The sequence below is a fragment of the Chelon labrosus genome, assembly GCF_963514085.1.
Source record: "Chelon labrosus genome assembly, chromosome: 21".
NCBI lineage: Eukaryota > Metazoa > Chordata > Actinopteri > Mugiliformes > Mugilidae > Chelon > Chelon labrosus.
This window is the reverse complement of record NC_140354.1, coordinates 18,956,734-19,208,969: the sequence shown is the minus strand read 5'-3', so window position 1 is coordinate 19,208,969 and position 252,236 is coordinate 18,956,734. Positions and strand designations below refer to the sequence as shown.

General features: G+C 42.9%; 14 protein-coding genes and 1 pseudogene across 24 annotated transcripts in view; 8 read left to right on the top strand and 7 right to left on the bottom strand.

Annotated features, from left to right (window-relative positions):
- Positions 1-9,373: 9,373 nt before the first annotated feature.
- Positions 9,374-13,710, bottom strand: LOC311506212 (CD9 antigen-like). Its single transcript, XM_084570092.1, has 6 exons — positions 13,642-13,710; positions 12,625-12,699; positions 12,434-12,535; positions 11,907-12,002; positions 11,731-11,814; positions 9,374-10,527 (listed from the first exon to the last, which is right to left on the bottom strand). The coding sequence occupies exons 1-6, from the start codon at positions 13,654-13,656 to the stop codon at positions 10,471-10,473; spliced, it is 429 nt and encodes a 142-aa protein (XP_084426218.1). The 5' UTR covers positions 13,657-13,710; the 3' UTR covers positions 9,374-10,470.
- A 2,596-nt stretch (positions 13,711-16,306) lies between these two features.
- LOC311507169 (CD9 antigen-like) lies at positions 16,307-22,319 on the bottom strand. 3 transcript variants are annotated; one of them, XM_084571425.1, is made up of 9 exons: positions 22,256-22,319; positions 21,972-22,170; positions 21,486-21,591; positions 21,305-21,402; positions 19,899-19,973; positions 19,708-19,809; positions 19,266-19,361; positions 19,088-19,171; positions 16,307-17,496 (listed from the first exon to the last, which is right to left on the bottom strand). In XM_084571425.1, exons 2-9 carry the CDS (start codon positions 22,035-22,037, stop codon positions 17,422-17,424), a joined length of 702 nt encoding a protein of 233 aa, XP_084427551.1. In that variant the 5' UTR covers positions 22,038-22,170; positions 22,256-22,319; the 3' UTR covers positions 16,307-17,421. The 3 variants fall into 3 exon arrangements, with proteins under 3 accessions (XP_084427551.1, XP_084427552.1, XP_084427550.1); XM_084571426.1 differs by having other exon boundaries at positions 21,972-22,076; positions 22,256-22,300; XM_084571424.1 differs by having other exon boundaries at positions 21,972-22,296.
- A 530-nt stretch (positions 22,320-22,849) lies between these two features.
- Positions 22,850-34,955, bottom strand: LOC311507256 (CD9 antigen-like). 2 transcript variants are annotated; one of them, XM_084571534.1, is made up of 9 exons: positions 34,867-34,955; positions 34,580-34,689; positions 33,985-34,090; positions 33,803-33,900; positions 29,535-29,609; positions 29,339-29,440; positions 28,622-28,717; positions 28,436-28,519; positions 22,850-25,870 (listed from the first exon to the last, which is right to left on the bottom strand). In XM_084571534.1, the coding sequence occupies exons 2-9, from the start codon at positions 34,643-34,645 to the stop codon at positions 25,649-25,651; spliced, it is 849 nt and encodes a 282-aa protein (XP_084427660.1). In that variant the 5' UTR covers positions 34,646-34,689; positions 34,867-34,955; the 3' UTR covers positions 22,850-25,648. The 2 variants fall into 2 exon arrangements, with proteins under 2 accessions (XP_084427660.1, XP_084427661.1); XM_084571535.1 differs by having other exon boundaries at positions 22,850-23,802.
- Positions 34,956-42,002: 7,047 nt separating this feature from the next.
- LOC311506625 (RNA binding protein fox-1 homolog 2-like) lies at positions 42,003-102,424 on the top strand. Of its 5 annotated transcripts, none has more exons than XM_084570663.1 (13): positions 42,006-43,075; positions 57,667-57,717; positions 75,571-75,762; positions 76,892-77,065; positions 77,427-77,480; positions 77,592-77,684; positions 89,993-90,080; positions 90,958-91,011; positions 91,215-91,365; positions 93,452-93,494; positions 98,522-98,622; positions 100,305-100,380; positions 101,483-102,424. In XM_084570663.1, exons 1-13 carry the CDS (start codon positions 42,800-42,802, stop codon positions 101,525-101,527), a joined length of 1,398 nt encoding a protein of 465 aa, XP_084426789.1. In that variant the 5' UTR covers positions 42,006-42,799; the 3' UTR covers positions 101,528-102,424. The 5 variants fall into 5 exon arrangements, 4 of the variants coding, with proteins under 4 accessions (XP_084426789.1, XP_084426788.1, XP_084426787.1 ...); XM_084570662.1 differs by lacking the exon at positions 93,452-93,494 and adding an exon at positions 93,888-93,930 and having other exon boundaries at positions 42,008-43,075; positions 90,955-91,011; XM_084570661.1 differs by having other exon boundaries at positions 42,010-43,075; positions 90,955-91,011.
- Positions 102,425-107,065: 4,641 nt separating this feature from the next.
- LOC311507005 (retinoic acid-induced protein 3) lies at positions 107,066-111,469 on the bottom strand. Its single transcript, XM_084571193.1, has 4 exons — positions 111,172-111,469; positions 109,398-110,573; positions 107,844-107,899; positions 107,066-107,742 (listed from the first exon to the last, which is right to left on the bottom strand). Exons 2-4 carry the CDS (start codon positions 110,497-110,499, stop codon positions 107,653-107,655), a joined length of 1,248 nt encoding a protein of 415 aa, XP_084427319.1. The 5' UTR covers positions 110,500-110,573; positions 111,172-111,469; the 3' UTR covers positions 107,066-107,652.
- A 2,533-nt stretch (positions 111,470-114,002) lies between these two features.
- Positions 114,003-114,355, bottom strand: pde6hb (phosphodiesterase 6H, cGMP-specific, cone, gamma, paralog b; the record flags this gene model as incomplete). Its single annotated transcript, XM_084571553.1, has 2 exons — positions 114,003-114,120; positions 114,213-114,355. The coding sequence occupies 2 exons, from the start codon at positions 114,353-114,355 to the stop codon at positions 114,003-114,005; spliced, it is 261 nt and encodes an 86-aa protein (XP_084427679.1).
- A 29,677-nt stretch (positions 114,356-144,032) lies between these two features.
- Positions 144,033-147,768, top strand: mgp (matrix Gla protein). 2 transcript variants are annotated; one of them, XM_084570119.1, is made up of 5 exons: positions 144,033-144,115; positions 145,546-145,630; positions 145,733-145,762; positions 145,959-146,055; positions 146,276-147,768. In XM_084570119.1, exons 2-5 carry the CDS (start codon positions 145,570-145,572, stop codon positions 146,430-146,432), a joined length of 345 nt encoding a protein of 114 aa, XP_084426245.1. In that variant the 5' UTR covers positions 144,033-144,115; positions 145,546-145,569; the 3' UTR covers positions 146,433-147,768. The 2 variants fall into 2 exon arrangements, with proteins under 2 accessions (XP_084426245.1, XP_084426244.1); XM_084570118.1 differs by having other exon boundaries at positions 144,071-144,115; positions 145,543-145,630.
- Positions 147,769-150,606: 2,838 nt separating this feature from the next.
- Positions 150,607-153,028, top strand: bglap (bone gamma-carboxyglutamate (gla) protein). The gene is made up of 4 exons (XM_084570852.1): positions 150,607-150,942; positions 151,804-151,851; positions 152,020-152,104; positions 152,730-153,028. The coding sequence occupies exons 1-4, from the start codon at positions 150,885-150,887 to the stop codon at positions 152,830-152,832; spliced, it is 294 nt and encodes a 97-aa protein (XP_084426978.1). The 5' UTR covers positions 150,607-150,884; the 3' UTR covers positions 152,833-153,028.
- Positions 153,029-154,923: 1,895 nt separating this feature from the next.
- LOC311506437 (pleckstrin homology domain-containing family F member 2-like) lies at positions 154,924-157,139 on the bottom strand. Its single transcript, XM_084570387.1, has 2 exons — positions 156,306-157,139; positions 154,924-155,844 (listed from the first exon to the last, which is right to left on the bottom strand). Exons 1-2 carry the CDS (start codon positions 156,550-156,552, stop codon positions 155,273-155,275), a joined length of 819 nt encoding a protein of 272 aa, XP_084426513.1. The 5' UTR covers positions 156,553-157,139; the 3' UTR covers positions 154,924-155,272.
- A 6,318-nt stretch (positions 157,140-163,457) lies between these two features.
- LOC311506021 (pleckstrin homology domain-containing family F member 1-like) lies at positions 163,458-165,352 on the top strand. Its single transcript, XM_084569886.1, has 2 exons — positions 163,458-163,763; positions 164,252-165,352. The coding sequence occupies exons 1-2, from the start codon at positions 163,520-163,522 to the stop codon at positions 164,737-164,739; spliced, it is 732 nt and encodes a 243-aa protein (XP_084426012.1). The 5' UTR covers positions 163,458-163,519; the 3' UTR covers positions 164,740-165,352.
- A 2,402-nt stretch (positions 165,353-167,754) lies between these two features.
- wbp11 (WW domain binding protein 11) lies at positions 167,755-173,100 on the top strand. Its single transcript, XM_084570481.1, has 11 exons — positions 167,755-167,942; positions 168,488-168,574; positions 168,683-168,714; positions 168,821-168,914; positions 169,201-169,397; positions 169,643-169,776; positions 170,485-170,648; positions 170,740-170,970; positions 171,112-171,519; positions 171,620-171,805; positions 171,951-173,100. Exons 2-11 carry the CDS (start codon positions 168,511-168,513, stop codon positions 172,625-172,627), a joined length of 2,187 nt encoding a protein of 728 aa, XP_084426607.1. The 5' UTR covers positions 167,755-167,942; positions 168,488-168,510; the 3' UTR covers positions 172,628-173,100.
- A 257-nt stretch (positions 173,101-173,357) lies between these two features.
- Positions 173,358-252,236, top strand: part of ddx47 (DEAD (Asp-Glu-Ala-Asp) box polypeptide 47) — a 262,281-nt gene continuing 183,402 nt past the window's right edge. The window contains exons 1-12 of the mRNA XM_084570181.1: positions 173,358-173,497; positions 173,634-173,727; positions 174,088-174,276; positions 174,355-174,426; positions 174,514-174,632; positions 174,738-174,809; positions 176,007-176,123; positions 176,223-176,369; positions 176,579-176,716; positions 176,799-176,869; positions 176,962-177,091; positions 178,355-178,535. Of these exons, the coding sequence (XP_084426307.1) occupies positions 173,366-173,497; positions 173,634-173,727; positions 174,088-174,276; positions 174,355-174,426; positions 174,514-174,632; positions 174,738-174,809; positions 176,007-176,123; positions 176,223-176,369; positions 176,579-176,716; positions 176,799-176,869; positions 176,962-177,091; positions 178,355-178,535 (1,462 nt within the window). The 5' untranslated portion in view covers positions 173,358-173,365. The remainder of the gene's footprint in view (positions 173,498-173,633; positions 173,728-174,087; positions 174,277-174,354; positions 174,427-174,513; positions 174,633-174,737; positions 174,810-176,006; positions 176,124-176,222; positions 176,370-176,578; positions 176,717-176,798; positions 176,870-176,961; positions 177,092-178,354; positions 178,536-252,236) is intronic.
- LOC311506281 (myosin-10) lies at positions 180,377-243,319 on the top strand. 2 transcript variants are annotated; one of them, XM_084570180.1, is made up of 42 exons: positions 180,377-180,709; positions 182,697-183,074; positions 190,627-190,783; positions 211,889-211,916; positions 214,496-214,598; positions 216,211-216,240; positions 219,119-219,211; positions 220,139-220,202; positions 220,595-220,693; positions 221,478-221,621; positions 221,774-221,869; positions 222,957-223,075; positions 223,381-223,533; positions 223,854-224,027; positions 224,101-224,274; positions 227,880-227,994; positions 230,330-230,523; positions 230,656-230,777; positions 231,357-231,426; positions 231,505-231,665; positions 231,740-231,848; positions 232,051-232,182; positions 232,263-232,469; positions 232,574-232,711; positions 232,802-232,925; positions 233,004-233,175; positions 234,842-235,054; positions 235,140-235,284; positions 235,362-235,568; positions 236,916-237,020; positions 237,112-237,264; positions 237,343-237,591; positions 237,865-238,077; positions 238,165-238,377; positions 238,477-238,638; positions 238,716-238,844; positions 238,918-239,006; positions 239,360-239,483; positions 240,143-240,351; positions 240,428-240,536; positions 240,628-240,800; positions 241,920-243,319. In XM_084570180.1, the coding sequence occupies exons 2-42, from the start codon at positions 182,730-182,732 to the stop codon at positions 242,074-242,076; spliced, it is 5,973 nt and encodes a 1,990-aa protein (XP_084426306.1). In that variant the 5' UTR covers positions 180,377-180,709; positions 182,697-182,729; the 3' UTR covers positions 242,077-243,319. The 2 variants fall into 2 exon arrangements, with proteins under 2 accessions (XP_084426306.1, XP_084426305.1); XM_084570179.1 differs by lacking the exon at positions 216,211-216,240.
- On the top strand, positions 244,809-246,853 carry LOC311506436 (serotonin N-acetyltransferase-like; annotated as a pseudogene). Its single transcript, XR_014699899.1, has 4 exons — positions 244,809-244,868; positions 245,290-245,572; positions 245,913-246,067; positions 246,162-246,853. The product of XR_014699899.1 is annotated as a serotonin N-acetyltransferase-like (transcript).
- The window catches only part of evplb (envoplakin b), a 14,119-nt gene continuing 11,454 nt past the window's right edge, over positions 249,572-252,236 (bottom strand). Inside the window, exon 22 of the mRNA XM_084571093.1 lies at positions 249,572-252,236. This exon is cut by the window's right edge and continues 1,718 nt beyond it. Coding sequence (XP_084427219.1) covers positions 250,454-252,236 — 1,783 coding nt within the window. The 3' untranslated portion in view covers positions 249,572-250,453.

The window sequence follows — 252,236 nt, the reverse complement described above, 5'->3', positions numbered from 1 at the left end:
AATCTCAGTGAAGCATCTCGTTTTTTGTTTTTTTCCCCGGGATGGACATTATACACTGTCTCTTCAGATAATAGAGACCTGTCCCGTCTCTCCCCCTGGAGAACTCCCCATTACCCCTCAGCCTCTTGTTGACAGCTTTCCTCCTCCCCCTCCTCCTCTTCTAACGGGAGCAAAAAAAACTATGCAAGCACCCCAGAAACCTTTTCAGTGGGCCCCACCTTTCTACCTGGCCTTGTAGCACCCACCTAGACCAAACCAGGCACCCCTACCCCATAGCAATGACGCTCCTTGATGGCAGCAGCCATCCCCAGTAGGATGGAGTCTGACACAGGCAAAACTGTTTAGAAACAACTCAAAAAACATGAAAAACGGCACAAGGTGTTGACCTGGCCTTCAAATTCACATATCTGTGGGATACACTTTAGGCATTTTATTCAGATTATTGCCTCAATCCATTTAAATGTAGCCGATTAGAAATGAAACCTGTAATTTAGGATCATTTCGGACCTCCAGTTACCATTGCCAGATCAGCATGTACCCATAAACCGGTCAAGGAAACAATCCACTGAATAACTCTGTGGGTTCTGGCTAAGGGTCTGGAGTTTCTGGCCTAGCCTGGTGATATCTTGATAGCTGACATTCAGACCAAGACTTCGGTTCTGTGTGCCGGTCATTGTTTAACTACCAGTTAAATTCAAGCATGAACTGGGAGCTGAGAGGCGACAACGACTGGACAGTTTACTCTCAGTTAACAGTTTCCAAACACTTCAGTGCTCGTTGTTTAAGGTGTTTTATCTTGATAATTGTGATACATTCGCTTGCTTGCTGGACAGGTTATGATGGGGCTTTCTGCCTTTTTTAATGGTTAATTAATGGTCTCCACAATATGAATCCTTCTTTGGGAGAAGTCTGAAGTAGTGTATTTCCAAACTGCCTTGATATGCCATGACATTTTCCCTAGCGTCTCCAGCTTTTTACTGTTCAGTAAAGTTCAATTTTTTACTTCAAAGAAATGACATCCATGCTTATTCTTCAGACATTTTTGATTTTTAAACTAAGTTCACTACTCTGTGTTGCTCAGTTGTCCCAGCTGGGGGGTTTCACAGCTGCTTCCTTCTACAAATTCCCACCGCATCCGGAAGATCGTAATTTACAGATTCCTATCTACCCCCATAGAAGGATACTCTTTCCTGGGGGAACCAGAGGTAAGTCCCACCCAACGCACACATGTAAACAATTGTTCTATTTTAGGATGACTGTAACTATATAGTAAAATCACCTTTATTCCTCCCTCATTCAGATCTACTTTTCGTGCCTGACAGAGGTTTTCTCTGCTGCAGACAGTGAGTGCTCTGTGAGCTGCTTCAAAGGTAAGGAGAAACTGAAAAGAGGTCTGGTGCAAATAAATAACATCGACCATCTTGTGACAATTTAGTGTTCTGCTGGGAAACTTTTGGACCTGGCATTTGTATGAATGTTACTTAGACATGTAGCACCCCCCTACAACAGACCAGGCACCCCCACCCCAAAGGCCCACGCTAACAACACTCTGTTGCCGGACACCCCAGGTCACCAAGGAACACTGAACTAATAGAGGCTCAAAAACCACCTCAGTTCTTTGTGGCAATGCACAACATGTTGTTTCATTTCCAAATATGGACCATTTTGACATGACTACAGTATGATATTTCTGCTATATATTAAGATGAGCTTCAAGAGTCTCAGAGCCCATCCACACGGAGACGCTTTTTGGTTTAAACGCAGATGTTTTGCATCGTTTTGGCCAATCGTCCACACGAATCCTGTAAACGCATTGCCCTAAAACGCACTTTTCTGAAACCTGGTCCCAGGGTGAAAAAATTCGCAAACGCAGCTCTTGAGCTTTCGTGTGGACAGGGAAAAACGCATACGTGCGTTTCAATAATGTCATCGCATCGCCACACCCCTCGAGCTGCCTTCCGCCTCCCGCGAGACATCTCATAACAACATCTACAACAATGGCAGACTACAGGCTCGTGTTCCTGCTGGAGATGATATTGAGCCTATTAGGGTTACTAGGGCAAAATATCATGCTCCTGTGCCACCACGCTGAGCAAAAAAGGCTGATGGACAACCACATAAGCAACATCCACCGCTCCGCCTCTTCCTCTCCGTTTTTGGTGAATTTCTGAAACTGAAACAGCGCCACCTATAGGCCTGGAATATGAAGTAGCGTTTTGAGTCGTGATGAGATGGATCCATGTGGACACAGGTATTCTTGAAACGATGCCAGGGAAAACGGAGGGGGAAAAGATCGTTTTCGTATGTGTGGACGAGGCCTTAGCCTGGATATGCTGAGTCATGGTGGAGTAACTCATTCCAGTAGTCGGTGGGGAAGTCCTTGAAACACTCATAGTAACAATTTGTTGTCAAATTGGAAGTAAACATCAAAAGATGGTTAGTGCACTGAAGTGAGGCTTCATTGGTTTTTATGACGTCCAAAATTCGCCAAAAACAAAACATTTTTGGTGAATGGATTTATGCTGTGGACGACTACTACTAAAACTGACATTCATCAGACCAGTCTGTTTGGTGAACATGTGTCCAACTCAGTCTAAGGTTTTATGCTTGTGGCTGACAGGAGCTGAGCGGTGTTTTCCTGAGTTGCATGCTGGTATGAGCAGTTATCTAGAGCTTTGTGGGCTGCTGCTCACTGGTTGTTTCTTTTGTTTGTCTTCACACCTTTCTGGAATAAAACATGTGTTGACAGACCGTGAAATCATCAGTTTCACAAAGTCTAGTTAGAACCAGCTGCTGCGCCACAACACCACATGTAGTGTTTGTCGTGACGTTCAATGTAAACATGCAGTGTGACTTTTATGCGCTGTAGGTTTATGCCTCATGACTATGTGTTCACAGTAACGTGCTCTCTTTCCACGAAGACAATGTGGATATTTTTATTATTCTTGATAATTCAAAAAGCTTCATCAACCGCATGATTTACAGCAAGTTGCAGATTTACAAGCATTGACTCTGACTGACTGGTCTCAATCTCTTTACCCTTCATCGTTTTGTCCTTGCAGGTCCAAACAGCAATGTGCAATGAAAGAAAGACACTTTTACACAACTGCAACTTGTGTATGACATTTTATAGAGACAATACTAGACTACACATACTAGTCTGTGAAAGGTTTAACCAGTTACAGTAACATAATGCCTGGGAATATAGAACAAGACAGTGAAGTAACAAGAATTGGTGAGTATATGCAGAGCAGGGTGTTGATGGTGGAAGGTACTGTGACATACAGAATTTACAGAATTTACAGAATTTTTGGACAAAAAGCTCAACACTTTTAAAGCTGTCGTTATAATACAGGATGCTGCGTATTAAGATAATGACAAAAATATGAACATTAGAAGTTTGGTAAAAAAGAATAAGTACCTAAACAGAACCGATCAGGAGAACTCTGAGGTGCTGGTTGAGTCTCCACCAATGGTCTTCGCTTGGGAACCTCTTCTTCTCAGCTCACAGACAAAGGGCATCCTGGTGTCATCTAACCATCTCACTTGAGCCTCTTCAGGAGGGTAATGGTGCAGACCAGGGCAGCAATCTGTCAACAGTCATCACAATTATGCAGAATTAAATTCAGCAGTAGCTTCATTAACTCATTGAGGGTAATGCTCGGATTGGAAGGATGTTTGGAAATGATTGGAAAGGATTGGATGATTTTTGAAAATCTCAATAAGTCAAATTTGCAGTATTTGCCCAGTGGTCTGTAGGGATGAGGAAAAATAACCAGCAACCAATCCCTTTTAGAGTGACTTAGAGTAGAGTATTGTGATCTTAGATTTTATGAATGCAGATTTATCCTTCAAAGGGCCACTGATAACATGCACAAAATCTACCAGCTCTATGTACACCAGTTGGGTTGCATCGTACACTTGCGGAAAAGAGAAACCTCAGATGTTCTTCTGTCTGATCTCAAACTTGCACTACTAAAATGCTGAAAATAATAGCACAACATACATACACTACAGGTTAGTTGTTTGATTATTGCACCGGATCAGGGAGCATTGAAAGCACCACCCAACGTGATGTTGCAAGGAACTAGGAGGAACTAAATGATCACAGTGATGCCTTAACCGCTGGCTAAGTGGCTGCTCCAGGAATGCATTCAGTTTGGCAATAATGTTTTGCACTCATATTGAAATTACACCAAGGGACGGGCCAGCCGTATGAGATAAAACAATTGACTTTACTCTTCAGACCCGTAGACAGATCCACTTGCTTTACAGAGTAAATGTTCGAGTATGGAAATGTTATCTGCCTACCAAAACGGCTGCAATTCCAAGGATGCCCAACACCGTTAATGTTTGATTGCCAAAGAAAGCAGAAATGAGCTCGGTGCAAGTCTGCAAGAAGACAGAAAATAAAACTGTGGGTTGATCTTGTTTAAAGCAGTTAAGAATTAAGATAAGTCATCCTGCACCACACGAGCAGAACCAATATGAGCGCCAACAAAATTAAAATGTTTTTTAAAAACTTACATTGACTGTTTCTTTGTGACAGGTATCCTTAATATTATCCTTCTGTATGCCTGACACTCCACAGCACTCCAGCTGTAGGCGAGGCAGAAGGGAAAGGAGGTTAAACCAGATCATTTTAAAATCTGAGCCAAAGTCCTCTATGTTGAAGAATCCTGGCATAGTATTTTGTACAGTAGTCAATGGGAAACAAATAATGATCATTTTTAAGTAAACCATGAATGAAACATACAATGTTTGCTTTAAAAAATCATCTACATTTAGAAATCAAGAAAGTTGCTTTATTTTTTGGGATTTATTTGTAGCTCCTGGTTTGTTTTCTGGCAGCTACTGGTTACATTAACAACCCATACACCTTTGTTTTTCCTTTGTATCACTCCTAACCTTAACCCTAACCCTAACCTTAACCCTCTTCACCTTCTTTTCTTCTCCCAAGAACCATGATCTTTTTCCAAGAGACAGATTGCACAGTAGTCATTCTACTTTTTTTTGTCACTCAGGAAAAGGTACCTATTACCACCCTGAGCAGCTTCAAATGCAACCTTACAGTGCCGCTTAACGGTGTTTGCAACCCTCAAATTTGCATCAAAATGATTCAGTACATCAGTGTTTTAATCTGGCCAGTGTGTATTTACCAGTTCCATCCTCTCTCCTTAACCAGATTGTTCTTGTCCAATGCAAGACATTCTGGCCCTCTTCTTCCTGACTTCCCGGGACCATCTTAGCCTTCTGTTCCTGACCATTGCCCTCCTGGTTCCTGTTTGCCTGAGGCTGCCTGATTTAAACGGTTGAACTTTACCCCGAATCTATGCCTCTTGGAGCTGCAGTTGGGTTCAGACGCCTTCAGCTGCATTTTTTTAATGGGTTCTCTTTGTCTACTTATTGTTTTATTTAGCTTCCATGTAAATGGTTATGCAATCAGAGCATTTTTAATCAGGTTGAAGAAACTGGGACTTGTATGCTCACCTTAGTGTGGATGTATGTGAGAGTGTCAGCAACGCGGTTGTCTTTTTCCCTCTCGTACTGGCCTATCACTTTAGTATAGAACTCGTTGAAGAATTCTCCAATCTTGATAATGAGAATTAAATCACAACATTGTGTGTATATATAGACAAAGAATAACCAATCAGGCATAACATTATGACCACCATCCTTTGGGGCTATGGGTGGAGGGGAGGGGCCTCTGTGGATCAACCCACAGATATTTGATCAGTTTGGGATCTAGTGAATTTGGCCAGGTCAAACCTTGAGCTGTTCTTTTTGAGTTGTTCCTAAAGTTTTCCTAGTGTTTTTTGTGTGTGTGCCTGTGCTATGGGGTGGGGGTGCCTGGTCTGGTCTAGGTGGGTGCTACATGTCTAAGTAACATCCACACCAATGAATGCCAGGTCCAGAAGTTTCCCGGCAGAACATTGTCTTGTCACAAGATGGTTAATGTTATTTACTTCTCCTGTCAGTGGTTTTAATGTTGTGACTGATCTGTGTAAAAAGACCTTTTCCATTTTCTTCTCACCTCTTTACGCTTGGAATAAATAATCACTCCGACAGCAAGTTCCGCTACTGTCAGAACAACCAGGAGGACAGCGAACTGAAAAGAGAGAAAGAGATCAACAACACCTTTTATGAAGAACAAACTCATGAACAAGTAAACAAAAGAATGAATACACACTTCCTCAGTATTACACAAGTGTGTTACTGTTAAACAAGGATAGATTAAAAGAAGTGTTAACATGAAAAGTCATTAAAAATAGTTTTGAAATAGAGATTCGCTTGTCGGCTGCCTCCAACTTGTTTAAAAGACTGTGCCGACTTGTTTCTGTGTCTCACTTCACATTTGCGTTATGGCTGTTTGTTCCTATAGCACAGAAGTTTATGAATGCCTCTCAGTTTCCCAGCAAGATAGAGGTGGAGCTTAGACAATGCAATGGGAAGATTATTAATATTTTCTTTGTGCTAAAAACAGAATATATTGTCATCTGCTTAGAAGTTCAAAGTTTGATTGGAGGCCAAGGATCTTAGATCTTGAAGCAAATCTACGACAGATGAACGGATCTCCTCACGTTTCTCCCTTTCTCAGTTATTCTTCAGCCAAAGTGCTGTGGGCATTTCTCATCAACAAACTTAGACAGTTTTGATAGTTTGTGGTTAAAAACATTAACGGGAAATGATTATGCAGACAAGCAAGATCGACACATGTTAAATCAAAACTGGCGATACAGAAACAGATAATACAGTACTATAGTAGTTGGCCCAGACTTGTATTACCAAACATCCTCCATACAAATATTTTAGGGAATTTAAAGCATAACGTTATTTATTCTATGCAACACTTTTAAATTGGCATCCATTCATGTGCTCTGTGTGTTACTGTATGTAGTTTGGTTTCTTTGTTTGACTTTGCAGTGCATTCCTTCAGTGGATACGAAACTTGACACTTTATGTTGATGTTCATGTCAGACAGCAGATGTAGCTATACAGAGTTCATGAGAAGGTGTGAATACCCCCTGATGTTTTGCAGATTATTTTTATTGCAGAATCTATTAACTCCACTGGTCTATAACAACCAGATACCACCTAATTGGAGTTTTGTTAGTGGTAGATGACGCCAACTTATTGGTAGTTTTTTTGTTAGTGCGTTTGCTTTTTCTTTTGTGGTGCCATTGACTTTAATCAAATGAAACTAGTATAGAAAAAAGTCACATAAAACTAAAACACTAAACTAAAAAAAACTCACCAGTAGCAGACCTGTTCTTTTTTTTTTGTAGACGCCGTAGTCTCCAATTGTAGCAACAATCACCATCACTGAGCCCAGACCGATCAGCATTCTCACACCTGATTTAAAAGTAGAAAATCTCCAGTCGCCAAATTGGAAGCAAAACACATTTTGAGTAAATTTTAATGCGAGATGTCAGCACCAACCCAAGACAAACGGGTTTGAGTTTGAGTTGAGGTCCTTGAATTTGAATATCATGCTGGTGCTTTCGCCGATCATCAGCCAAACACCGAGCCAGAGTAAGGCAATGCCCACGGCCTGAAAAACACAAAATAAAACCACGAAGATGTGCACATCTTTAGTTATTGGTTATTGGTCTATAGATAAATATATTGTGGTCCAGACAAATCAAACTGACGTTAAAGAACTATCAGTAGAACTACATTGTAACTGGAAACAAAACCTTTTCCCCAAAACTTTTCCAGACTTACCTGCAAAATTTTGTTGAAAAATGTAAGCAAATATTTGCAGAGGAGGACACGTACATCCAGAACCATGATGACCAGGGGGGTTGTTACGCTGTTAGGCTGCGTAAGTTAAGTCTACAAGACGACAGGCATGATATAAAAGTTGTGCTGTCTTGTTGGGGTGGCAGGTGGCTTTGACCTCAGTTCATGTAGTTCTCACCAAGAGGTGTGAATGACGCCTCTTTTTTTTCTTTTTTTTCTTTTTTTTTTTTTTACAGAGAAAATCTTGTGAGCCTCAGTGTGTAATTTAAGAGTCCAGATGAGAAACTGTCACACTTTGCACAAAGATAACAAGTGCTAAGCAAATAGAGAAATAGAATAACAGAAGTTGTGCTAACTTACTGACATAAAATTAAAACCTGAAACGAAGAGAGACTAAAGACAGGAAACGTGCCTTGGTGTGTGTGTATGCGTGCGTGCGTGTGTGTGCGAAGTGAGGACGTTTTGGCCAGTCCTGACTTCATTACAAGGATGTTTGTTAGGAAGGAAATGCATAATGTCAATGAATGTCCTCACATAGATTACCATAACAAATTAGTCTGTGTGCGTTTGTGATGGGCTTTTTCCTTTTTATTCCACCTTAGCATACCAGCAGCTATATTTGATTACTTTTGCATCCTTATACACAGATCAGGCATAACATTATGACCACCTTTCTAATATCTTGTAGGCCTCCCTTGTGCCTGCAAAACAGTTGTGACTTATTTTGCATATAAAAAAACATTTACCCCATGAATTTTGGAAAAGATCGAACACAACTCTGATCTTAGCTTAAGCTCTCATTTATAACAATTCTGAGTTATTTTAAGATTTTAAATGGAATCTGGGACTTCGCATACTGTATGCTAGATACTCAACACTCATTCATTTTAATACTTACCAGATTTGGTGAAGTTTTGTTCAAATTATTAAGAAAAAATCCCCCAGAGGTCAATTTGAATGAAACCTTCAGGATGTGTTTCTTGTACATGTGTGGACATATCCTGCAAGTCTGATGATTGGGCCAAGGGCTGTTGGTTTATGTCCAGGGCCCCTTCCGTCATCACCAAATGCATTAGTCATTATTTAAGTTTGGTAATTAATTATGTTTCAGGAGGAGAGTTAAAAAAAAAAATGTGTTTTTCATCAAATTCCAAAAAAAGAATCAGACCTTTAGACCTTAATTATAGCACCACCATCTGGCTGATTTTGGTCACGTGTCTTGTGAAGCACTAAATCATTATTTCGAGTGTCCCGGTCTCTAGCTTGTTTAAGCTCATTGGATTTTGAGCTGAGGCATAAGTAGTGATGGAATGGCATCACACAAAACTCATCATCGCATAAATCCCGCCCAAACGCTTAGATTGTTCTGGCAGATCTTTGCAGGAGCATAATCAGTTCCCAACAGAGAGACTTCAGAACAACAAAGAAATTGTGGGCGGGGACGTTGATCTGGCTTCCAAGTGATCCCAATGTTTATCATATGGACCTGCAGAATTCTCACCTGCACTTTGATGCTACTGTAAATCTCCAATTCCCAAAGGTTGTTCAATATTCAGATGAATTGCCGCATTTAAATGACTGATAAAAAAACAACCAAACAAAGGAAACTTTTTTTTTTACTGTCATTTCAACCATAAACTGATTACTTACCCACAACCAAGACAGAGCAACACACAACTGAGACATTTCCACATAAAGTGCAGTGTGTAACATATACAGCCAATGCAAAGACACATAAACACAGTGTCATACAATGAGTTGGTGCAACATGGTAATGATCACATACAGAAACAGTACAGTAAAAAGGTACAGACGTAAACATGAAGTACCATATCAGCAATCAGCAGTGGTCAGTGCAAGGTCATGATTAGTGCAAACAGTACAATACAGTACAAATTGCTTAGTAAGGTATGGTGTAGGTCATTAGTGATGCTGTAGCACATCCAGGTTCAACATCCTGTGGATTTAATGCCTGACCATCTTCGCAAGCTTCCCCAACAGCCCAACCTGTGTATAGATGTGTGATTTGGAGGCTTCAGCTTTGCCTGAACCTCAAATGACTCATGTTCGTCCTGATGCAAAACGGTGAAGTGTGAGCAATGAAATAGAGACTCATTAATACAACTGAATGATGCATGAGCAATCAAAGGCGCTTAGCTGTTTGCTCTCTAAACCGAACACCTTATGTGTAATTGTTGTCTGACATCGAAGAAATGAAATGTTCAATTTTAATTTTGCGTTTAATTCTCAATATCAAACCAACATATACAAAAATGTAAAATGTTTCTGGCCAGTCCTGTGGCCTTTCTGGACATAAATAGATCAAATTAAGTAACTATTATTCTGGTTTACCAGCGTAACATTATACCTTTTAATGTAAGTCGAATTCAGCTATGAAAGATTTTAAAGAAAATGTTCTTTTTTAATGTTGCACCTGTTTAACTACTCTGTGTGCAGACAAAAAAGCATAAAACTTTAAAGAAAAAAATCAGAGCTGCCGCAAAGTTATGAAAGGTAGAAGCTTGGTTATAAGAAAAAGAAGTCTACTCAATATACAGATGGAACTTAATCTGTATGTGTTTCAAGTATTCACAATAAGGCTGTAAAAATTGAATTAACCAGAAAGCTGGTCCCAAAGTGGGAAGTCTGGTCATCTGCCGGGTGAATTTCCAGCGAAGGCAGCGGAGTAGGTTTGGAAACCTCTTCTTCTCAGTACCTGTGCGAACGTTACTCATTGGTCTCCTGTTGCTTAATGAGGATGAGGCTGCAAATCAGAGCTCCAATCTTTGGGAAGCAACGAATGGAAGAAGAAGAAGAAGAAAAAGAAGAAGAAGAAGAAGAAAGTGTTAAAGAAATATCGAGTGGTGAAGAGCATTTAGAACGTAGATCATTAACTAATCAGACATGCAACATTTCCTACAACTGCCTTGTCACATTAAAACCAGTTAACTTGCAGCTATATGAAGGAGCCAAAAGAAAGATAATGGTTGTTTGTCTTTGTTTTGTTTTTTGTTTTGTTTTTTGACAGGAGATCTATTTGATCTGCAGAGAGTAATGGAACAAGAAGAATCAAACCACAGTGAGCTGTTAGATGAAGAGCTGCAGGCACTTCCAACTTGTCAAAGAGGTAATCTGATGAGACTGCAAAGATACACTAATCAGTGATGTTGATTACATAGCTATGCTGACTGGAGTAGAAATGTGTCGTAACTTTTCGTTTCATCCCCAGTTATGGCAGCTCCCCCTTCCATACGCTAAAATTGACTGAAAAAGATTTGTGGGTTGGTGATCACTGCCTGGGAGTGCTGTTTGTGCCCCTATCTACAGTTTTATTTTACACAAGAACTCAACAAATACACTTAACAGCAGATGTTAATGACTAGCAACGCATTTGTTTATGCACAAATGTACTCAAATCTATATTTTAGCATAAAAATGAATCAAAACATGAGTGGATTTTAACACAAAGTAGACAAAGAAAAGCCAATCACACAAATGAAACAAAACTATTATTGTTGTACATTTATTTACTCAATAAAATTAATCATTTATTTATATCTGTGAGTTGTAAAAGTATGTGAACCTCTGTTTTCAGTGTCTGCTGTGACCTCCTTGTGCAGCAGTTACCAGCAACTAAACGTTTCCGGTAACTGCTGATCACTCGTCAAGTCAGTTTTATGCAGAAATGTATAACGTTGCAAATACTTTCTACTCAGACATATATTTTTGGTATTTAACTTCATTTGCTGTTACAATTTACTGCTGTTAAGCATAAAACAAGCAAATGAAGCCATCTTGGTTTTTCGGTGACTGTATTTGGACAAGAGGGTATAGAGGTTGAGTGGACCTACTGTATTTGGAAAAAAAAAAATTAGAAGACCCTAAACTCACAATCTGACCTACTCTTGAAGTTTCAAATGCAGAGACTACAGCCACTTCCTTGAACAATAAACTTCCTTTATGGTCTAACGTACAGCATTTGCCTACCAGAAAAAATCCAATTTCGTTGAACATGTCCATCACCACTGAAGCATGGGTCTCAAAGATTTCTAGAATGATCACTGGACAACTCTAGGAAGACAGAAGAAGTGTACAGTCCATAAATTTGAGTTGCAACCATGCAGTACAGTACACAAATACATTATTTCTTGGCACCAACTTACAGACATAGAAAGAATCTCTGATAATTCTTCTGGTTTTGGACAGGTCTGTTTAACTAACTCTATTAGTGGGACTCCTGTCATTCCACAGCAACGAAACTGGAGTCCAGGCAGAGAGGGAAAAAGAGGATGAACACCATTAACATTTTAATTTATGAGCAACAATCCTCATGTTTGACATTTAACATTGCATTATCAACAAATCCGTATTTAAGTCAAACTGAAATAGTTTCAAATGAGAGGCTGATAGAAGTTTGCGATAATTTAACACAGGACGTTTGTCAATTTAAAAGATGCATTTTACAAGTCAAAGCAGCCACAGTTGTTTGACCAGAAGGTTTTAAACTTTCCTGAGTTTTCTCTTTCGAATGCACATCTGTACAGTACACTCTGATTACACTGTACAGTACACTGATTTTATGTGACTACCCTTGCGTCCGTCATTTTCACCACTTGGGAAAGTTATCAGTAACTAATGGAGATGCATTTCCTCAATTTCTGTAAGGAAGGAAATTAAAGTTTAAGCTCACCCCGCTTTGGATGGCTGTGAGAAGAGTGGCAACGTCTTGGTCTTTGGTGAATACATGCACGATGTATGCGGCTGTGTAGAACTCTATCATGAACTTGCCAACCTTAAAAAAGAACATGGTCATGGATGTTCACATTTGATTGTCTTACATGCCTTTTTCCTTCTCTTCCTCCTGTTCCAGTTACTTCTCACCTCCTCACGCTCAGAATAAGCTAAGTCTCCAGCAGCAAATGCAGTTGCAGCCAGACAGGCCAGAAGGCCAGCAAACTGAAAGGACAGAAAAAGACTTGAATAAAGCTGGTTGTTGATCCAACAAACACTAGACACCAGGCAAAGGACTGAAAATAGTGATCTTAGTCTTGTCTCATTTGGAAGCCAGTAGGAAGGATTGAGTTAAACAGCTGAGGATCCAAAGAACTACCAGCAAGATTTTGCTTCATGCTGGCAGCATCTAGGCTTTTCAAGGAGCGTCATTGCTATGGGGTGGGGATGATGAAAAAAGAGCTTTCAGAGACTCTGGTCAAAAGACAAAAAGGTTTCTTTCATCGGTGATTCTCAGCGAGACTGATTGCAGGTTCTTTCTTGAGAGAAGATCCTCGGGCTACCTCCCCTACACACACAGCTTTTATACAGATAATCTTGGTATGTGGTTTCCATGGTAATGTGAGTACTATCAGTTTGGTATCACATGTTGCTCGCAACATCCTCTGTGCAATGACTTTGTGAAGGCAAAAGAACAGATGAAAAAACATTCTAAAACCAGCCATAGAGATGTTACATAAAGGGATTGTGCATAGGTTATACATTTAGTTGTGCCCCAAGATGGTCAATGTTATTTACTTGCACAGTCAGTGGTTTTAATACTATGGCTGATTGGTATATGACGTGGTATGGAAACCAGAAGAGCTAGGACTACAGATCTGATCTTAATACTTTCTGCCATCACAGAAAATTGCATCTGTACTGTAAAGTGTATCCTGACCACAATTGTTTTTTCCTTTGTGGTATCCTTCACACTGATCAAATAAAATTGGACTTTAGTTCACGTTTAACTTTTTTATTTTGTGTCAGATACACATAAGGTTATTTTTATTGTATCCATTGTGTAAAGAAGTTAGAGGAAAACAGGAAACATCTGATCTGCAGCCCAGGCCTTAAGGGAAGTCACATTGTAGGAAACTTACAAAACATAGAAACAAAACATCTCACCCATCCTAGAGCCATTTTATTGCGATCATAGACGCCCTTTTTCCCGATCCAAGCACCAACCACCAGCACTAACCCGAAACCTATCATTGCTTCCACACCTGATTAAAAAGAAAAAAAACATCTGTCACTCAGTACTATATAAGAGATAGAAAATGTAATGCAACATTTGCCCCAACCTGTAGCGAATGCATTTGAGCTGTCACCCTGATTTTGAAAGAAGCTTCCGGTGTTATCACTGAACCGTAGTGACAGACTGAGTGACAGGATGTGGAAGCCCATCAGCTGTAAAACAGGAAATAAAACGGTGAAGGACTTCTTCAGTCATTAAAAATCACCATGTGAAAGTGATGGCATCTGTCAGCGTGGATGGGCGGAGCTGCACCTAGACCAGGGCGTAACCAGCCCCAGGTGTGTTTGTGTTCAACTGGGTAAACAAAAAGCCACAATCTTCTGTTTATCAGATACAAGATGTGAACTGGATAGTATTCACATTTAATAGTGCATGAAGTATCTGTAAGTGAAAGTAAGCTGAGATAAAACGGCATGGGCTGACAGCTGAACCACACACTAATGCTCTGTTAATGTGTCGCACAACAAATGTAATTTTAGTCAAATTTAAGTTTGGAAATTATACGTTTTCTTCCAAAACTGTGCAGACTTACCCCAAAGACTGCAACGTAAATGAGGAGGATATATTTGCAGAGGCAGCCGCTTCCACCCCGAGCCATGGCGAGCAGCGGTTTGTTGTTTGCAGGCTTGAAAAAAATCTGTGTTTAAAACACACACATGCTCTGATACAGTTTCTGCACGAAATCGCAAAATTGCGCAGATGGAAATACGTTTCCAATGACTCCCTTTCATTAAAAAATAAATAAACAAAAAAGACAATAGCTTTGAAAAATGTGCCAGAAATATTAGAAAATACGCAATAAATACCTGAACATATTAGAACTGGGTGTCGACACCCAGCTCAGACCTAAGACTGATGCAAAGAAGAAGAAGAGAGACCACAAGTCAGGAAATGTGATGTGCCAACCCCCCTCTCCCCAATTTGGTTAACGCTCACAGGAAATTATGTGCACACCGATCAGGCATAACATTACAACCTAATATCATGTAGGTCTCCCTTGTGTCTCCAAAACAGTTGGGACTTATCGGAGAATGGACATGGGCCTTCTGAGGGTGTCCTGTGGTGTCTGGCAACAGGATGTTGTTAGTGGGGGGCCTTTGAGGGGAGGGGCCTCTGTGGATCATCCCACAGATACTTGATCAGTTCGGGATCTAGTGAATTTGAAGGCCAGGTCAACACCTTGCGCTGTTCTTCGTGTTTTTTTTTAGTTGTTCTTAAAGTGTTTTTGTGGTTGAATCCTGCTGGGGATGGCTGCTGCCATCAAGGAGTGTCATTGCTATGGGGTGGGGGTGGTCTGGTCTGGTCTCAGTTGGTGCTACATGAATAAGTAACATCCACATGAATGAATGTCAGGTCCAAAAGTTTCCCGATTCTCAAAAGATCGTCAATGTTATTCACTTCACCTGTCAGTGGTTTTAATGTTCTGGCTATTAGTGTGTAGTTAATTATATTCATAAGTGTCAGAATAGAAATGTTGTCCCTTCAAAGGTCTGTTGGTTAAGACCCACCAGGGGGTGCTAAATCACTGAAACACGTCTGTCCTGGGGGATGAGCAGAGAATGAATGAAAGTCAATGAGTCCATGGTGGGGTGACTGTAATGCCCAATATCCAAATATTAATATAATATTGCAAAACTGTAAAATGTTTTATTTTGAATATAAAAAAACATTTACCCCATGAATTTTGGAAAAGATCAAACACAACTCTGATCTTAGGTAAGCTCTCATTTATCACAATTCTGAGTTATTTTAAGATTTTAAATGGAATCTGGGACTTCGCATACTGTATGCTAGATACTCCACACTCATTCATTTTAATACTTACCAGATTTGGTGAGGTTTTGTCCAAATTATTAAGTACAAATCCCCCAGAGGTCGTTTTGAATGAAACCTTCAGGATGTGTTTCTTGTACATGTGTGGACATATCCTGCAAGTCTGATGAGTGGGCCAAGGGCTGTTGGTTTATGTCCAGGGCCCCTTCCCTCCTCACCAAATGCATTAGTCATTATTTAAGTTTGGTTATTAATTATGTTTCAGGAGGAGAGTTAAAAAAAAAAAAAAAAAAATGTGTTTTTCATCAAATTCCAAAAAAAGAATCAGACATTTAGACCTTAATTATAGCACCACCATCTGGTTGATTCTGGTCATGTGTCTTGTGAAGCACTAGATCATTATTTCGAGTGTGCCGGTCTCTAGCTTGTTTAAGCTCATTGGATTTTGAGCTGAGGCATAAGTAGTGATGGAATGGCATCACACAAAACTCATCATCGCATAAATCCCGCCCAAACGCTTAGATTGTTCTGGCAGATCTTTGCAGGAGCATAATCAGTTCCCAACAGAGAGACTCCAGAACAACGAAGAAATTGTGGGCGGGGACGCTGATCTGGCTTCCAAGTGATCCCAATGTTTATCATATGGACCTGCAGAATTCTCACCTGCACTTTGATACTACTGTAAATCTCCAATTCCCAAAGGTTGTTCAATATTCAGATAAGTTGCCGCATTTAAATGACTGATAAAAAAACAACCAAACAAACAAAGGAAACATTTATTTTTTACTGTCATTTCAACCATAAACTGATTACTTACCCACAACCAAGACAGAGCAACACACAACTGAGACATTTCCACATAAAGTGCAGTGTGTAACATATACAGCCAATGCAAAGACACATAAACACAGTGTCATACAATGAGTTGGTGCAACATGGTAATGATCACATACAGAAACAGTACAGTAAAAAGGTACAGACGTAAACATGAAGTACCATATCAGCATGTCAGCAGTGGTCAGTGCAAGATCGTGATTAGTGCAGACAGTACAGTACAGTACAGATTGCTTAGTAAGGTAAGGTGTAGGTCTTTAGTGGTGCCATAGCACATCCAGGTTCAACATCCTGTGGATTCAATGCCTGACCATCTTGGCAAGCTTCCCCAACAGCCCAACCTGTGTATAGATGTGTGACTTGGAGGCTTCAGCTTTGCCTGAACCTCAAATGACTCATGTTTGTCCTGATGCAAAACGGTGAAGTGTGAGCAATGAAATAGAGACTGATTAATACAACTGAATGATGCATGAGCAATCAAAGGCGCTTAGCTGTTTGCTCTCTAAACCGAACACCTTATGTGTAATTGTTGTCTGACATCGAAGAAATGAAATGTTCAATTTTAATTTTGCGTTTAATTCTCAATATCAAACCAACATATACAGAAATGTAAAATGTTTGTGGCCAGTCCTGTGGCCTTTCTGGACATAAATAGATCAAATTAGGTAAATATTATTCTGGTTTACCAGCGTAACATTATACCTTTTAATGTAATTCGAATTCAGCTATGAAAGATTTTAAAGAAAATGTTCTTTTTTAATGTTGCACCTGTTTAACTACTCTGTGTGCAGACAAAAAAGCATAAAACTTTAAAGAAAAAAATTAGAGCTGCTGCAAAGTTATGAAAGGTAGAAGCTTGGTTATAAGAAAAAGAAGTCTACTCAATATACATATGGAACTAAATCTGTATGTGTTTCAAGTATTCACAATAAGGCTGTAAAAATTGAATTAACCAGAAAGCTGGTCCCAAAGTGGGAAGTCTGGTTATCTGCCGGTTGAGTTTCCAGCGAAGGCAGCGGAGTAGGTTTGGAAACCTCTTCTTCTCAGTACCTGTGCGAACGATACTCATTGGTCTCCTGTTGCTTAATGAGGATGAGGCTGCAAATCAGAGCTCCGATCTTTGGGAAGCAACGAATGGAAGAAGAAAAAGAAGAAGAAAAAAGCGTTAAAGAAATATCAAGGGGTGAAGAGCATTTAGAACTTAGATCGTTAACTAATCAGACATGCAACATTTCCTACAACTGCCATGTCACATTAAAAGCAGTTAACTTGCAGCTATATGAAATAGCCAAAAGAAATGCAGTGTGTTTTCTTCGCACTAAGATAACGGTTGTTTGTCTTTGTTTTTTGTTTTTTTGACAGGAGATCTATTTGATCTGCAGAGAGGAATGGAACAAGAAGAAGCTAACCACAGTGAGATGAAGAACTTGTCAAAGAGGTAACCTAATGAGACTGCAAAGATACACCAATCAGTGAGTAGAAATGTGCCGTAACTTTTAGTTTCATCCCCAGTTATGGCAGCTCCCACTTCCATATGCTAAAATTGACTGAAAAAGATTTGTGGGTTGGTGATCACTGCCTGGGAGTGCTGTTTGTGCGCCTATCTACAGTTTTCTTTACACAAGAACTCAACAAAGACGCTTAACGGCAGATGCTAAAGACTAGCAACGCATTTGTTTATGCAGAAATTTACACAAATCTCCATTTTTGCATCAAAATAACTGAAAACATTAGTGGATTTAAACACAAAGTAGACAAAGAGAAGCCAATCAAATGAATGAAACACAAACATTATTGTCGTGAATTTATTTATTCAATAAAATTAATCATTTGTTTATATCTGTGAGTTGTAAAAGTATGTGAACCCTTGTTTTCAGTGTCTGCTGTGATCTCCTTGTGCAGCAGTTACCAGCAACTAAACGTTTCCGGTAACTGCTGATCAGTCGTCTACAGCGAACTGGAGGAATTTTGGGCCGTACCTCCGTAAAGAACCACTTTAGTTCTGAGTCGGTTTTATGCAGAAATGTAGAAAGATGCAAATACTTTGAAGCAGCACTGTAGATTCCCATGACCTTACACTCTAAAGAGTTTAGACATCCAGAGGGAACTCAGAGTGGGAGGCTCCTTCATGGTAAAAGGGGCCAGTTGAGATAGTTTGGGCTACTAGCGTGTTTTCTGTTGTGAAGAACAGTATCATTATGTAAAGGTTAAAGTTTGAAATGGTTCAAATATGTAAGAGAACATGTTAAAATAAAAGATTAATGGTGGGAGTTATTGTCAGTTAACCAGAGGGTTATCCAACAAAGGTTCAAAAAAGGCAACTGCACTTGTAGAGTCTCTACAAGTCCACTTGCCTTTTTTGAACCTTTGTTGGATATCCCATGACCTGGATGACTGAGAACCTTCACAGACAACCAGAGGTTTAATACACTTGTGGTATTTAACTTCATTTACAGTTACAATTTACTGCTTCTAAGCATAAAACAAGCGGACGAAGCTACTGGTTTGCCATCTTGGTTTTTCGGTGACTGTATTTGGACAAGAGGGTATAGAGGTGGAGTGGACCTACTGTATTTGGAAAAAAAAAAAGAATTAATAAGACCCTAAACTCACAATCTGACCTACTCTTGAAGTTTCAAATGCAGAGACTACAACCACTTCCTTGAACAATAAACTTCCTTTATGGTCTAACGTGCTGCATTTGCCTACCAGAAAATATCCAGTTTGGTTGAACATGTCCGTCACCATTGATGCTTGGGTCTCAAAAATCTTTATAATGAGCATTGGACAACTCTGTAGGAAGACAGAAGATGTGTACAGTCCATATATTTGAGTTGAAACCATGCAGTACAGTACACAAAAACATTATTTCTTGGCATCAACTTACAGGCATAGAAAGAAACTCTGATAATTCTTCTGGTTTTGGACAGGTCTGTTTAACTAACTCTATTAGTGGGACTCCTGTCATTCCACAGCAACGAAACTGGAGTCCAGGCAGAGAGGGAAAAAGAGGTTAAACACCATTAATGTTTTGATTCATGAGCAACAATCCAACATTGCATCATCAACTGAATTTGTGTCAAATAAGAGGCTGATAGACGTTTGCATTTTACAAGTCAAAGCAGCCACAGTTGTTTGACCAGAAGGTTTTGAGCTTTCCTGAGTTTTCTCTATCGAATGCACTTCTGTACAGTACACTCTTTTATTCTATTTATTTTATATGACTACCCTTGTGTCTGCCATTTTCACCACTTGGGAAAGTTATCAGTAACTAATGGAGATGCATTTACTCAATTTCTGTAAGGAAGGAAATTAAAGTTGAAGCTCACCAGGCTTTGGATGAATGTGAGGGCAGTGGCAACGGCTTGGTCTGCACTGAATGCGTACACCGTGTATACGGCTGTGTAGAACTCTATCAGGAACTTGCCAGCCTTAAAAAAGCACATGGTCAGGGATGTTCACAATTGATTGTCTTACATGCCTGTTTCCTTCTCTTCCTCCTGTTCCAGTTACTACTCACCTCCTCACGCTTAGAATAAGCAAAGTCTCCGGCAGCAAATGCAGCTGCAGCCAGACAGGCCAGAAGGCCAGCAAACTGGAAGGACAGAAAAAGACTTGAATAAAGCTGGTTGTTGATCCAACAAACACTAGACACCAGGCAAAGGACTGAAAATAGTGATCTTAGTCTTGTCTCATTTGGAAGCCAGTAGGAAGGATTGAGTTAAACAGCTGAGGATCCAAAGAACTACCAGCAAGATTTTGCCTCATGCTGGCAACATCTAGGCTTTTTGACAACACACAGGCTACGGCCATGGCCCACTAACATTACGCATAACATTATGACCACCTTGCTAATATTGTCTAGGTCTCCCTTGTGCCTCCAAAACAGCTGTGACTCTTCAGAGAATGGACATGGGCCTTCTGAGGGTGTCCTGTGGAGCATGGCATCAGGATGGGGGACCTTTGGGTCCTATGGGTTGAGGGGAGGGGCCTCTGTGGATCATCCTACAGATACTTGATCAGTTTGGGATGTTGCTGCCATCAAGGAGTGTCATTGCTATGGGGTGGGGATGATGGAAAAAGACCTTTGAAAGGCTCTGGTCAAAAGTCAAAAAGGTTTCTTTAATCAGCGAGTCTCAGCGAGTCCATTTACAGGTTATCTCTGGAGAGAAGCTCCTCTGGCTACCTCCCTTAAAAACACACAGATACTTGATCAGTTCGGGATCTAGTGAATTTGGAGGCCAGGTCAACACCCTGTGCTGTTCTTCAAGTTTTTTTTTTAAGTTGTTCCTAAAGTGTTTTTATGGTTGCATCCTGCTGGGGATGGCTGCTGAGACTGATTACAGGTTCTCTCTGGAGAGAAGCTCCTCGGGCTACCTCCCCTACACACACAGCTTTCATACAGATAATCTTGGTATGTGGTTTCCATGGTAATGTGAGTCCGTTATCACTTGTTGCTCGCAACATCCTCAGTGCAATGACCTTGTGAAGGCAGAGGAACTGATGAGAAACCATTCTAAAACCAGCCATAGAGATGTTACATAAAGGGATTATGAATAGGTTATACATTTAGTTGTGTCATTGTTACAAGATGGTCAATGTTATTTAGTTGTACAGTCAGTGGTTTTAATGTTGTGGCCAATCGGTGTATGGTGTGGTATGGACACCAGAAGAGCTGACCACACGTGTTTTTTCCTTTGTGGTGTCCTTCGCGCTGATCAAATAAAATTGGACTTTAGTTCACATTCAAGGACTCAACTTGGAACTTCCTTGCATTTTTTTTTATTTTTTCGTCAGATACACGTGAGATTCTTTGTGTAAAGAAGTTAGTGAAACAACAGGAAACATCTGATCTGCAGCCCGGGCCTTAAAGGAAGTCACATTGTAGGAAAAATACAAAAAAAAACAAAAAAAAAAACATCTCACCCATTCCAGAGCCCTTTTATTGCGATCATAGACGCCCATTTTCCCGGTCCAAGCACCAACTACCAGCACTAACCCGAAAACTATCATTGCTTTCACACCTGATTAAAAAGAAAAAAAAACATCTGTCACTATATAAGTACTATATAAGAGATAGAAAATATTATGCAACATCTGCCCCAACCTGTAGCGAATGCATTTGGGCCGGCACCCTGGTTATGAAAGAAGTTTCTGGTGTTATGACTGAAGCGTAGCAACAGGCCGAGGCGCAGGATGTAGAAGCCCATCAGCTGTAAAACAGGAAATAAAACGGTGAAGGACTTCTTCAGTCATTAAAAATCACCATGTGACAGTGATGGCATCTGTCAGCGTGGATGGGCGGAGCTGCACCTAGACCAGGGCGTAACCAGCCCCAGGTGTGTTTGTGTTCAACTGGGTAAGCAAAAAGCCACAATCTTCTGTTTATCAGATACAAGATGTGAACTGGATAGTATTCACATTTGATGGTGCATGAAGTATCTGTAAGTGAAAGTAAGCTGAGATAAAACGGCATGGGCTGACAGCTGAACCACACACTAATGCTCTGTTAATGTGTCGCACAACAAATATAATTTTAGTCATATCTAAGTTGGGAAATTATATGTTTTTCCCCAAAACTTCGCAGACTTACCCCAAAGACTGCAACGTAAATGAGGAGGATATATTTGCAGAGGTGTCCACTTCCACCCCGAGCCATGGCGAACAGCGGTTTGTCGTTTGCAGGCTTGAAAGAAATCTGTGTTTACAACACACACATGCTCTGATACGTTGGTCTGTTTCTGCACGAAATCCCAAAATTGCGCAGCTGGAAATACGTTTCTAATGACTCCCTGTAATAAGTAAAAAAAAATAAAAAAAAAAAGACAATAGCTTTGAAAAATGTGTCAGAAATGTTAGAAAATCCGCAATAAATACCTGAACATGTCAGAACTGGGTGTCGACACCCAGCTCGGAACCAAGGCTGATGCAAAGAAGAGAGACGAAAAGTCAGGAAATGTGCTGTGCCAACTCTCCTCCCCCCCTCTCTGGTTAACACTCACAGGAAATTATGTGCACAAGGATCAGGCCTTTGAGGGGAGGGGCCTCTGTGGATCACCCCACAGATACTTGATCAGTTTGGGATCTAGTGAATTTGGAGGCCAGGTCAACACCTTGTGAAGTTCTTCATGTTTTTTTGAGTTGTTCCTAAAGTGTTTTTGTGGTTGAATCCTGCCATTGCTATGGGGTGGGGGTGCCTGGTCTGGTCTAGGTGGGTGCTACATGTCTAAGTAAGTAACATCCACACCAATGAATGCCAGGTCCAGAAGTTTCCCACCAGAACAGTGAATTGTCACAAGATGGTCGATGTTATTTACTTCTCCTGTCAGTGGTCATAATGTTATACCTGATCAGAGTATTCTGGTTTTAATTAAAAAGCTGAGTATGGAATAAAAAGCAATAATTTTTCATTTTACCTGAGAATGCCAGGTCCAAAAGTTTGTGTTGTGCAGTGAATTGGAGACATTTTGATATTTAGACATTTTATTAAAACAATTAAGCCAACAAAGCATATACTACTGATACACAAGCAGTTCAAGGCGTTCAGCTGTTTGCACTCTAAACAGGACACTTTAAGTTTAATTGGTCACAGAACCTGAAGGAATGAAAGATAAATGTTTTTTTTTCTTCTTCTTCAACATCAAACCAGCATTTACAGAAAGGCAAAACGTAACTGGTTACAGCTTGGAGATGCTCGTACATAAAATCTGTTTCACAGCCTCTTAAATATAACCTGCAGAATATTTCTGTCACACTTCTTTTTATTTTTATTTTTTTGGCCAGTCTCGTGGCCTTTCTGGACATAAATAGAAGAAATTTAAACATTATTCCAGTGTACCAGAACACCTCCAAATACAGTACATCATTGCACCCTGACAAGGCACCTTATTTCAAAGTGCACACTGAACGCTGATGTGTGAACTTGCCTATGACGGAAGCTTATGAAAGAGTTTTAAAGAAAGTGATCCCTTTTATATTTGTACCACAGTGTTATTTGCCAGTGAGTGTTAAGACTCATTTATGTGCAGACAAAGAAAGCTTAAAGTGTTAAAAAAAAATTATGCTATAGAACGATGCATAATTAAGATAACGAGTAAAATGTGACACATGTGAGACATTGGCTAAAAAAAAGAAGAAATAAATTTGTTTCCTAATTTGCATATTGACACAGGATATAACGCTTTAGGGTATAAAAAAGCAATTTAACAGTAATCTGGTGCCGAAACAGAAGTGGTTGAGGAGTTCACATACACAGGACAAACTGTAAACACTGATCCGCTGGTTGAATCTCCAGTCGTGGTCTTTGTCCTCTTGCAAACCTCCCTTTTTTCCCCTCAATACACGGTGGAGTAGTACGTGGTGATCTGCTGATGGGTCCTCTTGATCTGCTTCAGGAGGATAATGCTGCAGACCAGGGCGGTGATCTGTCGTTCACACACAGAAGGAGGAGGGGAAGTAAAGAGCAGGGATGGGACAAAGAGCTGTGCAGCGGTCGACCCGCCTCGACCTCCTCATCATCACCTCACGGGACTGAACCGGCCACAGAATAGGTTAGTGAGAAAAGAGGCCACGCACTCCACCCCTCAGCCCCGTGCTCTCAGTGTGCACGTGGAAGCTTGTGTGGGAATGCTGAGTGAGGAGTAAGGACGAATCCAACCCTACCGGTGTTTTAGTGATAGAATAATACGGAAATAAAATCAGGAGTAGCTTCTTTTAACTGGAGTGACAGCAGACCTGGTATTAGCATTAGTCCAGAGTGATCAGATCACAAGTGGTCAGATTGTGCACAAATTGTGGATCTGAAAAAACTAAAAGTGCACACGTTATTACTTAAACATTGTTATTTTTCAAGAGTGAGCTCAGAGTATAACTCAAACAATGGAAGAGCCCATAAACAGATGTCATAAAAATGCCATAAAACAACCAATGGGGCAAATAACTGAAGAAAAAAAAAAAAAAACATATGGCCCGTGGACCAAAACAGGTCTGCCAGAGGGTCTAATTTGGCCCATGAATTTGCAAAGTGCAAAATGTACTGCTATTCCTACTGTGTCCACTAGGGGCAGCGTAGAGTAGGGGACATAACACAACACTGAGACCCAGGACTAAACAGCAGATGGCAGCAATGTGCAATTTTTTAAAAAATTGATAGTTTATTAAATGTAAACATCCTAATTTACTTCTTTGCACAAAACAAATGGAAAAAAAATATAGTTTTCTCATTATTTATAGGTTATTATGCTGTTGTGTTACTGCACCAGGCCCACTTGAGATCAAATTGGCCTGTATGTATGTCTGTTTAATTACGTGTGGAAACTTTGCATAATTATATCAGCATAAACACATGGCTAATTAACACATTGAGGCATATTTACCGGCATAGTTACTGGAGTCAAATTCCCTGTATGTGCACATACTTGGTCATTAAAGCTGATTCTTATTCTGATATTATCTACTCATATTCAGTATTTCTTGTTTGTATTTGTTTATAAGTTTATAGGCCAAAGATCCATAATCAAATAATCAAAAGGCTGACATAACTTCTGCTGCTTTTTCCCTTTTCTGGTGAGTTTTTTTTTTGTGTGTGTGTTTTTGTGAATGGCAAAACTTGTCCTCCACACAGAGGATGTGAGTCAGCTAGGTGTTCTGTCACTGTGGCCAATGTGTGTGTTCACAAAAGCGGCCGAGGCCACCTCTACAGTAAATGTGGTCTCGTGACAGATGAATATACAGAAACCACGCTGAATAGTCACACACTCAGACGTCTGCTGGAAATGTACAAAGATTCAAACTTTCTGCGTTAGAACTACTGGATATGTGATTCCAAGAAGTCGTCTTGTTTTGTATCTTGGTCATTTGTGAGGAGTTGTGCATGGAGGGGATCATTTCCTGTAAAGGAGGCCACTACTAAGAACTGGTTCAAGACTGAAGTACGAAATTACAAAGGATGGGATGCCTCTCTGTATTGAAACATGGTCAGAATGAAGTTGTTCTGGACAAAGTAAAATAAAAATAATAATAATAGAGTAAAAGCAAAAGTGGTCTTTGAGCGATCAGATCTCAAATGCATCCTCCATGCTTGTGCCAGCATGGACTTGATCCCTCAAGACACATGTTAATACCAGGTCTGAATGGGGCTATGGTGTGATGTTGATGCTGGTGTGGATTGGTTGGGGTGGATTTTTCCTTTGAAGTCAAATTAGATCCCTATTCCCGAGCACCCCGGATTACAATCAGATTAACAACAAGAGAAGGCGTGAAAACAGGCGCTTAAGTCTGGACCACGGGGAGGTTAGCACCAGGAAGAGGGGTGAAGACGACCGGGTCCTGGTTGGGGTAGGGGTAGGGGTAGGGGGTGGGGTTAAAGCCATGCTGAGGTGGCGGAAGGCTAGCCGTTGCTGGAGATGTGTGAGACATGATGATGTAGTGAGGAGATGAAACTGCCAGCCGGATCTGTTTAGTGAGCACAGAGCTGCAAATCATAGCTATGATCTTTGAGAGGCAACACAAAAAAAATGTGTTGGGGGAGGGGCGGGGTAGGGGGAGGGGGTGGGTATTGATTAGGAAAGACAGAGGGGAGCACAGAGATTAGAACATGGTCATAAACGTATGCACAAGAAGAGCAATAGACAAAATTAAATTTGAGTCACTTTTCTTCTCTAGTCTCCTTAAAACTTGTTACATACTCCGCAAGAAGCGAGAAATTTGTTCTTGTTCTCGAGGTGAGCAAGGACAAAGTTTGTTCGGGCCAGGTAATTTATACTTCAGGAGAAACTCGAGTGCAGAACTCCGAAGAAGTCCTCATAGGCCCCTCCCACTGCAGCATACGTCACAGGCGCTAAGCATTGTGGGAAATGCTCAGAGATGGAAAACAAAAGGCATTTTTCTTATTTATTTTACGTTTTGATGTAAGAACGCCGATCTCTCGAGGGAGATTAGCGGTCACACTGCGAACATTGTCTTAGCATCTGGGAGCTCACAGAATGGCCGCTAGCATTTGCACATTTCCGCATTAACCACGCCCACATCCAATTTCATAGAATAGTAACCGGACACCACACGAGAAAAAACTTCTGCCCGGTTGATGCGTCAAGAACAAGCTGCGAGAACTCCCAAACGAGGGCTGTGAGAACAAAATGACGTTAACTTGCGGAGTATGCAACAAGCTTTACAGTTCATCTCTGTACTTTTTAATGTACTTTACCATCATCTGCATGTTGTCACTCAAAGAGAGTGGGCTAGTTTTTGCATTTAATTTAAAAATACAAGATAACACTAGAAATAATTAATAATTTTAAAATTGCAAGTTAAAGCGGCAATCTCAAAGATTTGTATTTAAGACCGAGGTAACAAAAAATGGTGACAATATTTACATATTTTGGTGTCTGTGGAGACACTCCCAGGGGAAAATCCCATGTTAAGTCACCTCACGTCATTATGTCACCTCTATAAAGAGATGTCTGGATATGAATTATATGAATGCGACTGCTGCTGAGTCAAACAAAAAATTTCCTACTGCTGCAGCTATAGATACGCAGCAGTTACAGATAATGGCTAATCACAAGTTTTTTTTTATTATAAAGTAGTAACTGCAAAGACAACTGTCTGTTTTTTAACATAGGTCATATTGTTATATGCAGGGAATAAAGGAATAAGAGGGGGAAACAACAGTGAGCTGTTAGTTGAGGAACTGCAGGAAATGGGCTGCACACCTCCACACCTTGCATTAACGGATCGCCACATTTGGACAATGTCCGGGACGCATTGGACCTCTTTCCTTCGTTAGTGTGAACACATAATGAGTCCTGGGTCACATTAAAGACCACCCGCTCAACAGGGGTGATCTTGGGAGTTTTACCTCAGAAAAAATACCCACACAACCACGATTGAAAATGATCGCCAGAAAAGGAAAAAGCACCACAAGTGACGTCTGTTCATTAATAATGAGAGCCTTTTAAAATATTCTGTCATTACAGGGTTTAACTAACAATAAGAAATCTAAACAAATGACGCACACAAAACGAACAGCTGCTTGTAGTAGGTAGAAATCCTTTAGAGATGATGTTGGACTGATGTTGGTGTTTATTTGGATCTCAAGCGAAGGCTAAGGACGCATGTTGTGGACGCGCATTTTTAAAGATGGCCACTTGGGTTCGGATTGCCCAGGTGGCATGTTAATGCAAGGTCTGAACGGGGCCTAAGATTGGGATTTACGACATCGATGACAACAGCTGCATTTCCAATTACAATCTGTTCACTAAAGTTAAATAATACAAAATATTATGTATGCAAATTAATGGCAGAATATAGTAAACAACGTCCTGTTAGGTCTACGATGATTAAATCGTAACTTTGTGATGAACGGTCTAATTACTGTCTGCTGCTTAAAGGGGAACCATGTTTTTTACAACCTGGACCTTATTTCTGGCATAAAATACGATCGTTTACTCACCCATATAACTTTTGTGTAATTTGTAGTCGTTCGGAAGATATTTAGATCTGCGTATACCCATATAGTGGGAATGACTGGGGCACCGAAACGCAGCCACCCGCGACGGTCGGCTTGATTACCTGTAATTTGCTACTGCTAGTTTTTTGCAACATGGCTGAATATTTTTACGACTCTGAGGTTATGGACGAACTACGCCAAAAATAAGGTTGAGGTTGTATAAAACCTAAAAACGGTAGTTCCCCTTTAATTCTGCTCTTTGTGGTATTAAAATAATATTTGTAGTTACCAACAGTAACCACAGGTGTCGCCAAATCAACCACATTGGAATCTTTGAGACTGGCCCTTTAATTGTTATTGGTTGTTGGTAAGAGATGTACATCCAGACAATTTCAGGCAAAATTGGACCTTGGCTTTTTTGTCTGTAAGCATACCAACCAAGGTAAACGTGAAACTAGAGTGAGAAGACCATGAACTCAGGCTTGCATAATAATCTTTCTAATTATTTTTTTTCAAAGGCAGATGTTACATCAACTACTAGTGCTACTACTACTACATACTTTATATAGTTCATGACTGGAGCCTAGAAATGTGCATCATTTTCTTACCAGAAGTGCTCCAGTTCCAAGGAAGAGGCCCATCACCAGTGATGCTTTGCTTTCAAAAGCAGTTACAATGATCTTGGGACAACTCTGTAGACAGAAAAAGAAGAGGAGGACAGAGGAAACTGTGAGTATACTGCACACCCCAGCAGCACAAATATGAGTCAGACCATTACACTGGCTCCGACTTACAGGCATAGTAATATGCTCGAGGAATCCATCTGGTTTGGGGCAGGTCTTTTGAGCTATCTCGATCACGGGGACTCCTGTCACTCCGCAGCAGTGGAGCTGCAGTCCAAGCAGAGAGGAAAACAGGTTAACAACATCAACATTTTGATTTCAGATACTGAACAGATTCAATCTGATTTGAGTCAATAGCTGTTTCAGTTTCAAAATGACAATAATGTGGTCAGTGTTTCCACAGGTTGCTGGTATTCTACACAATACTTTGCTTTGATTCAGCTCTTCTCTATACTTTTTAAATGCAGAGTTGTAGCTTCTGCCCTGTTCTGAAACTCCCTGACACGTGACCTAATCTTGTTGCACGGTCGGAGACGACGCATTTCTTTTGTGCCGTAAATCAAACCTTCACTTTTCTGCAGATTTCCTACCAGGTTGCAGACAAATCTGCAGGTCTTACTGTATATGAGACCATTCTAAATGCTGAGAGTGTCATTAGCTTTATTTTGTCAGGCACTGAGTAGCGGACAAGGCTGTAGTTTGAAGGGAGCTATTAGCTCCTAAAAGCCATGCAAACGCTCAAGTAAATCCAGTGTTTCTTGGCATGTTGCCATTACAAGTTTCCAGGACGAACAGAGGAGTTGTTCAAACAAGTGCTGTCAGGTTAAAGAAACTCGTCTTAAAGTGTTTATCAAACCGTAAAGGAAGGGCGTAAAGGTTTCTGCTCACCATGTTGTGGATGAACGTGAGAGTGACAGCGATGGCCGGGTCTCCACTGGTGGCGTACAGAGTATACATGCTTATATAGAACTCTCCCAAGAATTGTCCAACCTTGGTTCATGAGAATGGAAAACACAACAGAGATATTTAAATGGTCTCATTTGACTGTTTCCACATCTCGTTTCGTTTTCCGTTCGCCTCTCACCTGGTCACTGTTGGAGTAAGCGAGCACTCCGACAACGACTTCGGCTAAAGCCAGAATGAACAGAAGGGCAGAGAACTGGGAGGACAGAGGAGGCAGGTTATTAATTATTATATAACGTTATAAACAAACATAAAAAAAACAACTCCCTTTCTTCACATATGCACCATATACAGGTGCATGAAACTAAATGCAATTAAAAGCAGGGCCGGGTAATATATCAAAAATAATTCGATGGATTTGAGTTTTTGTGTTACCAAATCATAAAATCAGGATAGTTTCTGCTGCCTACAGTTACGTAATAACTTTTTCTTTGAGTTAGGCCAATTTAGTAGCCGCTGAACACGACAAAATAATATCGTGTTTAGTTTATTAAAACTAAAAGTACTGCTTTGACAAATCTGTGGTAGCATCGAACCAAAAGCACCAATGTTCAAATTAGGGGCAAGGCACCTAAAAGCTGCTCTGCAGGTGCCTTGTATTGTTGCCCACTACACCAGGTGGATGGTTAAATGCAGTATGTATATGTATTAGGGCTTTTAATAGATTAAAATATTTAATCACATGATTAATCGCACGATTAATAACACAATTAATCGCACAATTAATCACATTTCTTTTTTTTAGTCTCTCGTCAACATCTCAGCTGCTCTGAAAGCTCCCTGTTGTCTTTGTAAATGTGTTGTAAATGTTGTAATTTTTTCTCGTCCACAACATTTCATAGACCTGAATCTGAATCTGATCTGTTCAGTTCATAACTCAGTTCACGTCGACAGATTCCTGGAACGGCAGAACCAAGAAGCCGGACCTTGACCCGAGTCGGCTCATTTCACTGACAAGGACGGTAAGTGATGCTCTTCTTACGTTGTCATTATGCTCAGCAGATTCAGCTTTAGCGCAGAAATATGTTCCCTTAAAGTGTTGCACAGCTACATAAGCACACACTGTAAAAGAGCAGACTGGAAAACTTTTTGATGAAATTAATCCATGTGGGACCTCTCTGTTGAACTCTTTTCATTGTGAATGTTGCACGGTGGTGCAGTGGTTAGCACTACTGCTTTAAGGCTGTTACATACCCCGCAAGAACAGAGAAATTTGTTCTTGTTCTCGGGGTGGCAAGAACAAAAGTCAGTTTTGGCCAGGTAGTTTATACTTCAAGAGAAGCTGCGGGACCGAACTCCGAGGAAGTCCTCATAGGCCCCTCGCACCGCAGTATACATCACACACGCTAAGCATTATGGGAGATACAGGAGATGGATGACGAGGGGCACTTTTCCTAGTATTCTTGGATGACATCCAGTCGTTTTGATCACCGTATCTGTCGGACAACCTCTACCCAGGAGAGATTAGCGGTCACACTGCGAATATTTCCGCATAAATCACGCCCACCTCCAATTTCTGACCAATCACAGAATAGTAACTGGACACCACACGTGAAAAAAAAAAGCCAGCCTTTAGTTTGCATATCTCCACAGACATGGTAAATTATTTAAATAGGCTGATTGTGTTGGACTTGCAGACCCAGCCAAAGTGTTCCCCCACCTCAATGGCAACTGGGGCCTGCTCCAGCCCCCCCATGACCCTCTAGATAAGGCGACAACGGCCATTGAGGGCGGGGGAAGACAGCCCCCCACCGGTATAAGATAATGAACCTTGTACATGGTTCCTGAGAAGAATAAAACTGCCACCTCGACCTAAGTGACTATATCTTTAACATAAAACTTTTTATCAGCTGCCTCAGTGATGCTGTTTAAGAGCCTGCGCTTCACTACGTCCGTGTCTCAGTTCACACTTGTTTTTTTCTTTCCTGTTTGTTCCTACAGCACAGAGCCCTCTCTCTCTGTCTGTCTGTCTATGTAACGGTTTAGGAATGCCTCTCATTTTCCAGGAACACTGATCTCAGATGAGGAGATAAAAACTGGAAAATCTCGTTAAACCAAAATCGTTTCCGGACGTAATCTAAGATTTATTATGACTTTGCGCAACGCACGAGGAAAAAAAGCATAGATATCGTCATCTAGAGAAAGCTGGAGTAAAGAAACTGAGCTGGGAGTCAAATGAAGATTTTAGATGTCTCTCCAGAGGATCTCCTTACGCTCCTCCCTCTTATTCTCTCATTATTCTCCAACGGCTACAGCATGGCGGGGGTTTTCACCATGACACAGTTTTAATACTTTGCGGTTGCAAATTTCTGAGGAAGGTGTGTCAGCATCTTTCAGGAAGTAAAACCCTATTTCATGCACAGTAGGAATTAAGAGTTTGTCAGTGTAGATCGGACCTGTGTTCCTTAAAGACAGTATACCTAATAGAGCAACTTATTTAGGCTTGTTTAGACAAGCAAGCTTAAAAAGGCAGTTGAGAAACTTTCTAGCTGAGAAAGTGAGACTTGCATCAAAGATCCTGTGCACATGTTTGGAAAGTTTGAAGCAGTGACATTATTTGATCTTTGCCGTGTCTAACTTTTTTTTTTCTTTAGTTCCTCTTTGTCCTAAGTGTGAACAGACTTCCTGTTTCATGTTGATTTCCACTCAGTCTGTGGTCGGCGAGATTAAAAACTTTCCTTCACCTTCCAGTAAAAGTCGATAAAGTTGGGGTAAGACTTCTTCTTTTATTGGTATTTCAAATTTGGTGCTTTTAAAACCAGAAACGGAAACTGGAAAAAAAAAATAATAAAAAAAAAAACTACTGTTGTTCAGGAAAAGGTTAATGTGTCTTGCAACAAGTCAAAAACCTAAAAACAGCTGTTACTTCCTTCAACAAAACAGGAAGAATTCTGCATCAATACTTTTCCACGTGTGAGTCATGGAGCATTGCATTCAGCAGTTGAGAAACCTGGTGCTTCTGCAGATTCTCAAGACAAAAGCTTAGAGATGAAATCAGATGACATAGCTTGTGTCAGGAAGTCTAAAATTTAATCTGAATATTGTTCCACAGTCACGTCACAGAGAGCTACTATAAACGTCTTCTTCTTCACCTGCAAAGCCCTCGGGTTTCATGTGAATCAAATCATCTTCTCCTCAGTGGAAATCAAATTAACGCTTATTCATTAATTTTTTTATTAGTCTAAAACCAAACTTTAAATACCAAAAAGCATCAAATAACTAAAACAAAACTTATCCAAAAAATTTCAACATTATATTAACTACCTAAAATGACAGAAACCATCCTCAAAAAAAAAAAAAAATTGAGTGTGTTTTAGCGTTTTAGTTCGACCCAAGTCCCGCCCACGAACATGGAGGGGGTGGAGCTTATGACCTATACTGCAGCCAGCCACCAGGGGGAGCTCTACTTGTTTTGGCAGTTCCGCTGTCCATATTTATACAGTCTATGGTCTAAATGGACTTTGGAACTATATTCAGATTTAATTACTGACTTTATGACACGAGGTATGTGACCTAAATTTATATATGAGTGTTTGACTTGTGGAGAAGCGCCAGGTTTACTTAGCGCTGAACATAGTGATCCATGACGGAGAGAGCGCTCATTAACATTAACTTTTCCAAATGTTGTTGTTTTTGAGTTTCCACCTTTTAAAGGCAAACTTGAAATACCAATGGGGAAAAAAAAAACGCACGGACCTAGCATGCTTGTATAAAAGTTATTTGAACGTGCTAACGGCTGTTAAAGGACTGAAGCAGTGACTTGTGCTGTAATAAACGGCCCTTCCTCTACGCACGAGCAGGAAGGCTCCGGTTATACTCAAATGACTACCTGCAATAAAGGCAAGTGTGACTTTTGATATATGCCGTGCTTCCTGAACACGATGTAGAGGTTACAGCCTGCTAGCAGTGGAAGAAATAACTCTTCATACCAGCAGGGGGCAGTAGTCTGTACTCGCCATTCGATGGAGGGGAAACTGGAAAAGGCTACTCCTGAATCATGTTAAGTTTTCTTTTATCTCTTCTCTTGATCTCTAAGGTGAAATCTCTCTCGCGGACGGACCCGGCCGCCGATTCAGCGCGCGCAAACGGCTGACGAGCCGCTGACGGGAGTCCGGGCAGTGCTGACGGTGCGGGCCAGACCGCCAGACCCTTACGTGGCAACTTCTGTGAGCTGCGTGACACCCACAGTGCAGGAAAACAAACTGATGCCGTGCTGGTAATTAGTGAAACAAAAATGGTTTGGTCTGGCTCATCTTAGCACTCACAGTTTCCGTTGCGTGAAGCAGGTAGTGAAATTACTTAACAGGAAACCACTCGTCTTCAGGCCTGCTTTAAAAGGATGCTGTCGAGTAAATGGCGATAAAAACAAAACAGGAGGAAGCGTCTCACCACTTGCAGGGCGCATCTCTTCTCGTTGCAGGCGCCGTAGTCCCCGAACACCACCACAATCAGCATCACCGAGCCGAGAACTATCAGCACGGTCACGCCTGATTTGGAAAAGGAGCCGGGTCATTAAATTAATTGTCAAAAGCAAAATTTTTATCCTAATAAAACCACAAAACTGCACCTACCCAGGACGAACGCGCTCGAGTTGAGTTCCTGTACTTCGAAGATGACTCTGGTGTTGTCGCTGAATCGCAGCCACAGGCCAAGGCCCAGGAATGCTAAACCCACCACCTGCATATATATATATATATAAAGAAAATAGGAAATGAACTGTTATTGGGTTCAAAGGTGTCAGCATGGGACAGAGTCAGAGGGGGTATTTTCAGCAGTTTCAAGGGCCCTTCATGTCACCAGGTGGCATGTTACTGGAAAATGAGGCCAAATACGGAACCAAAAACTTCTATCAGACAGAATACACTGTTGAGTGTTTGTTATTAAATGGATGTTAACAGGTTATCGTCCCAATTCATGGCTGCTGAATGCAACCTGAGCTGGGGTGAGTCAGAAACGAAACTAAGTGGGTGCACACCACACCTTTTGAAAAAAAAAAATATGAAAAAACAAAGCTCACACAAATTCAATTCAAATCTAACTTAGATATCAACACCTTAAATACGACGTAGTTACATAAATATAAATATGCAAAAAACAAATGAAATACAAATGCGCCTTTTTTTTTTTGCCATCCTTATGCAAATCTGCGCAACGTGTCCGACTCACCGCAAAGATGATGTTGAAAATGATCAGGATATACTTGCACACGACGCCACATCCGTCCACAGCCATGATGAGCGGGGTTGTTGTTTTACTGGGCTGTGTTTGGAAGAAGTCTGAAAGGTGACAGGCTGCGTTTAACACATGCGGCACGGGTTTGCGCATTATTTCTGCACGAAAAAACCAAATTGCTCAGCTGGAAATGCTATTATAACGACTCCCTTTCTTCTTTTAATATAAATAAGTAAATAATAGACTCGAGCAATGCCTCCCAAAAACATCGAGATAAATACCTGACTGTGTTCGGAGTGTCCTTTCTGGAGATGCCAGCAGTGCGTCCAGATCCCCTGAAATGTTGCTGCGTGTGTGTCCCCCAGCCTCACCGTGCTCCACGGCCCGCCCCCTCGGATCACGCTCAGTCTTTTCACTGGACGGGAGGCGTGACTGTCGCGAGCGGAGACCAATGGGCGCACGGGAGGGGCGGGGACTAGCGTGGGCTCTGGATGAGGGGATGTCGTAGAGCATGAAAGGAGAAAGGAAAGTTTAGGAAACGAAACCAAGGGGATAAAATAAATGAAAGCCAGCAGATCATGGATATAAATCCTGATGGGTTTCTTTTCCTTGGCTTCTGAACTAGCAGGTTTTGCACAGATGTAATTTACGTTAGAAGCAAATGTAAACCAAAAGGGTTGTTATTCTGATAAATAAGTCGCATAGAGACATATGTTCGAATAAATGTGGATGTTAAAAAAAAAAAAGAAGAAGAATACTGGACGTTTTTTTTGTTTTGTTTTGTTTTTGGTTTTTATTCTTGGAAATGAAAAGTTAAGACAAAGAAGAAGAGAGACAAAGGCCAGGAAGTGTGCTCTAACGTCTCTCCTCCCCCTCCCTGTAAAATGATAGATACATACATAAAGTCAGGTCCATAAATATTGGGACATCGACACAGTTCTAATCTTTTTGGCTCTACACACCACCGCAATGGATTTGAAATGAAACGAACAAGATATGCTTTAACTGCAGACTTTCAGCTTTTATTTGAGGGTATTTTATATGGGACAATTGGCTGCTCGGCTGTTCCATGGCCAGGTGTGTCTTATTCCCTCACTATTCCATTTACAAGAAGCAGATAAAAGGTCTAGAGTTCATTTCAAGTGTGCTATTTGCATTTGAAATCTGTTGCTGTCAACTCCCAATATGAGATGCAAAGAACTGTCACTATCAGTGAAGCAAGCCATCATTAGGCGGAAAAATCAAAACAAACCCATCAGAGAGAGAGCAGAAACATTAGGTGTGGCCAGATCAACTGTTTGAAACGTTCTTAAAAAGAAAGAACGCACCGGTGAGCTCAGCAACACCAAAAGACCCAGAAGACCACGGAAAACAACTGTGGTGGATGACCGAAGAATTCGTTCCCTGGTGAAGAAAACACCCTTCACAACAGTTGGCCAGATCAAGAACACTCTCCAGGAGGTAGGTGTATGTGTGTCGAAGTCAACAATCAAGAGAAGAATTCACCAGAGTGAGTACAGAGGGTTCACCACAAGATGTAAAACCATTGGTGAGCCTCAAAAACAGGAAGGCCAGATAAGAGTTTGCCAAACAACATCTAAAGAAGCCTTCACAGTTCTGGATCAACATCCTACGGACAGATGAGACAAAGATCAACTTGTACCAGAGTGATGGGAAGAAAAGAGTATGGAGAAGGAAAGGAACTGCTCATGATCCAAAGCATACCACCTCATCAGTGAAGCATGGTGGTGGTAGTGTCATGGTGTGGGCATGTATGGCTGCCAATGGAACTGGTTCCCTTGTATTTATCGATGATGTGACTGCTGACAAAAGCAGCAGGATGAATCCTGAAGTGTTTCAGGCAATATTATCTGCTCATATTCAGCCAAATGCTTCAGAACTCATTGGACGGCACTTCACAGTGCAGATGGACAATGACCCGAAGCATACTGCGAAAGCAACCAAAGAGTTTTTTATGGCGAAGAAGTGGAATGTTATGCAATGGCCAAGTCAATCACCTGACCTGAATCCGATTGAGCATGCGTTTCACTTGCTGAAGACAAAACTGAAGGGAAAAAAGGCCCCAAGAACAAGCAGGAACTGAAGACAGTTGCAGTAGAGGCCTGGCAGAGCATCACCAGAGATGAAACCCAGCGTCTGGTGATGTCTATGCGTTCCAGACTTCAGGCTGTAATTGACTGGAAAAGGATTTGCAACCAAGTATTAAAGAGTGAAAGTTTGGTTGATGATTGTTAATTTGTCCCATTACGTTTGGCCCCTTAAAAAGTGTGAGGCAAATATACAAACTGTTGTAATCCCTACACCGTTCACCTGATTTGGATGTAAATACCCTCAAATAAAAGCTGAAAGTCTGCAGTTAAAGCACATCTTGTTCGTTTCATTTCAATTCCATTGTGGTGGTGTATAGAGCCAGAAAGATTAGAATTGTGTCGATGTCCCAATATTTATGGACCTGACTGTAGATAGATAGATAGATAGATAGATAGATAGATTTTTTACATCTCTACATTAAAATGCTTCCAAACAAGTCCCCAAAGCTGACAAAATTAGCCCGATCAAACAAATGAAACAGAAATATGATACTTTCATGTTCATTTGTTCAAGATAGTTAATCATTTGTGAGTTTTAAAAGTATGTGGACCCTTGTTTCCAGTATCTGCTGTGACCTCCGTGTGCAGCGATTACCAGCAACCAAACGTTTCCAGTAACTGCTGATCTGTCGTCTACAGCGGCTTTGAGGGATTTTAGCTCTAAAAACAGAACCACTTCACTTCTGTGATGTTGGTGGGTGTCCTCACATGAACCGCTTGCCTCAGGTCATTTCCCAACAAAAAGGAATAAATTCCTCATTCTGATATTGCACCACATTTGTCATTGCACAGACACACTTCTGGTGCGTGTTGTTCACTGGTTTGCAGGCTTGGTTATACAGTCCTGCCGGTGGCGGGGAAAGATGGGTTTACAGGGTCCTGTGCATGGGGTGGGATATGTTCCCTGTGTCCCTGTGTCCCTCTGTCTCACCACCTCCAGTGGGTCAAGGTGGCATTCCAGGACAAAACCAGCAACAGTTTGTAGAGTGTCTATACTGTAGGAGATGGCTGATGTCACTACAGAATCATAAAATGTCTTTGAGAGTTGTCCCTGCTCTCTGAAGGATCCCAGTGTCCTCAGCAGACATTCTACTATATCTTTTCTTGTAGAATGCGTTAGTTCATGCAGTTCACTTCTCCAGTTTACCTCATGTTGATCTGGAGATGTTTATGCTTGCAGTAGTTCACTTTACTCCCTGTTGTCCTCATCTTTGACGATGATGATCTACACTATCACCATGGTATAGCATGGTGGATCAGGAGCATCTCCAGACTCAGTAAACCGGTCCAGGATGGCCAGCTCTGTCCTGGATGGTGGTGATTCTCGGTACTAGGGGGAACCCAGGCATAGAGGTACATGTGCTAGTCCAATAAGGTGTTGTTTAGTATTATTGGTACACTGTAGGCCGTTCATTTTATGGTTGTGATTGCAAAATATGTCAAAAGTGGCCCCTTTCTCATTTTTTTTTGAAGAGGATGATTGCGGGAACTTTTGCAGGTGGATGAGTTGTAGTGTAACTCATAGATAGCCAGTGGAGGCAGTGTGATGCTCTGTGGGCTATGTTCCGCTGGGAGAACTCAGTCCTGCCTTCCATGTTGATCTTATTCTGCAAACCATGTCTACCCTTTCACGGGAGCAGCATCGCCTGGTGGCAGTGGCTTCTTTCAGGAGGATAATGCTCAGTACCACAAAGCAAAAAGGTGCGGCACTTGACCTCCAAATTCCCCAGATCTTAATCCAATGGAGCATCTGTGGGATGTTCTGAACGGATCCATGGAGGACCCACCTCGCAACTCAATTCCAACCTCGCAGGAATTATTTTAAAGGGGATCTGGTGCTAACATCTTGGTGCTAAATACCAAGACTGAAGACGCTTTCAATAGTCTAACGGAGTCCATGTCTTGACAGGTATGGGCTGTTTTGGTGGCAGGATGGGGATCTAGATAGATGGATCATTTTTGCATTCATAAAAATGACTCAAAAGAGTCCTGAAAGTAGAATTTGTATTGATGATGGGAGAGTCTGACCACTGCACAAAGCCTTCTCCAGCACATCCCAAAGATTCTCAATGGGCTTAAGGTCTGGACTCTGTGGTGGCCAATCCATGTGTGAAAATGATGTCTCATGCTCCCTGAACCACTCTTTCACAATCAGAGCCCCATGAATCCTGACATTGTCATCTTGGAATATGCCCGTGAACATCAGGAAAGAAAAAAAATCCATTGATGGAATAACCTGGTCATTCAGTATATTCAGGTAGTCAGCTGACCTCATTCTTTGGGCAACATAATGTTGCTGAACCTAGACCTGAGCAACTGCAGCAACCCCAGATCATAGCACTGCCCCCACAGGCTTGTACAGTAGACACTAGGCATGATGGGTGCATCACTTCATCTGCCTCTCTTCTTACCCTGATGCCCCCATCACTCTGGAACAGGAAATCTGGACTCATCAGACCACATGACCTTCTTTCATTGCTCCAGAGTCCAATCTTTATGCTCCCTAGCAACTTAACGCCTTTATTTCCCAGTTAGCCTCACTGATTGGTGGTTTTCTTAAGGCTACACAGCTGTTCAGTCCCAATCCCTTGAGTTCCCTTCACATTGTACGTGTGGAAATGCTCTTACTTTCACTATTAAACATAATAGTTTCTGCAGTCTCCTTGGTTTTTTCCCTGCTTGATGCATGTCAGTGATTTGACCACAGGGTGTGTCTTTCAACATGGTTGTTTAAGAAATGAGAAGCTATTCATTGCATCAGTTGGGGTTAAATAACTTGTTGTCAGCTGTTGCAGTGATTATCCAATAGGAGGCTCGTACCTATTGGTTAGGTTCAAAAGTATGCGAACCCTTGCTTTTTAGTATCTGCCGTGGCCTCCTTGTGCAGCAATAACAGCAACTGGCAATCAGTCGTCTGCAGCGGCTCAGAGGGATTCCTAAACACAGAACCACTTCAGTCCTGAGATGCTGTGTGTTGCTCTGTTAAGGCGGTAATGGCTTCTTCAGTGAAACAGGCAGCGGCGTGGAGTGACGTGACCTCACTGCAGTCCATCATTGCAGGTTCAGTGCAGGTAGCAGGAGGAGAAAGAAGGCGGTTGATAGAGTGAGTTACAGAGGAAAAGAAAAAACACACAGCTACACTACACTCTAAGCTGCTCACACACTCACACATACACACAGAAACCGACACGATCACATTTGCTCACACAGGCAGATGGCCAAAAGTGAAGCAATAACCAGTTTTTTGAGGGAGGAGGAATCAGTGCAGGTTCTGTTATTGTTTTGTTTGTGTGACCTTTACTTTTCTTCTTCAGCTTTGCAAACCAGCAGCCATATTTAATTGCTTTTTGCGTTAATTATAATGACAACAAATTAACAAGAGTCAAGACGATTCCATTTCGAGGCACTTCAGGTTATTGCCCACTAGGGGGAGCACTAACATTAAAAGAATTGACTATGTTTGTCACTCCTTCAAAAAAACAAAACAAAACAAAGAAACTCAAGAGACTGCAGGGGCCAGATTGGATCTTAATAAACATATATTTTCATTCCAGTTTTATTCACGTGTTTGAAAGTTTTGGCAATTGATGACTTTGGTGTGAGTTTACTGGGACAATAAAAAATGTTCACATATGCCTTGAAGAAAAAACGTGTGGATTTTATTTCTTTTATTAGAGACAAAGCTTTATATTTGTTCCAACATTAGTTGAAAGAAAAAATATTAAAAAACAGAAGTTGTTTTATTTACAATGCTCCAACTTAAAATTGTGTTATATTTTAGCTTTTATTTGGACATTTTAGATCATATTTTATGATATTTTCATGTTATAAAGAAGTTAAGCATGAAATAAAATAAATATATTTAAATAAATACTAAATATATGTGATTTAAACGAAAATCTTTTGTTGTTTTTGAGGACATTTTGAATAATATTTCATAATTTTGTGTGGTTTAAAAATAACTAAACACATACATATATGTATATGTATGTGTAATTTATATGTGATATAGATATAAATATTTCTTTATTTGTTTTTGTTTTGGCAGTAAGATATAATTTGTCTATAAATAACAAAACAAAAAGGTGGGGGTGTGGTTGATACTGTAAATAAAAAAAACAATCAAAAATATTTGTAATTTTTCTGTTAGTTTTTCTTTGTCTTATAAAACTTAAATCGGGATTTTACTATTTGTTAATATTTTCAGTTAATTTTATTATTTTTTTGTGTTGTTACAAATACTTTCAACTATTTTATGTTAGTTAAAAATAAATAAATACTAAAAAAATAATAAAAGTTTTTTGTCATTTATTATTATTATTATTATTTCATTGTATTACACTTAAATTGCTTTTTATGTATCGACCCCTTTTTTAAAAATATTTTTGAAGATATTTTATTATTTTTTTAGGATTTCTTTTCATATTAGTTAAAAATAAATAAATAAATAACAAAATGGTTTGAGGTGTTGGTGTGATTGGGGCTGTAAAAAATAACAAAAAATTTAGTAATTTATTATTTGTATTTCTTCTTTTTATTTAACTTAATTATCCACCCTTTTTTTGTGTTGACCCATTTTTTAAAATATTTTTCAAGATATTTTTTTAGTATTTTTTGTAATAAATATTTTTATTTATTCATTTTATTTTTATTATTCTATTTTATTTTATTTCATTATTTGTTGTGATAAACATTTTTACATGTAAATAATTCGGATAGAAATGATTATATAATTACTTTTTTGTATCCACCCGTTTTTAAAAAAATATTTTATTATTTTTTGTATCGACCCTTTTTTTAAAAAATATTTTTCAAGATATTTTATTGTTTTTTTTATAAATATTTTTATTTATTTATTTTTATTTTTATTTTATTTCATTATTTGTTGTGATAAATATTTTTACATGGAAATAACTCGCCTGGAAAATGCTCATATAATTACTTTTTTGTATCGACCATTTTTTTTTTTAAATATTTTATTATTTTTTGTATCGACCCTTTTTTAAAAAATATTTTCCAAGATATTTTATTATTTTTTTGTAATAAATGTTTTTATTTTTTATTATTTTTATTATTTTAAATCATTTTTGTGATAAACTTTTTTTACATGTAAACAATGCTGGAAAATGCTCATATTTTTCTGTCAGTAATAAATAAATAAATAAATAAATAATAGGATGGGTGGAGGAGGAGGGAGCAGTGAGGTGTTGGTGGAAAAAAGGGAGACGGAGGAAACGCAGACCTCAGACCAGCCCACTTCCCCTCACTCTCCCGTCATCCTGATCCCGGTATCCGCTGGGAAATCTGACCGCGGATCAGCCCCACTCCGCCCCTCGTCCTTTCCACACACACACACGCACGCACACACACTGTGTACGGAGGCTCCACACCAAACCGGGGGTACTGCTGAGACCAGAGGAAATCGTGCTGCTCGTCCTCCGTAGCCCAGGTCCGCACGCCAAGAAGAACTCATCCGCGGCAGAGCACGGCGAGGCAGCGGACAAGACGGGACCGACACCGAGACCGAGGGGGAGAAGAGAGAAAGGAAAAAAAAAAGAGAGCGAGAGAGACGAGGCTGCTAGGAACCACGGAGAGGAAAAAAGAAACGGAAAGGGGAGAGACACATTTATCGGGACTGGCTCCGCTGAAGAAGGAGGAGTAGTATTACAGCTAATTTCCAACGTTTTCTATTCTTGGCAGCGGAGCGTGTGGCCACATTTATAAAGGGAGCTAGCGGAATGTAATGCTAGCAGGCTAGCTAAGGTTAGCTAGCTAATTAGCTCGTCAGGAGAGTCGGGACGTTTGATCTTTATTCTCAAATAGGTCACCGTTTTTTGTTTTTTTTTTTAAAAAAAGGGGGGGGGAAACAGTCTGCACTTAATGCGATTAATGTTTGACCCCTGATGTGATCACAATGCTCGTATAGCTAAAGCTAAAGTTAGATAACAAACAGCGCGAGCTTCTTATATTTATGGAAATCTGATTTAAAAAAAAAAAAAGAGGCTATTGTGAAGCTGTGGATACGTAACAACAAAAAAACAAAAAAAATTAGAAGAAGAGTGTTTTTTTTTTTTTTTTTGTATTGGTGACTGTCTGCCGTCCGATGTTAATGTCGACCGACGTTGCATCCATAATGCTACCCGTTAGTCGGGGGATAATGGACCGGGAAAGGGACGCTGTCGAGGCAGCCGCCGGACCCCACGCGAACGCGGCGGCGGCCGTGGGTCCGGCTGCCGTCGTCCGGGGGATGAAGCGCGGAGACCCGGAGCCCGACGCTCAGGCGGCGGCGGCTGCCCTCGCCGACTTGGCCGGGGCGGAGTGCAAGAGACCGAGGATAGACGGGACCGGGAGTGTCGTCGTCGTCGGCGACATCGGACAGGTATGTTAAAAAAAAAAAAAAAACACAAAAGGGAGCCATTCCTCTCATCTCTTTTTTTGTTTTGTGTGTGTGTGTGCAGCTTGATTCCTACATTTGCTCCATCAAAAACAGGATATTTAATATGTTTGCAGATCCCTCCTCCCTCATCCTCCCTCCTTCTTTAATGCAATCATGAATCAGTGCATATAAAAACAAATTAGTGTGAATTCAAATGAAGAAAACATAAACACGGTTGAAATCCTTGGTGTGCATGACACAAGCCAGACAAAGGTAACATGATCCAGGCTCCGGGGCTGTGACAGGCTAGCAGCAGCAGCAAAGATCAGAGGCTTTCATCATGCATGCACGTCTCACAGAAACAGAAGGAAGAAAGAAAGAAAGAAAGAAAGAAAGTGAACCGTTGCGGGGCATGAGAAGTGCATTTTCTGCTGGGATGAATTTACCCGGTGAGTCACCACAAATCCTGATGCACACTGCAATTAATAAGCCTCCCCTCCTTCCTCTGATTGTGGCTAGGTGTTAAAGAGGGAGAGAGAGGGGGGGGGGGGGGGGTGGATAAGGGGTTGGGGGAGGGGTCACCACTGGGAAAGACAAAGAGCAGAGCTTTTTTATTTTTTTTTCTTCCTTGCTCAAGGCTGCAGGAGCAAATGCAGTGTGGGGCAGGAGGGGAGGAGGAGGTGGTGGGGATATGGGGGGGGGTGGCTCCATCCTCAACATGGGTCTTCCCTTGCTTCCATGACTCGACTGCTGAGGCAGCAGCAAAGCATCAGCATCACCGTCCCGGGCCTTTATTTCCGTCCGTTAGCGTGCTGCAGCTAACGAGGGCACTCTCTCTCTCTCGCGCACACACCTGCACGTGCTTCCGAGCAGCTCCTCAAATCCCGGCGGCGCGAGGGTCGAAATTTTTTAGCTGACGCCTGTTGTTTTTTCAAAAAGAGTCGAAAAGGGTGAGGGGTGGGGAAGGGAGAGGGGAGAAGGGAGAAGGCGGATGCAGCCTCGAGGTCATCTGCAGGTAATTGAATCACAGAGGGTTGGGGGTGGGGAGGGGATTGGAGGGGGGAGCTGGTAAAATACCTTTAACTGGCAGTGCTGCAAAGACGAATTGGTCCCCGGCGTAAAAAAAAGGATGGATGCCGGGGGGGAGAAAGGTCAAGGCTCGCCGGCAGAGATGATGTGACAACGAGCGGCGCGGCGTGCCCATCAGTTGTATTGATCGCCGGGCGCTGGCGGGCGTCGGGGTGTGGGGCGGGGGGTTAGTGTCGCGCAAATGGAATGAACTGGAGCGTAGAGAGAAAGAGAGAGAGGGGACGGGACGGGAGGATGCAAATGATCGTTGCATTGATAATGGGGAAGGGAAAAGAGGGAGCTTAAGTGGACGCGGCAGGCGAGCGGACCGCGGAAGAGGTGGATGGATGTGGCCCGGGATTGATGGCTGCGGGACGGAGCCGGGGGAGGCCATTAGCTCGCGTCCGCGTCAGGGGGGGGGACTGTGATAGAGGATGAGGAGGGGAAAGTGATGGGATGACGGTGTGGGCTTCTCCGAGTGAAGATGCAGACACTTTATGCAGAAGATGAAATGAAATAAAAAAAAAAAAAACGCAGGCGACGTTGAGGAGGTATTCGGATGCGTGCGCGCGTCGGGGTAGCTGTGAATGCTACGGGATAGCGCCCGCTAATGGGCCGCTGACCTTCCAGGCTGACTGTAATAATAAACGAGAGTGCAGCCTCTTTTTTTCTTTTGTTGCGCCCGCTTGCTCTCCTCCCCCAACTCATACAAACTGCAGACCCCCTCAACACCCCTCCCTCCCTCCCTTCCCTCCTTCCCCGCTCCCCTCTAGCTGTCCTCTGATTTGCCCCCACCCCTCCCCTTCCTCTCCTCTCCTGCCTCCCTCAGGCATATTTCCAGATTGCTAATTGACTTCTGGTTTGCAGGCTTTCAGTGCTGCCAGTGAGGCAAAGAAGCACCCCCAAACCCTCCCTCCCTTCCTCCCCGCCGCCGCCACCGCCACCGTCATCACTCCCATCCTCTCTGGCGTCCCATCTCCTCTCCCTGCCATCTTTGATTATCTCTCCATCTCTCAGTCCGTCTCCCGACACATCTATGTAATAGCTCCTCTCCCTCTAATGTCTTGTCTCCTGTTTTCCTCTCGTGTTTGTGTTTTTCCGTCGTCGCTCTTTATGTTTTTTTTCCCTCCTCCCCCTACTCTCCGTTGGCCGTATTGATGTTTTCCCCCTCGAGGCGATCCTGTGGTCCACTCGGATGCAGCGGGAGTACAGTTTCTAACTCTTTCTGCTCTCTCTCTCTCTCTCCCTCTTTCACTCTCTCTGTTTCTGAGAGCCGATTTATCCTATCGTTGGCAGTAAAGAGGCTTTGTGTCGAGCTAACGAGATCAAAGCTCGTTTTAGGAGAGGGCATTAACCAGACCGATCGCTTTAATGGGCCAAGGCGGAGGGGAGGAGGCCCGGGCCCGTTGATATGAATGAACGCGGCGGCTTGTCCCGTCCGCGTGGACGCCGGTGCTCCGCTAATAATCAGAATAAAAATGCCCCGTGTGCTCATCTCAGTCAGAACAGACTTGGATCGATGAGAAGGATTTTGAATCAGATTTAGAGGGGTGGTGTAAAGCTCCTATAATCCGTTCAAAAGATAAATATTAGCTCCTAATAGCCATGTAAACAATGGATCCGATCGTTTCTCTGTGGTTGGAAATAAATCCATTCTATCTGCACATGTTTGCCCCACGTGGCGTAAATATCGGGTGACATGGGGAGCTTTCGGGGGGTGGGGGGAGGGCAGAAGCAAGCAGGCGTTTGAGCAATGTTGAAAATGTGGCTCCATCTTTGTCGTACCCTCGCACTGAATGAAGTCGGCGTTGTCAATAAATAAATAATCACATTTTTCTTCTGCTGCTTTAGTGTTTCCCGTACAACGTTAACGCTATGGCGGGCTGCCAGGGTCTAATTTACTCCGCCATGATCTCATAATGAACGTCTCAAACGACATTGTGCTTGCGTTGTGTTTTTCCCGTCGTTCCCTAAATCGCCTCTACCACTTAAAGTTATTTTTAGAGAGGTGGTCAAAACCTGGAGGGAAAGACTTTGGGCCGTAACGCAAACTAGCTTAACTTTTTAAAGGGGAACTACTGTTACATCTTGGACCTTATTTCTGGCATAAAATATGATCGTTTACTCACCCATATAACTTTTGTGTAATTTGTATTCCTTCGGGAGATGATTAGATCAGCGTATATCCGTATAGTGGGAGTGAATGGGGCACCGAAACGCAGCCTCTAAATAACGCATTATCTGCCGCGAAACTTGTCAATTTCACCAATATTTTGTTATCGTACGCTAGCGCTATTCCCCGTTGAGTCCAGAGTTACCTGTTATCATCATCCGGGGTCTGTAGATTGACCTACAGACCCCGGATGATGTCTTCTGACCTTGATGATGTCATCTCTGAGCGTCACACACACACCCCGACGGCTTGTTTACCTGTAATTTGCTAATGCTGTGGTTCATCCACAACCTCAGAATCGTAAAAATATTCAGCCATGTTGCAAAAAAACTAGCAGTTTTCGCGGTTATTTAGAGGCTGTGTTTCGGTGCCCCATTCACTCCCACTATATGGATATACGCAGATCTAAATATCTCCGGAACGACTGCAAATTACACAAAAGTTATATGGGCAAGTAAACGATTGTGTTTTATGCCAGAAATAAAATCCAGGTTGTAAAAAAAACAGTAGTTCCCCTTTAAGAGCTAGCTAGTGCAGTTAAAATACTTTATTTAATTTTACATACATTTGTCCATAGAAAGCCACGTCTCAACAGCATTTTCACAGGCTGCCGCTAATTGTGTCTAAATCCAAAATTAGCGTCATTACGGTAATTTAATGACGAACTGATAAAAACAGCGTATGTGCAGACATTTTATCAACTGTCTGAATTGTTTTTAATTGGCGGGTTAGTATCATAACTAGAGTTCTTCATTAAGACAGTATAATCCATGCCCCCCACCCAAAAAAAACGCCAAACAAATGTGAAATCTCGTGGGGAAACACTGCTGCTTATAATTTCCCGCAGATTTGATGCTCCTCTTTGGTCTCCACCACTTTGCGCCTGTCCTCTTTTGTTATATATCGTATATCTTGTCGTTAACTGTAGCAGCTCAGATACCGTTTATTGTTTTTGTCGGCACTCTTCACCACGGCCTCGTTTCTGCTGAACAACCGCACTTTTTAGCTTTCGTCTACCAAAGAGCCCAGATGAGGAATTTTAGTCTTGTCATACTGGCTGCAGATGATAATGTGCGCCCTGGTTGTGAGCTGACAGGCGTTAAAAAGGAAAACTCTGCAGATGCGTCTGGGTTCCTCCTCCACTGAAGTGTACAAAATTCACCCTCGTCTCTCTCTCTCTCTCTTTCTTTCTTTCTTTCTCTCTCACCTCTCGCTAACATCACGACAAGTATTGCATATCACACCAAGACGTATGGAATAACTATTTGGCGATTCAGTTCGTTTTTCCAGTCGTGCTCATTTTTGATGTATCGCACCAGAAAAAGCAGCAGATTTGGGAGTAAAAGTCCTCTCACTTGAGGCTGTTTTTGTCCTTTTGGTTAAAAAAATAAATAATTTAATGCGCTTCAGTGGAAGCTGAGTTCAACACATCCATTGTGGTTGACGTAGAAGAAGAGGAAGCCTTCTCTACATGTTGTATTTTCTATTTTGCCATGTTTTAAATGACTCCAAAGTTGCTTTTTATTTGAAAACACAGCCACTGATTTCTTGTTTCAGACAATTTTGCTAAAGGCAATGCTAAATGCTAATTCCTACTCCACCTTAGCGATCATTTACTGCTTTTTTTCTTTTATATATTATTTTAAATTGCTGTTTTTTCTGTTTAAAACATTGAGAATAGATAAACGCCTGAATTATTCTACTTGTTTGCAGAAGAAGAACGGAGAGGGAGGGGTGGTGTGTGTCTCTTTGTGTGTTAATGTGTGTTATAAACACATATCCTACCTGGTGTCTCACATTAGCCTCCTCTGCTGCAGTTTAATGATTGCTGTTAAACTTTGAGCCACAGCAGAGCCACAGTGACTTTTGAACTGGCAGCGATAAGCTAAGAATTCCCCAGACAAGAGTTGCTCAACTCATATTCTCCCCTCCCTCTTTCTCTCTCTCTCTCTCTCTCTCTTTCTTTCTTTGTGTGTGTTTTCTCTTCACTTTACTCTGTGTTTTTTATCAGTGCAACAGTGGTATTGGCAAAGGAATAATAAGACTGAAGGAAAACAAAGCGTGGCACCGTTCACGAGGCGGATCACTCTTTTTCCGCCGCCCCTTAAAAAAAGCACAGTAGTCGCAGCTTCTTAACCTGGCACTCGCATGTTAACTCTCCCCTTATGGTCATCCATTTGCCGCCCCGCCCTCCTCACCCGACATACCTCCTCCTCCTCCTCCTCCTCTTCCTCCTCCCTCCCCCTCCCCAAGGCTGCCCCCAAACTGTCACATGTGCTCCCATCTCCACCCACTCACACAGAAATGTCAATCCGGTGCTTCCCTTAACACGGGGGTCATCTGTGATGCGCCACAACAGCCGCCTCGGCCTCGGTGACGTGCGCGATGACAATTATAAAAACACACACCGTCCTTTTTTGGGATCGGCCGCGTCTTAATGCTGAAAATCCGTTAGATGTTATTCGGCAGGCGTTGCAACGCTGAGGCTTGTGTGTGTGTGTGTGTGTGCGATGCTGCTGCGACGGCTTTGCGTCAACAAACTGAATCTAATTCAGTCTGACAGAAAACAATGAGGCAGCAGTCTGTGCAGCATATTGGAGAAATTTACAGGATTAAAAATGAATGAGCGGCGTGTATCGGGTTGTTAAATGGAGCTTTTAAAGTACTATAAAATAATCAAATCAAATTTTAGTTGATGATTTACTGATAGTTTTACTCCCACTAGGTGAAAGATGAGGCCTTTTATTATAGGTTACTGACGATTTGTCTCGGTTTGGTGCTTGTAATTTACAAGAAGCTTACATTTATGTTACGATCCATCCTGTTCCCTAATGTTTTTTGTTTTTCTTAAACTTTTATTTTTAGTATCTTTGTTGTGTTGATCCGGTTTAGCCCCTGACCTACTCTACGTTACCAACAGCGCTCGTTGAAGTCTGGAAAATACTCAAAACAGATTTTCGTTGGAGAGCAAATCTCACTAGTTGGACTTTTCCATGTCTTTGAAAACATTTTTCAGTACTGCAAGCATTCTCAGAGTTAAAGAATTAACATTATCCCCTCGCGCAATCGTTCGATATTGACTAGCGGCTATGTGCAACATGCTAACCTTTAAAACCCATCTGGCTACCGAACGTTGTAAAAGTCTTTGCCATTCACCTGCAGAAAATCCTCCACTATTTAATCTGCAATGACATTGTGATGACTCTCTGATAGACAGGAAGAATTGGTTGCCAAATAAACTTTGGCCTCTCTCAATTATAGCCGGTGTTTACCTTTTGGTGCCTTCTCAAAATAGTAATATTGAACGCAGCTCTGCTACCGCCGTCGAGCTTTGCTGTATCGAGCTAAAAATGGTCCTTTTTCTGTTTGACGACTTACATAAAACAAAGGATTTTACTTGAAACTGATCACTTAAAATATACCGGATACCGTACTTGACGGTCATCTTTAAGTCAACTACAATTGCACATGTAATGTTTTTTCTTGTCTAAATATGCCACGTATTTACTCAGATGAGACCAGAAGCAGAATAGGAACATGTTGAAACAAACAAATAGTGGATGGGGTGCGATTTGTACATGTTTCACAAAATGGAGGGTGTGTATCGCCTACCGCTGTTAATGCATTTGGCTTAGAGGCTGAGCCAACACCGGCTTTGACCATTTGGCGCTTGTGGTGTTGCAGCAACAACATTAGACGGGTTGTGTTGTACGCGTTGTGCAGTAATGTGTATTTAACACACTCTCTTACTTTCATTTACATTGTGAGAAATACAACAATCAAATTGGGCTTGATTTGTCCAGTAATTCGCTAGCATCATTAACAGTTGGAAGACTATTGAGCATAGTGCAATCTCTGCTGCTGCGGGAATCTGTGCACAGGTTTGTAAGGGGAACTGCATCATTTTTATACCTCCCGGTCATCTGTTGTCATTAGTAGTCCACGCAATCTGCAGAGAAAAAACAACTCATCGATCATTCCACCCGGTAAATGCCCTAGAACCGCATGTTTTCTTATTGTCGCGTTCGAAAAATTGGTTTTGTGCAGTTTTTTTCCAGAGATGTCCAAGACTCCCTACTCTTTTAGAAAATACCTTTTTGGTCGGAAAATAACGTGCCGTCGTAAGAAATAAGCCTTCGTCTCTAAAGGAATCATTCAATCCATCACGTCTTTCTGCCCTTCTCCTTAACTGTCGTTGTCCGTCCTTTCGCATATCAACTGCCTCCGATGCATTCATCATTTTCCGCTTCATCATTTGGCTCTGATGCACCTTTCGGAGCGGCGCGCATCAATCACATCAGCTCCTTTCCCTGTGGTCTGTTTGTTAATTCCTTCTCCTTCTGCAGGTGCATGCATCATTCATCTCCAGTTCTTCCTCCTCAGTCGTGACTTGTTGACTTCATGGTGTTGCTAGCTTTGCTGATGGTATTGAGGCGGTAACGGCCAAGAATCCTCTGGAGGTGCCGCTCGATGAATGATTGAAATCTATGCAGCATTTCTGCGGCGAGTTTTTTTTTAATCTCAGGTGTGGTTGTGGTTGTGGTTTATCAAATGTTAGATAAGACGCTGGAGGGTAATTTGAGTTGTTTTGGTTTATTTCTTTATTTGAACGTGACACACCAAGCCAGGTGTCGACCGTTTGCTGGTGACAGACAGTTGGTGAACGTCTGTTATCCTAGTTTTGGCAGTAATTCTCGCACCGTTGGCACTAGTCAGACCCCCGTTGACCAAATCAGCATGCTGAATCGTTGGTGGGACGAGTTGGTGAGAGAGAAGTTTACAAAATCACCAAGTTAAGCCCGACTGATCAGCATGATCCAGGAGAGGGTAACTCTGCATAAAAGTTTGTAGTTCTTCCTTTCTTCCTAGCCTCTTAGCTAATAGTAGCTCCTCCTTTTGAATAACAAATACAAGCTACTGCCACCTGCTGGTATGGAGGTTTATTTCCTTTCAGAACACACGTGCCAGCTAGCTGGTGGTTGTAGTCTTTGCGGTGTGTTCAAGTAGGTATGCGCCAAAAATGCACTTTCGGGCCATTTTTTGGCCGAAAATTGCTGCGGTTGTTGCTTACATGTGTTTTTTCGGCGATAAAAGTCCGAAAATTTTTGACCAAAAAACCGAAAATGCACTTTGGGGCCATTTTCGGCCGAAAATTTATCGCTGAAACAACACGGCCGAAACAGGATGTTGTGATTACGCAAGCAACAACCGCAGCAATTTGTCAGCCGAAAATGGCCAAAAAGTGCAATTTCGTTCAAAAATTTTCGGACTTTTATCGCCGAAACAACACGTGTAAGCAACAACTGCAGCAATATTCGGCCAAAAAATGGCCCAAAAGTGCATTTTCGTTTTTTCGGCCAAAAATTTTTGGTACATCCATATGTTCAAATACAACTTTATGGTCCAGACAGAAGTAGGGTTGCCCCAATTGGTATTGGGGCAGATTCAGGCGTCAGATATCGGGCTTCAGCCAAAGCCTTATTTTACGTCTACCATAAACCAAAACGACTTCCCTGTAGCGTTAAAACATCTTCGTCTTGTTCTGGTTTAGTGGCGGTTGGCTAACGTCAAAGCTGTGGATGTTTGGTGAGGTGGTAATAGTTGCTTGTCATTTAATAGTACTACTATTTGATTCACCACCAAGTCCACTCAAGTCTGAACCGAAGCAACAGCAACAAACACTGAATGTTTAAAAGAAGAGAAAGGTTTTCTGTAGACGGCGTCGAGGAGAAAAATATTCCAGGGAGGGTTGGGCAGTTTATGGCAGTGGTGAATGACCAGAACATTTCTGGAGTAGAGAACACAAAGTATGAGCTACCCTCTCCACGCTACATTAACTTGGACAGAAATATATTTATTGGGCATTTAGGAGAATACAAGAAAAGACTCTCTAAGATCACATTGGGAGTCGGATCGGCCCGATTAAAAGATCAGTATCGGAAAAAGTGACTTGATCGTGATATCATGAGACTCGAGCGACGTCGGCCTTTTGTTGTCTGTAGCTCTTTTGATCTCAGTCCTGACACGACTTTGTCAAAGCCTCAGTGACTCGCCAGGAAGTTTCAGGATTTAATGATTTGTTGACGGCAGCAGGTGGCTTTTTTTTTCTCCCTTACATTTGGTGATATAACACCGTAAAAGCCAGACTTTGGCAGAATCCACCTCCTCAGGCTGTTTTGTGAAGGGCCCATTGGATGCCGGCAGCAGCAGCCCGCTTAATTACCCCACTCCCCTCCTCCATACCTCACTCACTCACTCTCCCCCTCCCCCCTCCTCCCCTCTCTCACCATCTGTTGACCTCATGTCATTCTGCCTTCCTTCACCGCTGCTGCTCGTTTTTTTTTTTTGTTTTTTTTTTTCTTCCTCCTCCTCGCGCTCCTGCCCATTTGCTCCCCAACTTCGTCCCTTCTCCCTTAAATAGCGAGCCGGAGAGGGGCAAAAATAAACAAGGGAGAGACGCCCTTTTAGTTTTTGCCCTACGTGGAGTTGTGAGAATATGTTTGTGTGACTGGTTTTACTGCGCTCAGACGAGTATAAAGCGAGTCGCTGTCGCCCGGCCGGCGCCTTCAAAGTCTCCTCCTCGCTCGCAAACTATATGGAATTAACTTAATGGAAACTTTTAAAAAAACAGAGGAGGAGCAAGCCCCGCCCTTTTTAACGACCTACACAGGCTCGACGCCGTGTTTATATATATATTTTTTTAAGGCAGACGTAAACGCGAGGGCCGCTTTGTTTACTTTTCAAGACACCAGATGGAAAATGGAGTCGGCTTTTGTGCGAGAGTCTCCAAAAAAACTAGGTATCAAGTTCAGACCCCCGATCCCTTCCCCCCACCCCTTAAGAAAATATAAATCACATGGCATTCCTCACTCATGACTCATTGTCTCCATTTTGAAAATCTTTCACTGCTTTATATTTCTTTCCCCTTTCTCGGATTCGGACGTCTTATTGCCCACATTCCTCCCTCTCTTCTTCTTTTCCTTCCACCTCCTCTCCTCTCTTATTTTCATCTCGCTCTTTCTTTCCTTTTTCTTTTCCTCCCCCCCCTTTTCTCTCCATCCATCTATCCCGCTCCCTCCCTCCCTCCCTCCTTCCCTCGCAGACAGATTGATTCCAGATGTTGCTAAACTCTCCCCCCCCTCCGCTCCCTCCTCCTTTTCTTCCCAAACTCCTCCTCCTCCTCCTCTTTCTCTTCACTGTAGAACCCAACGGTGCAATTTGATGGTCGGGGATAATTTCGGTCAGGATTTCACTGTTTTTCGTCCCGGTTTTTACTGCCAACACCCTCGCTTTTCGTCTGAACGCGTGATAAAAAAACGCATTTTCTCAACATCAATCACCTGTATAATTGTATGTGTTGCCCCTGTAGCGTTGCAGCTGAATTACTACCACTGACGCAGCACGGCAGAAGTGTTCTCCAGCTTCTGCTGCGCCGAAACCATCCTCTTTGAAAATGCACACACACGCGTTTCTCTCTTGTTTAATATAGGAAGAGTTTTCTCATTCCCCGTCGACATCGCCCGGGGCTTTGTGGGCTTGAGATTTCTCCCCGAACGTCTCACTTACGCCGCACTTCCATCTGCGCTACGTCGAGCACCAGCAGCTCTCTGCACAGACGAGCGTGGTGGTGGTGCTCAAAATAAGCACGTCCATTCTCCTGTTAAAAAAAAAAAAAAAAAAAGCGGCGCACCAAGGAGAGTGTTCCCCCTGGGGACGAGGCACGAGGGGGGAAATTGGTTCCAGATGAAACAGGAAGTGGGGAGAGGAGACAAAGAAAGGGCTGTTTGAGACGGGGGGGGGGGGAGAGGGAGGACGGGCCCCGAGTCTGGACGTACACACCCAAGCGCAAGAGTTTACAGCTCACGCACCAAAACGGTTTCTTATTCTTTACATCTGGTCTGTTTTTTTTTTTTTTTGCCTCGTGCTCTCTGTTCTGTCTAGACGCTTCTTCCCCGTCTTTCACTCGTCCATGCATCATCTCCACATCTGTGTTTGGTCTTAGCCTCGGTTTGGACTCAACGCAAAAGGGTCCAACGCCGGCGCTCTGCTATTAACGCAGAGAAAATGTCAGAGTGGACGGCGTGCAGGAAGCAGAAGGTGCTCCTTTAGCCGCCGAGGGCGTGAACAAGGAAATGCCTTCCAGACCAATCGCGGCTCGTTTGATCCGCATCTCCACAATTTCTGGTTTGGCGTACATACCTTTGCCCTAGGCCTGACAAAAATAAACATAAATCTGCTTTTAAGCTTGATTTACATTCCTGCATTGGATGGATTGGCTATGGGAGTGTAAACACTTCGCATCGCCTCTAAAGTGCTAGTCAAAAGTGTGATTTCTTTCTTCTTGTGCTTAATACAATGATGCTTGGAACAGAGCGCGTCATGTTAGGTCTAATAATTATCAAAAAACAAGGCTACTGGACTTCTTGGAGGTTCAGTTGGAACTTCTTCTGTTCCATCGACTGGTGGAGAATCAAGGTTTTTATGTAAGAGTATCTGAATGGTGCCCACCCGACCCAATACTCACCTGAATTAAAAAAAAATGAAAAATGAAGACACATTGATGGAGTGGTGAAACGTCTTCAAGAAACCTCAAACAAGTCCGGTTGCCTTGTTTTTATGATATGTAATGACCTGGGCGATGAGATAATAGATGTTCCTGTGAGCTGAAACTGACCGAAGCAGAAGAAAGGTTGAAGTCGGTCTTCTTGTCCGGCATCCGAGGTCCGTTCAGACCTTGGATTAACATCCTTTCTGGGCGTTTGAGTGATCTGATCCCAAGACCACATTTGGAGGTGGTATAAGGAGCTGCGAGTAGTGACGTTGCGCATTTCTGGTGCGTTTATTTACCTTTAATAACAAAGATTTTTATTGCGGCGCGCATGGAAGTTTCGGTGCAGACGTAAATAAAGCTTGTTCCAAAATATGTATCGCGTCCTCAAGCTATGGCGCGCACAACAAACAGATGTTCACGGCTCTGATCCAACAGTAGGTCGCGATTCGTTCGGAAAAACAGCAGCTGTCAACAATATTCTTCTGCAGCCCCAAATAGTCTTGGGGTTTATTTGCATGCAGAGTGCTTTACTGAGATTGGATCTCAAGTGCCGGCTGGGGACGCATGCTGAGATGCATTTTATTGCCCGGCAAGGATACTTGACGTCGCTTGCGATACTTCTACTTGCAGTCTGGCGGAGAGTCGTACTTAATAAGCTAGCTCCTGTGCTCGTCTGTTTATGCAAACGGTGTCAATCTACACCTTGATTGGCTGGATGAACGCTACCAGGAAGTGATTTGCCTCAGCAGGCGACCTCCGAGGTCAGGGCCAGGAGGTTAACTCTGTTGACACTCTTCAGTAGCCAGATCTGCCCTCCTCCTCCTCATTCACTGCAGCATTACCCAGCCCACACTCAAGCTGTCGGCTGAACGGAGGAGCGCACTCGGGCCAAAGGGGGCAGCGCACGAATCCGAAATGTTTCGCAGATTTAATGAAAACATCAGCAGCGGTCCTAAAGACCACAGCAGACTCACCCCGCCCTCTCCGTCGTCATCCCCCAGCGTACACTCATGCACAGACACACACATCTTTCTTTTACACCCCTCTCAGATCCCCCCCCCCTTTTTCCTCCTCCCTTCCCCCCCTCTTCTTTGCCTTCTTGCCTAGTAAGACTCATGCCTCAGCTCCTCCTCGAGGAGCTGAGGCATGAGTCTCACCAGGCGGTCATGTTTTCTCTGCAAGGCATGCCAGCAGGCTAGACTGTGCCGGAGTCATCTCTCTCGCTGCTGTCAAAATATCATCGTTTGGTTAACTTTCCCCATTGTTCCAGTCCAGTCTTCCCCCTTTTCTTTCCTTCTCCCCACCCTCCTGTCCTTTCTTTTGCCTCCTCCTCCTCCTCCTCTCCCTCCTCCTCCTCCTCCTCCTCCTTCCTCACCTCAGCTCTGCGGCAAACAATGGCTCCTCTCGCTGGTGAAAAAAGCGTCACAGAGGAGGAGAAAATAATTTGCGAAGGAGACAGAAATAATCGAATTAAAAGCAATTACGGCGCAATTAACCACAACACTGCTTCCTGAGCGGGGTCGGCGAGGAATTGGGGGGGGGGGCTCGCTCACCCTCTCTCTGCTGGTGGACGGTGATTGGTCGGTGCAGCTCGGTATGAAAGCTCACACTGACGGTTCACCAGCCACATCAGACCATTCACTGTTTCATTCACTCTTCAGTCTTTTTTCTTCAATAAAGTGACCTTGTATGAAACTTGTTCTGTTAGTGACATGGACAATATTTCTTCTACCCTGATATATATATATATATAGTGATCAGCCATAACATTACGACCAGAGAACAAGAGAGGTGAATAACATTGACCATCTTGTGACAATTAAATGTTCTGCTGGGAAGCTTCTGGACCTCAGACATGTACCACCCATCTAGACCTGACCAGACCAGACCAGGCACCCCCCACCCCATATTAATGACACTCCTTGGTGGCAGCAGCCATCTCCAGCAGGATGCAGCCACAACAACGGTTTAGGAACAACTCAAAAAACATGAAGAACATCACAAGGTGTTGACCTGGCCTCCAAATTCACTAGATCCCAAACTGATCAAGTATCTGTGGGATGATCCTCCCTTCAAAGACCCCCCCCCCCCCCCCCCCCCCAACAACATCCTGTTCCCAGACACCACAGGACACCCTCAGAAGGACCATGTCCACTCTCTGATGAGTCACAACTGTTTTGGAGGCACCTACACAATATTAGGAAGGTGGTCATAATGTTATGCCTGATCGGTGTATGGGTTTACATGCCCCGAGAGTATAGCTTTGTTCTGTATCTGTATTGACAACACTGAGTTTATTCAAGTGAAGAGCCATGGATGGATGTTTCAGTATTGCTGCACACACTAATTTAAGCTTCATTCGTCTTTTCAAACATCCGTCCTTCCTTGGAAACCTGTCACCTGCCCTGATGTTTTACCTCACGTGGGGCAAACATGCTCGGAGAGAATGGATTTATTGCAACCAGAGACGATGAAACAATGAGATCAAATGTTTACATGGTTATTCAGAGCTAATGCTTTTCTATTGAACGGGTTATAAAAGGTTTGCACCACCCGTCTGTGTCTGATTGGTCCAGTCTGAGATAGTTTCTTGAGGCTGTTTTATTCATATTGGGCTTTTATTTTGATTAAAAACAAACTGGAAGAACTTGCTAATCTTCAGGCACCTTTTAAGGATTCAAAATATCTGAAAAAAAACATTCAGCTGTGCTTTAAATATTTTTTTTTTTTCCGCCTCTCTGTAGTTTAAAATAAAGTCCTAACCACTCACACTGCTCTCGTCCCTCCTGTTGTCTCTTGCAGAACAATGAGCCTTTAAACCCCGGTTTCCATGGATACCCACCTCACAGTCAGGTAAGAGATGAGTGACTGCTTGCAAATCTCTGTAGCAGTGAAATTTTGAAAAGCAATTTTTGAAATGCAGAATCCTTGACTCGCTCTGAGGAGCGTTCCAGTCGTCTTTAGTTGATGCTCGAGCAGACTCCAGTTAATCAACCGCTGCTTGTTCGTCGGGTGAATAAGACGGTGTTGAAATGAGCGGTACTCGTTGAAGGGTAGTTGACTTTTAATAATAATTTAAAGTGTGTCATTGAGTGTGAGCTGCATAATTCTAGAAACAAAACTCTTAATCATTCTTAGCCAGTTGATGATCATGTTGAGCTCATATGCACTGCAACAAGAATAGTTTCCTCTTTTAAAATTGGGGTCTGTCAAACTCATTCACTTGCGATCTCAAGGGGGCGCAGCAGGACCAGTGACATTGATAACCTATAAATAAAAACGCCAATTTTTCCCTTTGTTTTAGTGTAAAGAAAAACATAATAACAATTTTTACATTTAATAAACAACAATTAGTGCAATTTTCTGGCACATTGCGCAATCTGCTGTTTAGTTCTGGATCTCTTTTCCTGCAACCCCTAGTGGACAAATCAGGAATAGCAGCTACATTTATTGAAACATTGCAGTTAAAGGGGAACTACTGTTTTTTACAACCTGGACCTTATTTCTGGAATAAAATACAATCGTTTACTCACCCATATAACATTTGTGTAATTTGTAGTCAGTCGGGAGATATATAGATCAGTGTATATCCATATAGTAGGAGTGACTGGGGCACCGAAATACAGGATCTAAATAACGCATTATCTGCCACGAAACTCGTTCATTTCGCCAATATTTTGTTATGATACGCTAGTGCTATTCCCCGTTGAGTCCGGAGTTACCTGTTATCATCATCCTGGGTCTGTAGATTGACCTACTGACCTGGATGATGTCATTTCTCGGCTTCGCATGCACCCACGACGGTCAGCTTGTTTACCTGTAATTTGCTCCTGCTATGGTTCGTCCACAACCTCAGAATCAGAAAAATATTCAGCCATGTTGCAAAAAACTAGCAGTAGCAAATTACAGGTAAACAAGCCGACCGTCGCAGGTGCACACGGCGCTCAGAGATGACATCATCCAGGTCAGAAGACATCATCTGCGGTCTGTAGGTCATGCTACAGACCGCAGATGATGATAACAGGTAACTCCGGACTCATGAGGAAATAGCACTAGCGTACGATAACAAAATATTGGTGAAATTAATGAGTTTCGCGGCAGATAATGCGTTATTTAGAGGCTGCGTTTCGGTGCCCCATTCACTCCCACTATACGGATATATGCAGATCTAAATATCTCCCGATCAACTGCAAATTACACAAAAGTTATATGGGTGAGTAAATGATCATATTTTATGCTAGAAATAAGGTCCAGGTTGAAAAAAACAGTAGTTCCCCTTTAATGTCTTCTGTTTAAGTTTCACAAATTTGCAAATTCATGGCGAGGCCCAGATTGAACCCTCTGGCCGGGCTGCGTTTGGCCCACTTGCTGCACGTTTGACACTGCTTTTCTAAAGCCTGTTGTAGCTCATATGTGACGAGGAGCTCTTTTTTTCCCTGCTATCACCTCATTCAAGCTAAGCTCTCCGTGCAGGGTTTTTCTGCTCCAGTCCTTTCACACTTCCTCCTCCTCTCTCTCGGTTTTATTTCTCATTCTAAGTGTCTCTCCGTGCATATTGCTCTCGGTAATGAGCGCCGCATGTGTGCAGCGCGGCTGCAGGGTGGCTGACTTGATTTCCTTATCTACCTCCATGCAGCAGAGCATGTTGAGCGGCTCAGACCAGCCCGCACAAGGACTTGCAAACACCCCCCCTTTTTTTAATGCATGAGGCTTGAGTTTGTGCGTCTGTGTGTTGGGATTGTGCAGCTCTCTGGCGATGCCACAGGAGGGGAGTGTTGGTCTGCGAGCCTCTTCCTGCCCCCAGAGTCCCGTCCCCACATCACAACAAGGGAGATTCTCACAGACCTCACCCCCTCTCCCCACTCCTGCTCAGAACTCGGTATCTCCTTTCTTGGAGCGAGGAGACGCTGCAAGACTTTTAGATGTCATCAGTTATTTCTGCCTAGGTTTTGGCAACAACGACAACAACAAAAAAGATTGTGCATGAGATTTAAGGCAGGAAAGAAGAGGATGAGGCAAAGAAGTGCAGGTGAAACAGAAATGGAAGCGTTTTAAGATGGCTCGTCTGCAGGGCACAAAAAATCGAAGGAAAGACTCAGCGGCTGAGTTAGAGAAGAATTATATTCCAGCCCTGGTTCGCTTGAGTTCATCAGCTTGTAAGACAAACACCTGGACAGGGAACGCTTCTGATCTGCAGCGTGTCTGAACTCCTCTTGTCATCTCGTTAACTTCAGCGCCAGCGAACACTTCTGCATTTGTTTAATAAATGGCTTACGAGTCATCCCCGCCGCTAATGCATTCTGCCCTTGAGCGCACATATTAGGAGCACTCTGCGCACTGGGTTATCATGCAAATGGAGTTAGCCAAGCCTAGCTCGGCGAGAGTGCATTTGTCTTGGTAATGCTCCTGCGGTGTCAGCGCGAGCGCCTGTGTCAATACGAGCGCGTTAAATGGCGCTGTGCTCATGCTGGTCTCCCCCGCGGCGGGACGCTGTCGGGGGTAAACGCGGGTCGGTGGGCGTGTCCGTGGCCATTTTGACCCTTGAGGTCGTGCGGGTCGGCCTCCTGGTGTTTAGGTCGCAGAGATGATCAGGGTTAACAACACACACACGCCTTTTGAAGTCTTATTTCAGGTTTTTACTAAAGTTTTCTTGCCCCCCGATCCAATGCTGATCTTTTAATATTCCTGATCCGATCTTAACTGTAGATTCCTTAAGGCTTTTCTTCTATTTCTTGTCTTCTTCTAAACGTGACTGGATTCAGTCCAGTTAATATTTCTGTTCATGTATCTGTGAAGGTTCTCGGTCATCCAGGTCATGGTATATCCAAAAAAGGTTCAAAAAAAGGCAACTGGACTGTAGAGTTTTTTGAGAAGACGCAGCACAGGAGAGCCAGCTCATCAGGAAACGATTCAGCGGTCCACCTACACCTGAAGGACAAAGGACACTCCTTTGAAGATAGCAACGTCCAAGTCTTAGCCAGAGAAGACTTGAAAGCGGAGTAAAGGAAGCCATCTATGTCAGACTGGAAAAACCTTCACTAAACAGAGGAGGTGGACTGAGATTTAATCTGCCATCTATTTACAATACAGTTTTAACTTCTGTCCCCAAGAAGCTCCAACCTCATGACACTGGAGCCTCTGACGGACGAGAGTCGTTAGAGCTCCATTCATAGGGAAGAGGACGGGGACAAAAACAGTCCCCCCTCAACAACAGGCAAGTAACCAGTCGTTAATGGAAATTAGCTGCACCGGTTTCTGGTTGTTGGCATAACAAGCAAGTTTCAAGAGGAGTTCCTATTTAAACCTCAAACTTCCCACCAGTCCCTTAGAACTGAAGAAGCTACTCGGATGAGTGGTGAAACGTCTTCTCAGAAAAACTCTACATGTCCAGTTGCCTTTTTTGAACCTTTTTTTAGATATAGTTAATGTAGTGTGGAGAGGGTAGCTCGTACCTCGGCTCCAGAAAACCTATGTTCTCTACTCCAGAAATGTTCTGGTCATCCAACGCTACCATCCAACCCTCTCTAGAATATTTCTCTCCTTGACGCCGTCTCCAGAGAACTTTTCTTTTAAACGTTCAGTGTTTGTTGTTGTTGTTTCGGTCCAGACTTTACCTGAGTGGACTCGACGTGTTCTGTTTTGTGTAGTGCCCTATGATTTCCGCAATCACGGAATCGCGGACGGAATCTATTTTTTAACGCGGAATTTGACATAATCAGCCAAAAAACTGCGAAACTCGACGCTAACCCCCCAGTACAGAGCCGAGCAGTTCCTGAACGACTTATATGAGGTTGCGCTAGACTTTTTCGTTGTCCGTCATTTTGACTGACGGGGTCATAAAAATCCCGTCACAATCCATTTTTACCCGTCACTTTAATGTTTTTTTTAAATGATAATAATGACACATTCAATAGCATTTAATTTTCAATCATTTTTAATTAATATAGCGGTGTAGTTTTATTACTTAAAACTTGTTTTTGGTGCACTTTAATTTTGCCATATTGAGGAAACGTGTTGTCTGTCACCTCAATAAAGTTAATTTCTATTTAATTTGTGTACATTTTAGTCATTTGCATTAAAAACACACTGTTTTTTATAGTAAAATAAGAGTAAAAGGTAAGAAAAAAATGGGATTCGCAAAAACTATAATGGAAAAAACAGAACTACCAAAAATTAAAACGGAAAAAACAGAATTTGGGAAAAAATAAAACGGATTTTATAGGGCCCTGTTGGTGCATCGAGTTCGTAGTACTGAATACTGATCAACTACTACCACCCCATCAAGTATCCACATTCATTGCACAGTCCAGAGTAAAGTTCTCCCACACATCAGACATGTTTAGTCACGTTAGTCTTCTTCTTCTTCTTCTTCTTTAATTTATGGCAGCTTTGACGCCAGCCAACCGCTCCAAAACAGAAGAAGACATCAGGGCGCTTCAGTGACGTGGTTTTGTTTTTTTGCAAACCTCAAATAAATAACTACACAATACCGATCCGATCAGTTTTAAAACGCCTGGATCGACGCCAGTACAGATCGGGACGTAGCTAGTTTTAACCTTCAAAAACTGTTCTCGATTATTATTACAATAGTAAAACCCGGGTTATTAATTATGTATAGAAGCAGTGAGAGGAATAGGCTCTTTGTTTGGGCTGGCTGATGAGCGCTGGCTGATGAGCGGCCTTTGTTTGGCTCGGCGTACTCCCGTTCCGCCGGCCAAGGTGCGGCAGATACGAATATGATCGGGGGCACATCTGTGTGTACACAGCGTGCATGTGTTTGTGTGTTTATCGCCGCGTTCAGTCTGTGTACTTAATCCAGAGATCATCCCCCTATTCATCCCCTCATCCTCCTCACTTACAGCCCTAATCCTGTCATCCCTCGCTCTGGGTTTTTTTTTTTCCACCCAGCCCTTTATCCATTTATCTCCCTATCCCGTTATCTCTCGCTCGCATCCACTCCGCTCCCCCCTCCCTCCCCCTTTGTCCCTGCCTCGCGCTCCTTTTCTTTTTATTTACCCCCTTGCCCCTCTCTTCCAATCACTTATCTTTTTCCTCCCTCTCCATCCCATCATCCCTTCTGGACCCGGTTCTAGCCAGACTCAGCAGATGTCTGAACGCTTGGCATCAGGGCTTTTTTTTTTCCCTTCCTCCTTCCTGCAGAGTTCAGTCCCTCCCATATGAAAATGCAGCGCAAGGAACTGCACTCTCATCCCTGCTAAATTAGCACCACGGTGTTGGGAAGTGACGGGACCCGAGCTCGAGCTAGAGGAAGAATGTTCTTGTTTGGGTTTGAGATAGCCGGGACGTGGGACGAACGCAGCTGCAGGAGGGAGACGCTGATGTAGGAGCCTACCCACGCAACTAGCTACCTAGCCGTCTACCGGCTGGCCTACCTACCTACCTACCGCTGCTTTTTTGGAGCTGACAGGCAGCCACGTAATAAATAAATCATCAAAAAAAAAAAGCTGCAATGCAGTGGGGGTCGTGTTCTCCGTACTCAGCCGGCGTGCGGAGAGAAGACAGCATCTTCTTCCCCTTTCCCGTATCCCGTCTCTCACCGGGGGTTTGAGGAGACGGCGAGAACAGCTACCCGACTCCCAACCAGACTCAGGGGGGGTTAGATGCCTTCATGGAGGGAAGGATGGATGGCAGAGTTTGAAGCTTAAAAAGGGAGGGAAAGTTTTGAAAGAGGGGGCGGGAACAAGAGGAGGCAAAAGGGGGGGGGAGCAGGAGGACGTGTAACGGGAGCGCGTGAATGACAGACGCAGAAGCACAGGAGGAGAAGAAGAAGAAGAAGAAGAAGTAGGGAAGACTCTGACGAGGGCTGGCAGGAGGAGAGAGAGACTGAAAGGCCCGAGGGGGGGGATCAGAGCAGGCAGAGGCAACGAAAGGAGAGGAGTGACAGGCAGGCGAAAGGCTTGCGTGCCGGAGAAGTAGAAGAAGGGAAGGAGGTGGAAGGAGGGAGTGAACGAGGGAGAATTTGAATGTGCGAGACAGACGCGGTGGACTGAAGCCATCGGCGGCTCATGGTCCTAGAGCACAGGCGCAAGAGTGGGGGAATAGGAGGCGAGCGAGAGACGCAGAGGAGGAAAGTGGAGATCTGGCCGGCGGTTGTTCCTCTAGATCAGACGATGATGGGGCTCTACTACCCAGCTATGCTGCCGGTAAGTCCAGAGCGTAGCTTCCCCTCTGCAGGCGACTGAACGCACACTTTTGCAAAATAAAGCTTGGGGGTTGGAAAACGAGCTTATTAATGATTTTGTTCATTTGTTTAGCTTGGCTCGGCCCGCGCAGTGCGCTCGGTGTTCTGTTTACGCTCCGGCCTGTTCTGGATTGCTGTGTCTTGGCCCAGGTGAGGCCTTTGTCAGATAGTTGGCAGGGTATCGGGGCTAACAGCAGGGCTTGTCCGTGCAGCTCTGCTCCTTTTCACTTTTTTTTAACTCTTTGCGTACAATTTATTTTTTATTTTTCACTCGAGTTGACACAACACTGAAAGAGGAACTGCCTCCGTACGCTTCGTTTGCGCAGCAAAAACATCGCAATAATAGTTCGTTATCGCAGCAGATCTCGGTGTTTATACAGTCGACGCTGCTGTGTGCGAGGCTTCTCTTAACATATGGTGGGCGTGTCTGTGCTACTTTAGCTGAGAGACAGCCTGAGGATGAGAGCTGCTCCCTGTCCTAGCTTGTCCCGCTCTTCTCTTCTCCCGTCCTCGGTTCCTTTCGGGCCTCGGGGCGGGCGTTGGAGGAGGTTTTGGAGGAGGAGGAGATGTGCAGGGGAGGTGCACGAGGCGGCGGCGGCCTGTGTTGACACGCTCGCGCTCATGGGATACTGCGAGCTCCTTCTCCACGCTGGCTGCGTACAGTACGGATTTCACATGTGTGATGGGAGGGCTGCTCCACGCCGTCAGCCGGGCTCTCCACGCTGTTATCTCCTCCCCGGATTGAGGGAGACAGGTGTCAAGGCGCAGTTGCTTCTGCACACACACACGCACAAATGACAGTAGTCGGCTGTTACGACCTCTTCCCTTATGGCACGGCGAAGGCAAAACAAACAAACCTGCATTTGCATTCACAGGTCTTCGCAGCAGCCTTATTTGGATACTCTTAAAATAAATATACTTCGCTGAATTGCTCTCTTCTGCGCAGCGAAATGAAGCGTGCAGCGGCTCTATAGTTTGAGCAAATTCGCTCTTTTGCATCAAAGTCCTGCATTCTGAGTCGCATTCTCAGACCCCTCACCCCCCTGCAAGGTTGAAGAGAAGAGGTGTGAGCTCAACACATTATTCAGGTTCTTCAAAGAGAGCGACGCCTGACGGAGGATGGGATAGGATAGCGGCGGTGACTGGTAGGGGTGTGAGGGCCGGCCGGGGAGGGGGGGGGCGGAAAGGGTTAGCTCCATGTGGGAAGGCGCTTTGAAGGTGACGCGCCACCGGTCACACCGTCCTTTTGTGAAAAATTTATGGCACGGCTCTCTGTTTTGGGAGACACACGGCGCGAGAGAAAGCATACTGCAGGTGAGCGTTTACTGGGTCTGCTGTGGATCTGTAAATATTTGGGGTTTGTAAAAGCTAAGCGCATGCTAGATGCGGGACGAGCTCATATTTCCACAACTTTCTTTGTGAATTTTGTGAAGCACATGCATTCTGCAGGACTTTATATTGTGGTTAAAGAAAGCTAATGCAGCTAGCAAGCAGCCTGACTCTGAGTAGGTAGCTGGGGATGCCTATTTTGCATACGCGGCCTCCGCTTGCCTGGTTTCCATTTGTTTCGTTGGGGGCCGCATTATTCGGCGGCTGAAGCCACACTTGCGTGGATGCAGCCTTTGTTTAGTGTCTCCCTACCTGCTGGGGAGTCGACGCTAGCTAGCCAGCTGTCTGCAGTTATCAGGCTGATGTCAACAAACTCAAACGACAGGAGCAGACGAAGCAGGCAACAGCAACTTTCCTGCTCTGCTTGGTTTGTGCCAAAACCGATAAGCAGCGTGACACCTTTTGTAAAAGATCCTTCTAGGGAAATAAGATCAGAATATTCTTGTTTTCTTGATATTCTCCAAGCGTGGCAAATCATTTTAGGATCCTGTGACTGGCAGAGGACACGGCTCCATTACAGGCCTGCAAATCATAAAATGTGGATTATCCAGTGAACACTTGTTTAGCACCGTACAACAACAACAAACCTTCAAGGAGGCTGCCGATGCCGAGCACCCACACCCAAGTCTGTAACCCTCGGGGTTTTATGTGCATGTTTGTTTGTGGGAGTGTAGCTGCACACATGTGACAAAATAGTGGCGCTGCACTCTGACGGCGGCAGTGTTGTTTTCTTAAAACGTCAAGGTGGATACACTAAACCAAACCGAAGAGTTAAATGATGCTTAGATTTATTCGTCATGTTTATCCCTGAGGATTCTCAGCGCTTCTTTGTGCTTCACAGCCCCTCACATTTCAAAGCGGCATCTCGCACAAAAACACAAACCCCGTTGCCGCAGATTAAACGCCGAGCCGGAGCGCAGGGTCCTCTGAATTGGTGGCCTAATGCACTGTGTGAAACGACTCCACCTCGGGCTTAACTGTTCTCCCACTGCCCATAAAGCCCCGGTGATATTGTCCGACACTAATGCCGCTCTAACTGCCTTCGCCCGAGGCTGGCTGCGTGCGGCGGGCTGAGGTGTGAAAGTGCTCCGCTGTGTTACCTCGCAGCGGCAAAGTGCTCGCACGCCGGGAGTCACATAGCGACGCACAGATGTGGTGCAGTCCTGCATCTCCTTGGTTACCGACGGCCGCATCGTAAACAGCGGGTTTGTGCAGCAGTTTTAAGTCGGCGCTGCTGGGTTTTTACATTCAAAAGGATTCTGCAGAAAGTGTGACGGCAGTAAACAAGTGTCCAGACTCAGAATTAGCCGTGCAAGATGGTTTAGGTCCGTGAAAGGTTCTCAGTTGTCCTGGTGCATTTCTGCTTTTCCTACAAATTGGGAATTTTCCTCCAGAATATCCTCGGCTAGGTGTGAAGCCAGTTTGTGCAGCGTCTGTTCAGCTTCTGGCCAGGATTTGTGACCCTTCACCGTGCGGTCTAGGTGTCAGGTAGTGGGAATTATCTTGCATTGTCTGCATCTTTGGTTGAAACATAATCAGCAAGTTTCCTCGATGTCTTTTCATACTCCTGCACTAGTCAAAGGATGCTTGCCTTAGCCATCCTGGTCATGATATAGCTGAAAAGCAAGCTGAAACAATGGCAACATGACTTGTAGAAGCTGTTCTAGCTTGCTGTTAGGGTTAAAACATCATTCTGCTGTTGCAAGGTCTTGCAAATTGGTTGGGATTAAAGGTGAACCTTAAATCATTGGCGTAAAAATCAAGTAAAATCCTATGTTTCACCCATCTGTAAAGGCATCTTGAGCCACTTTGGATTGTTATGAATGCTATATAAAGGAATAAAATCGTAAATGCTAGCTAGACAGAGGTTAAAGGCGTAACCTACGCACGTGCCTACGATGGTGCGAGCCATTTATACTTGCGCGCCTATCAGTCTGGCTCGAACTGTAAAAACGCCACCCAAACGCTAGTCGGCGCCGTGTCTTTTTTTGCCAGTCGGGTTCATTTTTGCTTCTACTTCCTGCTTCACTTTCAACAATGGCGACAGAAACGTTGGCCGAAGCGTTTCTGGAGGAGGTGCACAGGGTCTGCACAGGGTCCGGGCTGTTGGCGTTAACCACATATTAGCTCCACTGGCTAGACTACAAGGTACCCCATAGCCAAAAGTGTGAGTACACCCTGCATTTATTTCCTCGTCCAAGTCTCTCAGCTACCGGAGAGGCGTAGAAACTCTCTCCATTCTCTCTTCTCTGCTCGTATTAGCTCCGACTCCAACGTGAGCCATTAATTGTTTGAAACGCTCAGAGAAAATGTCCACAGCCGACTCTCATAATTACAGAACAATACCGACACGTCAGCGCACAGGTATAAATGCTTCCTACAGCGCGGGGTACCAGCGTTTGTCCCTGCAATGGTTTTGCGTAGAGTGTAAAGCAAGCTGAAGGACTGAGTCAGCCCTTTTTTTGTCATGTAGGCAGGCACACTGCAGGCTGAGGACTCTAATATTTTATATCCGTTTGTTTTGTTGGCCTCACTTAAATCGTACAGTTTAAAATGTGTTTGATTATTAAAATAGCTCCTCGTTCATTTTTATGTCCATTTATTACTTGTCTAACTGTCGCAGCTCAACCTACAACCCTAGACTCCATGCACAGTTATATAAATCTTTCCCTTTTCTCTTCTCTCTTGCTATTTATTGACTTTTAAAGCCAGAAACGTACTGGCAACCAGTCATCGTTGTACGTGCAAGCCAAGTTTCTACCAAATGCACATGCTTTTCTTGTAAACGATTCTTATTCTCATATATATATTTATTGCCCAAGGTGAGTCAGGGTTTTTGAGAAACGGCCGTCTGTGTGATTATGGTAATGACGCTGACGTTGATGCTGATCAGAACTGTCAAAAACCGTCAAGCTCCGTGTCACGTATCTCGAGCTGCTGACACTTGACGGAGCAGCTTCGGGTTAGACTGCAGTTTAAAGAGGACTTAAAAGGATTATCGCGCTATTTTTAAACCTTATTTTTACCATCGCCTTGTGTCTAAATAATAAATGGGGACGTAGATGTCTTGGAAGCGGTCCAGTGTCGAGGAAAAATGCGACAAATGCTCTGTCATCGTGTGGGGAATCCATCTGTAGGCCATAGAAACGTCCTGTTTTGGCCACTGCTTGTCTCAAGTGATACTACTGGCTTATTGAGTTATTGTTTTGCTGTTATCCTGCCATGATAGCACTGAAGCCAGGTTAACAAAATGACTGCGCTGTCTGCAGCAGGACTCTCAACTCCTGGAAACAGCATTTTTCTTCAGTTTAAGGCACTTTGGTGTAAGAGTTCTTCTTCTATTTCACTGGTATTGGTCATCCCAGTCATAAGGATTGTAAATTACTGACTAGTTGTATATAAAGATTGACCAGCCTTCCATAACGCCACCCATAGGTTAAGTGAAGAGCAGTTTTGAAGCTCAACATGTTGTCTCCGGCCGTTGCCATCTTGTAAGGCTGTACTGTAAGGCTGTTACATACTCCGCAAGAAGCAAGAAATTTGTTCTCTCTCCTAGGGCTGTGAGAACAAAATGACATAATTTTGTTCTCACAGCTTCTTCTCGAAACATCAATCAGGCAGAACTTTTTTCCTCGTGTTGTGTCCAACAACTGTTCTCTGAACTGGAAAAGCGGAAATGCTAGCGGCCACTCTGTGGGCTAATAGATGCTAATATTTGCAGTGTGACCGTTACTCTCCTAGGTAGAGATCGGCATACTGGCGTGATCCGACGGACAGAGTTGTCAAAACGACTGGCCGACACCCGAAAATAATAAGAAAAAACGCCTCTCGTCCTGCTTGTTCCATATTTCCCACAATGCTTAGCGCGCTTGCTGTATGCAGCAATGGGAGGACCCTATGAGGACGTCCCCACGGATTTCGGCACTTGAGTTTCTCTTCAAATATAAATGACCTGGCCAAAACAAACTTTGTTCTTGTTCTTGCTCACCTCGAGAACAAGAATAACTTTCTCCCTTCTACAGTATATGAAATGTCTACACATAAAACAAGAGGATGCGTTTTCAGTCCGTCTTAAATCACTGTAATAATGTGATTATTGGATTTAGCGACAAGCAGCAGCAGCCTGTGCAGTTCATCAGAACTTTGTTCTTGTTCTTGCTCACCTCGAGAACAAGAATAACTTTCTCCCTTCTCGTGGAGTATGTAACAAGCTTTTCTCTACCTAACTGCTAGCTAATTTAAAAAGCATATGGATTACTTTTCGCTTGGAAAAAAATGTATAATGGGTGAGTTACATGAAATTCACCCTTTTACACTTGACATGAGTGAAGACATTTGCTATAGAGACCAAAAGCCTTCGTACTAGGCTATAAATGTTGAACATTTTGACATGGAGGTCTGATGGGATAGACTCACATTTGTAGCCAGCCTCAAGTGGTCATTTGAGGAACTGCAGTAGCTGTACATGAGACTACTTTAGGACACCAGAGAAAGCAGCTCACAGTTTATAAAACTAAAGTTACAGACTTGTTTATGTTCTGTCTTTGCAAGATCTCTCTCTGAATAAACCACAACCCAGCCTTGTGTCATTGCACAACTCCTCCACGTGATTAGTCACTTGGAGGGGAAAAAAAAAAAACATCTTAAGGTGTTGTAATAATTAGACTCCTGCGACAAAGGTTTAAAAGACGCGTGTGTGATGTTACACTTTGTCTCTTATCTTCAAAAGTGAGAGTTGTGATTTGGCTGAAAATGAATCACTGCACAAACCGATGGACTAACAAACCGCTGAGAGAGAGAAAGAGAGATGAAAGCTGACAGTGGATTAAGATCAGAACGGATGACGGCAAACTCATAAGTCGACACAGGCATTCCTGACCCGCTGACTAAGGAGCAGCACTGCCCTACATGGCACCATCATATAGTCAAAAGGAGGCGAGGGGGAGGATAATGGAAAAATATAAAGGGGTTTTAGCTGGAAGGGAGGGGGTTATAGGAAATAATGAGACGCTCACTTTAGAGTTATAGCCAGTCTCAAGAGAAACCTTCCAGACTGAATTTTGACATAAAATGACTTGAAAATCAATCTGAGCAAAGATGAACACAGATTTTTTTTCCAACAATCTGATATTACAATTAAAAAGGAACCATCTGGAGTAAGACCCATTGATACAAGCTGTTTCAGTCCTCACTGCAAACCTCTCAAGCATGCATCTGCCTGCTGAATTTAGCCTCTAAACACCCCCGGTACATCTCACCCCCAGCCACGGGAGCTCAAAAATAAACAACCAAAAATGTTGGTGCAAATCACCAATCAGTGACTTTTTTGCAAAATGTGCAAAGTCGTCTACTGATCTACTTCTGCAGCCCGTGTCTTTTCTTTGTTTCTGAGGTTGAAGTAAATATTCTTGCCCTTCCCTCTTCGTTCTTGCCTGCCACGCTTGATGAAAGCCAGAGGGCAAATTTTTTCTCTTTCTCCCCCCTATTTTTTTTTAAAAACCACCAGCGCTCGCCCTTCAAAGCCTCTGCTGCACCGAGATCTCCGTCAAACCACAGGCCGTGGCCCGTTTCCGTACACGGCCAATCAGATAACTCATGGCTCGTGGATCATTGTGGTGTTTTTAAAACTTGGGCCCAAGTCTCGCATCTTTTTTGGGGCGTACATGATCAATAAAGATAAAAGAAACCGTTACAACCAGCAACAGCAAAATGGCTGCCAAGCAAAATCAAGGGGTTTTGCCATTTAAAGGCTCAAATTGCTGTATTATAAGCGTCCGACGATATTTCCAGATATGTTTCCTGTCTAACACGTAACAGTCCCGCTTTTACGTATGAGTCTTGCTCTGAAATCTCGCGGGAGGTGAGTTGTTGCAATTTAGTCAACAGCATAAGTCAACGTGAAGGGGCAGCGTAGGAATTCTGCCGCCTTAATAAAAGCCCCTTATAACGATGCTAACCCAAACATTAAAAACGATTCGTACAGTATATGAAATGTCTACACATAAAATAAGAGCATGCGTTTTCAGTCCGTCTTAAATTACTGCAAAAACGCGATTATTTGATTTAGCGACAAACAGCAGCAGTTTATCAGTTCATCTACAGGAATACTAAACATAAGCTGTTGAGGCGTACAAATGTACAAGAGATTAGATAAAGAATCAGTGAATAATTCTAATTTATAGTTACTTGACTTTGCTAGCTAGCGCTTAAAAATTTTAGCTAGTTAACGTTACGTCCAGAGACGAGGCGCACAAACATCGGGTTTTAAAAAGTGGCGGTAATGTAAATTTTTGTTAGTGCTAGCTTCGAGCCGTTTTCTCCGTCGGGTTAAGACGAGTCATCGTTTCCAAAACTCTCCGTTACCGCCAGTTCCGAATAAAACCTGCTAGGTTTTTAAACTGAAATGGTCAGCGGCATTTCCTTACGTCTCGGTTGCACAAAAAAAAAGCGCAAAGCCAGTAAAATTCTCCGTTTGTATATAATAAATATTTACTTCCATCTCTAATTCTTGTACATTTGCTAATATATGCTAATTTCCGAAGTTGTTTCCTTCGGGTTTTGACCAACTCTCTTTAAATAATTGTAAATCCGTGGTCTAAAATACCGAGAGTGCAAACATCGGGTTTTAAAAAGTGGCGGTAACGCAAATTTTTGTTAGTGCTAGCTTTGCATGCTACGTGAGTTGTCCGAGCTGTTTTCTCCGTCAGGTTAAGAAGGCTTTGTGGAGGGGAGGGGAGGGACACTTTCAGGGGCAATAGGAAAAACACAACGCAAACACAACGTTGCTTGAAACGTGCAAAAATATATGAAGAGTAGTTCTGAAGCCCAGCGCGGCGTCTCCGGCCGTCGCCATCTTGGCAGTACCTTAGGGCTGTTATGTACGCTTCTAGAAAAATATAGATTCAGCCAAATATATCGTTTGTCGACAAGTAGTTTTAGACCTTTACCTTGTCTAGATTTAAAACTAGACCAAGTCTTGGTTAACACCTTTTCTACTCTAGTAGCCTCTGAGTAACTCCGTACTAAAATGTGCCTCCATCCTAGCCAGCACTAACTTGCCACAAAATTTCCCCCCGCAAAACAGGAATTGCCCCAAATCCCTTGCCTCCTGCACATATTTGCAATCGGTGCATGAAGTTGCCTGTGATTCGTCATCCGCGTTGAGTCAACCATTGGTAGTCAGCGCTGATGTCTTTGCTTACTTCCAGAAACGCTGTGACGAATTAGGTAGGAACAGGTAGTGACAGGTGAGGTCCTGTTACAAAGCTAGCGTGTCATCGTTTCAAAAGAAAGTCTACATTTCTGCTTGCTTTCTGTAGCGTTTTAGGCGTCCCGAAGCAGAGACTGAAACGCCATAGATTTGTTGCTTTAAACCTGCACTTGCCGCTGGAGAAGCAAGTCATAAATAGCTTGCCTGTAGACGGCAGAGAGCAGCAACACCTATAATTTGTTATCCGAGCTGAATAACTGACCGCCGGTAGTCAAGGTGATCACTTTGCTTTCTTCTGGAAAAGAAAGCGAACGTTGGTGTTAGTGCTTTCAAAAGCTTTTGTTTTGCAGGGTTTCAGACTAAAATGTAACCCTGTAATTAAAACAAAGACAGCCATCTTTTCGAAAGAAGCCTGGCTGCTGTGAATTTGCATGCGTTAAAAACTGAAGCATATTAGCGTTGATGCAGCCTTAACTTGCCTGTCAGTGGTTATGATGGCCTTTCTAAATAGAGCATGAGGTCCTCTCATCTGCATCTGTTTAAATAGTGGGTAGAGCGGCGGCGGCGGTGGAAAGAAAACCGACGAGACACAAATGAACGCGTGACGACTGATAAGATCGAATTGGGAAGCAAATATCTGAGTCATCGTTTCCAAAACTCGCCGTTACCGCCAGTTCAGACTAAAACCAGAGAGGTTTTTAAACTGAAATGGTCAGCGGCGTTTCCACACGTCTCAGTTGAACAAAAAAAAAGAAAAACTAGTGAAATTCTCTGTATGTATATAATATATATTTACTTCCATCTCCACTTCTTGTACATTTGTTCATATGCTAATTTTGTAATTTCTTTGCTTATACTATTTTATTTTACTAGATTTTTATTTTTATTTTGTTTTAATGTTTATTTTACTTTATTGTTCTTTTTACTTGTGGTTCTTAAGAATGTTTTTTTATGTGCATATAAGCTACTGTGACCAAGTAAAAAAAATAAATAAAATAAAATAAAATAAAATAAAATAATAATATAAAACAATAATTTAATATAATATTTAAAATAAAATAGTAATATAATATAATAAAATACAAATAATAAAATAAAATAATAATATAATATAATATAATATTTAAAATAAAATAATATAATATTTAAAATAAAATAATAATATAATATAATATAATATTTAAAATATAATAAAGATATAAAATAACATAATTTAAAAATAAAAAATAAAATAAAATAAAAATAATAAAAATAAAATAAAATAATAATATAATATAATATAATATTTAAAATACAATAAAGATATAATATAATATAATATTTAAAATACAATAAAGATATAAAATAACATAATTTAAAATTAAAATAATAAAAAACAATAGTATAAGCAAAGAATTTAATAAAATACAAGATTTGTACTTGAATTAGAAGTAAATATACACTATATATACGTGCAAAGGATACATGATAAGCTTCGAACTTTGACCTTCTCCTTCCTCACCACTCTCTCCTTCTGCCCCAGGACTTTGTCCCGACCGTGGGCTGGGAGATGCCTATAGGACACACCCTTTAGAGCCTGAACACAGGCTACTGCAGGTTTACGAGCTCACATGCCCCGACACGTCCACTGAGGCTTTGATATAACATAACCTAAGGAGAAAGAGAGGCATAACTCATGAGCTTAACTGATCCATTATCATTTTCCTGAACAGTTATTATTTTTTTCTTTACTGGCCGATGACACAGATTGAAGCGGATCCACTTTAGCACATTCTTTCCTTGCATACGTTCAGCCTCGCCACAACGAGAGCGGCGGCAGACTAGTTTTTACAGATTTCCTTTTTTCCTATCCCTTTTTTTTTTTTTTTTTTGGACTGCCTTCCACTATCTGTTGGGCCCAGACCCCAGAAGCTATCTGTGCTGCAGATGGGCCTTTTAGCCTCAGCTGGCTGTTTACCACGGCCTCATGCTCGACGCTGCGGAAGCGACGCCAGCCTATAGGATTAGAGGGAGGCAGAGAGAGAGAGAGAGAGAGAGCCCATTTTGCTTTTGCGGCATCTTAGTTGCTCCGCCTAATTAAAAAGGCCGTCTGGAGACAGAGCGTCTCTAGGCGTCTCCCAGCCCAGATACAGCCCGTGGCACGGACCAGACCGGCGGTTAATGTTGTTGGATGCTGCCTGGTGTGGAAGATGCAGCCCTGACCCTAAAGCCTCTGCTGCAGCGTTTCTATTATGCTCTGTTTGACTTCGCTCTAAAGACGTTTTATTTATTTATTTGGAAAAATACAGGATGTCCTTGTGAGTGCGTGTGAAATGATTGAAAGCAAGCAATAGTGCAGAGTCACGCCGCGCTCACGAGATAAGGCAGATGATCCTGCCGCTGGTGCAGATGGAACGGCAGCAGACAGAAAGAACCCGAGGCTGTGAACCCCCACCTCCACCACCACCACCACCACCAGATACACATTTAATCTCAAACATAGATCCAAAAACACACATGCAGGTGTTGGCATGACGCGGCGGTAGATATAAACGCGTCACGATTAGCATCCATCTCTTTGTGTGTGCACTCATCCCAGACGCATCTTTGTATCTCAAAGCCGTGTATCAAATTTTGTGACTCTTAATAATAGATGTGTTTGCTGTAAATATTTCATGGTCGGCTGACTGAAAACACATGCCTGTCAGAGATATGGAGGTAGAGGGAGGGGAGGGGAGCGAGGGGAGGGTGGCAGGCGGGGAGCGACGAGGGGAGGAGCAGTAAACGAGAGTGAAATGTGATAGTTTTAACCCCCTCCGTCTGGCTCCTGGAGGTAGTCTCTGTGAGAGGGCTCCCTGAGAATATACGTTAACTCCATCTCCTTCTTCTCCCTCCTCCTCCCTCCCTCCCTCCTTCTCCCCCACAGGGCTCTCAGGATTCGACAGGAGGACAGGACGGCTTGGTGGCCCCACCCTTCGCAGCCTTCGCCCCTCCGCCCCCTCCTCAGAACGGGCTAACGGGAACGGAGTTTGGCCCCGGGGCGATGTTTGGCGCTGGGGGCCAGGGCGCAGCAGATGTGGGGGCTAACGGAGCCAACGCCGCCAGCAACAGCAACAATGTAAGCACCTGGTTGGGATACCGGGGGGGATTGAGTCATTTTGTAGGTGCAGGAGCGCAGAAATTTAGCTAATTCTCCTGTAATTGAAATAGCAGGAGGATGGTTTAGTTTCTAAGTGAAGTTTATTGATTTATTTTACTAAAGACGTGCAAAGATGATGCTAAACATCTAACAGACGCCCCAGTCGTTATCAGGGCCGTTAAAATGATCAGTATCGGGCTTCAGCCATGCCTGATCTTCAGTATGGTCGCCTTCCTCTTCATTTTGGCTAGCGCCAAGGCTAAAGGCCGCACCGAAACGACGTTTAAAAGAATAGAAAGGTTTACTGGAGACGACGTCAAGGAGGGAAATCTTCCAGAGAGGGTTAGGGAGTTTATGGTGTTGGGTATTGATGCACCGAAAGTTGCTGCGGTTGTTGCTTGCATCATCACAACATCCCGTTTCGGCTGTGTTGTTTCGGCGATAAATTTTCGGCGCATTTTCGGTTTTTCGGCCGAAAAATTACGGACTTTTATCGCCAAAACAACACGTACAGGCAACAACCGCAGCAATTTTCGGCCGAAAATGTCATGCATTTTCGGTTTTCGGCTGGAAATTTTCGGTGCATCCCTAGTGTTGGGTAAGCAGAACATTTCTGGAGTAGAGAACAGAGCTACTCTCTCCTGACTGCGTTAGCTTGGACGAACAGAAATATTTATTGGACTGAATGCAGTCACATCCAGGAGAGTACAAGGAAGACAAGAATGTTTATTTGAGATCGGATCGGGACATCCCTAGTCCAAGGATAATCAGTCCCCGTTAGCATAGTTTCTCTGAGCATATTAGCATTCTGCATAGTGCAGCCTTAGCTCAGCTGCTAATATGGCTGAAACATTTACCCAGAAAGAATTTGATCTGTGTTCGTCTCTCGCTTGGCTGAAGGAGCAGATGTGCTTCTGTTTCATTTTCTCCAGCTGTCTGTGTCCGCCACGTAACGGCTCACATTTTATTCCAACTCAACACACCCGGACTGACGTTCGTGTGCAGGGGACTGTTTATTTGAGCTCTGCAGGAATTCACGGGTGGCGTCATGCATTTTTGTTCACCTCCGCGTCTCCTCTCTCACCTTTCACAACAAATAAAAACACAGGGTAAAGCGGAGGAGACGTCTCAGGGCGAGGCGGGCGTGCAGTGCGGGACGGGGGTGACGGGAGCTGGGGGCTCCACGGGAGACTCGTCAGAGGCCAAGGGGACGCCCAAGCGCCTGCACGTCTCAAACATCCCCTTCCGCTTCCGGGACCCGGACCTCAGGCAGATGTTTGGGGTGAGAATCTTTCTTCTTCTTTGGTTTTTAAGAGCATCAATAAATCAGTCTAGACTTTTAGGGTCCGCCTCACACGAAAGAGTCAAACTCCCCCAAAGAAAAGACGACAAGTGGGTTGTTCTCAAGTAGCTTGAAGTGTGTCAGTGTGTTAGGAAGAAGTGGGAGAAAAAATATGGGACGGAGCAAAGTTCAAATCAAAGGAACTGCTAAACACTTTAAAATGTGGGTAGTTGTAGTTTGTGTAACAGCGACCCCTAGTGCAAGGTAGCTGAAACTGACCCTGCATCAGAGAAGAAGAGATCATTCATGTTGCTTATATATATTTTTTATACTAATTTGCTTTCTCAACTTTTATTCGCAGCAATTCGGGAAGATTCTGGACGTAGAGATTATTTTTAACGAGAGGGGCTCAAAGGTGAGTGTAGCAGGAACGGCGGCCGCACGGGGAAGAGGCGACGAAGGCCCCGTCGATATATGTCACCCCACACCCGCCGCCGTCCTCTTTAACCTCTCCCGTGTACCACAGGGGTTCGGCTTTGTGACATTTGAGACCAGCGCCGACGCAGAGAAAGCCAGAGAAAAGCTCCACGGCACTTTGGTGGAAGGTCGTAAGATTGAGGTAATTTCTCTCTTTCTCTCTCTCTCTTTCTCGCTCTACCTCTCTCTCTTTCTTCTTCTCTTTTGTCTTCTCTTTCTTGTACTCCCGTCATAATTCTGCTTGATCACTTGACTGCTAGCTAGCTCCCATCCTCCCTTTAGTGTTATGCTCTGATGCAGCCCACTGGTATCCCGCTCCCTGGTTCTCTGCAGTATGTTTTTCATTTTTTATTTTTTTATTTTAAACCAGACTTGTTTCCTTGCGGGAATGATTTTGGGGGTGCAAGAACAACTACATAAGGCATGCTGGGTAATTTTCCTCTGCAGCATTTTTTTTTTATATCATTTATTTATTTATTTTCACATTAACCTACTTTATTTTTATTTTTTTTCTACTGACGCACAACTTGTGCAGCCACACCGTTAACTGTTACGACTCCTCACGCAACAAAAAAATTGGGAATGACGTTTGTGTGTAGCTGGCACCGGAGGGCAGGAGAGGAACGCAGCGAGAGGACGGATGCATGGCAGATTGCCGTCAGATGCTCTTTTATTTATTTATTTTTTTTTTTTTTACTTTCCCCGGCGTAGAAACCCTCCTGTGCTCCATCCCCTCTCCCGGTGCTGTGGCTAAGTGGTTGTGACAGCTTATGGCTCCGGATGTGAAAGCAGCATGCTGGGGGAAAAAAAATAAAAAATCACAGCAGCACCGACGCATGTTCACTTTTATGGAAGTCTTTCCAATGAGTTGAATTTTATTTCTTTGTGCTTTTAAGGTTGTTTCTTTTCATGTGAATATGTTTTACTTTTCAAACTGATGCATGAGTTTTTGAAAGCAGTTGTTTTGTTTTAATCGGGGTCTCAATCAGCCACTTAATCGTTGTATTAGATCACTTTGACTCACGCCACTGTAAGACAGGATTTCTGCATGGGCTTACTGTGGTGATTTTTAGGGATGCACCAAAAAGAAAAGCCGAAAATGCTGCGGTTGTTGCTTGCATCATCACAACATCCTGTTTTGGCCGTGTTGTTTCGGCTGTTTCGGCCGTGTTTCGGCTGTTTCGGCCGTGTTGTTCCGGCGATAAATTTATAGCCTAAAATGGCATTTTCGGTTTTTCGGCCAAAAATCTTCGGACCCTTATCGCCAAAACAACACGTGCAAGCAACAACCGCAGCAATTTTCGGCTGAAAATGGCCCAAAAGTGTGTTTTTGTTTTTTTGGACAAAAATCTTCGGACCCTGATCGCCTAAACAACACGTGCAAGCAACAACCGCAGCAATTTTCAGCCGAAAATGGCCCAAAAGTGCGTTTTCGTTTTTTTGGCCAAAAATTTTCGGACCCTTATCGTCAAAACAACACGTGCAAGCAACAACCGCAGCAATTTTTGGCCGAAAATGGCCCAAAAGTGCGTTTTCGGTTTTTCGGCCAAAAATTTTCAGACCCTTATCGCCAAGACAACACGTGCAAGCAACAACCGCAGCAATTTTTGGCCAAAAATGGCCCGAAAGTGCGTTTTCGGTTTTTCGGCCAAAAATTTTCAGACCCTTATCGCCAAGACAACACGTGCAAGCAACAACCGCAGCAGTTTTTGGCCGAAAATGGCCGAAAATGGCCCAAAAGTGCGTTTTCGGTTTTTCGGCCAAAAAATTTCGGACCCTTATCGCCAAAACAACACGTGCAAGCAACAACCGCAGCAATTTTCGGCCGAAAATGGCCCGAAAACGCGTTTTCGATTTTCGGCTGAAATTTTTCGGTGCATCCCTAGTGATTTGTTTGGGTGTGTGGGTTTGTGTGTGTGTGTGCGAGTCAGTTCCTGCATGATGGACGAGGCTGGATCTTTTATTTTTTTATTTTTTTTATTTGTATAGTTCTATACTCTCAGTTCTGCTGCAGTGTGGAGAATGAAAGACAACCACCTGCATCCACCGGTGCAACATACACCCGTGTCTGCCACCTCCACCTTCAGTCAATCAGCAAGCTGAATGGATACTGGTGGAGCCAGTTTTACCCTGCATCAGTCCTCGAGTCGGCAGCAGCCTGCGTTGTTGTCCCCTGGCATTGCTTTTAACCCGATTCCCCCTCTCCCTCCCTGAGTGTTTGCATGATATCGGCCACTTTCCCCGAGCAGCGAGAACGTTTGTTTTCAGTTGTCACTTTGCATGTATTCTGTCGTACAACAGTAGTTGGTGATGGTCTGTAGCGAGCCACGTATCGGCTGCATGGTGGGACAGCAGCGGGAGTCTGTAGAGTGTCTCTCTCTGTTTCTTTCTCTCTCTCTATCTTTCTGTCTCTCTCTGTGTCTGTTTATGGTGCATGGGCTTGGAAGAGACAAAAGGCTGGCGCAGGACGAGAGCCGTGGATTCGTGTTTATACATTCTTTCAACCAAGGAGAAAGGGCTGGACATTTCTATTTGAGGCAATGCTCTCTGGCAGTTCTCCTTCCTCGCAGACGCCGCTGCCGCTGCAGTGGCCTCTTGCTTTAATTGGTCATATTATTTCAGAGTTTGCTCGGCGGTGCTTCCAGAGAGAGGCGAAACAGCGCTTTTTCTGCCACCGTTCAGAAACTCTGAAATACAGACCGTACATAAATAAACCTGTTGTCGTAACTGTGTGTGACTTTACAGTGTACGGCTATCCACTGGCATGGGTTCAGTTGATGTATAGCGCAGGTTTGCATGGTTGATTATCATACTTTAATATGGAAGCTGGCAGCCGAGGCAGTGCTGCAGACAGCTGAATGTTTTTTTATTCTTGCATGTTTATTCTATACTGGCTGTTGTGTTGAGTTAGTTTTGGTGATGGGGCTTTTAATTTGTTCAGTTAGCATGAAAAAGTTGCACCTCTAGTGCCTCGTGGTCTTGTTTCACTCACCGTGAATTAAGCTGAGCAGCTGAACTTCTAAATGGTTTCTAAAGGAATGCTGTACTTTTACTCTGGCGTATTTATTGTCGGTGCATGCCACTGGAAGTTAGCCAGTAGTCATTTTAACCCCTGGTTTCTCCTAGTGTGCATGCGTGCAGCCTTCACGGCGGAGAATAGAGGGAGAACTGATTCAAGTGTTTAAAGTTATACTGTACTTCTCTTTGTCTGGAATAAAACTCTGCGCTTTGAAGAAGTCAGTTTCCTGTACGCTTCCAATGTATCCATGTAAGTGGCCCAACTACAGTTCACTTTGTCTCTACCTGCTTCTCTGTGACCCCAGCGCATCACCACTCATTCTATATATAGACTATAGGCCTATATATAGGCGTGACAGTGTGTATCCTAGTATGAGTTCACGAACGTACACACTTCCATGCGTCTCCACTCGTCCATGGCTGTGTCTGTGATTTTATGTTTTCAGTTTACTTTTTTTGTCCTTGCCCATAACATCTGTAACATGTATGGCTGTCACTGACATGTGTTATTCTGGCTGTGTAGCGTACTCCTTAAAGCTGATGGTAGATAAACCATTTAGTGTGTCTAGTCACATATTCCACTCTTTACGCTGCTATCACTGGATGTACACGAAGCACGTTAGGGTCCCTGCGTGGTCTCAGTTGCAGCTGGATTAGCATATTTGCGATTCTCTCAATTCCAAACAATCCACGGTCATACTAAAAGTGCTTCTTGGCGTTGATCGTTATCGCAGGGATGTCCCGATACCACATGTCGTCAGGCCAGATACTTAAATTTGGGTATTTGCTGGTACCAAGCACTTAATAAAGAGGTTTCAGTGAAGCGTTGTCTGCAGCTAAGGTTGCCGTCATTGTTTTGATGCTGTAATTTGAGCATCTTTGGCGATTGGCACGTTTTTTGACCCAAAGGTTGTAGCATGTTGCTGCTAGCATGTAGTATGTGCTCTTCTAGCAGCTTAACATGTCTTGTTTGAGTCTTTTAAACAGGCTTTTTAAGTTGCCCCCGAATGTCTGTCAGGCTACGTCAGAAGTATTTTGTGTTATGGGAGTTTAGCAAACCAGCCTTGGAGAGGCATTGCTGCCATTTACATTCATTTACTTTGCTAACGTTGGTTACTTATTGTTACCCCAGGTTCTTTGAGTGTAAATATAATACACCGCTCTAAACGGGTATTGGTTACATTTGCATCTGAGCTGATTTATGAGTACAAGTACATGCTCTTAGAAACTGATCTGATATCAGTAGGCTGGTTAAGTTGCATCTGTATGTCTTTCGGGCTAAGTGTGAATCTTTAAAATGTCCAATTGCCGAAACATTGGCAACACTTTCCTGAACTAAAAGATCCTTGTTCACAACCTACCTTCTTTTTCTTCTTTTGGGTTATTGACATTTAGATGAAACCAGTTTAGCTAGCGTTGGGTACATATTGAGTAATCGGGTTCTATGAGTATGGACAAAATACGCTGCTGTAAAATAGCATTTGTTGTATCTGAGCTGATTTATGAGTACAAGTACATGCTCTTATTATCAGATCCGACACCACGTAGGCTGGTTAAGTTGCACGTAAATGTCTTTCAGGCTAAGTCGGAATCTTAAAAACGCCCAACTACTTTATGGCTGACTGTTGAAACACTTATTTGAACTAAGGAAACTTCTTCCTCTTCTTCTGTGGCCCACCTTCTTTATCTTCTTTTGGGTTATTAACATTTAGATAAAACCAGCTTGGAGAGGCATTACCGCCATTTACATCACCTACTCTGCTAACGGTGGTTACATATTGTTACCCCGGGTTCCATGAGTATAGACATGCTGTAAAATGGTATTGGTTCTATTTGAGCTCATTCGTGAGTGCAAGAACATGATGTCGGTATCAGATCTGATTCCAGCACTTGTATCGGGACATCCCTATTTGTTAATGTGGTAGATTAAGATTTGTGGGAACACTATCAAGAATAAGATGTCTGCATTTCACGTTAAAGGAGCAAGAGAATTGGTTTAGTTTGGGGTTTTTTTTCTGCAGAAAAAGAAATTGCAGCATCCCAAAAAGACAAGAGTGTTTGTACACATCAGTAGCTGCTGAGTGTCCTTACATATCCACAGAAGAGACCATGCTGGACCCTACAGACTCCCATTCACTGCCTCCTCCTGCTCTAAGATGGTGTGTGTGTTTCTGGTTGATCTGTGTTGCTGGAGTGTTTTTTTTTTAACGGGAAGTGATGGCTCCTCCGCAGTGCAGAGTTTTAGTCAGATACTTCAACACCACAGCTAAGGTGTGTTCTGTCCATGTGCTTTGCATGCAAACTGGGGACGGGTTGTGTGTCGGGCTCGTGAGTAAAGCCGCATGGATGTGAGTGGTGGGGGAAAAAAAAAAAATGCGGTTCTGCATGCCTGACCATGCATCTTCTCACCAAACACACTCCTCAACGGGACGCAGTCGGCCTTCAGCTCACTCGGGCCGTCGTGCCTTCCAATCATTCATTCCCATAAGCATTTTTGGTGGGGTTCAATTCCAATGGCTCCTTTTTTATTGACTGTATGTTCTTGGACTGGCGATGGCCTGAGTTGAAGACTTGCCCCTCCCCCCCTTCCCTCCTCTCCTTCCCCTTTACAGTTTTGGTTTTGCCAAGCCTGCTCTGTTATTGGAACTTACTGCATGATTCGCCCCCCGAGAAATATTAACGATTGAAACGTGAGAGTGTGCGTTTGCTTCGTCTGTGAGTGAAAATGTAGAAGAAAAGGTTGAAAGAAAGGGGGAAAGAGAGATTGCACTTTTCCCTTTTCAACCCTCCCGTCTTCTTTGTGTGTCGTCTCCATCGTTTCTCTTCCTTCATTCTCTCCTCGCCAGTCGACTTTTGTCTTTCCGTCATTTTCTTTTAGTTTCAACTTGAATTAAGTCTTATTTTTCTAATGTTTTTGTTTTTGCTGTAAGTCACGTTTTTGTTTTTACCATGAATCTAGTCGATATGTTCTTTTTGTGGTGACTGGTAAAAAAAAAAAAACTGAATCTATTACGGTCAAGCCTACCCACGACTCTTTGTGGTTTTAACTTTTACCACTCAAGAATGAGTCACTTCTTGCATCATCTAACCAAAATACCTCGGCTCATTCTTTCTGACTGGAGTAGACCCAGATAGCGATAAACCAGTCTTTTGCCATTCGGCCCGTTAACGATGCAGGGTGGTGTGAATTTCTATCTGCTCCTTGTTTTTTTACTTTCGTTATGTTTATGGCTATATTTTTTGGGTGGGGTGGGGTGTTCAGGCAAGGTTACCCCATATCTCCATTCTTTTTTACCATGTCTTCTCTTCACTAGAGCACCAAATATCTTTCCAGTCCGGCTGCCTTAACGGCGGTCGGAGCATCGAGAGCTAGCATCCTCTCTCCTCTTTTTTCCTCCCTCTTTCTTCTTTCTCCTGTACTCTGAGCTGTATCACTGCTGCTGCTATCAGGTTTTTTTTAATTTCACATGGGCTAAGGAGGAGGAAGAGGAGGAAGAGGAGGAGGAGGAGGAGGGGAAGGGGAGGGAGGGGCGGGGCATTTTAGGTTTCTTTTTGTTACTAGGATTATTTGTTCCTTTATTTATTATATTTTTTCTGTTTCCCTGACGACTTCTGTGTGTTGTTGTCAGTCTCCACGGTAACCACTCGCTGTTTCTACGGCAACGGTAAGTTGTGTACAAACATCTATCACTGAACTGATCCCCCCCCCCCCCCCCCCCCCCTTTTACCACCCACCCACCCTTGAAATGGGCCTTTTTAATGCAGCATTATGTACAATCTACTGTGATATTACAAATATTAATCCTTTCTGCTGATTTTAAATGCAAACACAGTATCACACACGCAAACACAAACACAGATGGACACACGCGCACACAAACACAGATGGACACAGCATCCTGTCAACAGACTGGATCTTTTTTAGCTATAATACTTTCTCCACATGCCCGCCCCCTACCCCACCCCTCTCTCCCTCCACGTCATTAACACCTCACTGGGAATGACCGAATGTAATCACCCCCCCCTCTCTCTCTGTGCAATGACACAACTATCTACAATCCATCTGATTAATAATTCTCCATTGGACTCAATGTATATTGTTTTCATCTTCTCGATTAATAATAATAAAAAAGTAATAATAATACTGAATCATCCAAAATGATATGAAGCTTTGCTCCTTGTTGCTGCCTACAATTGCTTGGAGTGAATGTGGAAGCTGCAGGGCCGCCGGGCAAATGAGTCTGCTCTGGTTTTGAATTTTTTTGAGTTTTTTTTATTAGTTTTCTTTTTTATTTTACTTCACTGACCCGCCTGCTTCTGGCATAGCGTACATTTAGAAGACGTTTGCCAATTGGACACAGTGTGCATTTAAAAAAAAAAAAAAAGACGTGAGCCAGGACGTTGCAGAGTCAGGGAAGGAGTGCAACTTGGCGTAGGGTATTATAGTTATGTTATAACACCCCAGCCAAGACAAAGACTAGCATACAAACTTAAACTATTAACTATTGGACTGTTTGTTAATGTATGCAAAAACTAAAAATATATTTAGAACCTACGCTGCTCCACATCTGGCTTTGTTTGCACCAGTTTTTCATAATTCCTAAAAGGTTTTTAAAAAGTTTCAGACCAATAATTTACTAGATTGGTTGGCACCGTGAGGCGCTTTCGGACCAAACAAACTATTTGCAAACCGGTGGTTTACTTGATTGGGCGGCTCCATTCGATGCTTGTTAACCCAAACACTTCTAGGGGTTAGCTTTCCCAAGAACTGCATACATTGCATCGCCTATAAGAGCAATGAATTGAATTGATTGCCACTAGGAGGTTGGTATAGCAACGTCAGCCCTCTGCAATATACAGCAACGCTGCATAGATGCTCGATAAAGCCACTGTCGTCCAATTTGTTTGTGTTCTGTTACATTTTTAAAGCTGTCATTTAGCTCCAAGGCTAACTTCATGTACTGTTATTTGCATAGCCACCATTTAACCAGTGAGTAAACATCTGGACCAACCACTGTACACTAACTAACATCGGTAACGGTCCCTTTTATGCCCTAAAATAAAAGCTGTTAAATACTCAGAGAGAAGCTCCTCGGGCTGCAAAAAAGCGGAAATGCTAGTAGCCACTCTGTGAGCTTCCAGATGCTAATATTCGCAATGTGACCGCTAATCTCTCCCGGGTAGAGATCGGCATGCTGAATGAACGGCGTGATCTGACGGACACGACTGGCCAACATCTGAACATAATAAAAAAAAAGTGCCTCTTGTCGTCTCGCCGCTTAACGCATGTGGCGTATGCTGCTGTGGGAGGGGCCTATGAGGACTTCCCCGGAGTTCGGCAAAATTCTCGTGAAGTATAAATAACCTATCCAGAACAAACTTTTTTCTTATTCTCGCAGCCCTAGAAGTTTCTCACAGAGTATGTAACAAGCTTTAGAAGTTCTAGGAACCGCGATGGTTCCAAGTTTCTGGTTCAAGCCGTGCAGTTTCTCCAGCTACTATGGGAACTGTACAGAAGTTCCTGGGGTCTGAAAGCGCCCGCAAAAGCTTAAATTAAAGATTTTTACTTTATGAATTCGTGATCGGAAAGCTATTGTAAAAAGGAAGCTAAAAATACAAAAGCTAACCTTTAATAATATTAGCAAGCTAATGCTAATTTTGCTAGCGAGCGTAAATATAAAGTTCTACATTAAACACCGCGAGTCTACGTTTGAATGCATGAACGGCTGGTGCAACTTCCCCGTGGTCACTCACCAAACCGGTCAGTGTTGTGTAACCATATGCATCTCTAAACCGATATGGGGTTTACCTTGCTGTTTTATTTTATTTGTTTGTTTGTTTTTGGGTCTCTTATTATTACGCTGCCATTTTTATTTTATTTTTTTTTTCTCCCTTGGTTTGGTTTTTCTTGTAGTGGATTGTCTTGTGTATTAGTAGTGGTAGTAGTGGTAGTAGTCGTAGTGGCAGTGTTACTGGTCTTAGTTTGTGACACACAGTTTTTAATGCCTGGCATAGTGTCTCGTGTTTATTTTATTTCTCTCCTTTTTTGGGAATGAGGATTGCTCTCTCTCTCTCTCTCACTCTCTATCTCTCTCTCTTTGTCTCTCTCTCTCTCTTTGTTCCCTCCATCCTTTGGTGCTCTGTTTCTCAACCCACCACATATAATGAGATTTTCAGGAGAATGGTCACCAAATCTAATTGCTTTATTTGAATGATGCACCTTGGTATATATGTTTTGTTTTTAAACAGTAATTGATATTGGTTTTACTTTTTTATTTTTTTGTGTTGCTCATGTAAACATTCTCCCTTTTTCTTCACTCCATCTTTACGTTCTTCTCGTTTTTGTAAATGGACTGGCTCTGTCTCTTTTACCTCTCACCTGCATCCCCCTCCTCTTAACCTACCCGGCCCATCTTTGTCTCGTACGTGTTTGACGTGGGAGTGCTGCGATTGTTTTTTGATTGGTCTCTATACTGCATCCGACGCTTGCTGATTGGCTGAATTTTTTACTTCTTTTTTTCCAGTTTTATTTATTTATTTATTTATTTTTCAGTTCGTTACTCACTCTTGGTCATGTGATGCGCCCATATTTGGCTGCGTGTAATTTCTGTGTTATATGATTATCAATTTTGTCGAAAAGAAAATGTTTTTGCACCCCCTCTTTCTCTCCCTCTCTTTTTATATATTTTTTTAAATCTTTTTTTTTTTCCTTTTTTTTTTCTTAGGTATGTAAACCCCACAAGTTTGGTTTCATATGGAAATGTGACTTCATTGTGTCTGGGTTCATTGTCCAGGCTGGACTGGGGCGGGAGGGCAAACAAAAAAAGAAAGTGGGATGAGGAAGGATAAATGTTTTATTAATCATTAACTCTTTGAGATTTGCCTTCCCTATTGGTCTCTGTTGATTTGCATGTATTTCATTGATTGCACATGACACAAAGGCCCTGTTCGCAACTGGTATCAACATGCAGACAGAGGGATCCAGTCACAAGTGTGCAGCTCTAAGTCCCGGCGTCAAGACCTATTGAGCACCAATTGCTGAGATTATCCAGGACCTTTATTTACCATTATTACCAGAGATTGTTGAACAGCGCTGCAGTGACAGTGTGTAACATAAGATAAACCTTTAATTTATCCCACAGTGGGGTTAATTTAAGGACAGTGCACAAGACAAGGAAAAGTAAAACATTAGATCAATACCGAAATCACAATTTAAATGAAGGGTTTGAGTTATAGTCAGTGCTGTGTGCAGTCACAGGCAAATAAATGGTCTCCTTGAGCGAGAGTACTTTACGACTCAATATGTTCCAGCATCCAACCCAACCCACTTTTGCACCATTTGTTTGGAGCATAGACTGTATAAAAACTGAACGCCATGACAGCTCGTCAAACGTGAATCCAAAGCATGCGGAGCATTACGTTGTTATGTTAAGTAGCATATATAGTGCAGAAGTTATGCTGCGTTCCAGAAAACTGGGAAGTCTGAAATTTCCAACCTCCTAGTCGCTAGTAGGACCTCTGAAGCCAGAGGTCCTACTAGCGATGCACCAACATCACTGAGTTGCGGCAGCCTGACGTCACAGGGCAATGGCGGCGCCTATGGAGATGCACACCGTGAATCGTGAACCGTCAAAACACAATTTACTAGAATATAAAATGCATTTATGACTTTTGCGCTACGACATGTGGCTATAATCTCTCTGCATAAAGTTATTAGATGAAGCGTAGCCTAACGTTAAAAACGACGAACAAGTCTGACAAAAACAGAGGAGGTTTGTTGAGCATCTACCATTAGCTTTTAGCAGAGTAGTATATTAGCTATTGCTGGCGGAAAAACTTTTGGAGACCTCAATTTCGGAAACAAAACAAAACAAACAACTTCATGATCCTGGAACACTTTGAGGTCGCGTCTTGTACACTCCAACTGGGATAAATCCGACATCCCGGCTTTCTGGAACGCAGCATCAGCTCCAATCAGAAGCGTTGCCTCGAGACCTTGGCGTCAACTTAGACCTGCCCACTTGTGATCACTACACCCAGGCGTGAACGGGGCCCAACACAAGTTAACACCACTAACCATTACCCAGTCAACTTTAAAAATCTTTAAAAAAAAAAAAACTCGCCATTGATTTGATTCATCAACTCGATTGACATTTGAGAACGTTTCCACTTCAACGGCGGTGGAAAGCTAGTGTCGGATAGCGAGCCCCTTCTAGGCCGATTGAATCATTCGCAGCTCGACCTTGTCATTTACAACGAGGGGGGAAAAAAATGAGGCGAACCTCGTTTCAGTTTGAACGAAGCTCTGCAGATAAAGAAACGTGACTCACGGAGAGAAGCAGCAGTCCAGGCCTTAATGGGAGTCTCTCTCTCTCTCTCTCCGTCTTCGTCTCACATGAACACACACATCTCTCTCAACTAGCCGGAAGGTCATTAATCTCCGGCTCGGCCTGCAAAATGTGCAACTTCAACAGCACGTGCGGACAGTACGGGTTATTACGGAGAGCTGCAATCTCCTTCTCTTAAAGCCCATCAAAGGAAGACGAGGATACATCAAGGGGCCCGGAGTGGGAAGCCTTTGAAGCCCAGAGGGGAGATTATCAGCCATCTAGGCCCAAGATTGAAAGGCCGAAGCATTAGTCAGCTAGCATGTGCTCACGCGCCAAAAAAATGCACAATACTTTCACGTGTGCATGCCTTTAAAAAGAAAAGTGCCGCTCAGTTTCCTTTGTCATGCCTCCCCCCCCTCCCCCCCGCCGTGTCTTTCTGTGCACGTCAGCGACATGCCAGCGTCACCCATAGCACCCCTTCTATCTGTTCATAGTGAATCACCTAATCTCTACTGGGCCACTTGCTTTTTATTGCATGATGACTAAAAAAAAAAAAAAAAATAAATCCCCCCTCCCCTCCCCCAACAACCTCCATCCACAAAACACAGACTTGCACAACAACATAAACACAGGCGTAGCGGAAAATAAAAAGGGTAGCAGCTGGTGAAGTATAGCTCCACTGACTTTTACGTCCGAGCCGGTGATGATAGGTTTTATTATTATTATTCTGCAGAGGAACGAATGAATGTCAACAGACAGACTCTTCCCCCCCCATCCCCCCATCCCCCACTTTGAGAAAATCTATGAAAATTGGTGAGCCAGCAGCTTGTTTGAGGTCGTAAAGAAATAACGTAACGTGACAGAGGACACGGTGAGAATGTAAATTAGCTGCTGACACGAATAAATGTGCCATAACATTCAAACGACACTTTATTTGACCCGCTGAGAGTAAATGAGCGTTATCAGCTACAACGGCAAATAAACAATTCTACTGTAAAAGAAAAGAAAAAGAAAGAAGAAGCCTTGTGATCTAAGAATCTAGATTTGAGTCTGTTTGCTCATTGTGTCTGTCCCGCTGACCGTCTGCTTCCTCCATCCCCAGGTGAATAACGCCACCGCCAGGGTGATGACTAACAAGAAAATGGTCAGCCCCTACCCTAACGGAGAGGCCCTCAGCACGCTGCCCTATGGTAACGACCGAACAATCACACTGACTAACACTGAAGTCACATGTTGGCGTCAGAACGGCGTCCTCTGGTTCTGATCCAATAGGAGCGTACATGTCGTGTCCAGGGTCCAGTTGAAAGACGATAGCTGTCTGTCTTCTTTGTGTAAAAGTCAATTGGAAGCGACAAACCATTTTTAAGTGTCTGTTATAGCCCCCAGAGTAGGGTTGTACAACAATCAAGCATAACATTGTGACCACCTTCCTAATATTGTGTAGGTCTCCCTTGCTGCCTCCAAAACAGTTCATCAGAGAATGGACATGGGCCTTCTGAGGGTGTCCTGTGGTGTCTGGCAACAGGATGTTGTTAGTGGGGGGAGGGGCCTCTGTGGATCATCCCACAGATACTTGATCAGTTTGGGATCTAGTGAGTTTGGAGGCCAGGTCAACACCTTGAGATGTTCCTAAAACGTTTTTGCAGTTGCATCCTGCTGGGGATGGCTGCTGCCATCAAGGAGTGTCATTGCTATGGGGTGGGGGTGCCTGGTCTGGTAATGTTATGCCTGATCAGTGTACGTTTAAGAGTTGTTTTCTTTTTATCCCAGTTAAGTGACCATGGTTTTATTTGTTTGAGATGAACAGCCCAGTCTTTAATCTAATGGTTCAAGACCGTCAGTCAGGTTCTTTGGCTTATACTTCGGCTGGTAGGTGAATATTGTAGTAACAGGAAGAGGTTAGTGAATGATTAATAGTAGAAATAAAGATGAATACCTGGCTTTAAATGTCGAGGTGAAATATGTGCATAATAAACGAGACACGGTGTAAGTCACCCCTCTTTACTGTGTTCAAGTTAAAGTGCCCCTATTAATTATTTGCCCTCTCTCGTCTGTGACCATCAGCAGGGTGGAAATTGAGTCCTATGGTCGGAGCCGTGTACGGACCAGAGATCTACGCAGGTGAGGCCGACAGCCTGCTTTACATTTTAGTCACATTCCAAGTCTTTAATTTATATTAACACGCCGCTTGTCTGGCTTTCCTCCTCACTGACATGTTTTATTGAAATTAATCCCTCTGTGCTGTTTTTATTCCTCCTCATTCTTACCGGGACTCCACGTTTTTTTAAAAAATGATTTGACCTTGTTTTATTCTCCGCTTCCAGTCCCAGGGTTTCCTTACCCGTCTGCAGCAGCGGCGGCTGCCACGACAGCGGCGGCGGCGTTCCGCGGCGCCCACCTCCGGGGTCGAGGCCGGCCCGTCTACAGCGCCGTGCGTGCCGCCGTGCCTCAGCCTGCCATCCCCGCCTACCCTGGGTAAGAGCTGTCGGCCTCGCTCCGCGGCCCGAACGTGAAAACAGTTTCGAAAGGAAACCGCTTCTGCTCGGGAGTGAATCTGTCGAGCGACACCTCGTGAATCATTTCCCCCAATCCTGTTTGACCGGGTCTCTGTTCAGTGCGGCTGAGCTCATTCGCTCCTCGTGCTCAAACATTATTCACACTTCACTCTTCGCAGCAGTCCAATCAGTCATTCGAGCCTTTTTTCTGCGGCGTATGACACACTGATGGGATTGCACCATCGAGGCCTCATTTGAATAAACACACACACACACAAACTACCGGCTGCAGATTTGCCTAAACACACACCGTACACACATTTAGTCACACTGAAGCAGTCACCTTCTGCACGGATTGTGCTACAGATCATTGGGGTTTTACCGTCACCTGCTATTCGTGCATGTTGTTGCTGTGCTGTGATGATTGGTTAATTAATGGGGATGTGACCGTTAACGATACTCAAATCAAAGCGGGGTTGGGTTTTAACGGCAGTGCGATGTAGTGACATTTAAATCAAGCTAGATGAAATCAAGTGGGGGTTGTTGGGTTCAGGAAATACCTTCTCTGTGGTCCTGTTCAGGTTTCGCGTTAAGATCCGATCCGACCTCAGGTCATAACTGGGACGCTCCTTAATCTCCAGTAATAAAGGGAAATAAAGCCTCCTTATACAGCAACATGATCACGTAATTAACCTCATACAGATAGGTTTATTTATTTTTTGGTTAGTTAAAGGGGAACTACTGTTTTTTACAACCTGGACCTTATTTCTGGCATAAAATACGGTCGTTTACTCACCCATATAACTTTTGTGTAATTCGTATTCCTTTGGGAGATATTTAGATCTGCGTATATCCATATAGTGGGAGTGAATGGGGCATCGAAACGCAGCCTCTAAATAACGCATTAGCTGCCGCAAAACTCATTCATTTCACCAATATTTTGTTATCGTACGCTAGTGCTATTCCCCGTTAAGTCCGGAGTTAGCTATTATCATGTCGTCTCTGAGCTCTGAGCGCCGTGCGCACCCGCGATGGCTTGCTTACCTGTAATTTGCTACTGCTAGTTTTTTTGCAACATGGCTGAATATTTTTTTCGATTCTGAGGTTGTGGACGAACCGTAGCAGCTAACTCCGGACACAACGGGGAATAGCACTAGCATACGATGACAAAATATTGGTGAAATTAACAAGTTTCGCGGCAGATAATGCGTTATTTAGAGGCTGCGTTTCGGTGCCCCATTCACTCCCACTATATGGATATATGCTGATCTAAATATCTCCCGACGGAATACAAATCACACAAAAGTTATATGGGTGAGTAAATGACCGCATTTTATGCCAGAAATAAGGTCCAGGTTATAAAAAAAACAGTAGTTCCCCTTAAACAGCTAGTCTCTCACTACTAATGAGCAGACATCAATTACGGTGCATTTTCCTTTTCAGGCGATGATTTATAATAGTGCTGTTTTTATCAATGAATGAGGCAAAAATTGAATCTTTTAATGTGACTCACAACGACTTGTGTGTTCACATTGCCAAAGGAGTCCACCCAAACGTGGATCGGACCTCTCAAATCCCAATCTCAATGCGCCCCGTGGGGTCTTTCACGTCGTCCTTATTGCCGGGATTGGGTTTTTAACGCGAGGTCTGAACAGGCCCGATATATCTGCTCCACTCAAAAGCAACATCCAGACTTAATTTTCTTATGAAACCATCTGTTCAAAGTGGCCGTTTTATTGCCTTGGGTTTTTTTTCTTGTAGCCGGGGAACGGTAGCATTTTACGATCTCATTTTAGCTCCGTGAGCTTTATCTGTTTAATGTTTTTAGCTGTGGAGCTTACATGGAAGTTGTATTTCCTCTGCATGCTGCATGGGTGTGAATTAACTACTCTCTCTTTCTCTCTTCTTGTTCTCTCTCTCTTTTTTTTTGTTTCTGCTGTGTTGTGACCTTCATCCACTCTGGTTTTTGGGACTGTGCACCACTCCGTTTGCACTGTGCACCACTCCTCTCCCCCTCCCATCCCTCCTCCTCCCCCCTTCCTCCCTCTATGTCATTCCTCTCTCAGTGTGGTGTATCAGGATGGCTTTTACGGAGCGGCAGACTTATACGTAAGTAAATCCACCTTCAGCCGACACGCCATCTCTGTCCCTCCCCCTCACGGCTTTCTCCTCTTTTTTTTTTTTTTGTTTTTTTTTTTTACCTCTGGGGGTGATTCTGCATGTGCGTCAGGTCATGCGCTGCACAGAGCTGCCTGCAATAATGGTGAACCCACGACGAGAAAACGCTTTAGAAGCAAAACAAGCCACAAATTCATTCTTTTTCTTGTCTCTAAATTAGTTTTTATAGATTTAAAAGTGAACATAAAACTCTTAATGGGTCGCGGGTCTCGGACACCACTACAAAAGGCTGCTCTGTGGGCGGATGCGTCGGTGTATGAGCGTGTGAACACGAGCGTGAGTGCTGATCCAGGTTGACAACGGTTGTTTCTGTTCTCTCTATAGACTAGTGTTTCAGGACTCAGTCCTTAGTCCCAGAATGCCTCAGGTAGGGTCAACTCGACACCAAAACCCACAAGTGTGCATTGTTTTTTTTTTTTGTTTTTTTTACTGTACTACCTCCTCTGATCTTACGAATCATCTTCCGATCTGGAACTTGTTGTCTTTAGTTGATATTAAAAACAAAAAAAAAAGTAAACTTTACTACTGCTTTAAGTTTTGCTTTGTTTTTCTACTAACTCACTGAAACATGCACTTTTTTCCAGTCATGGGAAAGGGCTTTGTTTGTGTGTTTGTTCATTACTGAACTACTACTTTTCTTTGACCATATATTTGTCCTTTGAGTCCATTCAAAAGAGAACCAGGGCCTGTATTCCTAAAAATCCTCTCAGAGAGATCCTAATTTAATTTAAAAAGTCCTAGCAAGGAGCCTTAGCTTAGGAGTGATTCCAGCAACGAATGGACAGAAACTCTTGTCTTGGTGAGGAGGTGTGGTTGACCCCGTTACTAGGTATGAGTCATCATTTCAAAGACATAGAATGGACCGTACTTCAGTCGTAGAATGTAATCTCTGTGAAGTGTAGTTATAAATAGTATTTTACAAAAAAATAAATAGTAAGCTGTACTTTAAAATTATCCTACAAAATGTGTGAAAACCTGCTTGCACAGTATTCACATGCTGATAGTTGTATTTATTTGCTTACGTTCATTTACCATGCTGGTCATTTCTGTACTTCGTCCATTTGGTATTAACAAGGGTAAAATGGCTCAGCTTTCATCAGTTTCTGTGATTGCTAACCAGCCAATAAGAAGTAGTGTTGGTTGGTGTTCAAATCTTCCACAAACCGAACATCAATGGAGAAGAAAAGAAGTAGGAAACTCAACTGGCTCAACTGGTCATTGAGAATGAAAGTGTTTTGAGAGGTAGATTTGGCCAAGAATCAGGCTTGGGAAAATATAGCACAACAGATAAACCAGGATCTGCTCTTAACTTTGTGGGGAAATTCTTAGAAAACATCATGATTCTCAGAATTTTCTTAAAATTTGGCCACTGGGAGCAACTCCTCGCCTTACAAATCTTTAGGAATACGGGCCCCGGTCTCTTTTGCGTGGCTTGCTAGGCTCTTATTTTGTTCTCTTGTTGGAAAATAACGCCTACAGATGTGGTCAGATGTTTGCGTACGCTTGTCTCGGACACATGTCACGACAGTTTGGGGATTCAGGGTATGTCTGCTCTTGGAAACTGCACGATTGTCACATAAAATACCAAATCACTTCTGGTTAGTTTTGTACTTTTTTTTCCGTGGGTTTTGTGTAAATTTAGCTGAAATCTCCACTGGTTCCAAAATAAACATACAGCAGCTGGCAAGTGGCACAGTCATAAATGATTTTAGAAAACGTCCAAAGCAGCGTAGGAGAATAATCTGTGTGCACCTCTTCTGAAAACAAATCTAATATGACCATTTATGTGCTGGTGTTAAGAAGAAGCAGAGGTTTGGTGGAAATCACTCTGGAGAAACTCACCTGGTGTAGCTGGACTCATTCTTCTCAGATTCTCAGAGTATGAATCTGGTCACGCTCCATTTGGATTCCATTATGGGACGTGTTTCAACCAATGCAGTACAAAAAAAATATCTCTGCACGCTATTGGATAGTCCTGCAAGTCAAAAGCATGGCAAACATCTAGTCCTGTCTAGCACTGTACTGTCAAACACAAAGCAAGTATTGTACCGTTCTTAGAATAACAATAAAAGAACCTAAAATCTTCAAATCTACCATGAAAACATCAAATTACCAACCGGAACATTAAATCTCAGATCTAATCTCAGGACAAGGATCTAAACAAACATCAGAAGTGCCATTAAGATAAGATAAAACAAGACTTTATTGATGCAATTGCAGGAAATGGTACAGCAGCGACAGCATAATGCTATATTTATAATTTTGAGCCATTAAGTTTGGTATAATGTGCAGCATATTTATTATTATCACCAGCTCGTACATACATCAACGTACATACATCCATGTATGTTCGTCCGGCCCATTCTCACAAACGCGATATTTCAGGATCAAGTTAATTTGTACAAATTCTGCAAAAAAAATGTTCACTTGGACTCAAAGATGAACTGATTGCAATTCAGTAGCAAGTCAAAAGAGGGTCAAAGGTGCAGCCTCACTTCATATGCTAATTATGATAAAATATCACACAAATGTCAAATGGGATAAAACGATGAAGAGAAAGGTCAACTTCTCTAACTTTATAATGATCTGCAAAAACACTTTCCTCCAAAGTTTAGTCTTCCGCGTCAATTTGACGCCGTAGCTATGGCAGCAGCCCAGACCCTACGCAGACCCTAGCGCCGTAGCCTGAGCCTCAGTATTTCCTGCTGCTCCAGTTTTCAAATTGATTGTTTTGGATCCGTAAAGATGGAACACATTAAGGAAAGGTTAGCTGAGGAGGTTTGGAGATGCAAACATTTGTATGACTGGACTTCAGTGAAATTTCGGCGAAAAGTTTCCATCACCATTGTTGAAAGTGACGCAGGAAGTAGAAACAAAAATGAACCCGACTGGCAAAACAGACACGGCGCCGGCTAGTGTTTGGGTGGCGTTTAAACAGAGCGAGCCGGACTGACGAGCGCACAAGTATAAATGGCTCACACCATCGTAGGCTACGTACGTAGGTCCCACATGTCTGGGCAGAATCCTCCCATGTTCATCCTCCTACGCAACATCCACTCAAATGACTTCTCTATGTTCTGTGCTGCAGGGATTTCAGTCAAAGTAACTGTTGAGCCACAGTTAATTTAAAGGGGAATTACCGTTTTTTACAACCTGGACCTTATTTCTGCCATAAAATATGATCGTTTACTCAGCCAAATAACTTTGGTGTCATTTGGAGTCATTCGGAAAATATTTAGATCCAGCGGAGCACCACGTATATCCATATAGTGGGAGTGAATGGGGCACCGAAACGCAGCTTCTAAATAACGTATTATCTGCCGCGAAACTCGTTAATTTCACCAATAACTTGTTATGATACGCCCCATTGACACCCCAACGGTGTGTGAGCTAAGCCAGAGGTGTCAAATTCATTTTAGTTCGGGGTCCACATGCAGCCCAATTTGAACTCAAGCGTGCCGGACCAGTAAGATAACAGCATAATAACCTATAAGTAACGACAACTTTTTCCATTTGTTTTAGTGTAAGAAGAACAAGTAAATTAGGATATGTTTACATTTAATAAACGATCCTTTAAAAAAAAGGAAATTTCTTAAGAAAAATAAGTGCAGTTTGGACACATTGCTGTCTGCTGTTTAGTCCTGGATCTAATAATTTCTAAAACAGTGGACAAATTAGGGATAGCAGTTATTTTCACTTAAAAATTGCAGTCTTCTATGTAATTTTCGCACTTTGCCAAGTCATGCTGCGGGCCGTATTAGAGCCCCTGGTGGGCCACTTTTGGCCCGCGAGCCATATGTTTGACACCTAAGCTTTAAACTGCAACTTGACAAGTGGATGGAGGCAAAAAAACACAAAGTAATAATTCTATGAATAATAATTATCCCACTACTGCTGTCTGTGTCCTTCACAAGTCTATGTAATCCTCTGACTGTGCTGTGTATTTCACCAGCTTAAATTTTTGTTTTCAGATGTATTTACAACCATCTGCAGACCTTTATCCTAAACTCTAGGTCTCTCGCACACTATTCCGCTGTAATTTCCAGTCAGCGTCGTTGAGAGATGCTCTGAAGTGGCTCAAAAAGTTCAAACGGGAGAACATGGTCTCTTCCTGAATTAACCGCCCCCTCCCAGGATGAATACTGAAGCATGTGCTGACCTGCTGCTGCTGCTGCTGCTGCTGCCGCTGCATGCAGACATCCCGCTCCATGTCCTCCTTTCCACTCCACTCACCCAGAAAGCCTCGCTGTCTCTAACACCTCTGTTGTTTCTGCTCCGTGTCCTGCAGGCGTCTCAGAGAATGCCGGGGTGTCACAGTTTTCCGTTCTGATCAGAAATGCAGTCTTTTTTTGTTGTTGTCGTTGTTTTTCCATCAGTAGGTCTGAATTGTAATTCTGGGTCATGCATGCAGTCTCAGTGCGAGGAGATGATTTTAGTCGGTCCAGGCTTGTGTGGGTGTGTGTTTGTGTGTGTGACTTTCCTCCCCCCTCCTCCCATCTTCTTCTCTTTGTTCTAAATCCACGTAAAACAACACAAATAATAATAATAGTAGTAACAAAAGCTGCCTGTCACTAGTCTAGCATCCATCCTCAAACTGTAGGTCTTCTCTTGATGCATCTGAGAAGACAAAGAGGTTTTTGATATGGTTATTTTCATTTTTATTTATTTTGTCTTCCACTGTTTTTAACTCACCCCCTCTCACCCCTAGTGGTAATAATCTAATCTACCTCATCTTTGACAGTGCAATTTCCTCTCTGTCTCACTGATGTACCACTTCTTTCCCCGTACACAAATGCAATATACTGACACTTATTTGTTTTTACTGTAAATAATGTTTAAACATATATATATTTTTAATTTCAGTTAGTTTATCCTCTTTACACACCTTTACACACCTTAGCTCAGGTCTTCTTCCTCCTCGGAGACGTGTGATTCAGTCATGTTGTGTGTGTCTCTAGGGAGGCTACCCCGCTGCCGCTGCCGCCGCCGCCGCCTACCGCTACGCCCAGCCCACCGCCGTAACCGGAGCGACCGCCGCTGCTGCCGCCTACAGCGACAGGTGAGGGTCACGTCAGGGCGCACATCGACACACACACACACACACAGATGCATCGCTTTACAACAGCTCTCCTGAGATACAGACTTAACAATTTAACAATGATCAGGTGCTGAAAAGCATAGACTCTATATAAATATGGACGACACGGCCCCACTTCCTTGCATTGGCCAAACTAATGCTATTTTTTCTGGGAAGTCTTGTGGCGCCGTCTTGCGACTTTGGAGCCAGAGTCTGCGCAATACAGTCCCAGAGTGGAGCTACGCGGAGCCACGATGGCGATGTCCCGCCCACACTTCCTCTAGACTCGCGTTTTCCTTTCATTAATAATGCACTCTGCTCCTCTTCCACCAGTTACAAAGAAATGTTGGATTATACAGGCTACTTAATATTTTTTTCCAGCTCTCACAGTCCCACTTCAGGACCACTTCATGGAGCAGTTGGCATGGCAGCTTGTAGTGATCGTGATGTCACATCCTGTTTCTATAGCGTCAGATAACTAAAACACTTGAACATGCATCAGCATTATATTAACTACCAAAAATGACAGAAAAGATCCTTGAAAAAAATAAAAAAATAAATGTACGTGTATTTTAGTGTTTTAGTTTTACCCAAGTCCCATCCACTAACATGGAGGGGGCGGAGCTTATGACCTATACTGCAGCCAGCCACCAGGGGGAGCTCTACTCACTTTGGCTTCACTTTAGAGGAGCAGTTCCACCATCCATATTTATTTACAGTCTATGGTGATGATGTCTACGTTCTGTAAGATGAACAGATGAGACAACCAAGACACAACATGGCATTTATCTCTCTTTTTAAAGAGATAACGATTGCTCAATATTTGGTTCATGGGCTCAAAAGTCTATTTTCCAATTCAAATCGATCTTGATTCGGAAAGATATAATATTTTTTTTTAAACACACGGCATTTTCTGCATCCTGTCGTTAGAAATCTTGTGATCTTGCAAGACTAGGTTCACGCAACAAATCTATTGAGGCAACGAAATTAGTCCAATGACAGAAGCTCCAGCTCTGAAAGCTGATTGGATTTAAAAAATATGACAGCAGAGAAAAGCTGGACAAAAGCAGAAATACCACGACACCCTTGGAACATTAGTTTTAGCTTCAAGTAAAATTGTTTTGAGACTGAAAGTTTAGTTTGTTGGGCAACCCTGGTGATGTAGGTGGCATCCGACTCAGCTAAGCTCTGCAGTTTCCCGCTCGTATCCTTGGAAAGTGTCCAGTCAAACCGTCCTCCTCAGGGTGTCTGTGGTGTCAGCAGAGATGCCTACTTTACTTTTTTCAGCCGTTCACTGGGAATGGGAATAGAAACTAAACGGCGAGAGCGCTGGACAGATTAACGCTGCGATTAGCCACGGTTATAACACGAGGGGAAAGTTATTTTTACCGACCTGATCTGATCTGATATGAGAGAAATGTTTTCAGCAGCGATAAATGGACTCTTTCCCGGCGCTTATCAAACAGATTTCACAAAAAGAACAGATGAAAAGAGAGAAACTAAACTGAATACGTTGTTCTTATACTCCAGAACAGGAGGCGCATTAACCTTGTGCTGCTGAAGTCTTTTGTTAATCTGAGTGCATTGCGTCTACAGTAACTACCTTTGGATGGTTTAGTCTTTCTAAAGTGAGTAATCTTCCTGTTGTGTTTGTGTTTTTCCAGCTATGGCCGTGTGTACACCACAGATCCATACCACGCTTTAACTCCAGCTGCTGCCGCTTACGGAGTGGGAGCCATGGTGAGAAAACTGACTAAACACCTACGACATTTTTTAAAAAAGGAGCAGGTTTACGTTGCGCTAAATGAGCATGTAGTTTAAAAAAATAAACTACAATATGTTTTTATATTTTAGATCATTTCAAGTAGCAGGATCTTTAATCTATTATAAGAGTAGGCAAAGCTATTATCAAAGCGTGTGGCAGTCATCCAGGTCTTCAAAAATAAAGCTGAAAACAACTTGTAGAGTCTCCAGAAGACGTTTCACCACTCATCCAAGTCAGTTGTAAAAGACTGGTGGCTGCTTGCTACTGGATGACTGGTTAACATCTTCAAGAAACTCTACAAGACCAGCTTTTTTTTTTTTGGATATCATAAAATCATAAGGTGACTACTTTAAAACAACTAAAATAAAAAACACATTCTGTTCCTTCATGGTTTTTACCTCTTTAGTAATTCAATACGCTTATAATTCCATTGACCCCCGTAAAAAGCCCGGTGCGCTCTGATTGGTCAGCGCCAGTGGCCTGATGAGGCTCCGCCCCACATGTTGGAGCTGAAAGAGGGAGGGGCATGTGGACACACAATTAGCACACGCCCCTGAGTGCGGGATGAGTCATCAACGTTTTTTAGATCGTTTTAAGTGAAATTTTAAAATACCATTATGAATACATTTAGAATTTTTGGGTCAGATACTGTTGTCACTACCACCACTGTTGTGCGTAGGTTGATTTTTTTTATATATATTATATTTTATTTTATATTTATGCTGCTTATTTTAGAGAGAAGCCGCTTTGAAAATTTAGAGACTTGACAACAAATAGATTTAGACTTTAGAAATTGCTTGGTCACAGTAGCTCAGGTGCACACATAAAAAATAAATAAATAACTTAAATAAAAATTAAATAAATAAATTAAATAATTAGAAAATTAAAATTAAAATAATAATGCAATAAATAAAATATTACAATAGTACAATAGTAACATTTGCAAGATTTTAATATTGAATATTAATATTTCATGCAAGATATTTAAAACAATGAAACGTAAAACAGTGCTGTGTGTATATATGTATGTTTATAGATAGAATTTAATTTCATGACTGTCTCTTCTGTGTCTTTCAGGCCAGTTTATACCGGGCTGGATACAGTAGGTTTGCTCCTTACTGAGAAAAAAAACAAAAAAAAAACACAAACCGCATCCAAGGAATTTCACTTTGCTCCAAAAAAAGAAAAAAAAACAACAAAAAAATACCCTTTTCCAAGCTCTTTGTTTGGCAGGAGCTCCCCTCCATTTTTCTGCAGGCAGACTCCACTGACAAATCATGTGTTTTTGTTTTTTTCTTCTTCTTCTGGTTCTTTTTTTTTGTTTTTTTTTTGTTTTTGTGGAGAGAGAGGTCACTACTGCCACATCATCGACTCAAAACTCTTCTGTCTGTCGCTGACATGGAAACAAAAAAATAAATAATAATTAAAAAAAAGCTGGAGCCTGCTACACTTGGAGCTACGGGGCCACGATTTTGGGATGTTTTTAACCTGAAAGGAGAGAGACTGCTGTTCCTGTGTGACCCCCCTCCTCCCCACACCTTCCACCCCCCCTCGACAAAGAGTTTCTGAACTTATATCCACTGCCCTGTTAATCAGACCTATATATAAATATAAATATAAACTTACATTCGAGTACAGTTTCCTCTACGTTTTCCTTTAGTGTTGGCCTGCACCGGATGATAGATCTGCCACAGCACCACTATAAATAAATAAGGTACTTTTTTTTTTAAAACACTACATTGTCGCAGAGCTGCCACCTCGGACGTCCCTCTGATTTAACGTCGTGTTAATTATGGAAAGAAACGCCCGCCCACTTCGATGCAGAAGACGTAGGAATCGTTCTTATTTTTGCAACGCTGGACTACTCAGCCGGAGGGAGCTGTTAAAACTACGAACAATACGGCATGTCTCTTTCTTTGTTGTCATTTTCTGAGATTTACCAACTTTTTCTTCCCCCGAGTGTAAAAAAAAAAAACAAAAAAACAACAAAAAAGAAAACGACAAGGAAAAAAAAAATAATGTTTTTCTGCATTACCTCAGTTATTTTTGCCTCTTTTGTGTTTTGCTGTCGTTGATATATAAAAAAAAAAAAGTCAATCCAAAAAAAAAAAAGTGAATGCATTGGAACTTACTTTCAGCAACAGAGCCATTGATTTATTTCATTTTATTTTTTAAAATCACTACAACACTACAACCACAAACTGACCCCCTCGGTAGGTACAGTATGTCCACTACGCCTAAGGCCTCGTCCCTGATCTGCTTCCAAAAAAGGACTTTCTATCTCCTAAGACATTCCAGCTGTACTGCGGTTACCGAATGGATCAGACGGGACAAAGAACCAAACTAGATTTAGCAGCTCGACCCCACGTGGGAAGCTAATCGTCCGCCAGTCAGCCCGCGCTGCAATCCCTCCCGGCCCCGGGGTTGAGGTATTTATTAATGCCTCCGAGGCTTCAGGCGGAGGGGAGATTGCGTTTGAACTCGGCTCGGCAGCAGCAGGAGATCCCAGATTAGAGTAGAGTGATCTGTCTTTTTTTTTTGTTTTTTTCTATTTATAATCATCGTTTTCCTTTTACCGGTGCATCTGAAGGCGTCCATTTAAAAAAAAAAAAAAAAAAAAAAAGGACAATTTACAGATCAAGTCTCTGTCCTGCACGTGTCTCCATATACTCTCACTATGTTGTTATCATTTGCCTTTTTTTTTGCTTCCAAAGATTTTCTGAAGAAAGCACATTTTTGGGTCCTGACGTATTTCTTATATTTGTGGTTGTTTATGCCTCAGCGTCTTGCTCTCTCTCTCTCTCTCTCTCTCTCTCTCTCTCTCTCTCTCTCTCTCTCTCTCTCTTTATATATAAATATATATTATATATTATTTTATTTTATTAAGTGGGCCGAAGCTGTGCTTGCAGTGTTGTAGCAGCACCCTGCAGCGTCTGCAGATGTTGCAGCAATTTGGGAAACCGGCAAGTTTTAGTTCGGCTCTTAAGCTATTTTTTTTTTGTTTTTAGTTTTTATTTTTCCACGCTTGACGTCGATGCAGAGAAGGGAAATCAGATGGAGTCATGAGGGATGCACAGGTAGACGGGCTGAGGATGCTTTGGATTGCTTTTCCCCAGCAGGGCCAAGTTACAAGTAAATTAACGGAGGGGGGAGGGATGAATGAGGAGGAGGAGGGTGGGGTGAGGGGGTGCGTCCACCACACAATGTCAAACGGGCCCTGTAGCCCCGGCAGTGGCCACCTTCCTCCTGAACAATGAAACAATGCGTGTGGGCGGCCAGCTGAGGGACATTGTGGCGGTGAAGGTGAGAAGCTGAGCCATAAATCATCAGCTGACAGAATAACAACGTCCCCTGCTGTCTCTCTCTCTCTCTCTCTCTCTCTCTCTCTTTTCTTTCTTTCTTTTTTTTTAATATATGGGGTTGCAGTTTGCTCAGGGTTGAGCGGACGCGAGCAAGGACGGGTGATGTTGTTGCGTATGATTGTGAAACTGTGTGCAGTAGGTCCAAATGAGTATTTCAGACGAGCGTTACCTCTTGTTTTTGTCTTATTATTCCTTACAAGTATTATCAGAAGTGTTGCTATGCATGCTTTTGCAAGAGAGAGGGGGAGAGAGAGAGAGAGAGAGAGAGAGAGAGAGGGAGGGAGGAAGGGGGTTTCTTTTCTTTTTTCATTTGTGCATGAAATCATAGTGCTGGAGGAGGAACGGGTGTGTTTACATAGCAGCGAGAGGAAGGAAGTGTTATGTGATGCGAGGCGACAGGAGTGACGAGGAATCTCGGTAAAGGTCCAGCGTGAAGTGTCTGATTGGGGGAGAGGGGGAGGGAGGGTGAGGGAGGTAGGTGGGGGGGGGGGGGTGAGAAGCAAGTGGTTGTTTTCGCCGAGTCGGCCCGCTTCAATAATCTGGGGTTATCTCCGCTGTGCGCCTCTGTGCTCGCCGTGGTAATCACCAGCCACATATCTGATGTGCGAAGTTTAATTTGATCCGCCCAGACCGCTGTGGTTTGCTTTTATAATAACGACAATAAAAAAAGGAAATGTATTAAAAAGGCCCACGGTATGATGAATCTGTAAAAAATAATAAAAGTTCCTGCACAGGGATGAGTGGTGGCAGCGTTGGGATGCTCCGGCTGGCGTCAACTGCGTCTCCTCCTTTTTATTTTTGCTTTTGCTCGTTTGCATCTCTTCTAATTGGGAGTTGGTCTCATTAGGAAAGAGACGACCACAGAGGTGTGCTGGAAGCAAGCCTGACCCCGACTCCCCCCTCCCCTCCCTTACCCCTCGCCTCCCGTCTCAACTGCGCAAGTCAACCGGCTGGGTGGGAGTTTCTGTATAGCCATTTAATAAATGGGTTTGAACTGCATGTGGAGTTAATCTCTATTTTTCTTTATTTTATTTTATTTTCGGTCACATGCTCTACAAAAGTCATCCAAGTGATTTATTTTATTTTATTTTTTACAAGTGACATGTATTTTCTCACAATGTTTTATTTTGCCATCATTGTGTCTGCCTTCTGTTTATTCTCTTCATTATTATTGAATGTATATAATAAATAAACTGTTTGGTTTTTAATGCCGGTCTTTGAATATTTCTTTACCTCTTCTCAGGTTGACGAAGCACATTCTCGGTTTTATTTCCTTCCCGTGATTGTCTCGGGGGGTTGTCATTTTCATTCCAGTGTTTGGCTGGTGTTAAAGAGGCTGCCGTAAATGGCGCCGCCAAACCCCAAAGAGAACAGCCTCTAATGGCTGAGAATCTTCTCCTTGGCCCGCGTGAGTCAGATGATTGATGCGGTTTGCGATTGCACGACGAGCCGCATCAGTGTCAACTCTTGACTCTTCGTTCCCGCGGGGGGGCGGAGGAGGATGCGGCGGCGCCGCTGCCGCTAAGCTCCTCCACGCACCCTCCAAACTTCCTCATCGCCACCGAGGGGGGAACAATCTGGAACAATCTTTAATTGCATCTGGAGTTAATGGCCGTAAATGGTGCTGGATGTGGCGGGAAAACCTCATATCCCCGCTAATTGCTCTAATGCACAAGAGGCCAATTGCCAGTTTGATGGCATGCTCTCTGTGAGTAATTGAAGTCGGGCTAATTGGAAGAATAGATTGGAGGCAGTCGGATAGAAAAGGAGGATGGGGAGATGTGCGAGGGATTGCGTCTGCCGTCGTGACGAGTTGACCTTTGCGGATGGCCGATCACGACACAATAAAATAAACAAGCTTGCGTCACTGGAGTCTGATTTTAATGCTGCTCATTGTCTTTCTTTTCCAGTGGATGTATAAAAACTTGACAAACTCTTCTTGAATCAGGAGGCTCTTGTGCCGTTAAAAGCCTCGTGTATATGAGTAACGTGCATTTGGGTTTCATTATCAAAAAGAATAGCTCTGCAGAAACTGGACAGTCCTCCCAACCGCTGACACGTTTTTAACTCCACAGCACTCCGAGGACGTGTTTGGCTGCCTCGCTGACTACTGCATAAAGCTTACCCAAATGATTTCATTGTCCCGGGCAGACCTTTACCTGGGCGGAACCCTCCATCTCCACGGGCCGTCTCTAAGGTTGAGCCTCCCTGTGGTTCAAACTCATTTCAGCCAGCCTGTGACTCCAGAGGTCAGCACGTCTAGGTTCTCTCCTTGGCCTTCTGCCCAGTTCACGCTGCACCCAACCCTGATGCCTTCTCCTGCAAGGGGTGGTGGTGTTGGCGCCGCCGCAGGGAGTTGCCGCCGTGTTGGGCCAAGCCTCGCCAGGCCCCCGTGGAGAAAAGGGAGCTCCCCTCTCTGGCCTGGCTCCAGGTGAAGGTCCCTGGTTTCCCTGTTTTCAGTGCAAGGTGCAACTCCGTGTGCTTTTTGCTCGTGATGTGGTTCACGCATGCACTGGGGCGATTCGCAGCCAAAGTGTGAAGCAGTCGGGAGGAAGGGTCAGCACCTCTAAGTCCGGGGACACGTTGCTCTGCCGGATAAAGGTTGGCTCCTGCCTCAAGCAAAGAAGTCGCTCAGGATGTTGATCAGGGGTGACGGTACAGTGGAGCAAGTCGGTTTGATGCGACAGCTGCCGGAATCTGTATCGGACTGTCGTGGCGAAGAGGCGAAGCGGTCCGGTTTACCGCTGAATCTTTCATTCCAACCCTCGCCTTTAGAGGTGCTGACTCTCATCCCGGCCCACTTCAAACTGACCCAGTGCCGTGCTCAAGGTCACGGTCTGAGGGAAACCAACAGAACCACATCATCTGCAAAAAGCCAAGGCGCATTTCTGAGGTTCCCCAGCTGCACCTTGAGATCCTCTCCTACAGCTTGCACTGTTTTACATGCACTCACGCGTCCACAAACCTAATTAATTAGCTGTTTAGCTTAACCTATTATAAAACAAATCATAAGTTGTCATTTTTAAAGATTATGATTTATTGCACATACCAAACACCTGCTTTATTAATAGGGTTGTCTAGTCTTTCTACATCTACTGTAAATTATGTAGTGTCAGCTTTCAGCATGCGGTATATTTCTGTCCTTCATCTACAGCAGCTCCCTATCAGTTTGGAGTGTCTCAATGACGCCCCCTGGTGGTTAAACAGTGACACTACCACACGTCTTGCTGTATCATTGGGCCTCTGTGTTTGCAGCAGGTGTTTAGGGATTAATAAACATAAGCGCAAGAGGCAAACGTGAAGCATAACTTTTTATTGGTAGCACGTTAAAAAAAAAAAAAGACGTACTCCTCACACATTTCTATGCATACACCTTATCCCTTTGCTATTACTGTAATGTAACTTTGAATATGAAGATGTTAATCAGTGATGGCACAGGCGCTCCCGCGGTGCTGACAGGTCTCCCGTCCTTTCCTCCTCCTGTCTCGTCTCATCTAATCTCCCTCCCTCCCTCCCTCCTCTCCTCTTCATCGCCTCTGCTCTCTCTGCTCAGCACCTTCAGACTTGACAGTTTCACGCCTCCTCTTTCACCTCAGGCCCATTGTATACCATCTGAGCAGCGCACAATTCACATTATGCACACACCATGACAGAGGCTCACCGAGGATCTGTCATGTGGATTTCCCGTCAGAAGAACGCTGGACTATCTGAACCCTAACAGCTTCATGATAAAAAATATTTGCATTTTAGGACCTTCTTAACAGCCCCTATAAAAATATTTACATTTGGACAAGACCCTTCATGCTTTCAGAAGAGATTAGTGCATGACGTTGGTCACCTTCAGCTTTTAGATTTGGTCAATGAGTGTGTGTCAGACATAAAGTTTTAATTGTGTCCGTAATATTCGTCGTACGGCTCGTGTAAGTTGGTGGTCTGAGGCCGAGGAATGGTGTAATCTCTGTCCGGGTCGATTTCCTGCAACGCACACATCATCACATCACAATTCCTATCAATACCCGATGACAAATGGTGCGTTCATTAACTTTACAGTAATAAAAAGGTGGTTTAATACTCACAGCCATGGAGAACTCAGACTCGTAGGGTGATTGCAGCTTCGGTGCAGCTCGCCTGCCTGAAGGGACAAGTATGAGTCAGTTGATGGCTCATTATCAGGTCGTTATACGCTGTTCATCATAAAGAACCACGCTGAGAGCCAAGCTGACTGATGACACATTTCATTTAGTAATGCTGGAGAAGGGCTTAGCGTTCATTTCGGTCGGATTCAGCATAAAGAACGTCTGTTAGTGCATGTGGAGCTGCTGTCATTTGCAAAATTCTCCCTTGCTCTCTTGGTTTCGAAGTTTGATTTGAAGCTACATCTGCTTGTTGGACAAATCCTGTAGTTTACATTGACTGGCATTAGAGTCTTTTACAGTGTCCCTCAGATGTTTTTTTACATTTCTGCATAAAAAAGACTGAAAACATCAGTGGATTTTCACTCAAGTAGCAAAACTGAAGTGGTTCTGTTTTGAAGAATGGGTTAAAATTCCCCCGATCCACTGTAGATGACAGATCAGCAGTTACCAGAAACATTATTGCTGCACAAGGGCAACACAAGATACTGAAAACAATGATTCACTTACTTTTGCACCTCACAAATATATACAAATGATTACTTTTCCCTAATAGTCAAAGACATGAGTATAATACTTCTGTTTCATTAGTTTAATTGGGTTCTCTTTCTCTACTTTCTGGACTTGTGTGAAAATCCGCTATCGTTCTGAGGCTTTTTTTTTTTATGCAGAAATGTCAAAGATCCTAAAGATCCTAAGGGCAACACTGTATGTCTGTTGTGAATCTAAGTTATACGATGGTTCTCAACTAATACCGATGCCAAAGATAACAGGGGGCCTGCAAAACGTTCTTTTTTAAATAAATAAAGCACATATGAAATAAAAGGATAAGGATTTGCGTTCTGAGAAAGTAAAAGTTTATCTAGACAGATATTTTAATAGCTTTTTATGGATTCTCAATAAAAAAAACATCTGTGGCTCTGTCCGTTTCATTCCGGCATTCCGGCTCATCCCGGCTTGTTTTTATGAGTTTGAGAAACGTTAAAGTGCACTCAAGAAAGAGTAAATAAGGCGAGATGTAAACCTTAAGTTTGGTTCTCTATCATAGCATTTGTTGTCTTACCTAACCCTAACCTTTGGGAAGACCTACTTTCCAAAGTGAGACATTCACTCAGTGCTACTCAGAGAACCGGGGTTACGCAAGTAACCTAAAGTTTTACCGAAGGAGAGGAACAAACTGAGAATGTGTCATTTATGACAAGAAGTAAGTTTTGGATCAAAATGCTAAATGAACCATCCTGCAGTGCAAAGATGCTCTTGGTGCTTTGATACACAAACTGAAGTACATTTTTGTTTATGTGTCTTAGCTCAGCTTTACTTAGATACAAGTAACTCGGGCTCCAAGGAAAACAGGGTTGTTACCATAACAGACACGTTTGTTTTGACTGTCAAACTTGGTAAGTTTGTCTATACCAAGTTCTAGTCTTGGTTTGACATCAACACCAAATAGTTTAAAAGGTTATTCAGGCCACTTTCATTAAGAGAACAGCGTCTCACCTCTGCCTGTTTCCCCTTCGTTCTCAAAGCTTCCATTTTCTTTCCCTTCCTTCTGACTGCTCAGTTCCGGGCTTTCAGCATTGGGCCTGGTCCAGCCTGCAAAGCTCAGAGGCACATCCTTGGACATGGCCTCCCCCCTGCAGAAAAAGGCGACCTGGGACAAACCGTGGCCCAACAGCAACACCCAACCGTTGGCCACCAGGGCAATGCTGATGACGGGGTCGTCCCAGCGCGGCCGACGGCCCAGCTCATCGTTTCCCCTGGTGAGCATCGTGATCCACACTATCCAGATGCAGGCGGAGAGCAGGAGCGTGAAGAAGATGAGTATGGCCTGAGCCCTCCACTGCTTGTGGGTGGCCCCTGTGTAGCTGTAGCTGTATGTGCAGCAGGAGCGGCACAGCAAGTGCAGGGACAGGAGCAAGCTAATCGCCAAGAGGCACAGCACGTAGATCTGCATCATGGCGAATTCCTCCTGGCTGTACTCACAAGGTTTCTTGTCCCGGACCAAGACGACGATCAGCCACTGGGTAGAAATGATAACCTGCACGGTGAAGAGCCCCAGAGCCACGGCGGGCTCCCCCCAGCCCCGAGTAGCCGCAAAGCCCAGCAGGGCAAGGCATCGAGCCAGCAGGCAGGAGAAGGCCAGGGAGAAGAGCACGGAGAAGAGGAAGATCCTGGTGGGGCAGGTCTGAGGGGTGAGGCTGATGATGAAGGCAAAGGTGATGGCGAAGATCCCGGCTGTGGCCAACAAGTACATGGACATGCTGACCACTGCGCTGCCGATGCTGCCGCGCTGGTGCCGGGATGACGAGCAGTTGCACAGCGACCAGAGTATCAGGCCTAAGAGGAGAAATATGCTGAAGATGAACCCTGCCGAGGCCAAGGTCTCCAGCACAATCCCCCACGCTGCCCGACGGTCACACAGGTACCTGTATATCGGATTCAATCCTGGGCCACAGCCTCGGACACGCTTCGGGGAAGTGGTGTTTGAGGAAGTGGTTGGGGCGGTGGAGGTGTCGTTGGTTGACTGGCACAGACAGGTGAGAGGTACATAGAGGAGGGAGAGGAGGGGGAAAAGGTACTTCTTGGATAAGAAGGCCATGTTCGCCCGTAACAATCCGCACCAAGATTCAGTCCTTCTTTTAACGGATCCTTCGAGACGACAGGTTTTTATTCCTGAAACACAAAGCGGATGTTTTTCCATGCGTATCTTTAATGTGCGTGCAGAGGAAAAAGCAACAGTAAAAGAGGTTTGACAGGGAGAGTGAGGAGCGCAGGAGGAGGGAGTGTATGAACATGCCACAACAAGGTGGAGAAGAGTGCGAAGGCTTGCGCGGCTGGAGGAAAAACAACATGGAGGTGAGGCCCGGGGTAGAGAGAAGGAAGAAGACAGAGCAACACATGGGGATTATCATGTACTGTTCAGATTGGAGGCGAGAGATGGGACAGAGATTTTCACCCCTGATATGTGCTTGTCATTTCCTGCAGGTCACAGTGGAGTCTTTGTTTCAGCGACTGAGATTCAGCGGTGACCTTTTTGATGCTCGATAAATTTAACCCGGGCCATTTTACACTTGTGAAGTTGTTTGGGACACCGCGTTTTAAATCGACTGGGCAATATTTCGACGAAACTATCTTGAGAATTTGTGGTAATTCGAATTCAAAATCTGGACGAAGTCTTAAAAGAAAATACACGTTTGGTGACTTTGTCTTTAAAGACGAACACAAAGAAGAGGCTCCTAAGTTTCACAAATATTTAAAAATATGCCCTTACCTTTTATCCTTTACAGTCTCCAAATTATTCTCCAGAATCTGAAGTTGCAATGAACCTTCTTCTTATTGGTTTAGTGAGATGATGTGCCCATATCTCCGCTAGCTCGTGGTAACCGGACGAGATGAGAAGAGACAGAAAGAGACACAGAGACGACCTGTGGATTGTTTTTCCGAAAAGACAGAAGCCTGCAGAAATTCCTTCCCCTTCAGATCCCCTCCTGTACGTCTCGGTCTCGCTACGTCCCCTCCCTGAGACTAAAAGGTGGGGCTCGTACACCTGGAAGTGATGATGGGAGCAAAGTCACACCTCCCTAGTTCTGGATGCCATCAGGATTTGCATCCCATTTGTTGATAACAAAACCGGAGTGTCTGGAGTTGTAGCTCAGGGGTGGGTGCGAAACGCTTTGTTGGAAGTTAGGACGTTAGGTGACTCACACCGGTCTCACCTGGAGACAACAGGAGCAGCCTTGGTTACGGCTAAATCACAGCAACAGCATGAGAAATGGGTGATTTAGCTCCAGGGGGGGAGTTGTTGCGTCAAGAACTGCGTTTGGCTGTTGCCTTTTACAAGCCCATACGTAACGCCTCAGCTCGTGCCTGTACAGGTAGTGTTTGTAGGGTGTGTTCAGGTAAATGTGAAGTCACTTAACTGTAAACTCACTCTATAAACATAGAGATCTAGCTTTTTCCTTTATCAGGTTGGTTTTGTTGCAGGTGCATATTGTGTGCACATATTTGAGTGTTTAGTTTATGAAACAACGTGAAGTTGAGGGTTTCAGAGCAAAACCACGAATACCTTGCATAACGTCTCAGTGTGGATGTTGTCATCGTTACATCATTGTTTTCACAGATGTACCATAGCAACGCCAAGTGTCTGGGAAAGGATGAAGGATGCTGACATGTGGAGTTCGTTCGTTCTGTGATTGGAGCCGTTTAAAGAATCGGTTTGGAACATTTCGGTCCCGGTTGACACCTGGAGGTACTGGAGGTAACAGACGTGGCAACTAGAGACTGTGGAGTCCAGAGAGTTGTAGCGATGATAGGCAACAAAAACCTTGTTGGGCTAATCCCAACTTTGAGCTGATGACCAGTTGGAGCGACTGACCGGCATTGTCTACCCCGAGGAAACCAACTTTATCTCCAACCACCAAATTCACCGTGGTGATGGCAGCCTTGGAGCGTCGGGTGAAGCCCAGATGAAGCGGTGGTTTCGTTGACGATATTTTCTTTTCTAACCGAGAGCAATGACTCCAGTCTTCAACAATTGGGATTGGAAATGTACAAATACAGTGTTACCTAGGCAACCAGAGCCTAGAGCGAGACACTGGGTGCTGAGTTGCACTGGTGGGTAAACAAGTGGGTAAATGTGGCATTGTGACTGTAAAAGTGCTTTGAGGACTAATAGGTAGACAAGTGCTATCACACCGATCAGGCATAACATTATGACCACCTTCCTGATATTGTGTAGGTCTCCCTTGTTGCCTTCAAAACAGTTGTGACTCATCAGAGAATGGACATGGGCCTTCTGAGGGTGTCCTGTGGCGTCTGGCAACAGGATGTTGTTAGTGGGGGGGCTTTGTGGGGAGGGGCCTCTGTGGATCATCCCACAGATACTTGATCAGTTTGGGATCTAGTGAATTTGGAGGCCAGGGCAACACCTTGTGTTGTCTGGTCTAGGTGGGTGGTACATGCCAGGTCCAAAGGTCTCCCAGCAGAACATTGAATTGTCACAAGATGGTCAATGTCATTTACTTCTCCTGTCAGTGGTTTTAATGTTGTGGCTGAGTGTTCATACAGGTTGCAACCTGTCAGTCAGACACCACTTACGTGCCATGTCTTTACCAGTTTTTTGATTAATTGGTGGTTTGGTGGTGTCAGGCAATGCCAAGATGCAATGCCACACTGAGCTTCAGAAAACCTGCTCTTCCAGAAATTTAAGGTGACTTATTCTGGGTTTACCTAACTTTATAGACAGTCAGGCACAAGTTGAGGTTGGAAACTCCTTATGCAAATAAAACAATTCCTAATATTGTGTAAGAAAACATTCTTCTTCATTTGGGCTTTCAGGAAAAAAAACACAAGGACGACATGAGTACTAAAAATAAACACATTTTACTGCAGCTATCAGTTCACAGTACATCTCTGTGTGGTATTGTGCTCACGAACGCAAGTCACATGTGCCTTTACTTTCTCTAACTGGGGTTCAGGTAGCAGCAAGGACAGAGAGAGACGATGGACAGCGGGATTAAAAGGGAGTTCCTCCTCTGGATCGTGTGGAAGTGCATTGTGTGTAGCTTTCACCGTTACAGCCTTGTGCACACTCTCCATGCATCCCTTGGTGTTTACAACAAATGCTGCGCGCAGGAAGTAGAAAATACAATGCAAAATAAAAGAGGAGGGGAGTACAAAAGGTAAGACGGAAGGTAAAAACACAGTGAGCGAGTTATTTACATTTTAATAGACAGCTAGAAGCAAATACAAGCTAGTGTTTTTGCTCGCGTCCATTGCCGTAGGTGAGGAAAGGCGGCGTGGGGGGTGGTGGGGAGGAGTCGAGGACAGACTGCTTTAGATGGGAGAAGGGAAAAGGGTTTCTCGTCTTCTCATTCAAGTATATATACTGTCAACAGTATCATATAATATTAATAATATAAAAATAAGAACATCATTATTCTCATTGCCCACTTAGTGGGCTGAAGCATGAGGTAGGCAGACGAGAGGGCGTTAGGGGGTTTGCCGGCGGCCTTATCGCGGCGTGCCGAGCTGAGGCAGAGAGAAGGCAGGGTGGAGGGGGTTAGACGGAGGAGAGGGGCAGGAAGGCAGGAGGCGGCATGTTTAAATGATGCCGTATTTGGCCAAGTCGCTGAGCTCCATGTCGCCGAAGGCCTCCCATGGGCACACCACAGTGATGTCTGTGCCGAGACCTTCCATGCCTGGGATGTCGTCACCAAAGCTAGAAGACAGAAAAGCAGCAGAAGGAGGTGAGGGGCCAAACTCCCGGAGAGGATCACCATGGTAAATATGTGCGCAGAGAATCTGGATTACCCTTTCTGGCCTGGCCTGGGCGCCTTGCTCTTGAATGTGCGAGTCTGCCTCTGCTTGAACTTGGGTGGTCCCTTCTTGGGCGTGGTGGGACCGGTGGATCCACCAGGGGCCAGGGCGCTTCCTGCAGGGGGGGCGGAGTTCATTTCTGCTGAAGGTCTCTTAAAAAAAAAAGACATAGGAAAAGAGTTTGGTCATTACACGTGCTCTGCCTTCTGCTGCCCTCCGTTAATCCTGTTTCCTCCCAGCTCTCGGTGCCAATCAGACGGAGATTAGGAAGATTAGGTTAAACAGCCGGATTAGCTGTAATCCCGCTTTGATCCTGGGCGGACCAACTGCGACTTCTTTGACGACAAACGTGAAGAAAACAACCTTTATTCTCAACCTCTAACTTTTTCCTTTCGCTCTTAAGTTTAGTCTAAATGTCAAACCTTAAAATCGAAGCGTTTGACTTTAAACATTTTCTGCTTCTCTGGTTTTCACCTCAAACCCGATCATAAGCGGCATCCGGCCTAAGCTCTGACTCCTGTAATCCTGTCAAGGCACTTTGGCGACGGCGGAAAAACAACCCGGGTTTGGCAGTTATACAACCCCAACATATGCTCCTCCTGCATGAGGATAATGGAGCAGAGCATCTCCTGGGCAAAGCATCGTTCTGCTCTGAGGTGTGGTCGCTGCACCTGGAGTCAATCCTCTGTACGCACCAGTTCTCATCTTTAGGTTTATGGTCATGTCGAGTTGAAGTCGTATGGTTCTTGTCTTTCGCTAGCCCGACATAGATTTACAGATTTCATGGTCCATGACTATTAATGACTGCTCTTCTTCTTTCTTTTCTTTTCTTTTTTAATAGAAACTTACTCTTTTGTGCTACTTTCTCTTATTTATTTTAGCTTTTCCTTGTATTTTTCTTTCCAGTTTTAGGTCAATTGCTGAATCAAAGCCTAAATTCTGGCGTCAAAGTCTTTCCTGTCCTGCCACGAGCCATAAGTCTTTACAGCTCCTCATTAATTCATTTCCTTTCCTTCTTTTAATTGCGATTTCAAAATTTCCCAGCTTCTGTCATCATCTAAAGTCACCTATAAAAGATCAAGTCGTTTCTTTTCTCTCTGTTACATTTGGGCCTACCTGTCGTCACAGAAGTCCCAAGAGGCCACCACCGATCTTCCTTCTCCTTGAGTTTGTGGCTTGCATCGTCTGTGTTGCACTTACATATATATATATGTATACACCTCCCCCCTGTAATCTGCTCATCCTCCCCTTTCCAGTCACGTGGTCACCGGAAAAAAAAAAGGTCAGCGCTCCCCCTCCTACACCTGCTATTCGAGGTCGAGGTGGCCACAGCCATGGCCCCGCCCCACCACACCACATCCCACCCCCCGGGTTGGTAGACAATGTCAAAGATCAATTTGGAAGGATTTGGTCTGGCTTATCCCTCTAAAACTCCTTGCCGCGTCTCATTTCGGGTCCATGTGAGACGGTGGGCATCGAGCAAACAAAGGTCAACATGTCTTTGCAGAGACGTAAATGATTTCGAGCTTCTCTAGAGACGAAGAAATCTAGTTCATCATGAATTTAAAGGTGCAAACAGGAAGTTGCACTGTTCTTCTTGAGTATCGTTTGCACGTGGGGATTGTGGAGTCAGTTCTTAAATCATGCAGAATAAATCACGAAGCATTTCTTTCATGATTCTTCTTGATTCTTTGATTGTTACTTTATATCTTCAGATATGTCTGTGCTGCGTGTGTGTGTGTTTTCCAGGTTTAGGTACACGTCACCTTCCAGGTATTTCTCCCGGGCTAGGGTTGATTACATTAGGCTCGATGTTCCGGTCTGAGCCTGGCAGCAGGAGTTTGGCACTCTCCCTGGGAGAGACCTGCTGCCAGCGGGACAGGGTGCACTTATTAACCCGATAAACGCCGGTCACGCCTGGAGAAGTCGCAAGCAGCTGGATGTGGATCTGGAGTTTAGTAGATGCGGAAACATTTCCAACTTATCGTTTCGAAATAGTTCTTTTTCTAGATTGGTGTTTCTTTTGGAGCAGAAGCCTGGTTCAATTGTTTGGCCTGGGTGTGTGGAAAATGTTGCCCTGAAAGGAGGATCCTGGATTAGCCTGCTTGGAAGCAAGAGTAGAAAACAGTGATAGCAACCATAGCTGCTGACAGACTGACTGGAAGTTTGACAACAATGTGGAAATCCTTCTAAACCACAGATTATAGATTTTAGATAGAAGTGGTAGCGCCATAAAGAATGGACTCAAACACCGCGGTAACATGCTAGTGTAAAGTAGATAGGCTATAAATGTTTCTAGCCTTTAGTTTAAGATATAAGCAGAGTGACATCAGCACTAAACACAGAGTACGACTGAAGCCGATCGTACTGTCGTTAGTTTTGCAGGTATTTACTAAGTGAATTTGATTTTAGCGTCAATAACAACCAACAGCTGTCTTTATATTCACTGCAGAGCCCAGTACCAGAACAAGAAGGAGGCGATATGGCAAGAGCCAAAAGATTAGAGACAGAGGCGTCAATAACAATACAGAACCCAGAGCTTGAAATCCACAGAGTGAGCAATAATCCAATGAGCAGAACCTTAAGGCTATATGGGGGGGACGCATCGGCTTGAGACCAATGTGCATTAACATGAATAACATGGAGTTATCTGTTAGAGAAAGGTGAGTTGTTGTACAGCTGGATAGAGTAGGGTATGATTCATTCATTCCCTCATTTTCAGTTACCGCTGGTCCTCTGGACGGTCGCAGGGGGGCTGGAGCCTATCCCAGATGTCATTGGGCGAGAGGCGGGGTACACCCTGGACAGGTCTCCAGTCCAACACAGGGCTAACACAGAGAAACAGACAACCATTCACACTCACACGGCCAATTTAGAATCACCAATGAACCTAACCAGCATGTCTTTGGACGGTGGGAGGAAGCTGGAGAACCTGGAGAGAACCCACGCAGACACAGGGAGAACATGCAAACCCAGAACCTTCTTGCTGTGAAGAACAGATAGAGTTGGCAGTCAAGAGGTTTTTATTATTATTATTATTATTGTCATTTCAACCATATTTCGCAGGTGTAGGACATGGTTAGATGAGAGGACGTTCCTCCAGGGCCGTGGAGCTACATGAGGACAAAAGGTTAAGTACAATACAAGGGACTGAGCATAAGCTTAAGCAGACAGTAAGCAACAGTACAAAACACTTGGAAGATAATGCACTTACAGGAAGACACCACCCAACAGACAGACAACAGACACCAGCGTCAAGCGGACTAACAGAGTATGAGTAATGTAACTTGACTGCGCACATTTGACTGATTAGCTGCACAATGATGCCACACTTGCAGGCATGCTGCTAGCGAAGCTAAAGATAGACGCACAAAAGGAGCAGCTGGCGTTAATCTCTCAGATTATAATGCAATAAATACACAACTACATGCCAGTGACTGAAGCTGCACGTGGAAGTGGTTTTGATCGGCTGATGTTTAAAGAGCAGTGTCTAAGAGCAACAAGAGCTCCTGGTTGTAAAGGAGGACAGGAACATGGCTAAGCTCCTTTAATAGTACGCTGTGTAGACTCTTAAACACAGTTTGTCTTCCTGTCCTGTGCGATGGAAAACACTCGACTTTTAGTTGTGGATTCTCGCCAGAGCCCGTTAATCCGTGGCCTCTTTGAACTTCGCAGGCGGTTAAAGGCAACGGCGGTGAACTGGAGTGGCCTGCTGCAGCTCCCCTTGGCTCTGTTGACGCCTCTTGCGGGTCAATGTGTCAAATCCCCAAGCCCACCCTCGCACTGTCTGCGCGAAACATGCTAATGCTGCTAATTAGATTAACGAGGGGACGCAGAACTGAGAAGTAGCTCGGGCGTGTGACGCAAGTGTGTGTGTTTCTGATTTATGCAAACATGAGTATGGCAGACAAATGTGCTCTTTCAGGATCCTTATGAATTCCTCTGTGTGTGCTCGCAGGAAACTCTTTTTATGGACCACCCATATATATAATTATATATGATACAGTACAGTACAGACATAGAGTACATACGATCTGTGGGACGTATGGAGGTTTGCACAAGAAGCTCAAAGAAGCCATGAGCAGCTATTTTTTAATCAGAGAAATGTCTAGACGGGAATAAACCACAGTCTCTAAGTGTCAATCTGGACTCCGGCTGAACTCACACTTTGTGTTCAAGGCAAATTTATGTGTTTAAGCTTCAAGCCGTCCTCTAAAATAAATAATCTAGTGTTTTCTTTATGGTGTGTTCGGACCACCAGGGAAAAAGCAGCCATCTACGTTAATGTTCTTTTAAAATATACACTCTGAGCTCATTTATAAATGGATGACGACATGTCGACGAATGCTCGAGCGTCGCTTCGGCAACACTTTTTGTAACATAGCATTGTGTTTTCAAACTGTTGGACATTCAGGCTCTCTGTGTCGTCCCCTGTGGACGTTTTGGAGGCTCAGTGTGGCGTCTCCGGCCGTCGCCATGGTGGCAGCGCCTGACTCCCGGCTAATTTCGAAAAATGGTCAAAGAGGCGGAGCGTGGGCCGACTCCCAGACAGACAGTTAGCAACCTGTGAGACAACCCACCTGTCACTCAAAGAGACCACGCCCTTAATTATACATAACGTCAATCCTTAATACATTTTAAGTCTGGAAATGTCTGCCTGGACTTCTTTTGCTTATTTTGACTATAAAAATATTAGAATATGTCCTATACGTAATTTAATTTACCCATTTCTTTCCAAAAAATACCTGGAACTTTCAATATCTTGCAGTTATTTACAATTTACTCCATATTAAGAGTGTAATAACCTTTCAGGAGAGGTCCAAGAGAAATTACCGTAATGACACCATTTTTCCGCACACCGTCCCATAACAATGGCGATCCAAAGTACCAATGGACAGGTTTTAAAGGGTTAAATTGGTGAGTTGTCTAAGGCAGTGGTTTTCAAAGTGGGGGCCGCGGCCCCCTGGGGGGCCGCCAGGGGGCGCTAGGGGAGCCTCAGGCAATTGGAGGGAAGATAAGAAAAAAAAATTGCAAAAATAAAAAAATCTAATTATTTTTAATCATTATTATAATGTTATATAGTGAATAAAAGTAAGAAAAAAAAATTCTAAAAGTTGACGTTTTTTTTTTTACATATTTTGTAGCGTTGTCTGTAGGTTTGCAAAGGGGGTCCTCGGCCAGACACTAATGCTGTTTGGGGGGCCTTGGCATGGAAAAGTTTGGGAACCCCTGGTCTAAGGAACAAGTCAACGGAGTTTCTTCAGATTTGGCAAAAACATCAACTTGAACTGAAGGGTGAACTGATTAGAATTTGGCCTTTGAACGTTGTTTTTACTACGTTCAGGAGAGAAATCTATATGAAAAGCTCCTTCTAGTGGTATTCGCAATCTCGTAAGTGGAAATTTTACTAAAATAGTCGTGAAGCTTTCAAAAATGGCGGAAGTTACGATATTGTAATTGAGTCAAGTTTTCTTCTTCTTCTTCTTGTTTGCCTTGGTGGCTTCTAGACGTCAATGATCACAGCCAAATGTTCAAAAATCCAACTTTTCTCTGACTTCACAGATCATTGCTGTTAAATTCCTGAGTTTACATCCAGAGACAACAAACACTCAGCTTCCAGTCTGCTCTAGTTGTTGTGGTGACCAAAAGATGGAGGGAAATGTCTTGATTAAGATTAATTATTGTTGGAAATATAATGAATGTCACAAATGTTTGTGTTTCTGCAAGAATCCAGCTAAAGGCCGAGCTGCCACCAGAGAATTAAGACGTAGCGTGAAGGTAAACAACCTTTCACCCAGAGTCCAAATATGAATTTAAATGGGTGGATAACGTAGCGCCTCGGGTAAAGATAGCCTTGAACCACACACACCTTTGCAGAATCAAAACATGTCTGGACAGCATGAATCAGGGCAAAGAGGTCAGGGTGTCTGGTTGGCAGATGAATACGAGGTCAGGTGTTGGGATTGGGTCGGTATGTGAACATGCAACACCGTCTAATCCCATCCGAACCCTGGCTCACGCTGTTCGGTGAGATCAGTGCTGTCCTGTACATTCATCAAAACACTAAGCCAGGGATTGCCAACTTAAAAGATATAGAGCAAATGATCAGCCTTAATCGGGACAGGACAGCTCTGTGTGGTAGCTTGTAGCTCTTCCTAGCTCCTTAGCCTCCAAGGTAATAGTTGCTCTACCGGTTTCTCTCTAGAATGACGAATACAGACTAGTTTGAAGTTGTCTTCTTTCAGGCAGGTGCAGAACACACTGAATGTGTCAGCTGGCTGTTGGCTGTAGTCTTTGCGGTGTGTTCAAGTGCATCTTTTTGCTGCAGACACAGGCAACGTGAAGCAACGTCACAGTCGGCCTTTGTTGGCGGTTGCACATTGATCAGATGAACTCATCACTAACGCCGCCAGTCATTTTCCAGAAGTGCTCATTTAACAGGCTTATACAGTTTAAATATTGGGTTGTGTTTTCATTGTTTATTCATAACTTTCAGGAAAGATTTTTAAATGTAACGCACGTAGCCTACGGCGATGCGAGCCATTGCCGCTCACCAGTCTGGCTCGTCCGGTAACAACACCACCGAGACACTAGTCGGCGCTGTGTCTTTTTTATCATTCGGGTTCATTTTTGTTTCTACTTCCTGCTTCACTTTCAACAAAGGCGACTTTCGCCAAAATTTCGCCCAAGACAAGTCGTACAAAAGTTTGTATCTCTGAACCTCCTCAGTTAACCTTTCTGTTAGAGAATAATTCCTCTTCCCTATGGATAGTTTGTGTAGTTAATGTGTGATGACTGCTGGCGTCAGTTATCTGCCCTATTTTCTCTCTGAGGAATATGCCAAGGCCATGGTCCCTCTTTGGCGTCTTCAATCTCACTCTCTGGCTGTCTACAGACACAGCTGTAGAGTTAGATGATAACGTCCTCCGTTCCTGGAAGACACTTTGTATTTCCTAGTTGGTGTGAATCCTTATCTTCATGTTTATGCACTATAGCCAATTGGATGTTAACACATCTCCCCTTTGCTGCCTCGGCCCACCTTTCTAGTATAAGAATCTGAGCTTTACTGTTTGACCCTTAGAATTGAGGTGGACTCATGCACTTATGTTGTGATGACGAATCTTCTGTTCTCCTCGTACGAGCCTAAATAAACTCCTTCAGCATAAGACATACAGGACTCTGGTACTTCTTCTTCTTCATCGGCATCACCACAAATTCCTCCCTAACACTTTCCTCAATGTGTTCCATCCAATATTGCGTAGATGGAGAAGCAGCCGGAAATACTAAAGCATTAACACGCTACTACCAAGTGGACCAATCACAGCTCTTGCGGTCAGACTGACGAGTGCACAACTATAAATGGAATAGACGGCGTAGGGACGTAGTCATACCTGTCATCTGAGCGCCATGGAGTTGATTTTGTTTACGACAAAACACCTCTGATAGGTTGTTGGTCTAATCCGAATATGTTTTCTCCGTATCGGTAGAAACTCAACGATGATGAAATCCAAAGCGCTTCTTACCAGTCTCACATTCTGGTCTACGTCGTAAATTGATGCTATAAACCGCGCATTGCTCTTCTGTCCATCACCACTCCAGACCAGACAATACTTTCGTCGGCAGTGAAAGTGTTAGCTTCAAATGCAACTGTTTATCCATTACTTTTATCTTTTTTAATTGGCGTTAATTCAGTTCAGTTAATTTTTATTTATGTGGCATCAATAACAAATTGCCGGCAGAACTGAGAGCACGAAACCCCCCGAGCACCGAGGCATCGGGAGGTGATTGATTTCTCTTTTTAAAATCTACTCTTGAAGTTATTTTAAATCATTTTCTGCATTTATTTTTGATTGTGTTGCCGTTTCTGTTATTCTCTTTGATCTGCCACGTCTCTGAGGTTATTTTTTTTCCCTCCGTTTGCCATCGTCTATTCCATTTGTTTTATTTTATATCACGCACCGTGTTGATCGATGCCTTTTGATTCAGATCTACCCCGTTAGCGTCAGGGTCATATTCCTCCGGTTTGCTTGATGAATTTAGATATTAAAGCCTTTGGATTACAGATGAATCAGTTAATTTCTGTGCCATCTCCTCTCTCTGTTTAGATTTTAATTCCATGCCTCAGCTTACAGAAATCAACTTCAAATGCAAACACTGATTTTTTAAATATTTTTTTTACATTATGCATTTCCTATCTGCCACGCTACTTTAAGCTTTGAAGTGCAAAAATCCCATCAGTGTAAACCTTTTACTTTCATTTCAAATAGAAATTTAGCTTATTTTCTTTGTATTTGGTTTACAAGATGTAAGGCTTCTACATTTTTTAATAATGCTGACTTTTTAGGATGTTGCCGATCTCTAGAGGCCTTTTTTTTCCAGTAGGAGAAAGCAAATAGTGTTTTTTCTTTTTTATTGCAGCGCTAAACGGATCTTTCGTCGTTTAGTTTGCAAAAAAGTCTATTTCTGACTCTGGTCTCCCTCCAGCAACGCTGTGAATTTTTCCTTTGTGTGTCAGTGTTATGTAAGGCTCTTAAGAAGCCAATGCGCTGAACTAATTGGACGCTGGGAAGAATTCTCCAAAGGGCAGCTTGACCCGAATCTCATTTCATAGGCTTACGTCGTTTGTCGTCACAGGGCCTTTCTAGAAGCATCTCCGGGAAGAGTTTCCGTCTGCTGATCCTCCTTCACAGATCACAGATACTTTTTTATTTAACGGTTATTCCGCTGGAGGACGATTCAATCTTCCTCCAGCACCCGTGCGTTGCACATATGTGTTCATTTCGTGGCCGACACCCGATCAATCTGTCCCGCTTTTTCATTTTAACTTTCAAGCTCCCAAAAACTGGGATTACAGCACACAAAGGCAGAACGTCTCTCAGCCGAGTCACAGAGAGGTTCCCTCTGCCATAAAATCCTGTTATTTTTCTGCCTCGCAGTCTGAGGTGAGCTGTATGTGGGTGTGCAATTATTAATATGCCATATTTCATCTGAGGCGGCGATGAAAACAGAGCGCAGAGGAAGGAAAGGAGGCGGCGGGCAGCTTCGCTTATCCTGCAGCCATCGTGGCAAAGTCAGAATGTAAAACAGATGAAGGAGCATTAACATTCATGTGGGACGAAATATGCTTGAGCGCTGTTTGCCTGAGCAGGACTTTGATGTTTATGAGGCAGAAATTAAAGCGAAGACCAAATGAGATGATTTCCCCGGTTTCACGTCGGCAATATTTCTTCAGCCTGATTCAGAGATTCCAAATTAACGTTTTACAAGGACACTAAATAAAATGATCTCTTGGGATTAAAGTGTTTAGATGCCTCAAAACATCGATAGGAAGTGAGCTTTTTTTGACAATTCTGAGTGAGGGAATAAGATACGGAGGGCCGAAGCCGCCAAAAATAAGTGGCTCCGCCCACTGTCAAGCATTGAATCCCCTGGAAATATAACTAAATAACTAAGCTTTTTTTTTATTACTATTGAGGAAACCTTTATGAATAGGGTTCCCAATCCAGATTACATACATGGCTATGTAAACACAAGGCACAGCGGTGTCTGGCATATGAAAGTGCTGCAAATTACATCTAGGTTTAAAGGGGAACTACTGTTTTTTACAACCTGGATCTTATTTCTGGCATAAAATACAATCATTTACTCACCCATATAACTTTGGTGTAATTCGGAGTCGTTCAGACAATATTTAGATCCGTGTATATCCATATAGTGGGAGTGACTGGGGCACCGAAACGCAGCCTCTAAATAACGCATGATCTGCCGCAAAACTCGTTCATTTCACCAATATTTTGTTATGATACGCTAGTGCTATTCCCCGTTGAGTCTGGAGTTAGTTTTGTGCCAGAAATAAGGTCCAAGTTTTTAAAAAACGGTAACTCCCCTTTAAATATGCAGACAACAGTCTAAATATGCATCAGATATTACAAGTGAGCTACAGGTGATGAGGACAAAACATTAAAAATGAAAGAGGAAAGCTGCAGAATGTCAGCTTTTTCATGCAGTTTTTTAGCAAAATTTTGGTTACTGACAAAAATAAATGTGAGAATAGTGTGAAAATATAAGTTCTTGGTGTGCTACTGTCAAAAGAAAAAATAAACAGACGTAAAATCTTGCTGCAGATACGCACTCAAACTGCAAGACAGTTAAACAAGTCTGCGGAGGGCTCTGCAGAGTCTCGCCCCAGAGACACTCAGGAGGTGTTGAGCGTAGAAAATGCCAAGAAAGCTGGAGAAAGTTAGAAACTAGAGAGTAAACGAAGAGCACTGCTCTCCTCTTTCCTTAAATGTGAAATCCTCCTCAGAGCAGAGGTGGCGAAGGACGGATTTCTTATTCTGTACAGGCCGAATATACAAGTACCAACGACAAAAAGTGAATTACAGAAGCAGAAAGATATAATAACAGACAATTCACATTAAGCTTCCACTGTACAGTTATAGTAGTAAGGTACATATTTGATAGATGGGCTAATTTATGTAACCAGTCTAAACGGTTTATAGATTTTAAGGAAGCGCAGAAATAAGGTGGACTACACTTGAAAGAAACCTTTTCTAGTTTAAATCTTATTCTTGGAAACTGAAGTCAGTGATTAGAACTGGGCAGACAAAACCCTCATGGGAGGTGAAGAAATTCTGAAAAGGAATGTCGGGATTTTCCAATAAGACCTCTGTGCAGTTTATTCAGAAGGAGCTATGGAGGTCCAAAACTGACAAAATTAAAAAAGAGAGAAATAAACCATTAAAGACATCAAAGAAAATATCTAAAAATAAATCTAGGGATTAATTTCTTCATAAAATTTTGATTTTAATTTGCTTCTGTATTTATTTACCATTGTATAAATTCCCTTTCTTTTATCTATATCCCAATGATAGTATCCATGATTCCATAATATTCATTTGTATTTGTCAATCTGTTCCCTCATTTCATTCTGGTAAGGATGGGGATTGCATTTATTCCTAAAACTTTTACTTTTTGCAAACTTTTTCTTTTCTTTTTCAGAAATTTGCTACCAGTTGGGAGCTTCCTAGAGACCTGGGACTCAAGTATATAGGTAGGAAATGCAAAATAACACACAAATAAATACTCAAAATGAATCGGTTAATAAATAAAAATGACAAATAAATGGTATAAGAAATTAATATGATTAAAATAAAATAATGAATTGCACATTTATTGATTTATATACATGCTTTTAAAGGAATATTCATTTTTTAATTGAGTAAAGTCTTGGCAGCTTCGGTCCGCCGTAGGACGGGAGATATTCACGTGTACTGAGAATAAACTTGACCTGACTTGGGAAGCGTTTTGGTTTTTCATCCTCCTGAGGAGCAAGAACTCTCCCTGCACATTTTAGGATGCCCACGTAGCGATGGTAGTCGAGCCAACAGCTCAGAGTGGGTGTAGAGCAGCAGAGAGGCAGCGAAAGGGAGGTAAAGTAGAGAAGTTGGATGAGTTGAGGCTGAAAGAGCGAGCCGGAGGGGCTGTAATCTGGGCTTTAAGGCTTCCACTGGTATTAAGAAAGGACACTTATTAGATTGGAGTACTTTCCCCCCTCGCAGGGAGGGACTAATTGGATATCACCAAATCAGAAAGCCTGACAGTGGCATGACCGAGGACAGGTCACGATAGTGGAGGTGGATGACGCTCACATGGGCTCGGAAGCATTAACAGCAACTGATAAAGGCTGGTGACGGTGAAGCAGCCCAGAAACAGGAACACACACACATATGTAGGCCAGTGAAATGTGGCAGAAAGGCGAATCTCTATGTTAAAATGCGCTACACGTGTACAGAACAAATTCTTTTGCTGTAATTAGATTCCTCACTGACTTCCCCTTTCCTATTGCGCAAATCTCAAGCTGAAGATCTGCAGCAGTGCCTGAAAATCAATCCACTGTACCACTACAAAAAAAGAATGAGGGGGTGAGGTAGAGGGGGCAAACCTGATAGAGAATGGATTTTGTGAATACTGCAAAGCAAACTAAAAGATTAAAGAGCTGAATGGAGGAGAAGGGAGGAAGCGAAAGGTTATTCTGTGTCGCTCGTACTCCAGAGTGATAAAACACAGAGGGTAAATGAGTCCTTTCAGTAGATGTGTGCTTCCTGCATTTCCTCTACGTCTGCAGATCTGATAAATGCTGCACTGAATGAAAAGTTTATGACATATTTATTGGATAAAAGAAGAGGAAGATGCAGGATGGTGGGGGGGATAAAATAACGAGTAAGGTGTTTGTTTTCCGTTTTCACACACGTTTGGATGGTTTCCATTGCATGTTTCTGCCACATGACTTGATTAACTGCTAATGAACAAGATGTTTTCTACGCTGCAGCCCATGAGCTCACAATCTTTCATTATTCAGTCCCATACACTACGTGCACAAGGCCGGATTCGCCCTCGGCCAGGCAAACATCCCATTTCCAGCCCGCAGTGTAGTAATGTACTCATTAATACTTAACAGAGTCTATTATAGCGGGATGCCGTGATCGGCGCTCTCAGGCGATGATTAAAACCCAGGAGGCTGAGGAACACACATTAACTGAACCTATATGTTGTGAGCGGCTGCGAGATAATAAAATCGACGGCATGCCAAGGATTTTGAAAAAACAAACCCTGCGACCTCAGAAAACTCACATCGAAGAAAAAAAGTCCCTGAAGGAGAAGGAGCTTCTCTCTGTTTAGACATAAAACTTTAGAAACTGTTTCTGGTTGGAAAGTCACAGTTAAATAAGATAACACAAAGTAGCATACCATAAGATACGATAACATAACAAACATACGATATGATACAACAAGAAAAGATACGATAAGAAAAGACAAGATACGACACGATACGACAAATATGATATGATACGATATGATAAGAAAAGATATGGTACGATACGATACGATACGACAAGAAAAGATATGATACGATACGATAACAAATGATACGATACGATGAGACCAGACAAGATATGATACGATACAATAAGACCAGACAAGATACGATACGATACGATACGATACGATACGACCAGACAAGATACGATACGATACGACCAGACAAGATACGATACGATACGACAGGAAAAGATACAATACGATACGATACGATACGATATGACAGGAAAACATACGATACGATAAGAAAAGACAAGATACTATAAGACCAGACAAGATACAATATGATAACAAATGATACGATATAATAAGAAAAGACAAGATACGAAAACATATGATACGATACGATAACAAATAATACGATACAACAAGAAAAGACCGGATACGATACAATATGATATGATGAGACAAGATACGATATGAAATGATACAATATGATACAACAAGATAAGACAAGATACGATACAATACAATACAATACAATACACAAAGATAAGACAAGATAGGATATGATACAATACAATATGAAATGATCCGAAGCGACAAGACATTATACAATACGATATGATACAAAAAGATAAGACACGATACGTTTACGATACAATACCTATCAATACCATAACATAACAATAAGACAACATAAGAAATGATAAAATAAGAGACTGCATGGCAGCTGCAAGCATAGACAACGGGTTCTGCACAAGGACACCTGTAATTTGTCATCCATGTTGAATAAGCATCTTTGGTCATATGATAGGGGCGTGATGAATCAGGGAAAGACTCCTAATAACTGATAACACACCAAGCCGGTGTCTGGAACATGCTGTTGAACTATTTTAATTTGGTCAGTGGTGGTCTGCCCTGCACTATTGGCATGAGTCGGACTATTTTTTTTCATCTTCAGCTCATTGGAAAACCCTAACCCTAACCCTAACCCAACAAGCTTAGCTCTAAGTGTCCTTGCTCCTCTGGTTTACCCCTTTTGAATGATAAATACAAATTACTGCCACCTGTTGGTATGGATCTTATAGATGCAGAACGTGCTAGCTTGCTTTTGGCTGTAGTCTTTGTCTGTGTGTTCCAGTGCAACCTTTTCAGACACAGGTGATTTAAGGCGACACAGTAGTCAGCCTTGGCCGCACCAACTTCTGATTATGTTGGTTTATTGGCCTTTATGAGACTCAGCCTGAAAGCAAATGTCTCAATTCCAAGGGTCCTAAAGCCACGTAGCAGAAGTTAAGCATATTAAAATGAAAACATATGACTGTGGACGTAGCCCGAGTCAGCGTCTCTTCACCTCTATCTTGTCTCCAAAGGCAGCAACTGGGACTAATCCCTCACCTGCAGGATGTCACCGAACGAGACACAAAACAACAACAAAGAAAGATGTGTGAGAGGCGTACTCATATATACGCCGAAGGCTTTATCACATCTGCTCCTGCCAATTCCCCAAAGCATCATTTTGTTTTTCTAAAAAGAAAAATATAGCTCCCAAAGGCTGATATTAAAAAAATATTTAAAATGCCAAAACCTTTTACAAGAAGCCATCCGCCCTGTGTTGTGTCTGTTTTTTTCATTAAAACAGCAGCATGAATTACTGATAGGTGTATGCACAGAGACGTCTATTTGTATATTTGAACGCCTCAGACACATTTCTGCTGCGGTAACTTCTCTGCAACTACAATTGACTTGGACAGCCTCCTCTGCACCCAAACCCCAGTTAGAGCCCAGGTGGAAGCTTCACTTCAGTCCCTCACCCACTCGTACTGCAGCAAAATGAAGACGCATCACAGCAACGAGTGCGAGAAAGAAGGGAGACAGGCGAGACAGGGTGGGATGGAGAGAGCACAACAACAAGAAATAAAGCTATAAGAGAGACGACAGCTCTGTGCAAGAGAGGTAAATCTGGAGATGAGGGAATAGCACTTTCAAGCCCTCCCCTGCTACCGCTGTCAGGGCTAATATCTCATTACTAGTCTTAGCTGGCAGCTCTCAGGCAGTCAGGGAGAGGTCAGGAAAGCTCCAGAGAGTCAGACTAACAGTAAGGCTCTCATTGAGCTTAATAGACTGAAAGTCCACGGGCAGGGAAAGACTGCAAGGAGGCGAGGATTCAAAGAGGAGACGCTTTCAAAATGCGTGGGAACATTTTTAAAAACTCACATCAATGCACGCATTCAGCTCGAGAGCAGAAGACAAAATGAGTCCAAAATGTGACATCTCTTATGGTCACCTCACTTTAAGGGAAATGTCTGGTATTTGATGTGTCTGGGGGCGAGTGCAGTGGGAGCAGTAAACAGGAAATTAAGCTTTAATTGAGGAATTACAGTGCTGACATGTGAGTCTTGAGTAACAGATTTAAATAAAAAAAACAGTCTTTTTAATATTTCAGTGGCAGTCACTCTTTCACACCTGCAGGGGGCGCATGAGTTTCACTCTGAGCTGCAGGCAGGTGGAAAACCTCTGCTGGAGGTTTTGCTCTGTGCCAGAACATGGAAGAAAAAAGAAAAAAAAAAGGGTTAAAGAGGAGAGATTTTCAAGGTTTCGCACTTCTGTATATTTGACCACGACCCAGCATTGCACACACTTCATGCATACCAGAGTCAGCTATGAATAAAATATGTGGTTTTGTGGGCAGTGTGGACTCGCAGTCCTCTGCATAATAATATCTAGGCTTTATGTGCCGTGGACTGAGGCCCTGCTGCTAAAACTTGAGTGTATGCTGTTCAAACAAATCTATACACAGAGACATGCAATCTCACTTGTCATATGCAAACCTCTACATGGCTTTAATGGTCTCCTACATGCAATCCACACTATTATTTATACTGCTATACTATACATTGTTTGTACTTTATATTCACTCTAATTTCGATCAATCAAGTGCCGCTGAGTGACCAGTAGGGGGCAGACAAACAGCTACAGAGCATGCTAAATAATGAGCTTATCAAGTTTATTTGTAAGTAGCATGTAACATCCTGCACATGAATACAAACATTTGCATGATATTGGTGTCTTTCCTTCTGCCTGGCTCATTAGTTTGGTCCATTAAAGGCAAAAAATTCAGATCTCTCTGCTTGCTACTGGAGAGGGGTTAATCTACCGTCAGGACAATGAGTCTGCAGCCATGCTAGAAGTTCTTTGCAGCTAGCATGCTAGCATGCTTGCAATGCTAGTAAGTTTGCATGCTTTTTATTTCAGCTGTAGCCCAACACATCTTCCTTGGGTTAAATGCTTTTGACACATATTATTATGTTGCAGCAAAATGTTTCTTGTGTTGACTAAGTTTCCAGTAAAGGTAAAGGAGGAACATTTTAACTTGTTTCTAACTTGTTTTTCACATGTCTTAGCATAAGCACATTGTCATTTAAAAGTATCCCAATGCTCGACACATAAAATATATATAGGCTGCTTGTTCATGAAGGTATTGTGTGTGGTTGAAAGCATTAACTATATATAAAGATGCATGAAACCTCTCATATGTCACTCATAGGATTTCTGGCGAGTGGTTTTGAAGCTCAGTGTGTTGCCTCTGGCCGTCGCCATGTTGGCAGAGCCTGACTCCTCCTAACTCCTAGCTAATTTTGAAATGGGGGGAAAAAAAGTGTAGCTGAGACGGGGAGTTGACGCCAAGGCAGAATTATATCAAAAACTCCCGTACTGTTGACATTAAACTAGCTACAGAGCTAACAAACTTTAAACTACAGTAGTGGCAACGTGCTAAGTTTTCAGGGAGGTTTAGAGACCTGATGCCCCTCCCCCCACCCGACACAACTCTGCATACTTGATCCTTGCTACATGCTACACCCAATTCAAAATGAAGCGAAGTTATCATTATGGGCAGCTAGTAACGATTAACAATAACACAAAATATCTTACTGAATTCTGGCAGCCTAACTGTAACTATGGGAGACTGTCGAATCACCCCTGCACAAGCTGGAGGACCTCAGTAGCTAACCTTAGCCTGCGTGCTAGCATGTTGATCATTTTCTTAATGGCAGTAAATACTATGTTAAGCCTAGGCTAATGGTAATGTCACACATTTTCTGTGTATTTGGGCCCAAATATCACAAACGACTATACAAGGACATCATATGAAGCTGCGCTACAACTTTAAAATGTAGCTAAGCCCTGAAGAGAAAACTGTTTACATCATCTAAGTAGTTTCAACTTTCAGCCTCATCCAGAGTCTGCAGATATGCTAGATAATTCACTTTAACAATTTATTTTGGTCAGTTTAGTGAACATGTTTTAGGAGCCTGTGTTTATCAGTTCTGAGTACATCTAAACAAATTTCTACAGTCCTGGTTTGCTCCCTTTGTGGATCCAGCAGTTCTGGTGAGGTTGCAGTTTTTTCACCCCGAGTGTGTTTTATATCTGAAATAAGATGACAGCTGAGGGAAAGTGAGTCTGAAAGAAGCTGACGGGTTGTCGGGTGCAACTGTGGAGCCCCCGTGGCTCGTTGTCGCTCATTGCCACTGCTGCCTGCGTGTCACAAGGCAGTTATGGACGACGTGTTGGCTCGCTGCTTGACCTCTTGTGTTTGTGGCTGCATACATGTGGTTACAGCATCAGCCGCAGAGGGACAGAGAAGGAAAAGATAGAAAGATGGTGATGGATGCAAAAATATATGGATAAAGCCTTACATTTTTTTTGTAGAGGAGATGAAGGAGAGTAGTACGGAGAGGTGGTAAGAAATGATGGTGGAAAGGAGGAAACCTTAAACAGGTCATCATATGCACATGTTAAGATATTTGGCCTCTCTTGAATATGATCAATTTACTTTTTGTTTCCCTTCTCAAGCACCCGTTCGCTAAGCTGAACATCCAATGAGAAAGATGTCTTTCAGTACTATTGTCCAGATGATTTGGACCATAGACTGTATATAAATATGGACAATGCATCCCCACTTCCTTGCTTTGGCCAAACTGACGCTATGTTCCCGGGGATACGGGCGGCACCGTCTTGCGACTTTGGAGCCAGAGTCTGATCAGTATGGTCCGAGGGCGGAGCCACGCAGAGCCACGATCTCGATGCCCCGCCCACACTTCCTCCGGACTCACTCGCTTTTATGTTTAATTAATGCTATACTCTGCTCTACCTCCACCAGTTACAAGGAAATGTTGGATTATACACAATTTATTTTTTCCAACTCTCACGTTCCTACGGGGCCACTTCACGAAGCGGTTGGCATGGCAGCTTTTAGTGACCATGATGTCACATCCTGTTTCTATAGCGTCAAATAACTAACTGAAACGAAACTTCTCAGAAAAATTAACACTTGAGTATGCACCAGTATTATATTAACTCCCTAAAAAGACAGAAACATATTTGACCTGTATTTGCTTGCTTTGGCTTCACTTTTGAGTAGCTATTCGACCACCATCTTTGTGTGAAAAGGCATGTAGAGTCCCGACTTAAAGGGCTATAGAAGTGATCTGTCTTTTTGAATGAATTAGTACACGCCCCCTAGTCAGTGGTGGCTGGTCAATAGAGGGCGCTAGGGCGCCGCCCCTCCTGTGAAATATTGACTGTTTTATATATCTACCAAGATCAACCATCAATCAATCAAACCTAACAAATACGAAATAAATACATCGCGTTTTTACTTGTGCAATGGTGTAGTGGTACCCGCCACACTGCCAGCAACCATTAAATGCGTCTGACTTTAGGCTAAGCTTGCGATTTGCCATTCGATATAAAGCCCTCCTCCAGGGCGCCGGTAATGCTGGAGTCTATGAGAGCTAGCAAACTTTTTTACTGTTTACGAGCAGAAACAGCTTTTCATTGGCGCATGAAAATTCGATTCTAGTTCGCAGCTCTCTGCGCCCAGACCAATGGCATTGTTTTCTATTTTTTTTAATCTTAGCATGATTGGACAATTCATCAATCAATCACGTCCATCAGCAAGCATTCGGGCCACAGCTGTAACTCGTTCTAAGAGACAAGATGGCTAACGTTAATAGCGGAGACTCAGTGATGCTTAAGGAAAACTCAATTATTTCACTTAAAAAAACTCAATTTTTTCGTCGGTCGGCTGTGGAGAAGAAAAGGGTGAAGGAGTTGGGACCCGACTGTCCGGACTTAAACATTTCGCAGCAGGCTACTGATCGTGGGAGGACATACACAAGGAGCTTCACCTCAAATGTGTATGCTAAACGGAATTGGCTAGCTGGATGTGCAGTAGGTAATGCTTTTTTTTGTTTCCCCTGCGTGCTGTTTCAAAGTCCCGGGACAGAGATGTTATTATGGACTACAACGGGGATGAAGGACTTAAAACATTTCTCTCTCTCTCACACACACACACACACACACACTCTCACTCTCTCACTCTCTCTCTCTCTCACTCTCTCTCAAACTATACAAACAGAGAGAGAATGTTAACTTGTGTATAATTCCTATTTTTATTGATGTATTAGAACTTTTAAACTTGCTGGATTTTACAAGGCAAATAAATTAAGTTAAAACTTAGTTCCATATGCCACATTTGTCTTTGTAAGGAAATGTTCTATTTTGTCTTTATTATTTTGTCAGAATGCACCAGAATGCTTAGTTTGTATGTGAAAATCACAAAAAAAATCTACTGGGGGAGGATGCCCCCAGACCCCTCTACAGGGGTTTGATTTACAAACTTTGCGCCCCCCCTAACATAAAATTCACCAGCCGCCACTGCCCCTACTGCAGGATGACTCATGAACATTTTTCAGCTGCTTTGCAGGAAAATCTAAACCAACAATAAAACTACGTACAAAAAACATATTACACAAAAATAACATCGATTTTGATTTCTTGGCGACTTTAGGATTAGTTAGACCAGGAAGTGGAACTAACCAACATGCTGTTATTTGAAAGCTGGCAACTCTGAAGCTGGAATTTGCCACATAATCTCAAATGATAGTATTACCAGGCCCCTTAAACCAAAGCTAATGTTTATACATAATTTTATGGTTACAGCATATTTTTGTTATGTACTTTGTCTGATTGTGGGCAGCTTGAAATAAATCTAAAGCAGTTTAATTTCAGACTTTAAGACATTGTCTGTGTGTAATTAGCAGGAATGCACAGCCAACAGGAGAATAACAGTGGAAAGTTTTTTAAAAATGTCACAGTTGTAAGACGTGATAAGAGAAGTGGAGAGCAAGTTGGATACTGCTCAAAATGCAGATAAAAGAAGAGGAGAATAGGAAGGCAGAAGTCTGATTCTTAATCATAGATGAGCAGATTGTTTCGGTTTGGGTGTTTGAGTTCATGCCTAGCAATCATCGTCGGGATCTTGGCTGAGGAAATTCCTCCGCTGCATCCTGTTCTTTTATATCACTCATAAACCGAGCCAACGTCTGCGATGACATGTTTGTGCTGTCTGCTTGTGAAGGCTATCTGATCTGATTCAGTGGATTTACGAGCAAGTGTGAGTGAAATTCCACCCAGGTTTGGTGGGATCTGTCGCTTGCCCAGCAGGTCTACTTGTTAGGTTTGGCAGTGGAGGGGCGGGACGAAAGTAAATAGCACATAAAACGAAAAAGTTGGATGGTGCTCTTATGAGAAGTAGACGCAGATTTTAACCGAGCTGTGGAGCAACAGAACAGACAAAACATGCAGCGAATTCTCCTGATTTGACCCCATTCATTAACACATAAATAATTCAGCTGCCAAAACCAAACACATGCCTCTTTAATCAAGTCTTGGTGGTTTGTGAATTTGATTAAGATTTATAATTTTTCTTTTGAAAAAAAAACAAAAAAAACCCAAATAAGACAAATTAAGCATGAAAGTTTATTTTGTGTGTGCTACAGTTTAACGCTTGTGAAACCGGCCGCTCGCCGAAGATTAAAGGCAAAATTATGCGGGACTCAACCTGAAGCTGTGCTCACATATCAAGGCAAACTATTTCCTAATTGGGCTTATGTGTACTTATACTATGTCTCTGTAATAACAGGTTGGCTGCAGGGACGAGAGATTATAGGAGATGAAGGGACTGAGGTGAGACACCACAAGTCGTTTGACAGGATTCACCCGGCTGTCTCTCTTATTCCCATCAGCAGCACTCAGCTTGACAACTTGAAGATTTGCTGCTGTATAAACAAGATTTCTCGAAGAGAGATGAGTGTTTGGAGTGATAAACGATGAGTGTTGGAGTCGTTTGTGGTCTGAGTCTAACTTGAAACATAGATCCAAGGACTGGCAATCCAAATTTATTTCTACACAATTGCGTAACCGTTGGAGCTATTTACACCGATTATTTTACATAGAAAAGAAATTTAAGAAAATAATGTTTGGATTGATGGGAAATCCGGAGATAACTCGATGTGCCAGATGTGTCGTACTTGTAGACTGTTCGGAAGTGACTGGATGAATTATCTATCTCGGGTGAAACACAGCAAGCCACAGCCTGGGAAGCTTTGAAAGCTAGCACTAGCTTTGTAGTTAGCATACCAATAGACGTAAAAAGACTTCTTCGTAAAATATAAACAAAAACTAACAAATTAAAATATCTACTAAGAGAATACTGTGCGTGATTCTCTCTTTAAACATGTATTGTTATGTGGTTAACTCCACAGCTTGTTCCATAATATGTATCATGTCCCCAAGTCATGACACACCCACACAACAAACAGCCGTTCATTGTTCTGATCATTGGAGACAGCAGCTGTTATGATATTAATGCTGAACAGATGCTGCCGGTGTTGTTTTGTATGCAAAGCCCAAAACTGAGATCAGATCTCAAGTGCTGGCTGGGGACGCGTGGAGATGCATTTTAATGCAAGGTGTGACGACAGGAAATTAAAGCTGGCCACTTGCCCAGGTCAGATGTTAATGCAAGGGCTGAATGGGGCAATAGATGCACTTCCGGTGTGGTACCATGCATGATCAGATCACAAGTGACCAGCTTTAAGTACAAGTGTGGACGCAACCAGGCCACATTAATGGGCAGTTTATACTTCTGTGTCAATTTAAGCCTAGACCCTACGCAGACCCTAAGGTCGTAGCCTGACGTGCACCTGCCCAGAAACGTAACTACGCGTCATGGTGACGGAGACCACAAGAGTTGTGATTGGTCCACTTGGTAGTAGCGTCTTTCCACTTTAGTATTTCCGGCTGCTTCCCCATCTCCGCAGTTTTCAAATTGATTGTTTTGGATCAATAAAAATTAAACACATCGAGGAAAGGTTAACTGAGGAGGTTCGGAGATACAAACATTTGTATGCGAAAGTTTCAGTCGCATTTGTTGAAAGTGGAGCAGGAAGTGGAAACAAAAGTGAACCCATCTGGCAAAAAAGACACGGTGCCGACTCGCGCTTGGGTGGCGTTGTTACAGAGCGAGCCAGACTGACGAGACAAGTATAAATGGCTTATGTACAAATATAAATGACTTGCACCGGCGAACTACGTATGTACGTAGGTTTTGCCATCTATGTCCTGCTGAGGTATAAACCGCGCATTAGGGCCACCTACTTAGCTGAATCTTGACTCTTTCATTCAGAAGAAACAGCAGAGTTGTTGTCTTTGAAGTAGTAAAGAGAACCGACTAAACTAATAAATAAATCTAAGCAAGAATTGACAAATGAAATTGTCGACCATGAGTAGGAACAAAAACTCATATCATCGCGTGGTTAATTATGTTGATGTATGTCTCATAGCCACATGGAGTTAAGTTTCTTATTTTCTTCTTTCACTGCTATTAACAACACATAAACAACATTACTCTGCATATGGAAGCTTTTAGTGTTAAAGTTATAATCCGTCATGTTTTTTACAAAAATAATCAACATCGTGGCAGGGATAAATAAATAGCCATAGTTTATTGTCAGAGCGCACGCACAACAAACAGAGCTGTTTAAGCTGGATACTTATGATCCAGTCACTCAGGACTCAAGTTAATACCAGGGCTGAACGGGGTCTTAAAGCCTGTCGGCATATCTTAAACATGCCTATAGCTGCCAGTATACAGGGTACTGATTGGCCACCGCCTCTGTGAATCAGCCACAGCACATAACTTGAAGCCAGAAAAGACAGATTGACTCAAGAATCCAGCTGCCTCACAAGGTATTTCTAGTGACTTTGCTTTTGAAAGTGCTTATTTGCTACCAAACTAAAGGCTAGATGAGATATGCACAAACACAGTTTTGCGGCTCCAGCAGATGGTTACCTTGGCTTAGCATAGCATAAAGACAGGAAACGGAGGGAACACGTAGCAGGATTTCCTGCACAAACTCCAGTAAAGGTCTCTACCAAAAGTTAGAAGATCTCAATTCTGTAGTCTAATGTAATCAGCAATAGACTAGCTTAGCTTAGCATAGCATAAAGACCAAAAACAGAGGGAACATGTAGTGTGATTGCCTGTACAAACTCCTGTAAAGGTCTCTACCAAAAGTTAGAAGAAGAAATCAACTCTGTAGTCTAATGTAATCAGCAATAGACTAGTTTAGCTTAGCATAGCATAAAAACCAAAAACAGGGGGAGTCCAGCTGCCTCACAAGGTATATCTAGTGACTTTGCTTTTTAAATTGCTTATTTGCTACCACACTAAAGGTTAGATGAGGAGATATGCACAAACACAAGACCAGCAGATGGTTACCTTAGCTTAGCTTAGCTTAGCTTCGCATAGCATAAAGACAGGAAACAGAGGGAACATGTAGCAGGATTTCCCGCACAAACTCCAGTAAAGGTCTCTACCAAAAGTTAGAAGAAGAGCTTAATTCTGTAGTCTAACGTAATCAGCAATTGGCTAGCTTAGCTTAGCATGGCATAACGTTCAAAAACAGGTGGAACATGTAGTGTATAACACACAACCACCAGGAAGGCCAAGCTATTGTCTGGCACATAAGCTCATGTGTGAGGTTTACAGCGTCTCGAACCATTTAAAAAAGCTATGTTTGCTTCGCCACCTCTGTTTCCACTCTTTATGCTAGGCTAAGCTAAGGGGTTGTACAAAGACCTGAAATTATGAAGTGGCTTTGTGGCTGTCTGGAAACATTAAGAATTATACTGTGCGATAATTTTTGCACAGTCTGTAAATACTTGGTAGAATTGTAGAACTGGAGTGCCTTTCTCACGATGGCAGCTTCACAGAAAAAAAATAAAAAATGAAAACTTTGCAGATGTGCAGGTCAGTTTTATTCACCAGTGCCTTATGTTTCCAATTTATGAACAGTGGACTAGTGTTTTGTGTAGCCTCCTTTCTGTAAGAAGCCTGCAGTGCCACATTCCAAAAAGTTTGACTCTGTGCCATCTGGAAAATGTTTTATTAATGATATTTTTATTATTTTTTTTGTGTGTCCTCAAAAAGAGTATTTCTTCAATATGTCGGCATATAAGGGCAGGGCTTGTTAGTGGAGATGTGAGGTGTGGCCCGTCAAAACCAGTGCTACATGATCCGTGTGCACACTGAACTACACTGTTTGTGCAACTGAGTTTAAGAAATAAGCCAGACCCGATGCAATCATTTGAAAAATCGTGCAGATAAATAAAGAAATAAATACTCTGTGCAAATACATCAATAATTCAAAAAATAAAAGTGACTTGATGATCTGTGGGTGCAACAGTGTTGTGCAACGTCCATAAATCTGTGTGAAGTTTTGTTGACGTTCACGTGGTAGAATTCACAGCAGAGGGACAACATGGCCATCAGAGGTGGACGGCCCTGAGTAATGTCTGTCCTTCATCCAGTCTGCCATCCCACGTACAGTGAGAGCTTACATCACTCTGTGTTTTCATGGACTCCGTCTGAGTCACTCACTGTTTCCAAACAGAACGTGAATGCAATAGCCATTAAGGAATACAGCCTAAACATAGCAGGAAAACTACTGCCAGCTAAGAGGTCACGATGGCAAGTCCTTTTTTTGGGGGTAGAAGTTGTTGTCCAGTTTGTGTTTGTCCGTCTTCTTTCGGCTCTGACCCACAGAGCCACAGATCAGCCTGAGGCTCACCTGCTCGCCCACGGATGGGAAACACAAGCCTACACAAACAGGTTAGAAGGTGTGTTTTTGCAGACATTAGTTGGGCAGTTTACTCATTCGTGGTCTTGACCTCATTACGAAGTGTATGCTCTTTCCCTAATTTTGTTTCCACATCTGCATCAATTCTGTCAGTTTCCCTCTGCCAAATGCTCATTCTTTCTTTCCATTCCGCCTCCTTCCACCCTCTTCCTGTGCAGCCCTTCTCTTGCTATCGCACGGTCAGAGTCAACAGAGTAGTTCAGTTAATCCAGTAGTTTTCCTCCTCTAAGGTCATATTACGTCCGGCCGGCTTCCTTGAAATGACCTTTAATCGCTGCTATCATCATTTAAAGTGCAGATGTACCGTGCAACTGAGCTGCATTCGTCGCAACCATCACATACACAACTGCCAGCTGACTCTCATCCTGTTTATCACGTCCCTCTGTTTTACATTTGTCACTTATCTGGAGTCTCTGGCACCGTTCACTACCTAGAATAACACGATTCTGGCTCGCTAACATGCATTCATAGGATTTCTCCACAGCTGGATATTTAGTTGCCCTGACCATAGACCGTGTATGTGAAAATGGACGTAGCCACAACTGGTTTGGCATTAGCACCAGTGGTGTTTCTTCTTGGTTTTGGTTTGTTTTGGAGACGTGATTGACCATATTTGGAAAAGAGGGAGGAGATTTGGAGAAGCAAGGGGTGGAACTTTAGACTTTTACATACACTTTATCGTAGTCATCAGCTAACACTAGCGCTTGCTTACTAGCTTGATTATCCCTAGCCCTAATTCTAACCGTACAAAACATGTAGGGAAAAACTTACATGTTACATACAGCCCCCAAAGAGACAACTTCTACCCATTGCATATAAAGTTTGAAGACAGTGAAGTCAGCCATTGATTTCCTGAAGAGCGATTTTTGAAGCTCAGTGCGGTTGGCGGTTGGTGTCCGCCGCAATCTTGGCTGTTCTAACATCGCCAAATTTCTGGCTAATTCAAAGAGTTGAGGCAGGTGGACGACTATGAAGTGAACAGCTACAGCAAGCACAGTTGTCATGACTGGATACATTAGCTATGGAGACCAAACTGTTTTCTGCACCAGGCTGTATACATTCTGCTGTAAAGTTGGACATTTTGACATGGAGGTCAATGGGGTCTGATTTGCTTTTTGTACCCAGCTTCAAGTGGACATTTGCATAATGGCATTGGTGTGTTTGCTTCATTTTTCAGTCCTAAAGCTTCACATTTGGTCCCACCTACGTAGAAAGGCATAGCACATGTGTAGAACACATACCCTTATACCCTTAACCTCCACTACAACGTTATATTTAAAGCTAAAATTGTGTATTAAGTGCAGTAAAATTGGAAAGCATTAGGAAAATAAACATTAACATAGAGGAAAAAAATGCATATGAGAATCCTTGTTAGGGCAAGTAATCAAAGAGCAAACCATGTTGGCGCAAGAACTGATTAAATGAATAGCAAATGAATAGTATGTAGAAACCATTGGTGAATTAATTGGATTTCTTGGCCTGCTTCGTCCAAACAGCTTGTTAGTCACTCCAGACTAGAGATGTCAATCAAGCAGTCAAGCAATTAGCACCGGTTTCTGCTTGTTTACACAAACAAACAGTAAAAGTCTCCTACTTAGACCTCAAACTTCCCACCAGTCCCCTAGAACTAGAGAAGCTACTCGGATGAGTGGTGAAACGTCTTCTCAAAAAGGCTCTACAAGTCCAGTTGCCTTTTTTAAACAAGCTTTTTTGGACAAGCTTGCCGTGAACCCCAAACATACTCTCTATGGAACAAGTCAGATACACAGAGGCCCTAAACAGAGGCCCTCCCCTCAAACCATAGGACCCTAAGGCCCCCACTAACAACATCCTGTTGACAGACACCACAGGACACCCTCAGAAGGCCCATGTCCATTCTCTGATGAGTCACGACTGTTTTGGAGGCACAAGGGAGACCTACACAATATTAGGAACCAATGGGAGGACGTGGGTGAATAATTTTTTCCGTGCCTCTCCAGCGCCTCTCATTCTTCCGCTCTTCATCTCCTCATGTCTGTCTCTAAGTTTAGGAACAAACTCAAAGTGCTTAACTCACTAATTCTCGCTATACGTCTATATAATCGGCGTCGGTGCCTGACGCCCGTGGAAAGCGGACATTTAATATCTGCGCTGGAGAACCAAACTGCGGCGCAGCGGTTCCAGAGTTAACAGCCTGATACGACCACATCACTGAGCATGTCTACGGCTGCAAAGCCAAAAAACTTCCAAACCTCAACATGTGCTTTCACTCTCTGTGATCCATCTGTTTCTCTCTCTCTCTCTCTCTCTCTCTCTCTCTCTCTCTCTCTCTCTCTCTCTCTCTCTCTCTCTCTCTCTTCTTTCCCAGGCTTCTCTCTTATCTGTGTCCGTGGTTTATCTCCATCTTTATGTCTGTCTCAGTGTTTATCTTTTTGTCTGACTTTTCCCTGATTCCTGGCACACACTGTGCTCCTATTCTGGTTTGTTTACCGTTGGCGAGGGTCTACTCTCTATTCACACAGTGTTCTGGCTGAGTCCGATGTAAGGTGGTATTACATAACTCCCAGATACACACCATAGGGACACTGTTCTGTGTAACCACGCCGTTGAGTTTAGCGTTGGCGCTCTGGAAGCTTTGCCAGATGAAGTGTATGAATATTTGAGTTTGTTTTAAGCTCAGGTAACTTTAGAAATTATGTGTTTTTATTATGACAGACTGTAAATCAATTCCTGCTACTGCTGTCACCTTCAATATTTAAATGTTTCTAGAGTTTATGTGGCCTTCAAACGGAACTAGCCAATGGTTACAACATGGGAACGTCATGTACTAAAAATTATTGCAAACACAGCTGCTTGGCAACTGTTAGCGAGCTAACGAAACACAAAGGATAAAGAAAGGACTCGACCATTGCGATTTATCAAACTTTTCCTCAGACGTGCTATAAAATTAAGAAGAAAAAGCTAACACAACTTGTCAAAAATTTTCCAAATTTCGGTTTTGTGAATGTCATAAGAGGGCGCCGTTCTTGTGGTCTTTTCTTGCAAACATGACCCCACGTGAACCCTGGATTTGAAATTGAGCTCTGTCAATTTTTTAAACTGTTTATATTCGATATAAGGGATTTATAGCCGTCAGTGTCTCAATACTATGAAACATGTTTTTGTTGTTCATGTTTTCTTCAAGCTAACGTCTCTGGTGAGTTCTAACTCCACCAAATTCAATACTTCACTTGATAAGTTTAATGTTTTGGATATATATGGATGAACAAAACGGCCAAAATCACCACTAAATGAATTCAAGCCTGGATTTGAAATCGAGCTCTTTAAATTTTTTAAACTGTTTCTATTCGATATAAGGGATTTATAGCCGTCAGTGTCTCAATACCATGAAACGTGTTTCTGTTGTTCATGTTTTCTTCAGGCTAACGTCTCTGGTGAGTTCTAACTCCACCAAATTCAATACTTCACTTGATAAGTTTAGTGTTTCGGAACAAAACAGCCAAAATCACCACTAAATGAATTCAAGTAATTTTGAAATTAATGCATCTGCAAATACATTTAAAACTGAATCCGATAAAGTGCCGAAATTACAGCATCACAAATGGTTTCATATGCCAGCAGCAGTCTAGACATGTTTGTCTATCAAATTAAATGTCAATATAAAACCACATCCTCCATACATTACACATAAAGAGACATTTACCCCAAAACCCCTCAGTAACAACCCTGCAAAGTTTGTTTTAACCACCTCAACCAATTTACCTTCTATGTACTAAATAAACATTTAATATATGAACGTATTGTTCAACAGATGAACAAAATTTTTGATTTAAATAGAGGAACAAAACTGCCAAAGCTAAATGAATTCGAGTCATTTTGAAATAAATACATCTGCAAATACATTTAAATCTGTTAAAGAGCCAAAATTACAGCATCAAAAATGTTTTCATATGCCAGCAGTAGTCTAGACATGTTTGTCTATTGAATGAATTATCAATACAAAATCACATCTTCCATGGTTCCATGTTATGTTAAAAAACAAACAAAAAACAAAACAAAACAGCAGCAGTCTTGTCAATATAAAATCAAATTCCCCACCCCAAAACCTCTCTGTAACAACCCAGCAGTTTTAACCACCTCAACCATTTTACATTCCTAGGCATCAAATAAGCAATAAATTTAGCAATTTGTGTTAGTGTAACTTAACGTTAAGCAGATAAAGACAAGTTTCTGATACATATGGAGGGCCAAAACTGCCAAAAACACGTCTTTAAATACATTTAAAACGGCATAACAGAGTAAAATGTTAATATAATTTAACATAATTTAATATAAAGTGGCATTTATATACGCTAGTTTTTGGCAGTTTTGTTCCTCCGTACAATGGGCACACATTTACATGATCACAGCTCTGTTTTACATTATGTTGTCATTCATTATCTGCTAATGCCAAAGCCTTTATTGATGGTTGCCCACCAGACGAGTTATAGCTCTTTCTAAACAAACACTCTTATCTATTAAATGTTAATATACCAGTATGGAGGTTTAGAGCGAGGCCATGTTTGCAGTGCACTCTGAGACATATTTGTCCATGTTGTGTTTTGCATGGCGGATACTCTTTTCATATCCTGCTGCCATGCTTGCAAACAGCAGTGAATATCATCATGTACCTGCTATGGGGCAGGTTAGTCATCTCCTTGCCAGCCTTCCCCTCTCTGTTTACCCCTCGCTTGTTTTTCCCTCCGTTCCTTCAGGGCTTTTTACTCTACGATATTTTTCGGCAGAGGCGTGGGTGTTTCGGGGGGGAGAGAGTGAGCTAATACCTGATTAAACGGTGGAAAAGAGGGCTGATAGTGTGAGAGGAAGGGAGGAGAGAGGGCGAGGGCTAAAAGGAGGTGAGGGGAGGGAGTCAGTGGGTAGAACATGAAGAGGGGTGGGGGGGATGAAAGATGAGTATAAAAGCTTTGCAGAGAGGAATTAGGAAATATTCCTCGGGAGAAAATACAGAGAGATTTTACCAAAACTTCTGAACTATCTCGCACGGTAAGAACATCATAGCAAATAATCTCTTAAAGAGGGAAAGTTGTTAAACAAGGGAAGTTGCTCTTTATTAGCTTGTTGTTAATTGTTGTTAATCTTTTTAGCTTAATGCTCCAATACACAAACTGTATTAGACATGTAGTGCTTTTACTTTTGTGCTGACTAATCATCATGGCAGTGGCTTTTTCCAGTTGTGAACCCACTAGGACCCTCGCTGAGACTCAGACGATCATAAAACTCTGTAGACATCGTTGTCAGCACCTGACACACAACCACACACACACTCCCTGGTCTAGCTGGCCATGCCAACCTCTCTGGAAGCTGCTTTTTGAACTCGGGACCCCAGGCTCACTGCGGGTCTGAAGCCAAAACTACACCGGAGGGGTTGGACGTCAGGAGTGTGAATGTGTCGGGGAGTTGCACATGTGTTTATGTATAGTGAAAGCTGCCATTGACGGTTAAAAATGAGAATCCAGTCCAAATCCCACAAACACCCGAGACGGTTTGAGGGAGGTTGGTGATGAGGGGGGGAGGGTTTTCTGGAGCGCAGGCATGTTAAAGTGCAACGTCTCTGTGACTGTGGAGGTGTTCACACATCTGGTGGTGATGTTTGTACAGGTGTCACACACCTTACCTCGGGGCACTTGTGCATGTGATTTAGTCCACATGTAGGCAGCGCAGATGTATGTAGAAAACATGTCGTGTAAGTCTAAAAAAAAACAGGCAGATGTTTCATCCAATTGGCTTCTTCAGATTTAAAATACAGATGGGGTGTTCAGGCGTTTATTAGGTTTGTTAGGTCTTTTATTAGAACCATCTGTGGGCGGTCCCCACTTAAAACTCGTATGACTAAGGTCTCCACCCAGGTCAGTCTGACTTGTCCTCCTCTGTTGGAAAGGTGAGTTTTTGGGGTCATTAACGGACCTGAGTCGGGTGAGTTTCACCTAAACCCCTTCACCAGACATTTAGAGCTGAAGACGCCACTTGGATGAGACGTCTTCAAGAAAACTCTTCGTCTTAGCTCTGTGTTTGACTGTGATCCAGGTGACTGCAAACTTTCTTGGACGTTAAGAATAAGCATGTTTGGACTCAATCAGTTGGCAGTTAGACAGCGTTTCTCAGCCGCAGCTATTCCCTACAAACTGAGGTCTGAATCGTATGGTGTAATATATATATATATATGTATATATGCATCTTTTATTTGTTTTTGCTCCATATGTGAATTATGCAGCAGCTTGCCAGCTTGCGCAGACGTATACATGGTGTATATTGGTTGTTTAAATGGCTGCTTTATGCACAGATGTAAAGACTTCTTCGTCTGTTTGCCTTCTAATTCAAAAATCGATCTCTCTCCTTCTTCTTTTCTCTAGTAGTCTTACTTCAGTTCTGACGTGACTCACCGATTTCCCGTCTCTCTTATTCTTTTCCAGCAGACAGGCAGACAAACAAGCCCAAGGATGAGGAGCCTTCTCCGGTTTCTGGCACTCTGCGCCGCAGTCTCTCTCTGTCTCTGCTACGGTATACTCAGGCATCCCGCGCTCGTTACTCATTCATAACCCGCAATATATGGCATTTATCCATCATTTATGATTAACCCCGATTTCATGTTTTTCCTCGTAGAGTCTAATGAAAGCACAGAATCCGAAGAAGGTGATTAAACATTGTCTCTGGTTTCCTGGAAAAACATGCATGCGGTTCTAACAAACCACACTCGCTTGTTCAGAGTAAAACCTCATCATTGGCGCCCTCACTAACCAACCCCTCAACCCTTGTTTCACCAGATCAGCTGCACAATTGGGCATGCCTGATTCAGATAAGGTTGTAAAGTAAAGTTTTGTGGTTGCAGATTTGTTTGTGCCTCCAAACCAGGCCAACTCGTTCATCCAGCCGCAGAGAGGCAACACGTACACCCCGAGCAGAGGGAACGGCTACAACTTCATGAGGTAAAGCGACCACAGACGTGCAAACAGAGCACATAACTCTCCCTTTATCTGAAAACCACAAATCCCCACAAAAAAAATGCACACATGACACTGTAGCACATTAAAAGAAAGCCTAATTGGACTTTTAAACATCCACACATGCTTGAAACAAACTCATGGAGCCTGCAGGGGGGTATAAATGCTTGAGAGTAAAAAACACCGTCTGCTTCTTCTTGTCCAGGAGAGTGAAGTCTCCGGCAGAGACACGTGCAGAGATCTGCGAGGACTACTCTCCCTGCCGCTACTACTCCTATCGCCACGGCTCTCAGCAGGCCTACCAGAGATACTTCGGGGCCCGGACTCAACCCCAAAGGCCAGCTGTGACTCGCCGATACTAATCCCAAACTCAAAAACAACACGCACACAAAAAAATCATTTATCACCTGGTCCTTTAATCCACGTACCAGTAGTTTTACATAATTTATGTTGTTGTTTTTGTGGTCTCCTCTGGAGATGAGAAAATCACATCGTATGAATTCCCGAGGCTAACTCGGTGTTATACTCGTGCAGAGCTTCACGGCTCATCTCTTGTGTAATCTCAGGATGACTTTCATCTGCTATTATCACACCTTCCAGGCATTTATGAGCTTTATGTGGCTTTCTGCTTGAATGAACCATTTTGCTCACTATCCACTAACTGTTCCTTACGTTATCCAACTACTTATCCAAAGCAGCACTGCTGTCAGTGATTAATTCCATTGCTTTGAGAGAAATAAAAGAATAAAAATCCACTTTATTGGGGTTTATCTTTTTTTGCCTTGTGGGTTTATAGGAACATACTGTTTGGGGGATTAAAGATGTTTGGTAGATGTGCAACAAAATGCCATCAATGGAAAGTTACCTCTGCCACTCCAACTGGGTATCAGCAACCAAAGTTGTAGACGGTGTTTCCTTGTGCTGAACGTCTAAGAAACTCGTGTTTGCAGTTGCACCAATTGGTCCTCCATGGACGTTTTTCAAAAGGTCTCTAGTGTCCCCTCAAATCTGAGATTACAGAGTATGTAGAGTTTGTTGCATCTCTTTAATCTAAAACTTTAAGCCTCATCCACATTATAAAGCAGTTTGCTAGTTGACGTTCCAGATTAAATAATCAAAACATAAGAATATAATGCGATGGCGCATAGAGATGGCGCATAGAGATGGCGCATAGCGATGGCGCCGCTCCAAGCCCACTATCAACATGGTGAATTTAAACGTAGCAAAAATAGACACGGACTTGTCAGTATTTGCTTTTTCTTGCTGTGAATGTTTTGGGGAACTTTGTGTTTGCATCACGTCAGTCAGTTGCACCAATTGGTCCTCAAGTGACGGTTTTTCCCTGAGCCATCATTCATACACTAGTGCTGTCCCTACTCTGACAAGTCAAGATGTCTGCCATGGAAATGGTCCATAGCATCACCTCAAATTTGAGATTACTCCAACATTGCATTGCTGAATTTCATTAAGATTTCATGGTCTCTTGTCGCCATGCTGATGGTCAACTCTTTGTAAAAAGAGACACCAGATAAATATGAGAGAAGAATAGTTGGAGAGAAAACTATAAATCAAGAGGGGAAATTTCTTTAATCTACAACCTTAAGTCTCATCCACATTATAAAGCAGTTTGCTAGCGGGCGTTCTAGGATCTTTTGTGAAAGAATCAAAACATAAGAATATTTCTAGTATCTGGACGTAGCTAGCTCATCTTCCCTATGACTAACGATCATCTGGGTTCACTCAACGCTCCGAGCCCGCTATCCACATGGTGAATTTAAACACAGGAAACAAAGACACGAATGTTGGTTCCTTGCTTTATTCGTGCTGTAAATGTTTGGGGAAACTTTGTGTTTGCATCACGTCAGTCAGTTGCACCAATTGGTCTTCAACTTTTTTTTCCCGGCAGACATGTTAACTTCTAATAGCAGGAAAAACACAGGTCTAATAATGACGACAGCTTTTGTGCATGTTGGGTTCACTGTCGTGGCTTAATGGATCTAGGATCTTTTGTGAAAGAATCATTTCTAGTATCTGGACGTAGCTAGCTCTTCTTCTGTATTCGGAAAGAAAATGTCACCAACAATGGCGCTGCTCCATCTGGGTTCACTCAACGCTCTGAGCCCGCTATCAACATGGTGAATTTAAACATAGGAAAAAGAGACATGAATGGTGTTTCCTTGCTTTATTCGTGCTGTAAATATTTGGGGAAACTTTGTGTTTACATCACGTCAGTCAGTTGCACCAATTGGTCCTCAGCGTTTTTTGTTTTTTCTCGGCAGACATCTTGACTTCTAATTGCCGGAATGAAAACTTTTGTGCATGTTGGGTTCACTGTCATGGCTTAATGGGACAATCAATTGAACTAATCCATCATTCATACTTGTGCTGTCCCTACTCTAACAAGTTTGGAAAGAAAACATCGCCAACAATGGCGGCGCTCCATCTGGGTTCACTCAGCACTCTGAGCCCGCTATCAACATGGTGAATTTAAACACAGGAAAAAGAGACATGGACTTGTCAGCGTTTGCTTTTTCATGTTGTCAATGTTTTGGGGAAGTTTGTGTTTGCATCACGTCAGTCGCACCAATTATCTTCAATTGGCGTTTTTCCCGGGAGACATCTTGACTCCTCATAGCAGGGAAATCACAGGCGTAATAATGACAACTGCTTTTATGCATGTTGTTTCACTGTTGTGGCTTAATGGGACAATTCACTTAACTAATACACGTATGCTACTTGACTTGACAGGTCCCTACCCTGTCAAGTCAAGTTGTCAAAGAAGTTGCCATGGGAAAGGTCGCCTGCAGCGTCGCCTCAAATCTGAGATCCATCATTCTTTTGCTAGATTTCACGTCTCTTATCGGCCTGATAGATTGCGAGAAGATTAATTGGAGAGAGTAGAAGAAAACTACAAATCAAGAGTGGAAATGTCTTTTTGGTAAAACTTGAAACAACAGAGTTTATTGCATGCAATTAATCTAAAACCTTAAACTCCATCAACATTATAAAACAATTTGCCAGTAGATTTTGCGGGATCTGGGCTGAAACAGTGGGAACATAAGGAGCTCACTAGCACTTCCTGTAATCACTGCTCTCTAATTGAAAATAAAATAGAATAAAATATGGTCGACGATGGCGCCGCCCCATCTGGGTTCACTTAACGAGGCCCAGCTATCAACATGGTGAATTTGGTGGTGGGAAAAAAATCATTAAACGTGTTTCCTTGCTTTAAATATTTGGGAAACTTCGTGTTAGCATCATATGTCCATGTCAGATCGGTGATCGTTGACTGCAGCGTGTCGTATCAAAGTTGAGGCCAGTTCAACTTGGCACCTAATTTTTAACAATTAAATGGATCGGGCCTTTAAAAAGGTTAAAAATATGAATCTGAGAAGAAGAGTGAGGAATAAAAGGGTCTTTTTAATGGAACTGCTAATGATGCATTGTGATCAGAAACATGACAATGAGCCAGATTCACCAAATTCAGTCCTAATCTAATGAGTAAGACAAATCATCCCAGTGGAGCCGAAGTATAAAGTGGCACAAAACTGGCAAAGTTGAGAACAACTCCTGGTTTGTTGCGAGGTTAAACCAGGACGTATATGTCATTTCTGATTTCAGTGTTAAGGTCTGGTTTCTCTGCACATTTGTATCTGCAGCCAGAGACAAAGACGAGTCAGCACACGACGGATGTCAGCTCGCCACAGGCCTAAAAAGACACTCGTTCTGCGAGTTTGTTTTTCCTCTCTGCCGCAAATGTGTACAATTAGACTTGTCCTGAGGTTGAATCCTTGAAGTTTGCCCCTGAAACGGGACGAAAGGCACCAGCGTTGACCCAGACAGTGAAATTACACCCCAGGCTTTACAGTCAGGACCAGTCCAGAACCTAAATATCCAGTCAGACACAAACAACAAAAGACATTTTCATATCATAAATTCAACAAAACTCATGGGTCTGGAAACGCTCTGTACAGTAGCTACTAATAAACCAGTGAAGACATTTTCAAAGTGATCGAAGATTAAAAGAGACTTTTCTGAAGGAAGGCTGCGTTTTAATTAAAAACTAAATGTTCCACTCTTCCGTATATAGCCTCCCTTTCTTGCTTGCTTGCTTAATTGGCAAAAAAGGAAGGCCTGTTGCGGTAAAAATATCTCCCTGTGACTCTTCAAACAAACGGGGTTTCTAAATGTTGCCCTCTGCATGTAGGAAATCACTGCGGTTTGCAATAAAAGAGAAAGCCCTTGGATTAAAATCATGTCTCATGATGTGGGAGAGTGGTTTTCTCTCCCTCTTGTACTTAGTGACCTAAGTGTAACAATGCGAAACTCTGACCTCTAGAGGCCGCCAGGTGACACTGCTTCCACACGGTTGTGAATCTGTTTTATGTACTCATAAAAAAAAAAGTAATGCAATTAAAAAGAGTTATGTGACTATAAATGTCTCTTTTTAGGGTTTTTAAGCATTTATTTTATATATTTTTTTTCATGTTTAAGACAAAAACTTTTTTTTATGAACGAGAAGAAGAAACTGTGGTGCCCATGCAATACTTTATGAGTCTGTTTACTTGTGAGAGTGTGTCCGAACATATATTTTATTTCTGCATACAGGACTTTTTGCGTAGGTGTGAGTTTCTGTGTCCATGTGGGTGTGTGATACACGATGCCCTGACCAATCACACACACATGTCACAGCACCTATAAACTGAGTGTGCATCCATGTATATATAAGATATGAGAGAGGAGAGAGAAAGAAAGAAAGAAGGAAGGAAAGAGCTGCCGAATCAGACTTGCTGCCTGATAAAAGAAGCTGAAAGATGAAGACTCTGGTTGTCCTGCTCCTCTGCTCCCTGACAGTCATCTGCCTGACTTCAGGTAAGATCTATGCACAAGCATGCTAGAAAAGCTGCAGGTGAATAGGTAAAATAAATAAATAAATAAAAGTTTCTTAAAATGTTATGTTTAAATATGCAAGATCCGATATTTGGTTTTTCAATCCTTGTTTGATTTTTTTTAACATAACTAGTTTTTATGAATGAGATTTTGGATATTTTATATGTATATATATATATATGTATATATATGTATATATGTATATATATATATATATATATATATATGTATATATATGTATATATGTATATATATATATATGTATACATATATATGTATATATCTCCATAAGCTAGAATATATTGCCATAATTTGTTTTTTTTTGTGAATAAAAATGTTATATCAAGTTATGCATGATATGTGATTAAACCTTTCTGTAGAATCCTTCAGAATATGTAGAATATGAATAATATGAATGAATATGTAGAATATGAAGTTTTATGTATGTATCTGCTGCTGAAGTGGGGATTTCTGGCACAGTAAGTAAAGAAAACTGCCTTTAAAGGACGTATTGTTAAATTCCTGTTATTGGAAGTGGATCATTTGAGTTTAACTAATAGATATCCAGTTGAAATTTTGGGAACTTTGCATAATTTCCTGTTGAATAAGTGTAGTAAAAGAAACCTAAATGTATGTCTTGCATGTTTTATTTCAAATAGTCTGAGGGAAGACATTATATGGAAGACAAATGGTGCAATTTATTTATTTTTTTCCTTATTAGACAAAGTTTAAAAATCTGTTCAAAAAGAAAAATTAATTACTGTATATAGAGACTGGACTAAAAATATTAACGTTTAAAAAGTCATATTGTCAAATCATGTGTTTTCCCGTCTTGTTTGACAGTTGCAGCCACTGCCGTCCAGCCTGCCAGTGACCACCCTGCTCAGGAGGGTAAGGACACGACTCAGCAATATGATTTCATCAATTAACATTCATTCTGCCACAGTTTACTGTGAAATATAGAAAATTATTTAATTATTATTATTTTGATTTGTCGCATTTGTATAATTGTAAGCACTGATTTGACTTATGCACGATGCATTTCTGCATGTTGTGCAGGGCTGTTTGCAGAGAAAGAGCAAGCCTCCACTGTGGTGAGGCAGAAGAGAGCTGCTGGACAATTATCCTTGACACAGCTGGAGAGGTAATTCATGTCTTTTTCTACATTTTCGTCTCCTATGAAATAAAATAGCTGCAGGGAAACATGCGCAATCAGTATGTTTTTACCTAACATAGTCCTGATGCTCCAATAGATACATATAACTAAAAAGGTTGAACTAATGACATATGGTATAATGGCAGCCACCTCATCAATCTGTTTGCGCATTTCTGCCTCATTTGCATAATGAGGCAGAAATGCGCAAACACATTGAAAAAGAAACAAAATACACAGAGAAAAAGTAAAAGTAAATTAAATCAGAAATGAATACACAAATCCATCAATAAATAAAATCAAATCGGAATTTAGATATATTTATGAAGTTTTACCTATACAGAGTTTTTACACATTTAAACCGACGTGTGCTTTAATATCACATTTTATGAATTGATTAATGGTTACTTTAACAGCGTCTATTTTAAAATTACTTTTGGTGCATTTAACGGTATATAAATTTATTTAGTCAGTCGTTTATTTATTTTTGATTTTGGTACTTTGGGTCCTCCATACAAACATAGTTGGTACGAGATGCAGAAAGTTATCATGAAGGCCTCAGGGCCGTATCGCATGGATTATCATGAATAACCATCAACGTGTTGCCTCCACTCAGCCTGAGAGAAGTGTGTGAGGCCAACCTGGCCTGTGAGGACATGATGGACACGGAGGGCATCATTGCTGCCTACACCACCTACTACGGACCGATCCCCTATTAAACAATAAAACCGCAACAGCTGATTGCTCATCAGAGATGTCTTCTGTTTTTGTGTGATTTTTTTATCTCAATTTTCTTTGTTCTTCTCAGCAAAATTTACAAAAGCAAAATGGTTAAGAGTGGAACAGGACATTTATTTTCTTTTACTGCGTAGACCTGCAAATTTGTCTTCATTAAACTCTGTAATTTCTCTCAGCCTGTAGTGTGATGACGTTAAATAAAGATAAATGAAACTCTTTGTGCACTCTTTGTTATGGACCCTCTTGTCTTTCTGTGTTCAACTCCATCACGTCTGAAAACTCATAATCTGCTTTGACACGTTTCGGCCGCTAGGTGTCTCTGGTGAGCACGAGTGTGTCACATCCAAAAGCTTAGGTCACAGTGGATGAATAAATTACATTTATATTGCCTAACCCGAGTCCACACTGGCTTAATAACTCCATATAAACCCCAGACCTGGACTGCTTGTACACATTTTTAAACAAGCCTAAAAGTCTTAACTCAACCCTCAAACCTTTGACAAAAAGGTTATTCTTGCATGCATTAATTCATAGTCTCAGATAAGGCCAAAAGAAACTGTTGTGGTTTTTCTTTTGTTGTTCTTTTGTTGTTGTGACAAAGATTGTAAACGGAGGCTTGACAGACATAGCAGAGGAAGAGATGAATCAGCCAGCCTGAGATGTGCGTCACAGCTAATGAGAAGGAAATTAACAGATGAGATGAGAAATAAACACGAAAGAGTGTGCCAGCTGAGTCGGCATTACATTTTTCTCTGTTTTTCCCTCATTTATTTACAGTTACTTGCATTAACAGAAGTACGACATGTAAGACGACGAATGCAGAGACGTTATGGTTGACGTTCTTTTCTGCAATCTATGGGATTAATGGTTTAATGTTGGTTTACAATTTATATATGTTACTGTTCATAAATCCTCTATATTTTATACGTAATATATACATAGCTTGTTTATTTTTTATAACCTTATATGTATAGATTCTTCATGCCCTTATCTTCTATATATTTCTATCAGCTCTTTTTATCATATATTTACATATACACCCAATATATCTCATACATATTTCATATTTTTATATTCATATTGTATAGACAAGTTTGAGTATCCTATTTGTCCTTTATTGCATGATATACTGTACACATAGTACGCACATCTTATTTACACAATCTACTTTGTATATCCTTGTATTTTTACCATATTTTATACTATTTTGTGTACAAGGCATGCTGACTTCTGTCAATGTACTGATGCTACTGAATTTAGCATGGGAACTATCTATCTATCTATCTATTTATCTATCTAACTATCTTGTGCAGGATTGTCCTTGCCTCAAGTATGTTTTACCTAGTTGTGTAAAAGAAGTATTTGAATGATGCACCTTCGCTATCACTGCAATAACCTACTTCTTCCCTAGTCGTGCTTTCACCTAAATGCTAAAGTTGGCATACTGACATGTGGCATACAGGAATGTTAACAATCTCATGTTTAGCTGTTTTGATCGTTTGCCCTGCTGGAATCATCTGCGAATGTTCACGCAACATTTTGTAACATCAAATAGCTCCATGCTGTTAGCAATGTTGACTGAACAGACAGTCCGATATGTGTCCCAGAAGGGACAGAAATGTAGCCAAAAAAATAAACAAATATTACTTATGTTGTGTTTTTGCAGATTCGGTTTCATGTGTCATGTCTGTACGCTAAGCTAACTAGCAACTTGTGCTTCACTGCGTACAAATACAAGCCTTTAAATTGAACTCTTTAGTTCATATTCACATCCATGACGGTTTGAAAGCACAGTTTATGCTTTAGCTAAGTTTTTTTTCACTGCATGTCAATCATCCACTTCGCTTTACTGGCAACTTTAAATGTTTTTCATCGTCAGACGGGGATAACATTCAGAAACCTCTTTTCCCTGCACAGTGGAGTTCCCCGTCCATGGAGCTTCTTTTCTTGCTCAGTTGGCTATTTATGTTGTGTTTTTGCAGAAGGTCACGGTGTCAGATAAATGTAGCTCTGTTGCTTACAGCAGATGTAGTGGCGTAGAAGTAGAAAGCAGCGTGAAAAGGGAAGAATCAAGTAAAGTAAAATCATCTCATATGTTTTGGAATCAAGACATGAGGTCGGTGCATCAGCACTGAAATCATCACAACAAACACAGATTCATTACCTGCACTTTAATGTTCACAGATATAATATATATAGATAAAGTAGCAGCATAAGAGCAGGTATGAAATGCAAATAATTCATCACATATTAACAGCCTCTGATTCAGATTCTGAGGTCATTTGCGGCTTCTTCACCCAAATTGTTTCAACGTACAGAGTATTAACTTCTATCTTTTTTTTTAAATAACAGAATCAAGTCCAGTCCTCTTTGTTATAATACAGCTTATTGTTTAACGTGACTGCAGCAGTCTTGAGGTATTTATAGGTGAACTGGTGGAAGGAAAACATATCGGCTTGTCTGTGCAGTCAGACAGCTCCTGGAAGTATAGCCCTGTACATCTTCTTCATCACTGGATGAAGCCACCTCCTCCTCCCCTGAACTCTTTCCAGTGCTGTCTCCCCTCTGGCGACACACATCTTCTTCTTCTTCTTCCTCTTCTTTTTCATTCCTTATGTGGCACAGTGCGCAGACCCTCAGCGGTTTGGTCGGGTGGATGTGACCGATCACCGTCCGCTGCTTGGAGCACGAGTTGCAGACGACGAAGCCACACTTTCTGCAGTGGTGTCGACGGATGGTCGTGGTGAACCTCCTGAGGCAGCGCATGCACTTGCAGGCAGCCTGATCGGGCAGCCAGGTGACGGCAAATTTCTTGCCAGGTTGGAAGTTGCCACAGAGCTGCAGTCTGGACCGGCAGTTTTGGATGTGCTTCATCCAGGCCTGCTTCTCCTCATATGTAGCGGCGGACACAAAAAAGGACTTGGATGGTGTTCTGATCAGCCACTGGTGCTTGATCTCCTCACTGTCCTCCATGTCCTCCAGCTTGACAGACTCTGAAATAACAATGAAGATCACATATTAAATACTATGACTTTGCTCAGACCAAGTACTAACATGTGTCCTAGGTGATCTGATCCCAGGCTGACAGCTTGAAGTACAAGTGGGAACGCACACAAGATGCATCTGAGCACATTCTTTTAGAACTGTGAACACACAACAGTCGACGTCCTTTGTCTACGCTGAGTCCTGTCTCCTGCACTTTCTTGTCTAAGATCAGTGAGCGTAATAAACAACGTGACAACATGGTGTTTACAGCTAATTTAAGCTAATTTCAGCCATTCAGATCTTCCCATTTCTGCACAAATTGCCGACTAGTAGTTTTGTGCAGCATTCTTTCTCAGAGTTAAAGCACCTTGTGATCCACCAGTTTAAAATAACAGCTCTTATCAACAAACCAGCGTTTGCATCTGACTGTTCGAGAGTTAACTCCAGGAGAGGCAGATGAGTTTCTCACCTAAAGGGATGATCTTCTGCTTCTTGAGCCAGCGGCCGTTCAGAACGAAGCTGCCGTACACCAGAACATCATTGAAGAGGAAAAAGGCTTTCGGCTCCCACTTCTTGCGACCCCGCTTCATCAGACGGCCCTCTCCCATCAGAATCCGACCAGGCTTGGACAAAGGGGTCCCCGAGGGGCCGAATGAATTCTCCACTTCATGGATACGCTCAATGATCTCCCGCTTAAACGTTACCCGATCCATCATGGTGACCTGACCAAGTGTGCTTTGAGAGAAAAGGTGTGCATCTGCAGTGTCTGACTATCTCTCATCCTGGAGGCTTTAAAAAGAGCCTCTCTGTGACGTAGTGTGAATTTCCAAGTTGAACTTGTTATTCAAGAAAGAGTAGGAGGAGCAAGGAGCAGAAGTTACTGTATTCAGTTGTTTACTGTGGGAAGTTTAAAGATGGTCACATTCCAAGAAAAGTATATTGTCTGAATACAATTTGCAGATAGTTCAGTGTTGACACTTTCTACTATATCAAGTTATAGAAGACAATGAAAAAATGTTTTAGTTAGTTTAAAGTTTGTTTAAGTTAAGTCCTTGCATGTGTAAACGCTGCTTTAATAAGTACTTTCCCTCATGTGAAGGTTTGACATTTTTGGAGAAAAGCTTGTTTGCTTTTTATAGTAAATATGAAGCTAGAGCTAGCGACTGGCTACCTTAGTTTAGCTCTGTCCAAAGGTAATACAATCTGCCTAATCTCATTGATTAGCATGTTTTTAGACAGAACACTAAAAATACACAAAAAATAAAAGCAGCAATGCTAACAAAGCTAGGTATTTCCCCCTGTGTCATGTCTGTACGCTAAGCTTTTAATGTCGACAGATTTTAAAAAACCTTTTATTTATCCTTTATTAAGTCAATCCTAACGTTTGCAGTGATTTGCTGGTACGGGAACCTTAGCATCCCTAATAAAAACGACTGGGGAGTAAAAATCACTGGTGCTAGCCTACAGCAGCTTGACAATGTTTATAAAGCAAGAGCCATTCAGAGGGCAAAGGTCATCTTAGCCGACCCACATCACCCTCTGTATGCTGAGTTTTGACTTTTGCTGGTATGCCTTCCTTAAGAGGGCCAAATCAAACAGATATCTCAGATCATTTTTTCCCTCAGCGGTAGGGTTTCTAAATAAGCTTTAGGTATGTCGTTGCACTGTAGGCTACATATATGGTCACGATAACTAACCTGATGTCATTTATTTTTTCTGTGTTTCTATGTATTGCACTGTACTGTTTTGTTTTATGGTATGAATTTGGTTGTCGTCTGTGGTTGCAAAACAAATTGCCCAAATTGGGACAATAAAGTCTTTCCAGTCTAATCAAATCTAAGATAACTAGCAGCTGGTGCTTCATTTCGTACAAATACAAGCCTTTAAATGGAACGCTTTACTTCATATTCACATCCATGACGTTTTGAAAGTACAGCTTATACTTTGGCCAAGTTTTATTTCACTACACGTCAATCGTCTACTTCACTTCCCTGGCAACTTCAAGTGTTTTTTGCCATCAGACGGGGATAACATTCAGAAACATCTTTCCCGTGAACAGTGGAGTTCCCCATCCACAGAGCTTTCTGAGCTACTCAACCTGTCTAACAAAGAATGATCACACTAACCCATTTCTGGTTAGCGCCGCCTTTTGAATCGAGGGATTTTTTTTTTCAATTTTCATTTTGGCTTGCTTTGTTCTGGCTCTTTCACATGGAAAAGGGTTTTGTATTTGTGGTTAGTTTGTTTCCTGTAGTACATCAGGCTTCATGGATCAAAATATAATCAGTTACTAATGAAGTCAAATGAAGCTTTAACATTGCAGGAAGTTATTTTGTTATGGATCAAAATATAATCAGTTACTAATGAAGTCAAATGAAGCTTTAACATTGCAGGAAGTTATTTTGTCAATGAGCCCACGGAATAAAAGGGAACGGATCAGTGCACCACAGAAATATGAAAAGTGGTTAAATGACTTACTTGAAAGTAAATCTCTGTTGTTTTGCATGTTAGTCTGGCAGTTAAAATCCAACGCCTACTGACGTCATAAAATGTTTTTTCCTCATTCTCGGACAGTGAATTGAAACGTTGGCGATCATCCGACAAATGTTCAGTGTGTCCAATACTTGGGTTTATTTTCAAATAAATGTCTATGTCCCTTTTGGGGCTTCATAGTTTCATACCTTTTCCTTGTATTCCTTTATAGTCTAACCCGTATTGGCACTGCTAGCAGTACAAAATTACAAAGGTTTGCGTACACATTGGTGATAAATCAACATCTCTAAAAATCAGCTAGTTAACATTCCTTTATGCTCCGTGTTAGCATGCCAACTTTGTGCAGACACCGTAACCTGACCCAGAAATGCGGTAACTATTTGTAACCATGCGTCATGGCAACACAGACCACAAGAGCTGTGATTGGTCGGCTTGACAGTAGCGTGTTTCTGCTTTAGTATTTCTGGCTGCTTCTCCATCTCCGCAATTTTTGAATTGATTGTTTTGGATCAATAAAGATGGAACAGGTTAAAAAAAGTTAACCGAGGAGGTACGGGATACAAACACTTGTTTGATAGAATAGAAACAAAAATTAACCCGACTGGCAAAAAAGAAACAGCGCTGACTAGTGTTTCTGTGGCGTTTTTATTTTATTTTTGAGCCACACTGATGAGCGCACAAGTATAAATGGCTGACACCGACTTGAGCCACGTGCAAAGATTACGTTGTCTATGTCCCGCAGAGGAATAAACTGCGCTTAAAGGGGAGCTACTGTTTTTTACAACCTGGACCTTATTTCTGGCATAAAACACGATTGTTTACTCGCCCATATAACTTTTGTGTAATTTGAAGTCGTTTGGGAGATATTTAGATCTGCGTATATCCATGTAGTTGGAGTGACTGGGGCACCGAAACGCAGCCTCTAAATAACGCATTATCTGCTTAAATTTTGTTGTGATACACTAGTGCTATTCCCCATTGAGTCCAGAGTTACCTGTTATCATCATCCGGGGTCTGTAGATTGACCAACCAACCTCTGATGATAAGTGTCTGACCTGGATGATGTTATCACTGAGTGCCGCGCGTTATTTTGAGGCTGCGTTTCGGTGCCCCAGTCACTCCCACTATATGGATATACGCAGATCTAAATATCTCCCGAAGGACTACAAATTACACAAGAGTTATATGGGTGAGTAAACGATTATATTTTATGCCAGAAATAAGGTCCAGGTTGTAAAAAACAGTAGTTTCCCTTTAAAGGGGAACTACTGTTTTTTCCCCAAGATGGCGCCCGCCTGGATATGCGAGCCAGACGCCAACGGTACTGTGTTCCTTTTTTAATAAACTGCCTGTATACTTGCAAAGTTCTCAATGCTTCGGTTTACATGTAGAGACCCTAGTTATGCTACCGTGTAAGTGTGGTGATATTGTGAGCCTTGTTAGTGGTATAGAAATAGCGATTTCTTTTTATGTGTAAGTGTGCCCCGAAGGCTAGCGTTGTACGCTAAATAGCGGTTTGCAAGAAAACTGGTCACATTTGACTAACAAAACAAATGCATGAAAACAAATAACAGAGAACGGTCGAACTCGGTACACATGTGTTATTAACCCCAGGTTCATTTTGCGCCGGAGTTCCCCTTTAAGGAAGAAGCCGGCTATTACACTGATAGCAAAGGTGCTGCATTTAAATACTTACTCTTACACAACTAGGTAAAACACACGTGAAGGCATTTGCAGCAGGTGTTTGAGTGTTTGGATTTTTGACTGGTTAGCTTCTGTAATCTGATCAGGACTTCCCTTTTCTGGTGGTAATTGTATCTGAATGTGCCGTGAACTTTGTGAACAAAGAAAAAGATGATGCTTCCAGCCCCTCTCATTCGTTCACTTCTTGTATAACCTGTTTTCTCTCGATACCCACTGCAACTGCAACACCAGGATGCTTTTTAATAAATAAAGTCACTCAGTTCCTTACACCTTGTTAAAGCAACAGACACTTGGTTACGATGATGACATTTGACATAGAGAACTATCGCCTTTTTCAGAAACTACAGAATGCATTTGGTCCACCGGGGCAACCTTTGACCTAGCCGGGTCAGATTACTATGGGAGAGGGTCGTCTAGAAAAGTGGTAGAGCAAGAAATGGCACCTGGTGTCCTTTTTCCTCAGCAGTTATGTTGTGGTTTCGTCATCCCTTTAGGTGAAAGTTTCACCTGGCTGTCCTTAAAAGTAGTGATTTTAAACTGGTGGATCTAAAGGTGTTAAACTAACTAAAGAGAGAAGGTTTTTCTTAAATGTCTGACACGTTCCTAAAAATAAATGAATGACAGCTACAGTTAACGTGTGCTAATCCATTGACCTTCATGATATCTTGCCAAACAGACTCCACTGATGTATAGAACAGTCTCAGTGGGCGACCATTTGTGCAGAAATGGAAAGTTTTGAATGACTGAATTAACACCTTCCTTTTGTATTGTTTGTCAAACTCGCTGATCATGGACAGTCCTAGGTCCCGGGATGAACCAGTCTAATGATGTACCTGTCATAGGGTAAGTAGATGGTTACTCCAAAATGATTAAATTCTTTGCTATTTGCTGTTGGTGAATAATGAAATAGAGACATCCGCCGGCTGACAAGTTTTATTTCCTTGCAAGAAAAGGTCAGTCCTCACCCGAGCGGTAATGGCAAAGGAAAGACCCTGAGGATGGAGAGACATAAACATTTCTACCCGAGGAACGCCCCCTAGTTGTCACACTCCTTTGTCTTCGGCAGGTATCGGAAAATGGACATCATCAATGTGCAAGTGATTAAAGACAAGGGTCTTGGAGAGAGAATGGGAGGTGGGGCATCTCAAATGATTGAATGTGCAATTACTGTAGCCCCATCTGCGGCCATTGTTTTTCATGGGCCTCCAAACAATAGCTTGATTGCCTGTCTTGATGATGCACCCCATGAAGTTTTGCAGCTGCAAGATCCGAGCAACAGATGGTGATTGGTCACATCTACCCAACTAAACAGCAATTTTAGGAATGATGATGAAGAAGAAGAAGAAGAAGAAGAAGAAGAAGATGTGTCTTACCTGAAGGGAAACGGCATTGGAAAGAGTAGCTGAGAGGAGAACAAGGGGGAAGCATCCACTGATGAAGATCACCGCTGCCAGGCAACTGTTGGTGTCTTGCCATCAGGGCTTAGCAACTTAAGCGCGGGGGAACTTAACGTAAGAAATGCAAAAGTATATCAGCATTTTGGCCAATTCAAACTAAATTATATTAACTTTCTTTGAGCTCTACAAGAGGTCTCTGTTCACGTGGACTCATAAAGTGAATAAGGGTGTTTCTCAAAAATTGATTGTTGATGTCATCTTTTAATTAATTAAGTAATTAATACAGCTATTTTATTGTCCTTTTAATCTGAATAATAAACTGACACAGCTTTATTTCCCTACAGGTCAATCGTCCACATTTCAGGCACTTTTTAGGGTTTTTCCTCTTCAGAAGGGTTAACGGGCAGAAACATCTTTCCCCTGCTTAGTGGAGTTCCCCATACTTTTTGCCATTTGCTAACCGTAAGTGAGGTGTTGCCCGGTCAAGTTTTTGTATTTAAGGTGGGATGGATATTTCATACTGACAGGGTGTTTTGTGGCGTGGCAGTACGATTTGGCACCAGATAGCAGTGTGATGAATCATGTTTGTTTTTAAACTTGTGGTCCCAGCCCGAACTACTCAACTAGTTTAACAACATTACAGGACTTTATTCCATTTATAGGTTCACAGAAAAAAAAAATCAAACATGCCAAACAAGACAAAAAGTCAAAAGCAAATCTTTTTTAAATTTTGGGGGACATTAGGTCATGTTGGTCAGGTTATTTTGTCTCTACTGTGCCTACATCATTTCATTCCCTTTCATACTATTTTAGATCAGATTATATTTTACAGTTTTCCTCAGAAAAGAACCAGAACGGAAAATCCATCCTACATGTTAGTCTGCCCTGCCCTGCTAGTTTCCACCCCTGCTAGCTTCCATGGCACTATTCCAACACCTATTATGTGTCATTAATTAAATGTTGTCTCCGCATTCTCACGTGATATATTAATACTTTATGGATCATTTCACAAATTACACTGATCAGGCATAACATTATGATCACTTTCCTAATATTGTGTAGATCTCCCTTGTGCCTCCAAAACAGTTGTGACTCATCAGAGAATGGACATGGACCTTCTGAGGGTGTCCTGTGGTGTCTGGCAACAGAATGTTGTTAGTCGGGGCCTTTGGGTCCTATGGAGTGAGGGGAGGGGCCTCTGTGGATCATCCCACAGATACTTGATCAATTTGTGATCTAGTGAATTTGGAGGCCAGGTCAACACCTTGTGCTGTTCTTCATGTTTTTTTAGTTGTTCCTAAAGCATTTTTGTGTGTGTGCCTGTGTCAGGCTGCATCCTGCTGGGGATGGCTGCTGCCATCAAGGAGTGTCATTTCTATGGGGTAGCGGTGCCTGGTCTGGTCTAGGTGGGTGCTACATGTGTAAGTAAAAACCTCACCAATGAATGCCAGGTCCAAAAAGTTTCCCAGCAGAACACTGAATTGAATACTTCACCTATCAGTGGTCATAATGTTGTGCCTGACTGGCGTATGTGTGTGTCCAGTACTCCAGTACTATGTGTGTGTCCAGTACTTTATTTGCACTTATTAGCGAATGCTAATATGCTAATATGCTAATCGACATTACAACGTTCCTATTGTTGGTATTAAAGCATGGCGCCCTTAACGTAACGTATGCCTTTAAAAGGTATTTGCAACAACATTTGTCAAAAGTGAAAACACTCGTTAAACGGAGCAGCGGCATTCATTGGCGTGAATATTTTTTTTTTGAGTTTTATTGATAACAAGCTGTCATCTTCTGTGCCGTCACATAATCTAGACTGTCAGTAATGGAACATAAGTAACTAAAATTAGCACTTGAATGAATACACCTGGCTTTAAAATTCTTAAACTGATAAGAGTGGCTAGATTTTCCATCCTGCTCCTCCCATTCTTTTGTTCCTTGTATAACGTGTTTATCTTTAGCCTTGGAAAAACCAACCTACCAACCTACGTCACCTGGAGGCTTTTTAAAGACTCCCAGAGGGCAGGTAGTCAGACTGCTCCTCAAGCACCGCACATGAAGCACACTCAGACACACAGTCACCATAATGGATCGGGTAACGTTTAAGCGGGAGAACATTAAGCGTATCCATGAAGTGGAGAATTCATTCGGTCCCTCAGGGACCCTTTTGTCCAAACCCGGTCGGATTCTGATAGGAGAGGGCCGTCTGATGAAGCGGGGTCGCAAGAAGTGGGAGCCGAAAGCCTTTTTCCTCTTCAATGATGTTCTGGTGTACGGCAGCTTCGTTCTGAACGGCCGCTGGCACAAAAAGCAGAAGATCATCCCTTTAGGTGAGAAACTCATCTGCCTCTCCTGGAGTTAACTCTCGAACAGTCAAACACAAACTATGGTTTGTAGATAAAGAGCTGTTATTTTAAACTGGTGGATCACAAGGTGCTTTAACTCTGAGAAAGAATGCTGCACAAAACTACTAGCCGGCAATTTGTGCAGAAATGGGAAGATCTGAATGACTGAAACTAGCTTAAATTAGCTGCAAACACCTTGTTGTCACGTTGTTTATTATGCTCACTGATCTTAGACAAGAAATTCTCTGACAAAGTGCATGAGACAGGACTCAGCGTAGACAAAGGACGTCGGCTGAGTAGGTGGTTTCCCAACGTGACTATTGTGTGTTCACTGTTTTGAAAGAATGTGCTCAGATGCATTCACACTTGTACTTCAAGCTGTCAGCCCGGGATCAGATCACCTAGGACACATGTTAATACTAGGTCTGAGCAAGGTCATAGTATTTAATATGTGATCTTCATTGTCATTTCAGAGTCCGTCAAGCTGGAGGACATGGAGGACAGTGAGGAGATCAAGCACCAGTGGCTGATCAGAACACCATTCAAGTCCTTTTTTGTGTCCACCGCTACATATGAGGAGAAGCAGGCCTGGTTGAAGCACATCCAAAACTGCCAGTCCGGACTGCAGCTCTGTGGCAACTTCCAACCTTGCAACGAATTTGCCGTCACCTGGATGCCCGATCAGGCTGCCTGCAAGTGCATGCGCTGCCTCAGGAGGTTCACCACGACCAACCGTCGACACCACTGCAGAAAGTGCGGCTTCGTCGTCTGCAATTCGTGCTCAAAGCAGCGGACGGTGATCGGTCACATCCACCCGACCAAACCGCTGAGGGTCTGCGCGCTGTGCCACATGAGGAACGATGAGGAAGAAGAAGAAGACGATGCGTCTCGCCTGAGGGGAGACAGCACTGGAAATCGTTCAGGGGAGGAGGAGGTGGCTTCTTCCGGTGATGAAGACTAGGTAAAGGCCTATACTTCCAGGAGCTGTCTGACTGCACGGACAGGCCGATATGTTTTCTTACCACCAGGTCCCCAGTGACCGTTTAAAGAATGCTGCAGTCAAACAATAAGCTGGATTATAACAAAGAGGACTGGACTGGATTCTGTTACTTAAAGGGCGATATAAATGAATAGACAAAGTCTTTAAATGTAAATAATGTAAATGTAAACAGTATTTTATTTGTGCATATTGACAGTTGTTATTTTCCTCCACTTTTTTACACCATACATAGCAACAAATTATCTTTACTTTGTCAGACATGATCAGAATCAGACGTCCGTGTTTCAGTCTCTGTTTACATGTGTAGGAAAAAAGTATTTGCACTTAAAACCTGTTCTTTTGCTGCTGAATTATCTTTATGTCATATCTGTGAACATTAAAGTTAGGTAACGAATGCACGTATGAGTGGTGATGCACCAATCTCATGTTTTCTGCCTCAATTCCAATAAATATGAGCTACTTTTATTGTACTTGGGTGTTTTGTCATGTCACGTTCTGCTTCTACTTCACTAAATGCACGTGGGAAATAATTTTACTTCACTATCCGACTCCTTTCTGCACATATGAAGAACTTAAAAACAAAACAATCATTTAATCAATGGAGGAAATAATCATAAATTGCAGTTAAATACAACAAAGTATTTTTTTACAGTGTAGTATTAAGAGTTTACCAAAAAAAACCTTTATTGTCAATGTGAAAACAAATATCGACTACAGAGAATAGTGAGGGAGGCCTTCCAGGCACATATATGACTACCCTGAAGGTGTTAAAATCTTCAGCAGCTGAGATGGGGGAGGGTTGGAAAACAAGAACTGTTACACAAGTGTCTTAACCTGTCAAAGGTTTATGGAAGGGCGCCAAAAAGAAATTAAATCTCATCTAGAGTTCGTGAGAGACTCCAAGTCCAACTAGAAGAGGGTTCTTTGGTCTGATGAGACCATAATGGAGCTTTTTGGCCATCAGTCTAGATGACAAACATTAAAATACTGCACAACATGCAAAGAAAAATCTGATTCCATTTGCGTGAGAATTTCATCTTGAACTTCAATTTGTTTACCAGCGCAGACAATGACCTGAAGTACACAGAGAAAGCTAGGCAGGCACGGTTTATAGGCAACAAGATGAATGTTTTCGGAGCGGCCGAGACAAAAACCCCAGACCTCGATCCAAAAGACGATTTGTGGCTGGACTTGAAAAGGGCCGTTCATGTCAGACTGACATGCAACCTCGCGGAGCTTGAGCCGTTTTGCACAAAAGAACGGGGTGAAATTGTCCAGATGTGCAAGCCTGGTTAGGATCTGTCCACACAGACTCTGTGCTGTGATCGCAGTCAAAGGTGCATCCACTAAATGTTGGCTTTAAGGAGGCAATTACTAATGCAGTCACCTATTTTGCTTTATGTATTCTGCAATCGCTGCAGAATTCTAATTTTAAATGGGCTGCATGTGCATAACCGTATTTATTTTTAAAACAAAAAAAATGTTGGAATGTGATTTATCTTAGCACGCTATGCTACCAACTTTGCGTTGAACAGTCTTATCTAATCACAGACAGTTTCGATCTGTGACATTATGAGGTGGTTGGTGGGGACGCTGAATGCAACAATTAAGGTATTCTCTGTCAGGGACGGCTTGTTCGGTAACAGGGAAGGGAGGACGTCGTGGTTTACTGTAAAAAACCCTCCGGGTATTTTTCTTGAGTGATGTAACCCAACAAACTGCACCTGCTCCTGAGTTTTTTCATGTTTTCATTCAAACTTAGAGTCACTGCTTGCGTTCAGTGGGACCGGAACGACACTTATCTGCTCTGCATGTGAACAAAGGGTTATCTCTTAACAAGTCCTGTCAGTGTGAGTCATTTCTCAGCATCTCAAGTCAAACCGGTTTTACTTCTCAGCTCCAGGAACAAGGAAATGTTGTGTGTCTCCTTGAAATAGATTCCCCCCATAACACAAACCATTGTTTATCACTGTTTCATTCAACTTTGCGGTCTAGTATCGGAGAATGGCCTACTTTTGATGCTGTTATTTTTCTCTCTTTTAATAAAGTCGGTCAGCCAGAATAGGTGTGCTTGAACCACTATTCAGTTTGCACTACACTTTCAGTGCTATAATAAAAGTCTATAGGCGCTGCATCTCACCCTTGCACAAAAACTTATCTTACTTCATACTCGAAAAACACATCCGAAGAGAAGAAAATACATATAAATAGCTAAATTTAATGAGCTGTTGCTTGCAGCTGCATCTTAAATCTACGTATCTTGGTAGGACAGACTGTCCTGTGCTGTGGAAAACCAGCAAAAATGCATTTAGCGCCGTTTTAACTCAACAAACAAAGTGAGTAAATGCAGAGTGAAAAACGGCACACATTTTTTGACATGTTCCTTCACTAATATGACTGAAAATACACCTGATTCGTTGTTTGCAACTTCGTAACTCAACTTGCTGGTGCTGTAAACATTGACAGTGATTGACTTTGCAGCTGGAAAGAAAGCGGCATTCAATTCAACAATCACAGTGGCGGCACCTGCTGGTAGAAAGTGGGTAATGCAACGGATTCATTGCTGTCCGCTGCAGGACATTAGTTCAGTAACCTAAAGGTTAAATTATGTAAACGTTTTGACAACGTAACAGTGTCATCAGGCGAGAGGTGGGGTACACCCTGGACGGGTCGCCAGACTATTGCAGGACTTATTTAACATGAATTTGGAAATAAAACGTCCAGACAGTTGGACTTCATTGTGCCTAGCAACGCACATAGCAACTGAAACCACTGCAAAACTTTGCATCATCGTAATATATAGAATATGTAAAAATAACCGAATATATGTTTCACAAATGTGTTAATATTTGTGTTTCATCAACCAATATTTAAAATTAACACGCCAATTATTTTTATTTTTTTAATTTAATTCAAATTTAGCTTGAAAACCGTCGATTGTTTGTGACGTTTCACTAGTCGCTCGTTTTGATGGCGTCACCTTCGCCTTTCCGCTCTCGCTCGCGGCAGTGTAAACATGGCGGACGGCTAGCTGAGTCGTTGTGTGCATAAAGGTTTTGAGTTTCTCTTGCAGGACGTGAACAGTACGCTTTGTTTGGCCCCCGGTGCCCGGAGGGGCGTGTGTACAGAGCGCTGCGCTCTACACGGTTTTCTTATATTAAAAGGTACAGTTAAATTTGCCCTTTTGCGAAGCTTTCGGTGCTAACGCGGGCCTAGCTACAAGTGCTAGCTAACAGCTAACTAGCCAATCAAATGCTGCATGACCGGTGAGCTTAAACTTAGATGTGTGTCGCAGTGAGTTTATGCCTTATTGTGTTTCTTAGCTATTTAAAAATCCCGGAGTTTGTTTATGCTACATTTAGCAGGTTATTTTATATTGACTTAATAAGTTTTTAAATCATGTGTTGGCTGTCAGCTTTATAACTTGTTAGCATACAGTAGCTAACTGTTAACGTTCAGTAAATAGTCTATTTGTGTGGTTTTATATGTCCAGATTGCTCCAGTTCTAGCAATAACGTTACTAAAGTGTTAATTCAGTGTGTGAGCTGTGAGCATCAGTAGTACAGTTATCTAAAGGGAACCTGCTAACCTCCCAGGGGTGATTTGAAACGGCTACCAGAAACATAATTTAATTGCTTCTGTAATTCAGATGTAAGCCAGATTCATGGACCGTTAATTTTATTAAACCCGTGTTTTTTTTGCTTTGCAGGTTGAAGGAGAGACACCGCAACCATGGGGCGACGTTCAACCTCCTCCACCAAGAGTGGGAAGTTTATGAACCCCACCGACCAGGCCAGTAAGTACCGACTGTCAAACAGATCCTCCGGCATTGACCTCAATAATGATCAATCTATTGTTAAGTCATGTATAAGAATTGTAACAAGTGTGTGTTTGTTCTTTCCAGGAAAGGAGGCCAGGAAAAGGGAGTTAAAAAAGGTACTTAAAGATTTTAAAACAAAAGACTCACTTTTACTTTTCGTCTTGAGTGCAACACCTGTGAAGTCTCGTTGGTAAAAACTGTCTTTATTTGCGAATCTGCTAGAACAAGAAGCAGCGAATGATGGTGAGAGCGGCGGTGCTGAAGATGAAGGACCCCAGACAGATCATCAGAGACATGGAGAAGCTGGATGAGATGGGTGAGGCAGCTGAATTTGTTGAGTTTAAATTAGGGCTGTCAAGTTTTCTCTGTCATTTTGAGCCCGGTTCGTTTGTGGTTTGGGAAATCAGGAAGTGAACAAAGGTGCAGTAACACAATGGAAAGCAAGCATAGTCTGAAGAGCTGTCATAGTGAATCATTCTACTATCCTCTCCCTTGTTCAAAAAAGAGCATCAAAAACTTGAATGTGCTACTAAAGGGTGGATCTTGGATCTTGTCAGCGGTGAAGCATACGATAATCCAAAATCCTTTTCCTCTCTCGACAGAGTTCAACCCCGTTCAGCAGCCCTTGCTGAATGAGAAGGTGTTGAGGGACAAGAGGAAGAAGTTACGCGAGACATTTGAACGCATTGTCCGTCTGTACGAGAGGGAGAACCCCGAGACCTACAAGGAGCTGCGCAAACTGGAACTGGACTATGAGACCAAACGAGGGCAGCTGGCTCTTTATTTTGACTCCGTTAAGGTGTGTTTGTGAGCGGTGTTTGAATCCATGTTTTGTTTCCTGTACTTGAAAGTGGCTGAAATTGTGCAGTTTTTATCTTGACACACTGGTGCTACAATTTTATTTGATCAGAGCCAGATTGTATTTATTGTTTCGCTTGGAGCTGCTAAATTTAACTCATCACAACTGTGTTATTTTGTTGCATTATTTAGTCTTTGTGTTGTCTCTGTCTTTATTCTCTTTTTGTGGTACGTTCTCGTTTTCAGAATGCAGAGTCAGTGGAGGTGGACAGCATCCCTCTTCCAGATATGCCTCACGCTCCATCCAACATCCACATCCAGGACATCCCATTACCAGGGGCTCAGCCTCCCTCCATACTGAAGAAGAGCTCAACTTTTGGGTAGGGGTCCGCACTCTGGGGCTGCTAATGCAACTTTCCATCCATCTTGATCATCTTGATAACATCAATTAAACATTTTCTCATATCATATTTTAACATAAAACCTATGAATGAAGGAACCAGTTCAAACTTTAACTTTCAATCAATGATATTATTCATCAGAAAAGTTAAGATTAATGCACCATAGACCTAATTAGGAAAGATCTTATTTAATTCTGGTATTAATTAGCATGTACTACTTATACATCACGTTAATAGAAACCTGTGTTGTTTAGTTTTATAGGTTGAAATATACTTGAAAGCTACTAAAAAGTATTGATGTCATGCTAACCATTAGCATCTTCTAGAAGAGTCTTTTGTTGTTTAAAACACAACATAAGGACAGAACAACTGACCCCCAACTAAGAACCAGATCAAACTCAGTGTAATAGTCCGGATGCTGCTGTCTTGTGTTGTTTTGTCTGTTCTCTGTTGCCCGTGTGTAATCATGTTTGGGCTTTTATGAAAATGACAAGTTTTCGGCATGTCTGTCATTCTCCCGTCATAATTGGGATTGAACATAAACCTTGCACCTGTCAAATTGACAAAAGCAACTGCCATGATGCGTCCCTACAACCCTCCAACCTTTTGTAGATCGAAGGTTTCCCTGTATATGATGACGTGGTGTTACTGTGTCACTGAGATAAGTCTGTTTTGTGCGTCTCTTAGCAAAGGACCTCTGTCATTGTCTGGACCGCTGATGGCAACAGTTCCAGGTGTCCCACGCTTACCTGCAGGGAAAAAGCCCCCAGGGCCCCCACCTGGGCCGCCCCCTCCCCAGGTCCTCGCACTCTACGGCATTCCTTCCAGACGATCATACGGCATGGACACAGGTGACGTCCCGGTCGTCCCCTTTAATGACCACATTTGCGACTCCTCACTTCCTTTCTTGATGACAACTCCAGTCTTTTGCCCTTTTAACAGAGCCGTCCATCCCCGGGATAGGAAACGACTTGGCGATGGATCTGGGAAGAGATCGGGGCAGCGACAGCGACAGCGACAGGGACCGGGATGACGTGGACGACGATGACAGCGACTCCGAGGAGGACAGAGAGGACGAGAGAGACGAGGTGGGAGACGGTGACCAGAGAATGCGCATGGACAGGCAGGATGATGACAGGGACAGAGAGGAGGACAGGAATGAAAGACATGCTGGTGAGTGTTTCAGGAGAATATGTTCTCCACTTAAAGTTGCGTCAACTTTGTGTGTTGTTGCAAAAATGCATCTGATTCCAGTTAGACTTTGGGTTCTTGCAGTAATAAAACCTCGATTGTGTAAATGTCTGCCTGCTCCAGGTCGCAGTGTACGTTTCGCGGACATGGCTGCAGAAGCACCCCGCGAAGGAAAGAGGAAGAAGAAGAGGGTGGTGAAGAAGACCAAGGCCATTACACCTCTGCAGGCCATGATGTTAAGGATGGCAGGTCAGTCAGTTCCTGAAGAGGAGGAAGAAGAAGAGGTAGAGGAGGAATACACAGACGAATCGGACAGCTCCGACATCGAGGACAGGGGCCCGCCAGGGGACAGCCAGCCCCACCTTATGCCCAACCAGCGTCTGCCCCCTCCTGCTGGGCCTGTGGGACAGCAGGGGCCTCCACACTTGCAGGGTCCGCCAATGACCGGGCCTCCACCTCTGGGTCCGCCCCCGGCTCCTCCAATGAGGCCTCCCGGTCCACCCTCCGGCCCACCTCCTGGACCCCCACCAGGTTAGTGACAACGTTTATCAGCTTAACACTAGATTAACTTTCAGTATGTGTACATGTGTGAGCTGTGCACCATTGAGATGATGTGTTCTGTTTTGTTTAGGTGCTCCTCCTTTCTTGAGGCCTCCTGGGATGCCTGGAGGAATCCGCGGTCCCATGCCTCGTCTGCTTCCTCCTGGCCCGCCACCAGGTCGACCACCTGGCCCTCCACCAGGCCCCCCTCCTGGCCTCCCACCAGGCCCTCCACCACGCGGTCCCCCTCCCAGACTACCACCCCCAGCACCACCAGGTAGGCATATGTGTTTTACTTTAAATCAAATAATAATGTCCTGTATGTTGTGGATGTATCTGTGAATGTTTGACTTAAAATACCAAACTAAGGCAGTAAAAAGCAGGCAGCGTTGCTTACATTTCTAACTCGTGACTCTCCGCAGGTATGCCGCCTCCGCCTCCAAGAGCAGGAGGGCCCCCTCGTCCCCTTGCCCCACCACTCTCCCTCTTCCCCCCACCTCTCAACTCCAACGTGCTCAGCGCTCCCCCCAACATCGTCCAGCGGCAGAAAGGCTCAGGAGCAGGCCAGGACGGTTCACAGAACAACATGCCACCTCCTTCCATGCCCATGCGACCGGGCGTCATGCAGATGCCCCCTCCCCCCGGCACGGCCGCCGCCTCCGTTGGCAACAATCCCCCGGGCCACCACCACGCGGCCACCATCGAAAAGCGCGCCAACATCACGTCCGTCGCGGCGGCTGGAGGCGGCCTGGCAGCAGGCCCCGGCTCCGGCGGAGCCACCATCTCTGCCAAACCTCAAATTATCAATCCCAAGGCGGAGGTCACCCGCTTTGTGCCCACGGCGCTGAGGGTACGCAGGGACAAGAGCGGAGCGATGCCAGGGGCGGCACCTGGGCCCCTGGAGAAAGGAGGGGGGGGTGTTGGAGGAAGAAGGGGTGATGAAAATCTGGGAGTCGGCCAGTGGCAGAAACAGCAGGCAATGGCTACAACGATGGGCTTGACCAACCCGGCGCAGATGGGGGCTGTGTCTCAGAACAACATGAAGACTAAAGACCAGGTGTATGAAGCCTTTATGAGGGAGATGGAGGGACTCCTCTAAGACTCAGTTTTTCACTCGGAACAACAGGAGTGCGTTTGTTCTGTGTGTTCTGTGCAGAGTCATAGAGGTAGCTGATCCGTTTCTCTTTCTCAGTCCGTCAAATGCTTCTCCACCATCAGCATTGGTCTCTGCAGACTCATCCGCATTTCATCTGGATCTATTGTTTGATGTGTGAAGACTTTGATTATAAGACTAATCCAAAACGGAAACATTCAGAGTGGTTATTTCAACAGATGATAATGAACACTATCCTCTGCACAGAAGTGCTTTCTGTCCTCCAGTATGTTCTGTTTCGTTTTTTTTTTACCTTACAGCCGCGTTTTCCTCCAGTCAGCTGTTTGTCATTTGACCTTAGAAAGTCTTTTTGTTGTTATTTTATTGTTGACCTGCTAAACATCAAAACAAAGATGTAGAAAAAGACGAGATACATGTCAAACTGTTTGATCTGCAGCTAAATAAATACATGTTTTAAACTCGTGTTTCAGTGTGGTTTAATATAGGACAAAAATTATATGTATTTAAACTATATCCTAAGTTTATTAATAATTAATTTGGTAAATTATCCTTTTAAAAACCCCAAAGTAATATTTGTATTAAATTTGTGTCGTTATATTCAGGCAAAAAACGCAATTAAATATTTCCAACACCAATTCCCAAAATCCATTGCGGCACCAACTTGGTTCGCCGTTTCCGCATCTGCGCAGTGCGACGCTGACGACACGTTGGGGGACGAGAAGCATGGCGGACGACTCCGCGGAGAGCGTGAAGCCAAACAAGGATGAAACACTCGCAGGTTCGAGTAGTGATGATGATAACAGTCACGATAATGGCGGCGAAGGCGACGAGGCAGTGAAGAGCTTCAAGGATCTGGTGAGTTTGTCTCGGAGAGCGAAGCGGGAAGTGCAGTTTTAGCTAGCTTAGCTGTGCTAAACTGAGCTTTAGCTTACACAAACACAGCGTTCTCCTCGTGTTATAAACGTCTCTACTCGGTGTCTGCCTCTAACAGGGTGTCACCGAGGTTCTGTGCGAGGCTTGTGAACAGCTGGGATGGAAGAGTCCGACAAAGATTCAAGTGGAAGCGATACCAGTGGCTCTGCAAGGTGAGGAACTACATTAAATACCTCGGTGATGCCTTCACGGCCGCTCTGTTTTCTGTCAAACACGTGTGTTTACCCTACAAAAAACTAAAATAAAAGTGTGTAAATACTCCATTATATGTCATATTATATTTTTTACTTTTATACTTTATGACCACTGACAGGTTCTGTAAATAATAACACAGATTATCTAGTTATTGTAGCACCTGTGTGATGACCTGTAGGCAGGTAAATGGATGCACATGAGGAGTGAAGGCTTTCCTGTGGGGTCTGATGCAAGCTACTGTCGACCAGAGGTAGTGAAATGCCACTTCATTCTCCAACAACTTCTAATTTTATTTGTCCTTTCTCCTCCGACTGCAGGGAAGGACGTTATCGGCCTCGCAGAGACCGGTTCGGGAAAGACCGGCGCCTTCGCCCTCCCCATCCTCCAGTCGCTGCTGGCCTCGCCCCAGAGGCTCCACACCCTCGTTCTCACCCCCACCAGGGAGTTGGCGTTCCAGATCTCCGAGCAGTTCGAGGCCCTGGGCTCCAGCATCGGCGTCAAATGTGGTACGTGTCCTTTTGTTTGTCGGCTGTGAGATGTTCGGTTTTGTGCGGCTCTGGGCTCATGACTCGTCTGTGTTGCAGCCGTGATAGTCGGTGGAATCGACATGATGTCCCAGTCCCTGGTGTTGGCTAAAAAACCACACATCGTTATCGGTAAGACCACGCCACTTCATGTCCTGCTTCATCAAACAGTCCTATTATTTTATTTTTTATAAATGCGCGTGTCCCAAACGTTTACAGCCACGCCTGGTCGGCTGATCGATCACATGGAGAACACCAAGGGCTTCTCCCTGCGAGCTCTCAAGTTCCTGATCATGGACGAAGCCGACAGAATCCTCAACATGGACTTTGAGACAGAGGTGGGAAGTTATAAACGGTTCGGCAGTGAAATCAAACCCTCGCCGAGCTCAGTCGTTTCCCATTCGTCGATATAAACGTGTTACTCTTGTATTCCTTCGTACCAGGTGGACAAAATCTTGAAGGTGATTCCCAGAGATAGACGCACCTTCCTGTTCTCTGCCACCATGACCAAAAAGGTAGGAAGACGCTTATCAGTACTTAGGAGGTTGTTAATTAAAGGCCTTCACCCTCTAACTTAGCTAGCTCTTCAGACTAAGCTCTACAGCACCAATGGCTGAGTGTTCATATACAAGATGCAAAGCTCAGGCAGCCAAACGAGTACAATTAGGAGGACTGCAGGTCAGGGTGTATGACTGAGTGGACATTTGTGTTGGAAAATACCCAGAAGAGGACGCCGATGGACGCCCTGCTGACACAGCATGTGCATCATGGTGTTTCTAGTCCTGCTTTGCTCTGTAAGTTATTAGGAAAAGTAATATGTTGGTGCTATAGTAGTAATACACCACTGGGGTCTATGTCTTTACGCTCTTTTAAGGTACTACGGGACATAGACGCCTTAACCCACGCCTACGCCATTTATACTTGTGCGCTCGTCAGTCTGGTTCAGTCTGGAACAACGTAAACCAACGTAAACACTAGTCGAAGCTGTGTCATTTTTTTGCCAGTCGTGTTCAGTTTGTTTCCACTTCCTGCTTCACTTTCAACAGCAGCGACTGAAAAATTTGCCAAAATTTCACCGAAGACGAGTCGTACAAATGTTTGCATCTCCGAACCTCCTCAGTTAACCTTTCCTCCATGTGTTCCATCGTTATTGATCGAAAACAGTCAATTTCAATAATTGCGGAGATGGAGAAGGAGCTGGAAATACTAAAGCGTAAACATGCTGCTACCAAGCGGACCAATCACAGCGCTTGCAGCCTGCGTCGCTGCGGGGAGGTGCACTTCAGGCTATGGCGCTAAGGTCTGGGCTGTCAGCGTGGCTATGGCGTCTACACGTAGAAAACAAGGTTTACGTACAACTCTCAAGAGTGCGCACTCTTGCAAAGCTGCATCAGTAAGTCCAAAGTAGTTGTATTGGTCCATTGGTAACACATAGTCGCACTGCAAAACAAACTACTCAGTTGAGGAATTGCTCAGTTAGCTATTAGCTCCAACTCTGACATGATTTGCTGAGTTCCAGACGCCGTATTCTGAAGTTTGTGAGGTAAACTCAACACAGCAACGTAGAAATCCCACCTGCTGCCGGCGTTATGGTTGCGACGCAACTATAAATGCTTCACAATTGCTGTTGCATAGGCTGTGAGTTGATGCGACGCCAGTGTGCAAACCAAGCTTTAAGTTTTGTTTCCTTGCCCTGATTCGTTCGTGAACAGGTCCAGAAGCTGCAGAGAGCAGCTCTGAAGGATCCTGTGAAGTGCGCCGTCTCCACCAAATACACCACGGTAGACAAGCTGCAGCAGTACTATGTCTTCATACCGTCCAAGTACAAGGTGAGAGCAACGTCTCAGAGCTGCAGAGGCTGCGAGTCGCCCGTCTCCCAGAGTCACCACGGCGGACTGTGACGATTTTTAATTTGCTTCCGTTTGCAGGACTGCTACCTGGTGTCCATCCTGAACGAGCTGGCCGGCAACTCCTTCATCATTTTCTGCAGCACATGCAACAACGCCCAGCGGGTGGCGCTGTTGTTAAGGAACCTTGGCATCACTGCGATCCCTCTTCATGGACAGATGAGTCAGGTAGGCTGTTTTCACTTCTCAAGCATTTCTAGTAATGTTTTAGATTAAATTATAATGTTTAAGGACTTATTGTTGCAAAAGCATTTATAATTTTGATAAAAACTTTGCTGGTGCTTTGTACTCTGTACCCTCCTGGAAACTCAAAGCAAGCTGTAATCGGAAAAATAAGAATGATGCTCAACGACATTTTTAATCTTCTTCCTGGTCAGAACAAACGTCTCGGAGCTCTGAACAAGTTCAAGTCCAAGTCTCGTTCGGTGCTGCTGGCGACTGACGTGGCCTCCAGGGGTCTGGACATCCCTCACGTTGACTGCGTCATCAACTACGACATCCCCACTCACTCTAAGGTACCGTGGCGCTTTTACCGACACTGCTGTTGAGTCTGACGAGTTCTTTGATCTGAGCTGGCTCCGTGTGCCCTCCCCACAGGACTACATCCACAGAGTCGGGCGAACAGCCAGAGCGGGGCGAGCTGGAAAATCCATCACTTTTGTCACGCAGTAAGAACGACTTGTTTATTTTTGCTCCTATCGCGCAATTTTTTGACTGAATCCACATTTATGATGAACGCACGTTTGTGCTTTTATTCAAGGTACGACGTGGAGCTTTTCCAGCGAATTGAAACCTTGATTGGGAAGAAACTTCCAGCTTTTCCCACCCAAGAAGAAGAGGTGATGATGCTGGTGGAGAGGGTGAGCGAGGCCCAGAGATTTGCCCGGCTGGTACGTCGTCTTTGTTTGTTACCTTGACATTTCAAATTTGGGCGCGATATGGGAGGAACGAGTCGCTTAGAGAGCAAAATCGGTAATCAGCCAACCAGGTCGCATTTTGTCAATCGAATTTTTATTGCTGTCTTCCGGTCGTCGCTATAATGTGCTCATTAGTAGGAGAAATTAACCTGCTATTAAGCTTTAAAACACAGACCCCAGTCATTTTAGGTGTACCTTTTTAAGGTTTTATCCATCTATCTGGTTTTGTTGATCTTAATGAGCACTGATTTTGTGATTGATTATTATGTGCCCATGCACTTATTGTTTCCTTGCCTTGCTTGTTTGTTTATTTGATTGATTGACTGTGTATGGAAAACCATACTAGTTGGGAAACCTAACTACAAACCCATTATACGGATCAGCTTAAAAGTATTTTCAGAATTTACTAAACATCTGCATAAACATCATCAGATCAATTGGAAAACACTTTGGAATCTAATTTGATTTGATGTTTTGAATCATTTTTATGCAGAAATGTAGAAGATTCTGAGGGTTGCAATTATTTTTAAGCGGCACTGTAGGTTATTGGAGGAACTTTATCACTAAAGAATTAAAAAAACAAAAAAACATGCGTGCAACTCAAGTCTTCAAATCACTCCAGACTAGACAATAATAATCTTTATTTCTATAGCGCTCTTTCAATCAAAATTACAAAGAGCTTCTCAACAACATAAAAATTTGCAATTGTAAAAGCAGGTGCATAAGACATAGTAAAAAATACAGTTTAATTTAAACTTAAAACGTGTGTCAACCAACCACAAGTTCGTTTTGTAGTTTCAATATCTACTGTATGTAAATGTAAGTTGCCCTCAGGAATTTGTCTTATCACACTGGAATAATTTGTGGGAAAAAAATTATTTAGTATTTTATGAGAAAATTTTATAATTTTTGAACGTGAGTCTATTGGGGGCGGCCCCTATTGACCATCACTGGTATTGCACTTTAAATCACTTAAACACTGGTGTTAATTCCAAGTCACGGTTATTGCATTTTGATTCTTAAAAAAGGTTTAAAAGAATTATAAATAACTACAAATATAGTAAATTACAGTAAAAGTAATTTGTTGAAAGTAGTGAATAAATAGCTGGAGGTAAAAATCGTTCCAGTATAATCATTTATCCTACAGCTTCAGATCCTAAGGTTCGTCTCTGTGTGTCTGAAGAGTTTTATCACTGAAGGAAAAACCACTCAAACATATTCAATTGTCTTCCTCAGGAAATGAAGGAACATGGTGAGAAAAGGAAAAGGCCGAAAAGAGGCGATGGAGATGAGGATGACACGGAACAAGCGAGTGGAGTGAGGAAGAAAGTTAGAGGAGGATTAGGAGGAGGAGGTGGAGGAGGAGGAGGAAGAGGAGGAGGAGGAGGAGGAGGAGGAGGAGGAGGAAAGAAGAGGGGTGGAGGTGCATGGAGGGGAGGACACTGATCTCTTCTTACTTTCGTAGATTGTACATAACTTCAACACACATTGCCTTTCCTGCTTTTGATGTAAAACTTGATTACTGTGACGCCATGTTTTCCAGTATTCAGTATGGAAGCGAACGACTATTTAATGACAAAAAAAAAAACATGCTTTCCTTTGCTTCTGTATGAGATTTTTCCCATTTGTAATAAAACGCCTCTTTGAACACATGTTTGTGGTGTGATGATGTATAGTCGCGTGAGTTACGTCCACCGTAAAATGTGGTCACTGTCGGTCATATTTCTTTTCACAGCGTCGAACGTGACTTTTTGAATGAGGGGCAGCAACAACACTGTGTAGGACAGGAGCGGCCAAACTAAATGAAAAAAAACAACAACTTAAAACTCAATAAATATATGAATATGTAATTAAATACACCAAAACTATTATTCATATAATATTAATGTATAAAATGAGACATGCTTTAGTTAACTGTATTACCCATATTTGTTTATTTTCCCATTTAAATCATTAATTCCATTTAAATTCTCTTTTACTATTATACATTGTCTCTTTTTATTATAAAAATAAATGCCTAATTTAATTTGTATCTTAATTTTGGGGCATTCAAATTTAATTCATTTTTATTGACTTGAGTACTATGACTTCCTTTGTTATTTACCTCTAAAGGACATTTTGTTAGAAGAGTGTTAGAGTAAGGTAAGTGTTTTAAATATGTAGTTTTCTCCGTGCAAATAGAAGTAGTAATATTTTGTCAAGTTTGTTGAGGTTTATATTACTGGTTCTGTCCCTACAATCTTAATTTCACCACTGTCTGGTGAATGTAATTTAATTGTATGTTTGGTTTTGGCACTTTCGGTCCTCCCTAATTTATGTCTTTGGCTTCTGTGTTTTGTGGATTTTTCTTAAGGAATATTTTGTTAGATGATCTGTGAGACAGCAGAAAGTAACAACAGAAAAATTATATTGTGGTCCAAGCATGCGGCCATATTAATGATTTCCCCCTTGACTGTCATTCGCTTTTCACCGCAAATTTAGGGGTTAGGGGTTGGTTAATCTGTTTTCCCACTAGATGGCCCTGTTTGGTGGCATTTGTTTGTAAAACTAAAATTATTCTTCACAAATAATGAGGTTAGCGTGTCTAGGACGACCATAAAAAGTAATAGAAACTTTATTTTCCCCATACATGGTACGAGACCAATGTTTTTAATGTATTCTGAATCCGAATCTGTTTTTTGGTTTATTTAATTACGTTATAACTTATTTATTGAGTTCATTATTTTTGGCGGAATCAATTTTTTTGGCAGTTTTGCTCCTCCATACTTAACAAATTGAGTGTCTTTCTAGTTTTATAGTTTTCCCCTTTCACTAGCCTTATTTTTTTTAATGTTTTTTTAATATGTGGGATATTTGTAGTTCTCTGTTTCTGTAGATGGATACACTATGGTGTATTTAATCACATACGGAGTTGCGTTTTTTATTTTGGCACTCCCGTTCCTCCATACATAACGTCTCAAGAAATAATTTGGCCTCCTTTATTTGTTATTTCCTAAAAAAAATGGTTTTATTTAAAGACCTGTGAGGCATGAGAAGACGAGAGGGATTACTTTTTCTACGCGTGTCATTGGTTTGCAGCACATTTGGGGGGTTGGTTTGTTCCAGCCAATGACGGAGAGGGCGAGAGAGGGACCGCAAAGTGGGAGCCCAATTGTCTGTGGGCTGCATCTGGTGGGTGTGTGCAATGCCTAGATATTGGTGTGATAGATTTAAAGCGGGCCCTGTCATTGCAGAAACCCGTGACAAAACGTACATTACCAGCGAGCCACTAAAAGAGACAGGCATCGGCACACAGAGATCACATCCACCCCAGGTGAATCATTGGAAAGAGGGTGACGGCGAGGCGCGCGATTGATCTGCGTGATCGGTATCTATGCGCGCTCGGTCCGTCGTAGGCGGGCGCAGCATCGGTCAAGTCCGCTCTGTTTAGGAGGGGCCCCCAGTGTGAGAGGCAGCACTGTGGCTGTGGCGCATACCGAAGCCCAAATATACATGCCTGCATTTCAATCGTGTGTAGCAGCTCGTTGCGCACAGGGGGGACTGCTCGGACTGCTCGGTTAACAGGATCTGACCGCTGCTTCGCTGCACCAGGTGAGTCTGAGGACCCGGGGGGTTGGGAAGGATGGAGCGCGTATATATACATGTTAGAATAAACGACAGTGGATGGAGGGAGCAGAGGAGAGAGGATGGAGGTCTGTTTGGAAACTTTAGTCAGTTCAGAAGCCACCTTATCATGTGAAACACCTGACATTTCCACTAATGTAATTATTATAACCACACAAACACTGAGATAGCTTATCCTACGCATCATCCTCTGCGTAATAACTTTTATATGTTTTTGTATTTACCGTAACGCCACATTCAGGCGCCGGTTTATTACGGTAGCTGAATCCGTGTACGCAGCAAGTTTTACACTGCCCATAGCTACAACATGAGGTGGATTATTGTTTATCTTCTATAGCATAAGAAGAAGAGATGACGATAAATGTGCCATTCACGACGTCGCTGCGTCCAGTTTGGTGCGACGCGCAGCCTGCGCAGTATGCGTATTGTTGTAATGCAGACTCTCAGATCTACGCTGAAGTCTGGCTCAGTGATGTAGACCAGCTTTACTGTCCTCGCCATGCTGTAAACTGTTATTTATAGCAGCTGTGAGGCAAGGCGTATGTTTCCAACTGCATCTCACAGAATCACTGATGTCTTTAATGTGGTTCGTCAGTTAGTTACTAAACTAATGTGCTGCTCTAAATGGAAGTATTAGTGATGGGTGACACCCACTGTCCTCCACTGGTTTACATGGACACAAGTATTCTGTTAATAATCAGAATAACAATAACTAATCAGATTAAAAAAAATACCTCAATCAGAACATTTAGAGCTGCTCTGCTGTTCTGACATATTTAATTACGTTATTAGTTCTTTATTTTAGATTTTGGCAGTTGGGGTCCTCCATACATGTGACTTCTTTGTTTTATAGTTTTAGTTTTCCCCTTTTTTGAAGTCATTTTGTTATGTAATTAATATGCAGGGTCTCTATTTGTATTTAAATGAGGCACTTTTTAAAAAAAATTTTGGCACTTCCATTCCTCCATACATAACGTGTCAAGAGATTCTTTGGCGTCCTTTTCAGTCAGATTGAGAGGAGCGGTGTACACCTTTGATGGTTTGTTTTATAGGAAAATAACCGTGTAAACACTTGATCCAATGATTTCTCCCTGGCTGGAATAAATCCATTCTTTCTGCACACATTTGCTCCAAGGGGTAAACAAATGATAATGAGTTTCCAGGAGAGACAGAAACATGGAGGTAGCTAAACAAACCAGATGTTCGAACAAGTGTTTGAGAAGATGAACGAAGCTGGAATCAGTGTTGAAAAAAAAAAAAAAACTGTCTCCATCTTGGCTGTCTTCTTCTTTTGAATGACTACAGTGTTGTCAGTGAAGTTGGGGTGGGATGTACTGATTTGATGCTCCAACAATCTTTTATAGCTAATGTTATGTGGTAAACATAATGATGAGGTGACGAGTTTCCAGGAAGGACAGAAACATGGAGGTAGAAAAACAAACCAGATGTTCATGCAAGTGTTTGAGAAGATGAACGAAGCCAGAATGCTAAAGCAACGCTGAAAACGTGGCTCCATCTTGGGTCATCTTCTTCTACTGAATGACTTCAGTGTCACTAATAAAGTTGAGGAAGAAAAAAAAGCCTTTTCTGTAATATTTCCAGTAGATTCTGTGCTCCACTTTGGGCACCAACGCTTTGGGCATGTCAAAAAACTTCCACAGCGATTGATGTTTTGGTGCATGTAAACACAGGTCACATATAATATCTAAGCTTCTAATCCGTCTCTGGCCTGTGACGCATTTTTCCTCTGTAAAAGTTTCAAGCACACCAAACAAACACAGACCTACAACTGTTATATAACTGTTATTGAAGCCTGCCCAGGTGCCAAGTGCAGTGCCAATTTGTGGCCACAGATGTCGCCAAAGAAAACTAAATTGCTCCTTTAAACATCGAGTAACTTTCCAGTGATATAATCAAAAAATTGGATTATGCTTCTAATCTGTCTGTGTCCTAGGTGGCCACGTTGCTCTGGTAAATCCCAGCTAAAATGTCTCATCGGAGTGGGCAAGAGGACCCGGAGCGGTACCTGTTCGTGGACCGGGCCGTGGTTTACAACCCGGCCACGCAGGCCGACTGGACGGCCAAGAAGCTGGTGTGGGTCCCCTCCGAGCGGCACGGCTTCGAGGCGGCCGGCATCCGGGAGGAGCGCGGCGAGGAGGTGCTGGTGGAGCTGGCGGAGAACGGCAAGAAGGTGGTGATCAACAAGGACGACATCCAGAAGATGAACCCGCCCAAATTCAGCAAGGTGGAGGACATGGCCGAGCTCACGTGCCTGAACGAGGCGTCCGTGCTGCACAACCTGAAGGACCGCTACTACTCTGGACTCATATATGTGAGTGGCTTCAGATTTGTCTTTAATCTCAATCCAGGCAGTTATAATTTCAAAATGATGGACAGTATTTCTGATTTTTTCTGGAAAGTAAAAGTGAGATCTCATATTTATCTTCATGCCTGCTCTCCTGAATGACCACACACACATATACTTGCACAGCGTATGATTGACAGACCTCTCTAGTCTTTTAACCATTGCCAGATCTCCTCTTGTTAGTGCCTCTAGGTTACAGATTGTTACCTCCCCCCGTGGCCTTCTCCCTCACCTCAGTTTAAGGCCGACCTCTTCCATAAACACTGCTGCTTTCAGTTTGCTTGTGTTGCCCCGGCCTCCTGCTAGAAGGCCTTGTCTGATGGCTTGACCCCTCCTGCTGTGTGAAACTTGGTGCAAATATGACTTTTTCATCTCCGAAGTTTGCAGCCGTCTTCAACACTGCCTCGCTTCTGTCCCCATAATCTAATTTCGCGGCCGCTCTGTGATCTCGACCCATTTAGTGACATGTTTTCCCGGAATAGAATGTGGGTTAGCGATCACCTGAGAGATTCCTCTTTAGATGCTGCAGAGAAAACCGTTGCACTCATCAACATCCCGATAAAACGTCAGCACCGACTCCCAGACGAGCACGTTCGTTAGTGTTAATGCAGCCCTCTGGAGGTGTTGGGGTTTATAATTTGTCAAATATTATAGTGGAAGAAAAGTTTCCCATATGGTTTGAATTTCCATGCCTTACCGTAAAAAAAAAAAACTCCTCTTCAGTTTCTCTCAAATACCGTAGTGTCATGGTTTCATCTGTTAATTGTCCCCTTGCCTGAGAGAAATTGAAAACATGTGTCCGAGAGTGTTGGTTTTCTATGAGGAAGAGAATTTTCCCTGTTTGTCTCGCTCTGAGAAGAAGAAAAAAATATCTATTTCCAGTGTATTTGACTTACTCTTCCACTGCAGACATAATATAACGTCTCCCGCAGGCTGTGCTCTCAGTGGAGGTCATTGGGAAGACTTCTGTGACTCATCATCGTAGAAATGCAGAGGTCTGCTGAGAGTTGAAGGGCATAGTTCACGCTTCTGGCCAAAGTTTCAACTAACGTGGTGAACAAATATAATAGTAGCTGATATTAGCTTAAATCTCAGGCTTCACACTGCTCTGAACATCAGTTTTTTAAACATTTATTTCTACTTTATTTTCAAGCAACATAATTTTTTATAAGATTTGAATACTACTGGCAACGAAGGCCGTCTTCAACTTGTATCTGAGTCAAAAATTTGCACTCGAACACACCATGAGGACAAGCCTCCAACGTATGTTCTATAAATAACTCTCCATACCAGCAGGTGGCAGTAGTCTGTATTCGTCAGTCAAAACTAGAAACAGGAAGAGCTACTATAGAGCTCTGGGTGTCACGTGACTTTTTTTTGTTGACACCGCCATATCGTCAGGAAAACTCTTGGCGCCAGCGCTGATTTCAGGCCGTCAGAGTTTACTGCACACTTTAAACAGGTAGAAATTGACCAGTAGAAGGCAAAACCCGACAGATTATATGTCACGGACCCTTTTGAGCATTGAAACAGCCGGCATGGCAGGTTCCTGACCTCCAGTATCCGGATATATATATATAACTACCTCATTAACTTTCCTTCGTCCGACTCCGGAGAGTCACTAAGAGCATTGAAAAAATTTTCTGAGCAGGTTCATGACAGTAACGGCTGTAAGTTTCAAGCGAGCTAAACAGACCTACAGCTATTATATTACTGTTGCGGTGCCAAAGGGAAATGGGAAGCAAGGCTCAAAACACAGCTGTAATTCCCATGTTTGGCCACAGGTGTCGCCAAATCGAGAAAAAAACGGAAATATTCGATATTCCTCCTTTAAATTAGAGAGTCACTGAAAGCATACATTGAAGAATCTTTCTGAGTAGGTTCATGACAGTAGTGCAACTACAATAAACTAAATATATATATATATATAAAATAAACTAAAGAAATCTGTTGGAAATCGTATTAAAAACATGCTAAATACGGAAAACGCTGGGTTCTGCACCTGCTATTAGAGTGATCACTACACAAGACAAATCCATTTCTTAAGGGATCGCACCGCTCCGTTTTTTTCTCGTGCCTGCTTCTTGTAAGTTTTATTGCAGTAATCCACATCTGCCGTCTTGCGGGATCTTTGGGAATCCTGTAAAACGATTTCACCTTTGCTTGTCTCCGACTATTCTGGCGTCCTGGAGCACAACAGCTGTAGACCATTTTTGGATGCAACTGGTACAAGGACAAGTTAGTTGCTCGCAGTTGTCAACCGAACAGTAATTCATTTGAAAAACATGCTTTCCTGCCAGTGTGGCGGCGTTGTGATTGCCGGCACAGGGTGACGTCAGCTACCGGAGCTCTATTAGCTGGGAGGCTAGGAAGAGCTGACGTTTCCTGAGTCATGCTGATCAGTTGGTCTACATGTGAAACATTTTTGGCTATTGCAAGGTTCAGATGTGCATGCCATCTTGTCTTTGTCTTTTGCTTACTATCGTTAGCCAACTTTCGACTGAGTGACGCACTTTTCAAGTTTCAAGCGAGCTAAACAAACACAGACCTACAACTATTATACTATTATATTACTGTTACGGTTCCGACGGGAAAGCGAGGTTCAAAACACAGCTGTAATTCCCATGTTTGGCCACAGGTGTCGCCAAATCGAACAAAACGGAAATATTAGATATTCCTCCTTTAAACATCCAGTAACTTTCCAGCTTTATTATGAAAAACTGGATCATACTTTTGCTCTTCCACGTCTTTTATAACACCTCTGGTATATTCTAGTTTTTATCCCATTCCACCTCTTTGTCGGACTCTTTGCCCGTCTGACGGCTTCATCCTTACGAAGCCAGTCATCCTGTTAGGGTCGACCTTTTTTTTTTTACTGGAGCAGCTTTCTATCTGTGAGGTGGTGAATCACAAAGCTGCACGGCAGGCGACGGCACACCAGCGGGCCCACAAGCGGGCCTTTGTGTTGTTAGATAAGCTTCAGCTGTCAGAAAGCCTCAGCATTCTTCCACGGCGAAAAAGATCGTCCGTCTGTCTGTCTCCCGCCGCCGCCCACTCCGGCTCTGCTCCTCACTGTCTCTAACCTTCACCCTTTCCTTTCCCACACTTCTCATGTCCTCACTTCTTTTTTTATATATATCTTTCTATCGTCAATACTGCTTTGTTAAAGCGTTAATAATGAATTCAGTGAGTCCTCCTGCTGTTAAAGTGATTTGACACCATCTCAGTGTATTGAGCCGTTATTCCAAAAGCAAAGTTTGAGGTATTTGTTAACTTTGTTATGAAATCAGTCAGGGTGGACGGTGGACGGTCAAAGTCTCCTATACCCCACACAGATCGATGGCACAGGGTGCCCTTTCCCGGCCTCTGGTATGGAGCGCGGTCCGTCAGCGGGCATGCCGCCTGACTGATCAGGGGTGGCAGATGGGGTCGGCTGTTGTGTCTGCTGTTGCCTGTGTGTTGCTCAGCTGTTACCAGGCCACTGTATCCCCTCCCCTGGATCTGATTTCACAGTGGAAATATCACCTTCTCTTTCCTGGACAGGGGCGGCGGGCCCTGCTGGTTTGGCAGGCGGCGCCCAGCTAGCTGCATGCTATTGCTAGCTGGCAGCATCCACATCCACGCATTGATCCCCTGCAAGGATTTTGCACAGTAATTGCTGGTTTGCACGCTGCAGTGGAGCGGTAATAAGCATGTAGAGGAGAGGGTTCTTTTTAATTTGAAGGATTTGTCGTTGCGCAGATTCAGAGATTATTAAGGAAGTCTTTCCTAAATAAATAAATTCAGTCAGATGCAACCGCTGTCTTTATTTTTAGAGATTATAACATGTTTCACAAGCAATGAAGAGAAATAAAACTGATGCACGGTTTCAGATGTGTGGTTTTTGCTAACGACACAATCCAGCAAATTACAACCCCCCCCCCCCTTTAACCCCTCAGTTGTCTGGAATAGTCCACACTGAACATAACGTCTCTGGAGTCAGCTGCAAGTGGTGCACGCTACAGAACCGAACCGGTAGAGCAGAACAGGCTCTCTATTTATAGCATCTCCAGTTTTCAGATACGGAGGCGAATAAATTTTTCATTAGCCTCGAAAAAAGGAGAGTGGAGAGTTTAGAGTTTCACCAGCTCCCTCCAAACTGTCCTCCCCTCAGGTTAGGAGCAATTTGCAGAAAGGCTGAGAACACTGTTCAGCGTTTGTTACGCCTCTGCTCCTCCACTGGATTGGACCTCGGGGAGCTCTGTCAGCCGGATCGTTGCTCTCACTCTTCGTTTCTGTCTGCCTCCCTCTCTCTCTCTCCTTCAACACCCTGTTTTTTTTTTTTTCTCTTTTGTATCAGCAGTGCAGCATCAGTTGCTCGGTGCTGACTGAGGGCCATAACTGAGCCGTTACGTAACGGCTACAGTCTGCAGTCTGCTCTCTGGGGGCCCCGTTGTGAACCTATGGCTGCTGAGTCACTCCTGCCCCCCAGCGCCTCATCGGTCTTGGATGTAGTTTTAATTATCAAGCAAATGCTGTGATGTCTGATGCTTTGATATGGAAGAATCCCTGTAGGACATAGCCAGGATGACAGAACAGTTTAAATAAGCCAAGCTCTTTAAAACAGAGGCTCGGGTATTTATTACAGGCGACAGTTTGTAGAGTGTTTTTATTTTTTCAATCAGTCATTTTGGCCTTGGATTTAGAGTCCTTAATAGTAAAAGTTTTCACAGCTCATGCTTCTAATTTGCATTTTCTTGGTTTCTGAGAAGCTGTGAAGGCGATGAAAAAAAAACCATTGCTTTGACCTGGTAGCCAGATCACTAGGGCTTCCAACCATGTAGACCTGACTGCTTTGTAACATGTATTCGAATATGATATATATACATTTATTCAGTTGTGCCTTCTGAGGGTGTCCTGTGGTGTCTAGCAACTGGATGTTGTTCGTGGGGGGACCTCTGTGGATCATCCCACAGTTACTTGATCAGTTTGGGATCTAGTGAATTTGGAGGCCAGGTCAACACCTTGAGCTGTTCTTCATGTTGTTTTTAGTTGTTCCTAAAGTGTTTTTATGGTTGCATCCTGCTGGGGATGGCTGCTGCCATCAAGGAGTGTCATTGCTATGGGGTGGGGGTGCCTGGTCTGGTCTAGGTGGTTGCTACATGTCTAAGTAACATCCACACCAATGAATGCCAGGTCCAAAAGTTCCCCAGCAGAATACTGAACTGTCACAAGATGGTCGATGTTATTTAACTTCTCTTGTCAGTGGTTTTAATGTTGTGGCTGATTGGTGTATGCATACATGCCTCTAAGTGTAGGTAAGCTTTACATTCTTAAGGCATGTGCTGTATGCACACCTGTGTGTAAAGACACATTGAGGTTAATCCCAACATGCCAGTGAAGTAGGTCATACTACTGGTACTCCTTTCTTTCTCTGTATCATCTATAGGGGGGAATGCAAAGCTTCTATAGCATCTAATAAGAGGGGAGCCACCGCCCCACCAGGGCCTCTCACTCATTCCCGGCTGCCTTGCTGCCTGGTCGAGTCAGCCTACAGCATATTTGAGAAGCCTTCATACCACACACAGTCTCTGGGGAGAGATTGTCAGGCTAATTACGAAGCCAAATGCAACACCACGACTCTGAAACTAGGCTAAATCTTTGCAGGCGATTTGCTGCAACCTGAGTACAATATTCATAAAGTTGCGTTGCGCTGTATTTATATTTTATGACCATCATTAGGGAGTTGTTGTTTTTTTGTTTTCTGTAACACAAAGAGAGTCTGTTCAATGTTTCATTTATTCACCATTCGCTCAGTTCTGTCCGACTCTGAACAGTCTGCTCTGTGTCTATCACTGTGCTGCATGCCCACGATGATGATGTAAGATCCTAAAAAGTGGATAATGACAAGTCCTGCTGCACTGATCAAATGCAGGCCAGATGATTTATAAGGCTAGAAATGTGCAAGCTCCTTGTAATCTAAAAGTCACTGATGTGTTACGTATGCTCTTTATATCCACATCCAGTTCTAATAAGACTTTATTTGACCATCTCAAGCTGAATTGGTAAAAATAGCCACAGCATCCTTACTATGGTTTTTTTCTTATGCTCCTATGAACTACTTTGATGTCATATCATATTGTCTCAACTAGCTTGATTAATGACACATCACATTCTATCATTATCCTGTAATATCATGTCAACTTCTTTGATTATCGCATCGCATCACATCATGATCATGCCTTATCGTACCAACTACCTTGATACATCGTATCGTATCGTATCGTATCGTATCGTGATCATGTGTTATCGTACCGATGCGATGCGATGGGATCGTATCGTATCGTGGCCCTTTCATATCATGTCAACTTCTTTGATTACGTATCGTATCGTATCGTATCGTATGTGTCGTATCGTATCATATCGTGATCCTGCCTTATCGTGCCAATTACCTTGATTCATCGTATCGTGATCATGTGTTATCGTACCAATGCGATGCGACGCGATGGGATCGTATCGTATCGTGGTCCTGTTATATCATGTCAACTTCTTTGATTATGTATCGTATCGTGTCGTGTCGTGTCGTATCGTGTCGTATCGTATCGTATCGTATCGTGATCCTGCCATATCGTGCCAATTACCTTGATTCATCATATCTTATCGTGGTCCTGTCATATCACGTCAACTTCTTTGATTATCGTATCGAATCGTATCCTATCCTATCTTGTCGTATCGTGGTCATGCATTATCGTACCAACTACATTGATTCATTGTATTCAGCATCGCAGCATCATATCATATCAACTACTTTGATTTATCATATTATATCGTTATCATGTCATATCGTATCTTATCACATCACATTGCATATCATAATCCAGTCTTGTCATGTCCACTACTTTGATTTGTCATATCGTATCATAAAGTTTCCGTTTTATCATATTGTTTCAACTACTTTGATTCATTGTATTGTATTGTTAATCTGTTGTATCAGATCGTATCATATCTTGCCTTATAATATCATATCAACGTCATAGATTTATCATGTTATTGTATTGTATCGAATCCTAAAGTTTCCCTGTTTTATCATATTGTCACTACTTTGATTCATCGTATTGTATCATATTGTTGATCTGTCGTATCAGATCACATCATAGCTTGAGCTTGTCTTATAATCGGTATCATTGTATCGTATTTTGATATATGATGATATTGTAATGTCGTATCAGTTACTTAGATTTATTGTTTTGTATCGTTATCCTGTTTTATCATATTGTATCAACTGCTTTGAGTAATGATATCGTATAGCATCACATCATATTGTTATCTTGATGTATGGTATCATATCTTGTCTTAACATATTTCATCATTTTTGTATCAACTGCTTTGATTTATCTACTGTATAATATCTTTCTTTTATCTTATCTGACAGTATGTCTTTCTTTATTGTGAGTCTGATCCTGAGCTGCAGCCTTACTTTTCTCCTTCCTGTACATTAACTCCCCACATTTGTTTGTTCGTCTTGCACTTTCGATTACAGACGTACTCGGGCCTTTTCTGCGTGGTCATCAACCCCTACAAGAACCTGCCCATCTATTCAGAGAACATCATCGAGATGTACAGAGGGAAGAAGAGGCACGAGATGCCGCCACACATTTACGCCATCTCCGAGTCGGCGTACCGCTGCATGCTCCAAGGTAAGAGGCACCACCTGCTGCTTTGGTACGGTCGTCATTGGTGTTTTGCTGTCGACGCCTCAGAGTCTGCTTGATTAGTTTATTTGGGATATTTTTACCTTCGCCTGCAGGCAGGTATGATTAGGTTACCGTGGCAACTGAGGCAGGTGTATTAGCATTTTTCTGGCCTCAGACTTGCGGGAAACGTGGGAGATTGGCCGCATAGCACGGGAGATTAGTGTGTAAAGTGTGTGAAAGGTCACAAAGTCATAGTGGGCATCACTGTGTTTAAGAAGTCAGCTGTCATTTTGGGAGGAGGGGGGCGGGGTCAAGTAGCAAACTAACTACCTGGCAGGTTATGCAGCTTTATCGTGTGGTTAATGGGTAATTACACGGTCATATAAAGGCTGTTGCACACAATCTTTAAGAGAGTAAACTCTAGGCGAAGGATTTAAGATTGAAGCGTTGAGTTACATTGTTCATGGTGAGCTTGTTCTCGATAATATTGGCCGGTGATGTGGTTATGTAACGCTCTTGGCTCCCGTGTGCCATTATTTCTCCAAACCATAAAAGTGTTTTTTAAACCGCTGCGGGGAATTTTCCTTTTCTTTTGCTTTTACGAGTTCAGAAGAAGAAGTTCAGTTCGCGCTGATGTCATCATTTGAGAAGGGCAGAAACGGGTTTTCTTCACATTTTTTAACGATTAGATTTTGCTTTTGCAGAAAATTATAGCGGCCGAATCGTTCTTTTAACTATCAGTTAAAGATTTTTTTGGTTTCTGCAGCGGTGCACAAATTGCAAAACCACATCCGTGACTCAGATAAGAGTGCTGCAAGCAAATCAGACCTCTAAGCTCCTAATAGTGGGTGGGTGAGAGGTTCGCCTGCTGCAGCTGATGCCCTGATTTATATAGAGAAAGTAGAAGACAAACAGAGATAAGGAGGCGACAGAGAGGGAGAGCCTGTTTCAACCAACATCAGTCTTCAGGTTGTCATTAAATGCACCTGCTCCTGCAGATTCCTCGTCTTCCTACGCGTAGCTTGCTCATGATTAGGCTAAAGCTGCTGCGCACTCAAACTAGCGCGGAAATATTAATAGAGCTTGTTTTATTAGAGAAAAGCTGCACAACTTGTTTTTGATGGACTCGTTTCCAAAACAACCCGGACCCACAAGACACCGTGGGCCGACCGATTGTTTTCCGAATCTCTGATGTAGAAGAACCGCTGTGATAAGCAGAAGCTTTATCTGTGTTTAGACAGCTTTAGCCCGTCTGCTGTGTGCCGACGCCGTCACCGGAACAACAACAGCGGCGGTTTCTCTCCCTTTTTGTTTCTCTTGGACGTCCTTTCACATCTTGCAAGGGGTGGGATTCTTTAAATAGCCGGTGTTGCCGTAATAATCAGAATAGAAATGTCTCAAGTAACCACCTCAATCAGAACAGACTGGCTTGAAACTATTAGCTCCTAATAACCATGTAAACACTTGATCTGCTGGTTTGTTCTCCGGGTGGAATAAGTCCATTATTTCTAGGCATGTTTGCCCCACATGGGGTAGAAATATGAGTTTCCAGGAGGGACAGAAACATGGAGGTTCTTTTTAGGTTTCTTTTTCTTAGCTTTCTTTTTAGTGAATTCTTCTTTTTCTACTTCCTTGATGCTCCGGTTTGGGCTCCACCACATTGCAAATGTCATCTTCTTCTACTGAATGAATATGATATTAGACTTAGTTAGACTTTATTGATCGACAAGGTCGACAAGGTCACAGTAGTTCAATTGCACATAAAAAAGCAAAGCAAAAATAAAATATAAACGCCCTTGAAAACTGTAGGTGTAAGATTTAAAAAAAAAAAAAAAAAAAATGCATAAAAATAAAATAAATAAAAGATTTTAAAAATTTAAAGAATATATTTTTTATTTAACTCTTACATCTATTTTTTAGCGTTTTTTTTAATTTGTTAATTTTTATTTTATTTTTTATTTTTTTATATAAATCTTACACCTATTTTTTTCTAGCGGTTTTCAAGAGCGTTTTTATTTTATTTATTTTTTTATGTACAACTGAACTACTGTGACCAAGGAATTTCCCTTGTGGATCAATAAAGTCTAACTAAGTATCTATCTATCTATCTATCTATCTATCTATCTATATCTATATCTATCTAGCTATCTGTCTATCCATCCATATATATAATATGTATGGAAGAGCAATGACATGAATAAGATGGAGTTATCTGTTCCAGAAAGGTGAGTTGTTGTACAGCTGGACTGGTGTGAATGAAGCGTTCCTGTAGTGTTCGCTCTGGGAGCTGAGCCGGATGAGTCTGTTGGAGAATGAGCTCCGATCCCCTCCTCTATCGTCCAGGGCGAAGCGAGTGCGAGGGATGTCTGTGTTGTCAGTAAAGTTGGGAAAAAGCAGCCAGACTGTATTTGTCTAGTGTCCGTGTAAACAGTTGGAATTAGAAGAAAACATCGTTCGTGGAAACGCAGCCGTTGTCGCTGACAGTCTGGGCAGACGTCCTCTGCTGCTGCTGCTGCAGCTGCAGAGCTCCAGGGTTTCTGTCTGATGTGCTGTACGCTCCCTGTCATTACACGCTGCTCTCTTGGCCTCAGCTCCGCACGGCTGGGACCGAACCGGGTCGGAGAATCGTCGGTTCGGGACCTTTTATTTATTTTACTCACGTCGCTTCCCTCTCTTCATCTCTTTCTCGTTCCATCTACCATATGTTCAACACCCTAATTATAGCTTTTATACAGGAACCACTGACACTCGAGGAAACACACACACACACACACACACACACACACACACACTCCTATAAGCCTGTTATTGCTATGCTAGATGTTAGTCTAAATCACGGGTGTCAAACTCATTTTAGTTCAGGGGCCACACACAGCACAATTGGATTTTGGGGCGGGGGGCCGGACCAGAAACATGACAGAACCTATAAATAACGACAAATCCAAATGTTTGGCTTTGTTATAGTGCAAAAAAAACCTCTACTCTGACTAAAGCTGTGGGTAAATAAAATAAAATAATAAAATAAATAGCGTTTACTTTTATTGAGAAATTGCACTTTGCAAACTCATGCCGCGGGCCAGACTAGACCCTCTCTGTTTGACACTCCTGGTCTAGATGTAGGACACCTCTCTTGTGCTGCCATTCTTTTCTCTTCCGCCCCCCCCCCCTTTTTTGTGTCCCCGTTCATTCTTTCGGACCCCTCGCATACGGGAAGGCCTGTGGAATGAGGTCAGCGCCGTTCCAGCTTTCCACAGCACGCTGGGCTAAATTCTGCCAGCTGAGTCACCGTCGGGTCGTCACAGTCGTCCGAGGGGGCCCCGTTGCTTGCTCGCTTGCTTCCCGCCGGGCTCCTCTGAGCAGGGGTACGTCACCATGGATACCTGGGTGTCTGTGTGTGCACGACCAAAATAACCCCCCCTGCCCCGCCGCCTTCCTGGATCTAGAATAGAGGTGTCACTTGTTGAGTGACGGTATTTTAGCCTGCTGGGACTTTTGTTGCGTGTTACTGACTGACTCCTTCAGTCTGCGTCATTCGGCTACTGTCTAGTTATTTGGGATCTCCCACTGTTCTCTAATTGCTTTCTTTCTTCTCTCGGCGAGCGGAGCAGCTGGCCTCCCTCTCTCGTTTCCACCCGCTTTTCTTTGCTTTCCTCACCAGCTTGTTCAGTCTCTTTCTTTCTTTCTTTCTTTATTTCAGCCAGAATGCGGCTTGGAAGACGCCGAAGGGGAAAATTCCCCGCAAACCTCGGAGGCGCTTTGGTCGCCTTTCGCTTAACATGTGAAACACAAACCGCGGCTCTGCTGGAAGCACCGCGGTGGCTCGGTTTGCTTTGTTCCTTTCCTCCTCGGCCTCTGATCAGGAAACACAGGAGGACAAGCGTAGGGGAATGTCCACCTTCTCGTCACTCCTCCGTGTCAGGGTAGAGCCACGGTTGCCATGGTTAGGCCTCTGTCAAACTGACACTGCGTCCCTGTTTACTCTCATTTCACCTCCTTATTGTACACTCTGTATTTACTGTACACAATGTTTAGACATCCTTGTTTGCTGCATATACATACACGGATCAGGCATAACATTATGACCACCTTCCTAACATTGTGTAGGCCTCCAAAACAGCTGTGACTCATCAGAGAATGGATATGGGTCTTCTGAGGGTGGTGTCTGGCAACGGGATGCTATTAGTGGGGGGGCCTTTAAGGGGAGGGGCCTCTGTGGATCATCCCACAGATACTTGATCAGTTTGGGATCTAGTGAATTTGCTGTTCTTCATGTTTTTATGAGTTGTTCCTAAAGTGTTTTTGTGGCTGCATCCTGCTGGGGATGGCTGCTGCCATCAAGGAGTGCCATTGCTATGGGGTGGGGGTGCCCCTTGTGGTCTGGTCTAGGTGGGTGGTACATGTCTAAGTAACATCCATGATTCATCTGTCATCCTATCTTTTAGTAGTGTGTTTCAGCGTCCAGGGAAGACAAATCAGGCAGCCTTACACTCATAATCTTTCCTTTATTCTCTGAGTCATCTATTGGGTCCATTAATCCTACGGCTGCCGTGTTTGTTTCTGCAACAACCTGGCAAAGATTAGGGCAGAAAAGCACGCTCTACAGTAGGATTTCTTTCGGCTCTTTTGGCTTCGATAATTGCTGCGTTTTTAGGTTTGAAAGACGCGATCGTCTGGAATCGCTCCTGCACTTTGGAGCAACACAGATGGCACTGTTTGCACAACGAGTTCACAAATGACTGAGCAAAGAGAAAGCAGAACCAACTGTCAGCCCGTAGAGTACGCCTAGCAGAAACCTCTGACATTGCTGCTTAAATATTTTAGGTTTCAGGTACGTGGCCGTTAATAGATATACATTTGTGTTCGGCTTGCAGACATCTAGATGCAAAGAAAACAACTGTTTTTCTAATGTGTAAAATATAGATGTGAATCTTTAAATGTCTGCTCTGTATCAATACACAAGTTGTTTAGTTAAGCATCTTTGCTCAAGCAAGCCCGACCAAACCCACGAGGTAGCAAGCCTTCTCTCGCTAAAAAATTCAGAGGCCCGTGGATCGGATGTCAATTTCCAGATAAAGTATCCAACTGCATGTTAATACCAGGTGAACTTGGAGCCTTGGGGATTGTGTTGGGAGCTGTTAAACAGGGGAAATGCCAGGAGGGAAGAAGGAGACACATTTAGCTTTGTTTGCTGCAGGGCGTGCATGCAGGCAGGCAGGCAGGCAGGCAGGCCTGTCCTCATTACAGCTGTACCTTTAACTGGTGCCAGGCCGCTGTTTGCTGACTTTGTATTTTCAGGTTAAACTAGTCGTACTTAAAGTTTTCAGTCATGCATTCTCCTTTTTTTTGCAACTTTTGCAATTAAATACAGATCGCAGATGGAGTGCGACTAGGCTTGCTAGGCCTTTATTTAACACTTTAGAAAGGCTGCAGGGTTCAGAGGTATTTCACTTAATGAATCCAATTCTGTTGGAGACCAACTATCCGACTTCTAAACATGTTTAATTTGGATGCATGCGAATATGGTGTTTAATGGTTGCAAATTACCAGAGTTTTGTTGAAAATAGGCTGATGATGGAGCTGAAGTGAGAAGTGAACAGACTATAGGAGGCAACACAGCAGTTAGAGAAGTGGGAAATGTCTTGGAGAGGTGGGGCAGGGACAGGGGGCGAGGGCAGGGAATGCTGACGGCTTTAATATTGACACAAGACCCCCACAGACACAATCAACCGCATTGATAGAGGCAATTTAAACACGAAGAGTTGAGAGGAAAGAAGGTAAAGACCAAAAATTCAGAGTGGGTGGGGGGAGAAGGGACAGAGTTTACGGGGGGAAACGGGGTAGAGGGTCCGGGCGAAAGGCAGAGGGGGCGGCCTAGCATTGTGCCTGACAATGGGGGCTTTGTGCTGCCTGAAGGGGGCTGGGACCCGGGTGCCGTGTTGATGCAGGCAGGGAGGCCTGGAGCGGCGGAGTTCTTCTCTGGGAAATGAGGCCGCTGGTTGGGGCAGCGAGGGCTGGAGAGGAGAGCTGGTGAAGGGTGCGCCCACGGTCTGAGTGACACGACAGGTGTGTTGGGAGAGGGGGGCACTTTCCCGGTCCTCAAAAGGACTATCTGTACTCATTCAATATACATGCTTCAGAGTAAAGGGGAATCCCGTTTAAACAGTGCACCGCAAACACACACGTATACACACACAAATATGCACACGCAGCTGTGGGGTTCATACAGGATGGAATCATATTTCTGTTTGAGGATCATGCATCAGCTCTGATTCATGGTTTCTATCCTCTACGCATGTACACACCTAGACCTTTTTATATTCCTACCTAACCAGGACAATTCAGCTGCAGTCTGTGAGGACTCAGTCATCCATCCAGGTCATGAATAGGGACGTCCAGGACTGTAGGGATATTTTAATATTCAGTATCAGCCAATCTGACTCCCTATCCGATCTTAAATAAACCAAATTTCCTCCCCTGGAGATTAATAAAGGCTTTTCTTATCTTTCTAATATTCTCCTAAATCACCTGTGCACTGTGCAACTGGATTAAGTCCAGTAAATAGGGCTGTTGAAGTTAATATAGTGTTGATAGGGTAGCTCATACCTATTACAAACGCAAGGTTCCACGGAGATTTGGACTCATATCTCTGGATTCAGAGTCCAGAGTGCTGACCTTTACACCATAGAACCACCATCCTCTACCGACCACAGGTTGTTGGATTTCAGACAGTTTCTCAAAGTGAAACTCACAAGCGTCCATTCTAGCTCCGCCTTTAGGCTCACGCATCGGCACTCAACGGTTAACCGAACCCGCGGTGGTGCATGTGTGCATACTTGTGACAGCCGTGCATCCGAGAGAATTCGCGAAGATGATTTAAGGTGGAGTCACTTTCATGTAATGCCCGCTCGTTCTTGGATAGTGTTGTCATGAGAGACACGTAGCGCTGATGCCAGAGGCCTCAGCGCGGCGGATAGGGTTACCTGGACCTCTCAGTGACACCTTACAACCCTCCGAAGGCCAGGACGACACGCAGCGTGCTGACTGCTTGAGCTGCTCTGTCACTCTGTTTAATGAGCTACTGACTGCATTTGTCTATTTATTCATCTGCACGGAAGTTCGACCCTTAATCTGAGAGTGGAATTGAATAGTTTAATGTTTAGTAGCACCTCTAATTGTTGCTGCTCCAGTAACCCACATTGCTCTGGTCGAACATAAAAGCTCAACACTTGTATAATCCTCTATTCTCACCGGTTGCATAGACTCAAGTATTCTGCTAAGAATCTGAATAATATCCTAATGTCGGAATTCATGTGGGCATTGATCTGGAAACAACCTTCTTCTTCATCTTCTTCTACTTCTTCTTCCATTTCCTTGATGCTCCGCTTTGGGCTCCACCACATTGCGCACATCAATGAAGTTCTAGTCTAATTAATGTTTTTTTGGGTCATGTAATCACATATAATCTCATCAGATCATTTTATTTAGCGTCCAGTTCAACAGATGAGAATAATTTCAATCAGTTTTGAGGAAACGTCGCCCCAGTAAATGTGTCGTCAGTGACACAGTTACTTCCCTGTTTGTGAACCCCTGCTCCCCCTTGTGCGTCTGGAATTCCTGTGGGGCTGCAGAGCTTAACACTGCGATATTAGAGGTACACACACACACATGCATGCGCACGAAAACTGCCTTGTCCCGTTGGATTACAGCAGGCCTAGCCATCACAAAGAACCACTGTGGACCAAACAAGCCACCCGACGGCCGCCATCTGCAATCGATTACCTTGCCAAATGCTTTCTGCCATATCTCCCGCAACTGCTTTCCCTCCCCTTTCATTGGCGTGGAGGCAACACCCAACAGCGCAAGGCTAATTTTACACTCTCTGTAGGCACTCTGTGTTAGCGTATAAAAAGCCAAAAACAAAAAAAAAAAACATGTTGCTCAAACTGCAGCTCAACCGTTACCCTGTCTTTTATGTATTTAGGGGATAAGCGTAGGCCGGGGGACAGTGTTAAACCTATCAGAGACATTTGTGAATTAAAAGTAATCATGGGTGTTGTATTTCCACGGGACCTTGTACAGATAATCCCTTTTGATAGTGGGTTAGGGTTAGGGTCAGGAAGTCAGTGAGTCACAGGATATCTAGGGATGTTGTATGGTTGCATGACTGTTTGATGTAGGTTTGTGTGGCACATTGACTTGTATGTTCACTTGACGAAATTCAACATCTCTTTTGACTGTTGGTCTGTAAAATGTAACAGAACAGTGTGCCTGTGAAGGTTCTCAGATATCCAGGTCACGGTATATCCAAAAAACAAAGTTGACACAAAGGCATTGGGACGTTTCACCATCATCCAAGTATCATCTTCAGTTCCAAATGACTAGCAGGTTAGGGTTAGAGCTAGAGCTAGTAGTTAAGGTTGTGGTTTTCATTAGGAACATCTGTAGAAGATTCCAACCTGAAACCCACATGGCTCGGCTCTCTAACAACCAGTTGCCTTTGTTTCAGCTTTATTTGGCTAAAGAACATAGGCTACGTTCACATTCAGTATGCCATTAATAATGTAACCACCTCAATCAGAATGGACTGACTCAGCTGGAAGGTATTTCTATATTTCGATTGAGAGGGGTGGTGTAAACCTTTGATAATCCGTTCTCCTAATAACCATGTAAGCACTTCTGATCTGATCGCATCTCTCTGGTTGGAATAAATCCATTCTTTCTGAGCATGTTGGGGATAAACATCAGGTGACGTGACAAGTTTGCGGGAGAGATGGAAACATGGAAACGCTTATGATGTTTGAGAAGATGAACAAAACTGGAATCCATGTGTGCAGCGACATCGAAGAAAACGTGGCTCTGTATTGAATAAACTCACTTTTGATGTTCCACATGTCAAAAAGTGCTGTTCTGGTTGATGTTTTTCGGGTGTGTAAACACATACGTCTGATCAGATCATTTTATTCAGCGTTGGTGTAAATGTAGGCACGGATTAACTTGTTTTGGCCGACTAATGAGTAATGGCCTGAATAGTGACGGAGCCAATCAGACCCAGAGGATGAACCCCGCCCTCTTTCGCCATTGTAGGAAATGAGAACGTGAGTGTTTCTGCTATTTTGACGCCTCTGGCACTTTGTCTGGTGCGACCACTGTGCTCAGTGAACCGAAAAACTAGATTATGTCTTCGCTGTTGCCATGTCTCACTCTTCTCCGTGTTATTGTGTTTGTGAGTAGTCTCTGGATCTTCTTCTACAACCGTTCCATCCACCTATCGCTAACTGTCTCACTCCGACCCCTGTGAGCTGTAAATTTCCATTCCGCTGTCAACACACATGTGTTGTCTCTTTGCTAGCATGCCGTACAACTGGCACATGTCCTCTGGGTAACTTAATGCAGCAGGATGGACATATTGAATTTCAAAGAGTCTTCTAATTAGTCCTAGGATGTTTACCACACCAGTCCAGCACCCCTCCTTGAGAAACATGTGGGACCTGGTTCTCTAAGCCTCCCTCTCTCTCTCTCTCTGTATCTGTCTATCTGACTCGATATCCCTCTGTTTTCCCACCCAGACTTTTCTCATTTCTCCCCTGCATGAGAAGCATTTGAAAAATGTGCTTTGTGGGACTTGAAAAGGGAAAGGCTCCAAAAGCCTGTCTGAAGGCTCTCTGTGGAGTACAGCTCAGACAGTGTAACACAAGCAGAGAGGCCGTGGAGCTGATAAAATGAATTAAAAACTCAAAGGACTCTACTTTCCATACACCTTTCTTCGAACTTTTTTTTGTTTTTTCACCCCCTGTAGGTTCAAAGCCAGTATTAGCAAAGACGAAGACACAATATTACGTTTTCGTTGGGTCTGAGTCTGGTTTTCTTGGCTCTTACTTTGAAATCCCACTGTTTCTGGCTGCTTGTATAATCTGAAACTCTTCATGAATGACGTTTGATATGCCTGCTTTGACATTTTTAATCCACTAAACATTCACTGCAGAAAAAAAAATATCTACAACCACTTGTATGATGCCTTTACTTTACAGTTACCCCAACACTGTAATTTCTAATTTATTTCCCCAAATATTTTCTCTGATTATAAATTGGCTAATATTCACTGATTGACTATATATAAAGATGGCTAATACCACCATGACATCTCGTTTTGAAGCTCAGCGTTGTGTCTCTGGCTGCTGCCATCTTGGCGGTGCCTAACTCAGTGCTAAAATCAAGAATGGAGCTGAGGTTGCGCCAAGCTAGCATCTGGTGAGGACACCCACTTTGCCTTTAATTCAGTCAGTCCGGCGAACACAGCCTTTTAACGTACCTTGCAAATATCTGAACCAAGACTATTTGAGTTGAAGTTGAAAGACAGCGTCTACGACAGGATATTTAACAGTTTTGTTTAGGGTATTTGCTTGACAAACGTGGTGTTTTGCCGCTTTTGCTGTGGGAATCTTGTCCCTTGTCAACAGGTTTGGTATATTCATATGAAGACATTGGCTTATAGCATTTACTTTCTTGTTGGCCAAGCTTTTAAGCAGTTTGGTTGCAGCTCTGCCTATACATTTGCATTTTTCTTACGCTAGATTGCCACATACAGTATAAAGCGGTACAGTACACTTGTTGCCCCACCTCGTTGTAGCTGACAGTTGGGCAGTAGCAGGGGTTCAATGCTCTGGTTGCCTTGGTAACCCTGTTGTATATTTCCCACTTCAAATGTTTGTGGGCGAATGGAAATAGCTAATTACAGTCAACAAAATACAGTCAACAACCACTTGGCCGCTTCATTTAGGTTCACCCAACGCTCCAAACGCTCAAAATATCAGCATTGTGATTGCATTTGGTGGTGGGAACCAAAGTCCCATTTTCCCGTTGTAAATGTTTAGGGAACATGCGCCAGTCAACTGACCAGATGCTCCCTTTGATTTTCAACTCAAACTTGAGACGAGTTCATCTTCGTTTCCAATCGTTGCTATAACCCAGTGAGTTTTATCACACGGGCCCTTGTCGCCATATCACTGTAGTTTGTTTCCAGCTTTCAAGTACGTCAGCTCCCCCTTTCTTCCCACGTTTTCTGTCAAACTCTTAACTATCAGTCTGTTCTAATAAAGGCAAAACTGCCAGAATGTAAAGCTTTTTCTCTGATCTGACAGGGGTGAGACAAAGAAAGAGTTGCCGGGAGAGAAACAAGAAAGGTTAACTTCAAAAGAGCTTCCTGTTTTTTCACCTCAAGGTGTAAATGACGATAAAAGCTTCTTCTTCTTCTTCTTCTTCTACCTTTGTCTCTCTCTCTCTACACTCTACACCCAGGTGGTCCCTCACACACACTCCCCGTCATTTCCGAGAGGGTGGGGACATTCCATAAGCCATTATGAAAATCTATTTCTGACCGAGATCTCAGCTGCCAACTGTCATCACCGTCCCGCAGCTGAGTCAGACGTACTGAAACATCCCAGAGATTTTCATCGGCGAACGTGTCATTGTGTGTCGTAACGCTCTTATCTCATTTTTTCCTCATTACGCCATGACTCTATTGTGCCACTCTGAGCTCTTTCTCTGCTAACTCTGCTTTCCCCCCTCATCATTTTGCTATCTGTCCTCTTTCCCCTGCCACACCCTTACTAGACTCTTCCCTCTCTTGGGAAGTATTCGCTTGTGCCAGATGCACATCCTGTGACTGTCAAGGGGGGGATTTGGCACGGCCTCCACCCATTTGTTCATTTGTTGTTGGTGTGAAAGTGATCTCACTGGCATGCTCCACCTATTGGCACAGAGTGATAATGACGTATAAGCTAATAACTGTAAAACAGTCCCTTTAATGTCACCTCTGTCGCACCGCTGGCCTGCTGAAAACAACGCCTGTTCCCCACCCAAGAGGCCCCAGCGCTGGAAGCAAGGGAAGCCAGGGTGCATCCAAATTCCAGTGCAAACACAAACACACACAGATACTGTAGGTATATGGGGCCAAAGGGACAGGCAGCTCGGTGGGTCTCGCTGCCCTTCTGTTCATAAACTAACAAATGCCTAACTGGCAGCTGGTGCAACGGCGTTACAGTGAATAATGTGTCACTCAACGGTTGCAAATGGTCCGATGTAAAGAAACGTTTAGCTAGACTGTCTACTGCATTTTTTAGCCTTTAATGGCTGACTGGCCTTAAGGTGTTTGTTCAAATTAGAAATAGACCTTGACAGTTTTAGTTACAGATGTCCCGATCAAGTTTTTTTGCCCCTCGATCAGATACAGTATTGAGCACTGGCCAATCTGAGTCCTAAACAAATTTTCCACTCCTGTAGAAGTCTTTTCTTGTCTTCCTTGTCTTCTCCTAGATGGGACTGGATTCAGTCCAATACATATTTCTGTCAAAGTTAATGTAGTGTGGAGATGGTAGCTCATACCTTGGCTCCATAAAGTTCTCTACTCCAGAAATGTTCTAGTCATTCAACGCCATAAACTCCCTAACCCTCTTTGGAAGATTGTTCTCCTTGACGCTGTCTCCAGGAAACTTTTCTCTTCTTTTAAAAGTTCAGTGTTTGTTGTGATTGCTGTTTTGGTGCAGCCTTTACCTGAGTGGACTCGACGTAATCTGTTTTGTTGGTGGTACTGAATAACGATCAAGTACAACCACCTCACCAAGCGTCCACGTCGCATAATTTACACATTTCTGTCTGACTTCCACACAGCAGATACTGATGTTTAGTCACGTGATTTTGGTTCTTCTTCTTCTTCTGTGATTTTTGGCAGCTTTGACGCTAGCCAACCGCCAAAAACAATAGAAGAAGAGGAAGATTTGATGCTACCAGGACGTAGTTTTGGTTTATGGTAGACCTAAAATAAATAACTACAAAAGATTGGGCTTGGCTGAAGCCTTTTTTTTTTTTATGTTTTCACTCTACTTTTGATGCTCAGTCTCCTCTGCACCAGCCTTGTAAATGACGCCAACAATGCAGAATAGAGTCTAGAGTGGGTAATTAACCGAATACTACCGCCACTTCTTACCGTCGTTATTTCGGAGACTCTACACGCTTGCAAAATAACATCTGTGGCGCTAAAGCTGTGCTCAGGCAGAATGCAAAGGGAATTTTAGACACCGAAGTCAAGGGAAAGACACAATTTGCACAAACATGAGGTGAAAATATGTGCACAAAACCAGGGGAAGAAATAGAGTGGAGGAACATGACTGGATTACTTGAGTTTTGCAACCTCCATGTTTCTGTCCCTCCTGGACATTCCTTCTCAGAAAGAATGGATTTATTCCAACCAGAGAGAAACCAGCAGTTTAAGAGTTTACATGGCTACTATGAGCTGTAGAATGGATTATCAAAAGGTTTACACCACCCCCGTAAATCTGTTTATTCAGATATATTCTGATTATTAGCGGAGTTCTAGTGTCCATGTAAAGGCAGCAGTCGTTTGCTTGGCTCAGGCTCCTTCTTTACTCCCTTCCACACATCGGGGGAAGAAATAAAGTGACAGTTAGTATTACCTTAATCGCCACTGTGGGATTTATAGTGTCTAAGTTTGTTTATCTTATCAAAACCTCTTTCCGAGGATGTAGCCCATTACCCCCTCTACTTAAACCGTGCTTAATTTGCATCTTATCATAATTGTTGGTGACAGTTATACGCCGCAGGTTCCCCACCCCGACCACGACACTTCCCAGATCACGCCGACTGTTTTGCTACTTCTACTGTCTGGGAATGTGAATGAGCTCCGTCTCTCTCAAACACACACACACACACACATTAACACACACTCAGCGCTTTGTTCCTCCGGTTTTTAAGTAGCTCTGGATCCTGTTCTGCGTCAGCTCGAGGCCTCTATGAGTAATCAGGCGGCCATTTCCATATCACCTTTGTGCTAATACAGTCATCGCTCTCTGCGATGCCGAGCTCATTGTTGTGCATGTAATATTTTTGTGTGTGTGTGTGTGTGTTTTGCCGTGCGGTAATCCTGAGAGTTTAAGAGAGAGCTGGCTATCGCTCAGGGTTTCACATGTGTGTGAAGTGGTTGCCATGGCGCTGGGATTTTCACCGTGTGCAGTTGCGCTTTACGACTTCTTTTATGAAGCTTCGAATTGTGAGAGCTAGGGCTTCAAGGGTGGAAAGCAATGTGTTACATCCAGTTGTAAAGACCTCATGAGTTAAAATCAACAGTTAGGAGAACGGTGTGTGAGCTAGATGTTTGGGTTGAACTGGCGCTGAACTAGAGCCGCGTTGCCGAGCGCCACTGACAGCAAATGGACGTAATTATGATCCTTGCGCTAAGAGTGTTTTTGTACGCTAAGGTCTGGTTTCAGCTGGGGATGTGGAGAATGTTTTTGGTGGCTGCGGTTAAAGGAGCCCTCAAACCTTTTCATCCTCGAGTATGAACGAGAAATTTTGGCTCACGGCTGCCTAGAGTTTCAGCGTGAACCCATTTTGCTACATGGCTTAACAAGCAGCGCCATTGTTGTTCTGTGTTTTATCAGATTAGCTGCAAAGCATATGTAATTTACATTTACCATAATGGGGTTGAACTTTTTTAATATGTTCCATGTGTCATTTGATTCGGAAAATTCTTCTCTTGAGTGCAGAAAGTTGTCTCAATTGTGGGCAGAGTGTTGACAAAATCCACGGCGTTGATTGCGCAAGTACGTCAGATTTACGACATGTTATGTCAATTATGTTTCATCCAACGACAGCCCAAGTGCGGAAATTATTTAAAAAAGGGATTTGAAAAGATGGACCCTTTATAAAAATGAAACGGTCTACCGCAGCAGCACAACCGCTATGCATGAGCATCTCAGCGGAAATTCGGTTTTTGGGTTATTTCATTGAGTTTTGTCTGATTGTTGGTCTTGTCGCTGAGTTCTCATCAGACGAGCTCAACAAAGATTCTCTAGAGCAGATGCTAATGGCTAGCAAACCCTACTTAATTGTATTTGTCATGGGCTTCACAGTGGTGGTGGGGTGGTTAGCACTGATGCCTCAAGAAGGTTCTGGGCTTGAATCTACCAGCCGACTGGGGCCTTTCTGTGTGAATTTGCATGTTCTCCTTGTGTCTGAGTGGGTTCTCTCCGGGTACTCCAGCTTCCTCCCACTGTCCGAAGACATGCTGGTTAGGTTCATTGGTGATTCTAAATTGTCCGTAGTGTGAATGGTTGTCTGTCTCTCTGTGTTAGTCCTGCGATAGACTGGCGACCTGTCCAGGGTGTAGACCACCTTTCGCCCAATGACAGCTGGGATAGTCTCCAGCACCGGCGCGACCCTTCACAGGACAAGCAATTATGGGCAATGTATGTGTCATTTGCAAGACCTAGAACTAGCTGGGAAACTTGGAGAGCGACAAACCCTTTTTGGTTCATGCCAGATGATTCTCTAGAGCAGATGCTACTTTCCAGTGCAATTCTAACCAGTTCATTTCTGGGTACACAGACCCATAAAGCTAAATAACGTAGATTTCCATTGTTAGTTACTCTCCAAGTTGTTGCAAGCAGCCTTTTGCAGATAAATAATACACTGGCAGTTCTAATTACAGTCAGCACAAATCATACTCAATCCACCTGTACAGCAACTCTCCATTTTATTCATGTTAATGCTCCTCCATCCTCTTTCACTAGTGGTTCTCAAAAGTGTTTTTCAACTGAGCTACTGTGACCAAGCAATTTCCCTTGTGGATCAATAAAGTCTATCTAAGTCTAAAACTAAAACTGCAGTTTTAAATAGCAAAAAACAAACCTTTTCTTATTATTTCTCACTCAACTTTCGGTTGAATAGCGTCATTGGGTAGTTGGATCAGACACTAGTCATATGGGTTTCTGGTGAGTAACACCCACAGATGTTCCTGTTTATACCCCACCAGTCTTTCAGAACTGAAGACTTGGATGAAACATATTCAAGAAACTCTAAACGTTGCCTTTGTTTCAGCCTTTTTGGATTTACCATGCCATGGATGACTGAGAACCTTCACAGACATGTTGAAGTTGGCTTCTTCATTCATAGATTTCACGTTAAAATATGTCATTATGAGCAAATTAGGTTTGAATACAATCTTGAAATATTAATGGATTCATTGAAAAAATTGCCGTCTGTTGCAGCCCTAGTCGTGGGACTTCTTGTTAATAAAAGTCACCATGTGTGCTAAGAACTGGGACTGCACGAGGTTAAATAAGGTCAGTATAATAAGGGGTTATGGTAATGATCGGGGCTTTAGTGGAGACGCAGGGCGACGGGGAAATGCTCTGGAATGTGAAGAATGAGGGTTTGTTTAATCCTCACGGGGGGATAAATTATTAGCAGCGAAGGGAACCCTGCTGTGCAAGACTGGCCCATCTCTTATCACATAAGCCTCAAGCGAGCTCAGTGCATGTGAGCGTTGTGCACCTGAGATTTCCTGAAAGGTTTCCCGTAATCCCCAAAGGGCTTTAATACACTTTCAGCCTCTGCCTCTTTTATTTAATTTGAGATAATCAGCAAAGTTTACAACAAGCTCAGGAAATAAGTGCCACTATACGTTAGGGGGAAGTTTTCTTATGTCACTGCAGCGTTACTGATTTAGATTTGCATTTAGCTCGTGTCCAAACAGAGACTGAGCTGCGGTCTCACACTGGCATTACCTTAACGACTGGCTGCGAGTCGTCGCGGAGGAAATAACTAAAGCAGCTGAAAATGACGACGAGGTGATCAAATTGAAAACATCTGTGATTTCCTCGCCTCGAGTAAGGTCTCGCTGTGGCGGCGTGAGTAATCAGGCTTTGCACCATTCATGAGGGGAGAGAGAAAAGGGGAAATGAGAGCAACCGGAGGAAAGGGGTGGGGGGGGGGCACAAAAGGGGGTAAGATTTATTGAGGCAGTAATGAGCTACTGGAAAAGGGAAGAGCACCTTCGGTTTGATTGGTCCACCCACCCACCCACGCTTGGCTTGGCCTGGCCTGGCCTGGCATAGCGTGGCATCCTGCGTAAATATGACCCAAGCATTTAGTTGCTGTGGCGATACAGGAAGCAGCAGCAGATGCCAAGAGGCCCAAGGTGGCAGCGTGGACCAGATGGATGCACACACTCAAGAGATTTTGGCAAACAAAACTCTTTTTATTCGCCACAAAAGCTTTTACAAAAGCTAAGAATAATAACTGTGACCAGACATGTCGTGTCAAAGACAAAAAGAGTGTGTTAGACAGATAAATTAAGGGTGGCATTTCCATTTGTAGACTATCTATTTGATCAGTTTGATGGAAGAGGAGGATTTTCTCAAGATTACACTTCAACTGTTTTGTTTTTGTCTGACCTTACAGAGGAAAGACATCATAAAGGTCACGCTAGATTAAAGGAATGATTGGCAGTCGGGGGAGAAGAATAGAAGGTAAAATGAGACCTATGAAGAGGGAATCAAAGGTATGAAATAGATGTCGGATGAGCGGAGAATGAAGCAACTGAAAGTACAGTTGAGGTCTGAGACTGTGCGTTCGTGTCTGCTGACCCCTTTCATTTTCTTGAACAAATGACAATCTCTTCTCATCAGCTAGAGTACAAACACACTCTCACATCTCAACCCCACTTTCATTGCCGCATCAACTGCTTTTCCCACCCTGTGAATCTAGCCAGTCTGCCATGTTGTATGATCAAAACAATCTGCAGGTTATGAGGTTGTGATTTGGTCCAGACAAACCAAACCGACGTCAAAGAACTGCCGGAAACGTCGCCCGTTTGAAAGGAAATAACTGTATTTGTCCACACCTAGAACCTGCTGGGAAGCTTGGAGAGCAGCTAATCATCTTGCAAAGCTGGCATTTCGTGAATCACGCTGATTGATCAGTTGGTCTACAGTTGTTTTTTCAGTCCAGATGGTTCTCTAGAGCAGATGCTAATGGTTAGCAACCCTACTTTCCAGTGCAGTTATTTCCAGTTTGTTTCTGCGTACACAGACCCATGAAGCTAAACAACGTAGATTTCCATCAACGTTACTCTCTGAGATGGTCTAATCCACCTTTTTGCAACACGAACAGGTGAAATAGTACACCTGCACTTGTAATTATAGATAACTATTAGCACCTCAAAACCTTCCTTATTAGTTGTCATTCAACTTTTGTTGACTAGCGTCACTGGGTAGAAGTTGAAGTTGGTTCTTTCATTCATAGACTTCATGTGAAAATATGTCATCATGAGAAAATGTTTGAAATATTAATGGGTTAATTGAAAAGAAATAGTGCAGCCCTAGTTGTGGGACTTCTTGTTAATGAAAGTCAGTGGTAAATGCTGTAGTTTCTGGACCAAAAAGTGGCACTTGAACGCACTGCAACAACTACAGCCAACCCCTATGTGAAAGGAAATAACCCTCCATGCCAGCAGGTGGCAGTAGTCTGTATTTGTTATTCACAATGGGAAACTAGAAGAGCTAGAACTAGCTGGGAAGCTTAGAGTGCTTGGATTAATCAGTTGGTGTACAGTTGTTTTTTTGGCACCAGTTTGCTAGCATGAACAGCCAATCAGAGTGTCTGATGTTATCTTTGAGCCTCATGGGCCTTATACTTTTGCAATGATGTAAGATTCATTTTTAACAATAAGCCGACTTTTAAGGACTAATTTTATAAAATATGAAAGACCATTGTTGTATTTTTGTCTGCATAGCCACAGTTTTTCTAACTGCTCATACCAGTACTATCCAAATTTGGGGTTTGGGCGTTTAGCCTGACTATAGTTGCATGCTGTTGTTGGGTGCTTTATCCTTTGCAGATTGCAGTCAGGTGCTAATTTCAGGCGCATGAGGTCACGCATGCAAATTCCTTCTCTGTTTAATCGTGTCAAGCTGAACTGATGTAGCACAGGAGTGTGTGTTGGATCTTTTTATTCGCGATCGTTTTACACAGAGTTGCGAGCCTCGTGAAAAAGCAGCACTAGGTTCTTCTGTGGAGCATCAGATCTGTGCAGAACATCGGTGTAAAACACTGGCTGGAAGAGTAATCAAACTCTGACCCACGTTTCAAAGACTTTGTTGTTATTAAGGGGAGATCACTGCCGTTATAATGAGCAGCTAATTCATCAATCACACGGTTACCAGAAGTGGCGTCCATTGCAAGTGTGCATACGTCTATCGTTGTGCATATTTGGGACTTTTTCATTCTCATCTGTTGTTGTTTTTTAAATCCAACAAAGCAGGTGTTCACTGAGGAAACAATGACAAAAGGTGTTTAGATGCACACACTCATTTGTTGCCAACTTTTGTCGCTTGCAGGCTGTCGATGCTTCAATGCTTGAACAAAAGGTAACTTCTCTGTTGAAAGATTACACCTCAGAAACTATCTGAGCCATCTGTGAAAATCTGACACACATCAACAAGGTGTGAGTAAATTTCTGTGGCAAGCCCCCCAAGCTGAGACCTCTATTGTTATCCATCAGAGCTGCTAGCTAATCATAACCTTTTTCTAGAAAAGGAAAAAGCAAGTCTCCAAACAGGTCCTGTGTAATGTCTCACAACAATCCCTCAGTAGTGTAAATTGTGCAAGATGTTCCTCTTTACGAGAAACCCAAAATAAAGCTAAGGTGGTCTGCTTATGTGTCCAGATGTTTTAAGCCTCTTGTCTTTGTTGTTGACAATTGGTCAGGCTTTGTTCTTCATATCACGCACCAGCAGATAGTTTTCACAACTGTAGGTTTCAGTAAACAGTCACTGCCAGAGTTCCCGATTTCCTAAAGTTGATACATGAAGAGGAAATGGGTTTGATGAGCAGCTTTGTGTATTTGTAGATGTGTTAAACTGAATCATGTGGGAAATAACAAAAGCAGTTACTTCTTCCAGATTGTTATACCCTTGGGTTTTGTTCTAAATTGCCTTTTTCTCATTGAGGACACAATCAAACAAGTTTCAACAACCCATTGTTCTCCGAAGACTGAAGGCCAAGCTGCATTGTCGGCAAGTCGCCGTTGAAGCATTTTGTCAAACCTTCGTTGAGGTTGCTTAGTGCTTCACTGCATTGTTATAGCACTGTAAAAAGTTGTGGCAACCTCGATTTTGATTTGCAGGATCGGTCGTCAAAGATCCATGACAATGAGCATGTTGCTAATCTGAACACACCATTGCATTTGCAAGTGATACGTAGGAAAATGCTGCAAACTGACATGCAACATGATCTTCAGATTCTACATGTAAGCTTTAGTGAGATGTGTGTTTATCTCGTTCCTCCTGCTGCTCTCTTCTCTCTCTTTTTCTATGTCTACCCGGCCGGCCTTGGGCAGAAGAGCTTAAGGTTCTGCTTAAGGTTTCCTCCTGTTAAAAGGAAGTGATCGCGTCGCCTTCCTGATCACTCTGGGGGTTTCAGACCAGAGTTTGTAACACGTCTTGAGACAATTTGTATTGTTATTGACGCTATATGAATAAAATTGAATTGAACTGAATTGAAACTTAGATAAATACTCATACGACACTCGGCTAACTCACCTGAGAAGTTAAGTTGAGCTAAATGTGGCTAATGAATAGATGGTTTAAACATTCAGATTTCTTTTTCCGTGTGATAAAAGTGCAAATGCAAACTTGAAACCCAATTTCGATCAGTTGTATTAAGGAAATTCTTCTTGACAAACATCTATTTTGGAACATATTTGGACATAAATCTTGTAACCACTGAATTAGAGTCCATGCTATGCTCGTGGCAGAAAGCAAAGTCGTCTGGAGTTACCATTTGATGACGGACGTGTCAGTTCCCTGCTGCTTCTGGTCTTTGTAGTCCTCTGCAGTGACCTTCGGAGCTGAGGGCTCACTCTCTTCATTGGGCATAGCTAATCCTGTCATCTGGACTTTGGCCTGAGCTCCTCTGTGATGAAAGGTCCGGCTGGGTGTCCGTTTATGGCCAATGCGCAGCGTGGCTTTGCGGGGAAGTCTGGATGCTGCAGGCCGAGGAATGCCTGCAAAATATGCTCTCGACACAGACTCGGTTCATGTGATTCTGATCCAGATGGAGCAATATTTTATGGTTGTCGTGTTACTCTCATGAAAGATAATACTGTTAATTTAGAAATCATGGGTTCAGTCTAATCCAGATCGAAGCAGTTTGACCACTTAAGACCATGTTTTATAATTATTGTAGTTTTAGAGAAGAATATGCAAAGATGCTAACTGTGTTTTTTCTGTTTGTTTTTTTTTTTCTGAACAGACCGTGAAGACCAATCAATCCTTTGCACGTGAGTAGTACTGCAACTCTCTTAAATCCTCTCCTCTTCCCGTTCTGAGCTCATTTCTCTGTTAGGCCAGATGGTTTATCTGCTCTTTAAGGTGGTTCTGTTGACAAAGCAGCTTAATGGGCTGGAAAATTAAACTGTCCCAAGCTGAAGATTATAAAGCTTCACCTTAATCCCATATAAAGTCTCACCTATTGTCCTTGTGTGTTTAAGAGTCATAACTTTAGGCTTTCCCAAACTAACCCGTTCTCCGTCTCCCTCCATGTTTCTCTCGTCCCGAGTCACTTGGCCCGTTGCCGTCGTCCTGCTGGGTTGTATTTAAAGACTACTTTCAAATAGCTTTTTGAGGATGCCGGGCTGCACGGCCGCCCTACCCAATGCTGAGGGAGTTATGAGTGCGGTTTGGTGGTGCCTGCCTCCCCATCCTCCATGGCAGAGAGTAATTAAGTGCCACTCTGTTTCAGCGCGGCTGCCAACGAACAGACAGGACCAGTTGCATAATCTGTCCTAAATTCTGAAAACGACACCCTCTGTTGGTGACAGTGGAGGCATTTTTTTTTTTTGGCCACACTGTTTAGTAGTTGGTCAGTGAGAAGCTGCCTCTCTTCTTTGCAGGAAATGCCTTACTTGTGACCTACATTTGTTCAGGTCAGAAAAAAAGACCAATTGGCACAACATAGCATAGAATTAAAGAAGGTCTTAATCAGTTTTGTGTTTTAGCAGATTTGAAAAAATCTAAAACTGGTAGTTACTTGTCCACTTGTATTTACAGATGAATGTAAATGTTCAAACATAAGAAGAAGTAATAGGTGTGATGGAGGTGTTACAGTCTCTTTAGAACTAAAGCCTCATGTGCCTCTTTTTGTATTTTGTGCACATGTCTTACATAGGCCATACCACATATTCATTATGTGTACATACTTACATACACCGATCAGCCACAACATTAAAACCACTGACAGTAGAAGTTAGGGTTAGGGTTAGGGTATAACGTTGACCATCTTGTGACAATTCAGTGTTCTGCTGGGAAACTTTGGACCTGGCATTCATTGGTGTGGTTGTTATTTAGACATGTAGCTCCCACCTAGTCCAAACCAGGCACCCCCACCCCAAAGACACTCCTTGACGGCAGCAGCCATCCCCAGCAGGATGCAGCCTGACACAGACACACACACAAAAACGCTTTAGGAACAACTAAAAAAAAAAACTGGAAGAACAGCACAAGGTGTTGACCTGGCCTCCAAATTCACTAGATCCCAAACTGATCAAGTATCTGTGGGATGATCCACAGAGGCCCCTCCCCTCAAAAGCCCCCCACTAACAACATTCTGTTGCCAAATACCACAAGACACCCTCAGAAGGCCAATGTCCATTCTCTGATGAGTCACAACTGTTTTGGAGGCACAAGGGAGACCTACACAATATTAGGAAGGTGGTCATAATGTTATGCCTGATCGGTGTATAGTAAAATTGACTTTGAACAAAAGAAGAGCCGAAAACTGCAGTTCCTCCAAAGGCCACTTGAGGTCGGCTTCAAAAGTGAGTCAATCCCCAACTAAGTTTAACATTAGGAACATTATTATATTATTTCACATTTAAATTATATATAGGCCTAAAGTTATATCTTAAGGCGTGGCCTCTGTAGCTGTCAACCTCCACTTACTCCGCACCTCATTGCCCATTTTTGAATGAGCCAGAAATTTGGCTCATTCAGGCACTGCAACTGCAGAGAGCTGCCGCATTGAGCTTCAGAAACCTCGGTTGAGGAATCCTCTCAAGCTCACCATGAAAATAAGCCTCAGAGATTTTGAGTTGGTTTGAGAGTAATAGCACAAGATTTGAGAATTCTGTCTGACTAGCTGACCCACGAGAATAGTAAAGCAGGAAATACTAAAACTTCCAAAAGCAAGATGTCCCTTTAAAGCACATGTTTGCATTCATGTAAGAAAGAAAATGTGAAAAAAAATGTAAAACTATGAAGACTTCATGCCAAACTCTGGTACCTGACCTATATTCCTATGCCCATTTTCTGCATTCGAGGACTCGCCCATCAAATTCTAGTTCAGCAGCTAAAACTGCAGTGTACTATGTGCAGCGGAGCTAATAGCAACCTATACTAAAGCCACCGGTATGTAGCTAGATGTAGTGTCGCTGGCCTGGTTTTGCTGTTGGGTTTTCTGGACTCTGAGCGCGAGCTGTGGATGGCCCTGCCTCAACACAGCTATCATTAGAGACAGCCCAAAAGCAGGGCCTGGAAACTTTGGAGACTGTTTCACCAAAACCACAGCGTTCTCCAGTGAAACAGACAGACAAACAAATGGATGGATTAACAAAGAAAAGCCTGATTTTCATTCACTCGCCTTGTCTCCTTTTTTCCTCTCTATTCATTGCGTCTTTGGGGTTTATCCAAACTTTCTTTCTTAGCAACTGACACAATGAGTAGGAGTAATTTTGGTCTGGGTTTTACCATGTTTTGTTTGTACTCTACCAAACAGATTATTTCCTAAAATGTGTCTCAAAGCTTCTAATTTACGTCTAAACCTCTCATTTTTTCACACTCTGTCTTCACCCTTCGTTTTCAGAGGTGAATCGGGCGCTGGCAAGACCGAGAACACGAAGAAGGTCATCCAGTACCTGGCCCACGTTGCCTCCTCACACAAAGGACGCAAAGACCACAACATTCCTGTGAGAACCCCTCTTCCTACGTTTCTCTTCCTCTAGTCCTGGCACAATCCTCTCCTCTCATAAACCCCAGAGAGCGTGCAAAGCTTGATATCACTCTCATTACCAAAAGGGTAACCAGCAACCGTTTAGCCTAGCATAACACTGTAAATAGCTAACCAGGCTCCCATTTGTTTAATCAATTCGAAAACCAAAGTATAATTGATGTGTTTACGTCCAAAAGTTTTTCTTGGCCCGGATCAGTATCTTCCTCTCTGCCCGGTTGCCTGGCAACTGCTCAGAGCCACGAAATTATCCAACATGCAGTCCTTCATAAAATAGTCAAGAGTCAGTTTTCCCATGGAATAAACAAACAGGATTATAAAAGGGAACGTTGGCTCGGGGTTCGGGATTTTTTTTCCCTTCCCAACAATTGGATCAGCACAGATTATCTTGTAATGTGTGCTGTTTACAGATCCACCCTTAAATCTCCCATTGAGGAACTCATCAGTCCAATTAATATCAAACACTTTTGATAGTTATGATTTAAAATCTGGATTACATTCACCATAACCAATGATAGAAACGAGTCTACAAGAAAACAGTGCTGTAAAATAATAGTAAACATTCACAACCTTGAGGCTAATGTTAGCAATCTTGTCGTGTGTGCTAGTTTAAGATTAGAGAGAAGAATATCTACAATAGCAAATGACAAATATAAGACGCAAGATTGGTATCAAAATATCAAGCTGTACCTTACATTTATTCTCGTCCTTGATGCTAACGTTAGCAATCTTGTGTGCTAGTTTGAGATCAGAGAGAGAATATAGAATTAGTGAACTTTAGCAGTAGCTACTGGTAGGTCGATTCTGTTTCCGTTGGACAAAGCCAGTCTAGCTGCCATCTCATTTAAAGACATTTTGAGAAGCTAGGCTATTGGCTCTAGCATTTAGCAAGAAATTGTTAGAGTGGTCTCAATCTTTTCATCTAACTCTAAAATTATTGCTTTTACCAAAATGTCAAGTTGTTCCTTACATGTACTGTAATGCTCATGTGTTGTAGGTAAAGTGCCTACAAGTATCGCCAATGAAGCAGCTAGCAATGTTATCAATAAAACATTCCCGCCCTTCAGGCTAACTTTAGCAATCTTCTAGTGTGTGCTAGGTTGAGATTAGAGACTGAGACTGTCAACTGTCAACATTAATTAGTGAATTTTAGTAGCACTGGTAGGCCGATTCTGTTTCAGTTGGACAGAGCAAGGCTAGCTGCTATCTTGTTGAAAGTCATTGTAAGATGCTAAGCTAATGGCTATAGCATTTAGCAAAACAATTGCGAGAGTGGTATCAGTCTTTTCATCTAACTCTCCATCTGTGTCAAGCTGTTCCTTACATGTACTGTAACGTTAATGTGTTCTAGGTAAACTGCTTAGCTTAGCATACTTTTTTATAAATCTTTACTTAACAGCTAACCAAACAGATGTTTACTGACTGGTCACTGCTAATCCTTCGTGCTATCCCATGCCATTCTGCAGGAGTGTAGCCAGTGTGTGTACTGGTGTTCTGTTTCCTATTGGCTTGTGTCTGACATGAGCGCTTCAGGTTTTTAACACTTGCATTTGTTTATCCGTAACAAACAGCCCGAATCCCCCAAAGCATTCAAGCTACAGGCAAGTGTATCCTCCCGCTTTCTCAAAAACGAGTGTGTGGTCCTTTTTTTTTTTTAATATGTATATATATATATATATGTTTTTTCTTGTGATGCTTGTGTGTATTTGCATGCCCTTCTCTCTAAATCTCTGCCGCTTCCGCAACGACGTTGACGGACTAATCTAAGCTCCTTTCTCCATGAGGTATTTGTTTGTGCTGGCTCAGTCTCCTCACATGATTGTTTGAATCTGCTGTCAAACCAGCAGGCTCATGATAATAAAACACGTTGTTTTATCAGTCGGTGCCGCTTTATTAGAACAGCTGGAAATGGTTTTTATTGGAAACACATGTCATGTCAAATACCTGCTATTAAAACTTTATGCAGCCCCGGTTTGTTATTTCAATTTATTCCCCAAGAACCAGCGTGAAAGACAGACCACAGCCTCACTAAACATCTCTCCTCAAGCTTCGTGTTTTATGTGCTTTAGTTAAGGACGTGTTTTTTTAATCACACATCCAGAGATATCAAAGATGATTGCAAAAGTCTTTAATTGCATGTTTTCCTTTTGTGATGTATTATAGAAGCATGTTTATAGTTTGAAGACAGTTTTAAATGATTTCTGTAATGACTTCACCCCAGTTCCATCTTCTCTTTCTTGTGCACAGAATTTGGTATTTTCTGGCTCACCTCCTCTCTGCTTGATTTTTCCAGAAGCAATTTTTCTTTCTCCCGTAAACCAATACCCGATGTCTCTCTGAAAATCTAATAACTATAGAAGCGGAGGGGAGTCCTGCAACCCGCAGCTTCGTGCACATGTACCCTGAATTCGTGTTTAATGTGCTGCGTTTTCGGTAGCTGACCTCCTTAATGCTGCCTCTCCCTCTGCATTGCATTACGGCTGCCTCTGAGCACCGGGCCAGAGGAATGTCGAGCCAGGGATTGAGGGAGAGGAAAGACATGGTGCAGGAGAGGTGAAGGAGGTATTGGAGAAGATGTAAAGCAGACTTTTTGTGATTCTCTCAATGAGAAAGAAAAGCCTGCACGGCATTTATAGACGGATGCATGCACTGGGTTTTATTCAGAGTCATGGAGAGTAACTACTCCCTACTGTTGTCAGGAGACGTAAGTTTTTCTGCAGGGTCTTGTGCATTTATCAACACACTGAGAAAAGACATCGGAATGCTGCATGAAGGATTATCCCGCTCCTGATACTTGTATATTTTTCCGCAAAGGTGCCGCATATTGTGTTTCCATGTGTGGCCCATATGTCTGGCCGGAGAGATTAAACTCTGAATTTAGACCTCTGCCAGAGCTCAACATTCTTGGTCAGAAAACTCTTGTTTCCAGACCTCTTCTGAGATCGTTGCTTCCTTCTGTTTTTGCGCTGGTGTTGTTTCTGTCTTGCGGCGCCAAGAAGTGCTTCGAAGATTAACCCGTAGGTTTTTTGTTTGTGTTTAATTGTTTTGACATTCGGTTTACACGTTCACAAGTGTCAGCGAAAGATTGAGAGGTTCGATTTGTGGGTTCAGGCGCCAGATTTGGATCTGCACAGAGGTTTCAAAGCGATACTCGTTCACCCTATTAAACCTTATACACCGATGAGGCAAAACATTATGACCACCTTCCTAATATCGCGTAGGTCTCCCGTGTGCCTCCCAAAACACTTGTGACTCATCAGAGAATGGACATGGGCCTTCTGAGGGTGTCCTGTGGTGTCTGGCAACAGAATGTTGTTAGTCGGGGCCTTTGGGTCCTATGGATTGAGGGGAGGGGCCTCTGTGGATCATCCTACAGATACTTCATCAGTTTGGGATCTAGTGAATTTGGAGGCCAGGTCAACACCTTATGCTGTTGTTCATGTTTTTTTGAGTTGTTCCTAAAGCGTTTTTGTGGTTGTGCCATCAAGGAGTGTGATTGCTATGGGGTGGGGGTGCCTGGTCTGGTCTAGGTGGGTGCTAGGTCCAAGTAACATCCACACCAATGAATGCCAGGTCCAAAAGTTTCCCAGCAGAACACTGAATTGTGATGGTTTAAATTTTATTCACTTCTCCTGTCAGTGGTCATAATGTTGTGGCTGATTGGTGTATGTGAAAGGACCTTTTAGTTCTGACCCCTGTGGAACTTTAAATCTCCTGGAAATTGAACAAAAACTTTTATTTCCCCCAACTTTATTGACAATACTGAATTCATTCCATAGAAGAAGACGCCCGAGATGGAGCCACGTTCTTTGTTCATCTTGTTAAATACTAGTCTAGTTGTTGTGCTACCTCCCACCACCCTCCCAGCTGGGCCAGTCTGTATCCTTAGTTAGTTCAAGGCAGGATCTGATCCTATTTTTGTTCTGCCACCACCCTGGCTAGAAGAGATTGTGTCATACGTTGGGGAATTGAAGGTTTCGGGTGCTGTAGAGAATTTTCCAGGTTTTGAGATTTTGGGAGGAAGCCATCAGTACCATTGCGGTGGTACGCTTATGTTTTGTATATATGTGGTGGTATATCATCACAGCCTGAGGAATGTTTTAGACCGGAAAAGGCCTCTCATTCCTCAACGCAAACTAACCGCTCACTATAGGACGATGCCGTAATGCCTACTTGCGGTTTCATGGGCTCTGTCAAATTGTTTGGTTTTCTTGCCGCTTTAAACTTGTCGAGTTCCCTTCACAAAAATCACACTGTACCATAGTTGGTTTTTTGCAAATTCAGCAGAGCCATGATGAACTTTCTGACAGGTTGTTTTATTATATAGACCTGGCTACCTCTCTCTGTTCTGCTACCAGTATTTAGGCCTTGCAAGCTTGCATACGTTTCAGTAGGTGCACAGAAAGATCCTGTTAGAAGCTATTATCAGGAGTTAGAAGTGTTTGACAGTTGGCTTGATATCCCCTCTTTTCTCCACAGGGTGAGTTGGAACGCCAGCTCCTGCAAGCCAACCCCATCCTTGAATCATTTGGCAACGCCAAGACGGTGAAAAATGACAACTCGTCTCGCTTTGTGAGTTTACAGCCCCTGTTGAAATCATCATTCTCTCCAGTTAAATATACAGCCGGTCCGGATCGGCTCCAGAGTAAACTCCACGCCGACCGTCGGTTCATTTTACACTTGCCACAACACATGCGTACAAGGAAAAGCTCCTAATCCGAAACCTAACACGCTTCTAATTACAGTGTGGAGTATATACTGTTTATATTATGTCCACGACTCAGTTTATCACTTTAAAATACTGTATATTAATCCATAATCTGATATATCATTAGACGCTTGGCCCTGCACATCTTCCACGTTTTATATATTATGCTTTTTAGAGTAAACTCACTTACTTTAACAAGTAAAAAGAAAAAAATATGCAAAAATATAGACAACTGTGCCTGTATCCACGTCCCGTTATGAGTGTACAAGGTTTCCCTCTCACCTGAAGGTGAATAATCTTATTAAACAAAATGTAAAGTGGCTTTTTAAACACTTCTTGTGATCATTTTTAACGGAACATGTTAAAGTGAAACTGTAAGAACTGTATTCTTGATCGACGATCATGTCAATCAAGAATTCTCACTCCAAGCATTTCAGAAAATATAATACATTTTTGGATAAACCATGTGGTGGAGATTAACGGTGCTCAGAACCACGTGACTCACCAGTGGACAGATGGGCACACATTCGCTGTCAGGAAACCACACAGATGCCTGAGATTCCTCCCGACCCGTTAACCTGGCGCTTCCTAATATAGACATTTCGCTCCTCGCCGCTTTTCTTTTCTGTCATCGGCAAGAATCCACAAATGTGGTATTTAAAAACGCAGCTGTGCCCCGAAGGGAGAACAGATACACGAGAGGACAGCTGCACCCGCAAACACACTCTCGTCAACCTGTGAACTGCAGTGACTGTTAACGCAAATATGCGCGTTGTTTTGTTTCCTTGCAGGGGAAGTTCATCAGAGTCAACTTTGACGTGACGGGCTACATTGTCGGGGCCAATATTGAAACCTGTATCCTCGTTATTGAAGGAGATTGAAGCAGCAGAGGGGCTGCAGAAAACACAACAGAGAGAGCTGAGGACGGGGCAGGGTGCACACTGAGTTTAGGGAGCAGTGGTAGGGTTTCACGAGTCACCACAGATTATGTTTTACCACAAAAATGAAATTCCTCTTCAACCAGAAGACGCTAGACAGCATTTAGCACAAAAGAAATCATTATTCTTCCTTCTTTTAGGTTTTTAGTTTGTTGTTCCTGATGAGGAAAAGAAATAACCCCAAGATTTGTTTGGTTTCTCTAAGATTTCTCGGGAGCATAGAACATTTTTTTGGTTGCTGAATGTCCTAAAGCATAAGAGGGATCTTTCATTGTGATTTCCTCGTCAGTCCTTAACCTTCCCTCTCAGACCTTCTGGAGAAGTCGAGGGCCATCAGGCAGGCCAAAGACGAGAGGACCTTCCACATTTTCTACCGCCTGCTGGCCGGCGCCGGAGAGCATCTTCGAAGTGAGTGACACCTCACCGCCGCTCTAAGGAGCAGTCGGAATAAGTGACGGGGGAGATTTCATGTGCGCGCCAATTTGCTCCGGGGCAGGGAACAGAGAGCCGGTTTGAATTAGAACCACCAGAGCAAACCGTTCCCTCTTGTTAGCGTCTAATTTATCTCGTTAGCACATTGTTTCATGGTGAAGCAGACACCGACAAAGCCACACTTTACATATTTCTCCTGTGAACTAGTGGATGTAGAAGGTCGGCCAACTCTCCGTCACTTACGTAATTACTCTCCGTGCCTTTGACTGGGCTATCGAATAGATTTAATAATCATTTAGTAAACAGCAAACACTAGTTGCAATAACAAGAACTTGTGTCGCGGGTAAATACTCGGCACGGATGAGAAGCAATACGACGGGATGAGGGTGGGAGATAGACGCTGGTGATAGCAGCAGAAAGGCTGATGGAGAAGTTGGGCTACCAGGATGAGGTGGAGATGGGGGGGAGGAGGAGGAGTGCACGATAGACGATTTAAAAGTCAGAGTGACAATGAATTTCAAGAACGGGAACGACTACTGTGACCAAGCAGTTTCCCTCGTGGCTCAATAAAGCAAAGTCTAAGAGAATGAAGCTGCAAAAATAGCCCAAATTAACCACTGAAGAATGAACAACACAAACTGTGTGATCAGATATTCCCAAGCTTCATTAACATGATTTACTTTTACTTTTGAGGACAAAATAAAGACACCTCATGGCCTTAATACACTCCATTGACTCGATTTCCTTCTCCCTTCTTCAGCTGACCTGCTCCTCGAAGGCTTCAACAGCTACCGCTTCCTGTCCAATGGTAACATTCCCATCCCGGGGCAGCAGGACAAGGACAATTTCCAGGAGACGATGGAGGCCATGCACATCATGAGCTTCTCCCACGAGGAGATTGTCTGTGAGTAATAGTTCCAGATGTGCCCCGAAGCAAACTACACCGTCATTCTTCTTTTCTTTTCTTTTCTTTTTCCCCCCCCTCACCTTTACTCTGACATTACCTAATCCCCCCCTGGGCATCAGTAAAGTTTACTCTTGTCCGGTCTTTGGCAGGCATGCTGAAGGTGGTCTCTGCCGTGCTTCAGTTCGGCAACATCATCTTTAAAAAGGAGAGGAACACCGATCAAGCCTCCATGCCTGAGAACACAGGTAAACGCTCATGAATGAGTCATGAAAATCAGATGACTGTGACTCTTCAGTTTCCGCCCCGAAAAGTGGTTAAAAGCAGTCTGCTCATCTCCACATGCTCGCACTTTTGGTTGTTCTATCCGTATAGGTCTATATATGTATATACAGAATATGGGCTCAAGGTACAGACTCCCTGCTTTAATTTAAAGGGGAACTACTGTTTTTAACAACCTGAACCTTATTTCTGGCATAAAATATGATCGTTTACTCACCCATATAACTTTTGTGTAATTTGTAGTCGTTCGGGAGATATTTAGATCTGTGTATATCCATATAGTGGGAGTGACTGGGGCACCAAGACGCAGCTTCTAAATAACACATTATCTGCTGCGAAACTCTTTCATTTCGCCAATATTTTGTTATGATACGCTAGTGCTATTAGCCGTTGAGTCCGGAGTTACCTGTTATCATCATCCGGGGTCTGTAAATTTACCTACAGGGTGCGCGTGCCGCTCAGAGGTGACATCATCCAGGTCAGCAGACATCATCTGAGGTCTGTAGGTCAATCTACAGACCTCGGATGATGATAACAGGTAACTCTGGACTCAACAGGGAATAGCACTAGCGTATCATAACAAAATATTGGCGAAATGAACGAGTTTCGCGGCAGATAATGCGTTATTTAGAGGCTGCGTCTCGGTGCCCCGGTCACTCCCATTATATGGATATACGCTGATCTAATTATCTCCTGAATGAGTGCAAATGACACAAAAGTTATATGGCTCTCAGATGTTACTACGCCAATGTTACTCTACTGTCCATCACCACTTAAAGCCTGGACCTAACTGTAGCTAGTATTATTACCTATTATTTTTTCAGGCCCTATCCATTGAAGATGTTACTCATAGTTGTAATTTTTAAAAAACTACTTGATGCATTTTGGGGTCTCAGTTCAGCCAGGATGTGCAAAATCTGTGTATGACAATACATCCTGGGTTGTTATACACAGATTCGGTCAGTTAATTGTTTGAATCCGGCATCAAATCGTCCATCAAATTCTTGAGATTCAAAAACCCATTAAATGCTCACTGCTTCCTTCTTCTCCCAGTGGCGCAGAAGCTCTGCCACCTGCTTGGAATGAACGTCATGGAGTTTACCCGAGCCATCCTCACCCCGAGGATCAAAGTCGGACGAGACTACGTGCAGAAGGCACAGACCAAAGAACAGGTGAGGCGCCGCCCAAATCTCACATTATTTTATTGATTGATGCAGGCGAAAGCTAAAAAACCGGACTGGAAAAACATCCAAATCAATTAGAAACTAAATCGTTTTTCACCTGAACCTGAAAAAATTCTTTTCTGTTTAGTCTACCCCTGATTTTATCAAACTCATAGCACATGTTTGGACAGGTGATCCACCTCCACATCTGTGCCATAATTCTTGCTCGGAGCCCGACGTCCGTACCTTGTCTCACTTTGATTACCTTTAATTTATGGATGCCTTTCATGTTAATCGCCTTCGTTTCATCCCAGGCTGACTTTGCCGTCGAAGCCCTGGCCAAGGCGACGTATGAGCGGCTGTTCCGCTGGCTGGTCCATCGCATCAACAAGGCCCTGGACAGGACCAAGCGGCAGGGGGCGTCTTTCATTGGCATCCTGGACATCGCTGGCTTCGAGATCTTTGAGGTACAGATTTTGGCGTTTCAGCACTAACAAAAAAAACAAAAACACGAAAGTACTAATGTAGGATTGCACACACTTACAATAGGTTGTTTTTTATTTTTATCTTTTTTTGTCTGACATGTGTCACTTTGGTTTTAGCGTACTGACATAGTTTGTATTTTTTTAAATAAATCTATAAAAGTTTGAACATGATTTATCTTTGTTAGAATTTGTTAGAATTTTTTTGAAACACTACAAAAACTTGCTGATTTAGCGGTAGCCTTTATACAGTTGTTCCTTTATATCCGCACTAAACAAGAGGTTTCTTTTCAATGTCCTTTCAGCTGAACTCGTTTGAGCAGCTGTGCATCAACTACACCAACGAGAAGCTGCAGCAGCTCTTCAACCACACCATGTTCATCCTGGAGCAGGAGGAGTACCAGCGGGAGGGCATCGAGTGGAGCTTCATCGACTTCGGCCTCGACCTGCAGCCGTGCATCGACCTCATCGAGAGGCCGGTCAGTGTCAACTCTCTACTTTTGTGCGTCCGCCCTCGAATATGCTGTGTGTGATAAAATATGTCTTTCTCAGAATAATCCCCCGGGTATTCTGGCTTTGCTGGACGAGGAGTGCTGGTTCCCCAAGGCCACGGACAAGACGTTCATCGACAAGGTCCTGCAGGAGCAAGGCACTCACACCAAGTTTCAAAAGCCACGTCAACTCAAGGACAAAGCTGACTTCTGCATCATCCACTACGCAGGGAGGGTATGTACATCAGGCCTGTTAACTGCATTCTTCTTGGGAGTTAAAAGTGTATTCTACTAGTTTTAGAAGACAATTTAAGTCCCCTTCATAGCCTTAGAACCTCTATGTTTTCCTATATACAGTAACAGACTTAGCTCCTATGCCAGCGTGGTTAACCAGGTCGCTGCGCAAAAACAATAGCCCAGTTGTCGAGCTGCCGCTGCAGCAGGAGAACCCACATCTGGTTCACATTGGTGTGAGATCTTTGATGCCTGCTGGTTACATAACGGAGGTTTTCAACTTTCACCTTTCCTGCGGCGGCCTGCCATCCGCGGAGAGGAAAACGATACGGCGCTCCACCGCATGCCAGAGACGACGCTTGTCAGTCGTGGCGTGGAATTCGATACGAGCGGCGGAGTTTATGTGTTTTTGTCTACCTGTCTCTCTTTTTTTCCTCTAAACATCTGTCTTGGGCTTGATTCTTATTATGACATACAGGAGGGGTAGATATTTAAGATCCAGTAATCAATACTTGATTGAATTTAAAATTCATAAAATAAATATTTCAGGACAGGGCGATCCAGAGGAGGGAAATTAGTGAAAACAGTCTGAGTCTGCTTTTTTTTTTCCAGGACTCTGATTAAACCCAGATGAATTTCTTACATTCTTCATCTCAGGTTGCCGCCGGTGTCAATTGCTTATTATATTCTGCTGTCAGCCAATGCTTCTCATTGTATGTCAGATGTTTAAAAAAAACACAAGTCTTCATCATATTTCAGAGTCTAAACTCAAACCCAACGCGCTGCTAGAAATGCATTTATCCACCATCAATCTTCCATGTGCCATGCGTCACCTCGAAGTATCATGTACTCTTGTTTGTAGATGCATGTATGAATTCATACCTCCACCTCTTTTCTCTGGGGCTTTCGGTCTCTGAGTTCGGGAAAGCATTTGGAGACAATTGTGGTTGCTATCGATGCTATACAAATACAACCGTATTAAATTGAAAAGCAACACAGCCCCTATTTTAACCCCGTTGTGCAACTTGAAGCTCAATCCACTTCGGATTCCTGACATGCGGTTCTTTTATGTGATTTGCTGAACTTTTTACAACTTCTACAACTACTACTTTCATCGTGTGGTCTGAGATGCCATATGCAGCACATCTGGATAAAACTGCTCCAGAGACGTGTTCCGAAACAGTATTAGCAATGAATCCAGCTGTCACTTAAGATGTAGAGCACGCTCTGTTGCGGCCAGGTGAAGGAAAATACCGGAGGCAGTTAATCAGAGACGGAAAATAAATTTCAAAGAGGTTATACATATAATATGCAACATACAACAAGACAAAATAGAAGAAAATATACAGTATAGTCAGAGATGTACCAATGTATGTACAAATTAGCAACAGCCGCCGATATGAAGCCTGATAATTGTCGCACAAATCAAAGTTGCTTCAGCTTTTTCTTCCGATCACCATTTCCATTTGTCTTGCCAGTTAATTAATTACAAAGACAGAGACTTAAAGGTCAACTACTGTTTTTTACAACCTGGACCTGTAGGTCAATCTACAGACCCCGGATGATGATAACAGGTAACTCCGGACTCAACAGGGAATAGCACTAGCGTATCATAACAAAATATTGGTGAAATGAACGAGTTTCGCGTCAGATAATGCGTTATTTAGAGGCTGCGTTTCGGTGCCCCAGTCACTCCTGTTGTATGGTTATACGCAGATCTGAATATCTCCCAAAAGAATACAAATTACTCAGAAGTTATATGGGTGAGTAAACGACCATATTTTATGCCAGAAATAAGGTCCAGGTTGTAAAAAACAGTAGTTCCCCTTTAAGTCTCTTTTAGGGTACTACGGGACGCATATAGCCAATGACGGTGTTAGCCATTTATACTTGTGTGCTCGTCAGTCTGGGTCGCTCTGAAAAAAACACCACCCAAACACTAGTCGGCGCTGTGTCTTTTTTGCCAGTCGGATTCATTTTCGCTTCACTTTCAACAATGGCGACTGAAGCTTTTGCCGAAATTCCGCCGAAGACGAGTCGTACCAATGTTTGTATCTCCAAACCTCCTCAGTTAACCTTTCCTCGATGTGTTCCATCTGTATTGATCCAAAACAGATCAATCAGACCAATCACAGCTCTTGCAGTCTGTGTTGCTGCGGCGCGTAGTTATATTTCTGGGCAAGTGCACGTTTACTACGGTGCTGGGGTCTACGTTGTCGCCGTAGCTACAGCGTCAAATTGACGCAGAAGTCTAAACAGCCTTTTAACTCCTTCAAGGCTTGAGCAACTCATCTGTTGTTTGCTTAAGGCACCTCAACCATGACCCTTCACTTCCAATCTGATTCTCTAACCACAATGTCACATACATTGTACATATTTGTGAGTTACAGAAGTATGTGAACCCTCGTTTTCAGTATCTGCTGTAACCTCCTTGTGCAGCAGTTACCCATAACTAAACGTTTCCGGTAACTGCTGATCCGTCATCTACAGCGGCTTGGAGGAATTTTAGCCCATTCCTTAGAACAGAACCACTTCAGTTCTGAGATGTTGGTGGGTTTCCTCACATGAACTGCTTGCTTCAGGTCCTTCCTCAACATTTCTATTGGATTAAGGTCAGGACTTTGACTTGCCCGTTCCCAAACATTCATCTTGTTCTTCTTTAACCGTTCTTTTGTAGAACCACTTGTGTTCTTGGGCTCGTTGTCTTGTTGCATGACCCAGTTTCTCTTCAGATTCAGCTCATGGACAGATGTCCTGATATTTCCTTTTACAATTCACTGGTGGAATTCAGAATTCATTGGTCCATCAGTGATGACAAGCCATCCTGGAACCAGATGCAGCAAAACAGGACCAAACAAGGACATTATTATTACCACCCCCATGTTTCATGGACGGGATGAGGTTCTGGTGCTGGAATGCAGTGTTGCTTCATCTCCAAATATGACGCCTCTCATTTAAACCAAACTATTCTACTTTGGTTTCATCTGTCCACTAAACATTTGTAATCTCTTCCAGCCTGATGATCAACAACAACTCTTTTTCTGAGCTCCTCAGAAAAATCAGTTTCACCCCCTCGCTGATATGTAATATTGGCTCATTTTCCTGAATATACAAATAAAAGAGCGTAAATGTTTCTGTTTCAGTTGTTTGACTGGCTTCTCTTTGTGTACCCCTCACAATTTTGATGAAACAGAAATATTATGCTTTGGTATTTGTTTATTCGGGAAAATGAGTCAATATTACATATCTCTGAGACAGGTTAATGCAAGGTAAAGAGAAACATAGTGCCATAGAGCTGAATCTTTATGGATAAAGGTGGATAGAGACTGGACCATTGGAGTGTAGACGCAGGCGGTGGTGGGGAAGTAGATGAAGTTGTCAGATGACTTTTGGGACGTCCATGGATGGATGAAAGTAGTGATGGATTGATTTTAAGAGCATGGAAAATGAGAGAGATAAGAAAATAGAGTGATGTCAGGTTGTGAAGGGTTAGATCTTCCAAGGCCTCATCTAGCAAAGTTGCTTCTCTGCTCTCTTTATCTTTCATTGGAGATGAAGCAGCGCGGATATGCAATAGGTCGGATTAACGCCGGTGTGTTTCCGCAGGTGGACTATAAAGCGGACGAATGGCTTATGAAGAACATGGATCCCCTGAACGACAACGTAGCCACGCTGCTGCACCAGTCCACCGACAAGTTTGTGGCCGAGCTCTGGAAAGACGGTGAGTCGCGCAAAACTACTTTCTCCTTGTTGCAGAATCTCGCTTCACTTTTGTTCAGAAGTGTATTGACACGTGATGATTTTATTATCAACAAACATGAGGTGGAAGTGAGGTAAACACATCCTAGACTGTCTTCTCTCTGAGCAGCCACAACATTATGACCACTGACAGGAGAAGACCATCTTGCCTCATCTTGCGACAATTCAGTGTTCTGCTGGGAAACTTTTGGACCTGGCATTCATTCGTGTAGTTGTTTTTTTTAGACATGTAGCACCCACCTAGACCAGACCAGGCACCCCCACCCCGTAGCAATGACGCTCCTTGATGGCAGCAGCCATCCCCAGCAGGATGCAACCACAAAAACAGTTTACGAACAGCTAAAAAAACATGAAAAACAGCACAAGGTGTTGACCTGGCCTCCAAATTCACTAGATCACAAACTGGTCAAGTATCTGTGGGATGATCCACAGAGGCCCCTCCCCTCAAAGGCCCCCCCACTAACAACATCCTGTTGCCAGACACCACAAGACACCCTCAGAAGGCCCATGTCCATTCTCTGATGAGTCACAACCATTTTGGAGGCATAAGGAAGACCTACACAATATTAGGAAAGTGGTCATAATGTTATGCCTGATCGGTGTATTTGCTCATAATGAATGACACCTTCTGGACTAATCTCTTTCCAGATTAATAGGCAGCTATAATAACACTACCATTAACATTATATGATAACACAGCTTGACTACTTCTGTATCTGAGTGGATGACCTGACATTTACTCTTCAGCTCTCTCTCTCTTTTTAACGGCTTATTAGATGGGAGTATAAGTGTATAAGTATAAGTGTGTGTCTACTCACATGTCGACTTCTCTCTACTTCACTCTTCCTCACTCTCCTGTCTTCTTCCTCTTGTCCATGTCTCTCTGTTGCTGTAGACATTCAGACGTTTCAGAGAGCCTCTTTCTATGACAATGTGTCTGGGCTCCATGAAGCTCCAGGTGAACGACAGTAACATCTCAGCTCTGTGTAACCGCTGGCTTCTCCTCCTCTTCCTCTGCACCGTGTACACTTGTCCAAACGCTGCCCCTCTGGCTTTGCATGGCTCGGCTCTGGTTGCATTTAAAAACTTCCTGATGCCTTCCTCCTTCTGTTGCTGCTGGCTGGTATCAAGCTAGGTTCAAAACAAAATATGTCCTCTGTCTCCTCTGATAGTTTAAAGTTTTTCATTTGCTGGAGAACTAACAGCAGATGGAAATAAAATGTCTGCGTCCAATCTCATTTTGAGGATCAGCACCGGATCGGGAATTGATTTAAGTTCCTGATTACGTTTGTGCTGACATTTATATGAACTAAAACAATAAGGAAACCTGCATGCCAGACGTCTGATCCACCTCTGTGCCATTAATCATTCATATTAAAAGACAAAGTGTTGCAGAACTGTTGTCCAGATGCAGCCTTAAAGAAAAATACACAAAGGCTGTGCTCATAATTGCTTAAATTAGACATTTGAGCATTTAATTTCTCCGAATTTTAAATTTCTAAATCTTTTATGAGCTTTAATTTATCTGTGCGACGGTGATAAAAGGACAAATTTTTGATTTAGTTACATTAACTTGCATTTCATTGTGATAAATGAGTTCAGGGTGAGTCGTTATTCTCATGAAAAATAAAAGATAAATGAAGGTGCGTCAATTCGATGATCTATAATTACCTTTTTCTCTTGCACACGATGATGAACAGTGAAAATATATGCCCTAATGTGCAAGCAGAACAAGCAGGGAGGAACAAGACTTAAGACGTAAAAACTGCTTTAAATAATGTCTAACGAGGAAAGAAATGCATTCGGCATATTGGAATAATAATGAAAGCATCATATTTGAGTTTAGTTTTCTTTGTAATTTGCATTCATTGTAAATTAATCGACGGAGATCTGCTGAACTCCAGTAGGACACCAGGACACAGCTAAAGCAGGATGTTGGATTGAGTCTTAATTCATTATTTGACATTTAAATCTGGAAATAAGAGCACAGAACCAGTGGTCAATAAGATTTGCTTCTTCTTTGGTTCTTTCAGATTTAATGATTTAATGTTTGAGCCTTATTTTAGTATGTTTTTCGTATCTAAAAGGTCATCTCTCCCTTGATCCTGCTTCTAAAACATTCATGAGCTCACTGAGAGAAACCATCTGTTGTCAAAATGTTGCCTGTAAAATCAAACCAGCTGTTGTCTTGTCCTCATGCTCGAAGAACAAACCTCGTCCCTTTCAGCATTTCCCAATCGTTTTCAAGCCAACTCAAACCAGTATCTCAGTTGATTACCTGTCTTCCTCGTCGTCAGTTGACCGGATCGTGGGCCTGGACCAGGTCGCCGGCATGAACGAGACGGCGTTCGGCGCCGCCTACAAGACCAAGAAGGGCATGTTCCGCACCGTGGGGCAGCTGTACAAGGAGCAGCTGTCCAAGCTGATGGCCACGCTGAGGAACACCAATCCCAACTTTGTCCGCTGCATCATCCCCAACCATGAAAAAAGGGTGAGATCTCAGTTCTCCAGGACTGTTAAAGGGATTTCTGCAGTCATTGATGCACTGAACCATGAACCCAAAGTCAAATACATCATATTCCAGCTAAAATGAAATCATAATATTGATCATTTTCTCATCCAGGCTGGAAAACTAGACCCCCATCTGGTTCTGGACCAGCTGAGGTGTAACGGAGTGCTGGAGGGTATCCGTATCTGCAGACAGGGCTTCCCCAACCGCATCATCTTCCAGGAGTTCAGACAGAGGTGATATTTTAAGGGGTTGTGTTTCTATGCTCTGTAAAACTTTGATATACATTGATCAGCCACATCATTAAAACCACTGACAGCGGAAGTGAACGTTACTTAGACATGTACCAGCCACCTAGACCAGACCAGGCAACCCCATCCCATAGCAATGACACTCCTTGATGGCAGCAGCCACAAAAACGCTTTAGGAACAACTAAAAAAAAACATGAAGAACATCACAAGGTGTTGACCTGGCCTCCAGATTCACTAGATCCCAAACTGATCAAGTATCTGTGGTATGATCCACAGAGGCCCCTCCCCTCAAAGGCCCCCCACTAACAACATCCTGTTGCCAGACACCACAGGACACCTTTGAAAGGCCCATGTCCATTCTCTGATGAGTCACAACTGTTTTTGGAGGCACATCGAAGACCTACACAATATTAGGAAGGTGGTCATAATTGCCGCTGAACCTGTCATGATCATGATCTGTCATGGTTAGGCCTCGGCTACTTCTTCCTGTATCTTTGCTTTTTATATATTTTTTTCCTGTACAATTTGACTCTCCCCGTTAACTCCTCCACACTTCTGTCCAGGTATGAGATCCTCACTCCTAATGCCATTCCCAAGGGCTTTATGGACGGCAAGCAGGCATGCGAGAGAATGGTAAGGACCCAGACCGAAAGGCTTCTCATTGCAAACAGCATCTAAAACAAGTGTTAACGTTCTCGTTCTCTTTGACAGATTAAAGCTCTGGAGCTCGATGGCAACCTCTTCCGTATTGGCCAGAGTAAGATCTTCTTCAGGGCGGGAGTCCTGGCACACTTGGAGGAAGAGCGGGACCTGAAGATCACCGACATCATCATTTACTTCCAGGCTGTCTGTCGAGGATATTTAGCGCGCAAGTAAGGGTTAGATCTGTCAGTGCTGCCTGCATTTGAGAAACGCTGTTGTCTCACTGGGTTATTATTCTCTCCAGGGCCTTTGCTAAGAAGCAGCAGCAGCTCAGCGCACTCAAGGTACTCCAGAGAAACTGCGCTGCTTACTTGAAGCTGCGTCACTGGCAATGGTGGAGACTCTTCACAAAGGTGTGGACATGCTTCCCAATCTACATCTGACCTCTAAAGTTAACCTGTCCACGCATGTTAGGAGCAGAAGGCTGGTTAGGAGCCTTTTTACAGGGGCTATTGAATGTCTTTGCAGCATTTGTTGCAGCTTGTGAAAAGGTGCTTGACCCTCATGCACCAAGAGCTCAGGGTGTTTCCTCAAACTGTCCCTTTGCACCTGCAGGTGAAGCCCTTGCTGCAGGTGACCAGGCAGGAGGAGGAGATGCAGGCTAAGGACGAGGAGCTGGTCAAAGTGAAGGAGAAGCAGATGAAGGTGGAGGGAGAGCTGGTGGAGATGGAGAGGAAGCATCAGCAGGTTGGTTGCGGCCACAAGTTGCAATATTCTGAAGAACTAGCTCCAGCCTCGACGATAATTGAGATGTTATTCACGCGTAGTTGATGGAGGAGAAGAACATCCTGGCAGAGCAGCTGCAGGCCGAGACGGAGCTGTTTGCGGAGGCTGAGGAGATGAGAGCTCGCCTGGCCTCCAAAAAGCAAGAGCTGGAGGAGATCTTGCACGACCTGGAGTCCAGGCTGGAGGAGGAAGAGGAGAGGTCGCAAGGCATGCAAAACGAGAAGAAGAAGATGCAGTCCCACATCCAGGTGTGTCCAAGAGAGTGTGGAGGACTTTTCAAAGCCGCGTGACATTTACCTACATCTGTATTCCTAAATGCTCATTGTGTTTGTGATTAAATGCTTGTGTGTAGGACCTGGAAGAACAGTTGGATGAGGAGGAAGCTGCCAGGCAGAAGCTGCAGCTGGAAAAAGTGACAGCCGAAGCTAAAATAAAGAAGTACGAGGAGGACATTTTGCTACTAGAGGACCAGAACTCCAAGTTCCATAAGGTGAGAAAGAGGGAAAGACTCTGAAAGTCTGCAGAAGGTTTGAGAGGCTAGCTGCATGCTAACCCGAGTCCATCCTTCTTATCTGTTTAGGAGAAGAAGCTGCTTGAGGACAGAATCAATGAGATGACCTCCACGTTAGCTGAAGAGGAAGAGAAGGCCAAAAACCTGGGCAAGGTCAAGAACAAGCAGGAGATGATGATGGTCGACCTGGAGGGTAAAGGAGTGACCTGAAAGACAGATCGCTAAGAACCGTACGATGTGACGTTTGTTAAACATCCGTCTTTTTATTTAGAGAGACTGAAGAAAGAGGAGAAGACGCGGCAGGAGCTGGAGAAGGCCAAGAGGAAGCTGGACGGGGAGACGTCCGACTTCCAGGACCAGATATCGGAGCTGCAGTCCCAGATAGAGGAGCTGAAGGTGCAGCTCGGCAAGAAGGAAGAGGAGCAGCAGACGATGCAGTCGAGGTAGGAGAGAAACCAGTCCCACAAAGTGTTGCATAACGGCATGATGAGCTAAATACGGGGGTTTGATATCAACTCATGGAGGGAGATAAGTGCTGCTTAGTCACCACATTTGCTACAGGATACGTTCTCGCCAACCGAGCATTTCACTGGACTGACGAGACGCCGGACAGTAATAAATAAAAATGATTAGGCTGATAATCGACTATTTATCCGCTGATTCTCACTGCGTTGGAATGTGTTTACAGTCCGACTGGTGGGTGGGTTGTTTGATTCTCCATCAGCAGTCGGAGGAAGCAACAGTTTAGGAAAAACAGCCTCTGCTTCTGCTGCCACCCGGTGGAGACTTTATGCAGCTGCATGAGCTCAAATAAAAGGTTTGGAGGTTGAGACGATAAACAAATAAATCAAACAAAGATCATTGTAAAACTAAATAAATGAAAAAATCTCAAAGCAGGGATAAAAACAGAGCTGCGATTTGCGTAAAGTGTGTATAAATAATAGTTAAGGATCCATATGAGCGACCCCTTCTTGTGGTATTCACAACCTCAAAAGTTTTTGGTTTTTTTTGGAAAGCGTTCATTGAAGAGTTCATTGTTCATTTGGTGACTTTTTCAGGTGGATGGTAAGTTATCATATACTGCCTTTGACAGATAGATAGATATACATACATAGCATACATAAAAGCTGCGATAAGGGGTGGAAGATATCAGATATCTTTATTAGCAGCTGATTATTGATAAAACTGCCGCTACTGCTCAACCACCTGACTAAATGGTAGGCCATGTGAATAAGGATCGGTAGTTAATGTTTCAGGAGCTTCAAGGTTCTGAAAACTGAGGAAATATCAATATGTTTAAAACCACGATTGATGGAGAAAAAAGATCAAACCCGTAGATTCTTGCAAACTAAGATGAATGGATCTGCTTTAACCACAGGAACAATGTTAACTATGTTAAGTTTGTTTTAATTATGCAGGTTATTTTTTATTTTGCACCAAAAATAAATAAAAAAGTGTTTCTATTATTGTTATTTCAAATTCTTACTAGTTTGTGCATATTTTTAACATTAATTCCCTATTTATACAAAATGCAACTGGACTTGTAGAGTTTTTGAGAAGACAAGCCAGTTGCATTTTTTAAACGCTTTTTCAATATACCATGACCTGGATGACTGAGAACATTCACAGACTATTTACTTATTTTAAACCTGATTTGAGACACTGTAATATGGTATATAAATTATTTTAGACAGAGACACATAAGACTAGTAATAACACTGTGGGGAAGGTATTGCACTTCCATAATACTCTTCATGAGGGATAATGCCCGATGAGGTGTCCATTAACAGAAATGAATGGACGGCGCGGAGGCGTGAACCGTCCGACTTTATTGCCTCACTACATTAAGTTGCCCTGTCCTCGGTTTGGATGCCAAAAAACGCCTAAAACCTAAAGCAAATCAGGCACTAAGGTGCAGGAAGAAACCTTGAGCAGCTCATATGGGAGGGACCCATGTGCTTGAGACCGGCCGGGTAGAGAGACACGTGAAAGGGGGATGTGGGACGAAGAGAAGGGAGGAGAGGAGGAGGATATATGCATCTTGATACAGCATATATTAATCATGATACAAACAATACTTTCCTTAAATTGTTCTTTGTTGTTTACCAGGGGTGAAGAAGAGGTGAGCCAGAAGAACAATGCTCTGAAGCAGGTCAGGGAGCTGCAGGCCCAGCTGTCCGAGCTGCAGGAAGACCTCGAGTCGGAGAAACAGGCCAGGAACAAGGCCGAGAAACTCAAGAGGGACCTGAGTGAAGAGCTCGAGGCGCTCAAGACCGAACTGGAGGACACCCTCGATACGACAGCGGCCCAGCAGGAGCTAAGGTGAGCGCCGTTTTAAAAATACTTTTAGTAGACGGTTGGAGCTTTTTTTTTTTTCTTGTAAAATCTCTTTAATTGTTCTCTGCAGGACCAAGCGCGAACAGGAGGTCGCGGAGCTGAAGAAAGCCATTGAGGAGGAGACTAAAAACCACGAGGCTCAGATTCAGGAGATGCGACAGAGGCACAGCACCACCCTGGAGGACCTGTCTGAACAGCTGGAACAGGCCAAGAGGGTAAACAACGACAATCAGAAACAATATCAGGCTATCATGCTTTAACTTCCATTTACACTAATGTCCCTTATGTCCAGTTCAAGGCCAACCTGGAGAAGACCAAGCAGAGCCAGGAGAGCGCCAACAAGGAGCTGGCCAGCGAGGTGAAGAGCCTTCAGCAGGCGAAGACAGAGTCCGAGCACAAGAGGAAGAAGCTGGAGGCCCAGCTACAGGAGTTCATGGCCAGGGTCGCCGAGGGAGAGAGGGCGAAGGGAGAGCTGGCCGAACGCTCGCACAAGCTGCAGGTGAGGAAAGAGGAGTCAAGTGTTGAGTTTATACCTCTGAGGGACATAGACGTACGTAGCCTACGCCAGTGTGAGTCATTTGTACTTGTGTGCTCGTCAGTCTGGTTCGCTCTGTTACAACAACACTAGTCGGCGCTTTCTACTTCCTGCTTCACTTTCAACAATACCAACTGAAACTTTAGCTGAAATTTTTGGTACCAAGCGGACCAATCACAACTCTCGCGGTCAGCGTCACCGTGGTGCGTAGTTACATTTCTGGGGAGGTGCACTTCAGCTCTGCATCAACTTAACGTAGAAGTATAAACCGCCTATCAGTCCCAGGATACAGAGTTAAATCTGATTTAGTCATCATCTTCAGACAAAAATGCTTATTAGTCCAAGACAAAGTGCAATAGACACAGGCGGTCAAAAGCAGCACAACGGCTAACGTGTCTTCCGGTGCGTTAGAGAGGACAGCACTCATTGACTACTGTTGTGGTAATTCAAGTACAAACATAATGAGGTGAAGCACATTTGTTTTAAGCAAAATGACATTTCTAATCTTAAACAATAAATTGCAGGCTTGCAACTGGATTGGTTTTACTGAATTATTTTGTATTTGGGCTATCTTAGTTTGCATTCTACTGTCCACTATTTAAATATCATATATCTTGACTTACTTGACTTAGGCCTTTGTAATCCTTTCGGAACATAGGCCATTGATGAAAAGCCTCCACCCTCGTCTGTCTTCTCCAGCTGTTGCCACGTCAAATATCATATATAGTGTCAGTAAAATGTTTGAGGGCAATAACTCCATGTGGCGCAAAACAGCAACTTTTAAAGTACTTAGATGAGACTTATTTGACTTCATAATTAGCTTTCTGACCAGGACGGAGGCTGCGGTCAACGTCCTGAGATCATACAGCAAACAGCCCCTTATCCAGTCCAATGACGCACATGTTTAAAGACAGTCAGCCTGTACGAACATATCATGCATTTTGAATGTCCGATATTCAAATAAAATTTCATAAATCATAAATAAAACATTTTGTAATAGTTTTTAACATTAGATATTAGTTTTAACTCGTCACAGAAAAATAAAATTTTAAATAAAGTGAATCTTTTTTTGGTTCTAGATAGAAACACAGAGGAAAAATAAACTCCATATTTTTCTTAACTGTTCCTTTACATTTTAGGTTGACTAAAATATGAACCAAAAGACCCCTGGGTCAAAAGTTCCATTCTGTTGATATGAATTCACGCTGAAACAACGATTTTTAAATAATAAATTCTTCAGATCATTAGTTGCCTGCATGTATTCAAATGTTTCAGACTTTTTGATTTCCTGGTTCTAACCTCTTTGTACAGACTGAGTTGGACAACGTGTCCGCCCTGCTGGAAGACGCTGAGAGGAAGGGGATCAAGACGGCCAAAGACGTCGCTGGACTAGAGAGTCAGCTCCAAGACACACAGGTGACGAGACGTATTTCTATCAGTATAAATCGACGGTGTTAAGGAATGCTCTGTTCATAACTGACTGGGACCGTAATTCATTTTCGTGTAGGAGTTGCTCCAGGAGGAGACCCGTCAGAAACTGAACCTCAGCAGTCGCATTCGCCAGCTGGAGGAGGAGAAAAACGCTCTGCAGGAGCAGCAGGAGGAGGACGAGGAGGCTCGCAAGAATCTGGACAAGCAGTTGTTGACTCTGCAGGCTCAGGTAAAGACATCTCAGGTGTATAGGAAACAATCAGATCTTTGTTCTGGTTTTGTTCTGACTTGGATTTGGTGTTCGTAGCTCTCGGAGAGCAAGAAGAAGCTTGAAGACGATGTGGGAACGATTGAAGGCCTGGAGGAGGCGAAGAAGAAGCTGCAGAAGGACCTGGAGCTGTCCAACCAGCGCCTGGAGGAGAAGACCATCGCCTTTGAAAAGATGGAGAAGACGAAGACGCGTCTGCAGCAGGAACTGGACGATCTGACCGTGGACTTGGATCACCAGAGACAGATTGTGTCCAGCCTGGAGAAGAAGCAGAAGAAGTTTGACCAGGTGAGAACGCAGTTAATCGTAGGTGGATATCTTTAGGGAAAAGTGCAATTTATACTCCTGCAACAGATCAATGGAGAGCCTATGCTGTAGCCTATGATAGCCTGCACTTTATACTTGTGCAAATCATTCTGTAAGCATGGACGAGATGGTTACTTTCACTGAAATCGCTGCAATGCAAATATGAGAGTAGATGGTTTGTAGGAGGCAGAAGGAGGATGGCTTTTAAACTTTTTAGGAGTCACCATGTCCCTAAACTACCAATCTCCTCCGTAGATGCTGGCTGAGGAGAAGAGCATCTCAGCTCGTTACGCAGAGGAGCGCGACCGAGCAGAGGCCGAGGCCAGAGAGAAGGAGACCAAAGCCTTGTCCATGACCAGAGCTCTGGACGAGGCCCTGGAGGCCAAAGAGGAGCTGGAGAGGGTGAACAAGCAGCTCCGAGCTGAAATGGAAGATCTGATGAGCTCAAAGGACGACGTGGGCAAGAACGTGGGTGTCTGCGCAATCCCCTGTTCCCCCATTCCCGTTCTTTTATTCCTCTCTTCTTACTCTTCTTCTTCTCACGAATCTGTTCAGGTCCACGAGCTGGAGAAGTCCAAGCGCACTCTGGAGCAGCAGCTGGAGGAGATGAAGACTCAGCTGGAGGAGCTGGAGGACGAGCTGCAGGCCACAGAGGACGCCAAGCTGCGTCTGGAGGTCAACATGCAGGCCATGAAGGCGCAGTACGAGAGAGACCTCCAGGGCCGGGACGACCAGAACGACGAGAAGAAGAGAGCGCTCGTCAAACAGGTGAAAAAATTAAACTCAACGCTCATTTTAATCCCGGAAGTCGGCACCTTTTTTTCTACCGTTTCCGCACTAATGCCGCGTAATGTGTCCTCCTCCCAGGTGCGAGAAATGGAGGCAGAGTTGGAGGACGAGAGGAAGCAGAGGGGTTTGGCTGTGGCTGCGAAAAAGAAGCTGGAGATGGACTTGAAGGACATAGAGGGACACATAGAAGGAGCCAACAAGGCCCGAGACGAAGCCATCAAACAGCTGCGCAAGCTACAGGTACAGACCCGAGAGTTCGGATCATTTAAAGCTTTGCACGCTGTTCTCCATCCCTAACATCACGCCGTTCGCTTCAGGCCCAGATGAAAGACTACCAGAGGGAGCTGGAAGACGCCCGAGCTTCCAGAGACGACATCTTCGCCCTGTCGAAGGAAAACGAGAAGAAGCTCAAGAGTCTGGAGGCTGAGATCGTTCAGCTGCACGAGGTCAGGACTCGTGTCTGGTGTGTCTGATAGCTGAACGACGGGACGCTCTGATAAAACGTTTTTCTCTCTGCAGGATCTGGCAGCATCTGAAAGAGGTCGGCGCCACGCGGAGCAGGAACGGGATGAGCTGCAGGATGAAATCTCCAACAGCACCTCTGGAAAGTGAGTGAACCTTACCTGTCAACCTTAGTAACCTTAGTAACCTTGGTACTGTCATTACTAATGACAGTAGTACTAAAAATTGTTGGATCTAAAGAGAAAAAGGTGGAAATTATGATTGAAAAGGGAGCAAAACTACAGTCAAGGGTTAATATGTAATGCGTATAATCAAGATAAGCGTCTAGTTATTTCTACAATGTCTAAAACAATAGTGTAAACTTGACAGGAAGTGATATTATCCAGATATCAATCCAAGCACCTTAGATCCCAAACGAGAAGAGATCTTTTGACGCCATTTGCTTCAATGACCTGCAGCGGCTTTATTTATGTATCTCTGATATTTTTCTTTGTGTCAGGTCTGCTCTGATGGATGAGAAGAGGAGGCTGGAGGCTCGTATCGCCCAGCTGGAGGAGGAGCTGGAGGAGGAGCAGGGCAACATGGAGCTGCTCAACGACCGCTTCAGGAAGACAACCATGCAGGTAGGGGGGGTGTTTGTCGAGAGTAGCGCTGATTCATACACGGAAGGGGTGTCAAACTCATTTTAGTTCGGGGGCACCGCTTCTGCACAGTTGATTAACACTTTTAAATCAACAATAAATGACTTAATGAGTAACTAAAGATGTTAACGTTGGCTAATAATTTAGTTTTTCTTCTTATTCTGTGGTAATAATAGTCTGGTAACAAGATTACTTGGGGATTTTGGACTGTAAAGTGCAGTCAAAGTGCAGTTTTTAAATTTTCTTTTTGACTTTTTACAAATCATATCGACAGCTGTGACGTGTTAGCTTGCTTGCCGACAGTCTATGACAAGGTGTTCTGCCTCTTTTTCTCTCCACATGGCTGTGTTTTTGGTCTTTGCAATAAAGAAAACACAGTTTACCAATGTTTTAGTGAAAAGAATATGTTTCTATTCTTTTACAAAACATTTTATGAACAACCGGGAGAAAAAGTGCAATTTCTGCTCGTTTCTGCCATCTACTGTTTAGTTCTTGGTTTCAGTGTCGTGTTATGTCAGCAGCTCTTAGTAAAACAGCACGACCCCTAGTGGCCAAGTTAGGAATAGCAGTTACTTTTATTGAAAACCCCCCTTCACTCCACCTCCCATCATCCACCCTTTGAATCTGTCCGTCTCTTTTAGGTGGACACCCTGACCACGGAGTTGAGTGCGGAGCGCAGCACAGGCCAAAAGAGCGAAAATGCTCGGCAGCAGCTGGAGCGTCAGAACAAGGAGCTGAGGGCCAAGCTGGGCGAGCTGGAGGGCTCCGTGAAGAGCAGGTTCAAGGCCTCCATCACCGCCCTGGAGGCCAAGATAGCACAGCTGGAGGAGCAGCTGGAGCAGGAGGCCAAGTAGGAGCTGCTCCCCACTAATAGATCAGTTTATACTGTGAGACGTTTATAACCTTTGCCTTTTTCTTCACTGAAGGGAGCGAGCGACGGCCAATAAGATCGTGAGAAGGACCGAGAAGAAGCTCAAAGAAATCTGCATGCAGGTGGAGGATGAGCGTCGCCATGCCGACCAGTTCAAAGAACAGGTACGTCCGTAAATTCAGAAGGGATGCTCAAATCAACCGCTTTGTTGCTGTTAACCACTCTAACAACTGCTTTTTCATCCCATGCGTGAAGGTGGAAAAAGCCAACTCTCGTATGAAGCAGCTGAAGCGTCAGCTGGAGGAGGCCGAGGAGGAGGCGACGAGGGCCAACGCCTCCCGCAGGAAACTGCAGAGAGAGCTGGACGATGCCACCGAGGCCAGTGAGGGTCTGAGCCGGGAGGTCCACACACTCAAGAACCGCCTCAGGTACAGAGCAGAGGGCTTAAGCTCCTACTGTCACACAATTACACATTACACATTTTAGTTTATGACATTTAAGATGGTTTTTGTTTTAAGAAAGCTATGTCCACTTAGTGGTTACTTCTGTCTCAGTTTAATATTCAGTTAGGTGGAAAATTCAGCAATAGACATCTTGACATCTTTGAATAATAAATCATCTCGAAATAATTACTCAGAATCTCAAGATAATGACTTAGAATCTAGAGATAATGACTTACAACTATCTCGAAATAATGAATAAACATCTAAAAATATCTTGAAATTCTGTCAATATATCTAGAATAAATTCTTGGTTTTTCAAATAATGACTTAGAATCTCGAGATAATGACTTAGTATCTGCAATTATCTCAAAAATAATGACTAAATATCTAAAAATATGTCAACATTCTGACTTAGTGTATCAATATATCTCAAAATAAATGCTTGGTTTTTCAAATAATGACTTATAATCACAAAATAATGATTTAGAATTTCCAACTATTGCATAATAATGACTTAGAATCTCAAAATAATGACTTAGTATCTCCGATTATCTCAAAATAATGACTTAGAATCTCAAAATAATGACTTAGAATCTTGCGATAATGACTTAGTATCTCCAATTATCTCAAAATAATTACTTAGAATCTTGAGATAATGACTTAGTATCTCCAATTATCTCAAAATAATGACTTAGAATCTAGAGATATTGACTTAGAATCTCCAATAATCTCAAAATAATGACTTAAATTCACAAAATAATGATTTAGACTCTGCAACTATCACAAATTAATGACTTAGAATCCCGAGATAATGACTTAGAATCTCCATCTATCTCAAAATAATAACTAAATATCTAAAAATATCTCAAAACTCTGACTTAGTATGTCTCAAAATAAAGACTTAATAATGACATAATATCTTGCATCACATAACACAGTTTCACATCACAGTTTCTCATTATTTTTAAATGCTCATTTATCATTTTGAGAAGGTTTCCCATCATAATCTCTAAGAGAATATATTTTTAATCACGCTGCTGGACATGTGTTTCCATATGTTAATACCCTCTCGTTGACCCCCTCCCCGCTGCTCTCCATCTGCAGGCGTGGCGGTCCCATCAGCTTCTCCTCCAGTCGCTCGGGCAGACGTGCGTTGCCGGTAGAGGGAACGTCGTCCCTGGACCTCCTGTCTGATGATGAGCTGGAAAACAAGATCACCGACAACAACGCCAACGAGACACCTGCGCCTCAGCCAGAGTAGAAGATGAGAAGCCTTAACCTTCGCTTTCCAACCTGGAAATCCCTCAGCCCCAACAGACGGCTCAAACCGTGACCCTCTTCCTGCTCCACCTCGGCACTAAACTAATATCCATAGAAAGCCCAACGCAGCATGATCTCAGCAGGAAGCACCGTCTTCCTGAGCTTTCTTTTCACCCCTCAACCCTTAACAGACACCAGCAGTTTGACCCCCAGTGCTTCCTTGACGGCACCGTTGAAGTGCGTAAGAAGCACAACGCTGCCTTAGCCTCTGAGTTGAGCTGCATAAAAGCAACACAGCTGAGTCCCTGCACATGTTAGTAAAAACAAAAAAAACAATCAGAAGCCCTTTTCTGTTCAGTGATTGTGTCTGGGTGATAATTATCTTCTGCTGGACCAGTATTTAGCTGTTTAAAATGCTTCCAAATCAGCAGCACTATTGCAATATTTGAAAGGAATAGATCGTGGTAATAATAATAATAATAATAATAATAATAATAATAATAAAATGCTTCTGACTTTATTTTTTTCATCAATCTACAAGATTCTGTATGTCTTAGATATTTTAGTTGAACTGTAACTGAATAGCATCTTATGGGTCCTGTTCCAGGATTGTTGCTTGCATATGAATATAGAAACGTGACTGTACGCTGCCTCGTTGCCTCAGCTCTTTTTCCACCAGTATCGGTTTCTCAAATGTTTGACGGTAGGTCAGTGTCGACTTGTAACTATCTAGTGTGCAGACGCACTAATCTTCTCTCGCTTACTTCTTCTTCTTCTTCCTCTTCTTCTGTGCCTTTTCCTTGCTCACTCAACACACATTTACGCCACATATATTGTTCATATACTGAACCATGCGTAATTCCATGAAGGTATTTTCATAAAAAAAAAAAGAAGAAAAAAAAACACATTTTGCATATGTAATGAAATATTAGTGGGAACCTGACTGTCTTCCTCCAGCTTTCATGTCGCCATGATGATTGATGTGTAAACCGTGTGGGATTCTTTGTAGATGGGTGCTATGACTTTTCTTATTGATAACTTTTGTACTTTTTGAGTTATTGAGATTTAAAAACGATCCAATAGACAGCAACTGTATTTATATCTCTGCTATTGTATGCAATACAGACTCCATTCATATTACAAAATGCTCAGTATTGCACATTGAATCACTGTACCTATGCTCATTGTCATGACATGTACAGTTTATGAGTCACTAGGAGTATAAAATGCATTAAAGTCTATGGAACCCAGTGGGTATCTTTACTCGAGTACTGCGTTTAAGCTCAAATTTGAGCCTCTTGTTCCACTACACCATAAAACATCAATGCATTCACATTTATTTGGCATCTGTTTACTTAAAATACTAATATTAGATTTAAAAAAATATATAATCAGCTTGTAAAAGACAATATATCAGACCCAACTCTCAGATATCTGTTTTTTTATTAGCAATTCCACCTCAGGATGAATTCTTCTCTTATTATTTTCTGGTGACTTAATTCAAATACCAGATAAAGTTATTGCACATTTCAAGAAAATACACAGACAAATCAAGAAAATATTGAGCACGCATTTGTGTAACTGTCAGTGGGAATCACTTAAACTACCATAATATTTTTTGAAATAGGTGACTTTAGTCTACTTACTGCATACGGAAAAGCTGAACTTCTAAAATAAAAAATAAAAGAAGAATATGTCACTGAATGCACCAAAAATCACCTTAAAAGAAATATAGGCATCATTATTTAGAATTTATAGAATTTGACACAGGTATATATTTCTGCTTTGATTTGCTTTCGCATTTATTTAAAAAAATCTATTCAGAAGTGCCACCATTATAAAGTAAAAATTTTATCACAGAAAATATTAAATAAATACATCAAAAAGTGTCAAATTCTATAAATTCTAAATACTGATAATAATGCCAATATTTATTTTTAATGTGATTGTTGGTGCATTTAGTTATTCAGAAGTGCTGTCATTATAAAGTAAAATTTTTTATCATCGATAGATAGATAAATGCTTTTTTAATCCCAAACTGGGAAATTTCACAGTTGCAGCAGCAATGTACAGGCACTCGACACTATACATAAAATATAACACCAAAAAACTAAACTAAACAAAAAAAAAATAGAAAAACAAAAAAATTTATATACACAATATTTACAAGAATACGTTTTAACAAATACATATCATATCAAAAATATATGTAAATAAATCCACTATATAAATATATACATTTACTTAATATTTTAGAAATTAATTAATTCTATTAAAGTAATTATTTTATTTTTATTTTATTCTGGCAGTTCTGGTCCCCCATACACTGGTGTTTTCCCTGTGATATTAATTTATTAATTGAGTAGCTCATTATTTTTTTATTTTTTGGGGGCACTTCTGTTCCTCCATACATTTTAGCCAATGATAATGTGTTTATAATGGGGATAAGTCTGACAAAAATATTTCGATTTCTAGCTTTTTGGCTTCACGTGATCTGCAGCGTTGCCGCAGCAACTGAGGAGAAAAAAAGTTCAACACAATGAAACGAAGACCCGAAACATTTCCAGCAAATGTGACCAATCACTTTCTCCTGAACGCGCCGCGCAGCGAACGTGTTGTGCTCTGTTAGAGTAGGAGATAACGGATCTAATGCGCCGAGTTGTGGAAACAACTTCTGTAATCCTTCATCATGTGACTCATAGTAATAATCACTCCATAATGAAGCAGACGCGGATGAGCTGGTCAAGCAGTCAGTCCACAAACCTTCCCTGACAAACACCTCGACACCCTCCGGTAAGTGGAACTTTGTTTGGAAATAGAGAACAGACGCAGAGGTTTATTTTATTGTTATTTTTACTGGAAAGAGTTAGAGCAGAAATCTTTGGCACTTATTAAACATATATTACACTGATCAGTCACTAGTGAGACGTTTAAAGGCTCAGAACCAAAACTTTTGTCACCTGCAGCTGCGCTTCTCCTGATCAGCGTGTGCGTAAACCCGAATCAGTCTGCTGCGTTTACGGACAAAGACCGAATGAAAGCCAGTAATGGGCTCGGTTAATTGCAGGGTTCCGCACATTCCCCTCCAACACATTCGTTTGACCTCCACTCGTTCCCTGACATCGAATATTCAAATGCAAATCAGCTGGTGAATCACAGGCGGCAGAGCTTTTCCTATAAATACGGACGTGAACACGTCCTGTTCTCTCCGCAGGTCCTCGGCAGAGGTGATCCTGCTGAGCGGGAGAGAAGAAAAAGAAGAAGAAGAAGAAGAAGAAGAAGAAGAAGAAGAAGAAGACAAGAGAAGAAGTTTTGCAGCTGGAGAAAGGCGCACAGTCGTATGATGTCCGTTGTGGGCGCGCAGCCTTTCATCAAACCAATGCAGCCGTCACCTTCAGTTTCGCCTGGCATCCAGCGGAGACACACGCTCCCCGCCAGCGAAGTCCGGCCGCTCAACACCCAGGATGCCATAAGCGTCTTTGAAATCGAGAGAGAGGGTAAGCGAGCCTTCTTCTTCTTCAGAAATCACATCTGACTGAAAATGAGCGTAAAGTTATTTGAATAAAACTGTTCGTAGCATCAATACATCGACGTTTTTCTGTTTAATTTAACCACTTTCCTTTAATTTACCTTTTAAATGTGTATTCTCAATAATCAGTGTTACGTTTTTGAGAGATTTGAGCCGCCTTAAGTGCGTGCGTAAAAGTAGTGCCAAACGATTATTGCGCACGAACCAATCTCTCTCTCTCTCCCCCCCCCCCCCCCCCCCTCTCTCTCTCCGCACGAACCAATCTCTCTCTCTCTCCCCCCCCCCCCCCCCCCCTCTCTCTCTCTTAGCATTTATCTCGGTGTCAGGTGAGTGTCCCCTCCACCTGGACGAGGTGCGTCACTTCCTCACACTGTGTCCAGAGCTGTCCATGGGCTGGTTTGAGGAGGGCCGGCTGGTGGCTTTTATCATCGGCTCCCTGTGGGACCAGGACAGACTCACCACAGTAAGACTCCCCGCGCAGCTCCACCTTTCCCAATTCACCATTTAAACTCAACGCACGATTGTAATTTCTGATTTCTAAACCCCCGTCCCCCCAGGATGCCCTGACTCTCCACAAGCCCTGCGGCTCCACCGTCCACATCCACATCCTGGCTGTCCATCGCACCTTCAGGCAGCAGGGCAAAGGGCCCATCCTGATGTGGCGCTACCTGCAGTACCTCCGCTGCCTGCCAAACGTGCGCCGGGCGGTGCTGATGTGCGAGGACTTCCTCATCCCCTTCTACCGCAAGTCGGGCTTCAAGGTGCTGGGGCGCTGCGCCATCACCGTGGCCAACCTGACCTTCACCGAGATGTGGTACCCCATCAGCGGCCACGCGTACATGCGGCGCAACAGTGAAGCAATCCGCTTCCCTCAGCATCCCTTGACTCTGCCTCTGACAAAGACTGATGAACACGTTGATGTATGACATGCTGATGAGATTAGACACCTGCACAGGTCGTCTCTGAAAGGAAACAAATCTATCAGTGTTGTATAATAAACCAAGATTGCACCACGCTGTCTGTGATGTAGATGTAGTCAAGTAGTGAACTCTAACTGGAGTTACATGTTGCTTATGGTAGACATTTGGATTTGTGGTTGTACAGTAAGCTGTCTCCTGCTTAACACCTTTCTGGGCTTCCCACAACTATGGACTGACGTCAGTGACCAGGCTTTAGCCGCTCAGTAACAGATCCTCTTGCTCCTCCCGCTCTATTAGGGGGCTTTAGCTAATGTAAACATCGGGGGATTTAGAAGAGGATCCACTCATCAGTTAGCCTGCAGGTCCCACGATCTCACTAACCCTAACCCTAACCACTATGCAGATTCTGGTTAGCTGGGTCAGCTGTTTCAGTTTGGGAAGCCACTGTAATGTTTTTTTTTTTTTTTTTTAAGTTTGTGTGTGTCGCAATTTAAATAAAATGTTTTATACTGTTTCTTAAGATGGAAAATTAATGCTTCAAAAAAATGTTTTTGCCATAAAATGAATCAAAGTCTCCATACATTATGAGTATTTTTACGCAGAGCCTTCCGTCATCTTCAGTTGTCTCCCGGTCTGTCTCTGACAACACAGGTCAACCAGTGGGAGGCCGCCTGCTTTTGAATGGAGCTTTAATCCATGACACAGTCACCGACTCATGTCTAATCCACTAACGGGCCAGGGCGAGCAGCTCCAGCTCTTCTGAAGGACAAACTTTGCACTTAGTGCTCACCTCATGAAATGACCCTGAACTCCTGTTTAGCATCAGCACACAACGAGCAATAATGCCACAATAGTACCCGTTGGTTCTCCGACACAAAATCCGCAAGTCTGTGTAGAAACCATTTTATGCATTAGAGATTAAAGGTGCAGAAAGAGAAGCCATTATAGATTGGTATTTTTCACAGAGCTGAATTAATTCTCGCGACCCTCAACATACAATACGATACGATACGATAGAGAAATCATTGGATGCATTGGAAACGAAAGGTGCAGAAATAGTCATCATTTTAGGTTAGTATTTTTCATAAAGCTGATTTAATTCTCATAATCCGGAACTTGCGATGCGATAGATACGAATCTTTTTGTGCATTCGAAATTAAAGGTGCAGAAAGAGTTGTCATTGTAGATCAGTATTTTTCATGGAGCGGATTTAAGTACCCTGAACTCACAATGTGATATGATATGGTACGGAATCATATATGATACGATACGATACGATACGATACGATACGATACGATATGAAATGATATGATAAAATACGATACAAAACGAAATGATATGATACAAAACGATACGATAGAGAAACAGTTTGATGCATTAGAAATTAAAGGTGCAGAAACAGTCAGCATTTTAGGTTGGTATTTTTCATAAAGCTGATTTAGTACTCCGGAGTGGATTTAAGTACCCTGAACTCACGATTTGTTCAGGATACGATATGATAAAAAATGAAACGATACGATACGATACGATACGATAAGATAGAGAAACCATTTGATGCATTAGAAATTAAAGATGCTGAAAGAGTCATAATTTTTGGTTAATATTTCTAATAAAGTTGTCAGAGTTGTCATTGTAGATCAGTATTTTTCATAGAGCGGCTTAAACTACCCTGAACTTGAAGTAGCACAAAAGCTGTGCATCATTGTTTTTTGATTCGCTGTATTTTTACAAATAGGACCACACAGACCAGAGTTCCCACCACAGAGGAATCATGAAGTATAGAAACCAAACATCCACTGTCAGAGTAGGATAACAGAGTTGACATTTGATCATAACCTCTCTGTGATATTCAGAAAAAGCAAACAACGACAATTATTATTATTATTTATTTTTTTATTTTTTTTATTTTTTTTTACCAGGAATGTTAAATTGTGACTTTTTTTTTTTTTAAATCTCAGTTTCACATTTTGCATCTCCGAGATAGAAATCTGCAGAATGACGATAGCTCGCAGCATTATTGGTTTCTGGCGGATGCGGCCAGCTGGCACCTCTGCACAAATGGCCGTCGGTGAAGTTCAACTAGAGTTTCTTCCTTCTGGCAGAGGAAGAGGAAGGCAAACAGAACGAGGCCTTGAATGCCATCAACATTGATGTTAAAGGTTTACATATTGTTTTTACGTATTTCCCGTACCTGACACTTGACTTTAATCGCTCAGATACGTCACGGTTATATTGATTTTGTAGGGAAAGGACAGGAGAGGGCTCTGTGATTAGACATGACTTGATATGGTGCTGGCATGATTGCAGAGCAGATGCACAGGGGGCTTCATTCATGAATAGATCCAGAGAGATAAATGTGCACATGCTAATTGTCAAGGCTTAAACCGTCAGCCCTGCAGTCTGGTATTATAAACACAATAATGGAGCAAAACAAAGAAGAGCTGCCAATTATTGTTATTATTAGAGTGAAAATGTGCCATTTGTGCGTCAACGTACTGTAGCCGGACATGCTGTCATATTTTGGGTTATTCAGACGGCTTTTTATTGGGAAGACAGTCATTACTGCTGTTAGGTTGCAAGCTCTATTGTCAACAAAACGAGAAAGAAAAACACCAGTAAACACCGCAAGTTGGGTTTTGTCATCACAGAATCATGTTAACCAACTACTTTAAGTGACCCAACCATGAAGAAAACATCCTTCAACCTTCCTCTGGACACAGAGTGGGGCCACTTTGGCCTCCAGACAGGCTCATGTGCAGTAATCCCACAAAGTCCTTTCAGTCATCGGGTAATCTGGCAGGCAGACATCCACAGCATAGAGGCCACATGTTCCCACATCTACACCATTTACTGTTAAATGTGGGGTTGGGTAGGAACAAGAAGGAGAACATTTAAACCTTTTCGTGGAGAGCTTTGAGTTTTGTTTACGTTTGTTTTTGTGCCACGCAAGAGCACCAAATCAAGTTTGACGTAGCTCATTTGCTGCTAAAAAAAAAAAAAAAAGAATACATAAACATCAGTGGATCTCAAAGTCCTAATGTTTTAGTTGTCTGCACATTCCCGTAGAGGCTGACCTTATTAACCTTAACACGACACATGGTTGTACATGAGTCACATTTAATCTGTATCCTTAATCCATCATTTCCAAGCATATGACTCACCAGGGTTTAAAAGCTTTTTTAAAAGCTAAAGCTATTTTACTACTAGAGACGTGTCATAGTTACAGTAAACGAGGAAGTGGAAGCTAGTTGTTTTCTGGAAATGCGTCATAAACCCAACTCTTTAACATTATCTTTAGTAACAGGACAAAAAAAAATCAAGCTAGCAGCTCCGTTAATCCATTGAGCTCAAGGCTCGGCTCAGCTAACGTTTGCTTATTAGCACAAGACACAAGAAATAGCAAGAAATTTTCGGTCAAAACCAAAACCTGATGGTTTTGCTAGAGGAAAAGTGAGAGGATCACCAAAGTCATAAGGGATTTTCCCATAGGCACAATATTAATTGTTACCGAATTTCATGACAATCACCTCTGAAAGTTTCTTAAGTTTTATTTCATTCTGGGTAAAAGTGGTGTCCTGAACAGCAGACACGATGGTAACCTTGCCTGGTTTATGAAAATAATTGTCTCAGTTTACATGCCTTTCTTGTAGCTATTCAGTTGTTAATATTTTAAATGACAAAACAGATAAGTGAATGTATATCTTGTGGAGTTTAATAAGAAGTTATGAACATGGCACCAACAAAAACAACACAGAGTACCCTGAAATAGTACTGAAAAATAAGATGATTCACACAAACAGCTCCACCAAAAATTACAGTATTTCCAGAGTTTTCAAAAGGAATGCATATAAACATACTGATTTCACAAATTAGTGTTAAATACACCCTTTAGCACCAATAGCAGTAGCAAAGGAATCTGCCTTACATCTTAGATTGAATCTAGACTGTTGTGAGAGGAACTAAACCGATAGTTTGAGTATGAAGGAGCATTTTCATCAGTGGAGATGACAGGAAGCAAAAAGAGCCCAGTGCTGACATCTTTCCTACATCGATCCATTGCCTGTTTGTATGTCAGCTTCTCTTGAGTGATGGGGTCCACCAGTTCCTTCGTGTGGCAAGTCTCATCTTGCAGCTCGGACGCTGTTTTGCTGTCAATCAGCTTGGTGGCAACAGCTTCTTGAATGGTGAGGCGGCCTGCTTTGGTTGGATCCACCAACCCACCTGTGAGGTACTGTGCCTCCATGTACCTCTTGGCGTTTTCAGGGGGAATATAACCTTTCTGTGCCGCCTGTCCGACTGCAAGACGACCTTTGGTTACAGGATCCTCGACTCCGGTGAAGGCCTTCTGGGCATTCAGGAGCTTGTACATGTGGTTTGTGTCGATCAGACCTCGTTCAGCTGCCTTGTGGACGGAGAGTTTGTCCTTTCTCCCGAGATCAACGATTCCACCGGAGGCAGCTTGGGCCTCAAGCAGCAGCAGAGCTGTGTCGACGTCAATGAGTTTGCGGGTGAGGGCACTTCTCACAGACATGCGGCTCTCAGTGGTGGTGTCGAAAATCCCTGAGATTGGGAAATACTCATCACCGGGTGAAGAATTGAGGTTGTTTAAGCTGCCACTGAGATGAGAGTTCAGGCTGGTGTAGGAGGACCTCAGGGATGAAGGCATGGAGTTCAGAGGGGCTTGGCTGGTTTTGGTAGGGGATCTTGGGGGGGCGACTGGAGCTGGAGGAAGGTATGGTTTTTTTAGCTCACCTGCAACAAGCAGGGCAAACTCAGAGATGGTCAGTTTTCCTTCCTTGTAGCGGATCACGTCGTACTCAGTCAAGCGTCCATCCCTCAGTGCATCCTTCACAGAGTACTGCTTCCCACTCTTACGATCCTGCAAAATCGTCATGTCCCCATCGGGACTAGTCGAAGTGATTTCCTCCCAGTCGCACTCGAGCTCCGACAGTTTGATGTATTGGTTTCGATCAATTAGTCCTGCCAAGTAGGCGTCATAGGGAGACAAGTCTTTTCCTGTCTCTGGATCCAGGATGGTGATCTTAGTAGAAAGATTTGTCTCTCTGGTGTGAGTTTCAGAATGCTCTTCCTTCTTGATGCCGTTCTGCAGCTCAGTGATGAGGGTTTCTTTCTGGTGTATCTTGTCCTTCTCGTTCAGGATCTGTTTCTCCAGCCGCTGCATTTCATTGGATGTCTTGAGACTCCTCTGTCGTGCCATCTGGTTCCTCTCACTAAACAGCTTGGACTGTTGCTGGAAGCTTATGCTGATGGTCTGCCTTTGAGACTCAAGTGCTTTGAGCTGTTTGAGAAGATCCTCCTTCTCCTTATGCAGAGCATCTCTGTTGGACGTAAGAGAAGTCTCCTCCTGAAAGGTCACAGATTTAGATGTCTGCAAGTGGGTTATTTTGATGTTGATGTTCTGCAAGTTATCTTCTTGGTCCCGTCTGAGGTTTCTCTCCTTTGCAACGAGCTCTCTGAGATGTTCCCTCTCAGCCTCCACTGCTGGGTCTTTCTCTACGCGAACAACTTCTCTGTAAACAACCTTCTCAATCGACTTTTCCTTTTGCAAAATCTCCAACTTGAGCCTTAGGTTGCGAATCTCTCTATCCAGACGACTGATGTTGGTGCTCTCATTCTCCAAGTCAATGCGTAAATCATCAGTGAGTTTTTCCAGCTTAGGGTCCTTCTCCACTTTCAGCACCTCCTCAATT

Bases quoted from the DNA above. Each gene is read 5' to 3' on its own strand.
- LOC311506212 (XM_084570092.1), bottom strand. The intron at 12,003-12,433 runs GTGAGCTTAAAC...CCTGGACTCCAG, and splicing joins TCACAGCCATCCAAAGCGGG to TTTCGTTGCTGTGGAATGAC. The intron at 11,815-11,906 runs GTAAGTTGGTGC...CTGTCTTCCTAG, and splicing joins CAGAGATTCTTTCTATGTCT to AGTTGTCCAGTGATCATTCT.
- LOC311507169 (XM_084571425.1), bottom strand. From the start codon at position 22,037: ATGGCTCGGGGTGGAAGTGGACACCTCTGCAAATATATCCTCCTCATT. The intron at 19,362-19,707 runs GTGAGCTTCAAC...CCTGGACTCCAG, and splicing joins TCACATTCATCCAAAGCCTG to TTTCGTTGCTGTGGAATGAC. The intron at 19,172-19,265 runs GTAAGTTGATGC...GTCTTCCTACAG, and splicing joins CAGAGTTTCTTTCTATGCCT to AGTTGTCCAATGCTCATTAT.
- LOC311507256 (XM_084571534.1), bottom strand. From the start codon at position 34,645: ATGGCTGTGGACGGATGTGGCGTCGTGTGCAAGTATATCCTGATCATT. The intron at 29,610-33,802 runs GTGAGACGCTTC...CTGTCCTCCCAG, and splicing joins AGAGATGCGCCCTGCAAGTG to TTCTCTGCCCTTCTGTTCAT. The intron at 29,441-29,534 runs GTGAGAGGCGAA...TCATGAACCAAG, and splicing joins CTTACTCCAACAGTGACCAG to GTTGGACAATTCTTGGGAGA.
- LOC311506625 (XM_084570662.1), top strand. From the start codon at position 42,800: ATGTTAATGTCGACCGACGTTGCATCCATAATGCTACCCGTTAGTCGG. The intron at 90,081-90,954 runs GTAACGACCGAA...TGTGACCATCAG, and splicing joins CCTCAGCACGCTGCCCTATG to CAGGGTGGAAATTGAGTCCT. The intron at 93,931-98,521 runs GTAGGGTCAACT...GTGTGTCTCTAG, and splicing joins TTAGTCCCAGAATGCCTCAG to GGAGGCTACCCCGCTGCCGC.
- LOC311507005 (XM_084571193.1), bottom strand. From the start codon at position 110,499: ATGGCCTTCTTATCCAAGAAGTACCTTTTCCCCCTCCTCTCCCTCCTC. The intron at 107,900-109,397 runs GTGAGACGCTGT...TTGTCCCTTCAG, and splicing joins CGAAGGGGAAACAGGCAGAG to GCAGGCGAGCTGCACCGAAG. The intron at 107,743-107,843 runs GTGAGTATTAAA...TGTGCGTTGCAG, and splicing joins AGTCTGAGTTCTCCATGGCT to GAAATCGACCCGGACAGAGA.
- mgp (XM_084570119.1), top strand. From the start codon at position 145,570: ATGAGGAGCCTTCTCCGGTTTCTGGCACTCTGCGCCGCAGTCTCTCTC. The intron at 145,631-145,732 runs GTATACTCAGGC...TTTTCCTCGTAG, and splicing joins CTCTCTCTGTCTCTGCTACG to AGTCTAATGAAAGCACAGAA. The intron at 146,056-146,275 runs GTAAAGCGACCA...CTTCTTGTCCAG, and splicing joins AACGGCTACAACTTCATGAG to GAGAGTGAAGTCTCCGGCAG.
- bglap (XM_084570852.1), top strand. From the start codon at position 150,885: ATGAAGACTCTGGTTGTCCTGCTCCTCTGCTCCCTGACAGTCATCTGC. The intron at 150,943-151,803 runs GTAAGATCTATG...CTTGTTTGACAG, and splicing joins AGTCATCTGCCTGACTTCAG to TTGCAGCCACTGCCGTCCAG. The intron at 152,105-152,729 runs GTAATTCATGTC...GCCTCCACTCAG, and splicing joins TCCTTGACACAGCTGGAGAG to CCTGAGAGAAGTGTGTGAGG.
- LOC311506437 (XM_084570387.1), bottom strand. From the start codon at position 156,552: ATGATGGATCGGGTAACGTTTAAGCGGGAGATCATTGAGCGTATCCAT. The intron at 155,845-156,305 runs GTGAGAAACTCA...TTGTTATTTCAG, and splicing joins GCAGAAGATCATCCCTTTAG to AGTCTGTCAAGCTGGAGGAC.
- LOC311506021 (XM_084569886.1), top strand. From the start codon at position 163,520: ATGGATCGGGTAACGTTTAAGCGGGAGAACATTAAGCGTATCCATGAA. The intron at 163,764-164,251 runs GTGAGAAACTCA...TTGTCATTTCAG, and splicing joins GCAGAAGATCATCCCTTTAG to AGTCCGTCAAGCTGGAGGAC.
- wbp11 (XM_084570481.1), top strand. From the start codon at position 168,511: ATGGGGCGACGTTCAACCTCCTCCACCAAGAGTGGGAAGTTTATGAAC. The intron at 168,715-168,820 runs GTACTTAAAGAT...CGAATCTGCTAG, and splicing joins GGAAAAGGGAGTTAAAAAAG to AACAAGAAGCAGCGAATGAT. The intron at 171,520-171,619 runs GTTAGTGACAAC...TGTTTTGTTTAG, and splicing joins ACCTCCTGGACCCCCACCAG to GTGCTCCTCCTTTCTTGAGG.
- LOC311506281 (XM_084570180.1), top strand. From the start codon at position 182,730: ATGTCTCATCGGAGTGGGCAAGAGGACCCGGAGCGGTACCTGTTCGTG. The intron at 211,917-214,495 runs GTGAGTAGTACT...CTTCGTTTTCAG, and splicing joins GACCAATCAATCCTTTGCAC to AGGTGAATCGGGCGCTGGCA. The intron at 239,484-240,142 runs GTAGGGGGGGTG...CGTCTCTTTTAG, and splicing joins TCAGGAAGACAACCATGCAG to GTGGACACCCTGACCACGGA.